Below are 266693 nucleotides of genomic sequence, written 5' to 3' on the forward strand. Positions count from 1 at the left end.
TGGAGAAAAGGGAACCCTCTTGCACCGTTTGTGGGAATGTAAATTGATACAGCCACTATGGAGAACAGTATGGAGGTTCCTTAAAAAACTAAAAATAGAACTACCATATGACCCAGCAATCCCACTACTGGGCATATACCCTAAGAAGACCATAATTCAAAAAGAGTCATGTACCACAATGTTCACTGCAGCTCTATTTACAATCGCAGAAGCAACTTAAGTGTCCATCGACAGATGAATGGATAAAGAAGATGTGGCACATATATACAGTGGAATATTACTCAGCCATAAAAAGAAATGAAATTGAGCTATTTGTAGTGAGGTGGATGGACCTGGAGGCTGTCACAGAGTGAAGTAAGTCAGAAAGAGAAAAACAAATACTGTATGCTAACACATATATATGGTATGGAATCTAAAAAAAAAAAAAAAAAAAAAAAAGGTTCTGAAGAACCTAGGAGCAGGACAGAAATAAAGACGCAGACATAGAGAATGGACTTGAGGACACGGGGAGGGGGAAGGGTAAGCTGGGACGAAGTGAGAGAGTGGCATGGACATATATACACTACCAAATGTATAATAGATAGCTAGTGGGAAGCAGCCACATAGCACAGGGAGATCAGCTCTGTGTTTTGTGACCACCTAGAGGGGTGGGATAGGGAGGGTGGGAGGGAGACGCAAGAGGGAGGAGATATGGGGATATATGTATATGTATAGCTGATTCACTTTGTTATAAAGCAGAAACTAACACAGCATTGTAAAGCAATTATACTCCAATAAAGATGTTTAAAAAATAAAATAAAATAAAATAAATAAATAAAGAGCTTGACATGGATCGTTAAAAGTGGAAAACCTTTTCCTTTGTGGTCAGTGGGAGATGTGACCACAGAAGAATGGTCAGAGAGATGTCACAGTGCTGACTTTGAAGAGGGAGGAACAGAGCCATGAACCAAAGAATGCAAGTGACTCCTAGAAGCTGGAAAAGGCAAAGAAACAGATTTCCCTGAGTATCTACAGAAAGGAATCCAGCCCAGCTGATATTTTGATTTTACCCTAGTGATACCCATGTGGCACATCTAGCCTACAGGACCGTTAAAGTAACACATCTGTACTATTTTAAGTCACTAAGTTTGTGGTGATATGTTACAGTAGCAGCAGGAAACTTTACAGTTACCTCTCACTTTTCTCTTCTGAAAAGTACTTGAGGATGTACTTTAGCAAAATGAAAAAGAAGCTAAGAAAGAGAAATATACATGATGCAAGAAACAATGGAACTACTTCAGAAGTAAAATGTAAAGAGACCAGATTTACAGCTATGCAAGAAATCCAGGAAGTATTCTATCAAAATTAGAATAGGAAGCCAGTAGGTTTTGTGAAAAAAAAATCTTAAAGGAGAAAACGACTTCCATTGCAAAATTATAAGACAAAGAAGCCCAATGATCTTAAATACATGATGAAAACTTTTGTATATTCTATGAATTTTTTAAAAAGAGGTTAATTAAGAGCTTTGTGAAAAATCAGAAGTTGTATATGTAAGTCATGATCCAAATATACATGATTTTAAGCAATTGATAGAGAATTAGAAAAGATCATTCACAAACCCTTGATAGCAGGAACATTTCTCTTCAGGCACTAATGGCTTAGAATTACCATTTTTTCTCTGTGGGTTCAATAATACTTCTAGATTCTGTAGTTTACCCATTTACAATATATATTTGAAATGCCATTTTGTTGGTCGAGCATTTTTAGAATCAACCTATAAACAAAGCAAGTAAGGTCTAGTTATAATTATAGTACAAAATCTAATATGAAAATAATGCTGACTATCAGGAGTCAGGTCAAACAGTGTCATCATTTCACATGGTAGGAAGTCAGTAGAGGCTGTCTAAATGGCTGACAAAATAAAAGTTTAAGTACAATATATTTTAACTTAAAGATAATCAATTGTTCATTTCACAGATATTCATTGAATGACTCTTTATGGTAGGCACCTTTCTAGGTATTAGGAATGTAACAATGGACAAAATAGATAAAGCCCGTTTCATTACAGAGTTTACATTCTAATGAGACAAGATGGATCATAAGCAAATAAATGAGTGACGTATCTAATAAGTCAGATGGTGATCAATGCTACAAAGCAGAAGCCAGCAAACTTTTTCCATAAGGAGCCAGATAGTAAATATTTTAGGTTTTGCAGACCCTAAGGTCTTAACTCTACTGTTATAGCAGGAAAGCAGCCATGAACAATACATAAACACATCCATGTGGCTTTGTTCTAATAAAACTTTATTTCCAAAACAAGCAGAGAGCCAGATTTGAACCATGACCCATAGGACATAATTTGTACACCCTTGCTATAAAGAAAAATTGAGCAGGGACAAGGGCTAGGGAGAACCATAGAGAGAAGGGTGGCCATTTTGAATAAGGAAATGAGAGAAGGTTTCAGAAGAAACTGTTATTTGGGAAACAACCTACAGGAGGGGAAGAGAATGAGCCTTACAAATATCTGGGAGAAGAGTGTTGAGGCAGAGAGAAGAGCAAGTGTAAAGCCTGAGGTGGGAGCATGCATGAGGCTGGAGCAAGAAGAGGGAGGAGGAAGGTAGTAAGAGACCAGCCCAAGAGGCAAGAGAGGATGCATATGCAGGCTGTGGAGATCATGAAGTGTTGTAATAAAAGTGTGGTCCATGAACCAACAGCATCAAATCACCTAGGATCATAGTCTGCACTTTAGCAAGACCCCAGATGGATAATATGCACATTAAGGTTTGAGAAGCACTGGTGAGGATCCTCCTGGGCCATCACAAGGACTTTGGATTCTATTCAGAATGAGAGAGAAAGCCATTGGCTTATTTTGAGCAGAGGAGTAACTTGATCTGATATTCGTTAAAAAAAAAAAAAAAAACTTCTTGGATGAAACTAACAGAATATTGTAAAGCAACTATACTTCAAAAAATAAAAAAACTTCTTGCCTACTATTTTGTAATTAGACTATAGGAGCACAAGGGAGAAAGCAGGGAGACAAGTTAGAATACTTTAATAATTCAAGTGAGAGACGGCAATGATTTGGACAAGGGAAGGTAATGAGAAGTGGTCAGAGTCTGGATATATATTTTGAGGTAAAGTCAAAAGGATTTTCTCTCACTTTGGTTGTGAGGCATGAGGGGGACAAAAAGGAATGGGGTATGATTACAAGATTTGGGGTCCAAACAACTACAAAGAAGAAGTTGGCCTTTACTGAGTAAGGAAGACTGGGTGGGGGGGCGGGGCGGGGTGGGGCAGAATGGGGCAGGGCCAAAGACCATGAATTTAGTTTGGGATTTTTTAAGTTTGAAGTGTTTGTTAGACATCCAAATGGAGAGATCAAGTAGGCACTTGAGTATGAGTCTAGAGTTCAGTAAAGAGAACCACCTACTTGAAGAACTGAAAATAACTTGAAGAACTAAAAATAATTTAAAGAAATAAAAATAGTAACATGAGAGATGGATAGCGTGAAGGGATTTTGGAAGTGGAGCAAGGATGTTAAATCTTTCATTGCAAGGAATCAATAAGTACTGTTTAAATTTGAGAGATTAAATAATATTGTATAAGTATATAAATTAGAGTTATAAAAGTAACCTACCTAAGATTAAAAATAGTAAAAAAGAAATTGTTTATACTAAGTGAAATAAGCCAGTCACAAAAGGACAAAGATTGTATGATTCTACTTACATGAGGAACCTCAAAGTAGCAGAGTATTCAAATTCATAGAGGTAGAAAGAAGAGTGTCTGTTAGGGGCTGAGAGGAGGGGGGATGGGGAGTTACTGTTTAGTGGATACAGAGTTTCACTTTGGGAAGATGAAAAAAGTTGTAAAGATAGAAGGTGGAAGGGGTTAATCTCCAAAATATATAAACAGTTCATACAATTCAATATCAAAAGAAAATGGCAGAAGACCTGACTAGATATTTTTCCAAAGAAGGTATACAGATGGCCAACAGGCAAATGAAAAAAAATGCTCAACATTGCTAATCATCAGAGAAATGCAAATCAAAACCACAATGAGATATCACCTCACACCTGTCAAAATGTCTATCATCAAAAAGTCTACAAATAACAAATTTTGGTGAAGATGTGGAGAAAAGGGGATGCTAGTACACTATTGGTGGGACTGTAAATTGGTACAGTCACTATGGAAAACAGTATAGAGCTTCCTCAAAAATCTAAAAATAGAACGACCATACGATCCAGAAATTCCACTCCTGGGAATATATCCAAAGAAAATGAAAACACTAATTTGAAAAGATACATGCACCTCAATGTTCATAGTAGCTTTATTTATGATAGCCAAGCTATGGAAGCAACCTAAGTGCCCAGCAACAGAACAGATGAATGGATAAAGATGTGGTATATATATATATATATATATATATATATATATATATATATATATATACACACACACACACACACACACACACACGAGTACTATTCAGCCATAAAAAAAGAACGAAATTCTGCCATTTGCAACAGTGTGGATAGACCTAGAGAGTATTAAGTGAAATAAATCAAATAGAGAAAGACAAATACTCTGTTATTACTTACATGTGTAATCTAAAAAATAAAACAAATGAACATATATAACAAACCAGAAACAGACTCACAGATATAGAGAACAAACTAGTGGTTACCAGCGGGGAGAGGGAGAGGGAATGAGGGAGGGGCAAAATAGGGGTATGAGATTAAAAGACACAAATAACTATATATAAAATAAATAAGCAACAAGGATATATTGTACAGCACAGGGAAGTTGGACATAGCCATTATTTTGTAATAACTTTAAATGGAGTATAATCTATAAAAATATTGAATCAGTATGTTGTACACCTGAAACTAATATAATATTGTAAATCAACTATACTTCAATTAAAAAAAGAGATAGAACGTGATGATGGCTGCACAACAATGTGAATGTGCTTAATGCCACTGAACTATACACTTAAAAAATGGTTAAAATGGTAAATTTTATGTTATGCATATTTTACCACAATATTTTTTTTAATTTTTATAAACTCACATAGTAATCACAGACAAAAAAAGAAATAAATCGTTACCTCATGGGACAGGAAATGAGAAGAGAGGGAGGACGGGAGAGTTTTGCTTTGTATTTTGTAATTTTCTGTACTGTTTGGATTCTTTAACCATATGCACACATTATTTTCATATTTAAAAGTAAAATATTTTAAAAGAATGAGTATGCAAAGGGAATATTTCAGTCCATGTTTCTGCTTGACTTGCATTCAATTTCTCAAACACTATTTTATAGAAGCTGATTTCCAAGAAGCCTTCAAAGCCCCTTTTTATTATTATTTTTACTAGAAGCCATTCCCTTGGAATCAGACACTCGTGTTTTTCCGATGGAACTTGCATTCAAAGCCTGGGAGAGTGAGTGCATTTGGAAGCCTACTCAGCACAGCCCTCTGCCTTTGAACTGCTATGTTTTCCAGAGCTCCTCACATATCCCTCTTCCAGTTACCTTCCAATCCAACAGATCCATCAGGCAGCCAGTATTTATCGAGTTGCCCATGGAGGGGGCCAGAGCCTGCTGGAGCATGCCCATTAAAGAAAACCTCCCACCAGCAAAGCAGACCTCAGGAAAATCCCTGACTACAGCTGCTCATCGCCCAGGCTCCAACCAACAGGCCATACGATGCCAATATGTAGGCCTCAAATAAGGCCATCTCATCTTACAGGATTTACCAGAAATTGTAGACTCCATTCGGAGAATTCTAGCATGTCAGAGCTGGAAGAGACCTCAGAAGTCACATTATAAAGCCATTCCATTTTATAGAGAAAGAAACAAGGCCTAAAGACGCACAATCACAGACAATGAGTTGGAAGCACAGCCCAGACCCAAAAGTAGGTGTGGATATCAGGAAACATGCCTCTCTCTAGATAAATCTAAAAGGATCTCCCAGAATGGTGGGGTCTGTCCTGTGGGGGAAGGTTGAGGAACAGGTAGTGATAAGGGGAATAGGAAGAAGGGAGGAAGCAAGGAAGGAATACACATAGTTGCAGTTACCTTGGCACAGAGAGTAATAGCATGATGAGTAAGGCAGAGTTTTTGATGCACTGTGAAGCCATTCAATAGATGGATTGTTTCTCTGTTGACTCTTTTTTTTTTTTCATTTTATGTACCACACTTTGCTCTATATGCTATGGATGTTGACTTGAATCAAATATGGCCCTGCCCTCAAGAGTCAGTCCAGTAAGCCAGATGGTTGCCATGGCTGATAATAGAGACAACTGCAATACAGTGTGATGAGCAGGGGAGATAGCAGTATTTCCTAAATTTTTCTAATCATAGAAATTACCCACTCTAGATTTATTGAGTTGGAGCAATCTGGGGAAGGGCCTAGTAATCTGCTTTTTTTACCGAGAATCCACCCCTAACCCCATCCCCGAGTGATTCTTACGATCAATGACACTGGCTTTGGAATCATCCAGAGCTGGATTCTAACACTCACTCAGGCCAATGATATGATCTGCCTGACAAAATTATTTATCTAGACATTCACCTTTTACCTGCTCCCAAGTCCCCTGAGACTGTGCCTTTCCCACCTGTCAATGTAGAGACCACTCTGCATTGTTGTACAGGTTGTGTACTGCACAAAGACGCCAGTCAAGAGATGGAACATTTGCTGAGATTCCACCCCATACTAATCCTCTGCCCAGAGGAAGGGGCTCCATTTTTTTCATCCAAACGCTCTAAGCTTTGCATCCTGTGTCTTCCCAAAGGAAGAGACTTTTGTGATTCATCTGCCCAGAGGGGGCCTTTTTTCTAATTTGAGCAAGGTACCATATAGACCAGCAGGATCCTGAAAAGGGTAGTGGTACTTGTCTCCACTCCCGGATTTCCCTACCTCAGATGACTTCTTCCTCTCTTCAGTGCCTGCACCAGTCTAATGGAAGAGCCAATTCCCAGTCTGAATTCTTGCCAATCCACTCAGTCCTGCAAAAAAGGATGCATCGTTCCAAATACTGTCTGGCCCGTGCCTGAAAAGAGAGGCAGTGTAGCTTATGATTAACAATATGAGATTTGGAGTCCTCACCCTTTACTGTGTAACTTGAACAAATTACGTATTGTCTATAAAATGTAGATTAAAACCTTTTCTTCTTATGCAAAACTTTGTTGTAAGGGTTGAACAGGATAATGCATGTAAAAGTCCTTAGCACAGAGCCTCAGACATAGTGAGTTTTGCTTCCTATGTGCTATGCCATTTGACTTAAGCTTCACCATAACACGTTCGGATAGCTGTTAGTATTATTATCTCCATTCCACAGAGGGAAAAATGAGTGTTGGAGGTGAGATGGAGGGAAGTGGTACAGAGCTGATATGGAAATCCGACTCTAATTGTCTAATCCACTTTCTCCCTACTTTTGCCTCTAGATCCAGACATCAACTTTTCTCAGGCTTCCAGATTCCAGGAGAGGAAAGGCTAAACTTTCACCCTCAATTTATAAATGCACCTAAATTAGGCTTACCAACACAGGTAGAATGGCAAATAAGTTTCTGATTTTGAGTGCCAACTGACAGCAGTTAGTGAGTACTGTCCAGAGGACTGCGTTCTGAAGGACTGTAAGAGCAAGTCAGGGTTCATAGAGTATCATAATTGATGAATGCCATCAACCACAGGAATGGGATCCAGGAATGATGGCAGGCCCTACAGAGTGTAACTCACCCCCTTTCAGATACCAAAGTCTGCCCAAAATCAAGCACACTTGATAAAAAGGGAGGTCCAGGGGTACTAAATAAAGCTCTTAAAGACCATTAGCACCTTTTAAGACCTTTTCCCAGATGTAGCCAGAAACAGCCAACGAATACAGAATGGAGGAAAAGTCTGGAGAGAAAGCATGGAGGTACCTGATGCGTTTTACATAAGGAGCGAAAGCTCAGTTCTGCCTATTCCCAAAGACTCTAGGCTTCATCTTCCTGAACATCCAGGTAGGTGGAGAGAGGTCACTATGGAATTCTGAAACCTCCTCATGAAGCCCAGGAGGAGCTTAGTGTGACCTTGGGTAACTAATGTAGGCTCTCCCAACCTTGGGCATTTCAACCTTGAGTGTGAAATGTGGACAATAATCTCTAACTCGTTGCGGTTTTGCAAGTATTAAACTAGGTAAATGTATCTAAAGAAACTACAGAGAACCCTATCCAAAGTAGGTGTTTGAAAATGTTCATTCCCCATTGCTTCCTTTTCTCCCTCAAAAGGAACATTGTGACTTGCTTTTTTTTTTTTTTTTAAAACAGGTCCAGAGCCTGAATTTTTTTTTTTTTAAGTTACTTGCCATTCTTTATTTATTTATTTATTTATTTATTTAAGGCTGTGTTGGGTCTTCGTTTCTGTGCGAGGGCTTTCTCTAGTTGTGGCAAGCGGGGGCCACTCTTCATCGCGGTGCGCGGGCCTCTCACTATCGCGTCCTCTCTTGTTGCGGAGCACAGGCTCCAGACGCGCAGGCTCAGCAATTGTGGCTCACGGGCCTAGTTGCTCCATGGCATGTGGGATCTTCCCAGACCAGGGCTCGAACCCGTGTGCCCTGCATTGGCAGGCAGATTCTCAACCACTGCACCACCAGGGAAGCCCCTGTGACTTGTTTTTAAGTCAAGGTTGCTGAGGTATAATTTATTTTATTTTATTTTTTTTCACACACACACACACACACACACACACACACACACACACACACACTGTATTTTATTTTTACAAGAGATAAATAAACTGACACCAAGCATTGTAAATGGATGACCACAACAAAAGCAACAATGATTGCAATTGAGGTATAATTTACATACAGTAAAATTCATTCGAGATGAAAAGTTCTATGAGCTTTGACAAATGTATGCTGCCAGGTAACTATTACCACAATAAGATATAGAATGGAGCTGTCAACTCCAAAAATTCCATCGTGCCCCTTTCCAGGCAATCCCTTGCCCTCACCTGTAGTCCCCTGGCAAACACTGATCCTATTTCTGACCCTATAGTGTTGTTTTTTACTGTGACCTATTCTAATAGCAAAAATCAAAAAAGCATATTGTTCTCTCGAGTTTTTCTTTCACATCCTACTAAAATATAGCCCAGCTCTGACAGCTCAGCTTTCTTCCAGGAAAATTCTTCATTAAATAAATGAATTCCATGTGCATATTAAAAAGACATTCTGCTTAGTATTCCTTCTATTTATAGCTGGAGTTCAACCAGCAGGGGCCCAGCAGGCCTGTCAGGGTCCTCTTGAGCACACACTCCCCGCTCCCTGCTCCGGCCCAGCTGCAGACCTCGCTCCAGGCCAGGTGGCACAACTGAGTCAGAGTTCCAAAAGGGGCCCGGGGAAGCCCTTCCACATGAGTTGTGCTCCTCGGCTTTAGGTGACTAAACTTCAGGACACCCTGGAATTCCCGTGGGGAATATATGGCCATATTGTCATTAACAACAGCAGGTAGAAGAAGGGAATTGGACTAGAAACAAGGGTAGAAGGAGGGATGGGTAGGGCTAAGTGGTCTCCAAAGTCCTTCCCTGCAGAGAAGTCCCATTGACCCAAGTGACCAGAAGCCACCCCCCACCCCACCCTCACCACCATGGACCAGAGAGTGCACCAGGCATAGGATTTCAAGGAGTACCAGAAAAATGATAAGACCTGGTTTCTGCTCACAAAGTACTTAGTATCTCAGAGAGACAAGACATGCAGAGAAGGATGGGGCTGAGTGGAGGAGAAATAGCACGGGCTATAGAGCTAAAGGGAATGAGATTGTTAGCCCAATTTTGCCATTTGCTAGTTATGTGACCTAGTTCTGTTGCTTCACCTCTCTGAGCTTCAGCGTTCTCATCTGTAAACTGGAAATTACATCCATCCTCAGAGGGGTGCTATGTGAAAGGAATGAGGTAATGGATATAGAGCATCTACAGGCTCAAGAAAGAGTAGTTTCCTTCTAACTCTCTTGTATTACTCAAGGTTCTCCAGAAAAACAGAACCAATATGAGATAGATGACAGATGATAGATAGATGATAGATAGATAGATAGATAGATAGATAGATAGATAGATAGATAAAGGGATTGATTGTAAGGAATTGGCTCAGGCAATTATGGAGGCTAGAAGTCCCAAGACCTGCAGCTGGCAAGCTGGAGACCCAGAAGAGACCCTGGTGTGCTTCCAGTCCAAGTCTGAAGGCCTGAGAACCAGAAGAGCTGATTGCATAGGTCCGGACCAAAAGCCAGCAGGCTTGAGACCCAAGAAGAACTGATTTTTCAGTTTGTGTCTAAAGACGGGCAACGACTGATGCTTCAGCTCAGTAGTCAGTCAGGAGGAGTTCCCTCTTACTCAGCTTTTTTGTTCAGTGACTGGATGAGGTCTACCCACATTAGGGAGTGCAATCTGCTTCACTCAGTCTAGCAATTCAAAAATATAAACCTCATCCCAGAAAACCCCAACAGACACACCCAGAATAACGTTTGACCAAATTTCAGGGCACCCCATGACCCAGTCAACCCCTGAGAACCTGCCCCATCCTACAGGACAACTCTGGGTTGAAGTCTCATTCACTTCCCATCAGTGTCAGCTACATTCCAAGATGTGACCTCTCACTTTCCACCTTGCATTACAGTCCCTGGTTCAATTCTATTGATCTACAGGCTTCTTAAGAACATTGATCATGACTGATGCTGTGCCTGGCACATGGTAGACGTACAGGAAATATTGGTTGAATGACTACACTATCTCATCCAACCATTGCATGCAACAGATAAAGCAACTAAGGCTCAAGACTTATTTGTTCACTCATATAACATTTGTTGAGCCTCTTCTATGTTCTGTGACAGTAAATAAGGGTATATAGAGAGGTAAGCAAGACATCACATATGCCCCTAAAGCTCAGGCTAATACAACGGAGGAAAATGAAAAAAATGGAGCTCACACTATGTATAAGAATCTTTATGTACATGACTTTACCCTATATTCCCAGTGTCCATTTATTCATTCATTTTTCTAGAAATATTTATTGAACACTAACAGTTCTAGGCATTGTCCGAGGTTCCAGAGATACAAAGGAGGTCCCAGTCTAGTGGGAGACACAAACAAAGAGAGAGATTAAATGAAACAAGGCAGTCATGAAAATGACAGTATTTGCAAAATGCAGAGGAATCAAAAGAGAAAGAATATACCATCTGCCTGGGGAAGTCAGGGAAGGCTTAATAGTATTTGAGCTGAGAACTGAAGGAAGAGGACATTTCTGCAATCAGACACGTACGGAATATTGAATATACAAGACACTGCATCTTAGGTCATGAGAACAGCCTGTACAAATGTTTGGCAACATGAGAGAACATACATAAATAAAAGCTTTCGTTTCATGCTCGAGCCTCCTACAGTTTAATTTTGCCCAAAACATTATATTAAAACATACGACCACAAACCATTGCATACCACAGTCTAGCTCTGATTCTTTATTCTAGCTGGTGAAATGTAACCCTCTGCGTGGCTGAAATCCAACTGCTTCCAACATTCACTGCTCAGAAAATCATTTCAGGTTGGGCTCTAACTTCTGGGTCAGAGAGTACCCTTGGGTAGGGAAGACTCTTCTACCACCACTATGTATATCTTTGTGGCCCTTTTGGTATTTGCCTCAACCAATCGTTATTACTTCCTTTGGACTAAATCCTGCTTTCAAGGATCATAGGCATGGAAAGCTGTCAGAGAGCTGTGTTGGAAGCTTTGTACTGCCCTTTACTTGTTCTGGTACCACAATTAGAACAGCCTTATTGAGCCTGTTTTCTCAATTAATAATTGTTCATCTTTATTGAGGGCTTATTATATGCCAGCTACTGTTCTGGGCACTGATAGTCTATTGTCAAGCACGTGTTATCTCATCTAATCCTCACTACAATCAGTGGATGAGGATATAGGTGTTAGGATTCCCATTTTAAAGTTGTGGAAACTGAGACCCAAGAGTAATGAACTGATTTGCCCAGAGTCATACAGATAAGATCAGAATGTGGTCCAGAGCTCAGCAAGCTCATCTCTTCACCTCTACCAACTCCCTTTCCAGAATTAAAGGTGAATAAAATTCAACTGTGCTTAAAAAAAGAGAGAGATGTGTAAATATTAATTAGGCTATCAAGCCTGACTACACGGTTCCTAAACTTAAAGTGATTGTTCCATTTCTCCTTCACCAACCACAAGATACTCCCTTGCCCTTGCATGGAATTCAGCATCCTTTACAATCTAGCTCTGCCTACCCCTTCAGCCTTAACAGCATTCATCTCCTCAACCCCACACCAAATACTGCACATTATAACCTTTAAACCCCAAACTACCTTCTATAGGTAATATGTGTGCAGTTTCTCAGTTTCCTAATCTGTAATATGAGAAGTTTGACAATAGACAATAAGAGTTCTTTATGCCTAAAGAAACTATGAAGATTCCTACTTCTGGCCGAGATGGAGTAATAGGGACCAGATTTACTCTCCCACCCGAAACAATTAAAAACAAACAAAAAAATCAATGGTTCTCAAGACATTGGATGTTTAGGCAATGAAGGACCATGATCCCTGAGGGCTAGGAACAAGTGAGGTGAATCTTATAATTGCCCCTTTACATTCTTAAGTGAGTTTCTAGGTCACAGCACAGGATGGGGAACCCACGTGGAGGTCAGTGGACTTCTTGATTTGCAGAGACAAAACTAAGAGTCTGGGGAGACCAAGATGGCAGTGTACTAGAAAGAGAGATATGAACCCAGATGATAAAATTAGTAGACAAGGACATTAAAACATTATTATAACGGTATTCCGTATGTTCAAGAAGCTAGAGGATTGAACATGTTAAGTAGAGATGTGAAAGAAGTAAAAAAGACCTAAACTGAATTACAATATCTGAGATAAAAATTGAACTGGATGGGATTAATGGCAGATTCGACATTGCAGAAAATAGTGAACATGAAGGCTGTCTACAGAAAGGAAAAAAGACTGGAAAAAACAATGAACAGATAAGTGAGCTTTGGGAGGACCCTACGTAGAAAATGTGAAGACAAACCACACATTGGGAGAAGTTATTTTCTAATCATATATTTGATAAAGGACTGGTATCCAGACTGTATAAAGAATTCTCAAAACTCAGCAATAAGGAAACAAACACAGAAAGAGAAAAACAAATACCGTATGCTAATGCACATATATGGAATCTAAAAAAATGGTACTGAGGAACCTAGTGGCCGGGCAGGAATAAAGACACAGACGTAGAGAATGGACTTGAGAACACGGGGCGGGGAAGGGGAAACTGGGACAAAGTGAGAGAGTGGCATGGACATATATACACTACCAAACGTAAAATAGACAGCTAGCGGGAAGCAGCCTCATAGCACAGGGAGATCAGCTCGGTGCTTTGTGACCACCTAGAGGGGTAGGATAGGGAGAGTGGAAGGGAGGCTCAAGAGGGAGAGGGTATGGGGACACATGTATACGTATAGCTGATTCACTTTGTTGTACAGCAGAAACTAACACAACACTATAAAGCAATTACACTCCAATAAAGATATTAAAATAAAAGAAAACAAACAACTCAATTAAAAAAATAGACAAAAGATTTCAACAGACATTCTACCAAGAAAGATATATGGATGGCAAATAAGCACACGAAAAGATGTTCGACATCATTGGTTATTAGAGAAATGTGAATTAAAACCACAATAAGATACATTACTCACCTATTGGAATGTCTAAAATTCTAAAAGACCAATATACCAAGTGTTGGTGAGGACACAGAGCAAGTGGAACTCTCGTACATTCCCAGTGGAAATGTAAACGTTGCAACCATATTGGAAAACAGTTTGGCACCTTTTTAAAAAGTTAAACACACATCTATCATGTGACTCAACCATTTTACTTCTAGGAATTTAATAAGACTAATGTTCTTGGCAGCTTTCTCTCTAATGGTCAAACCTGGAAATAAACCAAATGTTCATCAACAGGTGAAGGGATAAATTATGGTACCTATTTACAATGGACTTGGCAATAAAAAAGGAATAGTTGTGCATGCAGGGAATAACATGGTAAGCCTCAAAGTAATGACGCTGAGTAAAAGAAGTGAAATTTTTAAAGAATACTTTATGATTCTGTTTATATATAGTTTATATACTATATGATTCTGTTTATATATACTACTATATATATACTACTCTGTGGTAACAAAAAGCAGATCCATGATTGCCTGGAGAGGGGGCTGGGGAGGGTGGCAGATAAGGGCGGGAAGAAAGGATTCCGAAGGGCAGGAGGAAATACATGGGGGTGATGGGGGATGATGGATGTATTAACACATGGGGTTGATGGGGGATGATGGATGTATTAACTATTTTGATTAGGTTGATGGTTTCATAGGTATGTACATATACTTACCAAATTGTACACTTGAAATATGTGCAGTTTATTGTATGTGAAGAAGTAGGAAGAAGAAAAAGAGAAGAAACATGGCTATGATGCTAAAAGTAGCTCTCCTACATCACCCCAGAGGCCAGGGCTAACTTCTTCAGGGCACCCAATCCCAAGCTAAAATAGGAATAATGAAATAAAGTAAGTACCTAACAAGAAAGTTGTGGAGATTATTCATTTAGCAAACACTTTTTGACTGTTTACTTGATCCTCATCAGATTCTGTATTGAGTGCTTTGCATTCTCTAGTTCATCTATTCCCCACATCAGCCCTCTGAGGTAAGCGTTATTAATATTCCCATTTTACAGATGAGGAAGCCCAGGAGGGTTAAATAACTCACCCGGCATAGAGCAGGTATTCTATAAATATGAGTTGAGACAACTCCTTGTGGTGTTGTGTCAGTGGAGGCCACCTTGCCCGGCAATTGAGAACACAAATTCTGTAGTCACAGCAAACTGGATTCAAACCCACATGCCAGCTCAGGGGAGTTGGGCTTAGGATTTCATCTCTCTGTGCTCAGTTTCCTCATCTGCAAAACAGGAATAGTAAAGCCTGTGTGAAGACTAATTTGAGGAATGTGCATAAGGAATATGGAATAATGGTTGACATGTAATCAAGTCTCGGATATAACAGTTATCATGTTAGTTGAGTCTTGGCTTATGCAGTGTTTGTTGACTGACTGATGATGGAAACAAAGCATGTGACAGCTCTAATATACTCCACCTGAGAACTCCCCAGATGGCAGTCCTGTTCTCACTCACCATGCCACTGGGACCAAGAAAGAGACCTAACTTCAAAATAAAACCCACCATTTGCATCCTAACAAATTCAGGTCTCATCACTGATGCTTCTCCAGCCCTGTCTGGCCATCTCATAACCCCCTCAAAGACTTCTGTGGGAGCATTGACCTGAGTGCACTTGTCTCCTCCTGGACAGAGCCCTACAAGCCAGTGACCTCCCACCTTCCACTTCATTTCCTCTTAAATATCCTCACCCTATCTTGGGGCTCTTGAGCCTCCAGGAAAAATGGTTCAGTGCCATTTATGGTACATTGTCCTCTTCGGAGTGGATACCATTGTTTAATGGTTTACATAAGGGCTAAGAGCCCTGGCTTGTAGGCCCCTCGGCTGACTTTGAGTACCAGCCTTGTGACTTTGAACAAGTTACTTAAGTCTCTGGACCTCAACTTACTCATGTGCTAAATGGTAATAATAATAGTATCTACGTCAGGGGGTAATTTTGAGGAGTAAAAGAAAAAAAATTACATAAATTATTTAACCCAGTTCTTTGGTAATAAGGAAGCTCACAACAATTGCTTGCCATGTGTTTGGTTTTGTTCTCACTGTTGTGTTTTCCCGCTTACAGAACCCTTTCACATTTGCCGTGTCCTTGGACACAGCCTGGTGAAGGAACAGGCTGTGTCCTGTTGGAGAGTTGAAGGCTGGGCTCTGAGAAGTAACTGGCTCTGTGACTGGGTTTTGCTCAGGTCACAGCTGGCAGACCAGGGCCTTCATCCTGAATCTCAATGCCACAGTGGAGAGTACTGCTACTATTTTGATGTCATGCTAAACACTCAGTTCTACCATTCATCCCATAAAGTAAAGAGATGTTGCTGTCGAGACTTCAGTTCATTCCAACATATATGTACTAAAGTCAACTAGGTGTGCAGAAAACCAGAAGCTCTTGAACAGAATACATTTATAGCCAAAGACGTTCTTTTTTGGGAGGCAGTGTCAGAGTGGTTAAAGACCCAACCTTTGGAATGAGGCCTGGTTTCAAATCTGCACTCTGCCACTAACCAGCCATGTGGCCCTGGGCAAGTTCCTTGATCTCTACAAGGCTCAGTTTCCTTGTGTATAACATGGGGTTAGAAAGCATACCTACCTACGTCTTCTAAGGCTTAGAGCATCATTCAGGTTCTTAGACATTCTGAATAAATGTTAATTTTTATTATCAATTTTTTACCCTCCAATTCGTACCTACTGCCCTTGGGGTAAAGACCAAACTCTTTAATGTGACCACAAAACCTGAGCCTGTCTCTGTACCCATCTAGCCTAAAACTCTACTTTGCTTACTACCCAGCAGCTACATTAGTGAGATGGCTGTATAATTTCTCATCCAAACAGAGATGCTTTGGAGAGGGCAAGAAGGCTCTATTAATGAGTACCCTGAGCCTTAAAAGGGACTGTCCCCAGCAAACAGGGGCATATGGTCACCCTACACATTGGTCTTCTCTCCTCTCCATTCTTGGTTTGTGCCAAACTCCTTTGCAACTTTATGCATGCTGCTTTACCTCGCCAAAATGCCCTTCTGCACCCTCTTCACTCGACCACCTATTATTCATCCTTCAGGGCTCACCTCAAGTGACACTTTCAGCCACAGGCCCTCGCAGCACCCTAAATTCCTTTCTCCTAACACTTCCCGCAACGTTTCATTCAAAAATCATCTCTATTAATGTTGATTTATGTCTATGTCTCCCACTAGACCATAGGCATAGGCCATGACTGTCTAATTTATCACTATATCTCTTTTCTAGCAGTTAGTGAATGAATGAAAGAATGGATAAATGAAATTATTATCACATTCGTCCTGCACAATCTCTGTAAGATGAAAAAGTATGATCACCCCCAATTTGTAGATGGAGAAATGGAAACAGAGAAGTTAAGCAACTTGCCCAAAGGTATACAGTGAGTGAATCATGCAGGACATGGGACTCTGACCCCTAGCTCAGTGCCTTTTCTGCTATGCCACATTGTCTCTTAATACTCTATCTCCATGTCTTCTGGACTGAAGGACTCAACCTCTACAGCAAGTAGCTAAGAAATGCAAGAGAAATCTCTCTGAACACAGAAAAGCCCTCTTTACTTCCTGTTTTAGTGGGGAGATTTAGGAAAGGACGCTTACTTCAAATCAGTGTAAGAAATAAACATTTTCACCAGGTTGAATATAGCCTATTCCGGTGGTTATTTGGATAAAAACCCCAGGGCAACGTCCCAGCCGACCTCATCTCTCTGTGGGCAGCAGAGTGCCACCAGGTTCAGGCCACACTCGGGAGCCTCAGCCCAGGAGCAGCACACCAGGAAATAGTTCAGAATCCCAGGGCTCCAAAGCAGCCTTGATGGCTGTAACCTGAGAGGCCTCTTGAACTTGAAGGAGAGGTCAGTCGACCCAAACATTCCGTTGTCCACTGAGAGACACCCAGCGCAATTTGAGATGCCTCCAAAAGAATATTATTCTCTTACAGCAGAGAGCTTTATATTTTTTCAAAGTGCTTCCATAAACAGCTTTGTCTTCCTTTTATCCTACCAACAGCTAAGAAAAGGAGTGGGAACAGGCAATGCCGCAAAAATGGGTAAGATCGGGGCTTCCCTGGTGGCGCAGTGGTTGAGAATCTGCCTGCCAATGCAGGGGACACGGGTTTGAGCCCTGGTCTGGGAAGATCCCACATGCCGCGGAGCAACTGGGCCCGTGCGCCACAACTACTGAGCCTGCGCGTCTGGAGCCTGTGCTCCGCAACAAGAGAGGCCGCAATAGTGAGAGGCCCGCGCACCGCGATGAAGAGTGGCTCCCACTTGCCGCAACTAGAGAAAGCCCTCGCACAGAAATGAAGACCCAACACAGCCATAAATAAAATAAATAAACCCAAAAGTTAAAAAAAAAAGAAAAAAAAATGGGTAAGATCATGGGGTTTGGAGCCAGACTAGCTTGGACCCCATTTCTGACTCCTTCTGTCTATGGGACTCAAATAAGTCACCGAGCGCCTCTGAGCCTCAGTTTCCTCACCTCTAAAATGAGATACAGTAGTAGTATTACATACAGGGACACTACAGAGTCAATTCGGTGATATATGCAACATGCCTGACACATATGTTCAATAGTAATTCAGTACTCATAGTCCTTCAGTCTAAATTTCTGGGTTCCGTTACACTGAGTGGGATTTCTTTATAGGGAGGCCCACCAGCAAACATCCCCCCATTAGTTAATCTCCACAGTTAACCAGCTGGCTGAGTAAATATTTGTGGGATGCATCCATAAACCAGCGAATCTCTGTCCCATGATGGCACCAAGAAGCCTTTTCCTACTCTCCTGGTTCAAAGCATAAATGCTTCTAGAATAACAGACTGTCAGGCATGGATGGATCACAAACTGGTGGATTTACCAATGCCCTCGGAGCAATCAAGCCTAAAAAACAACCTTTTAGGTCACATTGATGGGGGTGAAGGGGAGCCTGGCTGGGTCCTGATGAATCCCACGCTCAACCTGACAGGGTGAATGGCAGCTTCATCAAATGGGTTCTTGGTGGAGGCCCTCGGGGAGTTCTCACTTACCAGCCTCTCCAGACCTGTCTGTCTGTCCACGGCAGACCCTGCCTCTGACTGGGGAGGCCTGAGTCAGGCAGCCAGGAGACCTGCTGATTGGAGTCAGCTCTCTGGGCTGTCAGCTGGGGAGAGGGGGATATTGAATTCATCAGTCATGCTGACAGGGGACGAGGGGTGGGGGAAGGGCTCCCAGGGCACAGGCGAAAACCCAGCGTAGGACAAAGATGTGAAGAGCAACTGGTTTGGCCTTGAGCAGGGTGACCCCTTAAGCCAGATTAATGACCCACAGTTTCCCATTTTTGCTTCAAATTGCACTAAATAATGGATGATAAACATTAGCCCTTGGTCCTCACTCAAATCGTCTAAGAAAAGCAGTAGACAATTTCCTAAATTTCTTCCGTAGTATTTTGATGTATTCTTGATGTCATACAACAGTTTGCTTTTCAATAATTGGACATTTTGTTACTTCTGGGAAGGGGAAAAGGTATTGGAATTTATTGAACACTTACTATGTGCCACGTCCATCGGTCATTTTAATCCTCGGAGAAGTGGGCGTGAATATTTCCAAAGTTATAGGTAAGGATACAGGGAAAGACAGGTGACTGACTTGCCGAGTCACCTCAAGTCAGTGACAAAACCAGAATTTCTACTCAAAACCAGAATTTCTACTCATTGACAAAACCAGAATTTCTACTTCAACTCTAAAGTGTATCCATCCATGCCTCATCCACTTGAACTCTGCTCCAGGAATCAGTAACTGGAGTTGGTTTGGCCCATTATTTACCTGTTGGTAATATGTATGTATTTTTCACTGGTTTATTTTTGAAGTTAATTATTTCTCTCCATGCATTTTACCTGGAGCCCTGTTAAATTACCAGGCTAAATCTTCAGAACAATTGTCTTTGGTCCTAACTGTCATGAGGAGGTCTAGTTCAGGTGGAATCTGTGAGGGTCCTTCCTAGGATCTGCTCCAGGTCTGGTCCACTCCAAGACCCATCAAGATGCACCTTTTCCTGGATTCTCAGAGCCAGAACAGACCTTGAGGTTCTTCTTTTACAAATTGCTGGGGCTTTCCTAATTAGCAGGTGGTAGAGGGGGAAAGAGAGTCTTACAGTTGGTGCAGGGAGCTGGGCCAAGGACCCCTCTGATTATGATGCTCTGGGATTCTGTGAACTGAAGGTTCTCTTCTGGTTTAGAGTCCATATCCACACTTCTGCTCTCCCAGCCTGGCTTCCAGGTCCATGGATTATATTGTCAGTTTTAGTGCTTTCAGGTTAATGATATGGAATCAAGGTTTGGAAAGGACCTTCTGGCTGTCAAGTCCAGTCTTCCATTCAGTACTTGAATCTCACCTCCAACACCCTGCTTACTCTTCTCCAGCAATGAGGAGCTCATTACTTCACTCTTTCTTTGGAAAATGTGGCCATTTGAAAGCTCTTCCTTCCCTTTATGTTGTTTCAGGCAGAGGGGACAAGATGAGCCAAAGCACGGAAGAGAGGAACAACCTTGTGCCTTCAAAGAGTATTTGGAATCATAAGACTAGAGTTCAAGTCAAGCCTCCTACTCCTTAGCTGATGACCTTGGACAGATCACTTAACCTTTGGGACTTGAATCTTTCTTTCCTTGGCTATAAAATAGAGGAGTAATACCTGCCCTATCTACCCCAAGTAGTTGCTGTGAGGTTCAAATGAATCATGAATAGTTATTTCACAGAGAAAAATACTGTGTGCTTTAAAATACAATACTTACTATCATTGATATTTTCTTAGCCAACCTTTTCTACTTTGAACAAGAAAGGAACCAAAGCAGTTGTTTTTGTTTTGCTGTTGTTGTGTTACTATTTGTAAGAGAGAGATTTAAAACCTATTATAAAACCCAGGGGTAGCCCTTGCTCAAGTTTTTTCATTTAGTGCACCCAAAATATTCCCAGACAATATCATGAAATTGCTTTTCCCTCATCCCCAAATCTCCTTCCTGATCCAGGCGTAATCTCTGTGCTTCTCCAGGGAGAAGGCTAACACTTGTGCTGATTTGCACCCAAGCTGCCTAGGGCTTGCATTGACAGAGACAGATGTCAACAGGGTGAAACTAACAAATTAATTTTACCTGATGACCTGAGCCAGATGTGACAGAAGGAAGAAAGAGGGGAAAAAAGATATGTCCTCTCCTTGCTAAGCCACAATCCATGCTGTATTTCAAGATTATTTATCAGCCTCAAAACTGTTTTATATCCTATGAAACTTTTCTGAAATAGTGTTCCCAGATTATCCAGACATGAATCCCTCTGGATAACTGTGGTTATCACCCTTTGGGAAAACCCTACTTGATAATTTCAGGTGCAACAAAGAGTCCTTGATCTAGATGACATCTCACTTAATTCTCAGAATAATCCTATGTGGTAAGTTTTATTATCATTCTCATTATTTAGATGCAGAAAGTTAAGCCAAGAGAAGAAAAAGTGAATATCCAAGTTCACAAGGTTAACAAAACTTGAACTAAACTAGAACTAAAGTCTTTGATTTTAAGATAAAAGGAAGTATTAAAGGCAACCTCTCTTAAATGCACATTTCAAACAGGGTGTCAACCATTGATTAAATCCTTTCTTTGTTCAAGGTTCTGCACTAAGCATTGGAGGAGAGGGTTTAGAGGAATATCTCATTCTATTGAAGAAGAGTTTCTTTTCATACACTATGAATTGTGTGATTCTCAGGTCTGCCCATTCAACAAATATTTAGTGATACTCACTAGATACCAACCAATGCTCTGGGTGTGGAAAAAAAAAAAGAGAGAGAGAGAGAGAGAGAGATGAACAATCCATGCCCTCAAGATGAAAGATTAGAAGGAAGTCGCTCCATATGATCAAATATCGATTTGATCAAGGTCTATGTAGGCTATATGGGAACTCAGACAAACCTTATATAGCACAGTCATGGGGTGAAGGAGTATAAGGAGGGGAAAGTCAGAAAGTCTTCTAGGAAGAGTTCTCAGGTAACTTAAGTCTTGAAAGTCAACTATGGCTTAGCCTAGTTAATACATGAAGAAAGGATATTCCAGGGAGTAGGAACAGTGGAAGCTAGGCATAGGTTGACAAGAGTTCCAGGCATGGAAGACCACAAGTTTAAAGCCTGGTGAGAGAAGTGGTGAGGGATGAGACTGGACAGAATGTCAAGGGTTGGATCATGAAGGATCTAAGAAGCCAGATCATTAGTGTGTAGAAATGCAACTGGTTTCTGTAAGTTGATTTTGTATCCTGCAACTTTACTGAAATCGTTGATTAGTTCCAACAGTTTTTTGGTTGAGTCTTTGGGATTTTCTATAAACAAAATCATACCATCTTCAAATAGCAACATTTTTATGTCTTTCTTTTCAATTTGGATGCCTTTTTATTTCTTTGTCTTGCCTGATTGCTGTGGCTAGATTTCCAGTACCACATGGAATGAGAATGGTGAAAGTGGGCATCCTCATCTTAGAGGAAAAGCTTTCAATTTTTCTCCATTGAGTATAATGTTAGCTGTGGGTTTGTCGTATATGGCCTTTATTATGTTGAAGTATATTCCTCCTATACCCATTCTGTCAAGGGTTTTTATCCTCAAAGGATGTTGTATTTTGTCAAATGCCTTTTCTGCATCTACTGAGGTGATCCTGTGATCTTTATCTTAATTTTATTAATAAGCACACAATGTTTTGATCTGAGATAGTTTTCTTCTCCAGTCATAATGTGTTTCTGAAAACAATTGTTTTTGCAGGTAGTTAAATTACTTGTGGATTCGTCTGACTCCTTGGAGACCTGTTTTTAAGTTTTTCTAAGGCAGTTCCAGAATAGGCTTTACTAGAGGAATTGTTCAGCTCACAATAAGGAATGATGCCTCCGGAGTTTTCACTGAATGCCCCCCAGGTGATCACCAAGGCTTTTGAATTTGACTTTCTGGAGCTTGAATGTTTCCCTGACTTTTATGAGTTCTGGGAATTGTTCTGATTACAACTCCTGGTCATTCTTTGCCTGGTCTTTCTTCACTCCAAACGTGTGTGACCTTTTACTCAGCAAAGATTCCAGGGGACCCTATGCAGATTTTTGGAGATATTTTTCTGCATGGCTCCCTTCTCTCTGTAACTCTGCCCTAAAAGTTCCTAATACCACAACTTCCTTGTCTTTGCTCTTGTCCTCAAGTTAGTGAGGTCTCCAAGCTCATTCAGGTTCTTCCTTCCTGAGCCTACAGTTCAGAGATTTAGACTCATCTTATTTGTTTACCTTTTTTCATGGATCACAGCTTTGCACTACCTGTTGTGCAATATTGGAGAACAGGTCTTTCAGATATTTTGTCTTCTTGTTTATTGTTTATGAGGAGGTGAAGTTCATTCATGGTTACTTCATCCTGGTTGAAAGTAGAAATCTCCTACCCTGGTCTTTTCCTTGCTGGCCCTCTTGCTCACATATTCTCATCCTCTCTTTCCTGATTCAAATCAGGACCCTGATTCTGCAACCCACTTATAACTCTCCTACTTACCCAAAGTGCTAGTTATCGCCAAACTAAGGCAACTTTTGCCTAAGGCTGTTTTTCTCCTTTAAGGAATATTCTATACTCTGTGGTTTTACTTTCTCACTTCCCATTCATGCTTTGATCTAATGCAATTTGAATTTCACTAGCACCATTCCACTGCCATAGCTGATACTGTGGATAGATACCAATAATCTCCTTATTCTCAAATTCAATGGAAGCACTTCTGCTCCATTTTCCTTGATTTTTCTGCAGCATCTGATACTGCTGACTCCTTCCTCCTTGTCAAATCTGCATTCCCTTGGAGGAGAGAAAACAAAACATTGTGGTTAAGAGGACAGACTTTTAGTCAAAGAGACCTTGTTCTAATCCAAGTTCTGCCACTTATATAGATATAAGAACTTGGACTAATTACTTGATTTCCTTGAGTCTCATTTTCTTCATCTGTTAAAAGAACATGGTAATATCAGCCTCACAGTATTGTTGAAAGAGTAAATGAAATAAATTCATAAGGTGCTTAACCAAGTATCTGGCACTTAAAGGCACTTCATAAATAAAAGCCTTGATTATTACCTTTCTTCTAATTTCTATGACGTTATTTTCACCTGGCTGTCTCTGGCCATTAGGTGAGTCTCCCTTAAAGGTTCCTTTTTTTCTAACTATCCTTTGAGATGTATTGTGCCCCATGACTAAAGCCTCCTTTATTTTGTTTTTCGTTTTTACATTTTAGATTACTACTTTAAAAAACAAAGTATTAAAAAGTATTGAGTAGAAACAAAAAATATTTGTGAAATAGAGGTAAGTTAAAAAGGAAATAAGGACAACTTACACCTCTGTTCCTACCACCTTTCTGAAGAAATAGAATATTACAATCATCTTTGAAACCCCCTGTGTGCACTTTTGTGGTTCTATCCCCTACCCTTTCCCCCCAGAGACAGCCATTTCCTGATTTTTGTGTTTATCATTTCCTCACTTATTTTTAAAGTTTCTCCATGATCGTTCAGTTTTGCAAGCATCTGTACTTTATATAAAAAGAAACATACTGGATGTTCTCTTCTGTAACTTTCTTTTTTCTACTTAACATTATGTTCTTGAGGTTCATCCATGTTTCTGAGGTTCTGTTTCATTATTTTTTATTGCTTCATCATTCCATTGTATGAATACTCCAGGATTTATTCAGCCTTTCTCCTGTTGATGGATATTTGGGCTGTTTCCTATTTTTTTTGCTAGTACAACAATGCTGCTATGAACTATTTTTCTATATCATCTCTGAAGTTGCCTAGGCTATAGAATCAGGACTGGTATTGCTGGATGAGAAGGCTTGCACATTTTTCCTAGGTAAAAATGGTTTTTTAGAATGGTTGTATCAGCTTACACTTCCATCATCATTGCATAAATATTCCGGTTGTTCGACATCCTCACCGACACCTGATATTATCATATTTTCCGAAGCTATTTTTTACTCTATCCATTCTCCCTTAGTTTCATCACCACTTCTGAGCTGATGACCACCAGACATTGACCTCCAGCTGATATGTTTCTCCTAAGCTCCAGATCCACATACTCAACTCCCTATTTACCATCTCCTGGTTGTCTTCAGCCAGAGCAAACGCAACATGTCCCAAACTACCATATCTTTTTCAGTAAATTGCACCATCTTTACACAGTTATCTAAACCAGAAATGAAAGTATTACCCTAAACTTCTTCCTTTCCCTTTTATCCTTTATCTGAATCCTGTTAATTCTACCCCCCAATTACCTCTTGAATCTACTTGCTCTGTTCCCTTATGATTCACTGGTATTTCTGGCACTCCTCTTTCAGGGCTCGCCTCCCCATTTCATGACGTTGGTAAGGCCTTATGACTTACTTGGCCAACGAAATGTGTGCAGATGTCACACATTTCATATGTCACCACCAGGCAGAAGTTGTAAAACTCAGTGCATGATTCACCATGACTTACAGCCCTGCCTCAAGGACTGACAACAGTACATCTGGTAGAGGGTCCATCAGCCTTGATTCTGGAATGAGAACAACAGAAACCTGCTTCCACATAATTAACATGTATCAATAGCATTAATTTAAAAAACCTGCCTTTTTGCTGTTTTAAGTCACTGAAATGTTGAAGTTATTTGTAACTACAGCATAAACAAGACTATCCTGACAAATGCACCCTTCTTCCCATCTTCCTGACTGTTGAACATGTATAAGCAGCAGAGTTAGAGAATTTTCCAGTTCCCTTGGAGTTCACTGTTATGAGATTTGAATTTTTTTTGCAACTTCCTGAATAAACTCTTATGTTGGCATGGAAATAATAGCCTTTGAATGCCCAACTTCAGAGCTTGCTGAATTCTTTCCAAGTGGCGTTAGTTGAGGTTTTGGCACTTTCTTCCAAAGCACAGCCATCCTCTATCTGCATAAAAGTCAGCTGTTATCTTCTTTCCAAAGCCATCAAATCTCAAAATAGTATAAGTTGGGAGTAGGCTAATATCTTCCTGGCAAAGTCCAGTGTCAGGTTTCAAGGGCACCATATGACATCTAGCTGACAAGGGACATAATTAGACTGTCTATAATGCTCAAAGACCTACAGAATTTTGCTTTTAAGGAACTAACCAAATCTAAGCCATGTTATGACACTAACCAAGTGAGAGGAAATTAACATTGGTTGAGCCAGGCATTTTATGTATACTGTCTTGTTTGGTCTTCAGAACCACTTTGTGTGTTGGATATTATTACTCTAGCTGACAAATCATTCCCAGAAAACAGATTCAAACTGAGTAAGTGACTGGTCAAGGTCATTATAAAGACTCTAGGTCCAGAACCCAGAGCTTAGGGCTTCTTGTAAGGTGTTCTTTTGACTCCACCCTAGACTCGTAATTGTGTCACTTTACTTTGCTTGAGATTAAAAAAATAACCCAAATGGAGACAGATGAGTTTTCTGAGTCTTGACTCACTCATCTAACAAACATTGTCTCCAACTTAGTGCAAATACCATTGCTAGAGAAAGAAAAATGAACTAAGAGAATATAGAATAGATGAGAGGAAGAAATCCCTGCCTTCAAGGGGCTCATGACATACAGTATAGGCAGATTAACTACAATGAGATGTGATGAATGCATCCATTCATTCATTTATCAAACATTTACCAAAGGTTGAAGATTTGGAGGCAGAACCACAGTCCCTGTCTTCACGGAACTCACAGTCCAGTGTCACAGGTAGAACAACAGAAATATGCTGAGTGGGAGCATCAGGAGGGTACGGCCAGTTCTCTCAGGTGAGTCCTAGAAGTCTTCAGACCTGGGGTGATTCTGGAGATCGATTTTTTTTAAATTAAGATGTAATTGTCATATAACAGTGTGTAAGTTTAAGGTGTACAATGTGTTGATTTGATACATTTACACAGTGCAATATGATTACCACCGTAGCATTAGCTAACACCTCTGTCGTGTCACATAATTATCAGGGAGATAGATTTTGAAAGATAAATTAATAACCAGAAGAAGAGCATGCCAGGCCACTACAGCAGCATCTGCAAAGGCCCACAGGGCAGGGCTGTGAATACTCCCCTGGAGAGAGAGGGAAATCTTCCCAGAGGAAGCAACCAGTCAACTGAGACTTGAAGTATGACTAGGACAGACCTCACGGACAAAGGTGCAGAAAGGCACCACCAGAGCAGATGCCAAAGCATGGAGCCTTCTTTGGAAGCAACTGCAAGCATTTGAGCATGCCTGTGGTTCAAGGTTCAGATGGGGGAGTAGTAGAAAATGAAACTAGAAAACCAAGGTCAGGGGCAGATCGTGGAGAGCCTTGAATGGTTTGCCAAGGAAACTGAGATTTCTCTTATAAGCAATAGAGAGCTGTGGATGTAATGTCAGCACAAATTGAGAGAAAAAAAAAAACCACTCAGAACAGAGCTTCACACACAATAAGTCCTGAGCAAATGTTAGCTATCATTATTTTTAAGTATTGTCTTAGTCCAGGCTGTTACAATAAATACCATAGACTGGGTGAAATAAACAACAGAAATTTACATGTCACAATCTGAGAGGCTGGAGGTCTCAGATCAGGGTGCCAGCAGGGTCAGGCTCTGGTGAGAGCTGTCTCCCTGGCTTACAGATGGCCACCTCCTTGCCGTATGCTCACATGACAGAGAGAGACAGAGACAGAGACAGTGAGACAGCTCTCTAGTCTCTTCCTATAAAGGCACTAATCCCATCATGGGGGATCCACCCTCAAGACCTCATCTAAACTTAATTACCTCCCAAAGGTCCCGTCTCCAAATACCATCACACTGGGGATTAGGACTTCAAGATGTGAATTTGGGAGGGCCAAAAAGATTCAGTCCGTGGAAATTATCACTATAAAAAGGTATTATAAGAAGGAAATAATATGGTCACATTAGCAGTTTAGAAAGCTCACCCTGGCAGGCATGTGGGAATCATAAGTCAAGGGTTCCCTCCACCACTGGTAGTACCTACTCATGTTGGCAGGTGTATCTGGGCTCCTCCTCTCTGCTTCCACATCTCCTCTGCTTCCCTCTCTCACAACACTTAGTACACGTCTTCTTATATGCTGGTCCTTCATGTTAGGTCATCAATTTCATGAGGACCGAGATCATATTGATATCTGTGTCCTTAGCACTGTCAACTAAAAAATACTTAAATGCACGTGACTCCACACTCCCTCATGGCACTGGGCTGGTGTGTCCTCCACTTGGTTTCCCCTCCTCCCTCCATATTCCACATTAAAACACCTGATCATTGCAGCCTGCTCTAGTTTTAGGCTTAGGGTGTCATGTTTCAAAAGTTCCTACTCAGATCATGGGTGGTAAGTATGGTGTCTGCCCCCCCACAACACTTTCCAGAACCATCCACATCCATGTTCCCAGTTTCTTTGCACTGGCCTTGAAATTGACGACAAATGAATTTTGCAAGCCCATCTAGGAAATTACCTCAGCACCCAAGTCATTTCCTGGGGCCGTTTACATGCTTAAATGTAGGGAGAAGGTTGAGGTGCTTTTCTTTTTAAATTCCCTGAACCACTGGTAAACCCCTTTCACCCTTATAAATGGATGGGAGATGATGTCACAGCACAGTAAAAGCTCTCATTGCTTTAGCCCTCCCTTCGTGGTTCAGGACTGACTCAGATTTCTCTGACCTCGGCTCCCTCTGAGGCTGACATGTCAGATCACTAGGACTTGTCTCAAACCTTCCACCACTTGAGGCAATGGATGGTCAGAGAGCTCCTGGAAGAAGACAGTGATTTTTTTCAACATCATACTGTTAGCCTGCACCTCCCACTGACACATCCCTCATGGATCACTTTGCCATTCATTAATTCAAGCAACATTGATAGAGCTCTTACAATGGTCAAGGTTGTGCTGGATTCTGAGGTCACAGAAATGAATAAGGTATATACCCTTCCCTGGAGAAGACAGAGCATTATGCCAAGATGAAACGACCATGACTAAGACTCGCTCACTCATATCAATGATTTCGCAGTGTTCGTAGATGAGGAATATGTATAACCACATGGCCATGATATAATTAATACAATGTTGAGGGTAGCAAGGACTTTAAGGAATATATATGTATATACATCATATATTTTAAATAAATATATATATATATACTATATATTCATATACTATATATACATTTGTATACCTATATGGGTACACATGTATACCTATCCTATATATAGCCTACATACTTCCTATATGTATGAGTATATATTTTATATGTATATATTTACTATAATATTTACTATGAGCCAGGTCCTTTTAAAAATGGTCTCATAAATTAACTCATTTAATTCTCACACTATCTCCATGAAATCTGTACTATTATCATCATCCACATTTTACAGATTAGGAAACTGACTCTTAGACATTTTAAGTAACATGCTCATGATCTACTAAGATCTACTAAGAGCAAGGACTTGAATCAGGCAGGATACTTCCAGAGGCTGTCTTATTAAACCATATGTTATAAACTGTGAAGGAGGTAAATAATGGAATTGTTCCCAGCTGACAAGGCTGTATTTGCATGCAGACTTTAAGGCAGGAAAGGAATATTTGAACAAATCCTTTGAGGTGGAACTTTGTAGACCACCCTCAAAGAATGGCAAATGATTTAATTTGGTTGGACCATAAGAAGATGATGCCTGTCTTTGGCTCTGTGAAAAGGTCATGTGGAAGAGTGGCGTCATTCTGGAGGGCAGAATGAAAGCCAGTGGGTAGAGGGTGCAGGGACTCAGATGGTGCCTGGCTTTCTACCAGCAAGGATGTACAGGAGTGGAGCATCACCTCTTTTGGGCCCAGCTTGGCCTGTCTGAATAGTCTAGCCTGCTGGTCCATCTTGGGGGCAAAGGATTTGAGCTCTGGATTCCACAATGTTGACTTTTTAGTACAATGGCCCTAGAACCTGAGTAACATCCTCTCTTGCCTGAAGAGACCACCAGTGTCCACAGCAGACAATAAAGGCACTAAGGATCTGTCCACTTGTCTGCTGCTGTGAAATAAACCACCCCAAACTTGAGAGTGTAAAGCAGCAATCATTTTATTGTGATCCCAGATTCTGTGAGTCGGGAATTGGGAAAGGGCATGGTAGGTACATCTGCTCTCTGTACTACAATGTCTAGGGACCCAGCTGGAAGATTCTAGGCTGGAGTGACTTGACAGGTGGGAGCGGGGATCATCTGAAGACTCCTTTACTCACACGTCTGGGGTTGATGCTGACTGTTGGTGAGAACTGCCTCTGAGGCTGTCAATTAGAAGACCTGTAGGAAGCCGCTCCACGTGGCTGCCTGTGCTTCCTCACAGCATGGCAGCTGGGTCCAAGAGTTACCACCCTAACAGAACCAAATGGAAGCTATGTACCTTTTATGACCTGGTCTCTGAGGTCAAATAGAGTCACTACTAGTATAGTCACAAGCCCATCCTGATTCAAGGGGAAGAAACTAGACTCCCACAATTAAAATCATGAATATCAAGGTTATATTGTAAGAAGAGCACGTGGGACAGGAGATATTGCTGTGGCCATCTTTGGAAAATGCAATCCGCCCCAGAACTTCATATTCAGAATCCAGAGAACTCCCAGCAGTTGAACCCAATCATCTCACTATGGAGTTGGCTAAAAAAAAAAAAAAATGCCAGTTCAGCAAAAATGCATCATCATTAGCACCACCCAATTTCCGAAGCCATTTGACCACCGAACCCTTTTCCTACGAGATTCTTCAGAGACAGGTAACCCTCCAGCCTACTTTTAAATATAGTAATCCAGAGATTATTCATATAAGATGTGACCTCAAAATGAAATCTTTCCCAAGTCCCTCTTCAGGACTTTTGTACCAGCTCTTTTCTCTGCTTTCAACACTGTTCCCTCAGATCTTTACAAGGATGACTTCCTCTCCATTTGGGGCTCAGTTCAATCAACACATTTTGGGAGAAAACTTCCCAGATTACCCAAGCTAAAGTGCCCACTCTTTCCACACATTATCTGGTATTTCCTAATATCTGAAATTATTTTGTTGACGTGTTTATTTTCTGTCTTCTCCCTGCCTCATGGCTTCTGCGTGGTAAGTGTCATTAGAGCTTAGACTTTGCTCTTTCTGTTCTCTGAAACCTAGCCCAGTGCCTGGCACACAGTGCACATCCATCAAACAGTCATCGAATGAAGAAGTGGAGAATGGTGCCATACCCAGAAATCTTTTTGTTTCTTGTTTGTGGGATTTGGGGTAAAGAGAATGAAGAATGTTTACATAGGGCTTCCCTGGTGGCGCAGTGGTTGAGAGTCTGCCTGCCAATGCAGGGGACACGGGTTCAAGCCCTGGTCTGGGAAGATCCCACATGCCGCGGAGCAACTAAGCCCGTGAGCCACAACTACTGAGCCTGCGCGTCTGGAGCCTGTGCTCCGCAACAAGAGAGGCCGCAACAGTGAGAGGCCCGCGCACCGCGATGAAGAGTGGCCCCCGCTTGCCGCAACTAGAGAAAGCCCTCGCACAGAAACGAAGACCCAACACAGCCATAAATAAATAAATAAATAAATAAATAAATATTTAAGGAAAAAAAAAAGAATGTTTACATATATCTCAACGAAATGTAAGCTTCCTTCTTTTCATCTCTCCACTTCCTGAACCCACTCCCAAATTTTCTCCTTTTTTAAAAAAACAATATTGAGGGCTTCCCTGATGGCACAGTGGTTGAGAATCTGCCTGCTAATGCAGGGGACACGGGTTCGAGCCCTGGTCTGGGAAGAACCCACATGCCGCGGAGCAACTGGGCCCGTGAGCCACAATTACTGAGCCTGCGCTTCTGGAGCCTGTGCTCCGCAACAAGAGAGGCCGCGATAGTGAGAGGCCCACGCACTGCGATGAAGAGTGGCCCCCGCTCGCCACAACTAGAGAAAGCCCTGGCACAGAAACGAAGACCCAACACAGCCAAAAAAAATAATAAATTAATTAATTAAAAAAAAAAATTTAAAAAAAAAAACAATATTGAATATGATGCACAAAAGAAGGCTGTGCACAATTGTGCAAAAATCTAGAAAAGCAAAATATAATAACTACTTCTTGAATTACCTCCCCATAGAATTTCAGGTGGTTCCATATATTCCATTATAAATTCCCTCATATAGAATTCTTTTCTTTTTAAGTGTAGCTAAGAATATATAATAAAATATAATATATAATTTATTTATATACAATATATTTATATTTATGTAAATATATTGAATATATTTATCATATTTATATTTTATAAAACATTTTATAACATTTATATAGTATAAAATTTCTACTATATAAATATTATGTATGTAAAATGTAAAATACAAATATATGTTATAAAATATAATGAGTAGCTTAAAAAACCACTTTGAGCTTTCTTTTAAGTATCTGATCTTTCTTAAAGATTTCATTTCTAAACAGTGGAAAAAACTAATTCATATCACTGTGACACAGAAGTGTATATCCAAGAAAATGCTATAAATATCAAAAGCATTAGAAATAGCTCACTTGAATTAAACAAAGCCATGACTTGAAAAACCTCAAACATAAATGAAATGGAAAGTCAAAGAGATACAGTAGAATTTTATCTTCATGTACAGTCACATATTCTTTATTCTCCGATGACAGGATTAACAAATACGGCAAGCCTCCCTAAGGTAGATTTCAACATACAAGGACTTCTTCATCCAAGATTCTTGGAAACCATGACCTCCAAGAAAAGAGATCTCTTTGCTCTTCTATGGAATATCCTTCAGAGTCCTAGCTTCCACCCCGCCTCCCCTCCCCCACCCCACCCCCACACCCCCCCCACACCCCCCACCCCCACCAGCACTGCCCACTATGACTCAGCAGCGCTCATTAACCACATGCAGGTGCACAGGCTTAGGCACATCAGATGTGGCCCAGAATTTTTCACAGGAGTCAAATTATACTCACCCACACACCGAAAAGGAGGTCTGCTAGAAATCTTTTAAAAACCGGGTGCTTAATTTATATGAGACGGTGTCTAGACATTTATTTTCTGGAAATATTTAACTTGGATAAGACATGTGGCCCCCAAGATGAATGCAGGATTGAAATATTTCACTTGAAAATTTGTGCAAGGAAACGTCTGGTTGAGTGCAATGAGGTTAAACGTGGACATGTTTTCCTAGGATGGAAAGGTCATCCTGTTTGCCATGTGCTAGCAGGAACTTGCCTCTGAATACTCCTGGTATTTTGTTAGAAATATAGAGTTTAGGCGATAATTGCTTTTGCTGTGCCTACTTTTCTATAGTTATATATGCATTTACATGAATCTATATGTGAATACTACAACTTAGATAGTCAGTGGGGGAGAAATACTAGAGAGAGAAATTCTGGAGATTATATACAATGGAAGCTTTATTTGAATTAGAAGTTTTTGCTTCAACATCTTAGACCATTGGGGCCAGCAGATTTTTCTATGAAGGGCCAAATAGTAAATATTTTAGGCTTTGCAGGCCATTCAGTGTGTCACAACTTCTCAACTTTGCCACTGTAGTGTGACAGCAGCCAAAGACAATGCATATGCTAGTGGCTAGGCTGTGTTCCAATAAACTTTGTTCCCCAAAACAGGCATTTGCTGACCCCCTGTCCCAAACCAGTAGCTTTTGAATTGTTTTAACTGTGACTCATAATAAGAAATGAAATTTACACCATCACCCAGAACAAACATATGTGTGTGTGTGTGTACATTCACAAAATAATACCTACCTTCAGAATGAGCATACATCAATATTTTCTATTCTATCCAATTTGATTCTAAAAATCACTATCTTTTCTATTGAAATATAGTTGATTTACAGTGTTTCAGATGTACAGCAAAGTGATTCACATATATATATATATATATATATATATATATATATATATATATATATTCTTTTTCAGATTCTTTTCCATTATAGGTTATTACAAGATATTGAATATAGTTCCCTGGACTATACAGTAGGTCCTTGTTGTTTATCTTAAAAATCACTTTCTACATGCTGACGGCCACCATCTAAGTTGATTTCAAGACCCACTAAAGGTCATGACCCTCAGTTTGCAGAACACTGTACCAGACTAACTCTGTCCTTGTGTTTAAAGTGAATAGCGTGCGAATAGTCAGAAGCAGACAAAGAATCACTGTCCCTCTGTTAATGAATGAGATTTCTTGCGTTTAGTCCGAAGCCACTGCTGCCTGCTTGGGTTTTCCCATCTCTGGAATCTGATAAAGTTGTGACCCAATAACCAGGGAGAACATGCATTGCTGAGAACAAGTACAAAAGTCTGGGTAAGAGCCACAGGACAGGAAGCTGAATGTCTTATCTTTTCAAAGTGGAACGGAAAAACAGAATCTTTTTTCTTCGGAATGAGTCTAATAGAGCTGGCAGAAATCTTTCTCTAAATGGAGTCCCAGTGGGCAAGAAAACAAGGAGGAATAACTTTTTTGATACAATAGACCAAGCCCCAGAGTAAGAATCAGACACCTCAGTCCTAACCCTGACATGACCACTATTTAGCTGATGGTCTGGGGAGGTCACTCCTCTCTTGGAGCCTCAGTTCCCTTCCCTGCTAGCTGGGTGACTTTAAGCAATTTTCTGTGCCTCTCTGAGCCTCAGATACCTCAACTGTAAAAGAAAATGTTAGCTATCTTAGAGGATTGTGATGAGGATTAAATAAATTAGTGATGTATGTAAAGCACTTAACACAAGCCCAGCACAAAATAGTACCTGATTTATAATACTTGCTACTAGCGTGTGGTAGTTGATATGTAATACTCTTGCTAGTAGATATAGATATATAATACCAATACTTGATATGTAATACCTGCTACCATTTCACCCAACTTTTTTTTTTTTTTTAATATTAATTTATTTATTTTGGCTGTGTTGGGTCTTCGTTTCTGTGCGAGGGCTTTCTCTAGTTGCGGCGAGTGGGGACCACTCTTCATCGCGGTGCGCGGGCCTCTCACTATCGCGGCCTCTCCTGCTGCAGAGCACAGGCTCCAGACGCGCAGGCTCAGTAATTGTGGCTCACGGGCCCAGCCGCTCCGCGGCATGTGGGATCTTCCCAGACCAGGGCTTGAACCCGTGTCCCCTGCATTGGCAGGCAGACTCTCAACCACCGCGCCACCAGGGAAGCCCCCACCCAACTTTTAATTTTGAAATGTTTCAGAGAAATTTCAACAGAAAAGTTAATAGTCCAATTAATTCTTTTTTTTTCTATGCAAGTTTACCAACTGTTAATATTTTGCCACATTTGCTCTTTCCTTCTCTGTCTGTCTCTCTCTCTCTCACACACACACACACACACACACACTCTCTCTCTCTCTCTCTTTGTCTCTCCCTATCAGTCAATCTCTCTCTCTATATATATATATATATTTAGATAGATAGATACAGATATAGATATTTACATATATAAATACATATATAGTTTGTGAACCATTTGAACATAACTTGCCAACATCAAAACACTACATCTCTAAATAATTCAACATACCTCCTATCCTCTTACAATTGTATTCTCTCATATGATATCATTATCATGCCTCCCAAATTTAATATTTATAAAATATTATCAAACATACATTCCATATTCAAAGTTTCCCAATAAGGTGCTTGGTAGCTGTTCTTTCTTTTTTCCAATCTGGAATCCAAACATGTATCACACACTGCACTTGGATGTCATGTCTCTTTAGTTTATCTAATATACAATATTCCTTATACCCTTTTTCTTTCTTTCTTTCATGGCATTGACATTTTTGAAGAGCCTGTGGTAGTTGACTTGTTATGTGTTTTGGGGTTAGAACAAATGAGTAAATATTTTTTGCGGAAACCAGGATTCTCATTGTAAAAGATGGGAGATACAAATATGAATGAGTTAGCTGAGCAAGAACCCAATGGTATTGGATTTGAACTAGGAATATCAGACTTTGTATTAGGGTTCTCCAGAGAAACAGAACCAATAGTGTGTGTAGTTGGCGGGGGGAGTGTTATTGATTTAAGGAATTGGCTCACACAGTTATGGAGGCTGGCAAATCCAAAACCTGCAGGGTGGGCCAGCATGCTGGAGACGCAAAGGAGAGCGAATATGGGTTTCAAATCAAAGGGCTGTCTGATGCAGAATTCCCTCTTGCTCGAAGGAAATCATTCTTTTTCCTAGTCAGGACTTCCACTGATTCAATGAGGCCCACCCATATTACCAAGCGCAATCTGCTTTATTCAAAGTCCACTTATTTAAATGTTATTCTCATTCAAAAACATCCCCATAGAAACACCTAGAATAATGTGTGTCCAGCCAAGCTGACGTTTAAATTAACCATCACAGACTTCAACAGAGGTAGAGATAGAAACAGACACACACACATATCCATTTATTTATTTTACCTCTGTACTGAAAGGGCCCAAAAGCAATAATACCCCAGTAATACAGAGCACATATAATGTCCAAATCTTGGCTTCCAAATACCATTCTCCACTAAAAAGAACCAGTACCCCTTGGAGAAATAGCTGATTCTGGCCCTGGAGCAAGGAAAGTACAAGGTAAGTCTGGAACATCTTATGCCCGAGAATGAGGAAGTACTCAGAGATCACTGGAGACATATCAAAAGGACGGACACTGGTTTAAAGGAATTTCCACTGGACAAATCAACTGAGAAATCAAAACAAATAATGCTGGTAATGATTTATAGCACACTCAACAACAATTAAAGAGAAAAACCTGTAAGACCATGATAATAACAAAATAAAAAGTTGCATGGAGGCAGGGAGGGAGCTGTTTTTAGGAATAGTTGCTACTAGGAGGAAGAGAATATTTGACAGACTTCATTGCTGACAGACCAATCCTTGGACACAGACAAACTGGATATTTGCCCTCAAGGAAACTGCCCTGATATTGGTTGGGGGGAGGGGGGAAGGTGTGGGGAGAGAGTAATAGTTATTGAAGTTATTAAAGAATGGTTGAAACAAATTGGAATGATGATGCAGATGGTGATACTGTTTATGGAGTGAATACTAAGAGTTAGACACAGTACTATCCCACTAGCCCTTTTATATACATTATGAGTTCCTCCCAAGGTCAGTCTAAGAAAGGTAATAGTGACTTAAGCTCAGAGAGTCAGGTGGCGTGCCCAAGGCCTCACTGCTACTAAATAGCAGAGCTGGGATTTGACCTAGACCTGTGGACGCCAGTGTCCCGGCTCCTGCCCCCAGCACACACTTGCCTGTGGTCTGAATGTGGGGATAGGTAACCAGGGGCAGATTCCAGCTCTGCCTCTAAATGACCTTGGATAAATTATTTCCCATCTCTAAACCTCAGTTTCTCCAGGCTTTTCTCAAAACCTCAGCACCCCTTGCTCTCCTTGTCCTCTCCCTGTTTTTTCTGACCCCCATCCCTGCCGCCCCCAGGGCTGCAGGTCCTTCCTAAAGAAAATCAGTTAGTCTCTTCTCCACCTGCCCAGCAGTTTACTTTACCCCCATCCACGCAAAAAAAAAAAAAAAAAAAAGGCAGGTGCTAGGAGAGGGAGGACTGAACTCTGCAGAATGGGTATCTTCTCTTCCATCACTGTCTCCGGAGCTTAATGTGGGGCACATTGGATGAGGTTAGGGAAGAAGGTGTGGAAGCTTGTGGAAGCAAGTCGTTTGCTTGCTTTATAAAATATCCCGTACACACAGAACAGTTCAAAAACTGGCAGAACAAACAGCTGAACCCACCACCTGATCGAACAATGTTAACATTTTGCCATATTTGCTTCAGATTTTTTTTTTTTTTAATTATAACATTTAGTTGAAGGTTCAGTAGAAATCCTCTTTACAAGCTTCCCTGACCTCGGTCCCTATCTTCCTCCCCAGAAGTAATTACTATTGTGAGTGGCGTGTATTCTTCCCGACCAGCTCTTTATGGTACATAAAGAGAGTTCATTTTAAACATACAGGGTTGCTTTACATGTTTTTTAAATGTGCATAGAGGATATCATCTTGTCTGCCTTTCTGCAACTTGCTCTTTTTTATTTAGCAATATGTATCTGCGATTTATCCCTGTCACTAAGTGGAGCTCTAATTTATTCCTTCAGCTGCTGTTTCATATTTCATCCACAAATGACCAGTTTATCCATTCCCCTGTCAATGTACTTTTAGATTGTTGCCAATATTTCACTATTATATAAAATGCTGAAACGGAACATTTTTGTGTGTCTCCTTCTGCACTTAGGCAAGGGTTTCTCTAGGGTATTTTTTTGCTTCCTAGAGGCAGCCCTGGTTCCAAGGGCATGTTCATAGTCACCTCTATTAAGCATTTCCAGTTGCTTCCCAAACTGATTTTACCAATTTCTAGCACAGCTAGCATGTTATGATAGTTCCCATGCATCCTTATCCTCATCAATCCTTGGTATTCTCTGTCCTTTTTGCCAATCCAATGGATGGGAAATGGTATATCATTGTTCTCATTTGAATTTCCCCATGACCAATAATGCCAAACATCTTTTCATGTGATTATTGGCCATTTGAAAGGCCTGTTCACAATCGGTCAATTTTTCCATTGAGTTGTTTATCTCTTTCTTATTGACTTGTTTGAATTATTTATATATCCTAAAACTTGAATGTGTTGTAAATATTGGGACAAGCTTTGTAAACTTCAAAGCAGCATGAAAAAACATTGGTTTTTATTCGTGTTCGTTTTACTCTTACATATGTCTTATCACCTAAACCAGAGCCCCCAGAGGACAGAGAACGTGGCTTCCTTATGTTTATTTATCCAGAGCGAGTGTTAATAGGAAGCAGCCTGGAATTATGGGGGGAAATTATGGCTTTAAAAATAGAAATGGAGTTAATACTGCCTCTGCCACTCAGTAGCTGTGTAAGCTTGGTCAAGCCGCTTAATCTCTCTGAGTCTCTGTTTCTTTTGTTCTAAATGGAAAGGATCTCTCCCACGGTTGTTGTCACGAATCACATAAGATAATGCATGTAAAATTGCTTAATGTGGGGCATGGCATGTGCTAGATCTCAGTAGATGTTAGCTGAATAGAAATACTGATAAATATTTCTTGGTGGTTAACTTAATTCTTCAATGACTGAATAATAATAGCTTTGATTTATTGAACATTTCTTATGTATTAGACACTACATAAACAGCTACCCTCTATTGTATTTTTTTCCCTTTTACAGATGAAGTATCCCAGACTAAGATTATGTAATTTGTACAGTTTTACAGCTTATTAATGGTGCCATTAAGCTGCAAACACTGACATATCTTATTCTTGCCCTGAAATGTATTCGTTCTTCCAACAATATTTATTGAATGTCTACTATGTGCCAAGTACTCCAATGGGCACTGAGCTACATTGGTCAAGAGGTCTTTCTTTCAAGGAGTGATATGTTTTACTAAGGGACCAAAACAGAAAGCAAACAGCCAAATAAATTCAGATATGTTATGAAACAAATACACAGCTAAGATAGAATATGGCAAAGAGCTTGGAGGTTCTCTTTCAGGGAGGCAATCAAAGAAGGCTTCTCCAAGGAGATGACATGGAAGCCAAAATAAAATAGATGAAAAATAGCAAGCTGGCCATTTGAAGAGTAATCGCATTTCGAGCAGAGGCAATGACAGTCCAATCCAGTTTCAATTTATATTGTCTACTAAATTGAAACTTTTTTATTCCATATCCCTCATTTGTGGCTCCTTCTCGCTCCATTTAGCCTAACCCCTGGCAAAGAAGAAAAGAGTGTGAGCCCCAAGCAGCTGGGAAAGCCATTGCTCTGTCCTGGGCCCAGATCAGCCCCAGCCAGGCAGCAGTCATCTGGACATCTTCCAGATGTAGGCCTCCCTCCTCCTACCAACTTCCCTTCCACGTCACTGTTCCACCTCCCAGGCCCCAAGCCTGTGAACTCAGCCAGATAGGTTTGGCTCTGTTTCCCAGGTAAAAACTTTTCACCCTAGCATTCCCCACACCATCAACAGAGTGGACATTTGTAGATTGGCCTGTACGTACATGAGCTGACAACCCCGGAGGACTGATTCAAGCCTGGAAGGGTGCCAGGTTTTCATTAAACCCCTTGTAAACCCACACTTTGGTTCTACAGAGCTACATCTGCCGAGGAAGCCATCTGTGATTTGTATCATCGTGCTCCAAAAAAACACCAGCAGTGTGAAAGACTCTCCCCTCTGCTCCACAGTGAAATGGAAAAGTAACATTAGTAATCACTTCTGCAGGCTCCATAATGACATAATGGGCATTGGCTTAAGTCTTAAACCATGGCTGATGGTCCCTGCCAACAATCTGGGTGGATCTGAGTTGTCCTAAAAATTACAGGTCATTACTCATGCTCACCTCTCTACCTAAGAGAATATAGATGAAGAATTTGCCCTTGTGATACAGGGAGGAAAAAGGAACTAACATTTAACGAGTGTCTGCTAAGTACCAAGCACTTTACCCCCTGACAACCTTCTAAAGCAGGCATTATTATACTCATTTTACAGATGAAGAAACTGAGGTCAGAGGCGCTAGATGGCTTACCCAAAGCCATGCAGATGAGTGACATGGCTGCAAGTAGAACCCACATCTCATGAACTCCAAAATCTGTGAGCTTTCCACTGCCCTAGAAAGAACCCTGAGGATGGTGTGCAAACCAAGTGTTTGGTAGCTTGTTTTGATTTTTTTCCAGATTTTTTTTCATTAAAAATTAAATAAGGAGGGACAGGTAGGACATCTTCCACCTACAGTGGCTTGGATCTAAGTAAAACCACTCAATAATGGGATCTGCAAGTATGTGATTTAAATCTGTGATACTCGCTTTGAATTGGATGAACTACAGGGAGCTCCCCTTCCCTGCTTCTTTCTTCCTCCTCTCTGAAGCCCAACCCACCCTGCCCAAAAAAAAAAAGATACAGCCAGTTCCTGATGCCTGAGTTCACAGCCAAAAATAGAGACATCCAACTGGTGTCCATTTCACAAAGAGCATCTTCCAAAGGTTGGGATCATCTGTGTTGGCTGGTGCTGACTTTTGGTGGTCTCCTGCAGTCTCAGAGCTAAAGTACTTTTTCTTCTGAAACTGCAGGTATGCAGTTTTCTCCAGATCTGCCTGGGGCAATCCAGAGCAAAGGGACAGGCTCCTAAAAGAAGGAGTTCAGAGGAAGCAGCAGTTTCCATCAGTAGACTTGCAGACTCAGAAGCAGGGAGTAGCAGAAAAAAGAGCCTGTGCTTTAGGTTAAGTTCTGAATCTTGGCTTTAACGCCTCATGCTTGTGTGATCTCAGACAAATGTTTACCTTTCTGAGCATCCTTAGGTGGCAAATGATCTAACGACACCTGCCGTACAGGGTGACCATGAGAAACATCCAGACATAGGCACATGGTAAATTTTAATACAAGTGAACTGGCTTTCCTGACCTTCCACATTTACCTCATATTCAGCTGAAGCTTCAAAGAAAGACTACTCAGAATGTCAAAAGGGTTGATAGTTTTCTTTTGGAAGGGTAGTTTCTGATATTTCAGATGTTGTTGGATTGTCCAGAAGTTTAAGTCTCAGCAGCTTTTCCTCTTCCCTCATATAAACACCTAGAAATAATTTCCTGATCTCCATCCCATGGAAACCAAAAAGCACCTAGACAAAGAGAATCAAATCACGTCGAAATCACTGAGCAGAGCTCACCCTTCTTCCACAGACAGCCAGGTTAGCCAAAGGTTTTGCTTTTTTTACCAAAGGGAAATGGAGGGAGGAAAAGGGCTGACGATAAAGGAAGACTGCCGCCGTGGGAGAGTTTTAGGCTTGACTAAGATTCACGAAATATAATCATCCTGTACGTTTCCATAATGTAATCTTTCCAAAGAGAACCTAGTTGAATTTCCAGCACTCTCCCTTGAGCAAATTGCTCCTTACCTCCTAACTTCAGTTTCCTCTGCTGTGAAGTGGAGACTGGAGATAATCACCACCTTGCAGGATGGTTAAGGGGATTACAGATTAAATCCATCCAGCTACTAGGCTCAGTGCCTAGCAGAGAGCAGGTGCTTCAAAAATGGCTGTTTTATTGCCAACAAAACACTCTGAATAGCCACAGCCACCCCGGACGGAAAGAATCACTGATCCCATTTTTCAAGATGAGAAAATGGAGACTCAGAAAAAAAAATAAAGCATGCTCAAGATCCCACAACCCCGGCTTTGCACTGAGGGGATCGGCACGCAGGTTTATTTGGCTGTAAAGCCTGTTTTCCTTCCAACACACGCGCGCGCGCACACACACACACACACACACACACACACACACACGCTGCTGCCACGTCTGTTCCCGTGGAGGCAGAGAGGGGAGGGAAATTTTAAGTGCGTTTCTTCATCTACATCTGAGTTGCTTCCTCTCCTCTGGCTCATTCGTTCCATCCCCGAAGTCCCGGCTGAGGCCTCCACGGTGCTGCCAACGTCCCCTCCCCACCTCTGCCGCCAGCTGAGGCTCCCACGCAGCCACCGAGGCATTGGAGAAACCACATGACCCCTCTCCTCCCCACCGCATGCCTTTGAAGTGAGCCTGTCATCTGACCGGTACCTACTCAGGCTACAAATCCCAGACTCCTTTCCTACCTGGAGCCCCGGGTTCCCCCGTGGTTCAGGGCAGACACTAGATACGTCTGCCTTATTTTTCACGGGGCTTAATTTCGATCCAGCCTGAACTGACTAAGCACCTACTCTGTGCCAGACGCTAGGCTTGGCTCTGGAAAGAGAGAAATGAGTAAAACACAGGCCCTGCCTTCAAAGAACCCATGGAATAGGACAGAATCCAACTTGGTTCCATTTAATAAATAATCGCTGAGTGCCTACCTATGCCAGACCCTGTGCTGGGCCCTAAGGTATACAAAGATATGTAAGGTGTCACTCGCTGGAGGAGCTCTGGTCACTGCAGCCTCCTAATTAGCACAAGTACCTGCCAGCTATGCATTCCCTGCTACAACCCCCAGATTGTGCTTTATGCACATCCTCTCCAGGCCTCAAAATAAAAATAATGTTTTGAGATAGATGTTCGAGAGGGCAGAAAAGTCCCTCTGTCCAAAACCAATCATGATGATGAGGATTCTAGAATCCAGGTCTACTTTCTGTCTCAAAAGTTACTGGTTTTCAAATATAAAATAGATAGCTAGTGGGAAGCAGCCACATAGCACAGGGAGATCAGCTCAGTGCTCTGTGACCACCTAGAAGGGTGGGATAGGGAGGGTGGGAGGGAGGCGCAAGAGGGAGGAGATATGGGAACATATGTGTATGTATAACTGATTCACTTTGTTATGCAGCAGAAACTAACACACCACTGTAAAGCAATTATACTCCAATAAAGATGTTAAAAAAAGAAAAAAGTTGCTGTTTTTTTTGGCAGGGTTACGGCAGATCTGTTGTTCCTATAATTACCTCACATTTGAAGGGTGTGCTTGAATTTTCCAAAGCATATTCCCTCTATTATCTCATCTGAGCTCAGCATCCCTGTCTCAAGTAGTTACAGGGGTTTTTTTTTGTGAGGCCCAGAGATGGTGACAAGTCAGGGGAAAGAGGGCCAGCCAGTGCCAACCCCTGCAAGGCCATTTACTCCTCAGAGGGCCCTGGAAAGGAGCTGACCTCATTCCTTCTCTTGTTTTCTATTTGAGGAAACTGAGGCTTAGAGCATCTCTCCCAAGAACACAGGACTAGGCAAGAGAAGTCCTGGGCTTGCACCCAAGTGCAGCAGGAGCCAGTGCCTCTGACAGCCAAAACTGCTGTCCTCAAAACAAAACAGTGTCTCATCCTGGAGCCGGGACAGCCCGGCCTGCCTGGTGGAGAGGTGGGATGGCTTTGTGGGGTCTCGGCACAAGCTTGTTCTCTCAGCCTGAGGACTTTGGGAGACTCACCAAACCTCTGGGCCTCCATTTGTCACAAGGCGATGCTAAGCCCTGCTGGCTGCATCCCAGGGTTCTGCGAGGGTCTGCTGAGATGTGAAATGGGTGGGGAGAAGGCTTTGAAGAAGACATAAGTGCGCAGGATTGCCCTTCACAGAGGGTCCGCTGACACGTTACTGGGGAATCAGGAGGCCTGGAGACAAAAAGCAGACAGGCCACAATCTCCTCCAGGAGCCCTGCTCTGGAACCAGGACTGGCCCCTCCAAGGGGTCCAGGCGAGGGTCATGGTCCACAGAGCCAGGTCCCCACCCTGGTGATTTACCCGTCTTTGCCTCTCCAGCCGGGCTCAACCTGCAGGCGCAGGGGTGGGGGAGGGGCTATCACAGAAACAGAGAGGTCTGGTCACAGGGTGACAGCGTCCATGCCAAGAGCCCACTTTGTTTTAACGAATGACACCAAACACTTAGGCCATCATCTCTTCAGATTGCTGTGTCTGGCAGCAATTACATGCCTCCCATTAAGAAATCCTATTTCTGAATGGTTTACTGCACTGCACCCCTTTCTGCAAACGCTGCAGGCTGAAACCTGTCCGATGAGGCCAGAGGCAGGCTTGTGAAGAGAAGGCAGATAAAACGGCAGCTTTCTGGGCCTGAAAAGGCAACAGCCACAGGCAGGGAAAGAGCCACAGGCTCTGATGTGCCCCCGAGTTCCCGGTATGGAGGCAGGTTTGTAATTCTCACCCCTACATTCAATCACTCACTGACGCCCCAAAACTCTGACCTCCAAATTTATCGTGAAGGCATCTCCACTGCCTTGGTTCAGAATTCATCAGTCTCACCTGGAATATAGTGACAGTGTGTCGTCGTGTCACCCTCCAGCTCATCTGCCACGTGCTGCCGGAGTCATTTTCCCCACAGAAAAGTCTGATCGCATCACTCTCTTGCATAAAAACTCTGCAGAGGTCTGCAACACTCCAGGATAAATTCCACTCCTCCCCATCAAGGCCCTTTGGGATTTGAATCCTGCTACTTGTCCAAGCTCACTTCCCAGAAATTACCCTTCCCACTATACTCCACCCTAGTGGTTCTCAGAGTGTGATCCTTGAACCAGCCGCACCAGCATCACCCAGGGTCTTTTGAGAAATGAAAATTCTCAGGCCCCACCCAGAGCTACTAATTCAGAAACTCTAAGGTGAGACCCAGTGATCCGGTTTTTCAATAAACCTTCCAGATGATTTTGATGCATGCGATGGCTTGAAAAAATACCTCTTTACCTACTTTTTCTTAAACTTCAGTGTGGGCAGGAACCACCTGGGGATCTTGGTAAAATGTAGATTCTGATTTAGTTGGTCCAGGGTGGAGCTCCAAATTCTGCTATTCTAGCAAGTTCCCAGGTGATGCCAGCACTGCCGGCCCACACACCACACTGGTCAGCAAAGTTCTGGACTTCAGTGAACTCCTCATGATTTCAAAGCACACCTACTACCTCTTGCTTGCCTTCTTGAGTGCCGTTCCCTCTCCCTCCCCTAGTTTTCTTTTCCTCCCTTTCTCATGTCCCTGTCCCATCAAACAATTCTACTCATCTATCAAAAGTCCACATAAAGAGCCTCTGTACTCGGAAGACTTCCTTAACACCTCCTATCCCCACCCCAGGTGGATGAAAGCCCTTTTTTCCCCTACTCCCACATGACTCTGCAAACACACACTACATCAGAGCACTGATCACACTACACTGTCTGTCTGTCTGTCTGCCTGTGCTACCCCCTCCAAAAAAAAATACTTTAGGAACAGGACCTCTTGCATAGCTGTGAACACAGCACCAAAACAGTGCCTGACACATAGCAGAACAACAGATAGTGAGTGAATGAACCCTTAACAACCAGTCCTATTGGACTAGGCCAGGTAGTAAACAAAATATTTGGGAGGATTGGCCTCTTATTATTCTACCTACCATGAGACCCGTATTAACTGCCAGGTTCCTTTTAAAGCAGGCAAGAGCAAACTCTGTGTTCTAAACCAAACCAGCTGCCTAATCCTAGAAGACAAAAAACAGAGAGATGTTCTCCGTGTACCAGGAACCCCAGAGAAAATTTCTGAGAGGGAACATCCAAACAGGAGGTAGGTACACAGGGACTTCTCAGAGAGGAAGACTCCACACAGGGAAATTTCACCAAGGAAGTTCCTTTATTTATTAATGTATGCATCCCCTCCACAAGCATTTATTGTACCCTTTCTATGTGCCAAATATTTTTAAGAAGTGGAAATGTAAGCTGAATTAGATCTCTTCCTTGCTCCCAAGAGGTCCGTCTAGTGGGGAAAATAGATACACAGATGTGTGAGGACAATACAGAGTGACAAAAGCTGTGATTCAGATGTGCACAAACCATGGAGCAGATGCTTTCCATTTTGCCAGGAGGGATGCGGACAGGCATCAAAGAGGAGATGATATTTGAGCTGAGTCTTGAAGGCTGAGTTCATTTTTCAGGAGGAAAATAGGGGAGAAGGGTATTTCAGGCAGAAGGCACAGGGCAGGCACAGGAACAGAGGATAGAAGAATACTGCCCTTAGGGGATGGTACTCTGATACAGTAGGAGAAGTGGGTTGGGGGCGAGGATCTCGCGAGGAAGATTAGCAGAACCGGATGGGTCATTTGGCCAACATTGATGGGCGCGCCAGCTCGGCACTGAGGCAGGCCCTGGAGATGCAGAAAACCATAAACAACACGGAAATGGTTTCTGCTCCCCTGGAGTTTACAGTTCACAGTTCAGTAGGAGTGGTGGGGAAAACACAAACAAACAAATGAAAAAAATATCTGCACACGGTAACGGATAATTAGCTGAGCCAGAAAAAGAGTGAGGGCTTAAACTTCAGGTAAAATGAATAGGGAAAGGCTTCCCAAGGAGGTGAACTTAATCCGAGAAGGAAGAAAAGAAGGGGAGAGAGGAGAGGAACCCCAAGCTGAGAGGGAAGACTAGGCAAAACCCCCGAGGAGGGAGGTAACGTGGCAAATTCAAGAAACCCAAGGTGGATGGAATTAATGAGTGAAAGGACAGTGACATGATTTGACAAGAAGAGACTGGAAGGCTAGACAGGCCACACTGCCTGGGTCCTACAGGCCACAGTGGGTGTTTGTCTTGATGCTAAGTGCAGGGGAGCCTTTTGGAGGCTCCTGAGCAGGAGGATGGCGTGACCTAGTTTGGTTGGAGTATTTTCTTTTCCCTTTTATTTTTTTCCAAATAGATGACTCCACTTCCTTAATTAAAAAATGGATTGGAAGGAGATTGGAGACAGATTCTCCCTGGAGGCTCAGAAATTGTTCTGTTGAGAAAAAAAGCCAGGCCAGAACTAATGTGATGGCAATAAGGATGGAGGGAGCAGCCTCAAGAGAAGGTCCCTTAGGAAAACACCACACTCGGAGCCCCCGAAGAAAATCTTCCTCTACTTAAGTTGAATATACAGCAAGTTCTCTTTCAGGACCTATTTATTGAAAAGAGTACCTTTCCAAACCCTCCTACACTGTTGGTGGGAATGTAAATTGGTGCAGCCACTATGGAAAACAGTATGGAGATCCCTTAAAAAACCAAAAACAGAGCTACCATATGATCCTGCAATCTTACTCCTGGGCACATATCCAGAGAAAACCATAATTTGAAAAGATATATGCACCCTAATGTTCATAGCAACACTATTTACAATAGCCAGGACATGGAAGCAACCTAAATGTCCATTGACAGAGGAATGGATAAAGGAGATGTGAGATTATATATATATATATATATATATATATATATATATATATACACACACACACACAGTAGAATATTACTCAGCCATAGAAAAGAACAAAATAATGCCATTTGCAGCAACATGGATGGACCTAGAGATTACCATACTAAGTGAAGTAAACCAGACAAAGACAAATATCATATGATATGGCTTATACGTGGAATCTAAAAAAATAAAAAATGATACAACACAGAAATAGACCCACAGACATAGAAAACAAACTTATGGTTACCAAAGGGGAGGTGGGGAGGGATAAAATAGGAGTTTGGCATTAACATATACACACTACTCTATATAAAATACTGGTTGGCCAATAGGTCCGTTCAGTTTTTTCTGTAAGACAGCTCTAGTAGCACTTAGTTGTCTTTAACTTCACTCAAGACAATTTAGTTAGACTGTATGTGACAGCTGTCATATCAGTGTGCATTTAAAAAAGAGTTATCAAAATTGGTGAATTTTTGTGTAGCCATTTTAATACTGAAGATGGAAGAAAAAAGCAGCATTTTCAGCATATTATGTTTTATTATTTCAAGAAACGTAAAAATGCAACTGAAACGCAAAAAAAAAGATTTGTGCAGTGTATGGAGAAGGTGCTGTGACTGAACGAATGTGTCAAAAGTGGTTTGCGAAGTTTCATGCTGGAGATTTCTCACTGGACGATGCTCCATGGTCGGGTAGACCACTTGAAGTTGATAGCGATAAAATCGAGACATTAACTGAGTACAATCAACGTTATACCACGCGGGGGATAGCCGACATACTCAAAATAGCCAAATCAAGCGTTGAAAATCATTTGCACCAGCTTGGTTATGTGAATCGCTTTGATGTTTGGGTTCCACATAAGTTAAGCGAAAAAAACCTTCTTGACTGTATTTCTGCATGGGATTCTCTACTTAAATGTAATGAAAACTTTCCTTTTTTAAAACAAATTGTGATGGGCGATGAAAAGTGGATACTGTGCAATAATGTGGAATGGAAGAGATGGTGGGTCAAGAGAAATGAACCAACACCAACCACACCAAAGGCCAGTCTTCATCCAAAGAACGTGATGTTGTGTATATGGTGGGATTGGAAGGGAGCCCTCTATTATGAGCTCCTTCTGGAAAACCAAACGATTAATTCCAACAAGTACTGCTCCCAATTAGACCAACTGAAAGCAGCACTCGACGAAAAGTGTCCAGAATTAGTCAACAGAAAACGCATAATCTCCCATCAGGATAACGCAAGACTGCATATTTATTTGATGACCGGGCAAAAACTGTTACAGCTTGGCTGGGAAGTTCTGATTCACCCGCAGTATTCACCAGACATTGCACCTTCGGATTTCCATTTATTTCGGTCTTTACAAAATTCTCTTAATGGAAAAAATTTCAGTTCCCTGGAAGACTGTAAAAGGCACCTGGAACAGTTCTTTGCTCAAAAAGATAAAAAGTTTTGGGAAGATGGAATTATGAAGTTGCCTGAAAAAATGGCAGAAGGTAGTGGAACAAAAGGGTGAATACGTTGTTCAATAAAGTTCTTGAAAAAAAATCAATAAATAAAGTTCTTGGTGAAAATGAAAAATGTGTCTTTTATTTTTACCTAAAAACTGAAGGCACTTTTAGGCCGACCCAATAGGTAACCAACAAGGATCTATTATATAGCACAGGGAAGTATACCCGATATTTTGTAATAACCTATGAGGGAAAAGAATCTGGAAAAGAATAGATATGTGTATGTATAACTGAATCACTTTGCTGTATATGTGAAAATAACACGACATTGTAAATCAATTATACTTCAATTTTAAAAAAGAAAAGAGTGACTTTCTGCTTTGCAACATGCCTTCCATCTGCCCGAATTCTGGGTTGGGGAGCCATTTGGCTCAAGACATGAGGAAACTCTATGGTAGCCATATCCCTGGTCAACACATGCACTGATGCTGGCAGGCACTAAAAAAAGACAGCGGTAACTCACATATTTTCCACCTTGCCACTGTTGGGCTACCCAGCCAAGTCTCCCACTGGGCTGAACTCCTAAGAAATTGGGATCTGAGGAATACTGGGGAAGGGGGTGTCTCCACGAAGACAAAGGCCAATTGCACACAGGAGGCATGCAGCTGCTTCCTTTTCTTAAACCCTCTAGAATGCCTGTCCTATGAAAGACAGATCGTGGCATCTAACAGCATTTTAGGAAGGGAGTTTTTTACTGGGGATTTTCAGACGTTTCAACAAATCCTAGTCTTCAGTCTAAAAGATCTCCAAGGAAACCTTTGTACACTGTTTGTGGGAATGTAAATTGGTGCAGCCACTGCAGAAAACAGTATGGAAGTTTCTCAGAAAAACTAAAAATAGAACCACCATATGACCCAGCAATCCTACTCCTGGGTATTTATCCAAAAGAAACAAAAATACTCATTTGAAAAGATACATGCACCCCAATGTTCATAACAGCGTTATTTACAATTGCCAAGATATGGAAGCAACTTAAGTGTCCATCAACAGATGAATGGATAAAGAAGATGTGGTACATATATACAGTGGAATATTACTCAGCCATAAAAAAGAAGGAAATTTTACCATTTGCAACAACATGGATGGGCTTGGAGGGTATTATGCTAAGTGAAATAAGTCAGACAGAGAAAGACAAATACTGTATGAGATCACTTATATGTGGAATCTAAAAACTACAACAAATTAGTGAATATAACAAAAAAGGAAACAGACTCACAGGTATAGAGAACAAATTAGTGGCTACCAGTGGGGAGAGGGAAGGGGAAGGGGCAATATAGGGGTAGGGGAGTAAGAGGTACAAACTATTAGGTGTAAATTAAGCTACAAGGATATATTGTACAACACAAGGAATATAGCCAATATTCTATAATAACTATAAATGGAGTATAACCTTTAAAAATTGTGAATCACTATATTGTACACTTATAATTTATATAATATTGCATATCAACTGTACTTCAATTTAAAATCAATCAATCAATCAATAAAAGATCTCCAAGGATAACTTCATCCAACCCCTTTTTTGACAGATGGGCAAGCTAAGATGCAGAGAAGAGTGACTTATCGGAAGTCATGAAGCTATTGTTTGAGCAAAGCTGTAACTGCAAGGTTGGTCCGCATTCTCAATCCTGGGCCCTTTCTCTAAGACTCCACACACCTTTCTGTGAATAACTTATTGAGCATTTACTACATGCTGGGCTCTAATTCACCACACCACTAGAGAAGTGAATTTTTTAAATATAATACATGCGGTGTTATAGAATGGAATACTAGGCTTGTTGAGAATCTTGAATGCAGTCATGGCCTCCATGATACTCTGAACTCCTGAGAGCAAGGGAACTGAGTCTTATTCATCTACATATCCAGTCAAGGAACCAGGCAGATAGTACTGTTGATCAGTGAATGCGGGAATGCATCCTATGGTTGTTGGGGATTGTTCACAACAATAAAATGGGGCCAAGTGGTATCTGGTGCAGACAGTTCCAAGCAGCTCTGCTTTCACAGTGGGTCTCTGAATGCAGACGCTGCGGTAGTGGGTGGGTGGCAATGATTTTTTTTCCCTTGCTGGTCAATTGCCTTTTCAGGTGGTCTTTATGAAGCCATCAATCTCTTAACCCTGACAGTCACTGTGACCCACTGCAGCTCAGGAAAGGAATCTTTCTTAATTACCAGACCTTTCTTGCTCCCTTGAGATCCTTGAGTACTACACCAGGTGTAGCTGATGGATGTGTCATCTGGTTCTACCAGCAAAAGTGAAGGGTCTTATTTGCTCAAACCTGAGGGCCCAGCTTGCCATCCCAGCGCAGTTAGAGGGGAAGCCACCCATGATTCATGTCTCCAGGAAAAGACTTTTTTGCTCCAGCCTTTGGAATATTGCTAAGGGGTTAATAACACAGACTTCAGAGTCAGACCCATGAGCTTGGATTTCCATCTCTGCCTCTCACCGTGAAGCAGGTTGCTTGACTTGACTCCTCAAGCTTTGATTTCCTCGTGTGCAATGGGTTCTGCTCACCTGTGCCACTTTGAGATGATGGACGGCTCAGTCCTCTGGCAGCTTCTCTTGTTCAGCTATACTCATTTCCGTGATGATTTACCCCTGCCTTTAAATACTGTGTATATGCCAAAGTCTCTTAAATGTTTTTCTATCCCAGACCTCTCATCAAAACCCCAGGCCCAGATAATGATCTACATACCTAACATCTCAGCTGGACCATGTCACGGGCATCTCAAACTTAATATGCCCCAGACCAACCTCTTGATTCCTGCTGCACCCTGTCTTCCCTATTTTTAGTAAGTGGCAACTCCATTCTAGCAGGTTCTTGGGTATAAGACGTTCGAGTCATATTGGACTTTCACACCCCACTTCTGGTCCATCAGCAAAGCCTGCCTGGTCTGCATTCTGCAATCCCACTCCTTCTCACTACCCACCCTGTCACCACTGAGATCCAAGTGGTAATTAGCCCTTGCTTGGATTATTACAGTAGTCACCTCCTTGGAAGATTTCCCAGCTTCCACTCTTGCCCCTTATAGACTTTCTCCCTCAGCAGCCATAGTGATACTTTATAAAATCAGATCATGTGTCACCTCTTTACTTAAATCAACAACCTCCCATTTCACTCAGTAGAAGCTAACATCCTTACAATGTCCTAAAAGTCTCTATATTTCCTCCTCGAAAAGGGAACCCTCCTACACTGTTGGTGGGAATGTAAGTTGGTGCAGCCACTGTGGAAAGCAGTATGGAGGTTCCTCAGAAAACTAAAAATAGAACTATCATATGGTCCAACAATCCCACTCCTGGGCATATATTCAGACAAAACTATAATTCAAAAATATACATGGACTCCTACGTTCATAGCAGCACTATTCACAGTAGCCAAGACATGGAAACAAACTAAATGTCCACCAACAGATGAATGGATAAAGAAGATGTGGTACATATATTCAATGGAATATTACTCAGCCATAGAAAAGAATGAAATATTGCCATTTGCAGCAGCATGGATGGAACTAGAGATTATCATACTAAGTGAAGTAAGTCAGAAAGAGAGAGACAAATACCATATGATATCACTTATATGTGGAATCTAAAATATGACACAAATGAACCTATCCATGAAACAGAAACAATCACGGACATAGAGAAAAGCCTGTTGGTTGCCAAGGGGGAGGGGGCTGGGGGAGGGATGGAGTGGGAGTTTGGGGTCAGCAGATGTGAGCTTTTAGATAGAGAATGGATAAACAACAAGGTCCTACTGTATAGCACAGGGAACTATATTCAATATCCTATGATAAATCATAATGGAAAAGAATATTAAAAAAGAATGTATATATATATATATGTATGTATATATAATATATATATGTAAAACTGAATTACTTTGCTGTACAACAGTAATTAACACATTAAAATATATATATATATTTCCTTCTCTTCCACAGCCCATACTTCTCTCACGTCCTCCCACCACACTCCCTGTCATTCAAGCCACCCTAATCCATCCCACGCCACCCCCCTTGCTGTCCTCCAGCAAGCACGTTCCTGCCTCAGGGGATGTGAGGGCTCTTGCAGATGCTGTTCCCTCTGCCTGGAACGTGCTTTCCCTGGTTATCCACGTGACTTGCTCTCTCTCCCTTTTTTCTGCTCCATGTCACACTATCAGAGAGGCCTTCCCTTATCCTCCTGTATGACAGCAACTTCATCCTTTCCTGAGCCACCATCCTCCATATTCTGCTTTATTCTCCCTCATCATATTACTGCCACCTAAACTATTCATTCAATTGTTTGTTTCCTGAGAGCATGGACTTTACTCTGTTCACCACTGTGTCCCCAGCATCTAGAATAGTGCTTGGCCCATAGAAGGTGTTTATAAATATTTATTGAATGAATAAATGAATACAATGGAGGTAATAGTTTATTACTAGGATGATGGAGGGATTGAATGGGATGGTGTGTGTAAATCATCCTGCATATTGTCTGTAGGTGACCCTTCTCCCAGTGGAGCTTCCAACATGACTGCAGGTCATGGTAAGTGACGGAGCAAAAACACCATTCCAGGGCTTCCCTGGTGGTGCAGTGGTTGAGAGTCTGCCTGCCAATGCAGGGGACACGGGTTCGAGCCCTGGTCTGGGAAGATCCCACATGCCGTGGAGCAACTAGGCCCGTGAGCCACAATTACTGAGCCTGCGCGTCTGGAGCCTGTGCTCCGCAACAAGAGAGGCTGCAATAGTGAGAGGCCCGCGCACCGCGATGAAGAGTGGCCCCCACTTGCCGCAACTAGAGAAAGCCCTCGCACAGAAACGAAGATCCAACACAGCCATAAATAAATAAAAATAAATAAATTAAAAAAAAAAAAACCATTCCAGCCCCTTTATACAATAAGGGCGACCTTTCACTTCTTCCCGTTTGTGTACTAAGCTTTTACTTTTTTTATATCATTTAAGCAAACCTACAAAGTAGATATATTTTTTTAATTATTTACTTTTATTTTATTTATTTATTTTTGGCTGTATTGGGTCTTCGTTTCTGTGCGAGGGCTTTCTCTAGTTGCGGCAAGCGGGGGCCACTCTTCATCGCGGTGTGCGGGCCTCTCACTATAGCGGCCTCTCTTGTTGCGGAGCACAGGCTCCAGATGCGCAGGCTCAGTAATTGTGGCTCACGGGCCCAGTTGCTCCGAGGCATGTGGGATCTTCCCAGACCAGGGCTCAAACCCGTGTCCCCTGCATTGGCAGGCAGATTCTCAACCACTGCGCCACCAGGGAAGCCCAAAGTAGATATTTTTATTATTTCTAGTTTCACAGCTGCAGTAGCTGAGGTCTGGAGAGGTTAGAGAATTTAGATTACCGGTGTATAAAAGAGTTTGTCATATATTAGGTATGTAACACAAGTGTGATGACTCCTCCATCCAAAGTTCTCCCTTTGACTGGGAATTTAGGACCTGCTGGCCTCTGAGCCTTCTTAGAACCCAGCTATCCCTATAGACCAGATTTCAAAAGGCTAAGAAGACAAGAAAGAACTGTAAGCACAGAGTGGTGTCCTCTTCCATAAACTGGGCCTATGAAGAAATCCGCCCTTAAAACTTTAATTCTTTCATCATAGAGGTAAATTAGGTCAGCCAGACATGAACCTTTTCAACACTTCTTTAGAGAAAATCTACCAGAGCTGCACCAAAGTGCTTATGTACATGAGCACACACGTAAGATTTATCCCATGTTTCTACTTCCAAATCTTGTCCTCTGTCAGTTGAAGGAACACAGCAACAAATAGAATCAGGTCCCACATGCACAAAAAAAAGACAGAAATAACCACAGCCAACTGTGTCATTAGGTTCAGACTCACAGATACGAGGTTCCCCAAGGACCTTGAAGATGTGACCCCAGGTCTCAGGCCTCTTAAGCAATTCTGAACCAGGAAGAACAAACAACTGTAAAATCAAAGGCATTGAAATGATGAGAGCAAAAGAAGAGATGGTAGGAAGAGCTAGAAGCACATTGTTGGCAGAAAAAAAGCTCAAGATAGATACTATTATACAGAGATGGGAGAGTGTGTGTAGTATACACATCATATAATGTTTTGCATATAAAGAGAGGGAGATTCTGTAAGCATATATAATAAAACATCAAAGGACTTATCTCTGAGGAGTGGGAATATATGTGTGATTTTTATCTCTTTTGTCCTTTATTTTTTTCTGCAATGGACAGATTCCACTTGGGTAATAAGAGGGAAAAAGAAGATATTAGCCAGAAGATAGACAGCAAGCCTCACCTCTTCCCAAACAGCACGGACACCGGTTCCAAGCAGTCCACCAGTGAGTCTGGCCTCTCCTGTGTTGGCGGAGGTCAGGACATGGACTTTCTCCGAGTTTACTAGGCTCAAAAGCTCCTGGGTCCTCAACTTTACCCTCCTCCTCACCCTAGTGTATGCTTCACTCATTCTAACACACAAGTTTTTGCTTTGAAAAATTGGCCTTCACAAAAATAATAATAATTAAAGAGAAACTGCAAATATCAGTCCCATGGGAGAGGATATGGTCAACCCAAATACTAGGTAAAGAGATGCAAATTAAAATTAAAGTGATTAACCATATTTCTCCTAATAACTTTACCAGTAATAATAATAATGTCAATGCTGGCAAGGGTGCTGTGAAATTGATAGCCTCCTACATTGTTGAGGACGTTGTGAATATGTTCAACCCTGTGAGAAAAGCAAATTGGCAACATGAAGCAAGAGCCACGAAACTGGTTGCTCCATTTCATCCAGTAATTCAACATCAGGAAATGTACCTTTAAAACATAATAAGAGGGGGACTTCCCTGGTGGCGCAGTGGTTGAGAATCCGCCTGCCAATGCAGAGGACATGGGTTCGAGCCCTGGTCTGGGAAGATCCCATATGCTGCGGAGCAGCTAAGCCTGTGCACCACAACTACTGAGCCTGTGTGCCACAACTACTGAAGCCCGCGCGCCTAGAGCCCGTGCTCTGCAACAAGAGAAGCCACCGCAATGAGAAGCCCGTGCACCGCAACGAAGAGTAGCCCCTGCTCACCGCAACTAGAGAAAGCCTGTGTGCAGCAACAAAGACCCAACACAGCCAAAAACAAATAATAAATAAAATAAATAAATTAAAAAAATAATAATAATAATTTAAAAAAAAAAAAAAGAAAGAAAACATAATAAGAGGTACTGTCAAAGATTTATGTCCCAAAATGCTCATATCAGCAGAAAAAAATAGCTCTGGTATATCCACTCAATAAAATATGAAACCGCCACTAAAGATGACCATTGTGAAGACAGGGGCAATATGCTCGTGATATCTATAAAGGCACACCACTATTACAGTTTCAAGTAAGTCGTGGAGAAAATAGGCTAAAACATTCTCAAAGGAAACATACCAACATACTCACATTGGATGCAAAAGAGGGGTAGAAAATGAAAATCTTTTGAATTTTCTAGAATGTGGGCATGCTTCTTTAAGAATTTTTTTTTTAACCCATTCTAAATGAATTGGGGTGGAAGTGCCTTCTTTGCACATTAACTTCTCAGTTTCCTTACCTCTAAATAGTGTTAAGAAGAGCTTCATCTCAAGTATATTGTGACTATTGGACAAGTGAATACATTTGACACATTAAATAAGCTAAGTCTTTAACGTGCTTAGAACAATACCTGGTACACAGCAAGTACTCAATGCATGCTATTTTTGTTGTTGTTCTTTGATAATTTGTCCCTACCTTGACTCTCCATTCATCTCTTACCACATTATTCTAGGGAATTTCTCTTCTCACTTAGATCCTTTAAACAACTCCCTACTCGATCTGCCTCCAGACTCCTCTGTTCCTATCCTGAGCACAATTTTTTAAAAGCAAACAAACAGACAAAAGCAAACAAAAAGATGATTTGTCTACATCATTTCTCACAAAACTCCAACGTCTCCCGGCTCAAGGACACTATTCAAACTCTTCAGTCTGTTATTCTATGCTTCATGATCAGCCCTAAGCTTCCTTCTAGACCTTGCACCACCAACCAGAAAACAGCCCTTTCCTCTGTTGAAAGACAGTACTAATTGATCCTGCACACCTAAAACAAACTGGCCCTGGGCCACGTTCTGTTGACATGCCTGATTACACTTCATACTTACAATCACCTTGCTGTAGTCAGTGTTACGATCATTTCACAGAAGAGGAAACCAGCTGAGATAAGGGACTTGCCCAAACTCACAGAGCTAGTAAGTTATAGAATGGAGATCTGAACTCCATCCCCCCCCCCCCGCCACACACACACACACCAACCCCAGGGCCTGTCTCCTTCTGCTTTCCTCCCCACGTGCCTGCCTCACGAATACACCATCCAGGGCAGGCCTTCAAAATTACCATTCTGCAAACATACCATGTTTTATACAGGACCCACTTAGGTTATTGGGTCCAGAATGGCCTATACAACCACACGCACCCATTCCCCACACACGTGAGCACGTGCACACACACACACACACACACACACACACACACACACACACACACACATATGCCCCATCTAATGCTTCATCTCTCTCCTGAATACTATTCCTTCTTCTAAGACAATTTAAATACTTCCTCTCACGATAAAGAAATGCCTTCTTCATTGACTTCCATCTACAGTGTATTTTAATAGATGGTTTACCTGCAGTCAACTGAGTACTGAGATACAGGCTATGGGGCAGCCAAGAAGCAGTTGGGGTAGTTCCACCTACAGGGTGCTTACCATCTAGCAGCTGAATCTCTGAGGTGCCAACTACAAAGAGGGTCAAAGTCCTAGCAGAGATCAAGGAGGGCCAAAGGAGGAGAGAGGGGTCAGAGCCACTTGGCATGAGAAAGTATTTTATGTCAGTAAGAGTGGGACCAGGTCCTGACTGAATCTGTTATCCTAGATAAGTTACTTCTTTCTTGGCCTCAATTTCTTTCTATATAAAATGGTATTAATGAGTTGAATGTCCTCTAAGTACCCGCATTCTTACCGCAAACTCAGCATAATGTCTGGCACATAGTAGGTATTCAATAAATATTTGTTGAATGAATAAACTCTGCTACTCTAAGAGGCACTTTAAGATAAAGTCCAGATATGTGGAAGGGAGAGGAAGAGGATTCTCACCAGCTTTAGGCTCTCAAGAAATGATTCCTGAAAGGGGTGAAGGATCCCCTCTTTCTCACAAGATCCAGGCCAGGTTTTCTCTGAGACTCTGACCCATCTTAGGCAGGGAGGGTTTAATTATTTCTGAGTCTGTACCCCAGCTGGATAGAGTTAATAAACCAGCCAGGTCTTTATCTTAACAAGGAGTCTTAGGATCAAATTCTCCCCTCATTAAAGGCCCAGAAATCTCCCTGACAGCAGTGGGAGTTCTGCAGTCAGCCTGAACGTGGAATTTAGTTTCTTAGTGAATTCCTCCATGGGCAGGAGCCTTTAGAGGTGGGACAATCTGGAAGAGAAGGAGAGATGGAGGAGAAAAGGAAAGGAGGGAGGAAGGAAGGAAGGAGAGAATGAGGAAGGGAGGGAGGGAGGGAGGGAGGAGAAGGGGAAAAACAAGCCTCTTTTAGAACTCAGGGCACAGAGACAGGCAGAAAGGAGCTTCCCTAGATGGGTGTGCTGTGGAGGCAGGAATGGTGTAGAGCCAGAGCTGGACCCTCACACACACCACCTCTCTGGACCCTCTGGACCATCCTGGGGAGTAGGTGTTCTCATCTGAAAGCGGACTGACCAACCTGAGCTCCCCAGCTGGTAAATGTTGAAGCCCATTCTCCTTACTCCTCAGCCTGAGCTCTTTCCATTAACTACACAGGTTTCCCCAAATAAATTTCAGAACGTGGCAGTCTCCAAGGACAATGTTATATTCCTATTTCTAAGTCTCACAACAACCATATAAGACAGATGAGGAGCCAAACAGTTCTTTCCTCTTTAAGATAATGCCAGGGCTTCCCTGGTGGCGCAGTGGTTGAGAATCTGCCTGCCAATGCAGGGGACATGGGTTTGAGCCCTGGTCTGGGAAGATCCCACATGCCGCGGAGCAGCTGGGCCCGTGAGCCACAATTACTGAGCCTGCGTGTCTGGAGCCTGTGCTCCGCAACAAGAGAGGCCGCGATAGTGAGAGGCCCGCGCACCGCGATGAAAAGTGGCCCCCGTTTGCCGCAACTAGAGAAAGCCCTCGCATAGACACGAAGACCCAACACAGCCATAAATAAATAAATAAATAAATAAATAAATAAATAAATAAAAATTTTTAAAAAAAAGATAATGCCACATATAGTTATATATTTATAAATACATGAATATATATAGGGAGAGATTGAAATGTGTACATAAAAGCATACTTATCGATTCCTCTGCACTATTTTCCAGTACATTCTTATATATATGTGCCTGGGGGGTCCAATGTGACCACAGACACCTGAGTTTGAATCCTGCCTGGATCACATGCTATCTGGACATTGAACAAATTTCTTAATGTCCTGGAGACTTTACTTCCTCATCCATCTGGTAGAAATAATAATAAAGCATTTCCCACAGGCTGGTTTTAAGGGTTAAATAAGAGAGTACATAAGCCAGTCAAAAAGACAAATACTGTGTGATTCCACTTATATGAGGTACCCAGAGTAGTCAAACTCATAGAGACAGAAAGTAGAAAGGTGGTTTCCAGAAGTTGGAAGGAGGGGAAAATGGGGAGATGTTTAATGGGTTATCGAGTTTCAGTTTTGCAAGGTGAGAAAGTTCTGGAGATGGGTTACACCACAAGGTGAATATATTTAACACACTGAACTGTGCACTTAGAAATGGTTAAGATGGTAAATTTTATGATTTCTATTGGGTTGGCCAAAAAGTTCATTCGGGTTTTTCCGTAAACCCAAAAGAACTTTTTGGCCAACCAAATATTTTTACCACAATTTAAAAAATAAGTGCAAATAGGAGAATACACATGAAAGGCACTGCATAGCATCGCACACAGACCGCACTTATTTTTGTCACACACACACAAGCACACACACCCACGGATGCACTCAGTGCTCTTTTGTAGTGGCACTTACAAGGCAGCACACTGGATCCCTATTTTAGGAAGCTTGTTTGCAAATAAACTAACAATACCGTCATTAATTTGCCTCATTTGAGAAGCACAACTGGTCATGTGCTAGCAGGTAGGGAGAAGGGAGAAGATGGAACAGGGAAAAAGAAGTGGGAGAAACATTAGGTAATTTCTCAAGACTTGAGGCTAATGCTTTACTTTCTTTCTTTTCAAAATATGCCAGTGTGTCTGTGGGCATGCCTGCATTCGTACCTAGCTGCCATTCATTCAGCAGCTCCTGAAGTCTGTTTCTTCTCTGTTATAACAAACCCCCCTCCTCTCCTTATAATGCTAACCCAACACAGCACTGGATACCCTATAAGTGCCAGAAAGTAAGTGTGGCTATTGGATGAATACATTCCCTTGGAGCTAGAGGAAGATACTACACCCTGGAGCATGAATGGAATGGGTCATGGGGCAGACCAGGCAGCCTTTGGGTAATTCTGTATGTTATTTCTAGCTTGTGGGGTCCCCAGGGCCCCGTGGGACTGCCCACTGGAGGAGAAGACCAAGGTTGTTGGGTTCCCAGGCACAAATCAAATCCTAGGGGATTAGAATTCAGAGTTGAGAGGGAGCCCCAATGGTGGTGGAATAAATAAAGCCGATTATCAGGGTCAAACAGCAAGGCGAGCCCAGTAATTAAAGCAGAAGCAATGGACTTGAAAGCATCATGGACCAAATGTAGTACGAAAAAGAGCACAGAACGGGCCCTAACACCACATCTCAGAAGCTTTCCACGAGGAGGAAGCAAACAGTGAGTTTCCCCTTCAAGCAGCACCTGGGACATGACTGAGCTTAGTGACACTGCAGGGGAAACAGCATGTTTCTGAAATGTGCCTTTAATTACTGAGTGTGCCACGTGCACTAGCCTATGAACCAAAGCTCAGAGATAACTGCCTGACTCCACTGGTACTTTTCATCTGAGACGGTTCAGTCCATAGTCGGCCTTACAAGGGAAATAAGGTTTAGGTCTTCCCCTCTACCTTCCCTGGAACCTATTGTCAGAAAAAGAGCGCTATGGGTTTTTGAAACATTGAACAGAGCCAAGTGAGCTTCACATTGGCCAGAGGACATGCTGTGTCACAAAATGCTGAAAGAATGATGGCAAACCATGTGAAGACAGCAGGGAGAGGAGGGCACTCGGAAAAGGGTCTTGGGTCTCGGGTTGGCTGCTCTCAGCCCCTTCCTCTGACTCTTTGAATTTTAAGATAATAGTGCTGGAGATGGCAGGGAATTCCCGTCTGTGCTCATCACTCAAACACCGCAGACTAATTATAAGATGGCCACAAGAAGGGCGCTCCTGCCAAACCAGAAGCTTCTGGTCTTGTTATTTGCTCTCTTGCCTATCGGGTGACAGGAAAATACTGCAGCCCACAGCTGTCTTGTATTTGGGTATCACACTAGTCCTTGGAGAAATAGGATCAAGAGAATATGACGTAAACTTGGAATAGTGTGTCTCAGTTTGCAAAGTTCTTTCGCCTGACTAGTATCTTAGTGGGAGAGAGGTTACTGCACTTAGCATATGAGAACATTGAAGCCTTACAACATTGGCCTCTCCTGCCTCTTTGGATACTCTCCATGCCTCACGAGGTAGGTGCATGCTTGGTTCCAGCTACACTAACCTTCTTTCTGTTCCTTGAACTCTCCAAAATCACTCCCACCTCAAGGCCCTGGCACCTCCTGGACACCCACTCTCCCCTCCTTCTGGAATGTGCTTCCCCATCGATTTACATGCCAGCTCCTTCTCCTCACTCAGGTCTCAGCTCAAATGCCACCTTCTCCAAGAGCCCTGCCTGTTCACCCTCAATCAAGTAGCCCCACTTCCCAGAGACAAGAGCGCCAGAATCAAAGCTAGATCATCCTTCTTCTGAGGGGCAATGCGGAAACTAGTTTCCAGTCCTTTGTGGTCAAAATACGAGTGAATTTCCCAGTCACTTGTCACAAATCTGGAAACCACTCATCTCTGATGACCATTAACATGGGGTATTACTTTGATGGGTAAAAGTGAATCCTGCTTCTGAACGGAACAGCGGCAGGAGCTGAGTTTTCTGGATGTTCCTACCCAACAGTGAAGGTCACTAATACAGAGGTGTCCAGGCTGGGAGAGGCTAGTGGGGGAAGTTTGTGAGAAATTTTCTGGCTAATCCTCACTAGAACTCTTTGTCTAAAGCCAAGAACTTGGTAATGGTTTGGTGGGAGGTCTTTTAGGCTGTTCCCTGAAGAACATGTTATCAATATTCTAATGGTGGTGGCGCTGCTGGTGACCCAGAATTCCCTCCCACACACCCAGCCCAGGCGAGTATTTCTCCCACCTACCTGCCCTCAGTCACAAGACATCCATGCTCCCTGGTGAAATCCCCCTGCCTGCCCGCCGCCCCCCCCAACCTCGGGGTCTTCTGTGTCCTGCCTTTTACACATGTGCAGGAGAGGCAGGGCTCCTCACATCCCTGGAAAGAGCTAATAGCTGAGAAGCATAAACACTGGCCTGAGACTCAGAAGACGTGGGTTTGGAATCTAAATCCACCCCTTCCCAGCTGAGTGAATCTAGGGAAACCGCGTGATCCCTCTGAGCTTCTGTTTCCTCACCTGTCAAACAGAGACTTGATAAGCCAGACAGAGAAAGACAAATATGTGGTATCACTTATATATGGAATCTTAAAAAATGATACAAATGAACTTCTTTACAAAACAGAAATAGACTCACAGATGTAGAAAACAAACTATGTGGTTACCAAAGGGGGATTAACATATACACATTACTATATATAAAATAGATAAACAACAAGGTTCTACTGCATAGCACAGGGAACTATACTCAATATCTTATAATAACCTACAATGGAAAAGAATCTGAAAATGAATAGATATATTTATATCTATAACTGAAATACTTTGCTGGACACCTGAAACTAACACAACATTGTAGATCAATTATACTTCAATTAAAAATTTTTATGAATAAATAAATAAAACAGAGACTTGAATCTAACCTTAATCTACAATTCTGGATTGCTACAAGAACACTAAATAAATATGAGACTCAACAAACAATTTGGTTTAATAAAAAAGAGAGAGGACCAAGAGGTCCTGGACCAAGGAGGTGCTGAAGTTACACAGAGATTGTTTCTTTCCTTTAACTGTTCCCGGCGAGGCAGTAGCCGTGTACTGTAATCAACAGCAGTAGTTTTACAAAGACTCCCACTAGGATACCTGTATGCAAGAAACCTCCTTGAGGATTTGAGAATGATTTGATTCACATACGTTTGGGTTACAAACAAATATTCAGGAGCCTACTTATTCCAGATGCATAGAGAGAGAATGCCTTTATTATTATAAGTTTATTTTTTACTTGTCCTCTGATGTGACAGATGACCTTCTGCCTCTCTCCACGTCCTCCCCCCCAAACCTCCTAGGAGCTCTATGTAGAGTCATGACCCTTCGACCAGTAAGTATCATTTATTTACTTTCAGCAAGGTGCTGGGCATAGTATTAGCAGTTCTCACCCATTTTTCCTTATTTTTTTTTTTTAAGACATACATACATATATTTATTTCTATATCTTTCTATATGTGTGTATATTAAAAACCATGAACTCACATTCTGACATCTGTAATTCTAATCCTACACCATGGGGTCTTACATTTTTTAATCTGTCACCTCTTTCAATATTTGTGTACAGTTCCTGTTCTTTTTTTTTTTTTAAACATCTTTATTGAAGTATAATTGCTTCACAATGGTGTGTTAGTTTCTGCATTATAACAAAGTGAATCAGCTACACATATACACACATTCCCATATCTCCTCCCTCCTGCATCTCCCTCCCTCCCACCCTCCCCATCCCACCCCCACAGGCGGTCACAAAGCACTGAGCTGATCTCCCTGTGCTATGCGTCTGCTTCCCACTAGCTATCTATTTTACATTTGGTAGTGTATATATGTCCATGACACTCTCTCACCCTGTCACATCTCACCCCTCCCCCTCCCCATATCCTCAAGTCCATTCTCTAGTAGGTCTGTGTCTTTATTCCCGTCTTGCCACTAGGTTCTTCATGACCTTTTTTTTTTTTTTTCCTTAGATTCCATATATATGTGTTAGCATACTGTATTTGTTTTTCTCTTTCTGACTTACTTCACTCTGTATGACAGACTCTAACTCCATCCACCTCATTACACATTTTTCCTTATTCTTGCAACAATCCTAGGTGATGACTGCTATGCTTATCCCCATCTCACACACAAGGACGCCGATGATCAAAGAGGTTAAGTGACTTGCCCAGGGTCCCACGGTGCTGAAGTGACAGAGTAGGCTATTTGGGCTCCTAAGGCCTCACTCTACCCACTGCAAGGGAGAGACAGCAGCACTTCCTACCTGGCCGCTGTCCTCTGCTCGTTCTACCATAGAAGTGGCCTTGCAGGGTGACCCACCCCTCCCTGCCTGCCCCCAGCTCCTCCTTGTCAGCGGTTCCAGGCCCAAACAGCCGTCCCTGCAGCCTCCACACGGCCAGCTCTGACTTCCCGAGTCAGCCACCCCGGGGAAGTCCACTCGTGGCAGACAGCAGGACTTTCCACTCCACAGAGGACCCCAGCCTTGCCAAGTTCTCCAGCAGCCAGGCTCTGGGACGTGGGCCTCATGTGTTCCCATTGCATAAGTGTTATTCCAGCCAGTTTCCAGAATCGGAAATATGGCAGACCATTCACCTGGTGGGGAGCCCTTGTCCAGGAGGGGACGCTTGTTTGGTTAGCTGTGTCTTCATGGCCCTTTCCAGGAGAGCAGCTTGTGAAAAGGGTTGTCTAGCAAGGTCCATTTCTTAAGTCAAAGTGGCTTTATTTTCCCTATTCTTCAGTCCCCCAACACATTTCCAACCAGTGATCTCTCAAACCCACCTCAGCAGCCTCTGCCCTGGGTCAGGCCCCTCATCTCCAGGTACAATCGCTCCATGGCCTCTTTGGGTGTCTTCCAGGCCTCCTGCCTCCAGCCTGGCCCAGCTCTAGGCCAGCCTCCACATGATAGCCAGGAGTATCTTTCCAAATGCCAGGCTCACTGAATTAGGCCCTTGCATAAAATCCTTCAATGGCTCTCCAGCATCTAAAAAATACATACTTCTCTACTGTTCAAATTGTAGAATATACAATATGATAAGAATATATTATTATAATAATTTGAAAGAAAATATTTTAAGATATGCTTCCCTCCCTAGACTGCAAGTTTCTTAAAGTAGGAAGAATGTCTTTTTTGTCTCTGTCTCCCCAGGACACAGTTCAGCGCCCTATCCGCCGTAGGTAAGAAGTCAAGACATGTTTACTGAAGTTCAGTGGTACTCATCAGAGCTTGAGAAGAGTAATGGGATACCCAGTGTAATTAGACTGGGGTGATAAAATTCCAGCCAAAACAATTTAGCCAGTATGCACAGCATTATCTAAGATAAAATTACAATTTCCATTATAATTTTTGATACCAAAAATGGTTCTTAAACCCTCTTTATCAATGCTTATTAGATTCGAACTCCTGATTGGGATCCATTTGTCCAAATCTGTGTACTGATGAAGATGGTGCTCTTCAAGATGGGCCTTGATTTTGATGAGCTCTCAGGACAGAACCAGGGAAGTGAGGAGAAATTAGCAGGAGGACAATTTCAGCCCCGTGCTCTCTCCTCATCTCTATTTGGAACTCCAGTGATAGCCTTTCCTACAGCTTGTGTCTCAGGGGTCAAATCTGTGTTCTGTCATGTACCAGCCCTGTGACATGTAGCAAACCACTTCACTTCTGAAGACTGCATGTTTGCATCTGTTCATGTATTATTTGTGAAAAATAAATAAAATCATATACACATAAATATATTTGTATATTGGCTGATGAATTTGAGGAACATAGAAAACCACTGAAATTTTTAACATTACTTATCCACAAAGCACTCTCTCCTGCAAGATTAGGCACTTGAATTGGAGGGGTTGTGTCTCACTCCTCCTGCCTTCCTTCAAGTTCCTAGGAGATGCTCTTGAATTGATTGGATGTTCAGCCGATGATTTGGGGCAGGAATTGACGTAAGGCCTGGATGTGTCAGCCCCACGGGCCTCTAGTAAGAACAAGGCCAAGGTTACAGGCACAGCGTGAGCCCCTGACTCAGGCTGGAGAACAGGCACTGCCAGGGAAGGTGGCAGATGGTTCAGTCTTCCAAGAGGCCTTCGACGGAAACGTTTTATTCACATCCTGACTGAATTTGCCCAAGTTTTGAATTTATCCTGCAGTTCCACAGGCTCTGAAACCTGGTTTTGTGGGCCCCCAAGAGCCGATCCTTCTCTCCTGCACACCAAGAGCTAGTCTCCTGGAAGCCAGGTTGCTCACGTGTTACTGTAGAGAGAGAACAAGGAGGTACCATCTCATGGAGGTGGAATCCACACCTCAGCACAACCAGTGCCTTCTCTCCCCGTGGGCCATGCTGCTTGGGATGTCACGTCATACTCCGCAGGTTGCTGGATGGGCTGGGTATCAGCATAAGAGAAACTAGATGAATAAACTACCCAGTAGCACCCGATTAAGATAGCCTCATGTGATTCCTAGCGCACAGCCTAGACAGAGTGCCAAAACTTCCCTCTGTGACTCTGCTTTCCTTCCTTCTTCAGATATATTTGAGATCTCTGGTCTGATTAAGATCAGCTGACTCTCACAGCCCTGGAAGCCATCCTGTCTCCTCTCTAATCCTCTGTGCCTCTCTTAAGCTTTAACTCTCAGAGGATAATCTTGTTTCTATATTTCTAAGTTCTCCCAGGAAGTTCATTATAATCCTGTGTGCTGGCAACAATGGTTTTCCTTGAGAACAGCCTGGTAGAGTGGAAGGAGCATCAGATCTACAGTCAAGAAAGTGGGATTAAGAAAAAGCTCAGACACTTGGATGAAATAAACCCTACCTCCTCATCTGTTACGTGGAAATGAAATGCTAATAACTCTTCCTCTAGGGTAGTGACAAGGGTCAAGTGAAGTCAAGGATGCTATCAACCCCATGCGACTTGCTAGTCATTATTTCTGTTTTTTTCTATAAAGTCTGGGAATAAGAAAGATACAATTTGACTCTCATTTGGCCAGTTTGTAACCAACACAAATGGAAAGACCATTTGTCAAATATGATGCGGGATTTAACACTGAGACACTGAATAGCCGTCTTCTCTCCCAGACCATTCACATCTCTTCTGCATCTGAAATACTGGTCCCAGACAGCCCTAAAGGATAAATCTGAGGAAGCATCCAATTGGATTTATTTCCTGGAGAGCTGTCTGGGGAGAGGTTGGAAGTTTTTGCCCCATCTTGCATATAGCTGGAAGTTCCAGTGCTATGAAAGCCAAGAATTGGGTGGAGAGTCATCCAGAAAATAGCCAGACGTTCTGGATACCAGAAGGAGTTCACTTAGGGTTAGATTGATTCAGCTGTCAAGTAGTAGCAGACATTAGGATTCTTTTTTAATGAGAGCTCACCAGCCCACCCCTTGTAGAGTATGAACAGTATGAGCAGCATTTGGCAGATGCATCCACCTACTGTAGGGTCATCCATCCGGGATCAGTTCAAATGTGACCCAAGGAACTGGGAGGTTCTTGCAAAACATCTGTTCTGTTAATTACAGAACAGTGCGCTATTGAAACCAAAGCAGATTCTGACTCCCAGCTTTTTCATTTTAACTGTCATTGACCTTCATGCCTCAGTACTTCCTAATACCCATCTTTTGCTTCAGCATGATATAGCTCCTGACTGTAATCCCCTCGGGCCATGACTATTTCCCACCTCCATGTCCATCTCTGCTCCTACTGTTATCTGTCAACAATCGGCAGGGGAGGGAGGGGACACAAGGACCTTATCTAAAAATCCCAAGCATCTAGCATGGTATCTAGAAGTAGCTCATTGAGTGCTAGGTGGATGAATGAATGAATGAATGAGTCAGTGAATGAATAAGTAAATTAATAAATTAATAAACAGAAGCCTGTGTTTTCCTTCCACAAATATAAACTAGTTGATTTCCTTGTTTTATTCTAGGATGGCCCAGACTGCATGATTTTCACAACACAGCAGAGAAACAGGTCAATTAAACCAGGGGAATCAATATGAGTTTCAGGTTTATTGGGTTTAATTCCCAACTGCCCAGTGATAACCTAGGAGAACCTGGACCCAGTGCTAAGATCTGGGTGCGCAGGTGGGGTGTGACCTCTGAACGGCAACCTGTTGGTTAAGGCGATGGGTTGTTTTTTAAAAGCTCCCATTGTGTCTCCACAGTGAATGACCTGAGTCACTGCTACTTCTCTTCTTATGTCAGAACAAAGTCCACAGAGACAAGAACTGATGGTTTTCAAGTGCTCAGAGGTGTGTGTTTTTCTTTCAGTTGCTGTATGATGTAAACATCATTATCCTCCATTTTACCACTGAGAAAGCTGCGTCTCCAAGAGGTGAGTTGACCTGCCCAGAAGCACATCACTAGTTCATGGATCTAGGTTTCAAATCCAGGCCAGTCTGAATCTAAAAGTCCATGCTTTTCCCACCCATTACTACAGATGACTAAGTCAGTGGTTCTCAAACTTGAGAGTGGCTGGAGGCATTGTTAAAACCTAGGTTGCTGGGCTTCACCTCCAGATTTCAGTCAGAATGGGATGGGGCCTGAGAATCTGTATTTCTAACAAGTCTCCCAGTGAAGATACTGATGCTGGCCCGGGGATTACACTCTGAGAAACATTTGGCTGGAGTATCAGAAAGGACTCTTAATTGTAGTTAGTAGAAACCAACTGGAGGTAATCTGAGCCAGAAAGGAGCATTTCATCGCACAGGTATAGGGACATGTCCTTTCATCTGAGAGAAGGAACATAACTGGGTCTAAAATAGGTCTAGAACCAGAGACAGGCCTCTATCTCCAGCTTTCATCTTGGCTTCTCTTCGAAATTGGCTTTACCCTTCTCCTATTTATACTAGCTTCTGAATCTGCCCTCCTGTCCAGCGATAGACCACAAGGCTAGCAGCATCTTCCAAGGTTATGCCATGAAGAGCCAGCAGCCCCAAGAAAGACTGACTCTCTCACTGTGCCAGACCTAAATTCCAAAGACTTGTTGGAGTGGGATACACATTCCTGGTCTAGTCATCTGTGACCAGGACAATGATGTGGAGGGCACTGTACAAAGTGGCTACCAGGGCCCCATCACTGCAACCATGTCCTGTAGATTGACAGTACATGGTTACAGTGAGAAGGGTAGTTTGCACAGAAAGGAACTGGGCAGTAAATAACCACTATGTCTGGGGTGCGAGAAATGTGCATGCATTTCTTACCTTACAGGTAGGTAAGAAGTGAGAAAGCCATAGTAAGCCAGCATAGTGACCAGAATGCGAACTATGGTTGGGGAAACTTTCGAAACATGTTGCTGGTGGCCTTCAGAAATAATATTTTCCCCTTGAGCTAGAGGAGACACAGTAAACAGTAAACCCATCTGGTTTGCAAATTCTCTTAAACAAGTCTACATAGACAACTCCTAGGGCTAAATAGAGCCAGTTCTGTTTTCCTAGAAGGAGAACAATGGAATGTGGAATTTCAGACCAGTGCAGCTGGCGAAACTGGGTCAGGGAAAAGGCACAGATTACATTCATTAATGTTTTGCAAACTCACCCCATCCCCACCCTGCTACACCCCTTGCCTATCTTCACCCTACAAGGGAAAAGCCTAAAATTGCTAAAGAAAGGTTGACACAGAATTTGAAGCAGATGGAGTCAGATGCTCAGCGAGGCCTTCCTGGCAGGCACCGATAGGAGCCTGGCACCGTGGGTCCAAGAAAGAAGCATTTCCAGCAGGCTGTGTGCTGCTGAGCTAGGATCCCTGTCCTGGCAGGCCCTCTGAGTCCCAGGTTTGTTTGCTGGGGATTCCAGTGATGGGGATCTGAAGAGAGAAAGGTGCTTGTGAGAGGTACAGTGGAAAGAGCGTTGGGTTTATGATCAAGCCTCAACGGATTCAACTCATGACACTAACAAACTGAGAGACAAGCCCAAATCAGCCAGTGACACTCTCCTCCCTTCCTTCTCCTCATCTGATACTGGCGACCATAATCATCAGTGTCCTTCTGATTCTCTACGTTGCTATAAATTTCAAATATAATTGACTGAGATATCATACATTAGGTCAGGACCAGGCCACCAGTTACACGTATAGTGTTTTTATTTAAATTAGAAAAAGGCATCCTTTCTTCTATGTCAGAGCACGTGGCTTAGCAAGCTGAGCGCGGGCTGCATTTCTCTCCCTCAGCCAGGCATCCTTGCGCAGGGAACACCTTCACTACCTTCACGGTGGCCCTGGGTCACAATGGACCCTTTAAGAACAAGGTAAATCTGTGCCAAGTATAGAGGCCTCAGGGTGGTGTCAATCAGCCTTGGTGATAGCAAGAGGCAAGAAGGGTCACCCCAACTCTCATCCCCATCCAGGTTAAAACAGTTACCCAGAATGATCTCTTGCCGTCCAGAAACCCATGGAGGTAGGCAGAGGAGAGAGTCACGAATATGCTCATACTGACATACTTAAATGGAAACTTCTGCACCCTCCAGAAAAACCACAGTTTTTAGAAGCTTCAGGCTGGCTGGTTTGAAGTTACATATTTTCCCCAAATCCCCACCAGCTCTCCTTTCCTGTATTAGGCCTGTAGTTGCAGTTCCTTCCATGACTGTGTCTATATCATCTGAGCAGAGGTTTGGTGTTTAAAATTATGTAAGAGCCATGTATTCTCAGCTGCTAGAGCTCACTACCACAAGTGGGTGTAAACCCTGCTTGTGCCTTTTTTTCCTGCTTTTTTGCTAGACACCTATTTTTCTTTGATTACTTGTGCTGCTTTTGTCTTTGTCTAAAACACTATTAGACTTAGATTCCTTTTCAAATTGCTATTTGGCTTCATCCGTCTGTTGAGTCGGAATCGTTAGTACCTAGAACCACCGAAAGGGGGCGCCCAGCATGATCCTGTTCTTGGTGCCTTGAGTTCTTGGTGCCTTGAGACTATTTCTCCTCAGTTCTTCCTCCCACCTCACTGCGCCTTGCTCCTGATGGTGCTCTGACATTCCGACTTCATGGCCCATTTTCCATTTACATCTTCACCTTGCCTAATGAACTTGACCCTCCCCACCCGCTCCCCACCCCCACCCCCAGCTACAGATATTGAGATCACCTCCCAGCTAACACCATTCTGGTTGTCTTCTCCCAGCCTGAACCATTTGGGGTTCTCTATGGGTTTGGCTGTGCCCCGAGGGCCTCACACAGGCATTGACCTCACCCCCTTGAGTTACAGGCAGGCCACCCAAACTCAGGAACAGGAAAAGAGTAAGGAGAGCTGAGGAGAAATCTCAGGGAAATGTGGAAGCAACAGCAAGGTGCCCCTCCTTCACGAGGGGAGAAACCTCCCCCACTCCGATCCCACTTGGGGAGAAAGCACTATGAACCTCGCAGGAATAGAATCTGAACCCCATACTAGTAGACTAACGGGGAGACCCCAGTGATGCCAAAAGGGAGTTTCAGGAGGTTCAAAAGAGCTGAAAATACATTTCATAAGATGTCCAGTGAAAAATCAATATGGGTTCTTGTTAAAGTCGATTGTCAGTTAAGGCTTCCGGGATTATGTTGCCTGTATCTGCATACTTTCTGAAGTTCCTGAATGTTTCTGAAATCTGGGGGTCTCCCTGTTTCCAGACTTGTGCCACTCGATTTCACCCTTGAAAGCAGCCAGAGACATTGCCACCTGCCTGCTGGGAACCCGTCAGCAGTTTCCTATCACCATCACTGAAGTACAGCATGACCTGGGTCAGGACACACGGCCCTGCAGGACCAGGCCTGATTAGATACCTGTTTGCATCACAAGACTCTCTTGAGGCAGGGCCTATGTCTTCTTCGTTGCTGTATCCCCATCACCAAGAGTCACACCCAACACGTGGTAGATTGTATCCAATTATTGATTGATTAATATCATGGACAAAGTGCTCCTAATTGGGATCTAATCCTGTTTATGTAACTTCTCATCTTTCTGTAAGGGGAAAAATTAAGTGACTTCACTGTGTTTTCAGGTGCAGAACCTCAGTGGCCCTGGACCTTGCCAAAGCATCCTGAGGGATTGTGCGGCTGGCCTCCCTCCACAGTCACTGTCTACAAGGCTGAGGTTCTTGAATACCAAGCCTGCCCTGGTTGGAGAAGTGGAAAACAGCTAGTAGCCGCTGGGAGCTTGCAGCCAAGGAGATGTTTTTCTAGTCTGAACCCACACACCCAGATAGCCCCGAGAGATCCCGAGGGCAGGTGAATGTCCACTTCCACAGGAACTTGAACCCCCATGGAGGCCACCCCAGCACCAAGCCCACCCTGTCTACTCCCCAAAGCCCAGCAGTCTGACGCCCACTTCCTCTTCCACGTTCCAAAACAATGAGGTCTCCTGGAGCCCAGTCTAGCTCTTATTCCCACTTGACTTCATTCCAGAATGCCTCATGGAAAAGTTATCTACTTTCAAGTTTTCTCCCCAGAGGGGACCCTCTGCTGTCCAGCAAAGCCAGGATCCTTCTATGCACTCAGCAGGCTTCAAGTCAAGACTTCTCTCAATGGATCTCAGCAGTTTAAAGCACTGGTAGCACAGCTTCCCACCGTAGACCCTCCTTACATTTCCAAGGCTCAAAATAGCCCAGAAATGGAGGCATGAAGCAAAGGTCAGAACCACCCCCAAGGACAAGCAGGCACTTGTTTTGTCAACCCGATGACATTTCTGCTAACTTGGGACCCTTTGTAAAAGGAAACTTCTCTGGCAGGCAGCTGAAATGAGGGTAGTGGGGAGAGGCATGTGTACAATGGAAAGAGCAAGGACTATGAAACCAGAAGGACCAGGTTTAGGTCTTTGCAACTGACTGTGAGATTTTTGACAAGTCGTTGAAATGTTCTGAGCCTCCTTTGCCAAGAGTCTATGAAATCAGGCAGATGTGAATCTGCCACATGTGTGGCAACTAGAGAACCAGAGAAGTGATGATTTTCTGAGTGCTGGGTTCTTCATCCATAAAAACCAGAGCAAAACTACTCCCCCTTGAATCTTCTCAGCAACCCCCTAAAGCTCAGAGAGGTTCAACAACTTGCCAACGTCACACAGCTAATGTCCAGAGCACAGATGGAACCCAGTTCTGTCTAATTCGCAAATCACATCTCCCAAGTCTCATGCTTCCAAAGTAAAATAAGACACATATGTGGTCTTTGCTTGAAGCAAACTCAAGTCTTTGAGAGAAGTTATGTTGACATCTAAAAGAAGGTGTCTTCTACCCATAGATAGTCAACAGAGATTTCTTGGAGGAGGTGAGACACAGGGGCTTAGCTTTGAAAAATGGGTTTGATATTCCCCCTTTTTCCTTGACTACTAGAAAACCTGATCCAAGCGTGTGTCTCCCCGTCACATATGTAAAGGACTTGGCAACACCTGTGGAGCGTGCATTTACCTCACCTGCCCACAGCTTCTTCCTTCTCTTCTACCTGGATCTTTTCTTTGCTGCACCATTTGACTTGAAGTGTTCTTTATCTTGGTATTCTGAGTGTATGTTTGTAAGTAAGCTGCCTTCATGTGTTCTATGGCAAGGTAGAGGACGAGTAAATGAATAATTCACAGCACGTGCCAGTTCCCTACCTCACCCCTACTTAAGTGCAGACAGGCCAAGTTTAGACACTGCTTGGCTAGTGACTACTTTCAATCCTCATGTTTTGTGACGCCCCTGCATTTCAAGCCCTCTCATTCCTGCAGTGGACCAACTGTCCCCTCCCACTCTACCTATAGGTTCAGGAAGGTAGGTGAATTGACTGCATTGAGGAAGCCTGATGTGGGCAGTCAGAGTTTGGGGGAACAAGCAGGCCAGCCTGCTGAGCCCACTGGGAGGGTGGCCCCAATTTCGGTGAAGGTGCTCCTGGCAGGTCACAGGTCAGTAGGTGCCCCATCTGTCCCTGGGCCTGCCCTCTGCTGAGATTTCCTGCCCGGTCCCCAAGTTCCTCCAGTACTAGGCTTCTGCTCTTGTCAGACCACATCCTAGAGCCCAGAGTCCCATATCGACTCCAAGGCCTCCAGCTGGGGCAGGAGAGGAGCACAGAGTGGCCCCATCAGTGGGTGAGAACAGAGATATGCAAAGTCACCTGAAGGACCTGGAAGGGCTCCCAGGCAGGAGAGGCTGAAAAGCCCCATGACTTCCAAAGGAAGCTGAGTCACACTGCAGGAGAGCCAGCCAACCATATTAATTGAAAAAAAGAGAAGGTCACAATGTCAAACCAAGGGTCCCTGCCTATGGAGAAGACTGAGCCAAACCACTTGTAGTCTTCACAGACTACAAGTTGGCAAGGACCATCCCTACTATGTGATAAATGATTGAGAAATCTTATTAAGACGTCATTAAACATTTCATGTATGTATTTCTCCTTGTTCCTATTTCATGCTTATCACACAACCTTGCATAAAGGGTTTTGTTTTCCCAGTTGGTCTGCTCTCAGGGAAAGCATGAGCTTGTTATTGCCAATGGGAGCATTCCATCCCTGTAACCTTGGTTTAGCAAGTTACATAAGAAACAACTTGGCTTCTGAGACCTCCTTCAATCTCATGAGCAGAGTCTACCCCCGAGTCACAAACAGGCTGCCAGAGACCTCAAAATGTAGATGTCTACATCTAAAAGCCCACAGGATTATGGAGAGTTCATCAAAGGAGTGGATGACAAATTGTGAGACCCTTTGGCGGCCAAGCTATTTGGGCTCATTGGGTAGGATGTACAGCTGCCGAGAAGAGCACTCTTTCCTATATTTGAAATTCCACTTCTTCCTGTCCCTCCTGAAACTGCCACCCGCAGGAGTGCTTGTCTGTACTCCCTTCTGTCTGCCCCCATCGGGATGCCTGCCCACCCCTCTCCCCATAGACCTCACCCACCTGGGTGGACTTCTTGGCACCTGCTCTCAGTCTGGACTGTCCACCACAGTCCCTGGGGAGCAAGCACACCTTGGCAGGGCTCATCCTTCCCCCATGCAGTTGGCCCAGACTCTAACCACCAGCCAACACCCTATGGGTGACAATACTTACCAGTACCCAATTCCTCTTCAACCAAACTCAGACCCATACCTCCCCTCCCACTTGGCTCCCTGGCTACTGCCACCCCACCCAGCTCAGACAGGAAACACAGATTGCCTTCTTGGGTAACTAACAGATTACAGTACAGAGCATTCCTTGAACTGGATCAAGAAGCGAGAAGGTAGAATTAAAAGAATATGGTATTTTGTGTTTGGTAAAGATCATTTTATACTCGATTCTAGAGGGAGCAGGGAAACAGGAATATTCGCCCACTGCTGGTGGGAATTCAAATTTTTACAGCTTTCCCGGGGGATAATTTGGCAATAGAGTACATTGAAATATCTTTAAAACCCAAATGTACTTTAAATCATCAATTCCGTTCCTAGGAATTTATCCTAAGGAAGTAAAGATATACACAAATATTAAGCTACAAAGATGCTTATTGCAACTTTTTTTAATACTAGTGAAAAACTAGATGTAAGCTAAATATTTAACAACAGAAGATTGGTTAAATAAATGGTACATTCATACAGTGAAATACTATATGGCCTTTTTAAATGATATAGAAACAGTTATAGACAGAAAGACATTCACAGTATATTGTTCAACGGGAAAGCAGGTTACAAATATATGCATGAGGGGAAGTCTAAAATGACATATAAATGTGATAATAACTCTTATATTTGAATGGTAGGATTTATGGGTGATTTTTCACTTATCCATATTTTCTCACTTTCAGACAATAAACGTGCATTACTTAAGTAATAGAAAATATAACAAAATTTGTTTTTTTAAAGGGTATGGACATGGTATCCATACAGACTTGGGTTCAACTTCCAGCTAGCCCACTGATGAGCATTGTGACCATGGAGACATCACTCACTCCCTGAGCCTCAGTTTCCTCATATCGAAAATGGCAAGACCAACACCTTCCTCACGAGGCAGTTGTGAGAAATAAATTAGGAAGCACAAATAAAGCTCCTGGCATAGGGTACACACTGAACGACATTTTCCCCTTCCTTCCTGGATATCCAAAAATACCTCAGAATAACAATTCACAAAGACAAGATGGTCAAACATGCACCTAATCATGTAAAACATAGGTATGAAAAATTAGGAGAGACTCATATTTAATGTTCCAGGCTTAATTCTTTGAGCTCTGATCTCCCCATGCAGCGGCAGACACAGAGATCCCCACTGTTAGCAAGTCTGTCCTGCAATCCAGGTGGAATGAGGCAGGCTGTGTTACTCAGCCCCATCAGCAGGTGGGGCCGGTCTCCACCCTGTGTCTCTATACGGATGGCTACATCCACTGGCCAGCACCTGACAGCAGCTGGTGGAAGGCTATCCCACCATCATGGACTGCAAATACTTAGGACCCTCATCTCTCGTCCCTAACCTGCTCCCACCTCAATCCAGGTCCCATTCATGTCTCACTCTTACCACTTGGCACTTGAGCCTCCTGGTTCATGAATTTGGTTGTCTATCCGGAATCCAGCGGGGATCTACCCTGCCTTCTCCTAGCTTCACATTCATTCACTTTCCAAGCTTTATGACTACCTAGTGGATACTAAGCTTTGCGCTAGGACATAGGGATAATCAGAGGTATATGCCACTCTGGGGGCCTCACTGCCTAAGAGAAAACTGGCAGGAACACAGACCATCACTCTATAATGCTGTGTTATAGTGACTATTATTATTATAATACTTACATAGCACTTGTTCTATTCCAGGTGCTGTTCTACTCATTTTATATGTTATGCCTCATTTAATCCTTACAACCTCCCTTTATGGGGTAGGTTAAAATTATATCAATTTGGGAAGAGACAAGAAAATTAGGCACAGAGAAGTTAAGTAACTTGCCCAGGATAGCACAGTGGGTAAATGTCAGAATCAAGATTTGAACTGTAGATTCTTTACACTCTTAAAAATGACTGAGGACACTACAGAGCTTTCATTTATGTGGGTCAGATCTAGTGATATTTACTGTATTTGAAATTTAAGTTGAGAACTTTTCAAAACATTTATTTATTAATTCTTTAAAATAATAATACACCCATTACATGTGAATCTAAATAACATATTTTTAAATGAAAAAAAACAACATAAATATTGGTGAGAAGAATGACATTGTTTCACATTTGCAAGTCTCTTCAATGTCTGATTTATTAGCATAAAGTGTATTCGCATATCTTTTGCACTGTCTATTGTGATGTGTTATTTGGTTGTATTAAAAGATAAACTGAGAAAAAAAAAAGATAAACTGAGGCATATTGAAAATTTTAAGAGCTTATTTGAGCAAAAATCAATTCTAATCTGGCAGCACCAAAATAGCAGTGGTTAGGAGCACTCCATGGACAGGAGCCAGGGACCAGACTTTTACAGGGAAGATGCAGAAGCAAAGTAAGGAAATTATCTGATTGGCAACAGCTTAAGTGGTTGCCTCATTTGGGAAAGGCTAGTTGGCTGTTTGTGATTGGTTGTCCTTGAGTTTTGAGTTCTTAAATTTGACATTTACAGCTTAGGTTTTTGTTTGCTTGCATAGGCTGCTAAGGCATTAGAATCATCTCAGTCTGATGGCTTCCTTGTTGAATACCTTAACAGTTGATACATATGAAGAAATTTGGCCTCACACAGACGTGGAAAAGGGAAGACCATCTTAGTAGCCTATTCAGGTCATCATGGAGATTCTTCTTCGATGCTACACCACAACTTGACAGGGGTGATTTCTTAAAGGGTAGCTGCAATGTTGGATCTGACAGCTCACGGTAAAGCATACAAATTTTTCAAAATTCTCATTTTTCATCTGAACTCTCAAATTTTATCTTTGGCAACAAATACCATCATTTGTTTTCTGTGAAGTGACAGCACTGACTTCATCATTAAAAAAAAAAAACTACCCAACTACTGACTACCCAAGTCTTAATAACCACAGTATGTTTATCAGTCATTCTTTCAAGGGAAAATGGTGTTTCGTGAGAAAAATGGCTGGTCCAGCTCCCAACCCAAACAAGTGCCAGAGCTTTTCCTCAAGGGTTCCACTGTGCTTTGGCGGGCAGCAGAAACGCTTGATGCGTAGCTCCCATCTCACCACCCAAAACATTCAAAAGACAGGTACTCAAGGGTAGAAATTTAATAAACTGATTATTTATACTGCTTTATCAAGGACATTCTTAAGTGAAACTGGCTATTTTTTTTTCTTTTTTTACCTGCACGTGTGGTGGTGAATAATCAATGGTTAGGACTAAAGTTTGGTACCATCACCTTGATTCGCACTAAAGCACCAGCAGTATCACCCACTGTTGCTTTTGCCCCATCACTTCAAACACTAACTCAATGAAAAGGGGAAATAAAATCTCAGTAGCTATCTAAAAATAATTTGGATCTCATGGACCCCTGACGGTGTCTCAGGTTCCTGCGGGGTACTCAGACCACACTTTGAGAACTGCTGCTCTAGCTGATACTCTGGGACTACTTGAGCTTCCTTGTGGATCAGTTTGGATTAAAGCCCTGCCCTGAGCCTGGTGATTCTGACAACCTGCTTGACCTTGGCCAGCACCTTCCCCACCTCTAAGAGTCAGATCCAGTCCCTTGAAACCCCAGGTTCTGGCTTAGATGGACCGCTGACCACCACCTGTCCTCAAACCGGACCCACCTAGCCTGGACCACACTTCTGTCCACCTCACCCCTATAGAAACTGAGTGGAACTCACATGTCCTGAGCCTTGACTGTGTGTCAAGCGTGACAGTATCTAATTTAATTCGCACAACACTCCCGTGAGATAGATATTATCATCCCCGTTCTGCCAGAGAAGAAACTGAGGCTCCGGGAAGCAGGATGCCCACACAGATCTGTCTGGAGAGGAAGCCAAGTCCTTGCGCTGCCTTCTGGTCAGTTCCCACAGTCCCATTCCCGCCCCCTGTCTGGACTTCCCTTCGGTCGGCCTGCTGGTGAGGTTCCAGCATGCCTCACCACCAAAATTTCCTGAAATGAGAAAATTCCCAGCACTGGTGGTTTTAATCATCCAGTGTCTGAATTCCTAATATTCACAAATCACTCAGATGTTGGAAACTATGAGACACACCAGTCTCCGGAATAGATAATTGATAAAGTCTGAGCTGGGTTCTCTCTCACCGCTGTCCTTAGTGTGCAGGACGTGGACCTCCCTCTGGGGAGTGCTTCTACCCGAGCAGGGAGTTTGTCATCTCTGTCTCTGTCTCTGTCCTGCCCTCAGGAGTTGACAGCCTCCAGCCTCTTCCTCAGCGCCAGGGGTTCCCTGAAAGAGCCAGAACCCATTCAAACCAGTCACAAAACAACTCCCCAGGATGTGACCAGGATAAGAATCACATCCTAAGACTCAGATTCAGGAAAGTTCCTCCCAAAATAAACCCAGAGCTGAAGTAAATAAAACATCAGGAATATTTTGGGAGAGCAATTTCACAGAACTACAAAAAGAAAAAAAAAAATACTATTGTCCACAGACTTGGTTCAGACATTGGGCATTTCTGCTACATCTTGTTAAGTGGTGCTTTCGGTATATGACATTGCTGCAAGGGGGGAATGACCCATGTTTATGAAAATTATACCATTTCTTCTGAGGGTAAGAGCATCCTTTAAGCACTGGTTTGAGATGGGGCAGAGAGTTTGATAAGGAGTCGGGGTTGTGATGATTAAAGCCAGGCTGGGAGAAACATGTCATTTGCCCAAAAGACCAAGCGAACAACAGCTAAGGAAGAATTGCACTGAATACATACAAAGGGGACACTGCAGCGCAGTCTTGACTCCACAGGGGGAAGAGGGGACACAAACAGAAAGTATGGTTTCATAGGACAAGAGAAGAAACCACACTTGGCATAAAGAAGGGCAAATCATTTGGCGTAATGGACACCAACTGAGCCGTCACTCACACATTCTATCAAGACAGATTCTATCATCGCGACCATAATCTTCTTGCAATCATTCATTCATCCAGTCTTGAACGAGTCTACCCTCCTTAGCTGGGCACTGGGAGTAACGCAGTGATGAGAACACTGTGCCCTCAAGGAGCTTCCAGGCCAAGTGGGCAAAACAGACTTGCAAACAGGCAAGGATGAGAAGGTAACGAGTGCTATTAATTCTGCTGGGGAAGGAGGTCCACCCTGGAAGGTTTCTGAGTGAAGGTGGCAACTGACCTAGTTAAACTCCCAGCGAAGACGGTGGGTGGGGTTTTTGACAGATGAAGGTGGATGGTGATAGTCCACATGATACTCCCAAAGATATGGGTCATCAACTTTCTTCAGTCTGCATTTATATCACTCTGCTTAAATCCTTCAGAATTGGTATAATTTATACGGTCGTTAATTTAAACATGATAAGCAATACATCATTATATTTGACTTAGGAAGCAGCCTGATCTAGCGGTAGAAAATGAGGGATTCGGGGGAGGCAGACCCGGGTTTGAATTCTACTTCTGCAGTCACTATTGTGGATAAGTTGCTTAACCTCTTGGAACCATACTTCCTTCCCAGGGACGTTATAAGAAATAGAATGAAGCAGTTAGAGTGTCTGGCACATAATATCCCATTCATTCTCTGAGATCAAGTAACCACATCCCAAATATCCCTTAATTCCATGTATTACTGTTTCTCTCCAACCCACAATCTTAATCCAGGCTCCATCACCTCTCACCTTGGCTGCATGACACCCTTAGCACTCTTGTCCCTGCTTCCTGCCTTTTTCCCCTTCAGTCCATTCTTCACTCAGCAGCCAAAAACGCTTTAAAATGCATGCGTGCCCACACCTTTCCCCTGTTTCAAACCCACCAATAGCTCCCCCTTGTCCTTAGATAGAGTTGAAACAAAAATAACTCTCAGGGCCTTCCTTATTTGACCCCTGCTCACCTCTCCACTGCCCTTCTCCATCTCCAAGCTAATACCTCTTCCTTCCCGATGCTTTATTTTCCTATGCTTCTTTTGCAAGACCAGATTTGGTGCCCCCTCTCTGCATTCTCATAACCTCCTGCTTCCATTTTTTTCCCATCCATATTCCATTATAATCTGTATCCATTGTTAGACAGTCATTTCCTAGGGTGAGTTTTGTAGGTTTTATCCCCAGTACCTGGACTGTTTTAAATGAATGAACCATCTCACCACTAATGAATGGCAGAGATGAGATTAAAACTCAGGTCAGTCTAATCCCCAGACTCATGGGTTCCCACCACCCCAGTTGAAACTGAGCTGAAAACAGATAGTGTGGCCCCCTTCCAACCCAATAGATCCCATCCCACCGGCCCCCTCTAATCCACCCCCAACATACGTGTGCTACAGCCCCTCTATTATGTGTGGACTCACTTTCTGCCAGGAATTCATATCTCCCTTGCAGACTGAGGCTCTGTTTTACTCTGCAAAATGATTGTTCTCAGGGAAAACACTCAACCTATTGATTCTGGTGAAAACATTCTGGAGTGACAGTGATAAGCAGGGGGCTTTCCTGGGCTCAGGACACAGGCTTTGGGGAGCGGCAAAAACCACACTGCAGCTCAGTTCGGAAGAAAAATTCCTGGAAGTTTCAGCAAGATGGTTTGTTTCTTACTCATGAAAGTGTATTGAGCCAACCCTCATTCTTTTGCCAGTATTTATGGGCTAAAAACATGACAAACCATCCTCTGTACTGGTCAAGATGTGGATACTAACTGATAGGGCTACAGACAAAATCCCCTGGGAACAAAACTGAAGTTTCATGACTGGTTATAGGATAACTTTTTCCCATTATGGAAGGTTCCACCATGTGATGGGAAGAGCACCTGTGTCAGTGGAATCCAGGAGACACCCCACCCGGAGGTATCTGAGTCCAGAACATGAAGGGCCTTGTATGTTACCCTAAGGAGTTTGGGCATTAATACTAATACTGCCACTTATTGAGGACCTTCATTGTGGCAGACTGGTTTAATGTACCTCTCTAATCCTGAAAGCTAAAAGTGTATACAACCATATGATGAATTTGGAAAATGATGGCAGGAAGTTAAGGCACATGCCATTGCCACTAAACTGCTAAGTGACAGAGACAGGAGTTCAACCTGTTCTTTTTGCTCTGTCTCCCCTGCCTCCCACCCTGGGCCTGGCCACCATCATCTCTCTTTGCAGGAGCACCAGAATGGATCTCCCTGCTTCCTTTTTTTTTCCCTCCTGCAATGCAGAGTGATCTTTCAAAATATAAATCAGGTTATACCAACCTTCTGCTTGAAATCTTTCCATGGTGACAGGTGTTGTTGCTATTTCCCAGCATCCATCCTGCCCACCCATCTTCCTGTGGTTTGGTCAATCCTGGGAGTCCCATTGACCCTGACACAGGAGTTGGTTATCTGGGCATTGCATTCTCTTGGCCGCAGAGATGGGGCCGCGGAGATTAGGCAGGCTACAAGGAGAGGTCATCAGCTCAGAACTGAATATTGTTTGTGGTAGTGCGGAGTAATACTCTGCTATCATTCTTGCTCTCACTCTCTTTCCAGAACATGAATGAAAAAGCACAGCCTCTGAGCCTGCTGGCAGCCATCTCGTGACCTGGAGGGAAAGCAGGGTGACAAAGGTGCTGGCCTGTGGGAGGAGAATGGAGCCAGGGGAATCACAGGGACCCAGAGCTAGAGCCCTGACAGGACCGCATCTGAAACCTCTGCACCTTTCAACCTTTCAGTTACGGTGAACCAAAAATGCCTCTTTACTGTCCACGCCAGCGTGGGTTAGGCTCTCTAGAACTTGCCACAGAAAGTCTCCCGGGTGATTCAGATACCTCCCGTCCTACTTTGAATGGCATCCAGATGCCCTACCTTGGTATTAAAGGCCTGCTAACCTCTAAGATCAATGAGCGGCGAGGGCAAGGGCTAGACTTTCATTTCCCTTGGTATTACCAGTCCCTCCATCAATCTAACACACAGCAGGCACCCTAATTTTTTTTTTTTTTTTTTTGAACAAGTAAGCCCAGATCTCTCTGTAGTACATTATATGCTTCCCAGAGGCAGGGAGTCCTGCTGGGGTCCCACTGAATCACATGCTGGCCCCACCTCTCTGCCAGTGGGCTGCATTTTGTTAGACATCACTTTTGTTAGACATTCAGCTCCTCCATCAGTGTCGTCAAGGAGATCACCTCCAGGGAGGGCGTGGCAGTTCTGGGCGAGCAAATGCCCAAGCTGCAGAGCATGCAAGCACTCCCCCAGGAGGAGAACCTCTGGAACAGGCTGGAATTCTCACAAGTAAACAGGGAGGGGACTCAGAGCCATTGTGATCTGGGCAGTGATGAATGTGACCAGTGGGGCGTGGGGAATGCCCAGGTGTGGGTCAGAGGAACAGTCCATTCCTTTTGTTTATCTAACCAGCAGGCCCCCTCTGGCCTCAGGCCCTCTGCCCTGCTGCTTCCTCTGCCTCATCACCCAGTTACTGTCTCTGTGACCAAGCTTTGACTTAATTCTCTGCAGAGCGTTTACCAATAACTGATTTTATTTTTCTCTGTTCCCCTCTCTAAAACATAAGCCCCATGAGACCAGAGACCTTGACTGTCAGCTCACCACTACATCTGTGGTATCAAGAATCCCCCAGTAGATACACAATAAATGAATAAATAGTAGCCCTGCCCCACCCACTCAGAGGCCCACTCCCTTAAAGGGTCAGCTCAGTCTCCTCACGAGGCATCTCTCAAATGTGAACCCCCTCGTGGAGAGTAACCCCTCCCCCCAAACCACCACTTTTTTTTTTCCTTTGTAATTTTTCTTTTCCTTTTTTTTTTTTTTTTAATTCAGGTATGGCTGTTTTACGACGTCGTGTTAGTTTCTACTGTACAGTGAAGTGGAGTTCCCTGTGCTATACAGCAGGTTCTCGTTAGTTATCTATTTTATACATATTAGTGTATATACGTCAATCCCAGTCTCCCAGTTCATCCCACCCCCGCTTTCCCCGCTTGGTGTCCATACGTTTGGTCTCTATGTCTGTGTCTCTAATTCTGCCTTGCAAACCCAGACCACTTTCTGTCAAGGCATATGCTCATTTCTTTCGTGGCCCTGATCATAATGCAAAATTATCTCATGTATTTGTGTTTACTGATCTGTTATCTGCTTCCTCAAATGAATGTAAACTCTATGTCATTCCCTGTTGAGTCCCCAAAGGCGAGACCACTTCCAGACATTAAGTGCTCAGTAAACTTTTGTGAAAGGAATGAAGGAATGGGGGACAGAATCTCCAAGGCTCTGGAACTGGTAGACATGAGGAGATAAAGGAAAGAGGAATCCAGGTTGATTTCAGAGTAACTTCGTGAGGTAAACAGGGTGGGTTTTGCCGCATGAGGAAAGCGTAGGTCAGCCATATTATGACCGTCTCAAAATAGCGTGTCTGGTGAAGTTCAAATCTGAACCCAGCTCTCTCTGATTCATGTGCCAGTTTCCTCTCTACTGAATCATGCAGCTTTCCTGTTGAAAAGTTATCTACGTGTATGCTTAAAGGATTGACAATCTCCCCTATCCCCATTAGTCCAGATTCACAAGAGGTGAAGACTGGCTGCTTGCGAAACCATAACCGAATCTCTGGGCTTGTTTGTCTTCACAATGCTTCAATTAAACTGCTTGAATGAGGCACAAGCAGCCAATACCAGCCTGATATTTTAAAAGTCTCTCCACGCCTTTGTGCTGCAGCCAGACCTCTGGCTTCTCTCTCTCAATTATTACCTTAACCATGCCCTGGAGACTTAAGGAGCCAGTTTATTTTGACTGGGAGATTGTTAAACAGCAGGAGGCAAATCTGAGACACTGCCAGGCTGTGATTTCCATTGCTCCACCCGGCCACGGGGTGCTGAGAATAGCCAAGGCCGCTTCCTGCTGGAGGAGGAAATGGCAGTTTCCTCAGCTCCCGGAAACATTGCTTCCTCTCTGGTGCCTAGCTCTGTGTTAAACAGTTAGATAGCCTCTTCCCACCCTGAACCCCAGAGACCTTGCCCAAGCCTGTAGAAGACATCCTGTTTCCCCTGAGGAAGTGGCCCAGCTTGAAGGAGCCTCTAGGGCATTGGAATGAGGGGTGAGCAGGGAGTAGGGCAGGAAGGGGACGACCAGTGGTAATAATAATAGTGTTATCCAGTGTCAGCTAAGTACTATGCCCCCACCACACCCCTTTGTCCTGATGCTCAGAGATCTAAGTAAACTTTACCTAAACTCTCACTGGCCTTTGACGGTCCAAAGTCATCCAAGATAGAAAATTCCGTGCTTTTCTTGTTTCTACAGAAAATACACTCACACCGCACGTTCCAGGAATTTCGAAACATTACAGTGGATTTGACTGGTCACAGGGTCATATTTCCTGGCAAGTAACCTCATGGAGATGGCTCTGGAGTCAAGCTTTCTGGGTTCAAATCCTGCTTCATACGCTTTATCCCCTATTAGCCATACGTTAGTGGGCAGGGCAGGTTCTCTGGGCATCAGTTTTTCCTCTTTTTCCCTCTGTCCAGGGGAATAGTGGTACCCACCTCATCAAGAGTCAATGAGGTAAAGCACTTAGAACAGATAAAGCACATAGCACGTAGTTCAGTACCAAATAAATGTTCATTATTGTTTTTTTCTGCTTCCTCCTCCCTTTTGGAAGGAAAAAAAACAAAAACCTTTCCTTGTCTCATGAAGAATAATGGTACCCCTTCTCTGAAATCTTGGCATCAGCCAGTATCCATGCCCTTGGAATTTCAGTTTCTATACGAACAGCCCTTATGGGGGCATTCCTCTGAGTGCTTTCCTTGTAGGCCGTTGAGTAGATAAAAATTTCTGTCTTATTATCATTTATTACCATTTAATAGCAACCACTGACCAAATGATTTTTTATGGCATTATCCCATTTTTTTAAAATAAACTTCATATTTTTGATTAGTTTTAGCTCTACACGAAAATTGCAAAGACGGTACGGAGCTCCCAAGTATCTCACACTCAGATTCCCCCATTATCAACATGGTACATAAATGTGGTCTGTTTGTTATAATTAACATGCCAGTATTATAGCTGAAGTCCATATTTATTCAGATATCTTTAATTTTTACCTAATGTCCTTTTTTTCTGTTCCAGGATCCCATCCAGGATAGCATATTATATTTAGTTATCTTTTCGCCTGAGTTCCTCTTGGCTGTGACAGTTTCTCAGACTTTCCTTGTTTTGGATGACCTTGACAGTTTTGAGGAATACTGGTCAGGTATTTTGTAGATTGTCCCTCAGTTAGGCTTTGTCTGATGTTTTTCATAGGATTAGATAGACTGAGGTTTGGGAAGGAAGACCACAGTGGTAAAGTACCATTTTGGTCTTAGCATATCAAAAATGACTTAACATTGTTGATGCTGACCTTGATCGCCTGTCCGAGGTAGTATTTGTCAGATTTCTCCACTGCAGAGTTACTCTTTTTTTCTCCCTTTTCATACTGCACTCTTTGGAAGGAAACCACTATGTGAAGTCTACACCTGGGTGCAGACATATGCTTCACCTCCATGATGGCAGAGTATCTACATAAATTATTTGGAGTTCTGCTGTATGGGAAACTTATATATTCTCCTTTGTTGACTTATTTATTCAATCATTTGTTTATATCAGCATGGATTCATGGATATTTATTTTATATTTTGTGTTATAATTGAATATTAGCTTACTAATTTTGTTGCTCAGATGGTTCCAGCTTTGGCCTTTGGGAGTTCTTTCAGTTGGTTCCTGAATCGCTTTGACATACCCATCATTGTTTTACCTTGTTTTGTTTTATTTTTGAGCACTCCCTTATTTTCTGGTATATGAGGTGTTCTAGGCTCATCTTATAAATTTCCTGCCCCAGTCTTAGATTCGGCCATTTCTCTAAGGAGAAATGGTTCCTTTTATTGGAGAATGGTATTAAACCAAGATCTGGACACTAGGTGTGTTCCCCATGACTGGAGTGTCATTGATTCTACGCTCTCTCAGCTGACAGAGCGAGGAAATATATGTATGTATAGTAACAAAAGATCCATATATATATATATATATATATATATATATATATATATATATATATATATATCTGGATGTAACCATCTGTATCTATATTAAGCTAAACATAGTTCTTACTGATGTCTCCCACTCTGACCCATTACCTCCTGGATCGTTCTAGCTTCCTCCTCTTGCTCAAGTATGTACTCTCACTCCAATACTAAGAAAGCTGGCTCCCACCATCCATTTATTTAATTGTTCAACTCCAGTATATTTGTATAACAGTATCAGAATTGTTAACTCACATTCCATGGGAAGCAACCTTTAACTACAGTACAGTGCTCATACATAGTTTCTTTTGCCTTTAGTTTTACAAACACCACTCATTTCCAAAGTTATCTAGGTTAGCAACTTTTTCCTCCACTCCCTTCACTTAAAGTTGCCTCGTACATTTGTAATACAGTTAGATTATTTGGTCACATTCTGTATTCCATCCTGGGATCCTTTGACCTCCTACATGATTTGTTTAATTTGCATACATTAAGGTTCACTCTGCTCTAAAGTTCTATGTGTTTTGATAAATGCATAATGTCACATATCCACAGTTACAGTGTCATACAGAATAGTTTCACCACCCTAAAAAATTCCCCTATGCTTCACCTGTTCAACCCTCCCCCTCAATCCTCTGGCAGCTACTGATCTTTTTACCTCCACTATAGTTTTACCTTTTCTAAAATGGAATATAATTAGAATCATAGAGTATGCAGCCTTTTCAGACTACTTTCCTTCACTTAGCAATACGCATTTAAGATTCATCTATATCTTTCTATGGCTTAATAGCTCTTTATTTTTTATTGTGGAATAATACTCCACTGCATATATGTACCACAGTTTATCCATCTATCAAAGGACATCTTGGGTATTTGCGGGGGTGGGGGCTTTCTGGGTTTTGGCAATTATGAATAAAGCTTCTCTAAACACTAGTGTGTAGGGGTTTGTTTGGACATGAGTTTTCAAATCAGTTGGAGAAATGTCTAGCAGTACAATTGCTGAATCATATGGCGAGACTATAGTTAGCTTTGTACGAAACTGCCTGACTGTCTCCTTAAGTGGTCGTGCCATTTTACATTCCCCACAGCAATAAATGAGAGTTCCTGTTGCTCCACATCCTCACCAGCATTTGGTGGTGTCAGTGTTCCAAATCTGGGCCATTCTTGTGCGTGTGTACTGATACCTTATTGTTGTTGTTTTTTTTTTTAATTTATTTATTTATTTATTTATTTATGGCTGTGTTGGGTCTTCGTTTCTGTGCGAGGGCTTTCTCTAGTTGTGGCAAGCGGGGGCCACTCTTCATCGCGGTGCACGGGCCTCTCAGTATCGCGGCCTCTCTTGTTGCGGAGCACAGGCTCCAGACACGCAGGCTCAGCAATTGTGGCTCGCAGGCCCAGTTGCTCCGCGGCCTGTGGGATCCTCCCAGACGAGGGCTCGAACTCGTGACCCCTGCATTAGCAGGCAGACTCTCAACCACTGCGCCCCCAGGGAAACCCCCCTTATTGTTGTTTTAACTTGCACTTTCCTAATGACAAATGATGTGCATCATCTTTTCATGTGATTATGTACCTTCTGTAGATCTTCTTTGGTGAGAAGTCTGTTTAGATCTTTTGCCCATTTTCTTATTGTTGAGTTTTAAGTGTTCTTGTATATTTTGAATATAAATCTCTTGTCACACATGTGTTTAGAAAATATTTTCTCCCATTCTGTGGCTGATCTTTTGACTATCTTAATAGTGTCTTTCACAGAACAGAAGTTTTTAATTTTAATAAAGTCCAACTTACCAGCTTTTTCTTGTATGGGCCATGCCTTTGGTGTTGTATCTAGAAACTCAGCACCAAGGCTTGAATGGTTTTAAACAGTTCTCTTAGGTAATCATGACACCACTGCTCTTAGGCAAGGAATATAACATCTATTTTACAGGAGAAATGGCTGTCTGTCACACTTTTCTCTGAGGTATCTTTAAACAGGCCAAAAAAGAGAATGGGTAAGAACTAAGAGAGAATGGGTAGACAAAAGCTGGCCAAGACAAATATTAAATACCTTCAAAGTTCCCTGGTCAGCCTTAAAATTCATGAGCATGTGAATATCTCCTCCACTACTTAGCAGTATTTGTTTTTATATAAATATTACATTATTGTTGCTGCAGTACACACACACACACACACACACACACACACTGCCATTTTGATAAACACCGGTGCCTCATGAAGAAATTCTGTGCTGGGTGACTTTGTTCCCCACCCCAGTACAGTGACACGCTCCTTCCAGGAATATTTGAACCTCAGTTTGGGAAGCAAACTGAATTGTAGGGGCAAGGTTAAGCAACTTGTCTGATGTCATACAGATAGCAAGTGACAGATCCAGGCTTTGAGTCCTGAATGAGCAGACTCCCAAGCCAGTGCTCCCAGGGGGCCACAGGGTGGTCTGTGTGCCAGGGTCCTTGGCCACAAACAGCGTGGCTCAGGGAGCCTGAGGTCATCTCCATTTCCAGGTGGCACCCTTCCCCCCTTCCCCATTGACCTGGCCATCCCTTGGCCTTCACAGCCTCTAGAATCATACCATATAATTTAGGCTTCCCTCTCCCTCCAAAGCATAAACGAGAGAAGGGGAAAAAGCAACCCCAGACTGGGTCTATCATGGAAGCGTGTGAACGTAGGGGAGAACCAGCCTGAGGGGGTGATAAAGAACTTGCAAAAGATTACCTTTCCTTTTCAATGATAAAAAACTTTGTGTCCAAACAATTTTTGCTGAAACAACAATGCACATCATAAAACATATTGAGGAAACTTATAATTATGTCAAATTAAACCGTGTAGAAGTATCTCTTTGGCCGTGAGAACCATTGATTTCTTGGTGCAGCTGCATTCAGTGTCTGGGGCTGGGGTAGCTGCAGTTCTGAAAGGAGCAGCTTCGGGAGAGAAAGAGGTCATTCTCTCAGAGGAATGGCCTTTGCCCTCCCAAGCTAGGATCTCACTAGCTCCTCTGGAAAGAGCGGAGCTGCAGGCATCTGTCTGTGAGAGCCTGCTTTCAGGGCCTGGGGCCAGGAACACCAGCCTCTTTGCTCCCCAGCCGTCTCATCTGGATTTTATGCATTCAGCAAACATGACCATGGATAGGCGTGGACCCACACTTCCAACCTCCTCCTCGGTGTTCAGTGGTGCTGAACTTCCCTAGAAGTGTCCCCCTTTTCCCACATGCTGTCCTGGAGTCCAAGGCCTAAATTTAAGTCTCTGCTGCACCAGTGACTAACTCTGTGAGCCTGCCTGACTTCTCTGGGTCACTTTGCTCTCATCTGCAAAACAGGAGTAATAGGACTCTAGGTGGGGCAGGGCAGGATGCTTTTACCTATGTCATCCGAAAGCGATTGCTACCCAAGCAGGAAAACTGACAAGGTGGGGACTACATCACCTACACTGGCCTTCAAAGTTTGCTGCAAGGACATTCGGTGCTTTTGAGTAGTGACTTCTTCCTCTCAGATGTATGCAAAACAGTTAGCTCAGTGTGCTAACTCAGCCTTTTCTTCCCTTTTCTTTCAACGGCTTCAAAGAGCCCCCATTCACTTTTGCCTGCCTCACTGCCTGGGACAAGGCAGCTCTGCCCCACTCCCCACTTATGCCCTGAACTTCCACACATCTGCAGGGAGCGCTTCAGAGTGACTGCTGCCATTGACATTTCAAAGACTCCAAGATGGGGCTCTGAGCCCCATCCCGATCAGTGTGACGGAAGGATGGAGCTGGAACAGGGAGTTTGGGAGGATTAACCAGCTCTCCTACTGTGAAGCCGGGCAACCTGTGTCACTAAATCTTCCTACTGGATTAAGCCCAAGCCCACAGATCAGCCGCAGCCTTGAACGGATGTGACACAATGGGACACTTTGTGGGCCTTCGTCCAATGAAGAAACTAAAAGTAGATGGCACATGGGCACATGGCACTTGTCACTCTCTCCCTTGTGTTATTGGTAGAGGCAGCAGTGTGTCTTGAAAAAAATCACGAGCCAAAAAGTCTAGGTGTGTCCCCAGCTCTGCCACTTGCCAGCTGTGTGATCTTGGGTGGGTTACTTCACTTCTCTGAACCTCAGTTTCTTCAACAGAAAAACAGAGCTTGTGGGAGGGATTTCACAGAGTCTTGAAGGATTCTGAGATAACACACACATTCATTTCCTCAAAGAGCACGTGCAGGAAACGTGAATGTGACTGTCCCTGGCTGGGGCGAAGGCCTGGCTCCTATGTCACCTCACATTTGTGGCTCCCCTCACTCTCCCCCCTTTCTCTGTCCTTCGCGGCGTCTTGCACCTGCTTCCATCTTAACACTCAGTCTTTTAAGTTTCTCTCCCTTTAACGGTGGCTTCTCAGAAACTGGGGTTCTGTGGTTATTTATCTTCGCTTTCCCACACCTGGCCACACATGGGTTCCTGGGAATGTTTATCAAACGAAAAACACTCTGTAACAGATGCCCCGCCTGGGATCATTCACTAGTGGGTCCCATCTCCCCTCCTGGACTAGATACTCTGAGGGCAGCAACTAGGTGTGTGATTCATCCATGTAGCTACTACGGCACCAAGCCAGACACACAGTGGATTTTCAGGGGATACATGGGAAAAGCAAGAAGAAAAATGAGAAGGGGAGAGAAAGAAACAGGTCCCCCTCCCCAACAGCAGTAACTCACCCAGCAAGTCTTCCTACCCACTCAGTGCCAGGCAGGCTCATATTCTTGCTTCTCCCTCTGAGAACAAGGTCCAGATATTTTCTTAGTCCTCCTTGACAAAAAATCTACAAAATTTACAAAGCCCAGTTATGGTTATTTTCCTTTCCAGCAGGACTTTCCTGGATGATGTTTAATGACTCAACCAATCACCCAAAGATTACAATTCCTATGGAATTGTCAGGGTCATGGGATAATCTATCCCTGACTCCAATATGCAGGAAGATTCCCCTGTATAAGCTCTCCCTAAAGATGGGTGGGGACAACCCACCTCCCATTTCGTTTTCCCCACTTAGACACAACCTGCTGTTTTCAACCTCCGTATATTTGCTGTGCTGTTCCCTTTTGTCTGAAATGACTTTGCCCATCCTCCAAACCATACCCTCATACTCTGTGATTCCTACAACCACCAGCCTTGCCACAGCCAATTTGCACGGCTGACTCATACATACCCTTCAAAATCTGACTCAAGTGTAACCTCACGAGAAGGAGGTAGTCTACACAGCAGGCATGGGGAAGAGTGGTGAGCCCAGACGTTAGAGTTGAACCTCGGCACTCACACAAGTGAGGTGTGTGACTTCAGGAAAGTCACCTCCCATATCTGAACCTCAGTTTGCTCATCTGTAAAATGGGAGTGTGGACACCTTCTTCAGGGAGTTGTTCTGAGAAGTAAACCGGCTGATGAATGTAAAGAGCCTGGCACAGAACTTGGCACGTGGGAAGCTCTCAATTATGGCAGCTGTAGTCATGTCTTCCGTGGACCCCAGACTGGATTAGCTGCCCCTCCTCTATACTCCCAGAGCACCATGTAAGGACACGGTACCTTACACGTAGCCACCTGTAGCTGCCATTTACCTCACTGTTTTGATATCTGCTCATTACTTGTGGCCCTACCAATGGTAAGCAGCTCATGGGCAGAAACTCTTAGCATCCCCCAGATCCAAGGCCAGGTCTGCTTGTTGCATGAGTGAATGAATGGATGGAATGAATGAACGCATGAGTTAATAAACTGAATTAGTAGACTTCTAGGCTACCTTGACAGCCATGCCTATTCTAAGCCCCACAAGGGCTAGAGTTGGGGCTGCCCAGAGCGGCTCAGGTCTGAGCCATGCCTTGGATATCACACAGGCCCATGAGGACATAGAACAGTGGCGACAATGAAAACTAAAAGGTGGACTCCAAAATGTGTTTTGTTACTGCTGAGTTTGCCCTCTCACCTCTTTCCAAGGCCCACCAGGCCATCAGTAAATATTTGCTTGGAATTATTCATAGGTTCATTTGTTCATTCAGCAAATATTTATTGAGTCAGATACTGTTCCAGGCACTAGGGTACAGCAATAGATAAGACGAGCATATTCCCAGGAATATGATTCCGTGGAGAGGTGACATAAGCCATTATCACCTTATCAGTAAGGCCGTGGAAGTAGGAAGGGCAGGAGGAGCAATGGACAGGGAGTCGGGAAGCCCAGATTCAGATCTTTGCTTTGAGCACCATCATCTCAGTCAAGTCACTCGGCTTCTCTCTGCCCTGTGACATGTTACTTTCATAGGGTGGCCATATCTGCCCTACTCATCACAAGGTCAGATATTTGTATTGGGAATGATAATAGAAAAGGCTATGGAGTCGTGGAAAGATGACAGCCTATCAGCAAAATGACCTGGCTCTGTGACCTTAAGCACATCATCTACCTCTCCAAGTCTCTGCTTCCTCATCTGTAAAATGGGGAGGGACACTCACTTGCCCTACCTTGCAAAGTCCCTGTGGGTCTTAACCTAGACCCCAGGAGGAAGCAGGGCACTGCAAACAGTAAAGAGCACTGGGGGCTTCCCTGGTGGCGCAGTGGTTGAGAATCTGCCTGCCAATGCAGGGGACACGGGTTCGAGCCCTGGTCTGGGAGGATCCCACATGCCGCGGAGCAACTGGGCCCGTGAGCCACAATTACTGAGCCTGCGTGTCTGGAGCCTGTGCTCCGCAGCAAGAGAGGCCGCGATAGTGAGAGGCCCACGCGCCGCGATGAAGAGTGGCCCCCGCCTGCCACAACTAGAGAAAGCCCTCGCACAGAAACGAAGACCCAACACAGCCAAAAAACAAATTAATTAATTAATCAAAAAAAAAAAAAAAAAAGAGCACTGACATTGTAACTCTTGGCTGTAGGCCTGCACTTCATCCACTCACATCTGTTTCAAGGTCTAGTTTACTCAAGTGGATCAGGTAGCCTTCTCTGACTCTTGGAGTCCTCATCTGTAAAATGGGAATAATAATCCCTGTCTGGCCCACCCCCCAGCGTTGTGAGAATCTGATGAAATTATGGATGTGAAAAACTTTGGCAAGTGTTGCCACGCTATATAAATGATAAAGTGCTCTGTAAATTTGAAGACCAGTTATTCTTTTTGTTGTCATGAGGGATTATGCTCATTGTAGTAGAACTGGACTTGTCCTATGTCTGTTCCTCCACCTCTAGAAAGAAAGAAAAGAACCATGGAGATGGTCTCCACGTATTCCCAACACGTGTGGAATCTCACTTTATTCTTGAGGTAATTCCATGTGTTGTGCAGGAAAAAAAATGTTTTCCATCATTAGAGAGGAAGATAGGATTCTAGGGGGCCACTCTTGTAGTTGCTTTCCCTCTCTGAGCCTCATTCTCCCCATTTGTCAAATAAAGAGGTCAGATTCTATTTAAATTAGGATACATATGGCTGCAAGGAAAAAAGGGATAATCAGTAACGTTATCTGTTATCTCACATAGCAAGAAGTCCAGATGTGGGCATCCCAAGTTGGGTGTTACAGTGCCTCTAAGGTGTCAGGGCCACAAACCAGTGTCCCTGTGATTTTTTAATGGTGTCAAGATGATTCCTGTGGCTCCAAACTTCACACCCTTACTTAATAACGCCCAAAGGCAAGAGAAGATCAGTGTTTGTCTTGGGCTTCTTCTTAAGAAAAGGATATGGAAGACTTTCCCAGACCTACCGCTTGTATTTCATAAGGGGGGGCAGGGGCAGGAGGGTGATCCCATGTCCCTTATCTCAACAAGTCAGGAAAAAGGAAAAGGAATTATCATATCGAGCAACAAAATCCGTGTTCTGACAACAAAACCATCATGAAAATGGCTGCCAGGCAGACGTCCCTCAGGTCTGACACAGACTCTGGATCTCTGAAGTCCATTCAAGCCCCCAAGTGCAACGCTGAGCTCTGACACAGACTCTGGATCCCCAAAGTCCATTCAAGCCCCCAAGTGCAATGCTGAGATCAGCCCAAGGTCGCTGTGAGCCCCCTTCCCAGCTTCCAAGTCCTACCCTGTCCCTACTGGGTGGAGCTGGGCGGGAGGTGGTGCTGCAAGAGAACCAGGACCCCACAGCTGGGAACTGCCCTCTGCTCACCCATTCAGCCTGGTGGCACCTCTGGCAGCTTTCTGGACTCTGTTTCTGAAAACAGCCTAGCCCACCGGGCCCAGAATGGATGACCCCTTACTTTCCTTCCTGCATCTTCCCATAGATAAACAGAAACTGATAAGAGTGACTGAAACAAAATAGAAGTCTGTTTTTTTCTCATGTAACAGGTCTAGAAGCAAGCAACTCGGGGCTCCATGGCCTATAGGAACCCGAGTGCCTTCTGTCTTTCTGCTCCTCCATCCTCAGTATATGTCCACCTTCAAAGTTATTTCATAGTCCAAGATTGCTTCTGCAACTCTATTATCATCATCATGTCATTCTAAAAGGAAAAGGGAAAAAAAAAAAAAAAAAAGACCTCTATCTGTCATACCCATATCTCCTTCCCTTTTTAAGGAGCTTTCCCCACAGACCACCCCAAAACTTCTTCTTCTATCTCATTGGCCAGAACTTGGTCACAGGGCCAAACTTTGCAGCTAAAGAAGCTGGGAAATGTCCTTTTTAACTAGGCATATTGAAACCCCCAATTCACTTAAATTAGTAAGCAAGATAAAGAGAACGAGTATTGGACAGACAGCTAGCAGTCATGGCTACAATTCCAGGGCTAATCATCAGAGAGTAACACGAGTTCTGGGTAAAAGGTCTGGGCAGTTGATCATTGCAAAGCGTTGGAGGATAGGGGACCTTGGGTGGCTGTCACTTTGGTTAGTGTTTATAGGCTTCCATCTGGCTACCTATGGGACTTCGGGCATGTCACTTCATCTCTCTGAAACTCCTCTGGTCTAAGATGGAGGTGGGACTACTAGATCGACTGTGGTGAAATGAATCTGAGGGCAAGATTCATTCTTTCAGCTGTTCATTCATTTATTCAACAAGAATCTCCTGACACACCTTCTGTGTGCCAAGCGCTGTGCTAGGCATTGAGGATTCGGAGAGTCATAAATTGTGGGAGTTTATAGTCAATGGAAAAAAGCCCAGGAAAACATCCATCATGATAGATTGTGCTAAATGCCATGTTAAGGATAAATGCAAAGAAAGGGGAGGTTCGAAGAGGGGCACCTACAGCAGGTAGGGGACCTCAGAGGCATCATGAGGATGCTTAAGGGATGAACAGGAGCTTGTGGGCAGAGGAGGTTGGAAAGTACAGGAAGGAGGCCAGCCTGTGCATAGATATGGACTTGCAAAAGAGCACATGGCGTTCTGGAAGCATTTTCCTGCTGTACACTGACCCTCAGGTAGGGCTCTGGTTTCGGAGCTTTTTTAATGAGCTAGTGCTGTTTATTTAGTCCATTTGAATTCAAACAGATTGGAGGTTGGATTTCAGCTCCACCATCTAATAACATGCTCTCAGGCCAGGGGCTTCATCTTGAACCTGAGCTTCACCCCCAGCATGAGCTTCAGCATCTTTGTCTATACACGCCCTTAGCCCTCAGTGCTATGCACTGAGATCTCGTGTATAGACGTGCCCAGCGTGGCCCTGACACACGGTGAGTTTTCAGTCCAGATTTTTTCCTCCTCTCCTCTTCCGCAGGGCTATGGGGTGAACCTCATAGGTTTCAGGGAACCAGGAAGAGGAGACAGACACTGGCCAATGGCTTAAGGAGGGCAAGAGTGGTTTCTGTGTTGATACTTTTAAGTGCAAACTGGAACAGGAAAAAATCAGGTGAGAGAAACCAGTATGCTGCCAAGGAGTAGACTGCATTGTTCACCCCTGGTAAAGCAGCTGCAAAGAGCTGTTAAAGCAGGGGAAAGGTCAACCCCTCGCAAGAGAATAAACTGCCAAACCTTGTGGCCCTGCGCCCTCCCTCCTGCAATTCCCATGCCCCCCTGCACTGGTTTTCTCCCTGGAGATGAGAAGGTGACCTCTGCCCCGCCAGGCTGTTTGGGCTGTGTGTTCGGGCTGTGTGCAGGGGGTTTGTAGAGTGTAAACTGCAGGCAACCCTGAAGAGGAAGGTTGTTTTCGTCTTGATATCTCTGCAGGCTGGCCTCCTCATCCCCATGCTGTTTGCTCAGTGCTGCCTCTATGCCTGCCTTCACCCAAAGCTCTCCCTTCTTCCTTTTACCTTCCAAATCCTCCCCATCCATCACAACCACACGTCCAGGAAGCCCGTCCTGATGGCTCTAGTCTACACTGGTCCCATGCCCTCAAAATGTCTTCAGACAACCACACCACAAGATAGTCACTCTCTTTCTTCTGTTTTTTTTGTTTTTTTTTTTCTATTCGGCTTCATCCTCACCCCACTTGAACAAGGACCATCTGGGCTCCCAATTCTCTGAACCAGCACAATCACATCAACTGGGAACTTGTTAAAAATGTAAATTCACCCATGGGGGTGGGCCCAGCAATCTGTGCTTTAACAGGACTCCAGGTGATTCTAACACACACTCAAGTTCAAAAACCAGTGCTTCCAACAATCCTGGCTACTGAGAAGGGAAAGGACGAAATAGTGATATTCTTCCTTTAGCTTCAGAGTTCTCTAGAAACACATCCACATGAAGGTCCCCATCACAGAGCACTTATTCTTTCCTTCAGCAACATCCCAGCACACTGACTGCATGGAGATGGAAAGCAGGATGGTTCTTCCCCTATTCACTCTGTAATTTACCCAACAGGTGTTACTGAGCACGTGTCGTGTATGTTTCCAGCTTGAACTCAGACACACCTGAGTGTGGTGAGTCTGGGCTCACCACTCATTGCCAGGAATGGAAACATGGTGAGGCAAGGACGCAGATGGGGAAGTGAGACAGGAGAGCTGACAGAGTTCAGTTCCCACTCTGCCTGCAGGAGGGGGCAGTTCCAGCTCTGGGGGGAACCCCTCTAGGTGTGCAGGGTTCTGTCCCCCACCCCATCCCCTGCACCAGCTGCTGCACGAGGGGCTCCCACTGTGCAGGGAAGGGCCTAGGGTGGGGCACTCCAGCAAACTCCAATGACACATGTTTCGTATTACACGCAACATTCTTTGTGGGAACCCCAGTGAAAAATACACATGGCCAATCATCCCTTTCTCAGGAGGAGGGGCCCCAGGAAAGGGGATTTTCGCTGCGGGCTTTATCAAGAGTTAGAAACACAGTGAAGGCTCTGAGCTTGTTAGAAAAACAAACTGTTTGTGCTTGGGCTTTTCATTTGAAGGATTAGGAGATGGTTTGGATATCAGCAGATACCTGAGGAGCTCACCTGGGTCTCAAGACAATGGTGGAAAGTGCATGGGATCTGGCATCTCCTGGCTCGGCTCCCGGACTGCATTTCAGAGTGGCATTTAGGGGAGCCACCTGCCTGGCTGAGCTTCTATTTCCTCATCTCAAATAAGAGAATAATAACACTTCATCTTAAAGGGCAGGCACTATAAAAACCCTGTGAAATGGTATTTGCAAGAGTACTCTTTGTAAAACATGTTACATAAAAGGGATTCTTACTATCATTATTAGATGTAGAAAATCCAGAAGGAAACCTTGTCCGAAAAAATTGTCTGGCAGCATGATATAGTGGAAGAAATATGAATTTAAAGACATACAGAAATGGATATAAACCTCACCCTCACCACTTACTGGCTGTGTGGCTTCAGGCAAGTTACTTCACCTCTCTGAGCCTCAGCTGTCAGGGGTAAAAATACTCCCCATCAGATGGGGTTGCTGCAAGGACTACCTCATTTTCTCTGTAAATGTCCCTGCCCTATAGAAGGTGCTCTATACAGGTGAGCACTGCAGCCCAAGGATGCCCAAAGTGCCACTGCCACCCCTGCCCCGCCCACTGGGGTTTGAGGCCACTCGAAGAGTCAGGCCTGCTCTGCACATCCCCTCACTTGAGGGGAGGAGTTTACCTCCTCCCCCTGACACTCCTCTGAAAAGCTATTCTTCATCCCCACAGCTCTGGCAGCCTCCCCTCGCCACCTCGATCAAGTTACAGACCCATTTGTTTTCCCCTCACAAAGCACTGCAGTCTGCCAGCTCCTCCCCCTTCTCCTCCAGCCCGGCGAGCTGGGCCAAGAGTTCAGCTTCCAGTAGAAGAGCCCCAGCACTTCTCACTAAGGCACACAGAAAATGTCACAGCTGGCCCTGTGTTTGTAACCTTGTATATGTCTTCATCAATTTCCAGGCCCCGGGAAGCAGTTCCCAGAGTCCACTTCTTTTCAGCTGAGTACGTTCCCTAGAGGGGAGGGGGAGTTTCTTAAACCCGCTCAAACCCAGCAGGTGCTGGTGAGGGATCTGATCCCAGGCAGAGGGGGCAGGAACTAATGTTTTCGACCACATCCCACATCCCAGGCTCCTTTTATACGTATCAAATCTCTGCATTAGCATCACTTTTCTGGGGGCTCCTCTCTTGACCCCCAAGACTCAGTGAAGTGCCGGTACACACTCGCTTAGCAATCTGCATTTCTTCTTGTAGAAGTCACACGTATGTCAGTTGAATGTCTTTCTTCTCTTGTAAGCTTCAGGAGGGGTTTGATCAAGTCTACCTCATTAGCACAGACCACAGTGCCTGATGAAGAGTAGGTGCTTAACAGATTCCATGTAGGTGCTTATTCATTCGATGAATGAATAAAACCTCATGGCAATACTGTAGGATAAATATTTTCATTTTCCTGATTGTGCAGAGAAGACAACTGAGACCCCAAGAGATGAAGTGTCTTACCCAGGCTGACACAGCCAGTAAATAGTTGAGCTAAGATTCAAACCCAGGTTTTCACCAAATGCCTCACTGCATTTGATTTATATTAAGATCACACTGGAAATGCTAACAAAGACAATTTTTCAAAATAAAGAAGCTGAAACTGCTTTCCCTCTCCACCCCCAACACAGCATGACTTGTGCCAGCGAGAGGGTTCTGGGAGCCGAGTGCAACCCACACGAGGCGGAGGCCAGGAAACAGGGGTGGCCCTTGTCCCTCAGCCGCGGGGACTAGATCCTCGCATGGAGCCCCTCCCGGCTTGTCCCCACCAAGGCAGGACTTGGATACAAAGTCTCAGGAGAACAAAGATCACATTTTCCCCTACGAAGCAGAGAGGCCAGCGCTGGGGAAACAATGGCCTTGCTGGGATCAAAGAGAGCTGGGCCTGGACTGGGGACAAAAGCTGAGCCCCAGCTTGATAAGAATGACAACCAGCTCTCCTCCTCCGGTTACAAAGGTCTGGGGGTGGGAGGAGCAGCGAGTGCGCATGCGTGTAGATCCTTCGGGGCCCACCCCACCTTCCAGCCGCACCCCCCAGCTCCCCGCCCCTCCCCACCCTGCACAGCTCCTGGAACGCAGCCTAACTGCCCTCCCCCAAGCCAGCCATGTTCTTGCCCATTCTAGGTCTTCCCTCAAGTTTTTCCTCTCACGTGCTCATCTCCTCCTTTCCCCTTAAGTGCCCTGGCTCAGGCTTCAGCGTTTCAGCTCACAAGCTGCCTCCTCTCTGCCCTCCGTGACCCTTCGAGGCCTGGGTCCATCACACCCTGCTGTGGGCTTGCACCAACCCAATTCCCGCCTCTAGTTCCGGCACTGCTTACGTTGAATTATTACGACCACTGTCAATACGACCTCCCCCCCCCCGCAGGCTGTGACCACATGGAGGCCGAGACAATTTCTTACCGATTTTGTAAATGCATTGCCTAGCCCAAGAGGAGACGGATGGGTAAACGTTGGTTGAATGAATAAAGCAATGAATGGTGTAGAGCGAGCTCTCCTAAGGCCTGGAAATTCACTTTGGGACCATGTCTTTTGAATGAATCAAAACCTCTCTGACCTCTGGATCTCCTTCACTGAATTTTATGCGACTAATATTCTTAAAGTGCCTCCTTCATTCAGGGCATGGCTGGGTACTGAGACTGGAACGGTCAGTGAAACGAAACCCCTGCCCTCATGGAGTTTCAGTCTGTGGCCAGGGCCAGGGAGACAGACATTAATCAAGTACATAATTAAAAATTACAAGTGCTAATAAGGGAAAGCACAGGGCAGGGCAATAAAAGAGCATATTAACTTGTGCATCAATGTCTGTCTGTATGCCCGGCAGAGGTCTTGGCTCTGGGAGGGATACATCAGGGAACTATGTGTCCACTATGGAGATAACCTAGCTAATAACAGGGGAAACTAGTCCAGGCTGGGAAGGCTTCCCTGAGGAAGTGACAGCTGAGCCAAGATCTAAGGGATGAGCCAGCATTAGGAAGCAAGAGGCAGGAGGTAGAAAGTCTAAAAATTTGCTATGATTAGCAATGGATTGGGTTGCCTCTGGGAAAATATCAACGCCTCCACCCTAAACTGCCCACAAAGAACCTGGTAGCAGAAGTCGGCAGAGCAATCAGAACACGTGGAGGTCAGAGAGGCTGTGTACTTTTCCCAAGGTCACCCCCAGGACTCTAGCAGATGGAGAGAGATGGAGCCCCAGGGCCCCAGCTCCAAGTCTGCTACCTCACAATGCCCTGCACCTGTGAGACAGATCAGGGAGACCCTTCTCCAGCCCAAAGGTGGGGCCCTGGGATTGAAGAGCAAAGCATCCCCAGGAAGTGCCCCCCCCCGGAGGACCAGGCTCTATCTGAAATTTCCTATAAAGGGACTGTCCCTCACCATAGCAAAAGTAATAGTGATACCTCCTGATGCTGTGTTCATTCAACAGCCATGTACTGTTAGCAAAGCACTGTCGCAAAAATGGCCCCATTTCTTCTAAGAGCAATGGTCAAGCCCTAGGTTTCAGTGAGACTGGGTTCTAATCAAGTCTTATTAACTGTGACCTTAGACAAGTTCTTTTTCTACTCCGAGCTTGAATTTCCTCATTTGTCACTTGGAACCAAGACTCCCTATTGGCAGGGCTATGGTTAGGATGGTGTTTTTATTATTAGTTATCTCAGGTTGCCATTACAAAGTACCAGAGACTCACCGGCTTTAACAACAGAAACATTTTCTTGAAGTTCTAGAAGCTAGATGTCTGAGATTAAGGTGTCAACAGAATTGGTTTCTTCTGAGGCCTCTCTCCTTGGCTTGTAGATGGGCATCTTCTCCCTGTGTCTTCACGTGGTCTTCCCTCTGTGCTAATTTCCTCTTCTTATAAGGACACCAGTCATATGGGATTAGGGCCCTCCCTAATGACCTCACTTTAACTTAATTATCTCTTTAAAGGCCCTATCTCCAATTACAGTTACATTCTGAGGTACCGGGGGGTAGAACGTCAAAATATAAATTTGGGGGGAATACAATTCAGCCCATGACAGATAGAATAATGTTTCTAAATGTCTGCATGATGCCTGGCGCATAGTAGACACTGACTAGATGGCAGGAATCATGGGCATCGGTATCACGGGGAAGAATTGTGGGGTAAAAGACCACCAGTTCTCTCTCATGTGCTTTAATGGACAAAGCAGGCCATGAGGCACCCTAGGTTCTAATCCTGCCTTGCTGCCTGGACGACCTTGGCAAGACCTTGGTACTAACATAGAGGATGCACCCCCTAATGTCTACATCCCTTTCCTTCTCACATATTTCTATTGTATAAATAGAGAAAAATGAAGTCTCCAGCTCTGGCCACTCCAACAGTAGGGCAGGAAAGAGGCTAAGCTTCTGCCATTTTCAGAACGAGCCACACCAATGCTCACAGAGGACTTAGTGTCCTGCTGCTGCTCTGAACATGTAGTTGAAGCACCTCCAGAAAGCATTCTCTGCCTTACCTCTCCCCTACTGCCCTCCCCAGCAAGCGAGAGACAGCATTTTTCCTAGAGGCCATCAGTTATAATATTATCAGGCCCTGAAGACATAACTTAGGGAGCTGTCCTGATAGGACTCAGTGGTGCCCAGGTCACCCAATGGTATCTCAGGCCAGATTCATTCATCTGGCACCCTCCCCTGCCCTGTCTGGCCCTGGCATGTCCAGGACAGCTGACCCTCCAGGAGCAGCTGTCAAGGCCGTAATATCATCTTTCAAGTAGCTTTCCCACCGTGTGGTTGTTCAATGAGACACTAAAGAAGTTGTTGGTTTGGGTTGTTTTGTAAAGACTATCTCAGCATATCCTATTTGCAACGTGAGCCCAGGCAGTTCCTACAGGCTGGGTTTAGTCTATTGTATTTGCTTCCTCTTTGAGTCCAGTCGTATCAAGATAGTGATGCCAAAAGAGATGAGTGAGCAGAGGAGAGACGCTGAAGTGGCACTTTGGCACAGCAGGAAAAAAAAAAAACACAAATGGGTTTTGAAAGGTACTAATTGATCTTTAGGCCGGTGAGGCCCTATTTGGGGGTAGCTTTTTGTGCTCCGTTCTGAGCCCCGTATTTTGTATTGATTTTCAAAGTGACCCATGCTCATTGCAGAAAATGTGGAAAACAGAAAAAGGTAAAGAAGCACGCACACATATACACACACACACACACACACAAAACCCATAAGCCCATCATCTTAAGATAATTGTTGAGATAATTGTTCTTAGTGTTGGGATGTATTTTACTCCAATCTTACTTCTCGTGGAATTGAGATCATACTAGAGATAGAGTTTTATATCTTGTTTGCTTTTTTTCAGCTTTATTGATGTATAATTGACATATCTTGCTTGTTTTAATTAGCATTTTATCATAGGTATTTTTTTCAAGAAAAATTTAATGTCTGCATAACATTCCACTAAATTGATGTATCACTGTTACTTATCCATTCTCCTGTGGTGAGTGTTTAAGTAGGTATACTATTGTCTGTTTTATTATGAATGGCTTTTCTTTTATAGGTTGGGCTGTTATAAATAATGCTGCCTTGGACATCCAAGTACTTTATCTACCTTTTACTGACATATCACATCCTTAGTTCATATTCTGTGTTCTTAAAAGAACCCTGAGAATTAGGTAGTATTTGCATGTAATAGATGAGGCCAGAGATGAAGCACAGCTAGTAAATCCAGACTGAAACAGAGCGCACCTCTTTAGACCTCAAGCCCGATGTTCTTTCTACTACTCTGTGATTCATATCACAAGGTGAACAACAGACACATGAGCCATCTGACAGCCAGGTCCCCTCAGGAGGAGTCGGAGGACCCAGGAATTCTACACTTGGAGGAGCTAAGACCTAGAAAGCAAAGATGTCATCCAGCATCAGTCAGGATGTCCGATTGGTGAAAAAGCAAGCAAGCTTGTCCTGAGCAGCCACAGAAGGCAGAACTAAAACATCTATATGGGAATTCAAGATGATTTCCATTCAATATAAGAAGAAAGTGTGATGCCATGAGTTTGACATAAGATGGACTTCACTTTGAATCCTTGTTCTGTTACTTACTGGTTGTATGAACTTGGGCAAGTCACTTGTGTTCTGTGAAACTCAGATCCCACAAATTTAAACCGTGTGAGGTTGATCTGAGGATTAGAGGTAATGTACATTTAGTATATAGTTTGGTGCACAGCAGGGGCTCAAAAACGGTCACTATTTTGTTAACACTAAATTTCGGCTGTCCAGCACGGAACGGGCCACGCTGGGTGTTCAGGCAGAGGTGGGATATCCATCTGTCCAATGGTTAGTGGAGGCAGCAAGGTTAAACCAGGCGATCTCTAAGTTACATGGTAAGAAAAATGTGAGCCAGAGTTAGGAGCCCTGGACCCAAGACCTTGTTCCATTACTTAGGAGCTGAGGCATAAGGACTTACCTTTTCCGGGCCTCAGTCACCTCGTTCGTAAAAATGGGAGTAACAACGCAATCCTCAGTGGGCTGTTAGAAGAGAGAAAAGAGATTGTTGATATGCAAGCACTCGATAGAACTCCAAAAATTTCCACTAAAGTCCATTCATTTTATGATGATCATTCCAACTCCACAATGCAGTGGCTCTGCTGGAGTTGCATGAAGAAAATAAACTGTGCTCCTGATAAAGCTGCTGGGGGAATTCTCTGGCGGTCCAGGGGTTAGGACTCCGCACTCCCACAGCTGGGGGTCCGGGTTCAATCCCTGGTCAGGGAACAAGGATCCCGCAAGCCGCTCAGCACGGCCCAAAAACACCTGCTGGCTTCCAGCCTCCGCACCCTTCACAGCCACACCTTTATCTTCCAATGCTGCTTAAAGAGGGAGCCAGCCAGGATGACCAGTGCACGTCTGGAGTTTGGAGGGGCTTACGATGCTGCCTGTGGACATGTCTTTCATCCCCCAGGAATGTCTGTGGTATTTACAGAGCAGACAGTACCTCGTCTCCAGGACTAGGTCAGAGGCCGTCAGGACCCTTCCCCAGCCCCCTCACCTCTGGGTGTTGGACACTCGCAGGCTTTGGACAGCTGCCGCTTTGGGCTGGAATGCTGTGAGCTAGGCCTGACATATGTTCCACCAATTTCCTTGGGAAAGAAAGATCCCAGAGATGCAGCCTGCATTCATCCATCTAATATCAGCCACCCCAGGTGTCTTTGGGGTTTTACATCTTCATTGGTTGTAGCAAGTGACTGGTTCCCTTCACTCAAATGCCCATTATGTGAGGCCAGACATTCCTGGTCCTTGGTGCTCAGACTTCCATCCATCACTTAGGAATGGACAGGACTTGCATTCAGAGGAAGAGGTGGCTTGTAGCAGCTTCACCCCATAAATTCTGATTAGGTGTCTTCTTAGCCAACATTACCTTTCCTCCATTGAAGTCTTGGGATTTATTTCAACCCCCATCAGTCTCCTTACAGCAGAATTGGGCAGTTGAAAGCTCTGAAGGCAGGTAGACGCGATCACAAATACCAGTTCTGGCATTTGTTTGTGACATAAGGCAAGCTGTTACGTAGACTAAATGAGATAGTGTATAATAGACCCTTAGTCCACTGCCTGGGCCATAGTGAACGTTCTGTAATTAGCTGTCCCTTAACTGTTGTAGTAGCTGCACGATCTTGGGCAACTCACATAGCTCTTTTTTTTTTTTTTTTTTTTTTTTTAATTTTTATTTATTTATTTATTTTTGGCTGTGTTGGGTCTTCGTTTCTGTGCGAGGGCCACTCTTCATCGCGGTGCGCGGGCCTCTCACCATCGCGGCCTCTCTTGTTGCGGAGCACAGGCTCCAGACGCGCAGGCTCAGTAGTTGTGGCTCACGGGCCCAGTTGCTCCGTGGCATGTGGGATCTTCCCAGACCAGGGCTCGAACCCGTGTCCCCTGCATTAGCAGGCAGATTCTCAACCACTGCGCCACCAGGGAAGCCCCACATAGCTCTTTTGAGCCTCAGTTTCCTCATCTGGAAAAATGGATCATCTATAAAAAGTGATTAAAAAGAAAGGAATAGGTTTCACACTCAGAGCAGGCTAGGTTCATTATCTACGTCTTGCACGTAGTAAACTGTGTTTCCTTGGCATGTTGTTTAAGGGAACCTCAGAGCTTCAGCTTCCTTTTCTATAAAGTACAAATAATAACACCCATTTTTCAGGGTAGCTGGGAAAATGAGAGATACTATCTGGAAAGTTCCTAGCATGAAGAGCAACTATGACATTATTCCTGTTGGGCGACTGGCAGCATGATTCCTACTTTAATTTGGAATGGTAGTGATTTAAATTTGGCATCTGAAGCCACTGCCTCTTCAAAGGGTGGAACGGTGTAATCGCCAGCCAACTCTGCGGCAAGCAGACACGGAGGTAGTTGCTGTGGAGGCAGCACATGGGCCACATAGGTTAAATCGGAGCCAGGCTCAAATTACACAGGCAGCCGCCAAATGCTTTGGTGGGGGAGATGACCACTCTCCCATCTGTCCTTCCCAGCCTCTCCCTGCCCCGTTCAGGAGTGGAGCATTCCTCTAGAACTGAATTCATGGAGGAGCCAAAATAAAACAGACTCTTGACCTCTAGTTCTCATCCCATCCTCAAGCACCATATTTACCCTGGTCTTTCATCACCTAAAAGCAGCTTTGTCATGTGACTCCCAGCTCAAAGACCTTGAGTGGATTCCTAATATCTCCCAAATGAAGTTCAAATTCAGGGTCTTGAATGAAGTTCATAAAGTTAAGGTCTTCCAGAATTTTCCACCACTGATCCCAAGGAAAGCTCATGGTACGGGGGATGGGGGGGCAGCTCCAGCCTCTAGGAGTCACACACACCTAGCTGAAGCCCAGCCCATGCCATGTACTGCCTAAGTGGTGTGTACCAAATTTCCTGGAAGAAACAAGTCAATATTCCTCAGGCACTACAAGACGAGGCTTGGTGCTGGGCACCTCCGTATGTTATTCCTGATAATTCTCATGACACCTGTGAGGCAGAGATTCTTACTGTCTCCATTTTGCAGTTGTGGGGACAGAACCCAAGATCAAGCAACACAGGCAGAGTCTCTGAGCTCCGTTCCTTGTGGGTGGAATGGGGACCGAGGAATGCTTCCCCAAGGAAGTAGGAGGACTCCGCCCAAACACTGTGAGGTGTTTGCTGTTGCCAACATCACCTTGGCTTGAGTGTCTGTACTCTCCCCAGCTTCACCATCCTTTCTTCTAGATCAATAGCTATAGCCATAGAGACCAGCATGGTGTCTGGACCTAGTATGGATTTCATAGAAATTTGCACATGTTTTTTGGAGCCTGGACTCATCACCAGGTTCCCATCAGAAAGTAAGGAGCAGGCAAATCCCACCAGCCTTGACTAGAGCTGGCCTCCTTGTTATATGTTCTCAAAGTGCCACTGCATTTTCCTTATAGTTCTTATAACTATACACAGTGGGAACACCGAGGCTGAGGAGTTCACGTGGGCAGGACGTGTGTCTAATGTGCTCATCGCTGCATCCTCAGTGTGGCTGATTTCTAGGTACTGGATGAACAGATGAATTAACAGGACTGCTTTCCCAGGCAGCAGTGTGTGTGCGGTATCAGTTGAACCAGGAAAGAGCACTTAGGACAAGTCATGTAGGTTCACATTGATGCAACTCAGAATCTGCTGGCCTGGGTTGAAGTCACAACAGCAATAAGGAGACGAAAGTAAAAGGTGAGTTGCGAATTCCCAGGAGAGCAAATGTTTAGCCCTCGAGGACTCAAGTTCAAGTTCCACCACTGCCCAGACTCACATCGCATGACCTTGAGAGGTGCCGCCTCCCTCGCCTGACATGGGAGGAGGCTGGATCAGGGGACCTCACAGCACACTTCCAAGTCTGATGTCCACATGTCTCCACTGGCTAACTCCTCTTGCTCCAACTTTTAAGGACATTTTGAAAATAGCTGAAACTGTGTCCAGAATTTTAGAATATTAGAGGCAGCTACTGAGGGTAAAACTCATGTTGACTAACCACCCACCTCAGAATGGTGCAAAGATGTAGGATATCGGTAATTCAAAAGGGGAGACAGGCCCCCAGTGTTAGGGTTAGAGTTTTAATATAATCAGAAGGGTCTCAACCCCTCTCCCCTCTCTCTTACACACACACACACACACACCCCAAGGTAATCCTGTTACCTACCTGGACAAAAAGAAAAGGACGACAAGGGCTTGGGAGAGGGAATTGCCATTTTCTAGCCTGTGCTTTCCCTCCTCTCCTGGTTTTTTTTTTGTTCAAAGCTTAGTTCAGCTGAGCGCTAAGCATCACGGCATCCAAATCACCTGGCGTGAGGGGTTGCAAGTCTGTTCAAATGCAGAGTCCTAGGCCCCACACAGATCTTCAGAATCAGACCTTTTGCACACATTCCTCATGCCCCCTCCCCACCTCCTACGCTCACGAAGTTTTGAGACTCACTGTGTAAATGTTGAACCCAATTTGGGCGCTATTCAAATGTGCCACGTACTTTACACGGTAGCATGAAGCGTCTGAAACTGTCAGTATTCAACCCTTTATGACCTTCAGAAGTGGCAGTTTCATATGGTTCAACCTAATCCATCGGTGTCGCTGATGGAAACCTCAGCACAGCCTTCCAGGTAGGCATAATTATTCCTGGTTTACGTTTAAGAACACGAGGCTCTCAGGGGTCACGCGTCTTGATGAAGGACACACGGGCATGGAAGGAAGGTGTGGGATTCAAACAGAGGCCTAACGTCCTCACAGCCCACGTCCACCCCTCTGTTCCTGAACCTTCGCCCCTGCTCCTCGGGACAGTGGGAACACTAGACAGATGTGCACTGCGTGGGCCCCAGTATCCTAGGTTGGCGCCACCATTGGCTCAAAACAGGGCCACGCGTTTGTCCCTCGAGGCCTGGGCTGCACGCGCAAGTTTTCAGAAAACTTTGTTTCTTGTCAAAAACTCAACTGATGTTTTTCCTGGAATGGCTTTTGGAAGGGAACGTGATTGCTGATTAAATATGAAGTGGTTTGAAGCCTAAGTGTCTCTCTTAATAACGTAATGTTTACTCCTGCCCAGGAAGGGGTGCCAAGGGGCTGTTTCCTCGGGGTTATTTACATGTCCCAGTCTCCAACACCCCCTTTGCAAGCTGCTGCTGTGACCCTCTTTGGGTTTGATGCCCCCTCCCGCAAGGGATCCATGTCCTGAAGTGGCCCGAGGGCTGGGAGGGAGGGAGCATTGCTGTCTCCAGAGACATCAGCTCTGCTGGCTGAACCCCGAGCCCGAAGCTGCCCTGCTCTTGCGCGGAGGAGGGGGATGCAGGAACTTACCCACTCTCTCCTGCCCCTGTAGCTTGGGGCCAGGGGACCCAAATCTGTGATGCTGTGGAGGGAGTCCTGGAGGAAGGTGGAAGGAGAAGAGCAGCTTTGTCTAGAAGGGGCTCCTATGTTACATCTATCATCCCTTTGAATTCCTCAAAGACCCCTCAGTATAGTCACTCCTATTGCCATCTTATAAACAAGAAAAATCAAGACCTCCAAAGTTAATACTTTCCCCAAGTCCACACATAATTTGAGCCCAAGACTGTCTGATTCCAAAGCCTTTGTTCATTTCCAGAAGGAAGGGGGAGGCAGGAGGGAAAGGGGACTTATTTTATGCCAACCACTGTGCTAGGTGACTTCCTTTTCAGGATCTTCTCTGTTCCTTCTGTCGTTCCTGTGAGGAAGGTATAATGATGCCCATTTCAGAGGTAAGAAAACAGAGGTTCGAGGTATCAGAGTGTTTGCCAAGGCCATAAGGCAGTAAGTAGCAGAACCGGGCCACAGCCCAGGCTTGCTTCCCACTCCCCTACACCCCTCGGTGACAATGAGCTCCAAAGTCTGGGTCTCTTCCTGACCCTGCCACTAACTGGTGTGTGATTGGGGGCAAACCACTTGCCTCTCTCAACCTCAGTTTCCCCTTCTGTATTATGAAAAGGCCTCCCAGGTTTATAAATGTGAGACAACGGAGGCCCCTCAGAATAGTTTCTCTGTGTTGGAGAGATGACCTAGCTCCTGGTTGGATTATAAATAAATATTGTTTAAGTAGCTTGTCCTTGAGCTGTCTTTGTAGAGGGAAAATATCTCAGAAGACACCAAAAGAGTTTATGTCGGTTACTAGGGAGAGGCTGGGAGTGGGATGGGGGTGTGGGAGTGTTTGGGAGAAGCAAGAAGCTTCAAGAAAACCTTGGAAAGCCCCTGCAAGGGCTCTCATAGTCACATCACGCAAGCAGGGCAGGAAAAGTGCAGGTGAGCTGGGGCTTACGTGAAGTGATTCTGCGCTTGCTTAGAAGGAGGGGGCTATATCCACCTGCCTACAGCAAATGTACTCCGAGGTCATCACCCTCAATCTCTTCACCCTTGTCCATGCCGCCCAACATGTGCCAGAGTCGGGCTTCATGAACCCCCTGCAAACTTTCAGTCCTGGGGCCACAGTTAGAGTAGAGGCTACCAGAGACTAACCCCCAGAAAGGAAAGAAACTAATTTGTTGCAGTTCAGCTGTATACCAGGCATATATTCAATGATAAAAGTAACTAACACTGCAGTAATTTTTTTTTACATAATAGTAAGAAATAATAGCAATTAAAAAGGACGATAAGAACAAATACAGTAATCAACACTTACGGAGTTCTTCATGCCAATATGCAGTTCCCTTTGCACGCATTGTGTTAATCCTTACAACAACTCAATAAAATATTTACTACTACTGTGTCCATTTCACCAACACAGCCCCCTGAGGCTCAGAGAGGCTTAGTCAGTTATACAAAATCACACAGCAGGTAGCTGGCAGATTGGGACTATGAACCCTGGTCTGGTGGCTGCTCTCCATTACACCTCCTGGGGGAAATGCCTCAACTCTCCAGTCTTTCCCTCTATTAATGGTGTCACCTTGGTCAGAGCATTTAACCCCTCTGAATCTCAGTTTCCTTATCTGTAAAACAGAGTTATGTGGGGACCAAGAAAACTAGACCCATTCTCGTATTTAGCCCATCAATCCACCGCCACGTCTGGGGCTCCTTTGGTGTGTCTGAGCTGGAGTCCAGGGTTCAGGAGCTGAATGAGAATGTCCAGTGACAAGGACAAAAGACACAGAGGCAGCCAACCAAAAGGCAGCACGCTGAGCGTTCTTAGAGAACCGTTTGCCACTGGATAAGAACTGGATAAATGTTCTTATGAACCTTAGGTGAATTATTATTGTCACTCTTCATTGGCACATTAAAGGCTCATTTCCCCTCTGGTCTCACTGCCTGGGGCTCTCCCTTTCCATCCTGTATTCCTCAGATGGATATCTGGGCCAGCAGAACTTGTACTTGCAAGTTGGTTTCAGAACTTGCGACACGTTGGGCTTTTTTTTCAACCCTTCAGGAGCTTATAGCCTGGAAAACCCCAAAGGTGACTCAGAGACTTTCAGGGAAAGTGACCAAAGCTGAGGCCTCTAAAGCCCCTGGATTCCACTCGCTCTGCAGCTCCCCCATCCCAGAACAGACCCAGCCAGAGCTGAAGCACACAGACCTCACTCCCTGGGGCAGCCGAGGGCGACGGTGCCCAGACAGGGGCCTCCACATCCGGGCCCCACTGCCCCTCGGCTCTGTGTCAGTTGTGGATCCCTGGGCAAGTCCGCCCAAGTTCAGTGTCCTCATTGTAAAGTAGGGATAGAATTTCTAGACTCTCCCGTACGCTAACACATATATAGGGAATCTAACAAAAAAAAAAAAAAATGGTTCTGAAGAACCTAGGGGCAGGACAGGAATAAAGACGCAAACGTAGAGAATGGACTTAAGGACACGGGGAGGGGGAAGGGTAAGCTGGGACAGAGTGAGAGAGTGGCATGGACATATATACACTACCAAATGTAAAATAGATAGCTAGTGGGAAGCAGCCGCATAGCACAGGGAGATCAGCTTGGTGCCTTGTGTCCACCTAGAGGGGTGGGATAGGGAGGGTGGGAGGAAGATGCAAGAGGGAGGAGATATGGGGATATATGCATATGTATAGCAGATTCACTTTGTTATAAAGCAGAAACTAACACACCATTGTAAAGCAATTATATTCCAATAAAGATGTTTTAAAAAAAAAAAGAATTTCTAGACTCTCTTCCTCCCAAGCCTGCCGTGAAAACTAAATGAGAAAGTACAGTATTGTGCAATGACACACCTGTCACATAGAATCCATTTATCGTCAGTGAGCATACACTTTGTGTCACCAGCTGACCATAATACCTAATGTTGGGACGTCCCTGGCGGTCCAGTGTTTAACACTCCACATTTCCACTGCAGGGGGTGTGGGTTCAATCCCTGGTCGGGGACCTAAGATCCCACATGCTGCACGGCATGGCCAAAAAATTATTTTAAAAAAACCTAATGTTTTCTGGGTACCAGTTATTAACCAAATTAGTTAATAGCTCCATACATTAAGTTCCTTATATTAACTAAGTTAACATATGTAAAACTAAGTATGACATATATGAATTAATATTAACAGTTATATATATACAAACTTAGTTAATATACGGAATTACAAAAATACTCAGTTTTACATATATTAACTAATGTAATCCTCACAACAACCCTAAAGGTAAATATTTTCTATATCCCCATTTTACAGATGCGGTAACTGTTCAGATGTTAAGTGACTTGCTTAAGGCTCCACAGACACAGCTGAGAAGTGGAGAGCTGGAAATGAACCCAGGAGGGACAGCTCCAGAGTCTGTGCCCTTAACCTCTACTTACTCTCCACCAGCGAGATATGGGGTCCACATATCTACCTACCACATCTGGTAGGAAAGAAAGACAGGTAAGCAGGCAACTGCAGTATCATGATCCATGCTGTGGTGACGTGGGGAGTACAAACGGACCTGTGGAGCTAGAGGAGGGGCTCCAACTGAGCCTGGGGGTATCAAGGAGGGCTTCTTGGAGGAAGCAGGTACAGAGTAACAAAGTGATCCTGGCGGAAACTCCAACTGTGGGAAAGCTCTGGGGTGAGAAAGAGGCTGGTCAGTGTGACTAATAGGGAGAAGTGGGCACATTGGGTGCAGGGGTGAGACCAGCTGGGGCAGAGCATATAGGGCCTTGTAAGCAGTATGTATCAGGCAGGGTCACAGCAGGAAAGAGACAGCACATTCACTTGAGTGACTTAAGAAAAGCGTAAGAAACTTTACACAAAGTGTGGCCAGGGAGCAGGAAAAGTGACAATGGATGCTGCAGTGCTCATGGGCTAGTAGCCGGTGCCACCCTGAAGCCTGAGGGGGCCAGAGCAGGCAGGGTGCAGGGAAGACAGTGACAGGCGCTGTGGCCCTTGGCAGAGGGAAACAAACCTCCCCCGGGAACCTGCAGGAGGGAAGCAGGAGGTCGGTGCTCTGACCGCTCTCCTCCTTCCCTCCCATCTCCCGGGGCTTCATTGGCTGAACCCAGCTAGGAACATGAACATGGTGGGCCCACTGGGGGTCAGGGTCCTAGGAGGAGAAGGGAGGAGGGTGGCCTTGCAGGGGACAATCAGAAGACATCCTGGCCCAGGGCTTTGTTACTTATCCTGAGGACAGCGAGGAACCAAGGAGTGACACTAGATCTCCATTTTGGAATGATGACTCTGATCACAAGGTGAAGGAGAATATGCAGCGTGTGAGACCAGAGGCAGAGAGGCCAGTCAAGAGGCTGCAGCCAGTGTTCGGTGGGAGGCGTGTAGTCAGGAACCACGGCAGGGGTGTTTAGGATGAAGAGACCTGGACAGGTCACAAGGTAAGAGGCAGACCTTTCCTCTCCCTCCCCCCACCTCCACTGTGCCACACCTGCACAGGCACATGCACAGGTACATGCACACCTGCACACACCACCACCTCCTCTCCGAGCACCCTGGTGCAGTCACAGGCTGCGTCCTCCATGCCTCTGATTCACGTTCGACTGATACCTGTTGAGCATCCCTGGTGTAGCTGCCACCAGGCCAGATGTTCTCACCCTGCTGTTTCTTTCACACGCTGCACAGATCTGCGGCCTGGGCACCGTGCTCTCATCTTACAGAAGTGCAACGTGAAGTTCAGATGAATCCAGAGACTCGTTCAAGGCTCCCACAGCAAGGACACTGCATAGCCAGGACTTGAACCCAAGTCGGCCTGGTCCTATCTTTCCACCTCCTCTCTCTCTCCTTTCTCTTGCCCTCCCCTCTTCCTGGCAGGAGACCTCCAAGTCTTACATGTTGACCTCCCAGGGGTTTCCTTGCTGAGGGGCGTCCTCCCCTGTAGAGTCCCCAGTAGACAGAGTTGAGTATAAAGGCATCTTCCCACTGCCACAGGAAGCCTCATGCATTGCCAGAGCCTTGCAGGCCTGAGGTCCCAACCCCAGAAGGTCTGCTCCCCCAAGTCCCCAAACAGAGGGTGCCGCCTGCTATGGAGTGGGTGATGATCACTGTGAGGGTTTATACGCGAAGGGTGCTTACTTTATCCAGGCACTACCTGAAGGGCTTTACCTTGAATCATCACAAAACTCCACGGGGTGTGAACGCTGAGTATTCCCATTTTACAGATGAGAAAACTGAGGCACAGCAAGTTTAAATAAACGACCTAAGGACACAAAGACAGTGAGTAGCAAGGCTGCCACAGAACTCAGGCAAGGTGGCGTCATGATCTGTTCACTTCATTTCCTCGTGTGGTTTTTGTCTGAGCTGGAAAGTCCCAAAGCACACCCATAACCACCTCTCATCTTGAAAATGAAGAAAAAGAGCCCCAAGGAGAGGGAGTGACTTGCCCAGTTCAGTGGCAGAGCCTGGACTAGAGCCCCTGACCCCCAGTCCAGTGCTCCTCCCGCCTCCTGGCACTGCCCCTCCTCCAGAACCTCTGTGTGCCCCTGGCTGGAAATAGGCTGAGCTTCTGGCTAACAGCTTGATTATGCTGTGGTGAGCTCTCCCCTCCAGGAAGCCAGTTTACAGGACATTAAAGCCTCTTGCTAATGACCTATATTCCTCACATTCAAACTGGAGCTTGGTCAGGTACTCCAAGTGACTCCTTGCAGGGGTCATGAAGATTTTGGCTGGGGAATAACCAAAGCCAAATATTCCCAGAAGTAGGAAAACCCCTAGAGTCCCATTCCTCAGCTCTTCCTCAGCCCACAAGAAGGTTTCCCTACAGCCAATGGAAGATATTTTCTTTTCTTCCTGAGACGCTCACGGATAACACTTGGTTAGCCTGGGGTTACCAGCAGCTCCTAATCACCCTTACCCCACAGCTATTCTACAGATGAAAACCTGTAGGATGGGCATGTCTTTATCCAAAGCCCGTGTTGAACCCGTGGGGAAACCGAGGTCATCAAGGAGATGGGACCAGCTCCACGTTACATAGTGGGGCCAGCAACAGCCAGAAGCAGGCTGGAAACCCCACCCGTCTAGCCTGAATCCTGCTTCTTTCCATCATACCTTGTAGGGGCCTCTCAGCATGCCCAGAGTAAATCTTTACTATAAGTGTTTTATATGATTCTTAAAATTCTAAACAGTTGTAGATATCCCCTGAAAACTTACTTGTAGAAATAAAGAAAAAAATAGTTCAGGAAATAACTTGTCTCTCTCAGCCCTTACTTAATCTGTTTACTCAGAATTACCAGGCCAATTACCAAGCTGTCTCCTTCCCTCCCCCAGGGGGCTTGAAGGAGGTAAATTTAGGACATCACAATGAGTTCAATGCACTAATGTTTGTGAAGTGTTTCAGCTTACATCAGCCTTGTCAGGTGAATGCATGCCTATTGCAAGAGAGACAGCATGTCCTGGCCGTGTTTCCACTGGACGCTGGAATGAGAGAACCCTGGGGTTAGACCCCAGTCCCAACACACAAGCTGTGTGAGCTCAGGTCAGCCATTCATCTTCTCTAAGCCACTATTTTCTCCATTTTACAAAACGGACATCATACCCACCTTGCAGATGAATGAGATAAGGGCCCAGCACATTATAGCACTCAGTAAATGTTAGCATTGCTTATGCTTGTATCCTCTGCCAGGGACCACATTACCAAAAAGGTAGTTAACCCCGGGGTTTGCTATCCCATCTCAGGCAGAAAATATAAATGAACATCAGAAGGGTTTGAGAGGTTCCAGATGACAAATCCATAATGGGAGCTAGATATATTCAGGATGGGCACAGCACTCTGGTTAATCTAATTGGAATGAATCCAGGTCTTACGTGGGAGCTACTGGGAAGATGCACTATTTTTTCCTGCAGGTTCAGGATGTGAACCTGAAGAATGCAGGCCTGGCGGTGCTGGCCGCCATCTTGCCAGCGTGGAGGAAAGGAGGCCTGAGAGAGGAAGAGAGATGGGGTCCTGATGACATCCTTTGACCCCTCCCTCCAACAAGTTCTACCCCAGACATTTAAATTGTATGCACCAATGCATTCTTTTTGAGTGGGGGAGAGTGTCCATGGCTTGCAAGTAAAAGAATCCTACAGATTCACCCATTGGCCTCAAGGGATGTTGAAAGATCAGGAGAGACACTAGCCCACTGGGTAAGAAGAGTTGGATGGTCCCATTGGAATGAGATACACAGGACACTTCAGGCTGTTGCGAAAATGTTCTACTTCTTAAACAGAATAGTATGTATGTAGATTTTTGTATGTTCCTCTTTGCGCCTTGCATGTATGAAAAATCTTACAACACAATTTTTTTTTAAATTCTACCTGCAGAAGTATAGCTTGAAACAACCTTTCTAGAGACAATTTGGCAATACATATCAATTACAATGCACAATTTATCAATGTTATTAAATTACCAATTTAAAATGCACATCTCTTTTAGCCCTAAAATTCCTCTTCCTATCCTAAGAAAATACTAAAATGCACAAATCTTTGTGCACAAAGATTTATGTTCCACACAGTTTATCATTTTCAAAAATTAAGAACTTAGGAGTTTTATCAATGAGGAATTGAGAAAATTAACAATAAATCCTTACAATGGAATATTTATGTAGTCATGAAAAAGAACATAGTAGATTTGTTTTTGCATTGACAGGGGAAAATATATATAATATAAAGTTAAGTGGAAGGGGTGGGGAAGACCTGTGTATCATTTAGATACTTAGTGTCCAGGCACCAGTAACAGAAGACCTCATCACAGTGGCTTAAAATCACAGGGAGTTATTCTCCAATGTTAAAGAAGACCTGGAGAAGGATGATGGGAATGGTATGGCTATTCCTTTAAGTTATCAATGCCTCAGCTACTCTCTTCTGGTCCCCAATGTGTGGCTTCCATCCTCAGAGTCCCCTCACTGCCTAAGATGACTGCTGAAACTTTACCTTCACATCTGTTTTGTAGGTCAGAAGGAGGCAGGAAAAAAGGCTGAAAAGACACACCTCCCATCTCCATCAGCCTCTCTTAAGCAACCTTCTTGGTGCTGCACAACCTGTCTGCTTATATGCTGTTGGCTAGAACTTAGCCCCCTGCACACACATTGCTGGAACAGAGGCTGAGCAATGTAGTCTTTATTCTGGGTGGCAATGTGCTCAGCTAGAGATCAAGATTCTGCACTAAGGTTGTGTGTGTGTGTGTGTGTGTGTGTGTGTGTGTGTGTGTGTCTGTGTCTGTGTGTGTACATACAATGCAACATACAGGTTTATATGCATACAGAATAAAGTCTGGAAGCACATACACATAACAAAAAATGGTTATGTCTGGGAAGTCAAATTAGAGAGAATTCTTTTACTTGCTACTCCACATCATCCTGAATTAACAGAATTATTTTCAACCAACTTTTACATTATTTTTGAAATCAGGAAAAAGAAACGTAAATATACCTCAGTTTTGAAGAAAAAAAAGAGCTAATGGCGTTAAAGTCCTATAATGTAAACTTCAGTGTGCATTATGTAATTAGCAACAATACTTTATGCCAGGGTTTGAGTATATGCATTTATACTCATGCAGTTATTAAGCGTTCTTAGAGCCTTCAGAGTGTAGTAGGCATTGAATAAGGGAAAGGCCAAAAACAGAACACAGAAGACATGGAAACCTCCTCTGATCTAAAGAAATTAGAATCTACTGATGATACTCTTATCGTGATTCAGTGAAGACTTCCTTTTACAAACATTTCACCTCCCCATGAGATTCACCCAATGAACATTAATTGAGTGCCCACCATGGGCCAGGCAGTTTATTAGGCCCTTTCCATCTTTCTCATTCAATCTTTAACAAAAACTGTGGCAGGCAGATACTACCGTCCCATTTCATAGACGAGGAAGCCAAGCCACAGAGAGATGAAATAAGTTTTTTGTTTTTGTTTTTTTTAATACGTGGAAGACCCGTGTTTCCTGGACTAAGAATCAGTGTGTTGGGTGTCAGTGTTTTCTGCAAGGGTTGTGACCTGAAACTTTTTAAAGAACCATCCACCTTTTGGGGAAGCATTTCTAAATTGTCCATTATCAACCACTTCTTCTTGGATACCAACATGAAACACCTGTTTGCCAGTTGGAGCTGTCCTTTAATTGGATGCACCTCTGGATCCAGATGAAACATTACATTGTCTTCCTTCTCCATCAGGTGTACAGTTTTTAAACTGTCACTGGCATTTCAAGTCTTCTGAAGACAGTATGGCAGTATACGCGTGGTCCATAGCACAGTACAAGTAGCATCTAATAACGGTTTTCATTGTAGAATGTTTTCAGATACTTGAATAAATCAGATCTTTAATTGAGACCCTGTTGACGACAGCTGGTAATGCCTTTCCCACCTCACCTCTAGTGTTGACCAAATGTAGCTCAACACTAGATCTCCCTGACTTCAAAGCTCATCCTTTTTCTACCCCACTGGAGGATACCTCCAAGTTGAATCAGCCCCAGCTCCTCCTCCAGAGGCCAATGGATGATGAATGGCAAATAATCCTCACCCGAGTTCCCAGTCTCAAACCTTAGGAGCCTCAGAGTCTAAGGCTTTCTAAAATTAGGTTGATCGCTTCCTTCCTTACCTCCAGTCAGTTTTAAATATAAGCTCTCCTATCCATCTTCCTTACTTGCTGACGTTTCCTCTGCGCTTTCATGGACCATCAAGACCCAGCAGTATTTTTCCTATTGCCCTCTTAACTTCCTTTGGGAGTCTGACTTCTTACTCATTTTGGACCCGGTGTCTCGTGAACCTGTAAATGGTCTTCCTTACTAACTCAGCTCTGACGCAAGTCAGAAAGGGCCTCCCATGTTTTAGTCACCCCTTAGGGATAGGGCTCTGGATGTCATGCAGCCCCTCCAATGTATCTCCAATCAATTTCCCGGAGGCAGCTGGTGTGGTAGAAAAAGCTTGGGCTTTGAACCCAGATGGACTTGGTTTGAATCTTAGCTGCATAATAATTCTGAGTCATGATTTCCTTATTTCTAAAACGCAGGTGATAATACATCTTCTCCAGCCTGCGCGTGAGGGTTAATTGAGATAAGTATTTTTTTGCCTGGCACATGGGAATCGTTTAATAACTTTTGTTATTTATCTTACCTCCAGTTTTCTTGATTCAAAATGCCCCAAATTCTCATCATATAGCTAAAGAATATTAACATCAATTATAATTAGGCCAACAGGTAACACGGCATAATCATTAAAAGCAGGGGCTCTAGGAAAAACTGCGTGAGTGTGAATCTCAGCTGCACCACTTAGTAGCTATGTGACCTTGGGCATTTACTTAAACCCTCTGAACCTCAGTTTTCCCAACAGCAAAGTGAGTTTTACGATCGTACCCACCTCATGGGGTTAGATCACTTAGAATAATGCCTTGCCCATCATAAGTGCTAAATATGTGTGCGATATTATCGTTGCTACCATGCATCGAGCTCTTGTTAAACGCCACAGTCTCTGTTAAACTCTCATGCATTCTCTCGCATTTTCACAATGACGCAGGTTGTACGATCCCCACTTTTGAGCTGGGGAAACTGAGGTTCACCGTGGGAGGATGACTTACCCCGGATCCCAGAGCTCGTAGGTGGCAGAGGTTAGATTCATGACAGGCAATCAGCGCCGGAGCCCTTTTCACTCCGCTCTGAGGTTACAGCCATCTGACTCCAGCTTATTATCCAAGAAGCCCTCTTGGCTCTTTCCCAACTTCCTATACTGATATCTCAGGGACATTTCCACATTAATCTTGGTTTCCTTTGCTATTTATGTTCTGTTACCCTGCCCATGCTGTATCACAAGGGTTGATTAATCAGAAATTGTGTCTCAGTGGTTATGACCCTAAAGGAAATGTACCAGAACCCCTGTAACCATTATTGATCTCAGGTCATGAATGATAGGCTGTTTATCAGAGGGCAGAATGCAGCCCATTGTTGGAATGTAAAGAAAAGATGACCAGGTTAGAGGGCCTCGTATAAGACATGGGCCTCTGGGACCTGCTGAGTAAGCTAGTGCGCATATGGTTCTTGGTAAACAGGATGGTGTTGGCCCAGATTGCTAACACTCAGCTCTGCCATGCTGTGAACTGCGATACATCAGAAGCAAGGATGCATTGCCACGGAGATAGCAATGCATCCACCTAACAACCAGTAGAAATTAAAATCGTAGCATCTACCGCTGATTGGGTGCTTCCCATGTGCTAAAGAAGAGGTACACATACCTCCTGGGTGTCAGCTATTACCAGGCCCTGCCTTGCCCTTGAAGCTCCAAGAATCCCAAGCAACCCAGAGTTCCCCAGAGGCACCATGCTAATCCCTGCCTCTGTGCCTTTATCCATGCATTCCTTCATTCAACAAATACATCCCGACTATCTACTATGCGTCTTTTTTGGGTGGAATTGTGTCCCCCCAAAATTCATATCTTAAAGTCCTAACCTCCAGTACTTCCGAATGTGAACTGAATTGGAAATAGGGTCATTGCAGATGTAATTAGTTAAGATGAGGTCACACTGGAATACAGGGAATTGTGTCCTTATAAAATGAGAAAATTTGGACACAGGCACACACACACACACACAGGGGTAATGCCACATGAAGATGAAAGCAGAGAGCAAGGTGATGTATCTAGAAAACAAGGAACACCAAAGATTGCCAGCAAACCACCAGCAGCTAGGAAAAAGACATAGAACAAATTCTTCCTCAGAAGAACCTCAGAAGGAACCAATCCTGCTGACCTCTTGATCTCAGATTTCTAGCCTCCAGAAACATGAGAAAATAAATTTCTGTGGCTTTAGCCACCCAGCCTATAGTACCTTGTTACTAATACAGCATCAGACCTGAAGGGATGGGGATCTGGCACTGAACAAGACAGGTGAGGTCCCTGCCCACATTGAGCTTGCCTTCCAACGGAGAAGACAGACTCTAAGTACACAAAAATAAATATACTATGACTTCAGGTCATGATAAGTGATGTAAATGAAACCAAAGCAGGATAAAGGGATAGAGAGTGACCAAAGTGCTCAGAGAAAATGCCTGTGAGGAGGGGACATTTTGAGCAGAGGCCTGAAAGAAGTGAGGAATAAGCCATGCAAAGTTAAGAAAAAAGAATATTCCACGTTGGTCCCTTTGTCTGGACAGTGGTCTACCTCGCCTGTGCCCTCCCCCAACCCTCCTAGTACCTGGCTGATTCATCCTTCTAGCCTCAGCTCAGATGCCATCTCTTCCAAGGAGACTTTGCTGACCCACAGACTAAGCTAAATGCTGGGCTCCCAAACACCTGGAGTACATGTGTGTCCCTGAACTCCTTGTTTTATAAGTTTTTTGGTTAGTTTTATGTCTCTGTACCTAGATTGTGCTTTCATAGAGGACAGGATTATGTCCTATTCATTTCTGGGTACCCAGAGGTCAGCACAGAAACTGGTGAACAACAGGTGTACAATCAAGTTTAGTGGATGGATGGTTGGATGGATGGATGGATGGATGGCTGGATGGATGGATGGACTGATGGACAGATGGGTGGATAGAAGAAGAGGTGAATGGAATTACATTATTTATTCCTCACTACAACCTTGTGGGATAGTTATTATTGTACTCATGGTACTGATGAGGAAATTTGGGTCTCACTGAGGAGGGATACTGGCTATTCACACTATTCCCACTGACCACGTTCTAGGCCACAATTCAACTGGCCCAATTCAAATTGTCAAAGGAGCTGGCTGAGCAAAGTCACCAGTTGGGCCCAAGTTCCTTGACATGCACAGTCCTTTACAAATTATCCTCTGACATTTCCATTTGTTCCTCACAACAGCCTGAAAGTACCCAAATAGGATAATTGTCTTTATTTGACAGGTAGGAAAATCCTAATTCAGGGAGGTGAGCTGAATTGCCCAGGGTCTCAACAGCCGGCAAGTAGAGCGAGGACTCCCAGCTCCCTGCTTTTTCTATTCATGGTGCTGCCACCCCACCTCACTGACCCTCGGAACCATATCTTAGATTCTTGGACCTAAGAGGACTCGGACTTCATCTAGGCCAACCTCTTACAGACAAGGAAGGAGTGGCTCAGGGCTGGCAACCCCTATGCTCACCATCCTTCCCTCAGGCTGACCGCATTTCACTCGCTCTAAGAAAATACCAGAGAGATGCTACTCTGTCCAAAGACAACAGGAAACACCTGTCCTTTAAAACAAAATGAACAAAACGCAAAACAAAGAAAGAGAAGAGGAAACCATTATCTAGACAGAACCCTAAAACCCGCTTTTCCCTGAGAACCGCACGCTCTTCGTCAAAGCCCCTTTCCCTTTAAGACTGTAAGCTTTTCTGAAGGATTAAGTTGGAGGAGGACAGAATAATGATAAATCCACGAACCACAGCAGCCCCTCCGTCAGCCCTTTAATGAGAAACACGTGGAGGTGGAGGGGCACGGAGGCAGGAACGGACAGGGTTCAAGAAGTTCCCCCTTGCTGGTGAGGATGGAGGGTGGTTGTATCTCTCCAATGGCTCCACATTCCTAGCGGGAAATGGCGGGGAGCAGGAGTCCCGCTGCAGCCAGCAGCCTGTGGGTCAGCAAAGGTGACTGGTGACTTCACTCCCACCATCCACATTTCCCAGCAGCTCTCTGCTCTGTTCTGGGCCTCTGTGCCCAGTTCAAAGTTATGGATTCAACCCAGAGAGGTCAAGGTCAGATCCAAGAGCTGAAGGCAGCCCCAGTCCGCCATGTGAAGACAATCAAGCTTACAAAGCATTTTGGGGTATAACATCTCAAAAGTGGTCTAAAACTGAAGGCTCTTCTTACCCCGGGAAGCCTGCTTCCACCCCTGTGTTCTCAAAAACACCAACAATATCCACCTCTCATTCAGGTGGAAAAAACTCAGTCCCTTCATTCCATCCTTGGATCATTCCCATAGTCAAATGATGAGCAAAGGCAGCTGACCCTACTTGAGACATGTCTCCCCAGGAGCACTCCCTCCCCATTCCTGGAGCATCTGCCCCAGGTCTGGCCTCATCACCTCTTGCATTGGTATTCTTATTGGAGCAGCCCCTCCCTCCCCTGACAACCTACCCCATCTGTTGGCACGATCTTCCTGCACAATTCACCTGATCAGGTCAGACCCCTGCTCCAAATGCCAGGTTCCTGTTTCCCTTGAGATACATCCGGACTCTTCATCAGGGAACACGAGGCCCCGCGTAACTATAACCAACCTCACCTCCTTCTCTCCTACCACCTCCCATTTTTCTCTCCGGCAGCTCTCAACTGCTTGTAGTTACAGGCACACTGTGCCATTTACATCTCCATCCGTTTCCTCATGTAATTCCCTTTTCCTGGAATGACTCTCTTCCCTCACCATCTCCCACCCGCTATTGCCCGGCCTTACTGCTACTCATTCTTTGAGGGCCGGCACAGGTAATCATCTCCTGGAGGAAGTTTTGCCAGTTCTCCCTCACACCAGGCCAGCCACCCAGCTGGGGCAGGTGCCTTTTCCATACTCCCACAGCCCCCTCTTGCTACACTGTGCACCCGGAGTGACAGCCACCTGTTCATGTCCCTTTCTTCTGACTCCTCCTCAGAGGCCAGGGTTCTGTTTTACTTATCTCCACATCACCAGCTGCTGGTTAAAGCTCTGACAAAAAGTCAGAACTCCATAAATGCCTAGGGGTTGAATGAATGAATGGTTGATGGACTTGACGTGACTTATGAAGGAAAGTAAGGAGTCCAGGAGAGTTCCAGGTCAGAGGCTACAACAAGGGGCTGGATATTGATGCTTTTCATAAGATTGGAAATGAAGAATGAAGGTTTAGAGAACAAAGGGCTACCCCCACTGGGTAGAGATGTCCACTAGGCAGTTAGATCTATGTACACATCTGGAGTTCAGGAAAGAACTTATCTGCATGAGGGGTATCATTTGGGGAATCACTGCAGTGGGAAAATTGCTCAGAGAAGGGTCTAGAGTGAGAAAAAAACAGGGGAGGAACACTGGCATTAAAACATGGGCAGAGTCGTGCTTTGTGACCACCTAGAGGGGTGGGATAGGGAGGGTGGGAGGGAGGGAGACGCAAGAGGGAGGAGATATGGGGATATATGTATATGTATAGCTGACTCACTTTGTTCTACAGCAGAAACTAACACACCATTGTAAAGCAACTATACTCCAATAAAGATGTTAAAAAAAAAAAACATAGGCAGAGAAAGATTGTTCCATGTAAATAACAGAGGGGGCATGGCCAAAGAGGTAGGAGCTACTCCCTCAGAATGTGATGTCACCCAGACCAAGGGAGGAGAGCATTCCGAGAAGGGGATGACCAGTGCTTCCAAACGCAGCAGTCACTTCTTAAACGATGGGCAAAGCCCTTTATAATCTAGCCCTTGCCTAGATTTCCCACCTCATCCCCTCACACCATATATTCCAGCCTGTCCGCATGGCTTAGCGTTCCCTGAATATCCTATGGCATCTCACCTTCCGATACCTTTGTTCATTCATTTCCTCTTCCTGTAAGGTCCATATCCACCTATCCTGAAACTGTCATCACCAATCAAATGCCACCTTAAGCTTTTCCTCCTATAAAGCTTGCCTAACCTGTTGACCACTCCTTCCTCTAGGCCTCTACTCTTCTGTGAACTTGGCTCTTACACATCACCTGTAAGACTATATTTTTATTGCCATGCCTCTCTTCCCCCCAAGATTGAGTTGTCTGGGAGCACAGGCTGTCTATTTATTTCTACAATGCAGAGAGCAGACACAGGGTCTGGCATAAAGTCAGGAGCGCATATATTTTATTGAATGAGAAAGACTGAACAAAATACTTTGCAAGTCAACATCACTCATAGAACAAATCAGTAGAAGTGCAAAAATCAAGATCCAATTAATTGAGGGTTTTCCTTTGCTGGGTTTTGGTTAACTGAAGTTCCCCTGGGTTAATGCCTAGATTGATGTTTTACAGAATGCATTGAATTTTGCCCTGGCCTATATGAGCTCCTGAATATAGTTGCAAATGAACTAATCTGGGTAGGAGGGATCACCTTCGTGGGGTTACATAGAAACATCCATTTGTGTTGAGGCTGCCAAATGGGCTTTCCCTTAGCCCCACTGCACGGAGGGTGTCTCATAAATGTTAAATAATCATATTAACCATGCTCAAGGGGGTGTCAGTGGTCATAAAAGCTGGATTTTATGGATGCTTCTCTGCATCTCCTGGTGGGTGGCTACAACTTACACAGGCCTGGTGGCCAGAGGTCTCCATACAGCCTGCATCTAAGAGACCTATACGCTTGGGTGGCTTGGATCCAATCACAAGCTGGGACGCCCAACCATTGATTGATTGAGGAAGGCCACCCACACTGAGCCTTCTGGAATCCATTGGTGAGTCACGGGCCAAAGGATTATGTCTTCAATATGGGCCATCGGGCCTGATACCAAGGCATTTCCTGCTTATAGCTTAGCAGAGCTGTCCTTAATGAGGGTGATGACCTGTAGGTCCAAGAAATCACCAGATGAGAGGAAAACCCTAGCCTCATTTACACCTCATGGGACATGGCTTCCTAAGCCTTTTCTGTTTGATTCTATATTCTCCAGCAGACCTCAGTTTATACTCATGCTATCGTTTATCTGTTGTATTCATTCATTCCATGGACATTAGTTGAACACCTGGGCTAGATAGATGTTAGAAGTACAGAGATGAATAAGACATGGTTCCCAACCTTTTGGGTTAACTGTAGAGAGATAAGTAAGAAACCATTCCCATGCAATGTGTTATGTATATATGGCCATAAAGGTACGTACAAAGGGAAGAAAGGGGACCATGGAGGTGACATTTGTACTGAGTATTAAAGGATGAATAGAATTTCAGCTGGCAAGTGAAAGGGAAGAAGTGAGGGTGCCAGGTATCCAGGGGGGTGGAGGAGGCATTTTAAACAATTAGATACATAGAATGAGAGGGGTGCTGAAGTGGGGGTCAAGAGCAGGATCTCTGCCTCCATAATTCCAGGGATACCACTCACATCAGAGTCTACAGAGTAAGCTGGTGGTTATACGCCCCTCATGGCCCTCATCAGGAGACTTGGGTTCAATGCCTGACTCTGCTATTAGCCAGCTGTATGACCTTGGGTGATGCTCTTCCTGTTCCTCACTCCCTTCAAAAGTGGAATCAAGAAACTGAACTGGGTGGTATCTAAATAATCTCTTCTCTCTAGACTCCTCTATGAGTCTGTGAATCCAGGGTGAGATGAAATGACGTAGGAGTTAAAGCTTGTCATTTCAGGACTGAATTAGGCATTGTCCTTGGAAATAAAACTCTAATCTTCCCCAAACTCTTGATTTGTGTACATTTTTTACATAATGTTGGCTAAACATTGATACATAAAATATGTGCGCTAAAAGGGAATTTAAAGATCATTTAACCCAAGTGGTTCATTTTTGAAAAGGTGAGACTGAGGCCCAGAGACAGTAAATGATTCACCCAAAGGCACATGGTAGGTTAAGTCAGGACTAGGACTCGACCAGACTCTTTGCCCCAAGCCAAGCAGTTACCAAATTTGACCCTAACTCCTTCCAAGACATTGTAACTTTCTTGGCCCAAGTTTCAGGTTTATTAAAAAAAAGAAAAAAAACAAAACAAAACAAAACAGAAAAAGAACCAGTATTCTATTAAGAGGCATGATGTTGCTAATGAAGGCTGCCTGCAGATCTTCCCCCGTGCCTCTTGGACACCCTATTCCCACTCTGCTGGCTCCCAAACATCAGAGCATCCAGTTGACCAAACCTGCAGATCTAGGACCATAGCACACTTCCACCTAATATTTCTTTGAAATACAAGAATTCCAAACCCTTTTCCTCATAAGTAAATTAAATCTATGTATATATTCAAGTCACTTTACATGTGGCCAAAATATTCCAAGCACCATCCACCCAGATACTCAAATGAGAAACCCGAGTATGATTCTAGCTCCTCTTCTCTCTCCCATTCTCTCCTCCTAGTTCCAAAACATTCCCTCTCTCCAACCTCACTGACCTACTTCATAGCCTCACCCTTTCGTACCTGGACTATTATATTAGTCGCCTAACTAGTCTCCCTCCCTCTCATCCATCTTCTTCCTCCTGCCACCGTGATGGTTTTGATTCTGCCCTGCTCAAGGGCAAACAAGGGGCACTCCCACACCTATCCAGTCTTAAGCATGGCATCTCACATAGTTGCCACCTTCTCCCACCCACCTTCACTGTTTATCTCTGCCTTTGTACTCCACCAGAGTATGTACAGTTATTATTTATGGTTCTACAGGTATGCTGTGCTATCTCAGGCCTTCACACCTTTACTCAGGCTGTTTCCTACGCCCGGAATGCTTCCCCCATCCTCAAATCCATCTGCCTTGTACCTGCCTCCTATTCAAGTCTGCTCAGGATACCACAACAAAATACCACAGACTGGGTGGCATAAATGAGAAAAATTTATTTCTTCACAGTTCTAGAGGCTAGAAGTCCATGATCAAGGTGCCAGCAATCTCAGTTTCTGGTGAGAGTGCTCTTCCTGGCTTACAGACAGCTGCCTTCTCTCTGTGTGCTCACATGGGCTTTGCTCCATGTGTGTAGGAAGAGAGAGCTCTCTGCTGTCTCTTCTTCTTCTTACAAAGCCACCAATGCTATGGGATGAGGGCCCCACCCTTATGATTTCATTTAACCTAATTGCCTCCCTAAAGGCCCTCTGCCTATATATAATCACATCGAGGGTTAGAGCTTCAACATATGAATCTGGCAGACACAATTTAGTCCATAACACCTCCATTATAGCACTCATCTCTATGTATTATGATGTTTTATTTTCATGTCTTTCTCCTCCATTGGATTCTAAGTTCTTGAGGAAAATTAGAATCGTCTCTGAATCCTTATGTTGGTGAAGCCTGGTCCAGGTTTTGTGAAGCCCGAGGCTTATAAAATGTGATGGGCCCTCACTAAGGAAGGGATTAAAAGTTAGGTCCGAAGTGACTTGAAAAAGGGCTCATGCAAGTGAGGAGCCCTGGAGCTTCAGCTTCATAGCTTCACAGTTTACTGCCTCTGGGCTAACAATAAAAAGCTTCATTGGGTCCTACAAAGACCACAGGCTGGGGCACATTCAAATTTCTCATCTGACTTTGGGCAGGTAACTTCATTATCCACACTTCAGTGTTTCTGTGTGTGTAAAATGGGCTTATAATAGCTGCCATGAGGTTGTTTTGAAGATGTAATTAAATAACCTGAAAATACATTAAGTATTTGTTTACTTGCTCATTGTCTGTGTTTCCAACTACGATGTAAGCTCCGTTCGGAAAAGAGACTCTGCCTTGGTTGTGGCTGAATCTCTTGTGAGATGGTGCCTGGAAATGGGTGGATGGTCCATAAATATGTGTTGGGTGAAAGAACGCAGTGCCTTGTGGGACCTGAAAGAATGGTGCTCGGTAAGTTCTCCCAATTGCAACTATTGCTACTATTAATGAGTCTTAGTTAAATGAATAAGGAAGAGACAGAAAATACCAATGATCAGAAGACGTAAAAAATCACTGATAGCTAGACTCTGGAGAGCATTACCATTCAAAATCTCTTATTGTCTTAAATGTTTTTAAACGGAGAATAAGAATACATCTGGAAGGAAAGAAGGAAGAAAGGAAGTTGAGGGAGGGAGGGAAGGAGGAGAGGGAGGGAGAGAGGAAAAGAAAAACAGAGAGAGAGAGAGAGACAGACAAATAAATAAATAAATAAATAAAACAAAAGAACACTGAAATCCATCCAGGCAATGGGGAGAGTAAAAATAGGAAAGCCCCAGAAATTTGACATTGTTTCTTCCAGGACCAAGATAGCTCACATCAGCTCCCTTTGTCCTCTCCAGGGAGTAGGGAGTGTTGCTGGGTGCAGAATGTTCTCCAATCAGCCGTCTAAGAGGGGGCAGGCAACCTCAAATCATGTCAGGCCCCAGTCTCTTCCAGCTTGGAGCTGAAAAGCCAGTCCTCCAACTTAACTCTGAACTCCTCACCCCAGTCAATTAAGAGAAATCCCCTCAAAAACCCCAAGTAAGTTTGCTTGGCCTGACCTAGCTAAAGAGGCATTGCTCCTGCTGGAAGAATCTATCATTTTTAAATGGCTCACACTGATGGTTGAGGAATTCAGGGAGAGAGGCTGAATCTCAGCACCTCAAGAGCCTAGAGGGACCCCCACACTCACAGAGGGCCCCCTTCATTAGAGATGGGGAAACTGAGGCTCCAAGACAACCGGCTACTTTGTCAGGGTCACAGAGCTTCATTATTACTATTGTTAAAAGGAATCCCTGAGACAGACCTAGCCTCCTACACAGTGCATTTAATTCTCACACTTGACTGTGTCAGTAACTCTGACTCGTGGTTCAAGAATAAGAGCCTCACCTCAATTTCACAGATCTTGTTTCCGTTTCTCATTCTGCTTTGCATGCGCTGTGGGAGCTTGGACAAGTGACTGCACCTTCTTGGGCTTCAATCTCATCCTCTGCAATTTGTCTCACACGTGCACTGTCAAGATTAAGTGAGATAACATTTTCTTAAAAGCTGGTACTTTTCGTGCTTCAATGTTGATCTCCCACCTTCTCCCTTCCTCCCCCTTGCCCTACTTTCTTTCTCCTTCCCTCCACTCCTCTTTCCTTCCTTTGTTCTTCATAGGTGCTAGGATGAAGGCAAAGAAGTAGAACACAGGGTCCTTGCTCAGAGGAAGTTCATCTCCAATCAGGCTTCAGTTTTCACTTCTCTAACACATAAAGGTGGGGATACACAGATGGCCATTCCCTGTCCTCAAGGAGCTTATAGAAAACCAGAGCTAAATACAAGGGGGAGAAAACCCCACAGGAAGCATGACATTTTATAAACATTTTCAAGCATTCAGAAATCACGTAGAAGAAGGGAGGGAATAGCCACATCAGGGTCCAGTGGTAAGGTGTCAGAGGGGGAAACCCAAGAGGTACTATCGTTCTCCTTGCCTGATTCAAAAAACAAGCCAAAAAAAAAAAAAAAAAGAAATGTTAAAGGGAAGTAGAAGTTCACCAGTCAGGGCAACTATTTCTGGGCACCACACTTTCTGAAGAGAATCTGGTGCGTACCAACTACTACATTTTTTTTTAGTCCTCTAGGTCCTATGATTATTGAACCTCGTGGGAAAAAAATCTAAACTTATATGAAACTGAAACAAGAGAAAGAATATGAAAGGAGAAGAGGAAAGAAGAAGGAAGAAAGCAAGGAAACTACCTTAGGTTTTCACTTCTAAGTACTAAGTCCCAGACCAGTTCCCTTTATTTATTCATTCTATGAGTGAAAAAAAGGAGGAAAAGGGGCGGGGGGCGGGGGGGAAGGTGGAAGGAAGAAGGAAGGGTGGGAAGAAAACTTGGAGATGGATATTATCTTCTGTTTAAACAAGAGGAAACTAAGGTCAAGAGAAAATGCCTTGCCCAAGGCAGCAGAGTCATAAGAAGAAGAACTAGGACTGAAAGCCAGCTCTGTGTGACTGCAAAGCTCAGACTCTCTCAGGACATCCGATTCCTGGGTCAGACTCCACTTCAACCCCCAAATGACAGCATCCGTGGCAAGGTATGGTCTGAAGAGCCAGGACATCATGGGAGCAGCAATAAAAAGCACAGAGAAAGGAGCCCTCTCAGGTGCCCAGTGAATCCCACCACTCCTGTGATTATCTCCACAAGATTAACTTCTCCCTGTGCTACTGACCAAGTTAACCCTGGGTGGGTCACTTAACCTCTCTGGCCCAAAGTTGCCTTATCTGTAAAATGGGTCCATAACATCTTCATCATTTGATGAAAGAGACTGGATTAGCTGCAATCTTGAGCTCCTATCCAGGTTGAAGTTTTTAGATGTTACTCACATCACAGAATTTCACACCTAGAAAAAAAGTGTAGAAATTCATGTGTCTTAAGCTTGAGAAATGGCTAGACTCTTGGCAGAGATTTCCATTTGGCCCATTTGTCTGTTCTCTTCTTTTGCATAATGTTAGAATTTTTAGTTGGTCACAAGACTGCCCAACTAAAGAGATTTCTTGGCCTCCCTTGAAGGTAGGGGTGGCCATATGATCAAACTATAGGTAGTGGATGTGAAAAAAAAGGGATGTGTGTAACTTCTGCCCTTAAAAAGAAATAGTAGGCTCTCCCCTTTCCTCCTTTCCTCCTTGCCTCCTTCCTTTTGGATGAAATGCACACTTGATGGCAGGAACTGGGGCTGCCATCTTGGATCACAGGATGGAAGGCACATGATGAAGACTATAGAGCAACACGACGGGAAGAGCTCGGGTCCTGATGCTCAAGAAACCATCATTTTATCCCTGGACCACCTACCTGGACTTCATATATGAGAGAGAAATAAATTCCTATCTTGTTTATGCTACTGTCTTCTAACAAATACATCCTTTTTAAGGAAAAAAAAAATCACAGATTGTCCAATTTGGGAAACACACTGCCCGGAAAGTGAAATGGAAAACATTTTAGACTTATTCATGGTGCTGCCATAGTCATAAATAGAAAGTCAAATGGGGCCACTGAAATCTCACATCTATACATAGAAATGGAGATGGGGGGAGGGTCAAGTAGATAATCCAAATTATGTTTATATGGAATGGGGAGAGGGCTGGATAACCATTTCAATGGATACACAAAATTATCACAAAACGTTTTAATTGCCCTCACCCTTACCCTGAACCCAGGGGTCAGAGGAGCCCACTTAGAGGAAAAATGATCTAATCCATTCATTTTCAAACCAAATTCCACTCTGACTCCAGGACAATATCTGGTAGTGGGAGAAGTCCAGGGAGGATGAGGCAGGACAAGATGAGATCAGCAGATCTCCAGGCCCCAACACTTGCCTTAACTGCAGCATCTGCTTTTATCTGTTTTACATGCTGATGTCCCACAGAAGAAGTCAAATGACTCTGTTGTTCAAGTTGCAATAAGTTCAACCTCCTGGTTAATAGAGGAAGCAACTAGTACCCAGAAAGGGGAATTGACTTGTCTACAGCCACATAGTGAGGAAGAGGACAAGTTCCCAGCCCTAGGAATCAGCCTCTTTCACCGAATCAGACCTATTTATTGATCAGGCCAGACACAGCTTCTAGCCCGGGGATAACCCTCTCTTACCCCAGAGTCAGAGCTTCCCTTTTGTTCGTGATTTTTAAGTGACTCTCTCATCCACACCGGTGCTTCAGCCAGAAGGGAAACAGCCTTGGACCACAGCAGATGCTCATAGCCTGAGAACGAGCCAGTGAATTCCTATACAGGCCCCAGGAAGTCACAGGCCATCCAGCCTGCTCAGCTGACTCAGAGAGGGTTGGATCTTTCCTGGTCAGGATGGGCCTTGAGAGTAGAGCAAGGGAAGGGGTCACATTTCCTGTCCCATCAGGACCATGACCAAAGGTGTCTTCTTCTCAGAAGGTAGGATCAGGTGGGTGCCAGGAACAGGCCCCTAAGTTCCTGGGCACAAGTGTTGGTCACTCAGATTAAGATTAAAAGTGATTGAGAATTCCCTGGTGGTCCAGTGGTTCGGACTTGGTGCTTTCACTGCCAGGCCCAGGTTCAATCCCTGGTCGGGGAACTAAGATCCTGCAAGCCACGCAGTCCGGCCAAAAAAAAAAAAAAAAAACCAAGAAGATTAAAAGTGATTATTCATTGGAATGATCCAGAAGTTCCCAGTTCTCAAAGGCCTTTTACACACATTATCTCAGTTGGGGGCTCATACAGTGCTAGAGGGGAGGTGGGTCAGAAATCAATATGGCCTCATGATGCCATCATAGACACTGGAGGCCTATTAGGATCTCACTAGAATGTGAATTCCTCCAGGGAAGGGGATTGGGTTGATTTTGTTCACTATTTCCCTAGTATTGATGGCACTACACTTAGACTGATGTCCACTAACTCTTTGCTTCATAAGTGAAGAAACAGCCTCTGCCCATCTTCCCAACCTCATCTCTCCTCGATCCCCCCATTAATACACCACCCACACGTCCTTCCAGTCACTGAACCACAGGCAAGTCCCCAAGCGGAGGCAGCGTTCTCTCTAGCCTGCGGGGTTTTTACACACTCCTTTCTGAGCCTGAAATGGTCTCTGCCACCTTTTCCTTCTACTGGACCTTTCTATCTCAATCTTGACATTCAGGGCTGCTGTGTTCAGATAAGCCAGTTGTTCACCAGGCAAGAGTGATCAGCCTAGGAGGCAACTGGGGACACAAAGATCTGCTTGGGCTCTGCTTGCCAAGCTGTACATCCAGGTATGAGGTTACATTTGTCCAGAAAAGGAGGAGCCTTTTTCAAATGTTCACAGAGCTTCCATAAGGGCTAGGGTCCTGTTGACATCAGTTCTTCCAGGGGGCATTTACCCATATCCCAGAGCAGCTTAGAATCCACTCCCAGTCTCTGGCCTTGATCATTTCCCCCCAGAAGCTATGAGGTCTCCCACTGCAGAGGCTGTCCTGTTAGAAGTTGTCTCAACCATTAAGACAGTGACAGGCCCACAGTAGCGCTTCCAGAAATGTGTATGGAATGACAGAATGAGTGAATGAATAACGATGGGCTTAGAGAGATGAACTGCCTTTTCCAGGGTCACACAGTCAGTCATTGGCAGAGCTGGCTCGAGCCCCCCAGACCTCCTGGGATCTGGTCCAGAGCTTCCTTCCACAGTGGAAACCCATCTTCCAAACATCCCTTCTGGAAGCCAAGCCCTCAGAGACACCTTATTTAGCAGTGAAGACAAGCCAGATAAACCTAATTAATTTTGAGCACTCTCATGCAGCTTATTCACTCGGTCAGTGAGGGTTACTAGTGCACAGAAATATTTGGGGAGACTCATTTTTCCACCCCCAATTCATAATTCTGTCTACTCGTCACTCTTCACCCAGATTTAAGAGGTGCTAACGAAGTTCAAGCAGGCCCCATGCCTCCAGCGCCGCTGTGCTGACCGGGCTTTGCCCCTTGATGCTTATCCTGCAAACTTAAACCAAAGGGGCTTGACCAAGTGGCTTCTCCAAAGGACCCTGGAGCTAAAAGCATCTCACACTTTGGTCTTTGGGGGATAATGTGATCCAGATCCCCTGATGACAAAGCTGTGCAGGAGAAAGTGAGGAGGAATGCAGAAAATCACCACACTGGCAGTGGGGAGACCCAGGTCCCTGTCTTGTTAGGATAGGTAATTCCTCATTGGAGAAGTAAGATTTGACTAGAGCCACTTGGTCTGCAGAAGACAGTCCCAAGGCAGAGCTGTCTGCAAGACGTGAAAGACGATCAAGAGACAAGGGGCTTTGATTGCTTCTCTCTTCAAGGTGGGGGCTGTGATAGGAGTAGAGAGAACCCAGGAGTAGTCCTCACTGCCCCCTCCACCACTTTATTGCTCTGTGACCTTAGGCAAGTCACTGACGGTCTCTGAAGCTCAGTTTCTCTTCTGAATAAGGGAGATAAAAATACATACGTTGAAAAGGGTTTTTTTTTTTTTTTTGGTCACACCCTTCTTTCCTTATCTGCTTATCACTACTAGAGCAGAGAGGAAAGAGCCTGGGCTCCAGACTCAGACTTGCAGTGTGATCCTGAGTAAGTTACTTCCTTCAGTCTCAATTTTCTCCTTTGTAAAATACCGTCTACCTCATAGAGTTGTTCCAAGGACTAAAAGAAAGGAATATATATAAAGTACTTGTTTAGTAAGTGCTGAACAAGTGTGAACAACTCTTACATTGTGTCTTACTACTAAATTACTAATAAAGACAGACCACAGATTAAAGGGCCGAGTACTGGGGTTCCAGCCCCAACTTGGGCACTTGCGTTTCATGACCTTAAATAATTAAGTACCCTCTTTGGGCCTCCATTTATTCCCTCAGTAAAATGAAGGGCTGGGGTCTCCCTAAGGGCTTTCCCTCATTACATTCTGTGGATGCCAGAATCCCTTCCCCTTTGGACCTTCTGATCCCAGGGCCTGAAATGTCCATTGTCGGCCTGTGGAATTCCCTGCTCATCCTGTAGGGCCAGGTTAAATGAACTTCCTCTGGGCATATTTCCCTAAAGGGCACAGAAACAAGCAAGCAAACAAAGTAAGTCATGGTGCTTTCCCTTGCTTTTAGTGGTCACCTGGATTCTGCACTTCCGGCTTTACTTAGTTCTCTTGTCCTCTCCCCACCCAGCAAACCCAGTATCCCTGGAGGGCATGGCTCTGGTAGAATAACAGATTGTACCTGGGCTTTGAAGGCAGATCAGGGCCAAGCCGAATTCTGTCCCACCTACCTAGATGATATCGGTAAGTCACTTCATCTCTCTTAAGACTCAACTGCCTCATCTGAAAAATGGGAGACTAATGTCGACATCACAGGTTGTGAGAATTCAGTGCAGGAACCACCAAGAGCTGGGACGTGAGAATGAGAGGCAGTCACTCCCAAGGGCTGGAAGTTGCCTTTCTCTTCGGAAACGTCCCCGGGGTGCGGCACGAATGAAGCACGAAATACAGTGTTTGGTGGAGAGCACTCTGTGCGTGGAGCTGCTTGGAAATCCAAATCCTCCGGCCGCCAGGCCTCCCTGACAGATAAACTGCCGCCACAGAGAGTTAATGTTCAATCACCCTTCCGACCCCGTGCCTTTCAAAGGGAGCACTGGCTGGAAGCCCTGGACTGCTCCCGCTGGGTGCGTGCCTGCCCACCCGAGGGAGTCTGCGGAGGGCGGGGAGTGGGCGGGGAGGCAGGCCAAACAAAATCTGTTTCTGTGATGTCACCGCAAACGCTCTCCCAGACAAATGCCCAGCTACAAAGCATCTGCATTGCATGCCAAAACGTCCGGCTGGCCAGAAAACAAGAAACCAGGTCCCCCGTGGCCCGCACAGTCTCGACCCGGGCGCCCCGCCTCCCAGGCCCGGGACGGAGGGACGGCAGGAGCCCAGCGGCCCAGGAAGGACCGCGGCTGGCTCGGCTCCCGGCCGCCCTCCCCGCCCCTCCCGGCCACAGGCCCCGCACCGGCTCGCAGGACAACCAATCAGCGCTTCCTTCTCCCCCAGAACCTGAAGGGACCGCCCGGATCCGCCGCGGCGGGAGGAAAGCCGGGGACCAAAACGAACAGAAACGCGAATGCAGAGGAAACGCACAAAGCGGGCCACGCAGGCAGCAGAGGTAACGCTGAAAGAAACCGCGACTGACCTCCTTGAAGATGTTAGAAGATATTCCACCTGTGAAAACGACGACAGAAATATTGAGGACTGAAGAGGAGGAGAATCGGAGAGTCAGTAACCTTGGGGGGGAAAAAAAAATACGACGGCTGAAATTTTAAAGAGAAAGTCAATACTCCAAACGCAGCAGTTGGCCCCCCGCAGGGAGTTAATTATTCATGGATTGCATCACCCATCCCTGTGCCGTCCTTTCCCCCCTTCCGCAGCTTCAAGTCCAGGCCCTATCATTTTAATGACTCGGCCTCAACTCCCTTGCCCCGCGCCCATCAGTGTGTGCACCTGCACACTGCAAGCTGGGTAAATACAACTCTCCCGCCCGCCCTCACCTGCGCCCACCCGGCTGCACGTGGCGGAAGAAGCACACCGCCTGGCTGACTCCTCTCAACAAACTCCTGAAATCAAGCCCAAGTCCTACTGCACTTCCCGAGTGAATTCGGTTCCACTCCTCTAAAGGACCATTCGACATCTTCTCTCTTGTCGTCCCCTACACCTCCTCCCCCGCCCTTCCTCGGGGCTGCTAATCTTGCTTTGATTTTACTGAGGAAATAGACTGAGTCAGAGAGAACTTCCTCCAGCCACCACCCGCTCCTCCACCCCACATGGGTATCCGTGCTTGCCCTTCGCCCATCCTCTCTGCCCTCCCTCCCGGAGTCGGCCACGTCGCTCTGCCCTGTCCTTTCACGGACCTCACCTCTGCTGGTACTCTGTGCCCACGTCCTTCACTGCCCCAAGCCACCCTGCCTCGTCTCCCGCACCATCGCTTTCACCTTCCTGGCTAAATCATTCTCCTCGGCACATAAACATTCTGTAATTTCTCCCATCTTTAGAAGCAGGAGCAAACCCAAACCAAAGAGCTCTTTTGGTTCCATATTTTCCTCCCGCTACCTACCCATTTCTCAGCATCCTTTACAGTACAACTTATCGAGGACAGTATGTGCCAGCGGTTTTCAAACTGGTTTGGTTTACACACCCACAAAAGAATTTTGAAAAATTATGTACTCTAACACACATTTTACACTGACATCTAGAATTGTTCATTGTAAGTTTACATAGTTGCAAAGAAGTTTATGGCAATTTGTAAATATTGAAAATTTGAAATAAAGGTACTACGTCATCTTTTTTTTTTTTTTTTTTTAAATAAGGTTTAATTTATTTATTTATGGCTGTGTTGGGTCTTCGTCTCTGTGCGAGGGCTTTCTCCAGTTGTGGCAAGCGGGGGCCACTCTTCATCACGGTGCACAGGCCTCTCACTATCGCGGCCTCTCTTGTTGCGGAGCACAGGCTCCAGACGCTCAGCCTCAGCAATTGTGGCTCACGGGCCCAGCTGCTCCGCGGCATGTGGGATCCTCCCAGACCAGGGCTCGAACCCGCGTCCCCTGCATTGGCAGGCAGACTCCCAACCGCTGCGCCACCAGGGAAGCCCCACTACGTCATCTTTTAAATGATCTAGTTGAAAGTGAATATCATAGTGTTCTGATGCCTACATTTACTTTTAAAAATGTATAAAAGAGAGTGGGTTCTAGACTAGAACTCGGGTTCTAATCACAGGACGAGCCCTGCTGACAGTGTGACCTGGGACAAATTACAAAACCTCTCTGAACCTCGGTTTCCCCTTGCCCCTTTCATGCAGGTCCATAGATTCTGAAAACAGGAGGAACTCTCACTAGGAACACAGACTTTTTGAGTTCTTTAACTTAGGAGAACAAAATAACACAGATTCAGATGAAACTGAATCACTAGTCACACTCTGAATTTTATTATCTTTTTTTTTTAACTTTTAAATGTAGTAAAATACACATTACATAAAAGTTACCATCTTAACCATTTCCAAGTGTACAGTTCAGTAGTGTTAAGTATATTCACATTGTTGTGCAACCAACTGCCAGAACTTTTTCTTCTTGCAAAATGGAAACTCTATACCCATTCAACAACAGCTATCCATTCTTCCCTGCCTGCAGTCCCTGGCAACCACTATTCTACTTCCTATTTCTATTTTTTTGACTATTCTAGATACCTCATATAAGTGAAATTATGCAGTTTTTGTCTTTTTGTGACTGGCTTATTTCATTTAGCAAACTGTCCTCAATATTCATCCATGTCAGAGCGTGTGTCAGAATTTTCTTCCTTGCTAAGGCTGAATGATATTCCATTTCAGGAATATACCAACTGTGAATCTTATTTCATGCTGAGATGAAACTTGTTTATTCAAAAAATATTTATTGAGCACCTACTATGTGTATATACATCTGGGTATGATGTGCTTGTGAGCCAAACAGATATACATTTCATAGTCTAGTGTAAATGTAAAGTGGATTCATTCTCCTGTCCTATCTTTTCATCCATCAACCAAGCCTCTGGGTCAGAATATCAAGTTGGCATCACAATCCCAGTATTCCAGTTTGTAGCCCTAAGACCACCTAGTTCCGTCCTCCACACATACAGCACATCTCCAGACCCTTCCCCACAACAACCCAAACCTCTGACCCACTTTGATTCACTCCCTTATAATAGCTGCATAGGTGTCTGTATCTCTCATGAGATTGTAAACGTGTTTGCAAATAAGGAGCAAATAAGATTTCTGTATCCCCAGCAGTTTAACAAGGTACTTGGCACATAGAAATGTTCAAGAGTTGTTTTTTAATATTTACTCATAAAGCTGGAAAATCCTTTATTTGTTCAAAATTATTCAAATTCAAAATAATTCAAAAATTACTGTTGCTTCCTATGTGCTAAGCTTTCTTCTAGGAGATTGGACTATCACAAAGAACAAGGCAAGTTTGACCCATACTTTCATGACACGTTCTGGTTAGGGAGTGCAAGAATCAACAATGAGTTAAAAAACAGTAAAAGAAATAGCAGACAGCGATTAGAATAGGGTGCTTGAGTATCAAGGGCCTGGGTTTGCACAGCTTTATCCTGGAGGGTCAGGGAAGTCCTCTCTGCAGGAGTGTTAGTGGGGCAGAGATCTGATGAGAAGAAGGAGCCCAGCAGGGGAAGGTCACAGGGAAGAGTATTCTAGGCAGAAGGAACAGAGACTGCAGAGGTCCTGAAGCAGGAAAGTTATACTGATGCAGGTTAAAGCCATATTATTCCTAGTTTAGAGATAAGACCATCAAATCTAAGATTCAGTGACTTGTCCACCTCTCACAGAAGTGGTAGCTAGACTGGGAGTTGAGTCCAGTCAGAAAGTAATCATATTTAAATGGTGTGCAGACATTTTTCAAAGCAGTTCAATCCTCTAAGCCATAGAAAAGAAATAGTTTGACTGAACTTGATCCAAAATAAGCCCACGCTTCTCATCCTACACAACCCCGCTGGGCCATCCATCTCATCCATTTCTCATGTCTTTCTCCACCTCTACCATGTCCAAGCTGTTGATTCCTAAAGGTCTGTCTTCAGCCCAGATGTCTGTTATGTCTCTTCTGAGCTAGAGATCCTAGTCCCCAACTGGAATGCAAGCTCTATTTTGTTTTGTATACTGCTGTCCAAAACCAAAGCATTGTCTGGCACAGAGTAGGTACTCAATTAACATTTGTTGAATGAATGAATGAGTAACTAAATGAACTGCAGGCCTGTTTATCCAACTATTTACTGGACACATCTATCTCAACATCTCACAAACAGGTGAAGTTCAGCATATCCCAAACAGAGTTCCTCATCTCTACTACTCTCTCCTCCAAACTGCCCTTTCCCCGTTCTCTCTCTCTGAGATCAGTACATACCCCACCTGACTGCCCAAGTCAGAAACCTGGGCACCATGTTTGATTTCTTCTCTCTGTTTTCACCCATATCTAATAGGCAATGAAGTCTTCTCAATTCTAACTCCTTATATTTCTAGAACCCGCCCTCCTGCTTGTACATCCCTTCTGGCTTTGCCTTGGCTAAAAATCTTATCACTTCTCTCCTGGGTTATTGTAATAGTCGACTAATTGTCTCATTTCTTTCTGTCTCTCCTACATAAACCTCTATTCTATACAATGCCCATAAGAGTGATCACTTTTTAAAATATTTTTAAATTGTGAAAGCTACATATTCATTCTAAAGATGTGGAAAGTACAGAAAAACTTGAAAAAGAGAACAGAAATCACCAATATTTCCACTATGCAAAGATAACTATAGTTATTTTCTGGTTTTGGTACAGCCCCTCCCAATAGTTTTGCATATTTATTTATTCATTTGTCTATTTATTTTAAATCAAAACCAGAATCACTGTATTTAAACTTTGAATTCTTCTTTTTGGGTTGGCATTTTATTTTGAATGCCTCCCTATGCCTTGAAATATTGCCAAATGTACTTGAATGCTTTAAAATATTGCATCAACTGGATGTATTGTGATTTATTTAATCATTTTCCAATTAGTCAACATTTAGATTGTTTCCAATTTCATTATGTGCCTTCAGCACACATTCTTGTACATAAACTTTTATCTTTATTTCTGATCATCTCCTTATGATAAATTCCTAGAAGTAACATTAGTAGAGCAAATTATATGGCCATGCTTAAGGCTCTTAGCACTTTTGCCAAGTTGCCTCAGAGAAACTTTTTAGAAATGCAAATCTAATCATGTTATTCCCTTTTGAAAACCTCCAAAGATACTAGCTCAGACTTCTTAGGTAGGTATACAAGACTGCATGATTTGGTCTCAACTTACCTCTCTGACTTCATCTGCCATCGCTTTCACATGCGATCCCTTTATTTCAACCACATCAAGCTATATATCAGCTCATGAAATGTGTCAGCCCTTTGGACATGGTTGTGTTCTCTGCCAAGAGCACCATGCTCCCTTTTCTTTATCTAGCCATCTCCTACTTGTTGTTTCAAAATTTAACATTAAGCAACATCTATATAAGATAGAAAATATCTTCAATTTAAATGCTTGTGGTGAGTTGGGCTCTATACTAAAATATCATTTCATTTAATCATTATAACCATTTTGCATAAGTATTATGTTATCTCCAACATCCAACTGAAGAAACAGAGGTTCAAGAAGTGAGGGGCTTATGTAGTTAAGTGGCAGACTGGAGATTTAAACCCAAGTCTATCTGACTCTGAACCCACGTTCTTTACAATTTACTTCCTCTCTGATCTTCCTGTCATTTAGATTCCTCTTTTTGGGTTTCCAGAGTATCCTGGGCTTACTTTTGTCTTTCTGTTTGTCCATCCATCAGTCTCCCTCGTTAGACTGTAAATTCCTTGAGGGCAAGAACTATGTCTTATTCAAAGTGTAGGGGCTCAGTGAACATTCACTGAATGAATGAGGAATGAATAAACAAACACTGGTTGTACTCTTATAACTCTGACCTGCGTTTTCCTTAATTTCCTTTGCTGTCACTGATGATGACTTTATGAGCTTGTCTCCTTGGGGGATCACCACTCATTTCCTCTGATGTCTTGATTCATGCTGGGGTCCTCCAACTGAGCAGAGGTGACATCATGGTCATGGAACTCCCCTGCCAATCAAGGTGGAACCCCAGACAGCCTCCCGTGAATCAGGCAGAAAGAGAAAGATGTCGAGCGAGAGTGCCGGTAGAAAGTTTCTGTTTGCCCACACATGCCAGAGTAATGAGAGGGAAGGAAACACAGAAATAGAAGGCATAGGCTTAATGGGATGGAAAGAGGCCCCAGTGTGAGGCAGGAACTGGCCTTAAAGGATTAAAAAGAAAATGAAAAGTGAAAACTTGGCACATAGCTTCTACTGGAGTTAAAGAGATCAGGTCCACAGGAGTCATTGTCCCCAGAGGCTGTACCACTGATGTCAAAACTCCTTCCAACCCCTCGTCCCAACACCCTGAATTCAAGGGCAGTGCGGTGCTTACTTAGGTACAATGGATTCCACCCCCCCAAGCCCCATAAAAGGCACCTTCCATGGGGTGAGTTTCTGAGAGCTGCTTGGACCACATATTACACAGTTTGGTCACCAAAGTGGCAATTATCCTTTATTTCCCCTCTCCGCTGTCACCGCAAACATCATAGCATCCCCACAAATGCCACCTAAGAGTTTGTGTCACCCACTCAGAAGAAGCAGAGCGAACATTCACGTACGTGCATATATTTGGACACACACACACACTTGCATGCATGCCCAGAGATACACAATCATGTATTGGCAAATACATGTACATCCTTGCATATATAATTCACACACACACACCCACTTCCAAACATATACTAAAGAAGGGACTCTCTAGTCACCTATTCAATCAAAAATATTTAATCGAGTACTTACTCTGTGCTAGCCGCTGTGCTCCATCCTAAGGAAATGAAGGATAACACGTTGTCATTGCCTGCAAGGAGTTCACAGTCAATAGGTGAGATAGTTGGACATCTAGTCAATTGCAGAGCAAGAGGACAGTGGAAGGCCAGCAAAGCCATCCAACACAACCTCTGGGCTCAGAGTTTTCCCAGGTAGGTAGAGGCAGATCTGTTTCTTTCTTCTTTTTTTTTTTTTTTAATTTATTTATTTATTTTTGGCTGTGTTGGGTCTTCATTTCTGTGCAAGAGCTTTCTCTAGTTGCGGTGAGCGGGGGCCACTCTTCATCGCAGTGCACGGGCCTCTCACTATCACAGCCTCTCTTGTTGCGGAGCACAGGCTCCAGATGCGCAGGCTCAGCAATTGTGGCTCACGGGCTTAGTTGCTCCGCGGCATGTGGGATCTTCCCAGACCAGGGCTTGAACCCGTGTCCCCTGCATTGGCAGGCAGATTCTCAACCACTGCGCCACCAGGGAAGCCCCAGATCTGATTCTTGATGATAACTAGGAAGAGGTAGCTACATATGCAAAAGCGAAGTGATATGAGTTTGGGAGAATTGCAAGCAATTCAGCATGGCTGGATTTTAGGGGACAAGGGGATAGGTAGGTGTATCACAAGAAATAGGGGTTGAGGGATAGGGAAATCCCAGATCATGAAAGGAATCCCATGCTGAAATTCCAAATCTAGCGACATGGCAGACTTCATTAACGTAGAACTACCTCTCCCAGAAAAAACACATAGAAATACTGAATAAAATATAACAGTTCTCTCCACTGAATATAGTTCCCTTCCTCTATTAATACATGGACCAGATCAAAAGACATTCCATGTATCAGAAATAAAAGGAGAGTATAAAACCAAGGTAACAGCTTCTGGCTGAAGTTGAAGTTGGAGAGGCACATAAAAGCCAAATCACACAGTCTTATATATCCATCTAATAGGACTGAACTATTTTCTGAAATCCTTCTTTAGCAAGTTTAAAAAGAGAATAACATAATTTGATTGCATAGCCCAGGGTCTATGAACCCCCTGGGATTCCTTCCTGGCGGCAGCAAACACAAAACTGCTTTTTAGAGACCAAGATGCATGGGACTCCCATAGACAAGAGAAACCCTGCTATAGATAAGCTCACAATAAAAAATTATAAACCACACAAACTCAACCTATTCAGTGTGCAAGATGAAAATTAAAATTCAGAGGGATTTTACTTATTCACACTTATCAGATTGTTAAAATTTTAAAGTCCAACAGTACCAGTTGTTGAAGATGGAAATCAAATAGAAATTACATATGCTGCTAGTAGTAGTATAAATTTGATACAACTACTTCTGAGAGCATTTTGGCAGTAATATCTGTTAAAGTGGAGATGCATATACTCTACCATCTAGCGATTCCATTTCTGTGTGTATTGGGACTAAAAGGAGAAATACATAAAGGAGTCGATTTCTGCACTGTCTGCAATAGCAAAAAACTGGAAACAATCTTAGCAAAAAACTGGAAACAATCTAAATGTCCATCAACTTTATAATGGATTAATAAGGTATGGTTTACCCATACAGTGATGCTACAGTGTTAAATGAACATTACAGATCTGTGTGCCATTATGTGTAAATCGCAAAAACATGATGTTGAGTGATTAGAGCAGATTATAAAAAACATACTACTTTGATACTATTTATATATATGCTTATTTAAAACTCACGAAACAATTCTATATAGGGCTTATGCATGCATACATATGTTGGGTCAAGTAAGAAAACCTGATTTGAAAGGACATGCACCAAATTCAGGATAATACTTACCTGGCGGAGAGACTGTGTGGCATGAAGAGACTGAGCTAAAATTGTATCTTAACCGCTTCTTTCTTAACAACAACAATATTTGATCTGGAACAAATAGGGCAATATGCTAATCTCTTATAGTTGAGTGGTAGGCACACGGTTCTCGTGTTATTCTCTGTATTATATTACATTATTTGAAATAAATTCAAATTTAAAAAGAAGAATAAATACCATGTGAAGGATTTTATTCCCTGAGCAGGTGAGTGACATGGTCAGATTTGTGTTTAGAAGGTTCCCATTGGCCCCTGTATGGAGGAATTCTTACAAGAATGTAGACTGAGGCAGTGATACCTGGTAAAGAGGCTATTGCAGTTGGTTAAAAAAAGAGTTAATGAGGCCTCAAATAAGTAAAGGGAAGGGATGAGTTTGAAAGCTATTTAGGAAATAAAAATTGCCAATATCTTGTCAATCTTTTTATTTTCCTTTGGTATTGAACAAATTTCCTTCTGTTCCCTTTTTCAGTTGAAGTGTGACATAGCAATAGACAAATACATGAATCGAAATATACTGCCTAATAAATTTTCACAAAGTGACTACCACCCACATTAAGTCCTCTCCCAGTAGATATGCCCCCTAAAGGTAATCACAAATCTGACTTCTATCGCTATAGATGAGCTTTTTCTGATTTTTTTTCTAACGTTGAATTTATTGAAATAACAGAGGCATTTAGTTATCACACATAATGAGATGTCTAGATGCAGGTGGTTCCAGAGCTGATCCACCTAGGGCACTGGTCAACTGCTCTGTGAGGTTCTGGCTTTTTCCTTATGGCTGGCAAGGTAGCTGCCAGAGCCCCAAACATCATACCCTCACAGCACCATGTCGAAGGAAGGAAGCAGCAATAACCAGGCTAATGAGACATCTCAAGTGCTTTCCTGTTTTCTCAAATACATAGAACATGATCAGTTGAATGGGGGCTGGGAAAGCCAGTGACCCCCTTTTTTAGAATCTGTGATAGGAGATGAGTAGAGAAAAATAAGGTTGAGTATCATTATGACAGTCAAATAATTTCCTTGGTTTCCTACCAGGCCCAATTCAATGCTAGGAATCAAGTGGTACAAATATTTATTTTGGTTCAAGTGTGTTTTTCTGACCAAGGTATAATCATTGCCCTGGAATTTTCTGTTCTTACTGAACTCCTTGAAATGTATTATTCTTGCTTGTTTGTTTTGGTTTTTTTCTTTTTTTCCCAGTTTTATTGAGATATAATTGAGATACAGCACTGTATGTTTCAGGTGCACAGTATAATGTTTGACTTCCATATATTGTGAAATGATTACCACAATAAGTTTAGTTAGTATTCATCATCTCTTATAATACAAAAAATATATATTAAGAAAAATATTTGCTCCTTGTGATGAGAACTCAGGATTTATTCTCTTAACCACTTTCCTATATGCCATACAGCAGTGCTAACTACATCATCATGTTGTACATTACACCCCTAGTTCTTATCTTGTAACTGGAAGTCTGTACCTTTTGACCACCTTCATCCAGTTCCACCTCTCCACAGCCCCTGCCTCTGGTAACCACAAATCTGATGACTTTTTCTATGAGTTTGGTTTTTCTTTTTCTTTTTGTTATTTTTACATTTCACATATAAGTGAGATCATACAGTATTTGTCTTTTTCTGTCTGACTTATTTCATTTAGCATAATGCCCTTCAGTTCCATCCATGTTGTTGCAAATGTCAGAATTTCTTCTTTTTTATAGAGGAATAATATTCCATTGTATCTATATTCCACAACTTCTTTATCCATTCATCTGCTGTTGGACACTTAGGTTATTTCCATGTCTCGGCTATTGTAAATAATGCTACTATAAACATGGGGTACAGATATCTCAACACAGTATTTTCATTCCCTTCAGACATATACTCAGAGGTGGAATGGCTGGATCATATAATAGTTCTACTTTTATTTTTTTGAGGAACCTCCGTACAGTTTTTCCACAGTGGCTGTCCCAGTTTACCATCCTGCCAACCGCGCACAAGGGTTCCCTTTACTTCACAGCTGCACCAGCAATTGTTATATCTTGTCTTTTTGATGTTAGTCATTCTAACAGGCATGAGGTGATATCTCATTGTGGTCTTGATTTGCATTTCCCTAATGATTAGTGATGTAGAGCATCTTTTCGTGTACCTGTTGGCCATTCATATACTTCTTTGGAAAAATGTCTATTCAGGTCCATTGTCCATTTTTACATGGGGTTATTTGTTTTTTGCTATTGAGTTGTATGAGTTCTTTACATTTGGGGATATTAACTCCTTATCAGATATAAGGTTTGCAGATATTTTTTCCCATTCAGTAGGTTGTCTTTTCATTTTGTTAATTGTTTCTTTTGCTGTGAGTTTGCCTGTTTTGAACTTCATAAAAATGAACTCACACAGTATGTATTCTGTCGTGCCTGGTTCCTTTCACTCAATATTCTTTCTGTGAAAGTCACTCATATTGTTGTGCATTGCGGGGGTTTGTTCATTTTCATTGCTAAATGGTATTCCTCGTGTGAATATTTAATTTCACTTTTTAATGATCTTTTTAATATTTAATTTTCACTTTTTAACTCAATTGTTGATGGAGATTTGAGTTGTTTCCAGTTTTGGTGAGAATACATACATCTCTCTGTTGGGTGTATATTTAGGAGTGGAATTTCTGGGGGATGGGGTATGCATATTATTGGCTTTAGTAGGTACTGCCAAAGTTTCCAAAATGGCTGTACCAATTTATATCCTCACTTGCAGTGAATGAAAGTTCAGTTGTTTCACCTCTTCACCAACATCTGTACTATCAGTTTTTTTGTTAAGTTAGACAAGGATGTCACAGTATGTAGTAATATCTCACTGTGATTTTAATTTGCATTTCCCCATGACTAATAAAGCTGAGCACACTTCTATGTTTATCTACCATTTGTATATCCTCTCTTAGAAAGTTTTTAAAATAGGCTGTCTCTCTTTTTCTTATTCATTATTATTTACAAACTGTTCTGGTATCAAAAGAATACTACCAAAGCCTCCCTGAGCCTACATTCATCTCTGACATCTGGGGCCATTCATGCCTCATCTTTTCTCCTAAGGAGGTGAGGAGAATCCAAATGTGATGTGTGCACTCAAGTTTTCAGAAAACTGCAAAGGGCTGTTGAAGGCAAAATTATCGTCATTGGAAGGGTTGGTTCTTGCAGAAGCTGGAATGTTTTTTCAGGGTTGGATGTCCTAGAAGGGATGCTTACCAGAGATAGGGAGAGGGTCCACATGGAGGACATCAAAGTCTGACTCATTCTACTTATGCTCCTGCAACACTTCCCGTGTGTCCCTCCTCCCCTATCACGCTACCGTAATTACTTACTTGTCTCTTCTCCTAGACGTACAACTGGCAGAGCTCTTTTCATTCATGTCATTAGTGTGGATAAGTGGTGTAAACAGGCTTTGGCCCTTGGTAGATCTCAGGAAAACCACCATCAGATAGGACAGGTCCTCCAAATGACATCTCTCATAGCTTCCTGTATTCTTTCTTCATAACACTCTTCTTACTTCTTAATTACCTAGTTGTGTGATTATTTGATTTTTTGCATTCTTCTCTAGCCCATAATTCCCCTGAAGCCGAGATCCCGCCCCTTTTATCCACTGTCCTACCTCATGTGTTTACCAGTGCCTGGTACAGAGTACTTAATTAGTATTAATCAACAAATAACTGAAATAATTTGGATCTGGATTCCAGAGCTGCGCCATACTATGTCACAGCCCCGTCTTTCCTTAAGTGCCCATGAAATGGCATTCTCTCTCCTTGAGACTAGTTTAATTCCCGAAGTGTTATTGGAAAGGTATAATGGGAAGACAGGCAGACAAGCAGTATGGAATGACTTGATTTGATCTCCCCAGCTCCTCCACTAACTTGCTGTGTATCCCCCTCCTCCTGCCAGGAAGTTATTTTGTCTATCTGGAACTTTGTTCCCCTAGATTTGAAGGAAAAACTTTGGACTCTGGCCTTAAGAATCTCCCTCGCTGCATCGTGGGGTCCAAAGTTACAACTCCACTTACAGGAAAAAAATGCTGAGTTAGGACAGGGACCTGAGTGAGGCTTGTGTAGCAGCGAAGACCAGGCTGACCTTGGTGGCAGAAAGGAAGCCACAAGCCACATGGGTTTATTCCCAGGCCCTGAAATCGAATGGAGTTTGCCTGGCTGCATTTTAAAATTGTTTGAGACCAATGATGTTCCCTCTTTCCTTCCATTTTCTCTTTGGACTAGGAGTGTCTGTAACTGTTATTCTATGCCTGTCCCATCATAGAATTTTGGGAGCAGATAACTTATTTCTTAAGTTTCACAGATTCATAGATGGAGAGCAATTGTGCCTCAGGATGGATTAAACCCAGAACCTCATCCTTACCTTATTTAGATGATGTAGTTTGATAATGAGATTTGAGATTCTGAATTGATGCTATAATGTGTTGAGACTTTGGGGAATGTTGGGATAGGGTGAATGTACTTTGCCTGTGGGATGGATGTGAATCTTTGGCGGCCAGAGGTAGGCAGAATAATGGTCCCCTCAAAGATGTCCCTGTCGTAATCCCTGGAACCTGTGAATATGTTATGTGACATGGCAAAAGGGGAATTAAGGAATTAAGGAATTAAGGTAGCAGATGGAATTAAGGTTGCTAATCAGCTGACTGTAACATAGGTAGATTATCCTGGACTATCTGAGCGGATCCAATACCATCATCAGGGCCCTAAATGTAGAAGCGGTGGCAGAAGAGGAGAACCAGAGAGACGACAGAATGAGGACTCGACCCGATGTTGCTGGCTTTGAAGAGAGAGGAAACAAACCAAAGAAAGCACATGGTCACTAGAAGCTGGAAAAGGCCAGGAAACAGAGCCCCTAAAGACTCCATAACGAGAAGATAGTACATTTGTGCTGTTTTAAGCCACAAGTTGGTGGTAATTTGTTACAGCAGCAAAATAGGAAATGAATCCAAGCTCTGGCCTGCAGTTCACTCCTCTACGATCTTAAACATCATCTTTGCATTCCTTAGTAGTCCTTATTTCTCAAAATAAGAACTGCTGGAAGGATCAAAAGCGACAAATAGGCCACAGTGCCTGGCACGCAGGTGCTTAAACAATGGGAACGTCCAGCTTCCCCTCTTCTTCCAGGCTGGGGAGACACAGGGAAGGAAAGCAGGGGGCAAATGCCATTCTTAGCGGTGCAGCCTCCTTCCTTTGATGTCGCTGGCTGGGTAAAGGACTCCCTTTGTGACCTCCCGAAGCACACCTTATCTAGAGTCTGCTCCTTATCTGCTTTTGGGGGACCCACAGCTCCCCCTGTCCCGAGGAAACCCCCCTTTTGAATACAAAAGCTCTTTAGAAGAGCCTGAGAGGAGAGCAGGACCAGAGCTCTCTCTGTTCTCTCTGCAAACAGGCTCTCAGAGATGAAAGAGCTTGGGGCACCCCTATCGACAGTACCATGGCCAACATATTTTCCATTGAGAGAATCCCACGGTGATGTCCTGAGGGGAGGCAAGGCCCCTCAAGGGGCACAGCCTTCAAGTCCCCCTCCTCCCACCCACCCACCCACCCAAGACCAACCCCCTCAATCATTCCAAGCTTACAACTCCCTCCTTAGTTGTTATGAGCTTTTATTTAAAAAGCACCTTTAATACAAGTATAGTTTCGCAGATACAAGTTTTCACTTTGTATTCTACAAAAGTCTTTGAATATTATTCTCTTTACAAAATGGAACCTTACAAAAATACTGACAATTTAATGTTTTTATACAGTTTTCTCTAGTTGCAGTTATTTCTTTCATTGTAAAAACAATGTCTAGCACAGAACTACAATATTTTAGTTGATATTAAAAAAAAATGAACTCCATGCTTTTGTAAGCAGCTAATGTAAATAACACAGGTCGAGACACAGTTTATAGTCATAGTGGATATAGCTAAAATTGTTTCAGAAATAATATTTTACATAGTTAACTTTTAATGTTTTATACATTATTTATATAATATTTATATATAAAAATCATAGCTTGCTATAAGTTGAAATGAAAGGACGGCTTCTGTTGTAAGGATGTGTATGTGGTTGACCCATGTGGTTACATTTAGCCCTTTGAAAGGTTTGCATCCGAGATCTGAAAGCATTTCTTCCTTCCTCCTTTCCTCAAAGGTTCAGTAGAAGTGGTCCCTGTCTGCTGCCTCGAGTGGGACCTTGCTTGGAAGGACACTTATGGAGAGAGGATGAGGAAACTCTACGGAGATTTAACCCACGTGTTCTGCCCAGCAGAACCTACCAAGAACTGCCCTAGAGATCAACCCCAAGACAATAGTGCTTTACACAGCTTAGCAAGAGCGGATACCCCAGAGACCCTCCTTTATCTGGAAGGGCAGCCTCTGGGATGTGAGACCGTCTGCTACTCTGGCTCATTCAGACTTTGAGTAGCCAAAGGGTTGCTTCACTTTTCATTCTGCCCCCTTCACTCCTCCATCTCTTGCATGGAAGGCTGCTTTCCATCAGCTGATGGCAGACCACATCTTTGCTCGTCTCCGGGCGCTCCCAGGCAATCCCGGTGGGCACCCAGCAAGGGTTTCCAGGAAGAAAGCAGTAACCGAAGCTAACCAGCTAAGTAGTGATACTTGAGCGTGGCAGTGCCCTGGTGATTGATGTACACAACATCAGCATCCTGTAATTGACATTTCAGCATCACAGGCTGGTGCATCAAGAGAAGACACAGGAGGGCCTGCGCCCTCGAGCTCTTCTGAAATTGTGCTATTTGTGAAATTCACTCATCCACAAAGAGTCACCTAATCACTAAAGTGAGGGGCTGTGGTTGCTGGCCTACGGGCTGAGGAAGTGAGTGATAAGGCTTCACAACTGGGAATTTGGATTCAGGATCTGATCGCTTGACTGAGCAAACTTGTTCTTTTCTTACATTTAAAAACAAAAACAAACAAACAAATAAGATTCCTGAACCAAAGTCACAGTGGAGAATCGAGTGGTGTGGACAGAGAGACACAACAGGGGAGCCCCCAATGGCTATTTTCTTGATTCAGTGCTATTTCTGGCATCGTGTGCTACAAGGTGAATTTGAGCTTTTCCAACAGGCCTGGGATTCCTCAGGTCACAAAGGTGACTGGCAGGCTCTACTCAAATCATCTTAGTGTTTGTTCCAGAACAAGCCTGTGTTCACTAGAACATGAACACTTAAACCAACTGCACATCCAGGATTCCCGCACTTGCTGCTAGTTTGCTGTTGTTTCCATATAGGTGAACACTACCTATTTTGGAAGGCCACAAGGTAAGACTTTTTTTTTCCTTTTTAAAAATCAGTCGGGCAAAAAGTTTTTCCCTACATTCTACTGTCTGATGAGATAGGAGAGCAGCAAAAACTTGCTGTCAGCAGTCATTTTCCAAATACAGCTCAGGAGGTGGGTGGCACCTACACCATGTTGTGGTGATTGTTCCTGTCGATAATGTCCACAGGTGAAAGGATGTCCTTCCTGATAGCAGAAGGAGGCAGGGAGAGTGTCGTCTTGGTCTTGAAGAGGTCAGACACGAAGAAAACCTAGAAGCACAAAATCAGAGATCCCAATCAGTCACTGACATCTGAGCCTTGGGGAGAGGCAAAGGGAAAGCCATAGGAGCATGGATTTTAGAGAAAGGGGCCCCCAAACTGTATGTAGATCTTTAAATAGGGAAGGACCAAGGAGACCACAGAGTCCAATTCTTCTTGTACAGAGAGGGAAACTGAGGCCCAGAGAAAGGCAGTGACACGCCCGAGGTTGCACGGCCATGGTAAGGGCAGACCTCACTTCCCTGGGCTCTCAGTTCAGTGCTCCCTATCTGCAAGCCCCACTTCCTTGTTTCTCAAGGTAAATGAGTAGCAGTGAAGGATAAGTTCTCAAACAAAGGAAGCAAGTCATAATTAGTCACCGTCATTAGTCCGTGATACTTTCCCTTTCCTCACAAAGGAATCTAGGGTGTAACCAAAAGAGATCAGCCAGTATGAATTCCTATCAGCAGGAGCTGGAGCAAGGAAGCAGTCGTGATCACTTTTTCCTGAAAACCCAGTGATGTCAACAATTTGATGGGGGTCAAGAAGCCAGGGTCTCTTGGCTGAAGGAGTCAGCAACTAACCCGGTGGAAAGGTCAACAAAAACTCTCCTATCGCTTATTCCCAACCTCCTTCCTCCTCCTGAGCATGTGCCCTCACGGAGTCGTTCTTAGAATCGCTGAGAAACGTTTACTTGAACGCTTACCCACAAGGGTATAAGGATGGCTCGGGCAGAGTTCCGGTCTCAGTTAGCTTATGATGAAAGATTCAAGAACTTGCTAAGTTACCAGAGTACGAAAAATTTATGCTTTGTATTAGGTGGCAAAATAAATACACAGATATCCATTTGAGCCATTAAGCAACAGGAGTTTGTACTAAGTAGCCATAAGAGGCAGCTGTCAGTCATGTAATTTAATAGGAAACACATGGCTGAGTTTAGCCACTAGTGTTTTAGCAGCTAAAACACATCAAAGTTCCTATGGCTAACGGCTTTCTGGATGGAAGAGTCTTTATCCTGCAGATGGTCATGTGCTCGCTAATAATGACGGCCCTGTCACTTCACTCAGGGCACATTATAGGCAAGAAAATGAAGTTCTTAATAAGACTGCACCAATACCAAGGCTCTGCAGCCAGGGCCTGGCCACAGAAGTGACTTGGATCCTCTGCTGAACCAATTTCCACAGTGTTCTCTCTGTAGTGATACAGCCATCAGCAAAGTGCAATCAAAATCACAGCAAGACACGGGTGATGCTGGTTACCCCAGGAGAATGGGGTGACTTGAAGGCAAATGGGAAGCACAGGCTTATTTATTGGCCACCATAAAATCCTTTGTATTGTATGTTTTGAATTTTTGTACCCATTATATATATATTACTTAAACATTTCATTACTAGTTTTTGGTTAAAAAAAAAAAATATATATATATATATATATACAAAGAAGGCTAGGCGATTTCTATCCTACAGCAAGAAAGTGAAATATTAGCCAAGAAATGGAACATTTTAAGACATTTGCAGCCTGAGTGCTATTGAATGTACCATTTTGCAAAGGAAAAAATTAAGCCTTTTGCCTCTTTCTTTTCTAAGGAGGTGTGAACAGTGAGAACCGTGGCACAGAAGGGTTTGTCTCGTAGCCAGGGCCAGCTTGAGAACCAGGAGAGAAAAGGTTTGTACCCAACCCTGCCAGGAGGCCCTAGGCTCCCCTGCATGGGAACTCTTTACAAACAGGTGGGGAAGGGGGGTTTCAGGTGCCCCCAGTATAAGGAAATCTGAACAAACATGATTAAAGTTATAGGAGATCATTCAACTTTTCAACTCGTCTCTGACAGGTGGAGAGCCCATGTCCTCATCTCTACCTGGAAATTACCTTCCCCTTCCTCCTTCACTTTGTCCCAGAGGGAGAGATTTCGGTCAGTCTCTCCATCGCTGGCTCTGAACTCCACTTTCTCCAGCCTAGCAGCGAGCCCCACCAAATAAGGGCTCTTACGGATCTCATATCTTAGAGATCTTTCTCCCAGCCTGGGTGCCATCTGCCGAGGGCAAAGACAGCAGGGGACACCCTCACACAAACATCCCTCCCTTCAAGATCCCGACACCACCTCCATCTACTGGCTGACTTCCCAATTTAATTTCCTGAGCTCATATCCACGACATGTTAAGAGTTTCCGTTTCCGAACTGCAAGATAGGAATGAAATGAAGGTTAAAGGCAAGAATGTACTCGATAAGAATTGAACCTGTATCTGGCACATAGTTCAATAAAAGGCGTTCCTTGTGTGGGTACCAAGGTCGTGTCTGGGCCTAGAGTAAGCCACGTCCTCTCGTGTCTCCAAAACTTTGCCCATCAGTCTTTCTTCCTAATGAGAGGCTTCCTGAGGATGGAGCCCATCCCTAATCATCCCACATCACCCATAGCCCTTTGCATTGAGCCTTGCACACCACCAGGAGCTTAGAAAATGTTTGCTGTTGAATTCCTCCACTTCTTTCCACTGGAAGCAAGCACTCTGGCCTTGGATCTTATCAGCACGGAGAACGCCTACGGATGTCAGGGGGACCACACCCTCCCACGCCACATGCACACACCCCAGCGGCAAGATAAAAAGTGGGAGTCGGGTCCAGCAGGATCCCCCCTTAAGCTGTATTTTGCCTTCAGCGTGGCCTGAGGTTACACAAACACTTTTTGGGGGATCATGAAACACGATCCTGTCAAGACTCAAACAGGGCTCTGTCTTCATGCTTGAACAGCAGGATACAAAAAGGACTAGGAAAGGCCAGTTCTATTTCCTGCAGAAGATGATTTCCACCTGGAAAGAAAACCCAGAGGCCCAGGCTGGGAAGGGTCTACACGAATTAGGTGGCTACCCCAGGTCTGAGGGACAAACCCTCTCCCAGCCCACAGCCCCACTGCACAGACCTCCACTGCGGTGTGAAAGAGCCCATCAGACGACAGTCTTGGCAAACACGAAATCTATGTGCGAAGCACCACGGAGAGTTTTAAGTTCTCCTACCCTGAGCATATGCTTTCAATTCCATTTCTCTTCTCCTCTGCCTTCACAAATTGCTTTTTTGAAAAGTGCAATCAGTAAACACTTATTGAACATCTGCTCTGTGCCAAAGCCCTGAGATGATAAATATACAGAAGAGAGAGTTCTTTGCCCTCCAAGAGCTCACAGGGCAACGAGGGAGAGATCCGGGTAAATAGAGCGGTACAATAGTGTCCTGAGGATTATGACAGAGGGAAGCCGGGGTGTTAAAGCAACACAGAGAATGTGGCATCTAACCCAGGCTGAAGGGGAGGGGAGAGGGCCTTAGAAGGCTTCCCCCAGAGGAGGTATATTTGAGCTTAGCTTTGAAGGATAAGTAGGAGTAAGCCAGGTGGTGAATGCCAGGAATGTTATTCTAGGCAAAGGGAGTAGCGCGTGCAAAGGCACAGGAGTGAGGGAGCCCAGCTCGTTCAGGAGCCGCAGGAAGCTCAGTATAGGGAGGGCTGAGCAGTCAGTGAGGCTGGAGGGGGAGCCAGATATTGAGAAGGGGTTTGGCACAGCCCAAGGAGCCACCGTCAAGGCTGAAACAGGGAAGCGGCACGTTGGGAAGACTTGCATTAAGATCATGATTATCTAAGAAGGAGAAGGCGTCAGAAAGGGAGCAGAGGGCCTGAAGGCAGGGGTCCCGGTCAGGACACTGTTGCAGAATCTAGGAGAGGATGAGTCCTGTAAGATCACCATGCAGTGAAGACAAAGAAGAGATGGGTTTTTGAAACGTTGAGGACACAACTGCCGTTGATGGAGGCGGCATGTATGTGTGCAGGGGGACATAATGCTTTTATTTCTAGTTTTGTTTTCAACTCGAGAAATCTCTCACTTGTTCCTAACGAAACTCTTAAAGTTTGGGTAACTATGCTAGGGAAAAAATTACAGCTCTGCTTTCCTCTGCCTTCTAATATTCTGATATTCTGATATTTGCTTGGGAAAGTGGTTCTGACCTTCTCCTGAGTCAGAAAGGCAAGCTTTTCTGTGATCTGAGGGTGTAGTAATCTGATTCAGACAAGCACTCAAGACAATGAAGCCCTTCCACCAAGAGCAAGCCTACACACAAACAAGGCAACTCCTGCCTGGAGGAATCCTGTTGGCGGTGATGAGATGAGAAATGCACAGGAGTCTTCTAAATGGAGACTCTTGTTACGGTGCCATTGGGTCACCATCTCCCACTCCCCATCCTACACATGGAGCACTGATGTCAGGCTTTGCTCTTGGTAGTAGGACAGACTTGTCTTTAAATCCAAGTTTTGCCATTTTCAGCAAAATACCTAAATGAGGGATACAATACCTACCTCAGAGGTTTACTCAAGGGATTATATGATGTCACAAAATGAGCAAGTGGGGCTTGTTAATAAACAGAGCCATGATCACTGGCTTGTGTGTTCAGTGCCTACCCACATCAAGTCACGTCTCTTCCCCTGCCCCTTGGGTGGAAAGAAAAGAAACAAGAGAAGGAACTAGAAACAAGGAAAATTAGAGAGGGGAAAATCGAAATGATTGAGAATATGGACAAATAGGTGAAAGCCTGTATAGATTCAAGCCAGACATGAAGACCATATGAGATGGGAGTTTTCCACGGGACGGATAGGATATGCTCTCAAAGTCCAATAATTTCTGGGGCTATTTTGGCGAATGAGTCAGCACAATCAAAAAGGAAGATGCTTCCAATGTCTCGTTGCCGGCATTCACCAGCTCTGGAGATGCCAGTGCCCAGAGCACACAGCCCAGCCTGGCCGAGGTGCTGCCTGCCTGGAGCTCACCAAGAACCACTGGCCAGAAACAAAAAGTCTCGTCTGCAGCCAGGTTTCCACTCCCATTGCTGCAAATTGCTGAGTCAGCAAGCCCTGAGTGTCATTTTGTTAAGGGCAGATTATGACAACAAAATTGTCCTTTAAATATTTCTGGAGTCCGAGTGTTTCAACTCCTGAGAGTGTGTAAGAGAACTCCTTGAAAGACAGGCACCACATCCTTATATATCGAAATTTTTATAAGCCCTCATTGAGCTTAGATGCCAACACAGAGCAAATAAACATAAGAGTGGAAGAATTAGTAAGAAATCAGAATCAGAAGAAAACAGAGTTGTCTATTCCAGTGCTTCTCAAAGTGTAATCCTCAGATCATCTATTTCCGAATCAGCAGGGTGCTTCTTGAAAAAGCGGATTCCTGGGCCCACCCAGACCTACTAGAAGTGTGGCTTAGAATCTGCATTGAACAAACACTAGTGGTGTTTGTTATGTAGACTCAAGTGAGGAGAGCCATTACTGGACAGTCCATGGAGATGAACAGACGGGCTCAAGCCGTAGACCTGCCACTCACTGGCTGTGTGTCTTAGACATCTTGTAATCTCTCTGAGAGCAGCTTCCTTATCTATACACTGGGCTCCATGAGCCCTTCCTTAAGCTGCTCGAATCTGCTCTCTTTGGTACCCACACTGAACTTTTAATGAACTTCCGTCTTAGCATGAGGCCTATAGGCTCGAGTGCAGACATAATGCTATAAATGCTATGTCATGCTTCCCCTTTAGACAATGAGATACTCAAGTGAATGAACTGTGCTCAGAGCCCAGCAAGCGTAGCCTCAGTAAATCTAGTCCACCCCCCCTTGTGAGGATAGAAACCATGGGCTGCCTCTGTTGCATACACCCTGATGCCCTGGTCTTGGGATATCCTTTGGGCATCCTGCTCTACCATAATAAACAATCTCATTGATTAAGGAATAATTTTCTTTGCCTTGGGGCTCAGCTCACTCTCATGCCCTAAGTATAATAAGTGTCGTCTAAAGAAAAGTCATCTTTGGCAGCCCTGTCTTTTGACTAAATGGGAGTTACTTGATTGCAATAATTTTTTTTTGACCTCAGTAGAGGCCTTTCAGTGACTTTCTGGCACGGGAACTTGTCAGTGTCCGTACTGAGTAATTTCCTGGTATACCTGAAAGGGAACTTGATGAGGTAGAAAGAGTGTCATACGAGGAGTCAGGCAGCAGGATCTAGTCCCCAAATTGCTACTGCTGTATGACCCAGGCCAAGTCGCACTCTTGTCTAGACTTGCATTTATGCAAAATGAAGAGGTTTATGATTTCAGAGGATGGGTCTGCCCTGCATTTGTGTGCTATCATTATTTAAAAATCTACCTTCTCACAGTTTCTGTAAGGCTTAAATGGAAGAATTCACATGAAAATGCTTCACACCTATAAAGAGCTCTTCAAATCCTCCCTCAGTTACCATCATTCATGACCATCACTGCTACTGAGGGTCATGAAGGGAGCTGGTCCCGTAAAAAGAAGGAGGGTTTGGAGCAGCAGAGGAAAGTCGTGGGCAATTCTGGGGGAGAATAGGTGTCTGAGTCCTGTAAGGAGTATCACAGGAAGGCACTTCTTGGCTAATACAAAGGAGGGTTTCTGGTAAGGAGGACTCAGAGGGCTGATGGCGGTCACTAAGATGCTAGATCCAGTATCAGCTAGAGTTCAGGAACATGGTACCCAAGAATAACAGAGGCTTCAGGAAGGCAGGGGCCTACTTCTAGAAATCCTACCTTTTGAAGCTGAAAGGGTAAAGAGAGCTACTATTATTGACTTCCCCCAAATATTCCACAAGTTCCATCATTCTGAGCTTTTTAGGGTCACAAGATATACCATATTCCCATCCATCTCCATGTCTTTGTGTTATTCCTTCTGCATGAAATGCCCTTCCTTATCTTTTGTATCTCAGAAAATATCCATTCATTGCTCAAGATTCTCCTCCTCCAGGAATTCTTCTAGCCTTCCAGCACCCTCACGAAGAATGAGCTCTCCCCCCTCCCAAGCCCCCACTGTCCCCAGGACAGGATCCCATCCTAACGGCTGTGCCCTTCTACTGCACTTGTGTGTTTACGTGCCTGTCCCCAGTAGACCAGTGTTTCTCAAACTGCATGTCACAAGTCATTAGTAAGTTTAAAATCAATTTACTGGGCGGTTACTACCAGCATTCTTAAGGGTTAAGTTTAAAATGTTAGAATGTATCACATACAGTAAGCGTAAGTCTTATTTTGTGCAATATTTTAGTTATGTGTGGGTACCTCTATTGGGTTATAATGTATTTCTTATTATGGATCATGGCTGGGAAACTACTGCACTCTAAGCTCTTTAAGGACCAATTCTTTCAGCTGTGAATATTTAAAACAAGGCACCATACTTAACATGCAATACACATCCGATCAATGCGTTGCATGTGTCAAGCATGACGCACCTTTAATTCATTGAATCCTCAATCCAAAGATCAGGTGATGTTAAGACGTATCATCCCCACATTGTGGGGTGGGAAAAGGCAGCTGAGAGGAAGTGACTTGCCCAATATGCCTAAGTGGCAGGAATACAACTCCCCCTTCTGAGTTTCTGCCTCATCATCTACCCCATTCATCTCAGCAGGGGAATGAGAAAGGAGATTTTAGAAGAACTGTGCAAACTGTCATTATCTATTGGGGGGCAAAGTTTACCCCTGCCTCTGCTTCCTTCTCTCTCCCACACCCATGGGTTCCTGGCACCCCTGCCCGCCTGAGAGTAGAGGCCCAGGATGACAAGGTCAGCCCCAGGGCTTCTGGGCAAAGAGCTAGGCTTTTGCAGGGCCAGAAGTGATTCGGGAGGTCATTTCATCCATTCCCCTGTGCCCAGGCAGTAGTGGAATGAATCCAGTGGAAACAGATGGGAATCTCCTGTTACAGAAGGAGATCTCACAAATTCAGGGCATAGACTACATGTGTTTGGAGTTTACTAGTTTAATCCTTTGAGATAGGATCAAGAGAGCCGAGATCTGGTTCCTACTCTGCCACCATGTGTCCTTGGGTGTGTCCCATCCTCTCTCTGTGCCCCATTTTCCCCTTGGGGGGCTGTCATCACTGAACCCTTCTTCCATTCACATTCTCACTTGTCCCTTCTCCCAGGGTCACCTAACTGCGGCAGAGACAAAGAACATCCTTGCCCTTCCCTACATCCTGGAGGAAGATAGCAGCACACAAAAGAGCGACTGCTGGCTGAGCCACACACCCTGCAAGAGGAAAACCAGGAAAGACTCTGCTGCATGTTTATGAAATTCACGAGCAGCTGCTTCCTCTGCTGCACCCACAGCAATGGCGGCCTGGCCCTGCCCTGACCCCTCCCAGGGCCCCATAATTTGCCATCTGTTGGAGGGTCAGGGAGGAGGTGGCCAGATAGTCAAGTTGTCACCAGATAGGAAATGAACCGATGTCTGTCGCTTCGTCCGGGCCCCTGGGTTACGCCAGGGGTGGGAATGGTGAGCCCAGCTGTAGAGTTCACATCTTGGGAGGGGTGGCTCTGTGTGTGTGTGTGTGTGTGTGTGGGTGTGGGTGTGGGTGTGTGAGAGAGAGAGAGGAGACTGCGAGGGTGAGCATGAGCCTGTGTTTGCCTTGGCCTGTCTGGGTATCTGTGATTCTGAGTGCTGGTGACGGAAAGAGGATGGATGTCTGTGTCTGGGTACGACTGGGTCTGTCCCCGTGCCTCTGTCCTGTGCACCTCTGTCCACATGTGTGAACATGTACATCAGTGTGCCTGCCCTTCTGCCCCTGCGTGTCCGTGTCTCTGTGTTGAGTTCACAACACCGTGTAGGTTTTTTGTCTGTGTTGGCTGCCATTGCCTTCCTCCTCTGGAAAGCGTTCAGCTAGTAAGCAGTGAGGGAGGGGACCAAACCCTCTCCTGTTTGGCATGTGATTTTTGTCTAGACATGTCTTTTTGCTGTGACAGGACTTACTCTCAACAGACCCGGGTAGAAGTGTTTGGCTGTCATGGCCTGTTGCCCAAGGCTCTGCAGTGGCTGAGCCAACATTCTGGAGTGACGCACTGTACCCGCTGGGGACTTAAGGACATGTCATGATCCCCAAATAGAGGCCACCTACATGGGCATTGCATGGAGACAGTTCCATCTGAGAAGGCAGGTCCAGCTCAGTTACTACAAAGTCCGAAGTCGGCTGTGCCTCGGAATCTCTGTGGGAGAAGGTCATGGAGCTAAGGGCCTCCAAGATCAATTCACAGATGAGGAAACTAGGCTCAAGAGGAAGTGTCTTGCCTGGGGTCACAGGCTAATTCATCACTCATTCTTTAGCCAATGCTTATCAAGTAGCTATTGTGTGTCAGCCACTGTACCAGGCACTGATAATGAACAACCAGAGGGTTAAGCCATGGATTCTGCCATTGAGGCACCCATAGTCTAGTTGGGGAGACAGACAGTTGAACAATTATGACAGAACCAGGCTGAATGTCACAGCAGAAAAAACACGCAAAGGACTATGGGAGCATTAGAAGACAGTTGGGCAATCTGTCATCAGAAAAGACAGAAGAGAAGGTATGCTAGACTAAACAACAGCCCCCCAAAGATGCCCACATCTTAATCCCCAGGACCTGTGAATACGTTACCTTACATGGCAAAATGGACTTTGCGGATGTGATTAAGTTAAAGATTTCGAGATGGGGAGAGTATCCTGGATCATCCAGGTGGGCCCAATGTAATCACAGGGGTCCTCGTAAGAGGGAGGCAGGAGAGTCAGAATCACAGAAGGACATGTGAAGATGGAAGCAGAGGCCAGAGAGAACGAAAGAAAGAGAGATGAAGATGATACGCTGCTGGTTTTGAAGACGGAGGAAGGGGCCACGAGCCAAAGAATGCCGGCAGCCTCTGGAAGCTGGAAATGTCAAAGAAAGAGACTCTCCCTAGAGCCTCCGGAAGGAACGCAGCCCTACCAACACCTTGATTTTAGCCCGCTGAGACCCATTTTGGAATTCAGAACTCAAGAACTCTAAGAAAATTAATTTGTGTCATTTTAAGCCACTAAGTTTGTAGTAATTTATCAGAGCAGCAACATGGGGAACTAACACAGGTTTCATCCGAGATGGGGTGAAATTGGAACTGTGTGCTCCATCGAAAGGGGACAGCTGTCTAGGATAAGAGCTCAGGGTGTTGAACAATCTTGATAAGTTTCATGTGCCTGGAGGTGAAGGGACGTGAGAGGGGCAGGAGATGAGGCCTTACAAGACTCTGGGGTCTTCAGACCTGTCTCTGCTGGATCGCCCTGGGGTCGACCCTCTACCCTCTACCCTCTCCATGTTACTTCATCCTTCTTAGTCCCTGTTTTCTCATCTTTTTAGTGAGGACAATGATGGGTATAGGGTTCAAAATAGGATCTTTGTGGGACTGGAGATGGTCTATGTAACGTGCTTAACATAGTGGCTGGCACGTGAGCTCTCAACGCATGTTAGCAAATATGATTTCCCTGTTGATGGGGGTCCATCGAAGCTTGGCTCAGGAGGTTATCAGGCAGAGTGGGAAATGGCTTCTGGGTTCCTTGACCTCTGTGTGGTGGCCTTGTACCTTACTGGGCTGCCTCTTCTTGGTTCTCCTAACCAACCTCAGGTAATGTCCCCGTGTTAAGATCCATTCATATCAGCCCCATTCACGGGCGAGAAGAGAACTAGGCTTTGCCTGGTACGTGCCAGGACAGCCTTGATTCTTGGGCGCAAGTTCTGCTACGAGACACAGCAGAGCAGAGACCACAGGCTCCTGCCTAGGCTGCAAGCTACCCGGTACGACTGGAAAAGCACCTGATAAAGCTGCAAAACCCGTGAGGCAGATGCCCTTCACCCACCTCACAGTCCCCTCCCCCAGCACGTGGTGTCCTCAGATGGCCTCTTGGTTCCCCAGACCCATCTCTGGCTCAACTCAGGGTCCCGATCCTTACACTTCCTTTGATGGGAAGTGACCCACTGCCTTCTCTTCCCCAAGCTGAGCATCCTCAAGCTCCTAGGCTGACTCCAGTGCCTTGCCCTGGCCTCTCAGATGGCTTAAATGAAATGGCTCACTCAGTGCTGGAGTGCCGAGCCAGCCAGGACCATGAGCTCCTGAGGACCAGCTGGAAGTCAGGCACTGGGAGAAAAATGATAAATATCGAGTCCCTACCCTCATGTGTTCACAGCTAAGTGGGACAGGGAAGGATGTTTATAACCCTTTTCTAAGCCATCTTGACACTGTAAAACAGGCTTTCAAACTGAAAGCAGCAACTGGATCAGCCCGAAGGGTTGGGAAGGCCCCTGACACCCTTACATTCTGCTCTGTAAGCAGCTGCCTATGCTGCTTATGCCTCGGGTGACTCTGGCCGCTTCAGCTCCGGTGACCATGCCTCCTTGCCAAGCACAGAGGGCAAAGCTTTGGAGTCAGTGATCATCCCGGGAGCCGCTGTCGACTAGCTCTGACCTCAGATGACTTGAGTCATCTCTCCGAGCTTCAGTTACCTCATCTGTAAAATGCCCGCAGTATACAACGGTTTCGTGTCCGATGAGTAAAGGACCCAGAACAGAGCTAGCATAGAGTAGATGCTTGACAAACGCTAGGCCCAAATTCCTATCCAGTGCTCCAGTGCCCCAGTGCACCCGAGCCAAACAGGATAAAAGTCAGACCCCTCATTTCCCTCCTCGAAAATAAACCCTGGTCCTCCCGGACACTTTGTCTCATTGTGCGTAGAGAGTCCTCTATAAAAGAGAGGAAGGCTATGAAGGACCCCCCCCCCAACTTTTCAATTTTTTTAATTGGGGATGCAGGAGACTTTAATTAGGGCAGTGGCGCCGAGAAGGAAACACCACAGCAGGCCCCCGTGGGCTGACCTCCTGCCTAGAGCAAAGCTCAGAGGGCACAGTCGGCAAAGGGTTACCCTGTCGTGCAAACACCCATCCCCCACTGTCACTTCACATTAAAGGACCAGGCTTCAGAGAACAAGCTCTCAGTGACAGCTGCCCTCATTAACGGTCTGCTCCCCCAATTTCTCTCCCTTCTAGCCTTGACTGAAAAGAAAAACGAAAGAAAGCAATGAATAAAGCCCTCAAAACAGCCAGTGCCTAGACTAGGGTTCCTGGGATGAGGCTGGCCAGCAGCTCAGATGCTACTTTCTTTGTGGTGTCCACTCTGATCACCCCGGCTCCCTGGCCCTCTTCTTGCCTCGCCTGGCTGCCGAAGTGCCCCGGCTAGTCCCCATGGCAGCCCCTCGTTGTACTGCAGCTCCTGTGCTTGGCCTGGCTGTGAGCAACTAGACTGGGATTGTTTTGGAAGTAAGGGCTGTGCCTTATCCATCCCTCTGCCTTCAAGAGAATGTTCTCAAGAAAGAGTTCTAGCTTTGTGTTGATTACATACGCATTCACTTACTCTGAGCTAGAATCTCTGAGAGGCCTTGGTGACACAGGGAGAATAACGTATATGTTAACTAGGGTCCCTGTCCCTGAGGAACAATCGAAAGGGAGACACACATCCACAATTTCAGCACAGGGTGACGAATGCAGGAAAGCAGGGAGGTTATTGCAGGGAGACGCGGGGCTGCAGCCAGGCTGAAAAACCAGGAAAGGACCAGGGGCTGGCCTAGATCTCACTTCATGATTCTTACCGGCAATGAGCAAGGGTTAAACTAACAATACAAGCTGCATTTGTGGTACTCAAACACCCAGCCAGTACTGTGTTCTGGGATTCCTGCTGGACCAGGGTGAGTGCCCCTGAGTAGGGCCCAGGAAGGCACAATGTCAGAGGAGGTGCTCAGTCGTGTTTGCTGAATAAACCCCTCAAAATTTTAGCATGAAATGTAATGTTGTACAGATTAAAAAAAAAAAAAAAGTTTCTCTTTTTGACTCTTAAAAACAAAAACAAAAAACTTCAAAGGCAAAAAGAAGCAGAGATTCCTGAAGAGATAGAGCCTCAGAGATGGAATGCCTCATCCCCCCTCACTGGGAGTCAGGGGGAAGTACTGAAGGCGTAGGTCATTTGAGGCCAATCAGAATGTGGTCCATCCCAAGGCCATTCTCTAGGAAGCTCTGTGACTTGATTGTACAAAGCCCTCAGGCTAGGAGAGGGCTTAGCCTTCCTCAAACTCCCTCTTCCCCAGCCAACACCTAGTTTAGGGTCTGACCAAGTCCTGTAAAGGTCACAGTGGGAAGGGTAGATGTTTTCCAAGAAGCTGGGAAGTGCTTCTGAATAGTAAGTGATCACCAAAGCAGCATGTGAGCAACACATGAGTCAGAGACTTAGACTCTTGACATGTGACCTGAGGCAAGTTTCTTCCCCTCTTGAACCCTGACTGCCCTCATGGATAGAGTGAGTGAGTAGAATAACATCTAAGACCTCTTGCTATCGCAACTGTGAGCCCGAACCTTCCGTATTTCTGGAGAAAAGGAGTCACAGAATCTGTTGGATTAAAACTCCCAGGCTGGAAAGAAGCAGGAATTATCCTCATTTCACTGAAGGGCTCCTGGGGCAGGATGGCTCCTCAGACACCAAGCAGAGAAGAGGCCTGAGAGCTCCCTGGCTTTGGTCACTGAGCTGGAAACATTTAACAAGCAAGCCATCCAGGGCCCTGCTTGTGTGCTGAGGACAAGAGGCTACTTACTATGCAGCAGGCCACCAGGGCTCCTTGAGCAAACCCCGCCAGGACATCGCTGGGATGGTGCTTGTGGTCAGACACGCGGGACAGTCCTGTGTAAAAGGCCATCATGATCAGGGTGAATTGCAGGAGAGGCCGGAGCAGGCGGGCCCCTCGCCAAGTGAAGCGGGCCTGCAGGTACAGCTGGAGGGAGGAGACAAAACGAACAGACACTGAGTGGCCGCTCTCCTGCATTCTAGCCCCAGGTTGACACACATGACATTCCCACACATGGAACCGTCTGGAAGAAAGAGCATTTAACTTGGACTTGACCTCAAGCCCATGTTTTTAAACCTTGGGTCTTCATTCCTCTACTGAACACTAAGAAAAATGGAGCTTTTCTAGGGAGGTAAGCTAGAGAGAGCCGAGGAAAAGAATTCATGAGAATGGCCTTAGCATGCTGCCTGGCATGTACTAGACCCTCCAGAAACTTGAGTTTCCTTTTATCATGTTCTTGATTGAAACCAATTAAAGAATAGTAACCGGGGTTAGTAAAGGTTTCTTTTTTTACAATTGATGACAACTCATTCAATGCACATGTGTGTTTTCCTGGAGATTATGGCTATACAATCCCTACACTACCTGCCTCTCAGGAGTGTCATGGAAATACAAGCATGATGATGGGGGGTGGGGAGGGTGGTTTATTATGATAGTCACAAGGGAATGCTTCTGCTTCAAAAGAAAGCAACTCTATCAAAGAACAAGCTTCTAAGTCACCACTTGGAACTAGGGGTTTTGCATTAGAATATGAGGAAACACATAAACCAACCAGACAATGCCAGAGAGCTTTCAAAGAGAGGTTGACAGAGACTGGACTGGGGTGGGTAGAAGAGTAACCTGAAGAAAAATGGAAGAAAAAAACCAAAAAGCCGCTCTGGCCGAGGCAAAGAAGTTGCAATGACGTCAACTGGGCATTGTCCCTTGGAGTTATCTTGCTGCAGTTTCCGTTCTAACCTCTGGGCACAGCAGACTTCTCAGGTTCCTGTGGGAACTTGGGAAATGAGGGGGAAGACGCAACGGGACGAGGGGAACTTCCGACTACAAATCAAAGCAAGGCACTGGGAGACCAGAGAGAGGGGAAGAGAGCAGAGGGGAGGGGCTGACGGCCTAAAGATAGACCCGGACAGTGGCAAGGGAGTGACTCTGCCCTTCCTGAGACAAATGGACACCTTCCTTTGGGTGGTCAGGAAAGACAAGCCAGCAGCGAACCTGAGGAGACAGAAGAGTGGAAGATTCCAGAGTCACTCTTGCCCACGTAGGAAGAACCTCTAGCACTGAAACCTCAACGACTTGGAAGACAATTGCAAAAAAACCCAGGCCTGGAAAACAGCAGGCAACTTTATAATCACTATGAAATTATATAAATGTATTATTGGGAAATGTAAGAACAACAAATAAAAAATAATAAAGAGAATGCACTGATGCTATTGGCCACTAAACAAGTGATAAAAACCAGTCGTTTTGCAAAAATAAAAAATACCCAGTTAAAAATCTAAAAGAAGAGATAAAATCATCATAATGGCCAAGATGATGATATAAATAGTGATTAGCTTACCAAGAACTGCATAGAGCCTTTATGAAGCCAAGGACGTAAAGGACAATTTGAATAGATAGCTAGGATTTTTATTTACAAGAACACCCATTTATAAGAACCCTCAATTTATAAACTCAAAAGTTAATATGAAAACTTAATCAGATTCCTAGGAACATGCTAAAAAAGGTTTGGAGAAAAACCTTAAAAAATTATTCTAGAATTGACCTAAAAGGCCAAACCTGTGGAACTAGCCAATAAATAAATAAATAAACACACACACACACACACACACACACACACACACACACACACACAAATAGCTCAATAAATAAGCCAGGCACTATGATAGGTGCTAAGGACACAGAAATGAGAAGTTATAATTCCTGCCCTACGAGCATACAGTTGGGGGAACATATGAAAACACGTAAGTGCACTTATGGGCTTTATAGAAACTATGAAAGAAGTTGGGGGGGCCAAGGTCAGTTACTAAGGGGAAGCTATACTTGACTTGAATCCTAAACATGAATAGGTATTTGCTAGGAGTTAAGGAGATGGTAGTGAGGGGGTGTGTATTCCAGGCAGAGCAAAGGCTTATAAGCCAGCAATCAGAGCTGCAGTGAACTTCTTGAAGTTCTGTAATAGCAGAAAAGGGTGTATGGGGCAGGGGATGGGCGAGGGGGTGAAACACAGGGCTACAGAGGCAAGCACGGGCAGTTCATGAAGGGTACTGGAGGTCAAACTAATGAACGTGGCCTTTATTTAGTAGGTCAGTCTTTCCCAAACCATACTCCATGGAATACTAAGGGTCTTTTTAAAAAAGACTGGTAAATACTAAATCCTTATTTTCATCACTTACAAGACTTATTATGTTGACAGAGTATCTACCTAATGAATCACAATTGGGAAATGGTACTGCAAGCCATGGTGAAAAATGATTTTAAGCAAGGTACTCCGTACCGGAAAAAAATAATCTGCAGGTCAAAGGCTACTCCCTCATTTCTGCTGAAATGACCCAACAAACAGCAGATTCTCCAATCATGAATCAAAGAAATCTCTTCCTTTTTGAGAGTGAGAATGGGGATGATGTTGATAGCTCCAAGTCAACCCGGTCTTCAGGACAATAGCAAGTTCAGGGAAGAAGGACTAGTCCATATGTAGTGTGACCACCATGGTCTGGCCTTCCTCCAGCCAGACTTGGCAATGGACAGGGGTGGGGTGGGTAACTGAAAGGGCACAGGTTTTCACCAGAAAAACCTCATTGGGGAACTCCCTGGTGGTCCAGTGGTTAGGACTCCATGCTTCCACTGCTGAGGGTGTGGGTTGGATCCCTGGTCAGGGAACTAAGATCCTTCAAGCCGTGGGGTGCAGCCAAAAAAGAAAAAGAAAAAAGAAAAACCTCATTGAGCCTCAGTTTTCGCCCATGTAAAATAAGTGTAACAACCACTGTCTTACAGGCTGTGCACAGATTGGTGCTAAGAGGCACCATGTACTGCGCAAAAAACAGATGCTTTTATCCTCTAACCATGGTCTTTTGTCTCCTAATTTGGACCTAATAACCTCAAGGTTTTCTCATTTCCCTCAATTTAAAAATCTGCAGGTCCTCAAAAAATGATTGTTCAAAACCCTCCATCTCTCCCTGCCCCCTCCCTGTAGACTTTAGGTCACGGGCCCTGGAGATCAGGGTGGGACAGAGGAAGGGTGGGTTTCCCAACCGGACGAGGCACACATCTCCCCTTCCACTGACTCAGATACTGAAGGCTGGAGCTTAATATAAGAAAAAAGGAGCAACTTGAGGAGGGAGGAAGAGACCTGTCATCAGAATAGCTTCGGAAAGGGAGTGCTCAGGAATAAGAAAGAAGTGAGGGGCCACCTTGGGGGAAAGAATCCCTTCGGGAAGCAGTCAGGCATGGAATGAGTGGGCAGACGGAAGCTGGCTCCTCCAAATCCATCAGTAACTGACACACTTATTGAGAAACGTCTCAAGATCTCAGGGTGGATCCTGGTGTCTGTAGCTGGGGCACAGCAGTAGCAAAGTGAATTTTGGGGTGAGACAGCCCTGATTCCAGTCCCAGCTCTACCACTTACTAACTTCTCTAAGCCTCAGTCTCTTTCTCCGTGAAACAGGCAGGACATCTCCCTCTTAGGGTTGCCAGGATCAAATGAGACATCACAGGACCCTGCCTGGCATGAGACAGGGACTCAAGGCATTCTTCGTAGAAATCCATGTCACCCTTTCGCTTTGATAGATGAGATTGACTCAATGACTGTTGATTTCACCAACACAAGTGAATTACTAAAGAAAGCGATTGCACAATGACCTTTCACCCAAGGACTACTTTAGATTTGAAAAGTCAGCTGAGGGCAACAGGCTTTGAGGTTGATCAAGGGATCTGATAACACCCTCTGCCCCGCCCCAATCTAAGTGCTGAATGGATTGGATTTTGCCAGTTGAAAGCCCAGTTCACAAGAGGCACTCACTCCAGGCCAGAGGCTCGGGCCTCACCAGAATCAGTGAGTACATTCTGGAACACCCTGCTCCCTTGGAAACCTGACCTATGTGGGTCAGGAGGCTCCATTCATTCCCACTCCACAGGGGCAGGTAACCCTTATTCAGGAGAGGGAGTCAAACCTTGTGGCCCCAAGGATGTAATGCCCCGTCCTAGAGCGAATAGCAAGGAGCCTTTCCCAGAATCAAAACTCCTGCAGGGGCTTCAGCAAAGTCCCAGGCACCCTGAAAAGGGTGGTTAAGAAAGGGGTGAGCACAGCTGGACAAAACCAGAAAGTCTAAATCAGCTTGACCTCTCCTGGGCATCTATCTGCAGCCCTGAGGTCCTGTCCTCTCTGTCTTTAATTCCCCACCTGGGTGAAGGCCTCTGGGTTCAGAGAATCCACTTCCTGTGCAGCAGTGCGATGCCACAGAAAGTGCCTGACTTGCAAACAGAGCAACTGGATTTGAATCTTTTCTCTGCTACACACCAGCTGTCTGACCCTGGACAAGGCACTCTGCTTCTCTGGATTTCTGCTTTCCCATATGTAACATAAGGAGATTTGTTCACTTAAAAAAAAAATGTTGTGAGCATCTATTCTGTTAAAAACTCTGTGAAAGACACAGACATGAATAAAATAAGTTCCTTCACAAAAAAAGAATATAATCTTTCAGTCCCTTTCTGGGACTAAGATTTTTCTTCCAGTTGCTAAAATAAAACTGCTGATTGTAGATACGGAGTTTACAATAGAAAGGTGTATGTCTGTTCCCCCGCCGCCGGCCCCCCGATGTATATGAAAGTCCTCGGCACACAGAACTCACTCCAGAAATGGAGCTCTCTTCTTCCTGGTCTGAGCTTCAAAACTGGGATCCTGTGGAATTCCAACAAAACCTCCTTAGAAAGATCTGGCTGAGTTCAAGCCAGCTCGGGGCTGAACCAGCAAGTCAGACTGGGGTGAGTCTCACTGGTTCTTGCGAAGTCATTTGTGTTTCATTACACAATTTGCATACTGGTGAAACAGGTCTGTACTGTCCTCTGGCTTCATTTCCATTGCTCTTGGGAGCTCTCTGCTAAGAGTGAGAAGGAGGCTTTTGTCCTTCCTCTGTCCCTGCCCTCTTTCTTCCTGGAAGTCTGTCCAGATCGCTGACACCCACGGGAGAAACTTTCTCCCTTCTCCCATCTCCTCCATGGCTCAGGTTCACGTGCCTGGTGACTCTACGTGGTGCAGAACTGGGAAGTTATTCAACTACGTTCAGGACAAAGAGGAGTTTTTAGTTGACTTTTCTCCTCCTTTAGAAGGGAATCGGATCTTGTTTTCTGCCACTATCAGGGGGAGAAAAAGAAACTACCGGTTTGCTGAGCACTTAGACACCGAGCGAGGTGCTTTAAATTATATCCCCTGCAATTGCTACAACCAACCATTGTGCCCATTTTACAGATGAAGAGAGCAAGGCCAAAAGAGGCCATGTCACCTGCTCAAGGTAACAATGGGCCATGATTTCCACTGAGTAAGATTTGCCTCTTTTAAGTCCATGCTCTAACCACAAAACCACCTGGCTTCCTTAGGGAATTAGCGCTTTGCATGTCGAGTATTGGTGTTTTGTATTGGACTTCTGTCTCTGGAGAAGCAATCTGAACGGACTATACAGGCGTCATGGACTAAAGGACAACCTGAATGGGACATATGGAACTTCAGGCTCCTCTAATTCACCTGTCACACACTTTTATAGCATGCACGTCTCAAACACAGGTGTATAGCTTTTGTAAGAGTTAGAATAGAAGAGTCTCTGACCTGATCTTAAGCTCAGGAGAGCCTGTGAACTGACTCAGAGCAGAGTTAATAGTCCTTTCCTCTGGGCACCAATCCCTCAGTCCACCCCTATCAGAGAACTTAGCCAACTGCTTTGCAACTATTTAAATATTTTTCAGGCTTTCCTCACAAAATGTGAGCTCTTTTGGTGTCCTCAAGTGCTCACACAAGGTCTGGCACAGAACAGGTACTCAGAAACTGCTGGCTGGATGGATGGATAGATGGATGGATGGATGAGGCAGAGAGGAAGAAGAGGAAAAACATCTGGTGCTGTGGTTTATTCCCTCTTGGAAACAACAATCTTGTTCCCGGCAGGGGTTACACCAGACACTCCTGGGATCTGTGGGCATGGTCTCGTGGGCATACCAGACCCCACTGCTCCAGGATTCTAAACATGTTGAACAAAAGCTCAATGACTAACAACCAGAGGCCAGAGAACATGGCTATCAGAGCATAGCCACTTCCCTGGTACCCAACAAACCCTCTGACACATCAACAGTTTTCACGGGCACCACAGTGAAGTGTCCAAAGGTAAACAGTTCAGCAAAGGCCTTGCCTACATCACACAGGCCCTTTGTGATCTATCAAGTCAGTGATGAGGAGATGAACAAAATTCTGATTGGAATGGAAAAGGAGCACGGCCTGGGAGTGTCAAAAGACGCGGGACTCATCCATCCATCCATCCATTCATTCGTTCATCAAACGTTCATTGCATACTTAAGTATCAGACACTGTTTGGGGAAGTGAGAGACAGCAGTGAATCAAGAGACCAAAATCCTCTGCTTCATGAAGCTTATAATTTATCTGGTGGAGATACACAAAGAGTATGTCAGATGGTGAGAAACTGGGGGAAAAAATAAGGCTGCAAAGGGAGTTAGGGAGTATAGGAGGGGGCGTCCAGGGAAGGCTTCTCTGACAAAGTGTCCTGAGGAAGGGGAGGGGCGAGGTGCAGATTCCCAGGAGAGGAGCTCAGTAGTCCAAGAAAGGCCTCACTCGAACTTGCTGCTGCCTGATCTGAGCTGCAAAAGGAGGAGCTGGGGCTGAGGACCCCCAGGGTCTTCTCAGCTCTCCGTGCACCCTCCACGCCCTGCTTCCGACCAGCCATCAAAGCCCTACTCAACTGAACACCTGCAGATCCCACATCACCATCCTCCTTTCCACCTGTGCACGGGCAGTCCTTCCAACCCTCCCACCATCCCGTGACTACCCTAAGGGAAGCCTTCCCCGGCTTCTGCCCTCCACTCCAGCTTAGCTAGGGTGCCACAATTCTGAGCTTCCGTAATGACCTATACACCCCGGTCCCTCCTGTAGCATGGACCAGACTATCGTTACTGTCCTGTTACCTGTTACCTGTTCCTCTAGACTGAACTCCCCAAGGGCCATGCCCATGCCTTGCCAAGCGCTATATTCCCACCCCTGGCATGGGGCTTGGTGCATAATAGCCACTCACTAAATACATGTTGAATGATGGAATGTTGAAAGCATAGGTGAGTTCCTTGAGGGCAGGGCCCAGGTCTGATTCATCTCGTAGCCCCAGGAGGCAGCAGCGTGCCTGGTACAACAGAGGTAACTCCAGGTGTGCTGTGTGAATTGGTGCCTGGCTCCTGTGTTGCCATTTTATCCAGACAGCCAGGTCATCTTCAGTCCCTGACCGTGGAGGCGCGGGGCCAATCCAGATGTGGTCCTCAGGAGTTCAGACCAGGGCTCAAGGGTAGGCAGCACCGTTTATGTTTATATAGGCTTCGGGATTTCTCTGATTAGAATTTGCATTAATCTCTGACAAGCCTTAACCTCGTCCTTAAGCTTCCATGCCCGGAGATAATTTGGTGTTTGGAGCATGGTTTTTCCAAGCTATCCATTTTACAAATCAAAACCTAATATGGAGCACCCTCCAAAGCCACGGGAGGCTCTAGATGGTGGCTGGTACTGAAAGGCCCAGTGAAGGGATGGCTGGTGCTTCTGGTCAACCACTCTCTGCACTCCATGGGAATCTGCGCAAAACTGTCTCTGAGTGCTTCCCATCTTCTCTTTCAGCACGTAGTCCAAACTGCTTTTAAACAGAACCACAGAGACTGAGAAATCAGAAGACACCTTCTAATTCCACTCTTACATTTGACGGATGGGGAAAGCAGAGCCTAGAGAAGAAAAGTGGCAACAACTCTGCAAAAACGGACACAACTGTCTCCCCTTTGACAGATTCGTATACTGAGGTTCGAAACCTAAGTAATCAACTCCCGGTTCCACAGCTAGTAACTGCCATGGCCAGAGTCACCCAGGTCTGCCCAACTCTAAAGGCAAACACTGTCAATGCCATGCCCAGCCGGTTCAAACGGGCTTCTCCCCAAGGCTCCAGAGAAGCTGCGGATCACAGGCTGCCTTCATAAAAGCCCACAGGGCTCTGTGGGAGGCCGAGTGCAGCTCCGGCACTTCCTGCAGCCCAATATAAAAGCCCTGTGGGAGGAGTCTAGGGGCTTCTCTGACGGACTGCAGGATTTCCCACTTCCCCAGACAGGAGGCAACGGTGTTCGTCAAACTTCCTTTAGAAAGCTTTGCAAATTGGACTTTCAAAGAGTTGAGATTTCTGTGTAATGTCACATCAAAAGGAGCCCTGGTGAAGGGCACTGTCCTCCTTACTTCTTAGCCCTTACCTTCAGAGGTTGTTTTAAGACAAGATAATCTTAGAGCTAAAAGGAGAGCCCTGTGTTTGCACGTTGTATATGTGAGTGTCTGTGAGTTGTGAATGTGTGTATGTTTGCAAGAGCTCTGAAGAGTGTGTGGTGTGTGCATGGGGGCGTGTGTGTAAAGATATGCTTCAGAGATGAAGGATGAAGGAGGTTCTCTTCTTTCTTCTTCTTTCCTCCCTTCCTCCCTCCCTCCCTCCCTCCCTTCCTTCCTTCCTTCCTGGAATATAAAGGCACTATAATTTTTTCCTCCCTCAAAGATGCAAGTAAACATTCAATCACAATCTACTCCTCACGCATCACCCCCGCAGAGAGCTCTTGCTATAATCAGAGCTTCCAGGAGGTGATGGGCGCTGGGGGTAGGGGGGCATCTCATCCATTAAAGCAGATCTGAAGAAAGGCAGGTCCCCTTCAAGTGACATTGAAATTAGGGTTGGAGCTTATATTCTGTAAGTTTATCCTGCAGAGGTTTGTTTGGCTTTATTTTTTGTCGTGCAGCGCAATGAAAAGAACATACAACGATGCTGGGGTCATAAGGACCAGCCTTCAAATACCTCTTAGATTCTGGTTTGTTTGTTTGTTTGAAACTGAAAACAGTGTAATCAAATCACATCTCACCAGGTTATTGAGAGAATCCAAAGGTATAGCGTGAGTGCGACACAGTGCCTGGCACATAGAACGTACCAGAAACCTGTCAGCACTTTCACTTTACAAAACACTGAAATTATATTTTGTAAAATTGCTTCCAGCCCTGGGTAAAATATAAATGGAACAGGAAACAAAATATTGCTGCTAAACTGTCCTTCCTAAGAGCAAAGCAAAAACTAAAACAACAACAACAAAAAATGAAGAATGGTGGGAAGTGCTCTCCATGAATTTTTAAAATCCACATTTAATGTTTTTAGAGGTTGGGGCCTACCTCTTAGCTCTGTATCCTAGGTAACAGGAAGCCTGGAGGCCTCCAGACTTGGAAAGGATTGGGGGAAAAAACAAAACAAAACAAAAAGATCTCTCTGCTGTTTTTCCAACTCCTAATTATGCTTTTCAAATAAGTTGAAATCAAAATGTTCTTTTTCCAAACAGCTTATGCTCCTCTGAGCTACATCTGACCTTTCAGCGCCTTCTCGCTCTGAACTCCATCAAAGCAGCCAAAAGCAGGAAGTGCTCTGGCACACGGACCTCATTCAAGGGGAAAGGAAAGGCAGTGGGACCATATTTAATTGACAAAGAGAAACAGACCAGCGGCTGGCTGTCTGTGTGGCAGCTGGAGGGGAGCAAGGCGCTTCACCTGCACCATCCCGGCATCTCCAGGAAGCATGGCATGGCAAGGACAACAGGGGACCTCAGACCATGGCTCTACCACTATTTGAAGATCCTCCAACACACTACTGATCATCTCTGGGCCTTGGTCTCTGGATCTGAGCAATGGGGCCAAGGATTTCCTACTTCACTGTGCTATTATGAGGTCATGTGTGCTCATGGATGCAGAAGGATTCTGTAAAACTCAGAATCACTCTGTAGTCACATAATGATTTTTAAAGCCCTTCCATCAGTAGAGGGTGGGGGAGGAATGGCATGGAGAACATTACGAGGAATTCAGGCAGAAGGCATGGATCTGAGCGATAGTTCTGGTGTCTACATAAACTTTGGCAGTTTGCTTTAATTCTCTAAGACTTACTTAGTAATCCTTTCCCACAATAGAGATAATATTACTTATAACATAAGGCTTCTGAAAGGATCAACTGAGTTCATGGATTTTCAGAAAACGGTGCTTATTACCATAAAATGTTATACAAGTGTCTTTATCACTTAATCATTCCAAAATGGGTGCTCAATCCTTATCAAACAGCCATGGTAAATATTATTTTTATTTGAAAAATGGGAAAAGTCTGGAAAGTGAAACAACTTCTGCTAACTCAGTGGCAGGGCTCAGAATAGAAGCTAATGCTTCTATCTCACCTCTTTTTCAAAGATTTCTCAGTGAAGTCTGTCCCTAACGATTCTGATGGCTCTTTGCACAGACAGGATTTAAGCTGGGGCTGGACTCCACTGGAATCAGAGTACTTACTTACCACCAAATACAGCATGGTGTACATGGAGAAGGAGGCGTGGCCAGAGAAGAAGGACCTCCTGGAAGAGCAAGAGAGGGCAGTGTAAGGGCCATATTCATATCCCCGATACACGTCTGTCCCTCTTCCCTCCCTAGACTGTGACCCCGAGAGCAGCACTGCCTTGTTCATTTCTGCATCCTTGGTAGTGGATTGCCTGGAACCCAGCAGGCACTCATGAATGTGTGAATAAACGAAACAAAGAAAGAATGAATGAAGGAATGGACTTAGCAATGCTCTACTGTAACTGTTTATTTACTATCTGTCTCAATCAACTGACTGTGAGTTCCTTAAGAATGTGGACTCTGCTTTATTCACCCATCTAAACCGGGGCCCAGCTCTGAACTTGGTACCCTACTAAGTAGGTGCTCACTGAACTGCCTACAGCAAAGGCATGGACACAGTGCCACGGGAGGTGGGGCCTCACCTGGCTTCCTGGACTTTGCTGTCGTCGCCTCTGCATTTGTAGTTTTGAATGTAGCCCTCGGAGCAGTTGATTTGACTGAAATCAGGGTTGCAGACGCTCAAGAAGTGAGGACGCAGGCGCCCTATGGAGACTTTGGCAATGTCTGTGAAGGACTGGCTGATGGCACAGCCGAAGAGGAAGCAGCCCACTTGCTTATAGAGGGCTGCCACATAGGGATTCTGAATCGTGGACCGGGACTTCTCCTTCAGGTAATAGATGCGGTAGAATTCCCCTGTGATGATCTGAAAGACAATGGATGGGGCGTTAGGCAGGATCAAGACCCATCAACGAAAGTGAGGCTGTAAAGGATATTTACTGACATAAGAGATACTCAGTACATAACTGCAAGTTATAATCTAGAAAATCCCCATTTTCTATTTAAGAAGTATACAGACATAAATATGCATAGGAGAGAAGATTAATGTGCTAACACCGTCATTTTTTCCTTTTTTTAAAAAGTTCTACATGGCCATATAGTACTTTTGTAACAAGAAAGATATGCAATCGAATATATTTATATGTAAATATATAATATACAAAAATACATAATATATAAAAATATATTATACGCACACACGCGTATATTTAAAAACAAAGAGAGAGACAAATAATGACTTAGCTATTGAAGAATCAAGGTCATGGTCTGAGGGCCTAAGCAAATTTCCGGATTCTGGGATTTGGGGTAAAGGATCACCAACAATGATCTAACTTTACACCGGGCCTCAGTCTGTGCCATGTTGAGCCACGGCCGAGGTTTCTGTGGGAAAGGGCGAATGCCCCCAGACCCAGTCCTGGGTTTGAATCCAGGCTCTGCCACCTACCTGGCGTCCTTCCGAAATAACTTACATCTCTGCAGAGTTACTGCCGGAAATATGGTAACATGGATGGGAAATGCCCTGCGTCATAGAAAGTGATTCTTTCATTTTACTCTTTAGAAGTAGCGCATGATGAAAAGAACACTGGCCTACCAACCAAGAAACTTTTATACAAGGCACTTCAGAGTTTGTGAATGCCCAAGGCCACCTTCATTGTCTCCTCCATCCTGAAGGGCAGTGAGCAAGTCTGGGTTTTCATACCCTTCCTCCATCCCACTGTGCCTACTCCTTAAGGCTTAGGGGCGATTTATCACTACTTTAAAAAGAAAAAAAAAAAGGGCCACCAACTATTGATTACCTATTGCATACCAGTATTTATTTTTTATATACTTTATTTTATGAACTCCTCAGGACCACCAGGGGGTGGACTGAGGCTGGGGGAGGGAAAGCACCTTAACCAAAACTGTCGGGTTTCACATTAAGAATGGGGGGTGGGCAGCTGACTCAAACGCCTATGCTGCCTGCACAGCCGAGGACCAGTTCTGCGCTGGTGATGCACCACCACACAGCCCGCTGCCCTCGTCTTAACTCCGCAGCACAGCCCTGGCCACTTCCTGGATGCAACCAGGGTCCAGGGACAGCGACGTTCAACTCACCACTCACCACAAAGTCCCCTTCACACTTCCTCCCAGGGAAGGCTGATGAGCCACACTTGCCCTTTCAGGGAACAGAGAGCGTGTTCGTGACCACAAGGGAAGCAACAGACTGACACATCCGGGCAGTCCTTCTCAAAGTGTCCCGTCATTCTTTTACAGCTGGGGAAGGCGTCGAGGCTAGGGATCTGACCCAAGTCCAAGTCTCGGGGGAGGATGGCCATGAAATGCCAGCTGGGCCCAGGGGCGAGCAGGTGCAGTCATGAGAGCAGCTACCAGCACTGCTAACATTTATACAGTGATTCTGTGTTTATAAATACTTGATATTTCTAAGTGCTACCCTTTGGTTTCCTAGATCATATTGAGTTTCCTAGATCATATGACTCTATATTAGAGAGAGCTGATCGAAGGCCAGTCCAGTCTGGCATCCTGGCTTAGGCATTCCCTGGGAGAACAGGGCGATCAGCTGAATGAACAGATGAATGAAAGGGAGCAGGACGGTGGTCCTCACAGTTGTTTTATTGCAAAATTGGAAATGTCCTCTAAACATTACTAAGAGTCCTTTGACAACATGCTGCAGAGATTAAAATCTGAGAAGCCTAGCCAGTCATAAATGAAAGGCTCCATTATATATGGAAGAAACTGAGGTCCAAACTTAACTCACATCTAAAGATTAGACCCAGGTGTTCTAACTCTCCACCCAGCATTCTTTCCTACCATTCATGGTCTAATTCCCCTTTTGAACCTGTTTATACTTTTACCCTATGTAACCTTACAGGCTAACACATTGCAGATGTTTGTTACCACCATCATGTTCTCTCTTTCTTATTCTTCTTTATTTATAAATCATGCCCACGTGACGTTAGACATAGGGGGGAAAAGCACTAAACTGGGAGTCAAGGGGCCAGGGCTCGAGTCCCTACTCACTGAGCGACTTGGGATAAGTTAGTTTCTCCATTTGCAAAATGAGGGCGCTAGACTCCGTGTTTCATTCCTTCATAACTGCAATGACATTTATTCCCAGCTCTCCTGTGCCACCTCCACCATAGCCTCCCAACCAAACAAAGGTAATAAGCAGTAGCAGAGGAACGGTACTTCCTCGGAGATGACACCACAGGCAAGGAGCAGAACCAAAGCCCCATGAATGATCCCTGCCCTTGGATTGCTCCTGAGTTCCTTGAACCATCCACTGCCACAGATTAAGAAACTGTTTCTAAATTGGCATGGCCTGAGCGTGATTTCCTATCTGATGCTGAAAAAGAACATGAGGGTTCCCATTGCGTATCAGCGTCTCTTACATCATTTTATTGATGAATCTCAGGGGAGTCGCCTCCCTGCGTCAGTCATCTTAGGGAGAAAGGGTTTGATTACACCTCAAGGACCGTTTTCAGCTCTAACATTCCTTCATTGTAAAACTTCAGTTTTCAGTGCCACAGTCTTGCAAATAGCAAGTTGCTAATTAAAATGCTTCCTCCTTTCATGGGAAGATAAAAAAGAGAATATTTGATGGCCCCTCAAATTCCCAATAACAACCCTAATAATACTAGCAATCTTTTATGGTTCTTTAGCAACTTACAGTTTCATTTAATCTGCAACCTGTGAAGACAATATACCCAGTTTACAGGTGGGAATACTAAGGCACTGAGAAATAGTGACTTCTCTGAAGGATGTGAGGCTAGTAAGCTTACAGTGTTAAGAACAGAGCCCAGATATTCTGACTCTCAAGTTCAAAGACCCACAGAAGAAATACATCGAGATCATTTTATTATTTCTATTGTTATTAAAAACAATTTCCACGGTAGAATGGCAACTGCGTATTTTCGAGGACAGGACCAGGCTGAAGCCATTTAGCAGACACATGACTCCAGGACCACATGGCTTCTGGGGCAGCCCTGACAGATCTTGGAGTTAATGAGCAACAAATTATGTATTTTCTCCATCCCCTTGTACAGAAGGGTCGGGGAGTCGACAACACAGCCATAAATCATCATTATGAACCAGCCGGGTTTGGCTTCTTGTAATCCTAACCCTTAAAAGACCATTTAATGAAATTCGGGCTGCCCAAATACCTCACTTCTGCAGAAGAGGCGAGGGCTTAAATTGTTCTCCAACACGTTACACACGTAACTCTGGAGTTCCAGATTTACTGCTTTCGGACTTTATTCATTACTCACAATGTTTTTATTCCCGGGTAATAAAATAAGCTCTTCCCTCCCCCTCCCTCTCCCCCCTGCAAAGGCTCTGTCCCCACTCCCATACTCCGGCCCCTGGAGCCCTCATTTCTGCTTTAGTCAGCAAGGTTGTGATATGTAAATTTCACGGCTGAGAAAAATGCCTTCAATGTCGATCCCTTTCTGAAACAGCAAGCAACAGATTCTGGGCGTGATGGCAGGCTGCCAGCGAGCAGAGAAGAATTCTCCCCTACCTGCCTTTTAAAGCACTTGGCACAGAATCTGGAAACTAATAAAGTGGGAAAGCATTGCAATTAAGCTACGAGGGGAGAGAAAGGGATCAGTCAATCAGTCCTTGCCCGAGAATGGCCGCAGTCTGGAGGGAGGGAGTCTCCAACTCTCAGACAGCTCCTCTTCCTGTCTTTTCTGGTGTACAAGAGCTCAATTGGCCACATATTCACAAATATCGAACTGTTTCAGAGGGGAAATTTGGAAAAACATTAGGAGAGACATTTTGGAAAGAAGAGAGCACATGGTGGTGAAAGAAGCACTGACTTCGGAGCCAGAAAAACCTTGGTCTGAATCCCATCTCTTACCTTGGACCTAGGTAAGTGACTTCACCTCTCTGGGCTTAGGTCTCCTTGTCTAAGAGTAATATCTTGCCATGTACACACTACTATATTTAAAATAGAGAACCAACAAGGACCTACTGTACAGCACAGGGAACTCTGCTCAATATTCTGTAATAACCTAAATGGGAAAAGAATTTGAAAAAGAATAGATACATATATATAAATAAATGAATCACTTTGCTGTACACCTAAAACTAACACAACATTGTTAATCAACTGTGCTCCAATATAAAATAAAAATTTTTTTTAAAAAAGCTCAAAAAAAAAAAAAAAAAGAGTAATGCCTACCTGGCAGGATTGCCAGGGGATTCAAGAAGGTGGTATATCAAATGCCTAGCACCTAGCAGAAGAGCCATGCAAATATTGTTTTTTTTTCCTGCCCTTGGAAAAAGAGAAACAAAAAATTAACACAGGCATACCTCATTTTATTGTGCTTTGCAGATTTTGTGGGGTTTTTTTGGTTGTTTGGTTTGTTTTGTTTTGTTTTACAAACTGAAGGTTTGTGGCAGCCCTGCGTTAAGCAAGTCTATCGGCACCATTTTTCCAACAGCATTTGCTCAATTCATGTCTCTGTGTATTACGTTTTGGTGATACTCGTAATATTTCCAATTTTTTCATTATTATTATATTTGTTATTGTGATCTGTGATCAGTGGTCTTTACTGTTACCATTGCAAAAAGCTTATGATTCCTGCAAGCCTCAGATGATTGTCAGCATTTTTTTAGCAATAAAGTGCTTTTTAATTCAGGCATATACATTGATTTTTAGACATAATACGATTGCACACTTAATAGACTACGGTTTAGTGTAAACATAACTTCTACATGCACTGGGGAAACAAAATTTCGTGTGACTTGCTTTGTTGCGATATTCGCTTTATTGCGATGATCTGCAACCGAACCTGCAATATCTCCAGGCAATGCCTGTACTTTTATACAAGTACATCTTTTCCAAGATAGTTCTAAGAGCTCCTTGGAAAGGAACATTCCACATTAAAGAATGTGGAAGTACCACCCCTCCAGGGTAGCACCAGAAAATATGGGTATGGAGATGTTGGTTTTGACCATTTTATCTAGGATGTCTTTTTCAGGGGAACAAAGCAGAAGGGAAGTCTAAATCCCAGGCAGTAAGGGCTATTTACAACAGTCCACTCTATAGATTTTCCCAAGAAAAGACTTTTGCACACAGTGTCCGAACAATCCGTCTTTCAGAGCCTGAGAACTCATCTTCTTCCCCTGCTGAGTTCGAAGGACAAACTTCCCTATATTCTGATCTGCGTGAATGATAACATCTGCATAGCCTGTTACGGCTTGCAAAACATTTCCCTATCCACTGTGTTATCTGCTTCTCACAACACCCTATGGATACTAAATTATTATCCATACTTTGTAAGTGAGTATGAGTAAGGCCAGAGAGGCCATTGAATCACCCTCAGGTACAAGGCAATGGGCAGGGGCAGGGCTGTCGCTGCAGCCTGGGCCTCCCGTGTTCTGTCCAATGGCGTCAAGCTAGCTTTCTCTTAGAAGCCCTAGCAGGTGGTGGCAGGATGGATGTCTCCAGGGAGATAGACGTTCCCTGAGCACCTGGGAAGGTCACGTAACCCTATCAGGCACCTGCACATCTAGATCCCTGCCAGCCACAGAGCACCAAGCTTCCCCTTCACATCTCAGCTCTGTGGATTAATGAACTTCTCTCAGCCCAGAAGAGATTCATTCATTCAACAATCATTAAATGATGGAGAATAATGGAGGATCCTTTTCTTCACATTATTTCTCAGTCCCAAGGGAAAGGGAAAATGTAACGTATCTGGGTCCTCCTTCTAAGGATGGAGATAAATGTAGCTGTGTTTTCTTTAGGCTGAATGCTCCATCTACTACAATGAAATGCAGTATCTTTACTGACGAGAAATAACTGATGAGAAATTTAATATCCCATTCTTCTCCCACTAGGTTGTCTTCAACCTCTTGGTAGGAGATCAGCGCCTGACAGATTGGGAAAGGCAATGGGAACCTAAATCTGTCCAAGGCCACCAGTGGAGTTTCTGGGCTTTATGGGTAGGTCAAAACTCCAATATCTAGAATAATGGACAGCAAAGAAGCCAGAGAGAGGTCACCATAGAAGCTATTAATGGTTGAAATCAGTAGTGGCTGCCCTAAGCCCGCAAGCTTTACAAAGAAGGCAGTTTGAAGCATGAAGCATCGTATTTTCCAAAGTCAGGGACTCACAGCCATGTGTCTCCTAGATGACCAGCTCTGCCTATCCATGCAAGAGTCTCCCGACTGTTCTCTCTGTAGCATTGCCTATTGCCTACCTCTCGTTCCTTTTGACCTTGAATTTCCTAACGTCCTTCATATCACCACTGTGCTTTTCTTCCTATTTCTCAGACACCTTTCTTCTTCCAGTGGCTCCACTTTTGGGTTCTACCAGATAAAGGTAGGTCTTCCTAGGGTTGTATCCTTGCCTTTTCACTGTGATCTCAGCTGCTCCAATAGCTTCAATGATTACCTCTGTGAAGATGACCTTCAGAAGGGCATCTTTCTCTCTCTAGTTTCAGCTTACCATTTACCTCTATCAGTCTTGTTCCAATTTTCTGCCAAATCATCCAAGTAGTTAGTTATCAAACCGATGTTATCAGCATGTCAACCTGACCAAGTCACACTCATTCCAACTTCTGCCCCAAATCTCACTTCTCTTCCCTTCATTTCTACTCAAGATGCCACCAAACATAGAACTGCAAGGACAGGAAATCGTAGACCCCTCCGTCTCCTTTACCCCATTGTCATCAAATTCTGTTCATCTCACGTTTGCAAGGTGTCTCACATCCATTCTTGTCTCTCTCTTCCCCTTGTATTACCACCACTGTGGTTCAGGCCTCATCCTTAACCTTGGTTGGAAAATTGGCCCAGTAGGCTGAAAAACTTTCATCAACCTCTAGGCAATTAATTGGAGTAAAAACTCCTCAGCACTCAAGGAGTTTCACAGTCTTGCAGTTATCTCTTCCTACCTTATCTTTGTCTACTCCCTTACACCCACACCCTATTTCTCCAGCCAAACGGGTCTGGCTCGACTATTCTTGAAAACAAACACCCTATTGTTTCAGTCATAGTGAAGCCATCCCCTCTGCCTGGATTATCAGGATCTCTGATGAAAGTCTCACCTCTGCTTCAAGGTAGAGCTCAAGTGCCGACTAGTGCACTGGGTTAGAGTTTGGGCTCTTTTACTCAAGAGTCTTGGACAACTGAGCTCTATGACTCTCAGCCCTCTTATGTGTACAAAGGGGGATGATATGATGACAGTACCAAGAGCTCAAGGGTTGTTGTGATATTAAATGGGACAAGTGTTCCGTGAAGGATGATGATGATGATGATGAAGCCTTCACCAATGAAAACAACCTTCAGTGATCTTCCTCTCAACTCCCATAGCACTTTATTTACACCTGAGACCATCTATAGCATTTGGCCTGTTTTGTCCTTGAAGCTCTCACCTCTCTGGGGCCCACCACCCTGCACGGCCCTGACTCTCTTCTAGTTCTCAGACCAATTCTTTAGTCTCCTTGAGGATCTAATGGTACAGTCAGTCTTGTACTTGCCCTGTTTCCCCTTTATACCATAAGCTCCAAGGACAGTATCTATGTCTTGTCTATCAGCTTCTAGGCCAAGAGGAAGCCTAGAAGCTTCCTGCTTGTTCTAAGGAAGGTCTCACCCAGAGATTCTGTACAAACCACTTGCTACAAAACACCATCCCACACTGTCAATCTTGGGCAGTCATCTGCCCGGTGGTCTAGATGTTTTGTCTTCCTCTATACATTGAGCTCTCTACACCAGGAACTAAAGATTTTCTAGCTCACTAAATAAAGAACACTCTGCATAGCCCCTGGCACAGAGGGGGTCTTCCATGTCAGTTCACGCGCTCGGCTCTGAAGACAGACAGACCTGGGTTTTCATTCCTGCTCCCCATTCATTAAGCAGAGTAACCTCACACCGGCCACATCCCCCTTGTAAGCCTCAGGACCTTCCCTCATTTGTAAAATGGGGTAAATAATACCTACCCCCTGTAGCTGTTGAAGAGGATTTGAGATAAGGCATATTAGTTTCAGGCCCACTAGATAGTTCATCAATGGTATCCGACCCTCTACCCCATCCCCTAACACTGACTCACGCAAACAGATTTCCCAGCCTCCTAAGCATTATCACTTGAAGTGGAGAATATCATCACCTTCATATTAGATACATATTCCAAATAAACTTGAACCCTTAAGAGTGATAGTAACTAAGGAAGAATTTCTGCAGAGTGTGGGGCGTGGAGGGGAAAGGGAGAAACCTAAATCCTAATCTCAATGCCTGTGTTTGTTACATTGCAAATAGGGCCCCTCCCCCCACCTCACCCCCAGGGGTAAGAAGGTCTCAGAAGAACTCTGTAGCTGTCTGATCCAGGATGACACAGTTGAAGGATTAACACGGCCATTCTCTGTTGGTGGTCTTGGTAATTGCACAGATGTAGTGGATTGTAAACTGGGGAACTGGGTCTCCCACCAAGGCACCACTGGGCCAGCTCGACTTCATGTTTTTCAGAGTTGAAGACTTGGCTAACCTTTAATGAGGAAGCAATCTTGGGGAACCTTGTTTTCTTGGCAGTGCTCTCTCAGATAAAGGGAGATGGGGGGGTGGGGAGGAAGTAATGAAGTCCAGATGTGGGCAAACTGAAGCCTGATCCTGAATAAACAAGTCTCGGAGCTATAAGCTCTTCTTCTTGTCTCTCCAGCTAGAAATGTGCATGTGGTAGAGAGCAGGCCCCCATGTGCATCAGGGACCATAGTGAAGATTTTAGGGAGATAAACAGGACACTTGTCCCTGCTTCCTAGGTCCTCTGACATCTTTTGGCCTAATGCTTGTGAGTTTCTGCCCAAAATGCATGACCTCCTCTGTGATTTTCACAAACATATATATTGAGCACCCAAGTCTGTGCCTTGCACTAGCAATACAAAATCAAATCAGACCGGTCCCTACCGTGATGCAGCTAGCAGGATAACGAGGAAATAGACAATCAAACAGACATGACAGTTCAACACAGTGACTGCAACGATAGCGGTGGGCCCGGGGACCTCTGGGACCTCTGGAAGGTGGGGGGAGGAGGCAGCCAAGGGATGCTTCCTGGAGAAGAGGTGATATTTGCTTGGTGTTTATTTAGTACTTACCACGTGCAGGAGGAAAAGACCTGATCTCTGCCTTGCAGGAACCTATTATCTAGCTGGGGAGACAAGATGTGGACACATTACAAGGAGATGTGTATTGAAGGTGCTATTTGTCTGCCTGAGATGGGGCAGCTTCTGGCAGTTTAATGACAAGAGACAACACACAGATTGTTGGGCTGAGGTTCAACACTGCATCCCCAGCACCTGCCACGCCCTGGGGGCTTGATAAGTAATTGTGGAAGGGGAGGCAGGCTTTAGAAGGCAGTAGTGGTGTCATTATTTTTTTAAAAAGCCTTGCCTTAGAATCCGGAGGACTACTGGTCTGGCCCTGACACTCATTAGTTATGGGAAGGTCACTTCATATCTTGATTCCCAGTTGCCTTAGCTGTACCAATCTACCCCCTAGAATCACTACCAAGTACAAGTAAAAGAATATGCATACGAAGGCTACTTTGTATGCACAGTACAAAGGCTACAGTACACTACAGAAAAGAAAAGGCTGATTCTCACTGATGACACACATAATGTCACTTGATTTGACTCCCAGAACTAGCCTATGGAGTTGGTGAACTATTGTCACCAATTTACAGTAAAGGAAGGTATAGCTCTTTTCCAAAGGGGTCAATGGATTGCTCGAAGTTGAAGGACAAGTCACAGAATGGATAAGCTCAGAAGTTAGGCCATGAACCTCAATCAGATGATGCCAAAGCCTGAGCTTTTTCTCTAGTCAGGAATATCATGACAGAGGTCAAAATCAATGGGATCTGAGGAAAAGTAGTGTTTTTACGGCCAGAGGGAGAAGGGGATTCACTTGTGATTCATCATGCTTCAATTCCTAGATATTACGAATCTTTTTTAAACCCCTTTCAGGGTCTGACCAAGGCAAGCACTGAGCTCATGTTTATTTAAAAAGAATACTAAGCATTTTTCCATATTAAGATCTTTGCCCATAATTCTCTTCACAGCGCGGTACAAGGCAAATCGAGAGAAGGCTAGATAGGAGATGATATGCTTTTGCTCCTAATCTCACTGCTGCTAGAGTCATTAAACCCTTACAAGGCAGGGATAGGAACCACTGCCTTGTGGATTTGGAAGGAATTCCTATTATGCTATAATTCCAGAATCTGCGCTTCATCTGAAAAAGAGGTCAAAATGACTAGATTTTTCCACATCTCCTGCCATAGAAAGGTGTCTGCTTTCTCTATAACTTCTGATATGTGCATCTCTAAACCACACTCTAAACCCCACTGGCATGCGATTCCTTTGTTGTGGGGACTCTTCAGACTGGAACAAGGGCATCCAAATCAGAAAAGGCTTCTCTTGTTGTTTTAAACAAACCTGACATTCGGTGGGAGGAGACCGGGGCAGAAAGTAGCAGGATGATTAGATTTCCAGCTCTGGGTCCCCCTCCACCCTCCCTGACTGTCATTCACGCCCTCTGATCAGAAGCAGATTCTGGACGGGGCCAGCCAGGCTCTCTGGCCAGTCACAGTGGGAGAGAAGGGTTGCTATTGCTGCTGAATTCAAGTCGTATAGCTTTTCCAGAATTGAGAATATATATTAATGGGAATTAGTCACTTTTCCTCCGAGGTCTTTGCTTTTCCTTTTTTCCCCTGAGTGCTCCGGTCCTTAATGGCAGGTGAGCGGGCAAGCAGACCTCATTAGGAGCCCACCTCTCACACATGCCTCCAGCTGAAAGGCAGGGGCAGCTGGATCAGGAGGTAAAAGTTTTCTTGCAAAGAGCACTGGAACGAGAGTCAAGAGACCCGGTTTCTGACAAATAAACTACAAGAAAAGAGCGGGAGATGTGACGAGTCCGAAGGCTGGAGGTCCTTTCCTGATGCTACTTATACCGGGTATAAGGTCTTGGCTAAGTCACTTCACGACTTTGTGACTGTTTACTCATTTACAATAAAGATAGTGACCATTTACCTACTATACTGCTTGTGTCGGGCCCTAAGTTACTTTCCATACTTTAGCTCATTTATTTCTGAAAACCTTCATAAGTAGACATAGAATGTCCATTTCACAGGTGAGCCCACTCAAGCGCAGTGAGGTTCATTCATCTGCTACACGTTCCATAGCAGAGGAGCTCAGGGATGAACCAGCGCTTATGACTTTAACCCCATGAGAAACTGAGACACCAGAAAACCTCGTGTCAGGGCGGCGGGGGTTTCTCCGAGGGCAAAAGGCTTGAACGGGGTCTCAGGTTTCCATGGCACACAGTAGCCCCTGACAAAGGACACCAATTATTGCCGCATTTGCTTGGCTGGCCTTTTTCCGAACCAGAGGGAAGCCCCACCAAACCGATTTTGCTAACCCTGTGCGGGAGAAGGAAGCATCGCTGCCGCCCATCCTATATAACCAAGGCCACAGCACATGACCATTTCCAGGAAACCTGGGAGGTCAGGGAGCATTTTAATTAAAACATCCACGTGACACGAGGAGAGAGGCCAGCCACAACTAAGCTCTTCAAAGCAGATTTCTCTTAGAAACGCTAGCATCTCGTGAGGAAGAAGGGGCTCTTGGCAAACAGCAGGGAAAGAGCTGCTGACCAGGAATTTTGCTTGAGGAAGGAAGGATGGACCTCAAAGAGGCTACTTGAGCACCCTGGGTCCACCCAGCCCACTGCAGCCAAGCATGTGCCCACGGAAGGGATGGCATTTGATTCCCACAGCAATCCCCAGGAGTGAAGTCAAACAGCACTCTCATTTTACAGACGAGGAAAATGAGGCCTAGAAGAACCAGGGATTCACCTAATTCACGTAGCCAGAGGGGCCCCAGGCCTCTGAAGAGTGTCTCTCTCCACGGCGCCACGTCTAGGAGCAGCCCACTAGGCAAGCCACTGATAATCGCACGTAAAGAGTACGAAGATCACAGAACGACCCTGACACTGTGCTATTCTTATCTCAACCCCTCCCGGGTTAGCGTCGGCTTCTAAAAGCATTCAATTAACTGAGCCTCCAAGTGTCAAAAAACACCTGTTCAAACCTTAGCACAAGATACTGTATTAAGTATTCAAACGTTTTTTTCCAGGCAAAGCCATTCTTCCTAGAGAACTCAACCCCACATTGTTAATTTGGAGCAAAGAGTAAAATTAGATTTTATATTTCTCAGCTTCTGAACACAAAGATCCTTAGTCCACCTTTAAGAAACTACTTCAGTTGCCAAATGGACTGTTTTTCTTTTAAAGGTTGGAAAGAATTCTACTAGCCTCCCTGCCCCCTCCCCAATGTCAAACTGTTGACTGCGTGCCTTGTTTACGATGTTATTAGAAAACAAAGAGGGGTCTCAAAGTTATAAGCAACCCCCAGAGTGGGGAAGTCAAAAGAAAAACTTCACGCACTGTGCTCCATGACCATCAGCAGCTTACATTTGATGCAGAGAAGGCAACAGTAGCTAACTGCCCATCCCACTGAGCACTTGGATAGGATAGCCAACCTCCAAGACTAAATCAAGCCTGCAAGATGGACAGAGGGTTTGGGAATAAGCCAGGTTTAGGCTCGAAGTTTTACTTGCTTTAGACTTTGAGCATGTCACTGAACCCCTCCAAGCTTCTGATCTTCCATTTGAATGAGGGGGATACTAAGCCCTTATTTCACATGCAGTGTTCTTAATATCAACTCCTTCCTTCTTGGCTTGCTATTACAGGCCAAAGATAAGCTTCCAGGCTAGGATGAATACAAAGATGACTCAAGGATTTGAAACAAAGATTTTCGATCTTGGTGGATGTGATGCCTATCCCTTTGCCCATATGGCTGAGGTTCAAGGACAAAGAAGAAATTTAGAAAATACTGGAGGTGTGGAATGGATGGCTGTGAAAATGTATGAACTACAAATTATAGGACTGGATTACCCTCAGTTACTCTCCCCCTCCACTGCCCTAAATGGACACGTCTAAAACAGGGCAGTGACCTTCTAAGTAAAGCCCAGATAGACCATACCCTGATTCCCATGAGGCTACCACTGCTCAAAGTAATTCTGGACCTTGTCAAGTCGGTGGCACATTTTGGCATCTTTGATGAGGGCTTCATCCTCTAAGGGAAGATCTGGATGTAAGTCTAGATTTTACGCCGGCGTATGAGCAACCTGGTCAGCAATTAAGAGTTTGCCAATTACTTCAATATTCATGATCTCTTTTACTTCTGACTGCAAAGTTTTGAAGCAAGATGGTCATCCCTGATTTTAAAGATGTACAGCTTGACAGTGGAGGGCCAGGTCTAGAACCTAGGTCCCTGGATTGCAAGTCTCATTCTATTTTCACTTTGACACTACAGCCACTGGATGAGAGAATTAAACAATATGCCAGAGAATGTCAGGGGCATTACCACTGTCAGAGCAGCACCACGAGAGTGTGGAAAGAACACAGAAAAGGCCTGAGATATTTGGTAAGGTATTACCCCCATCCTCTGGGGCTCAGATTTATAGCACAATGGCTAAGAGCTCAGACTCTGGGGTAAGGGACAATGAGGTTCAAATCCCAACTCAACCACTCATTAACTACGTGACCTTGGGCAAATTATTTTTACTCTGCGGACCTCAGCTTCTTAATTTGTAGAAGAAAGATAAGAACGATATCTAGACTTTGTTAGATTGTTGTAAGGATAAGGTATGCAAAGTATTGTAGAAGGTTGCTTAGCATACTTTTATAATACTTATAGTATATATATACATATATATTTAGTATTTTAAAATACTTTTAGTAATAGTATTAACTGCATGAAACAGTGTTAATCAAATGAAATTCTACTCGATCTTCCAAACCTCTACTAGCTTGGATAGTCCACGACGTGCTTTGCACACGGCGGTCTGGGCGCTTACCGCGAGGATGGCGATGACAATCCCCACGGCGCAGAGCACAGCATCATTGATTGTCTCACCGGTTTTCAGCGGGTACTTGATGCTCTCGTCATTGCAGTAAAACCCCCGGTGGTAAGGCTTGATGGTGCTTGTCTCGATGATGAGGAAGGGCAGGCCCGCTGGTCCAGACGGGACCATCATCGCATATACCAGAAAAAAACAAGAGAGAGGGAAAAACATCAGTGCGAGGAGGCCAAAGAAGAATGACCTACAGCAAAGACCACCCCAGATAACAACATCGATGGCAATGTTAATTCCTTGCATTTGATCTACAGCCTACAGAGAGCCTTCTCTATATGCACCCGCTTCCCTCCTTTAGTTGCCACTAAGAAGGGTATAGTGTGATCCTCTTGTCTTGTCCAAGAGCACAGAGGGAGGCGGTGGAAGTGGCAGGGCAGGAGCTTTTCCACTGCTCTACAACATCCTGCTAAAAATCAAAGCCCGATTTATAATTATTACTAACAAAGCCCCAAATCTAATGATGTCTCATGATGCCTCCAAGTGCCTTCCTCTCTTAAGTCAATCATTTCCCCCTTTGAGAAGCTCATCCCAAGACTTTGTGGCTTGGAATTCTGAAGACTCTGGAATCAGGCAACCTGAATTTGAACCCCAGATCCACCACTTCCTAGCAATGTGACTTCTGGTTCTCTCTCCATCTTCCTGAGCCTCAGTTTCCCCACAAATGAATTGTGGTGATGACTAAAGGGGAATAGGAAACAAAGCACATAAAACTCCTAGTACAGTGTTCGCACATAGTAGCTGCTTAGTGAATGCCATTGCCAGTGTTTTTCTTTCACTGTTCAAAGAGTCTTTGACAAGACTGAGCAGAGCTGAGTTGGGCCTTCCTGCTTACAGACCTGGAGCAGAGCCCAAGGGCATCAGGGGCACTGAGGCACTCTTGCAGCTGCTGCTAGTTTATCAACGTCCAGCTCAGATGCCATTCTCTTGAAGGTCATGGAAAATGGATTCCATCACCTGCCAGGAAAGGCCCTCATAAGCCTGAAGCAAAAAGTGAAGGCCCACAATACCTCTTTCTTGGACACGGCGGCAGCTTCCAAATTGGTCTCCTGGCCTTCCGTGCCTCTTACCCACATCCACCAGCTTGCTTCCTGACCATAAGTATGTCATGGCCATGCTCAAGCTTCTTCAATGTTTCCCCATTGCACAGGACAAGATGACATCCCTAAGTATGACCTCCAGAGTTCCCCACGACCTGAACCTCCTTGATACACCCTCCAACAAAACAGGACACAGAGCCTCTGTCTTGGTTCCTGCTCTTCTTTAGGCTGGAAAGACACTTCCTCCCCTATATCCAAGTTCAATACCTAGCCCCAAGGCCACCTCACAATGGTGAGTAAAAGGTAAAGTAAAAATGCAAGGTGAGCCACTGAATGTCAGGACTAAGGAAGACCATGAAAACCATCTTGTCGAAGATAACAGCCCACCACTGCTGTGCACCAACAACGTGTGAGGTATTTTGCATCCATTTTTGCATTGAATCTTCCAACAACCCCGAGTGGTCATTTTAAAATCATTTAAGCACTACTATCCCTCATCTGCCAGTGGAGAGAATAGAGGCTCAGAAAGAATGCTTAGATCACTCAGAGTCTCTTAGTCCACCCCAAAGGGCCTAAATCCCTAATTTAACTTTGCAAATTGGTTTCATCCATATATGAATTTCATTAGTGGAAAAAAAAAACCCACGATAAGCAGCCGTTTAAAAGATAAGATTCCATTTTCATGTTTTTTCAAAAAGAATTAAGCTCATGTCATGTGGCTCGAAGGCCCAGACGGCCTCTTAAAGAAAAAAAAAAAATGTACCATGAACTCCACAGTTTTTCAATGACTTTGGTCCAGACTGGCAGCGATAAAAATGCTCACTTTCTAAAAAGTGTATTTATGTATCACTGTGCATACACACATGGATTTATTTGCTTTTATTCTTTGGATTTATTTGAATTCTACGGCTATTTATTTTGTGACCCCACCCCCCCACACAACTGCTTCCTGCTAGAACAACAATTTACTTTATCAAATTCATACTGGTGCTTTGAAAAGAAAGCCCAGCCGCACACCACAGCGTTGTGCCTGACCTTCGGAGAGTAAACACAGAGGGGCCCTGGAAGGCAACAACTATTAGCTCTTGAAACTCGGTCTCTGCGATGGAGAAGAGGAAGAAAGGGAAACAGGGAATCCATGTCCTAGCTTAGAGATGGCAAGTGCAGTTAGCTGATCTTCTTGGGTTTGGGGCTGGGAGAGAAAAAATATCACGTGGGCCTGAGCCGTCTTCATTCCACTGCCTACACATTTTGAAATGTGGCCAAGTTGGCTACGAAAAGGAGCTGTGAAGCCAGCAGCATGATATTAATAGTCCACTTTTAAAGTTCCACGCATCGTGACAAACACCGTTAGCTTCACATCTGAGCCCGGTCACAGTCTCTGTGGTGCCGAGGAGCCAAAGCGTTGCTAATAAAAGGAAGGGAACAGACCCCAAGTTCCTTACATTTGTGTTCCGCTCTTAAGGCCCCCAGCTTCTATTTTTACTAGTGTTCACATGATAGGCCTGTAAAACATATGTTCCTAAGGACAATAAAGCACATATAAAAGGGCTGTGGAGTCAGACTGAACTCGCTTAATGATCTCAACCCTGCTCCCTACTACTTGAGCAAGTTACTTTCCATCTCCAAACCCCCCCTCTCATCTGCTCAATGGGAAAAACAAAATCTTGCTTTGGGATTGCTGGGAGGATATAATAATGTATTCGTTCATTCATTCATTCAACAAATATTTATTGAGTCTTAAATATGCCTACTAAGTACAAGGACTACAAAGATGACACAAGCCCTGCCCTCAGGAAGTTTACAATCTAGCAGGGGAAGACACATATCATGGAATAAAATCAGTACAGGAAGTTGTTTTAGTTGGAAGAAGCCAGACAACAGCACGGGGTAGTGTCAGCACCGAGTCTGGCACACACTGTGGACACTCAAAAACGCTAAAAGGAAGAAGGAGGGGAAAGTCCCACAGAGAAGGTTAGGAAAGAAAATCTGTCTGGTCAGTTCCTCTGTACTCTTAACCTGGGAACAATCCAAATCCTTTTCCTTCCTTCCTTGTCCAAGGCATGGGGAGGGTTTCCGGTTCCAATTATGTAGATGATGACCACAAACAGACAAGAAGTTGGATCGGAATATGGTCCATTTTATTTTCTTGAAAGGTGTGGAGACAGCATTTAGAAAACCCAGTGGCCTTTTCTGTCTCCCCTACAAACTTGTGGTATGATTGGGGGTGATGCCAGTCAAATCTTGACTTGGCTCCAGGAAAAGAATAACCTCAGATCCCCTTCAGTTGATGGGAAAAGCATGAACATGTCCCCCCAGTGGGGCAGCCAGCCCTCAAGAGACATAACACCATGCCTTGCCTCTCCACGACAGAGAAGAGGCGTTCTTTTCCAAAACAGGATCTCCATTTCCAACGTTGGCACCATCTTTATTACCAATCACTACAGTCCCTGATCATTTCATTTTAAGAAAATTCTCAGTGCTAGCCACTGGGAATCAAGGGGTAAGTATATCAAAGTACAGTACCTGCCCTCAAGAGGTGCATGGTGTTGTAAGAAAGTCATGAAAACAAGTGCACTAAAACATTTTTAGTGTGAGGACTGATGGATGTAGAGAGTACAGCGAGGGCACAAAAGAACACTCTACTAGAGACACTAAAGATGGCCCGGATGGGAGGCTTAATTTGACCCTTATGTGAGTCGGAGGTTTCTGGGGTCCAGGGGCTAAATACACTCATAAAAACAGTGTAGTTTAGGGACTGCAATAGGCCATCAACAAAACTGATGGCCATTGCCATCACGAGAATACAATTTTAAGTTTGGCTACAGGGCTGGGAGAGACACACAAGGTACCGAGGATCCCCACATAAACTGTGGCAAATATGACAAACCTGCTGCCTGTTCTGTTCTCAGCACTGATGGGGCTACTGAGTTGGAGTCCCAACCTTCCAGTGGCCCAAAGGCCAACAGGAGGAGCAGTCATAAAAGCTAACACGTTAAGTCACCCTAAGGTTCAAAGGGATTCAAGTGACTTACCAGAGTCCCTCTGTCAGCGGTAGTGGTGGACAGGACTCAAATGCTCTGACTCCTGGGTGCTTTCTAAAGTAAATGAGTCACTTAAAATAGAGGGAAGGAGGCACCTATGAGTTTAATACATTAATTGAAGCCCAGCAAATCTCATGGGCTTTGAAGAAGAAAATGCTTTGTTTGGAACAGTCAAGGCAACAGCACTGGCTCCTGCTCCCTGAACATTCACCGTGCTCCACACACGACAGTACTGAATATAATGAAAACTCCGAAGCCAATATCCTGGAATTTAGATTTATCTATAATGAAAGGTACATTACAAGCTTTCTGCAAAGCAGAACCAAAATGTATGTAAATACACACACACACACACACACACATATACACACACACTATTTGGTGATTCTAGACCTCAACTCAAGCATTTCTCCGTCTTTTAATCAAGGATCAATTAACTTCCTAAACCTCCAGGGACCTCTTGGGATGTGTAGGCTGCAGAGGAGGCGAAATACGAACTCACTGACAAACACTTAATGGGCAGAGAATCAAAGCATGAAGAAAAGCCCCTGTGTTGGGTTCAGGCCTTTGAAAGTTCTTGGGCTTTGAAAAACGAACACTTGGGCAGGTTGGGCGGTTTGGGGGTGGGGTGTACGAAAACATGGGATAAGTTTCCGTGGCCCACCCATTGATAAAGTCATGTGGGAAGTGTTACCAAAGTGACCCAGCCCCAGAGCCCTGCTCCCTCCAGCCACAGCTTCAAGTTGGTGCAAAATTAAACACAGCCTCCTGCTCTCAAAGTGCTTTTTAGAAAGCTCTTGTGAGGGTAGGAAAAGAGTGGGGGTGGGAGAGTGAATGAGAAATTTTTGCACTTTTGCATGACCGAAATCAGAGCATCGGGGAGAGATTTTCCCATCGCTCCTGTGGACCATGTCCTTCAAGTGCCTTTTCCAGAGTTGTCCAACTTTCTACTTCACCAGAGCTGTAGTTACCTTAAAATAAGGCAAGTCGAGCATCTGTGTGAGTGATAATTAAACTAATATCTGCAGAAAGCCTACATATCTGCTCACAAAATAATACTGGATATAGAATCTGTGTGTAGGTATCAAGCACAGTCTAGTTGCTCAAATGATTCTGTGACAGGAATTTATGCATCTTACCTATGGTATAGAGTTCTACCAACTTTACTGTTGTACTCACTTTACAAGTGAAAAATTGAGGCTCAGAAAGTTTAAGCAGCTCATCTGAAATCAAAGCAAGTAAATGGCACCAATTTGGACCAGATGTTAGACGCACAGATGGACGACGCCGGGCTTCTGATTTCAAGGAGTTTAGAATCTAATTAGGAATTAGTGTATTTTCATCACCACAACAGCTCTGAAAAGTTACAGGCCATTATTTTCATTTGCACCCAACAGAAAACTGAAACCAGTGGTTTTGTAACGTGGCCAAGGTTCCCAAGTGAGTCCATTGGTTGCTGGGATTTGAACCCAGATCTGTCTTTCTTTTGGCTCATGTTTTCTTACTCCATGACCTGACCCTCCCTTTCTTTATAAATGTCTTCCCTGTTAAAATATGACCACCTGATTTTTTTTTTTAATCACTTAAGGCCAGAATGGTCAACCCAACTACTACTTAGAGGTTCAAAATACAAATATTTATGTTGCTTGTAAGTGACAAGGTTTCTATTTAAAGTAATTAATTGCTACTTGTCTTGGAAGTGTGCAAACTTTCTTTAGTTTACGATATTTGTCCAGATTTCTAGACTGGACACAATCCAAATGAGACAAAACTAAGTTTACTATGAAGGCATTTCCCACCTTTGAAAGAGGCTGCCGTGAAAAACACTTGCTGTTGGCTGGTGTGAACATGCAGTATTCTGGGTCTAGAGGTTCTCTTTGACAAATGCTCAGTTCTTCGGTACTGGAAAGTTCAGGCCATTTCTTTACAAAAAGAAGACTGTCAGAACTCAAAGCAACCACATGGCAGAAATGAAGAAAGGAATGGCAGATCCAATCCTGGTCCCTGGGTTTCCTGAGCCCAAGTCCTTGGTCTCAGTTGGATTCCACAAGCATGTATAGACAATTCCTGAGTATAGTTTCTGGGCACCGTGTGAGGTGCTCAGGACACAACCTTGAGCACTGTTTTTGAGTTCCTCAACTTTGGAAAAATCTCAGGTTCCATGACAAAGAGACACCTGTCTTTAGTCTAATCGTGGGTATGAAAAAAGACTTTGAATGATCTTTCTTATTTGAAAGGGCTTAAAATAAAAACATTTTATCCTTTAAAATAAATAACATCAGCCACCTTAAAATCCCCAGCTCTGGCTGTTTTGGCTTTTGCAGTTGGATTTCTAAAGGGCTGCCATATCCACCAAGAACTAAAAAATCAACCAACAGCCCATGATTCATACCTTTCACTGAGAGAATTCCAGACCTCTTTTGTTGCCATTATGTATTTCACAAACGAGAGGTTTTATTTCTAGTACTACACAACTACTAGAGCCTGAAGGACTAACGATTCCTCTGCCCCAGGTAAAACTGGGTCACTTCCCAAGACCTCCTTCCTCTCTTTTGATCCCTCTTTTAAAAGGGTGAGAGTAAATTTACATTCATTGGGCACCTATTATGTGCCAAGAGGTTTGGATATATCAATTGATTTAACTCTCCAAACAATCCTCTAAATTAATTATCAGTCTATAGCCAAAGCACTGAGGGTCAGAGATTATAATTTGCCTCAGTGCCCACTATGCTGATAAGAGGTGTAACCAGAGTATGTAATAGAATACTCTGACTCTAAAGTTCATTCAGAGACAGGGCCAGTTAGCCTTTATCCTTAAGTATACATGAACTCTGTCTATGCAGATTATTCACAAAGCTACAAAGCTCCGGAAAGTGTAGGTTGACCTTGAACAAGGATAAAAAAGCAAGGCTCCTCCTTAGATGCTGAGATGGATTTGTACAGATCCGGCCACTCTCCTGCCTCAGTCTCCCTTATGACCCAGATGTGTTCATTTGCAATACACTGCCCAGAACTAGTACAGAGCAAGAATCACATGCGTGCAGAGGGTTTTACAGCTCTTACATAAGTGATCACCTCTGATCTTCCTGACAACTCTGGGAAGTAATGTTTTTAACATCTGGATTAAAGTACCACTGGCAGACTCTGATTCAAGACCTAAATATAAATATCTTTTCTACAAAGGAGTCACTCAGCCACGTAACCCACTCTGGCAGAGTTACTTTTTTCCAATTTAACCAGGAGCTTCGGAGTCAGGCAGACAGGATTCCACTTCTATCACCTGTCATGCTTACTGCGTGACCTTGGGCATGTCAGTTTACCTCTCTGAACTCCACCTGCATCATTGTGCAATTGGCCTTTGTGTAATAGTTCCCAACATAAAGAGTGGACTGAGGACTAACTGGGACAATTTATAAAACAACCAGTAATCGCTGGGCTCCATAAATGTTAATTCTTGCTTCTGTATGTGACAGGAAGCCATGGAAAGCTTTTAAGCAGGGATAAGATGCGATCAGAGTTCTGTCAAAAGCCACGGGCCCACCAGCCTCTTCCCCAGTGCAATCTGATCCCACGGGAAAAGCATGCTCATAAAATCCTTTAATTCCAGGGACTTCTTGGGATTGTGTAAACAGAAGGGGCTTCAATAGTGGTTAGCAGGACCTGGCACCCTGACACAGAGAAGAAATATCACAGCAGGAACCCTGCCCCGTATTCTCAAAGATCACAGGAGGCTGAATGGGATGTAAGTCTATAATAATGGTGAAAAAACATTTCTTCTTATTTTTCCAACAGTTAAACATACATTCGTCAGCAGTGTGCTCCCATCCAAGCCATGCTATCCAGGTGTACACAAAACACCAGGTTCACATGGCGGTAAAATAAACAATATGGAGACTGGCAGGACATCAGACATCTGGGAGGGCCAAAGTTCAAGATAGTCAAAAGGCAAGACCGGAGCCAGATGCAGTGCCAAAAATGAAGAGCTGAAGCATTACTGGAGGCCTTACAAGAACAAAGTCATGCGGGTAGGCTATCCAAGGCCATCAGGGTATTCCAAGTTAACCCATCAGGCTACACGGTCCTACCAAGTTCTAGGTTGAAGGTGACACATTGGCAGTGCTTGACCGAACCTGGTCTGCAGAGATGTTCTGCTTGGCCAACCCAGTGTTTAAGATTTTTAAAATTCGTTGTCAACATTTAATAACAAGAGGTCTCACATAACATTCAGATTTCAGCTTCTTAAGCCAGCTCTACCGCCCTGTGGCAATCAGTGCAGGCAGTGGTAACTGGCTGCACAGATTCTCCAGGGCACCATCATGCCCTAGTGTCTCCCTGACACCAAGGCTGTGCCTCAGTTCCATTCCCATTGAGCTTGTACTGTCAATCTTCCTATACCTGGTCTACTTCAGTCATTTGTGTTAACTACCTGGCCCCTGGAGACGTTTGGCTTTTCCATCCCTACTCTAGAGAACATATAGTCCTTGGCTGAAGCCATAAAAATAGAAATAATGAACTCTTGATTCAACAATGTCCCCCATGATAAGTAATGGCTACATTAGACATATATGGATGAGTACGTGCATGTGCATATGTCTTAAACTTAACCAAAGACTGTGCCTCCTATCAATGTTTTCAAATCCAAAAATTGCGTCAAGTCATCACTGCAAGGCAGCTAATAACATTTGCATTTCAGACATGAGGAAACTGAGACTCAGAAGCTACGTGACTTGCCAAAGTTCTCATAGTTAGTAACATGAATGAGGGTTGCTCTTGCACTGTTGGTGGGAATGTAGATTGATACAGCCACTATGGAGAACAGTATGGAGGTTCCTTAAAAAACTAAAAATAGAACTACCATATGACCCAGCAATCTCACTATTGGGCACATACCCTGAGAAAACCATAATTCAAAAAGAGTCATGTACCACAATGTTCACTGCAGCTCTATTTACAGTAGCCAGGACACGGAAGCAACCTAAGTGTCCATCGACAGATGAATGGATAAGGAAGATGTGGCACATATATACAATGGAATATTACTCAGTCATAAAAAGAAACGAAATTGAGTTATTTGTAGTGAGGTGGATGGAGTTAGAGTCTGTCATACAGAGTGAAGTAAGTCAGAAAGAGAAAAACAAATACAGTATGATAACACATATATATGGAATCTAAAAAAAAAAAAAAGGTTCTGAAGAACCTAGGTGCAGGACAGGAATAATGACGCAGACGTAGAGAATGGACTTGAGGACACGGGGAGGGGGAAGGGTAAGCTGGGACGAAGTGAGAGAGTGGCATGGACATATATACACTACCAAATGTAAAATAGATAGCTAGTGGGAAGCAGCCGCATAGCACAGGGAGATCAGCTCGGTGCTTTGTGACCACCTAGAGGGGTGGGATAGGGAGGGTGGGAGGGAGACCCAAGAGGGAGGGGATACGGGGATATATGTATATGTATAGCTGATTCACTTTGCTATAAAGCAGAAACTAACACACCATTGTACAGCAATTATATTCCAAAAAAGATGTTTAAAAAGAAAAAAAAATGAATGAGGGTTGGAAGCCAAGGCTTGTTGAACTACAAAGGCCTTAGCAAGTTTATTCCATGAGGCTGGTGGTAGGGCCAGAATGAATCTGCCTTACTGGCCAGTTAAACAATGTGGACGTGTTAATAAATTACATGGTTATGCTTCAGAAGAAAGAAGTGGACCCAACTTACACACGTCTATGTGATACTAAGTAAAGGTATCCGAGTGTTCTATTTTTCAAGGCAATAGTATTAAAATGAAAACAAAGCCTCTTCCTGATAGAAGCTCATTCATTCTAAAAAGTCAAAGCCAAGTGAGAAGGAATTTACAAATTAAAATCCACCAGATAATTGTTGGTATAACAAACTTTACTCTAGTGGAGTCAGGAACATTTCAGTAATACACTGGTAAAATTTTGGAACTACAAGAGATCTGAGGTGTCATTTATTCCATTTACTAGATGGGAAGGCTGAGACCCACCACCCCCTAGCACTGTAATGACTCTTTTCTGGTAAGTCTCCTCACTAGCTGAGAGTCTCTTCAGAAAAGGGTCCATATTTTATTCATCTCTGTATCCCCAGCACAAAGAATAATTCCTGGCACTTAGTGGGTGTTCAACGCATGGCTACTGAATAATTGTATAGGAAACAGACTAAAATTCCGAGGATATGGCTCCGCCCCCAATACACTCTATGACCCCCCCCCTTAGATTCTCCCCAACACCTCCCCCTGTTTCTGAATTTAATCTAATCTCTCTCATATCCCCAAATCCTGTTTTTTTAACACAATCTCCCAAAGCAACACAGTACCACATACCCTCACAAAGAGCAGACAATTGCACCAGGAGTAAATTATGGAGAACCCAACCAGCTTCAAGTCTCAGATGAGTGGTTGAACTGGATGATCTTTAAGACACTTAATCTTCAGAGTTCCCCAGACATTTAGGTAGTGAAACTATCAGAAGATACTTGCAAAGGGTAAACTGAGGAGAGGCCGCTGCTCAGTGATTCAGTGACACACCCACCCTACCTTGCAGGCCAGGGGCTAAAGGATCTTTTTTTTTTTTTTTTTATCATCTTTATTGGAGTATAATTGCTTTACAATGGTGTGTTAGTTTCTGCTGTATAACAAAGTGAATCAGTTATACATATACATATGTCCCCATATCTCCTCCCTCTTGAGCCTCCCTCCCTCCCACCCTCCCTATCCCACCCCTCTAGGTGGACACAGAGCACCCAGCTGATCTCCCTGTGCTATGCGGCTGCTTCCCACTAGCTATCTATTTTACATTTGGTAGTGTATATATGTCCATGACACTCTCTCACCCTGTCACATCTCACCCCTCCCCCTCCCCATATCCTCAAGTCCATTCTCTAGTAGGTCTGTGTCTTTATTCCCATCTTGCCACTAGGTTCTTCATGGCCTTTTTTTTTTTTCCCTTAGATTCCATATATATGTGTTAGCATACTGTATTTGTTTTTCTCTTTCTGACTTACTTCACTCTGTATGACAGACTCTAACTCCATCCACCTCACTACAAATAACTCAATTTCGTTTCTTTGTATGGCTGAGTAATATTCCATTGTATATATGTGCCACATCTTCTTTCTCCATTGATCTGTCGATGGACACTTAGGTTGCTTCCATGTCCTGGCTATTGTAAATAGTGCTGCAATGAACATTATGCTACATGACTCTTTTTGAGTTATGGTTTTCTCAGGGTATATGCCCAGTAGTGGGATTGCTGGGTCGTATGGTAGTTCTATTTTTAGTTTTTTAAGGAACCTCCATACTGTTCTCCATAGTGGCTGTATCAATTTACATTCCCACCAACAGTGTGTGAGGGTTCCCTTTTCTCCACACCCTCTCCAGCATTTATTGTTTCTAGATTTTTTGATGATGGCCATTCTGACCGGTGTGAGATGATACCTCATTGTAGTTTTGATTTGCATTTCTCTAATAATTAATGATTTTCAGCACACCCCGACCTAACCCATTTGCTGTGATCCTCTTGGGAATCTCTGCCTGAAGAAAGTTCCCAGTAAGAGGAAGAGCACAGTTTCAAGAAAGCAACAGACCCGGATTTGAAAACCAGGTTTGCCACTTATCACGTAGGCAATCTTTAGCAAATTGCTTAACTTCTCTGAGCCCCAACTGTAAAAAGAGGACGCCAAGAGCCACTCTGAAGAGCTGTGAGGATGAAATACCTTACGGTAGGTATTTAACAAAGGTTCGTTCCCTGCACTCCCAGTCTGAAAATCGACTCTCTGGCTGTTTCCATGCCAATCAACCGGCTTGACTGGTTTCCTCAAGAAGGTCGCCTGACCAACCTGGACACCGCTGTGTCGGCTCAGACAAGGACTGTCACTCGAGCTGCGCAAGACTGGAGCAATTCCAGTGCGCGGTGGAGAAGACAGCCCTCACCCCAGGAGCATATTCCCCACTCCCAGCCCTGCCAATGTTCCTTTTGTAAAACACAGAAACTTCTTCAAATCTGACAGCTGCCACCTGCACAAATAATTCGGGGATGTAATTTTGTAACTGAATACAAGCCCTGAAAGCTGAAAAGTTTGAAGTCCAAAATAATCCCTTTGACCTTCTGCCTAAACACTCACTAATCACTTTTTAATTTGTAGTTTATTTCCTCTCTCTGTGCTGTCCTTCTAGGCTATATTTTCATTTTAGACATATCCCGGGAGTGAATGGCATGACAGAACACCTGATTAAAGTACAAGTCAAACTTCTCTCCCAGACATCTGAGGCTTGGTGCATGCCCCACTGAGTCCTCCAAATTGCAATGGGTGGCAAGAAAGTGAAGGAGAAAAAGCCTGCTTTGAAGGAGCAAACTCCTCACTGAGAGAATTATGAGCTACAAAAATGAATAAGAAGTGGTCCCTGCCCTCTAAGAAGGCATACTCTGGGGACAACTGCCCATGATGCCACATGACGGGAACTTCCACGGAGCATTTCTAAAATATTCAGGGAGCACGGAAGATGCCCTTTAGCACATGACTCAGCAGCCAATAGATTATGCAATACCAGTTTATAGACTAGCTCAATAAATGCATTTCAAAGATTCCTTGCTGTTATTTGAATGCTAATGATGTACTTAAAGCAATACAAAAAAAAAACAGAAAGAAAAATCCAGAACTGGAAAGTCTCCCCCACCCCCAAAAAACTGCTTCAGAGTTTCACCCTCATCCCCTACCCACCTCTTACTCTTGAGGCAAAATGAGAAAAGTAGTTTGAGGGAGCCTATCTAATTCCTAACACACAGATGCTGAAAAGATGCTAAACAGGAAAAACTGAGAGTTAGAAATGTTATTCAATCCAGAAGAAATTTCTTCCTTGGAGGAAAAAGGTGTCTAACTTAATCATCACTAGGATCGCTATAAATTATAGTAAGTTGAAGGCAGATAGATACATTGGGGTCATTTTACTTTGTTCTAGTAAATTAGCCAACGTTTCATCTACTGAGCAAGAAAGAGTCTCAAGTAGTCTGAGCTGGGTCAGCTCAGCCAATATTCTGGAAGGAAAATGATCTCCACACTAGTTTTTGATTCAGTGAAGTAATGCCTAGTAGCAATAAGATAGCACAAGTGAGTTTGGGGCATTTAGTCAAAGTTTCTCTAGCCAAGGCCACCTTAAAAACAAATACTAACCAATGGTAACTGATAATAAAAACTTGTATTCATCAGTATTAACTCTGCTGCTAACTAACTATATAATTGCACTTCTGCTCTCTTGGGCTCTATTTCTTCATGTGCAAAATGAAAGAGGTGGTCTTACCAGGTGTCTTAGGGACCTTCCAAAGCTTTCACCTTTCTCCAAGGGGTGCAGGGCATCGTCTGAACAAACTGAAGGCTTTCTTTCCATGGCATCTTTACAGGGCAGATGGGCATCACCTCCTGCCCACTATCCTGGCTGGGGTAACTGGGGAGCAGGCTACTTTAAGTTTGTGAAGGTAGCCTGGCCAAGCAAAGCCTTCCAGGGTTCAAAGATGCTCATTAATAAAGAACAGCCCCTGCAGCCCTCCTCTCCTCATGACCCTGCCCACCTGACCTCTCTATTGCAGTAAATCCCCAAACATCCCCAAATCTGCAAACCTTCAGATACAAACCAAATTCATGATTGGCAGCTCTTGGCTCAAAGAAATAGGTATCTATCAGCAATACTGCAGTGTGGGTTAGAGGCAGGTGGGAATTAGCATCAGTTACTCCTGCAAACTAGATACTATTGTAGGCACTTTGAGCTGGCTCTCATTTATCCTTCCCAATAATCCTTTCCAGTAAGCAGTACCGGCTCGATTTTGCAAAGGCCAGAACGGAAGATGAGAAATAAGGTCACGGAGCAGCAGGGCAGAAACGCCGCCGGGTCAGGCTGGCTTTGCACAGTGCCCTGCAGCCATCACATTTCCTACGTTTAGGTGCCTTTGACTGGACCTCAGAAGGGGTACTTCTCGTAAATGGGTCAGCCCTCCCGAGGTAGAAACCCTTGTGCTCTGGGGCCGCCCTTGGTGGCTCTGGCAGAGAGCCCCGCCCCTTCCTCACCAGGATCAGGGAAACAAAATGTGGTCATCCAGATGCACGTGGGAGAGCGGAGAGCTCCTAGGTGGCTTGCTATAGTAACCCTATTGTTCCAGAGGGAAGCTCTTTCGCCAGAACTCTCCAGGAAGCCACTGCTCCATGATGCATTTTTCAGCTGTGGAGAGAAAAGGGTAGTTCCTGGGATGTTTCTTCCACGGTTCTGGAAGCCAGGCCCTTAATCCTTGCAAAGCAGCAAGGAGCCAGCTTCTCTCAGAGGGACAGAACGTCTAGAGCCCTTCTTCCAAATAAAAACATAAAAACTCCTCAACATCCCCTCTGCAACCTCTCAAAGTGAATGAATCAGGAAAAGGGGGAGTAGAAGGTATTGAAGCCCAAGGAGGGGGCTTTGAGGCCTTCCCTGCAGCCCTCCTCTCCTCATGACCCTGCCCACCTGACCTCTCTATTGCAGTAAATCACAAAGCCCACACTGTTCTCTCTGCCTATCCTCTCCCGCCTGTCCCACCCGCATCACCACCCCCGACACACACATACACTTTCTTTAAAGGGCGAAATGCCAAATAACATTATTCTCCTTCACCATAGTATCGCCATGAGAGCTGCCTGGTATGTCTGCCTGAAAAATGGAAGGTTTTCATAGAAATCTCGGCCTCCACTACAGCTCTCCCTTTGTGGAAATGCACTTGGAAAAAAATGGAAGGAGGCCCCACAGGAACCTAATTGGGCAGACAAGAGCAGAGGGCAAGGCCCCTGGAATTGCTCAAAGGCCCCAGGAATACCCGACTGCGCCTTTGGCAGCCAGTCAGAGGCCTTCGCACTCCTGCAAAGCCACCCTCTGCAGCCCCGCTCGGTCCCTCTGCACAGCATGGCTCTCTGTGATGGCAGCCTCACCCCCTGAGCAGGGACCCTATTATATAATCTGAGGAGGGAGGGGAGCACTTACAGTACATATATCACCCAGGGATGCAAACAAGTATTCCCGCGCAGGATGTGGGTCTCAGAAAAACCCTTACACTGCCCAGATTCATCAACTGAGCAACAAGAAAAATTAAAAAGGGTCTTCCAGCTTTGGTCTGGTTTGGAGCGAGCAGACCCAGGTAAGAGTCCCTCCCCTCTCCGCCAGGTGTAGTGGTGTGACCCTGGACTAATGAGTTCTCAGGACCTCCACGTCCTCATTGGCAAAACATGTCACGCAGTTTGGAAGGGCTGCTGTGAGGATTTCCTGAGATGGTGTGTCATTCAGCCCAGCTCTAGCAGATGCGCTCTTAACGTTTCTTCCTTCCCCTGCAAGCGCACAAAGGGGAGGGGGACAGATGCCTAAGGATAGGACAGGATCCATGAGAAACCATCTCTCCTATCAGGCACCAAGGACTGCTGAGAGCAGAGCTGCATATATGGTCTCCAGCCCGTCCATCAAGATGACAGAATGGGTCTTGGGGAATTAATTATTCCACAAACTCGCCCTTCACAAATCCCATCCAAAGGAATGGTTTGATGCCTTTTAGTACACTGACTATACAAAATACTGAAAGAGCAGTGCGCTTCAAAAGCCTCACAAAAACCCAGGCCTGGGTTTGGCAGGAGTTCCTCAGCCACTGGGTTTTTCTGTGTGTGGTTTATAATAACATGCAAACCTGATGCCAGGTCCTAATCTATTAAGGGACTGCCAATTAGCAGGAGGCTTAGAGCTGCAGGTTTGAGCACTGGGGAGCAGGTCTAATTAGGCTTGCAAATCATTTCTATCCATCGCCCCTCTCCATCTGACCCAGGCTATACTGGCCAATTGTTCTGCATATAGCCTTTCTGTATTCCTTTGCACACAGCTCTTTGTGTGTGTGTTTGTTTTAAGGTTCCAGGCCTGAAGGCCAGTGCTTATTTTCATGTCTGTCTTTAAGGGTGACATGGGGGATCGAACAATGTTATCCTCTGGAGAGTGACTCTCAGATTTGGCCAAGCATCCAAACCATCAGGGGCACTTATTAAAAAACACATTCCAGGCACTGCCCAGAACCCACTCAATAACTCAATCAGAATTTCTGCGGCGAGGGCCTGAGAATTCTCCTTTTATAATAAGACCTTGAGATGATTCTATCCCAAGGCGATCTGGGAATCACTACTCTAAAAAGTAAAGACCATTTCATCTTTGAATTCAAGGGGTTTTACAATGGAATTTTTATATGCACACACCAAATAAACAAAATTTTAAAGCATATTGAATATCAAAGGTTTACTGAGCGCCTATTTTGTGCTGGGACTGGGAAATACTGAGATGAATAAAACAGGGCTCCTGCCCTCAAAGAGCTCCCCTATTTAGGGGGCTGGTAACATTCCCATAGAAACCCCATCTTTCCTACTAGGGGTCCCCACCTGCAAGCCTCCTCTCACTTTCTCTTCTGCCTCGTTGTGAATCTAGTTTTCCAATGTCTTTGCCAAAACAGCTCTGAAAAAGAAACAGAATGATTTCAGACACCAAACATCAGACGCCTATCTTAGAAGGGGAGAAAAAAACCTACGAAACATATGGTTTCAAGATACAGGAGAAAATATGTGGTTTAGGACTGCCTGGTCTGAGATAGAAGCAGAGTGGGGAGTGACATTAGGGGGCCTCTGTACAGCAGAATAAGCCCAGGGCTGGGTCTTGGAGCCCAACATTGGATTCTTCAGTGTCTTCAGAAAGTCCCTTTTCCTCGCCAAGCCCCCTTATCTATTAAAGAGGGGAGCCTGCACTACTCGGTTATATCCCAAAGCATATTTGGCACAAATTGTTCTCCCTGGAGACTTCATCAGAGTTCACTTTTGAATTTCAACAGGGAGATGTACAACCTAGAAGAACCAGAGTTCTCCAGAGCCCTTGCTAAGAAAAAAGCTAGCCTAAATGGTCTCTAACCAGCTCCAAAATTATGTTTTGAGGGTATGGCTTTCCAACAAGACTGATTTCCGGGCCTTCCCTGGTGGCGCAGTGGTTGAGAATCTGTCTGCTAATGCAGGGGACACGGGTTCGAGCCCTGGTCTGGGAAGATCCCACATGCCACGGAGCAGCTGGGCCCGTGAGCCACAGCTACTGAGCCTGCGCGTCTGGAGCCTGTGCCCCGCAACGGGAGGGGCCGCGATAGTGAAAGGCCCGCGCACCGCGATGAAGAGCGGTCCCCGCACCGCGATGAAGTGTGGCCCCCACTTGCCGCAACTAGAGAAAGCCCTCGCACGAACCGAAGACCCAGCACAGCCAAAAATAAATAAATAAATAAATAAAGTAGCTATAAAATTAAAAAAAAAAAAAAAAAAAAAAGACTGATTTCCTAGCCAGCAGGGACGGTGTTTCTTATTCATCCTTTACACATTGCTGAGTGCACAGCAGACACTCAAAATAAAGGAATACGCGTGGGGTAGACAGTATGGCCAAGTTGTGTTTGAGAAAGAGCGCCCTGGCGGCCATGGGGAAGAGGGACTGGAGAACAGGACTTTACATGTAAAGCTCCCTGCTCACTGACACATGACAAGCATCTTCCCAAGGAAAAACCTTCTGCATTCTCTAGACACATCCCCATCCGCCCTGAATAAGATGTATGAAAGCCTCTCACAGCCTGGACGCCAAGCTAGGTCCCAGACAGCACAACTCAAATAAACACTGCCTGCTCTCCAGGAGAGGCTGGGGCTGTTCCCCTCCTTGCTTCCTACACCTCTCTGAAGCTCATTGCTTGTCTCAGACTCTCTCAGGTTACCTTAACGTACAGCACTATTCAAAAGCATTACTAGGTGTAGACGAGAAGTATGAGGCTAAAGGGGGTGGCAATCCATCTGTTGGCTACTGAAGCACATGGCAAAGAGTAAAATGGTATAGCTCCACGTGTGTGTATTCTGGAGTCAGACACACCTGGGTCCTGTCTCCACCTTAAACATGCCAGTTAACTTCTCATAGGGATATGACATAAAAAAGATACTGTGTGAGAAAATGTTTCATACAATGCCTAGCACACTGAAATGCTCAATCGGTGTTACTGGTATCATGAATATGGGATGGTGTGTCTTCTGTAAGAAGGAGAGAGACAAGTGTTATCTTGGCCAATAAGAAATCTACTATGTACTTCACAAAGAGTTACTGAATATGTATCGTGAACGTCACCAAGCCTTTGGGTTTTTTATGAGATGGGAGTGGGTGACCAACAATACAGACTATCAAGAAAAGCACGGGCTTTTGGGGTTAAATGGATTTGCTTTTGAAGTTTGGATCTGCCTCTTTTTAGTCCTGTGACATTGGGTAAGCTGCTAACCTCTCCAGGCCATCTGTAACATGGGGCCAGTGGAGGGGTTACTATGAAGTTTAGAGGTACGGTACCATATACAGAGTGCACTCAATTCATGAAGCTATGGTTATGGCTCCTGGTTTCCCCACAAAATACATTAAAATGAAGAAAGATGACTAGGGTAGCCCTATGTCCCCACGTGGCAGTTCTTCCTTTCCTTTAAAGCAGGCAAGGGCATCAGTATATTAGAGTTTTCTAAAATTCCAATGTCTTTTCAATGTTTGATTATTTCCAGCTAAAGGAAAATAACTGGGGATTTTCTCAGCACTTCATGCTGGTTTGAATGGAATGTCACTTGGATCTTCCTTAGTTCACATCACACTATGGACACTATGTGTTCACTTTCTTTTCATTCATTTTTGTGCAATAGATATTTATATGCACCTATAATGAACAAAGCACAGATGTAAGAGCAACTGGGGAGATGCAGCGATCATAAGTCAAATCGTTTTTTTTTTTTTAATTCATGTGAGGAAATTAAGAAGAGTAGTGACTTGCCCAAGTGCACGCAGTGACCAAGAGACACAGGTACAGGTATCCATGAGCTGTACAACTGCACCATGACTGGCTACATTAGCCGGTTATTGTTATGCTGGTTCTAGCCTTCCCTGGGGCTTAATAGTGTGTGTGTGTGTGTGTGTGTATGGGGTATGAGTATGTGTGTGTGCAAGTGTGTGTGTGTACGTGTGAGTGTTTGTGTGTGGCTTGCCATAATCACTAATGCAGGAGAACGAAAATGAAGAACTAAAAGGAATCTACAAAAAAGATAGACAAACAAGATAAAAATTGGTGACCAATATCTAATACTGATTGGTTTTGCTATAAAGTGTGGTCCAGTTGCCAGGGAATTGATGGGGTGCTATAAAGCCTACAGGTCACTGTATTATAAGTACCACTACTTATCTGGTACTTTCAGATAAGAATGGAAGAGTCTGTGCAACAGGTTTAGCAAATGCTTTAGAGCAATAAAACATTTTAACTAAGCATAGTGTGCTGTACCTAACTCCATTTTTAAATAACATGATTTACACAGGTTTCAAATAGTCAAACTCAGTTAAATTTAGCAGTTAATTACCATCAAACATTGTCTCACACTAATTAAATTCAGATCAAAGAATTTTTTTTCCCTTTGTTCATGGTATTTTCAAGTCATGGGGAGAAAACAGGATGTGATGATAATGCATCACTCCAGATTCACTTAGGCCAAAATTAAAATCTCCAGCTACTTGGCTTGGGTCTCAATTTCCTCATATATAAATGGGGGGTGTTAAGGATTGAATTATGCCCCACCTCAAAAATTTCATATATTGGAGTTCTAACCCCCAGGACCTCCAAGTATGACCTTATTTGGAAGTGGGGTCTTTACAGTAGTAATCAAATTACAGTGATGACATTAGGGTCAGTCCTCATCCAATATGGCTGGTGACCTGCTGCAAAGGGGATATTTGGACAGAGAGACACGCATACAGGGCAGACAGGGGGAAAGCCATGAGAACATGAAGACGGCCATCTACAAGCCAAAGAGAGCAGTCAGGAACAGATCCTTGCCCCACAGCCCACAGGAGAAATCGCCCTGCATCACCTTGACTTCAGGCTTCTATCTCCATAGCTCTGAGACAATACATTTCTGCTCTTTAAGCTATCCAGTCTATGGTACTGTCACAGCCGTCCAAGCAAAACAGGGGCAATAGTACCTATCCCAGGGTGAAGAGAGGAGAAAGGGAGTAAAAGAGAAATCTACGTGTGATTAAAGGGAGATGCTTAATTCTGAATGATTGTAAAGGGTCATACGGTCAAGCAAAGACAAAATAATTTTCATTATGGTGACTATTAGCAACATAGAAAATTGTATGTAGGACTTCCCTGGTGGCACAGTGGTTAAGAATCTGCCTGCCAATGCAAGGACACGGGTTCGAGCCCTGGTCTGGGAAGATCCCACATGCCGCAGAGCAACTAAGCCCGTGAGCCACAACTACTGAGCCTGAGCTCTAGAGCCCGCAAGCCACAACTACTGAGCCCGCGTGCCGCTACTACTGAAGCCTGCGTGTCTAGAGCCCATGCTCTGCAACAAGAGAAGCCACAGCAATGAGAAGCCCGCACACAACAACGAAGAGTAGCCCCCGCTCACCGCAACTAGAGAAAGCCTGTGCACAGCAATGAAGACCCAACACAGCCAAAAATAAATAAATAAATAAAATATATAAAAAAAGAAAATTGTATGTAGGGCTTCCCTGGTGGCACAGTGGTTAAGAATCCGGGGACACAGGTTCAAGCCCTGATCCGGGAAGATTCCCACATGCTGCAGAACAACTAAGCCCGTGCACCACAACTACTGAGCCTGCACTCTACAGCCAACGAGCCACAACTACTGAGCCCACGTGCTTAGAGCCCATGCTCCGCCACAAGAGAAGCCACCGCAATAAGAAGCCCGCGCACCGCAACGAAGAGTAGCCCCCGCTCACCGCAACTAGAGAAAAGCCCGCGCGCAGCAACGAAGACCCAGGATGGCCAAAAATAAAATAAATTAAATAAATAAATTAAAAAAAAAAAGAAACAGAGAAGTAAAAAAAGAAGGTCCCTGCCTCAGATTTCACTGTCAAGGTTCCACATAAACCCTCACTTATTCTCTATACCTCTCCAAATATACATAGGAATACAGTATTTTCTCCAAATTTTAATCTACCATACAAATACTCTAATTCAAAGAGCAAGAGAAAAAAAAAAAAAAACCAAAGAGAGAGAAAAGCTATGTGTTTGGCCTGGTATCTGTAAACACACCAGAAAGTTTTCTTCTAAATGTTGTTCAATCAACCAATCAGACATTGTCACTTCTCTGATTAAGTCCTGTCATCAAAACCACCACCTTCAGTGGGAATCAAGACATCCCTACATCTGATGACAACATCCAACTAATATTAGGGGAACCTGTATGCAGATTCAAGGCCCTGGCACCTCTGAATTCAAGAATGTTTGCATTGGTTGATCAAGCCTATGTCTGTAAAACTACTGTGTAGGAACAATCAATAGTTAAACTGGCACATAAATAACGCTACAAGGCAGAGACTGAGTAAGCTTGGATTCTTGACTATTGGAAGACATGAACACATGGGCTACATTATCGATACACATTTGGGGCACAGAGCAAACATTTAAGATCACTAATACATGAAAGGTTGTCCCTTTTTGCCTCACATCTTTGAGCCCTTTCTGTTCCCAAAAAATCAGTTTTCCAAATGTACAACCCAAAGCCAATGCGCTTCTACGGTGACAGGTTCCAGCTCCCAGGCTCTCCAGCATAAGTTCTCTTGCCAGGGGTTCTGCGAAACCCACCCTTTTCCTTCTGTTATTCCTACTCTTGTGTTTCCACACCCCTCCCTCTGTCTCACCAAGCATTTGACAGGAAGTGGGTCTTTTCTGGTCATGGAAGTTTGTGCTTAATAGGTGAAGTTTAGATATATCAAAATGAAGAACAGGGAATTCCCTGGTGGTCCAGTGGTTATGACTCGGTTCACTGCCAGGGCCCAGGTTCAATCCCAGGTCAGGAACTAAGATCCCACAAGCCGCATGGCCAGAAAAAAGAAAAAGGAACAGGAAAAAAAAAAAAAAAAAAAAGAACAGAAAAAAAAAAAAATGAAGAATAGAATCCACCAGAATTTAAATTATTTTCTCTTCCTTAAGCTCCATCATTGAGCCTTCCCCCGTGCTTACAGCCCTTCTCTACCTGAACCGGACTCCTTCTGTTGGTCAGTGTGTTGCTGTTTAGAATATCTGTAAAGGTGAGTATTAGAAGTTTCACTTCAGGGAAGGTCAAATGTAAAATCCTGTGTGCGTGATGGAGGAGAGGAAAGTCATGTGTGCGTGAACACATTGGGAAGTACTTTAAGTTTTGGTTAACTGAATATTGAGCTCCTTGAGCAGGAATTGTGCTGGTTAACTTTATAGCTCCATCAAGCTAGCACATAGCAGGTGATCAGTAAATATTGCAATTAAGTGAGTGAATGAATGAATTCACGAATGTGGTTGCTTTGGGTCTTGAAAGAAAACCACTGGTCTTCAGGTCAGGCATGTTGCTAGAATGGGAACGTCCACATGTACCTTGGAGGCTCATTTTACTTTTCTGCTCAAAGACATACCACGTTGTTAAGTCCACATTTTAGAGGCATGCCGATGAAGCAGACAGAGGAAAGATAACAGCTTCCGAAACCAACTTTCGAGGCTTTGGAAAGCAATTCTCACTGTATGGAGAAACTTCATACTTCCTCCCATCCATCTCATAGTCCCTCTTCTCCTCAGAGAGTCCCAGGGAGCTTTTCCAATCCCACATTGCTCTGTGCTGAAGCCAAAGCCCAGTTTCCTGCTTCAAAAGGCCCTTTGTTTGGACTCTATTTCCAAATCAGCGCATCCTGAGCTTGAACCCTCTTGCTTTTGAGAACTCTGATGCCTTGGCAGCAGAAGCCTTTGCCAGCAGGTTTGTGGTCCTCACAGCTTTCAAAATCCTCAGTGTGAGGGTATGTCTATAGCTAAAAACTCTTTTCATGGGAGGAGGGGCAGAGAAAGTATTATTTTAAGAGTTGCAAAAACAACTGCAAATTGACTCTTTAGTCTTTCATTGCTACCAGAAGACTGAGAACTTCTTGTTCCATTGTATTCAATTAAGATGATAGTTTTAATGAACTTTAAATGATATTGGTTCATAGGCTCTGCTCAATCTCTTGGGCAAGTTTTGCCTCAGAACACTGGAATGCATTAAAGACAAATTTCCAACATGTTCTCTCCAAATTGGAAAACACCTTCCTTCAGCAAGCGCGGACAGAAAGGTAACTACATCTGTACAGCTGCTCGATGATTCCCTGGAAGGACTCCAAAGTTATTTTTGGCAGATCAGGTAAACTGCATCTAATCCGTACTCTGTACACTGCACATCCTATAAATCCAGGTAGCACTCTCTCTTATTCCTTGTGAAGCTTGCCAACTGTGACAGAAAACAGTTTCTAAACAAAAAGGTTTTAAGGGAGTAGGGTAGAGATTAATGTGGAAGAGCCTACTGTCTGCATCTCCCAATCCTGGGACACTCTGTCAGATAGGAATTGTTGTCCTTATTTTACAGATGAGGAAACTGAAGTTCAGAAAGGTTACAACCCTGGCCTCGGGTTGTAAGCTAGCAAATGGTGGAGCCAAGATTTGAGTCCAGAACTGTCCCCCAGGACACATCCTCTTTCCATTGTGCCATATTGCCTCTGAAAGTTTAAAACTTTCTAACTCTTGAGCTTAAACTGTGGGAACTTCTTAGGGTGAATCTCTTTATCTCTCCTCTTATGTCGCAACCCTGTACAGGATTCAGCAATTCAACACGGATCAAGACATCTAACCGTGAAGCCATGTCCTAAGTGTGGAGTCTCTTATATTTGATGACCTCAGCAGAGCTTAAAGATCATCTAACTCAAGTGCCCCATTATTTAGGGAAGGAAAGTTAACCCAACAGAAAGTAAGTGATTGAAGGTCACTACCTAGTGTCACAGCTGGAAGGACTTGAAATGAGAAGGTGAAAGTTCCCCAAGGTTGGAGTAGTGAGGGTGTGGGCTGAGCAGAAACCAGACGAGAGGTGAATACTCTTTCCCATAGGCAGAGAAGAAGGGCAAGGTGCTTGAAGAGCAAAGGCATGACCCAAGGCCAGAAGGCAGACATCTGTGGGGTGTGTCCAGGAAACAACCAATATGGATGAAGGTGGACCTGTGTATTCAAAATAAGGCTGGGCAGGAACTACAAACTGTTAACAGTAGCTGCCTCTGGGGAGTGGAATTTGGAGGGATGGTGGGAGGGTTATCCACTTTTAACACAATCATATTTTTGGAATATTTTTTACTGTAAGAGTATATTGCTGTGCTTTGGGATGTTATGTTAAGGTTTAAAAGGCTCTGTAGATTATGACACATGGGGTCATCATCTGATTTGCAGAATAACCAAATCCACGGCATAAAGGGATGTTTTAACATATGGCATATATTCGATTTAAACTTGAACCTGCACGAGGTAAGGGTTTTATTTGCTCTGGATTTTACTCATTTTCTAAGAGACTGAGCTTCTCTGAGCCTAGTTTTCCCATCTATTCAATGGGAGTGGGCAGGGGAAAACGACTGATGCTTAGGCCCCTCCACTCCTGCATTCTAAGATTATTCTAAAGGGTGGTCATTGTACCAATGGTTAGAGCTGAGTGAGGCAGAGGAACCACTCTGCTCAAGAAAGGTCTTCAGTGCAATGCCTTCTTTGACAATGGTGCCTAAGAGCATTCTCTTGAGTTGCCCATCCAAACAACTGTGACGAGACTGCCCCCAGGCCCCCCAGTTCGATTCTGTTACCTCTGTACTGTGTCTGTGTTGTATTTCTAGAGCTGCATCTGACCAGTGTCTCCTCTAGAAGACCCTAGAAGAACTACATCCAATTCATCATTAGACCCCAACAGCAAGCACAGTACTTGGTACATGAAAGGTGCTCAATGAATACTGCTTGAAGTGACGTACCACCACCATTTATTCAGGAGCTTTTAATTATGAAACTGATTGATATGATTATTAATGTTAATAACGACTTACCAGCAGAGTACCAAACATAGCCGATGCTGGGTTAAACTTATAGGAAGGTAGATTTTATATTAACATAATATTCTGAACAATTAGAACTGCTATAAAATTTACCATCACTGAAATTATTAAGCAGAGGCTTGACACTAACCAAGAAAAGATGGTTTAGAGGGATTGCCCCAGATGCGGGTGAAAGTGGGAAGCTTGATTAAATGGTCTTGAAGCCTGAGTTTTGAAATAAGATACACAGATCTGGGGTTAATTCCTAGTAACTAACCTCTTCATGCCTCAGTTTTATCATTTATAAAATTGGAGTAATCCACCCATTCCACAAGGATATCACAGGGATCGAATAAAACACATTAGGTGCTCTGTACTGTTAGTTCCCTTCTCTTCTGAATCAGACATTTTGGTACTACATTCTCAGCCCTCTCAAAATTAAGAAAAGCAAGATTAACCCAGATTAATACCTAAAAAGGTAAACATACAAATGTGCATTGTCCTAGTATACAAGGGGATTGTTTTTAAGTTTCTCCAATGGTAAAAGCTATGAACCAAATACTTTTGAAGGGACAGAATTAAGAAAAAGTACAGCAATATGATCAAACAGAAAAGATTTGAAAGGAGAAAATCCTTCCCTTCCTCCTTCAGTGTGAACTTCATAATATTTTAAGGGACGGAGATAGAGATTTCAGAGGAAATGCCCAGTTGGACAAAAGAACAAGAGAATTCTCCATGCTGGAAGACTTAACTGTCCCATTTCACAGATGAGACAACAGAGTCACAGAGAGGGAAAGTTACTTGGCTAAAGTGACTCTTTCCCCAACAGGATGTGTCTGCTCTCCTCATTCAGAGCCTCTCCTTAAAGCACGACTAGGATGAGAAAAATCACTCATCCTAAAATACAGCCCTGGCTTTTAGGGTAAGTTCAATTTTTTTTTTTAATGGAAGCTATTATGGTTAGTACAAATTCAGTCTGTTGACCAAGTTCAAAACACTGCATGAATGCAAAATTGAACTTAAAATATCTAGCTGCCTTTAGTTAGCTACATACTCCCAATCTCTCAGGTTAGTTATTTATTATGGGCTGTTATAAACTCTAGAAAGCGAAGGCTTTTTTCCATTCCATCACACTGATTTGCAGGAAGTATGTCTTAAGCATCCAGTGTTTAGCTTTATAATTATACTTAATAATAATTCAGCCGTTTATAGGAAGAAGAGATACTGTGTCCATGGCTACCTTAGGACTATGGTAGGATAAGCAACAAAAATTTTATTTTTCTTTTTGCTTCTTGTCTATATTTACTAAAATAATCTTTTATTGACATTTTCTTCAATGTCTTGACCTTAATAAAAATTTTCAAGCACCTGTTATATACAAGGGAATCATAATCTATTAAGATGGAACTGTACAAAACCATAAAACAAGCCAAAAAATTTGACACAAGAAAGGTCAATACAAAGTGCTATGATAGCCTGAAGAAGGGCTAATTCTGCCCAGAGGAAATCAGAAAAGTCTTCACAGAGGGGGTGGTGCTTGAATTGATTGTAAGAGGTGAGTAACACGTATCAAGCAAAGAGAAATGATTTGGTGGGAAAGTTCCTGGAAGAGCCACAGAATGGAGATGCCTGGGACAAGGGCATAAAGGGGGGAAGTGGAGGGGGATGGGAAGGGAATGGGGAGCAGATAGGGTTGGTGGGGGCCAGATTCTGAGGGGTCTCAAATATACTAATAAGTTTTATTCTGTAGTCCACGAGGGGTCATAAAAATCATGAAGAGAAGGGCCTATGTGATCCGAATTACAGTTTTGAGAAACGATTCCTGTATAGTTACTGCATAAATAATATACGGGGGGACACTATCCCCCTAAAAATAAGATCTGTAAAGGAATGTTTTCAGATCTAGGTGTATGACAGCATGCACTTAAAATGGGATAGAAATAGGGAGAATGGAGGAGAGCAGATTCAGCAGACTATATATAGACACATATATATATCCATTGTACAAATATGACTTTACAGTTTCAAAGCATTTTCCTATATATATGTGATACCATACCCTTGGTCTCAATAGCTCCATGAGGTAGGCAGGGAATGAATCATCATCTCCATTTTACCATTCCTAAAGTGGCAGTGATATGCCAGGGATCACCCAGCTAATACAGCAAAGTTAGGAACACAGCCCAGGATCAGTGTGGAGCTGCCTCTTAGACTTTCTAAGACTCTTTAAAATTTCATTTAATGATCAGCTCAAGACACCTGGCCACGTTTTCTCCAAGAATGAATGTGTGTCTGTCTTCTCATCTTCTCTCCTACACTTTGAGGGCAGGATCTGCCTCTAGTATTTCTTTGTTATCTCTTTGTATTTATCTCAATAAATACCGAAGGACAGATAAGATGGACAGCTGAGTCCCAGGACTGTTCTCATCTGTAGTTTCCCCCGACCACAGAGGATGATAAATAGGCAATGATCCATTTTCCCCTTGCTTCTGTGAGCATTTCCCATTCATCACCAGTCCACAGTGGAGGAACAGCGCTTGCCATGACTCCTGTGATCTAAGCTGCCTCCTGCCAGCTGCTCTGCATTCTAATTGTGAAGGATCTGGACAAAACGGGCTTGCTCTCAGTCCTGTTTAACTTTTCCATCGGTCTGTGTTTGTCAAAGCTTCATGCCAACTCTGTCAGAAAAAGAAATGCCACAAAACTTCTTTGAGGAAAGGGAAAAAAAGACCTACTTTATACCCTTGCTCTCATGCAAATCACACTCCCATTCAAATCCCAGCTGAATAGGAGTCCTGCAATAGCCTGGGAAATACACAGAGCCTCTAACCCAAGTGTAGGCTGCTTCACTCAAATTGTTGCATTTCCCTGCCTTTTTAACTCCTTTGGAGAAAACCGATAGGAAGAATTAACAATACAATCCGAAGTTGCTATTCCCCAAAGTCATTCCATTTCTGTACGAAATCGGCAAAGTAGTCCCCTGCCATGGTTTTCTGCCCTTTTCTTCTCAGGCTCTACAGAATTGGAGTTGGGATGCTCTGTGACATATTTTCAATCAAAGCGGATGCATGGTCCAAGCTACCAGCTCCAAATAGATTCTAGCAAAGCAGTTCCCCTGGAATCTCGGTAAACAGTCTCTGCTAGTGATGAAGTAGCTGAATTATTAATACAGTGTGTTATGCCACCCACCAAAAAGAGTTGAAACAGGCAGAGCCGACCAGGTTCTGAGAAAATTGAAATGAACTCCAACCCCCTCCTCCTCCATAGGTTGTTGTGAAATTCAAGCCAGTTAACAAGCCCCTTGCATGACTGCCTGCCAGGGATGTACAGCAAAGTTCATGCCCTTCCCCCTTCCAGCCCAGAGGTTTTGAGTCTAATCTCTGTCCTCTAGGAATTTACAAAGAAACAGGCAATACTAAAACGGGCAAAAGGCTTTAACCCGCAAATCACACTTGAACACTTGACAAGGTCTGGTCATTTCATTTTAAAATTTTCTGGCTGGCTTGCTTGCTTCATATGCTTATTATTGAAAATAGCAGTCGGTGCAAATTTCAATGCGAGTCTTCACTGTGGGAGGAAAGAGGAGACATAGGTGCTGGCTGGTTCTTGTCCCAGGCATTCCACCATTTTCCAGATGCAAGAGCCCCAGCAAGTTCCTCGACCTTTCCCAAGGGCAACTGCCGCATCTGTAAAATCAGTTACAGCAGTATCTCCCCTCCACAGTTGCAGGCTTTGATGAGATGCGTGAATGTGCCTGACTATAGTGCAAGGGTTCAAAAATGTTCCTTTCCCAGACTTTTTCCTGTTGACATTTGGAGAATGATATCCTGGGTTGGGTGGTTTGGGTGTTTTGTTTTACAGGCTTTTCAGGGCTGGGGAGCTGAAGAAAGAGCTAGAATGAGAAAAATGAATTGAGGCAAGAAGGATATTTACGTTCAAATTCTCAGATGCATATGTTATCATTTGGTAGAACTATTCAATGAAAGGGATTATTAATTAATAATAAATGTTTGGATTTCACAGCTGAGGTCAACACAACCGCAAACAACCAATTTAAAGCAAAATTATAATTAAAAGGTCTTCAACTCCATCAGTGGCCTTTGGAAAATTAAACCCTAAAATCAAGAGGGCTTATTTTCCCCTGGGATTGAAAGCCCTGTATTTTGAATGCTTTGACTCAAGAAGTATACTTTAATTTCCCAGCCAGCCCCAGAGAATTCTGCATTCACACAATGCCTACAGTACAGACCGTCCAAAGCAAAGGTTTACTAGGGTGAGTGGGACCCATCATCCCTCCTGCTGTGGCATTGGAGCCACTCTCTTCAAACAGATTTAAATGAGAAAACTGCTACACAAAAGATTCAAGTATAATAGCCCCCCGCCTTATTTTCAGGGGATAATTACAAGAGCTCCAGTGGATGCCTGAAACCGTGGGCAGTACCGAACCCTATACATACCACAAATTTTCCTGTACATACATCGTTATGATAAAGTTTAATTTAAATTAGGCACAGGAAGAGATTAACAACAATGACTAATAAAATAGAACAATTACGATAATATACTGTAATAAAAGTTATGTGAATGTTGTCTCTCTCTCTCTCAAAATATCTGCTTGTACTGTAGTCTCCCTTCTTGTGATGGTGTGAGATTATAAAATGCCTACATGATGAGATAAAGTGAAGTAATGACGTAGGTATTGTGACACAGCGTTAGGCTACTACTGACCTTCTGATGATACGTCAGAAGGAGGACCATCTGTATCGGGTGATCCTGGATCATCAAGTCATAACAATGTGGACGGTTGGATGTCAGTAGCTGACCATGTCACCAGCTGGGGATCCTGGCGAGAGATTTGATCACGCTACTCAGACAGCGTGCAAGTTAAAACTTATGAATTGTTTATTTCTGGAATTTTCCATTTAATATTTCTGGACTGAGGGTAACTGAGAACATGGAAAGGGCAACAGCAGATAAGGGAGGACTACTGTAAGTTGGTGACACCTTTGGAAATATTTTAAAATCTCAGCCTGCCAGAAGTTCCTCCCTTTGATTGCGATACATATGGCTGCTTCAAAAGAAGACACTAGGCATTTAATCAAAATATCCACTAAGGCGAAGATGACAGCAAGACACATGCAAGGATGGAGAAAGAATGTATTAGGCCATTCCTCCCTAGAAGCCTACGAAAGCCAAAATGATCAAAACAGCTACTTTGGGCCAGTGTCTAATGAAATCTACTGTGTGGCTGGAAGCACTCCTGCCACTTCCTGTCAGTGGTTGCTAACTTCACAACAATGTGGGTCATTTGTGGGGAAGAGGCCACTGGGGGAAGTTCTATTTACTGCATTTAATGAAGATGCCGCATCCACAGCCACTAACCAGAGAAGCTCACAATTTCTCAGTGTGACCCAAAGGTTACACCAAACCACCAAGACAGCAGACAGAGCCCACGGGACAAACAGGGTCACTAACAGAGAGACCCATTACTGCTCCCTGATATGAGTGACAAAGGCCTTGTTCAAGTCCCTCCTTCCTTTAAGAAGCCTTCCCAGGATCCAGCGGGCTTCCTCTGCCCTAAATCCACAGAGCTGCTTGTGCATTCTAGAATGTCCAACCTTTTCACCATCAAAGGTGCCTTGCAGTTCCTTCTTGACCCTCTGTGACATCTAGAAGATGTCTTTATTTACCAGGTAAACTATATTTAAATCATTTCTCCACTTCTGTTAATCAAAGCATGGGAAGTGTCAATCACATCCCCCTGATGAGTGGAAATAACCAGCAAGACCAGAGTGATCTGCCAGTGTCACACCACATTCAGAACACAGCACAGAACGTCAGTGCTTTGACCAGTCCAGGCAGAGGCTGATGTTCTCAGTTAGTCTAGGCAAGTTAATCATTGAAAAATGTACAGGACGTGTTAGGTATTTCTGTTTGAAGTCCTAAAAAGAGCACGAGATGCCCTGTGATTGCCCTAACAGACCTTGGCAGGTCCAGAGAACCCAGGGTGAGAATCATGAGTCGAACTCATTTTGGACAATTCATCACGTGTTGCTGATGTGAAAGCTGGCAGGGAATAGTGGGGAAAACCTGGGCTTCAGAAACACTTGAAGAACAAAAGCAGGAGAGCCTAACAGTGAAGAATGGCCTCAAAGCAAGAGGGAGGGGATATGGGGATATATGTATACATATAACTGAGTCACTTTGTAATACAGCAGAAACTAACACAGCATTGTAAAGCAATTATACTCCAATAAAGATGTTAAAAAAAAGAAAAAGAAGGGCCTCATGAGACAGACTTTTCAGGTCTGACCCCAACTCAAACTCACCTGCTGTGTAACTTCTGGTGAGTTATTTTTTAACGTCTCTGAACCTCAGTTCTCTCAATGGAGATAATAGTAATAAAGACTTCATAGGCTCATTGGGAGAATTAAGTAAGAGAACGCATGCACACTGCTTTGCCCAGTGAGAGGTACATACTTGCACTCAATAAATGTTAGCAATTGTCATTATTTAGTCAGGCTTGCTTGAGTCCAAATCCCAGGCCTAACACATGTTAGCTGTGTGAACTTGAGCAAATCATTTACCCTCTCTGAGTTGCAAAACCGGTTATTGACATCTACCTTATTCTGTTATTGCAAAGATTAAGTGAGATATCATCTAAAACTCCTAATAATAAAGGTTGAGTGCCTTTTCCTCACCTTCTTGTATTATACGTGGTTTAATTTTTCACGCACTTATAGCTTAATCTTCACTGTAATTTTCAACTTGACGCTCCAACCAGTTTCTAAAGATCTGTGCTTGTGTCTTATACTCTTTAATATCACCCAGCATCCAGCACATGAATCTAAAAGATGCACAGTGATATTAATTTTTGAGATGATAATCATGTATACAGCCATATCTCCAGCGGGGAAAGGGGATGGGGAAAAAAAAAAAATCAACCTTATCAGGAACTACAGTTCTAATTCATGGTCTTAAAAATATCGTAAGGCTAATCCAAGGAATATAGATTTTTAATATTTGTACTTCTAACTGTTTTCAGGGTACTCTGAAGATCTAAGGCTGCTTTTCATTTTGCTGAAGCAGGAATCTGCTTGTGACACACCCTGGTTTGTGGAAGTATGTTACTCAGCGGGTGAGGGGGTCTAGCTGACCACCCAGCATCTATTCCTCAGGCAGCTTTATTGTTCTGTGCTCACTCATCTTAAACCCAGTGACACTGCTAAACTGACTGAAAACTTTGTTTCTTTGTGAAATATTCTCTGACAAACAAAGCAGCACTAGAGTGGTTTCATGAATATGATAATTCCAAAGGTCTTCGGTAAACCTTTTGTATTTTTTCCATACATATTTTAATTAATCTTAAGATACTTCCAAAATGGTGTAGGCACTATGGAAAATAGTTTGGCAGTTCCTCAAAAAGTCAAGCACAGTAACCATATCGTCCTGCATTTCCACTCCTAGGTAAATATAACCATGAGAATTGAAAATCTATGTCCAATAGCACAGGGAGATCAGCTCGGTGCTTTGTGACCACCTAGAGGGGTGGGATAGGGAGGGTGGGAGGGAGGGAGACGCAAGAGGGAGGAGATATGGGGATATATGTATATGTATAGCTGACTCACTTTGTTATACAGCAGAAACTAACACACCATTGTAAAGCAATTATACTCCAATAAAGATGTTAAAAAAAAGTAGATGAAGTATTAATACCTGCTGAACACACATGCTGAACATACACGCTACGATATGGATGAACCTTGAAAATATTATGCTGAGTGAAAGGCAAAGAAACAGAAAGTGTACCAGTAGTTGCCATGGGATGGGGGGAGGAGGAAGGCAAATGTGGAGTGACAGTTAATGGGTACAGTTTTTTCGTTGTTGCAGTGATAAAAATGTTCTAAAATTGATTGTGGTGATGGTTGCTCAACTCTGTGCATATACTAAAAGCCAGTGAATTGAACACTTTAAATGAATGAATGTTATGGTACATGAATTAGATCTCAGCAAAACTGTTTTAAAAATACCATTATAACTCAAGGAAAACCGTTTCTCTAAACCAAGAGGATTTCCAATGGCCCATTTATTTTAAGGGGCTTTGAGAAATTTAAAGATTCCAGAGCAAAATATAAATTAATTAAATAAATAATTTATGTATATAAAAAACTTACAGCCTCATCTTTCTAATAAGGCTCTGAACATAAAGAAGCACTTACTAATCCTATAATACAGGCTTCGTAAGTCTTCTACAAACACTGCATTTAAAGTGTTTGTGGAGGGAGAGGCATTACCATGGTTCAGAGGCTCCCAACCAGGAGATCAGGAACCCCACCGCCACCACCATCCCCCTCACCCCCCCCAATCTCCTTTAATCTCCTTGCCACCCATCCTTCTCCTCTCTGTCCCCAGTACCTCAGGTTCATCTCTAATCTGCCTCCCAACTGATCTCCCTCCTTGGCCTCCAATTTCCCTCCCCTCAAACACAAATCAGATTAAGTTAATCCCCTCTTAAAAACTGCTCATGAATATGTTAATGCCAAACGTTGTCTGTAAAACTTTTGTAATTTTTTTTCCTTACACATTTTAACTAACCTTACGATACTTCTAAAATGGTACAGCTGCTATGGAAAAACAGTTTGGCAGGTCCTTAGAAAGTTAAACACGGAGTTACCATATGACCCGGCAATTCCACTCCTAGGTATATACTGTGTTTGGTTTCTGTATGAAATTTTCCATAATAAAAAGAAAAATGAAAACAAAAATACAACCTCATTCGCTGGTCCTCCAAATTAAAGTTCAAGTCCCTTAGCGGCCTGCCATTTATAGCTCCCCTTTTTTTTTTTTTTTTTTATATAGCCCCCCTTTTTAATCTGGCTCCTAACTATCTCTCCAGCCTCATCCCCAACATGCTCTTTCCCCACCAACTCAGTGCAAATACACAGCACTTACACTCCAGCCTCCAACCACTCACCCTTCCCAAAAATGTTCTTGTTTCTAAGTCTCAGCATCCGTTGCTCCCTCTGCTGCAATACCCTTTCCCACTCCGTGTAATGTAGGCTATTATTTCTCTAACAAGACCCAGCTCCAAGCCCTCAGGCAAACTCATTGCTTTTCACTGTGCAGCTATAGCCCCTCCCTTACCATGCCCAAATCAGCAGCACTAAGTGTGTAAAATTACGCAAAAGTCTGTTACCCTTTCCCAGCGTGGGAATTCATAAAGCACAAGGAACCCCACCCACCAACCCCACCCCAGGGGAAGAAGGGACTGAGGTGTGTTGCACATAGTAGATGCTCAAGAAACAACTACAGAAGACAAGACATACATGAAAGACAGGTACAAACATAGACTTAATTAAATAGGCTCTCTAGAAATTATACTGATTGATGCTAATTTGGGGGTCAGATATAAAGAAACCATCAATGAGAACAGCTTCCTTCGTGTCAATATAATCATGTGTATTATGTGCTTTAGGGATACATAAACAGGAACCAAAGCATACTGCTTATTATGACAAGGCGCTTACACTGATTTGCATTTCTCTGCAATACTCTCTAAGCATATAATTTTGTTAATTTGTGACAAACCTCAAAAACACACTTCCCACCAATACTGTGATTGCAACGTATACTCTCAAAGCACACAGAAATCATCAAGTTCCTTTCATAAGTTGCCAACTGGATCTTATGTGTGTTGTTTGGTTTGGTTTGTTTTAAATTTGGGAATTTTAATGCACATCATAATTTATAATTTAACTTGGACCTAAAGGAAGAATAGTTTCACAAGGATGTTTCAGAAACTGACCTAGCCTTCTTTTGAATGTTGGGAACACCAGCTCATGCATGACCTTGAGAAAATCATTTCATCTGAGACTCAGTTTCCTCCTCAGTCAAAAACAAACACTTCGAAAAGGTGGGCTTCTCTTTCTTCTCTCCTGGGACACGTCATTTGAAAAAGATGGTGTCTGTCCAAGTTCAAATCAGTCAGCAGTGATCTTTGGTAACAAGCACCTTCTAGAACAAGGGCCCGTTGAAAGAAAAGTGATATATCAAAAAAGCTGCCTAATCCTTAAATTTGCCCCATGTGTCTCTGCCCTCACTAACCTATCACCCTCTGATTTGGGTTAAAAGTTAAACCTGTTTGTCTTGTTCCTCTTTTAATTGACCCAGGAAAGAGAAAAATGAGAATAGGGCTCTCTGGAGAACTACCTCATAAATGATAATCAAGTTTCAAACTGACAAGTACACACCAGAAAAGCAAAATGGTATAAAGGCAAGACCTTGGTTCTAGGTCCTGCCCTTTCACTATCACCAGACAATTACTAACCAGTCCAAGCATCCAAGTCTTCCTATGTGAATCAAGGGCACTGACTAGGACGTGGTGACAATGACAACAGCAGCTGGTGAGTGCACAGCGCCATACACTATACCAGGCATCGCCTCACAACTTCACAACACATATTATCCCATTTTACAAATGAGAAAACTGAGGCCTCAGAGACAGTCACAACTTGCCTAACCACGTACAGCTAATAACCCTAAGCAAACTCCCACCTATCTGTCTCCAAAGCCTGGGCTTCCCCCTTGGACCTCCCACCTGTCCTCTGTTCAAAGAGGCCGATTTTTCTGACTGAGATAAAAAATGACTTGGTATTGTTGATAATGAAATCCCCAAGGGACTTTCAAATTCTAAAGCATCCATGAATCTAGGCACTAAAGAATTGCTCCGATGGAATTATCTTTATTACGTCCACCGAGAGGCTCAGTCAGCACACTCCAAGCTGTTCTGCAACTATTTATATCGGGCCCTGCAGAACATATTTGTACATACTTGGACTCAAGAAAATGGAAATAAGTGAAATGGAATAGAAAAGAGGGAGTCTTCATTGCATTAACTGCATTGAAAAGTGGGCAGCAAGGTAAGCTGACAAGAGTTCTGGAAAATTTAGTGACTACTTACCAGCTGGGCACCGTTGTGCAAGTTACTTAACTTCTCTGAACTGCAGTTTCCTCCTCTCTAAAAGGAATCTAATATCTACATTACATGGTTGGCCTGAACAATAAATATGTTCACTACCACAGTTATTCCCTTCCTCAAGAGATATGGAGCGTGCCCTGGATGATGAGCATTTTGATTATTTTCAATCGTGTTGCTCTTTTTAGTTATTTTTTCTTCCTCTGGGCTTTCAAAAGACACATATAAGAGTTGACCCTAAAATAGGCCATTTGTCCAAATTCCCTCCCCGACAAAGGTGTATTTGTCTTTCCCTTAAGATGATCTAGCCACGTCCCTTCCAGAGGGGAAGAAGGTAACCACCAAAGACTCCGGAGGTTCCCGCACTGTGACTTTTCCCAAACCTGCCACTGCTTTTCTCTGGCTAATAGAAAACATTTGTGTTCCCTCTGTCTGGTTTTTTTCTTGGGATTCTCTTCACAGTTGTTTCCCCTAATATATTTCAGGCAACTTTGCTGCCAAAAAATTAAATTCATAGAACCATCGAGGAGTAAGAACACTGGGAAGGAAAGGAAAATTCTACTATTACTATGAATAATAAGAGCCACGTAATACCCGATAATGATTTAGTGCTTTTTAACTCTTCGAAGTGCTTTCAGATTTGTGATCTCATCTGAGCTTCACCATATACGAGTGTCACAAGGTTTGCTTTTGTATTTTACAGATGAGGAAACTGAGGCCTGAAAGGTTAAATAATTTTTGCCCAAGTCACATGTGTAGATGACTTTATGTCAGGATTCAAACCCAGACCTGGGTGAATCCAGAGCTTGCGTTGTTGCTACAATACTTTGCCAAGCTAACTTTGATCTTTTAAAGGCTCTCTTTAGAAGTCTAATTCATTCATTTCACTGTTTACTCATATACAAACTTCAATATCTCAAAAGAAAATATGTATAGAGTTAACACTTCATTTATCCAAAGTGGTCACTTGGCCTACAACACTACAGAGAACTCAGTTTAAAAATAAATAAAAATCCCAGCCTCTTAGCAGTTAGGAGACACCAGCAAGTCCTTGCACTAAAAATCAGACCTTCAGGCCAGCACCCAGAGGTAATTTTTCCTTTTGAAAGAATTCTAACAATCTTAAATATTTTTCTTTTAATTGGAGTATAGTTGATTTACAATGTTGTGTTAGTTTCAGGTGTAAAGTGCTTCAGTTACACATATACCTATATTCATTCTTTTTTATATTCTTTTCTCATATAGGTTATCACAGATAATTGAGTTGAGTTCCCTATGCTATACAGTATGTCCTTGTTGGTTATCTATCTTATATACAGTAGTGTGTGTATGGTTATCCCAAGCTCCTGATTTATCCCTGCCCTCCACGTTTCCCCTTTGGTAACCATAAGTTTGTTTTCCATATCTGCAAGTCTGTTTCTGTTTTGTAAATAAGTTCATTTATATCATTTTTTTTATAGACAACAACTAACCTTTCTTGGCAGTTAAGTATTTTACATTTTTATTTATTTATTTATTTATTTATTTATTTATTTATGGCTGTGTTGGGTCTTCGTTTCTGTGCGAGGGCTTTCTCTAGTTGCGGCAAGCGGGGGCCACTCTTCATCGCAGTGCGCGGGCCTCTCACTATCGCAGCCTCTCCTGCTGCGGAGCACAGGCTCCAGACGTGCAGGCTCAGTAATTGTGGCTCACGGGCCCAGCCGCTCCGCGGCATGTGGGATCTTCCCAGACCAGGGCTCGAACCCGTGTCCCCTGCATTGGCAGGCAGATTCTCAACCACTGCGCCACGAGGGAAGCCCCATTTATATCATTTTTTAAAATTAGATTTCACATATGAGAGATATCATATGATATTTGTCTTTCTCTGTCTGACTTCACTTAGTGTGATAATGTCTAGGTATCTTGAATATCTTTACTGGAAAAGACAGGTGTACTGGCCACAAACAGAAAGAAAAGTACAGACAACTTAACAATTCAAAAAGTGCCAGAACATGCGATCCCTCTGTATAAACCAACTGCCCTTCCTCAACTGCCTTTAAGACATTAGCTATTAAACAACACAATTATTCTCAAATTGGCCTGATAAGAATCACCAGAAGCTTTTATAAAACACAGAATCCTAGGCCCTGGTCCAGAGCCTACTGAATTTGAATCTCCCGGGAAGGAGCCTGAGCATCTGCATGTCACACCAGATGGGTCTCCTTATTAGCTGAGTTGGTGAAGTGCTGACACAGTAGGCATCCCCCAAATTATCACTCCTCAGATAATGTGTACCAGGTTGAAATGACACCTAGGGCAGGGTGTCTGCATAAATATAACTACCTACACGGGGAAGAAGCCCTCAACTATGGTATCATTAGCATCATGCTATGAACAGGGTTTGCCAGCCCAAACAACTGCACAGGAAGGGGGAAAGAAAGAATCTCAAATTGACAGGAAGTCAAAAGGGCTAAAAGTGGAAAAGGCCACCAACTCTGGCTTTAACAGTCTCCCACAAAGGCAGCTATACCCCTGTGGTATATCTCAAGTATAAGAGAAAGGGATGGAAGAACTAAGGAGAAAAAAAAAACGAAAAACAAAAAAAACTAGCCAATCCAGACAATAAAGGTTTTCAACCATCCTGGAAGAGTCAGCAGGGCTTACCTACGAAAAGGAGACTCCCTCCACATTTCAACCCATGCAGGATGCTTCTTGGCTGGGAGGTTCACCCATTACTTAATGAAAATCTGTTTCTATATTCTCTGGTTTACAGGGTAGATTAAGTTATCAAAACCTATTGGGTTATTAAAAACACATACTTAGTGAATATAATCACTGAGTAACAAAAAGAAGGGAAAAATCACCTGTTGGGCTTGCTTCCTTGTTTGCTTGTAATTCCTATAAATTTTAGTAAGCAGATGAGAGGACACATCTGGCCAGGGAAAATCTAGCCAGTTTCTCAGCATATTGGATGAACTCGAGGAAAAGACAGTGCTCATTTTCCCTCCTGAATGAACCCCAATTTAAGCTAACTGTCAGCAATACTTCTTTGATACAAAAACATAAAAATTCAATTGATGATAAATAATCTATGAGAAGCAATGACTGTGTTTCTACATCACAGTTATCTATCAGCACAGACTCATAAAATCGTTAGTGTTAGAAGACGTCTGAGAGATGATCTAATCCCTTCCCTCTGTGATAATAATCAAGAAACCAAGGCCCACAAAAGTCAAGGGAATGTTCCCAAAGTCACACAGCGACGTGGCGGTACAAGACCACAGCTCCTATTTCTAGGCCCTCATCCTTGGGATGACTCCCTGAGCTAAGAGACAACCAAGAGCTAAGCAGAGCGCATGTACCAGGTACCAGGTAGATATTCAATAAATCCAGGCGTCATTCCTCTCTACTAGAAATCTGTCCCAGAATGTCGTATGGCAGCCTTTGACATTAGATATCATTCCGCCCAACCAGTCATTTCACTGATAGAAAAAACTGAGACCCATAAAATCAACTTGGCCACAACCACACAACTAACTGGTGGCATCAGCCGCCCTGGAACCTGAACTTCTGGCTCCAAGTCTCCCGTTCTCTTCACTACATCACACTGCCTCCCTCTCACTATTAAAGGTGAAGAGTTTAATAATAACACATGATAATTTTATTTATCCCATAGATGGAACCAGTTTTAGAATTTTATCTCGGCCATTTAACTGCAAATCAAGAAGCATCCAAAAACACTCTAGAATGACTAAATTATATAACATAGTTGCTGGCCAAACAAATTCTCTATTTTTACCCATTTGAGCTTCTTTCTCTTTGCCTCACTGACTGTGTTTCCTGGTAGGGAATGGCACAGGAGTTAAGCCTTTCATACCAAACCTGCCCAAGCATCTGTTCCTTCAAAGGTCTCCCACCTCCACCATAAGCTCAGTTACCCCACCTTCCGGTATCAAAAGCCAAAAGAGGAACAGTCTTTCTGAGCAAACGAACCTTTTCTAAAGAGGGCTCAGAGTATACTGTGAAGATTAGATGGCTCAAAACGCTGCTAAATTTTAGGGGTTGCCTTCTCAGCTAAAGTTTAGATCAACAATGAATAAAAATCATCTGTCTTCAACTTACTGACTGGGCCAATGTGACCTCCTCTTGGAAGTGGATGCTTTATGGTCTTCACTGTAATATCATTACTGAGTTTTTATTTCATGGTCTCATCTACCTATGATTCTGAGACACAGTATATAAAGACAACCACAAAACCTTCATCAAGGGCTCTGGGTTATAAATTCCTTGCATTTGCCCAAGTTTTGAGAGATGACAAATAACTTTCACATCCAATATTTCCTCTGATCCTCACAGCAATGTAATGGAGTGGCCACTCTGATCACTGCCTCGCAGATGGGCTAACTGACTTCAGAGGATGAAGGACCTTGAACAAAGCCCAAGGACAAAAAGCTGGACCTGTCTAACTCTGCCTACCCCTCAAAATGCATGGGTTGGAAGCAGGCACTCAGTAAATATCTGGGGAGGGGGACAAGGAAGAGACAGGGGACAGAGCAGAGAAGCTGCACATGGATTTACCAAATCCCTGCATTTGTGCTATAGCCGTGCACTGCCATTCGTGCTTTCTTCTGAACCACTGTCTCATGGGGTAAAAAGGCGCCCTCAAAATTTGGGAATTACTTAGTGTTAGAACAACCCCAAATCAAAACGATACCTTGGGGCGACGAGACCGTATCACTGAGCAGAAGAGTTGAACCACCTTTATCCATCTGCTTTGGTGTAAATGACTAACTGGAAAATGTGGAGAGGCAGGACTTTCTGCAAACCGAGCTTTAGAATTTTCTAATGATCTGAGTTTCAGGGTTCTTCAGATGAGGGAAGAAAAGGGGGATGGACTCCAGTCATGCTCACTGAGGATTAGAGATCAACTCAAATTGACTTCAGTGTGAATCTCAGTTTTCTCATCTATAAAATGGAGACAATCTCTTCATCAGAGTTGAAGTGAAACGTACTTAAACTAATGCATCTGAAAAAGAGGCTAACAGAGCTTAGAAAGACAGTAGATGCTCCTTCCTCTTTGCCTGGGAATATTGTCTGCTGCTCTCTTGTAACCTGGTAGAACAGAAGGAGTGCATAAAAAAACAGAAGGCCATACTTTTATGCAACTGAAAGGAAAACAAAATCGATTTCAGAAAAACTACTATGCAAAGATTCATAACTGTGTTTATTTAAAAGCAATAATCTGCAAAGATAGCTATTTTCTGAGACATAAACTCCCATTGGTGATTCTCTGCCACCAGATTCCTTTGGTCCTCAAAGGAGAGTGGACTTCTGTTTTTTCACCAAGAATTTAACATTCCAAAAAGGTATGTGAAACAAGTTAAACTGCTTGCATATTTCCACTTACATAACATGTATATTGCACATCAGCTTTTATTTTTTCCAGACACAAGGAGAGGAAGCTTGGTATATATTCCTGTGAGAGAATAAACAGAAAAATGTCTCCCTTTTTCATATATTAGGGCCTTGTAATCCAGACCATATGATCAATACACTATATAAAAATTAAATCATACTGACAGTCCCAGGCAAAAAGTGAACCAAGTAGAAACAATTTTTTAGGACTGTGATGTGTGGAATATTAAAATCACATGTTGTGTTAATAATTTTCTTTTAGAAGCCAAATAGAGTTCTCCTGCATAAATTTCTCAAGTAAATGTTTACCTTACAGTGTCTCCTATTAAGGGTGGTCGAGAGGCATTAAATTAGTGATATTGTAATTTGGCCTATGCATAGGGGAGACACTTTGAAAATGACTTGGTTGACATTATGTTAATGGCAAGGCACATACCTTAAAACGGAGAGCTATGTGCTCCTTATGGTAAAATACAAGGTCCTGGTATCTTATTAACTTTTCTTTTTTTCAGTAAACAAAAATCATTTGCTCGAAGAGGCCAATAGTGAGTAAACTTAACAAACAGCTAGGTATAGAATACTAGCTTTGGAGGGGACACAAGGGAGAGTTGGGGCAGATGAAGAGCTGAAATGTGCAAACATACACCTTACTTAACACCTTCAATGCACAACAGTATCTTGGGATTTCTGTGTCCCCCACTAAACTATAGCTGATAGGTGTGTCTTTTTGCAAATTCCTTCACACTCTTTCCTTTGATAAGATACACCATCTCGTGGGACTGCCTTCTGAAATCAGAAGAGTGGAAAGAGGAGGGGAGTACAATAAAACTGTCCGAAGGCTGTCAAGTGTGTTCTAGCTCTGCTTTCCTAATCACCAAGTAGGAGGTAGGAGGGTACAGGGAACAGACAGTCTAGAAAGAATTCACCCTACCACCAGGGAACAAAACACAGCAGTGAACACTGGGAAGCCCCAGACAAGTTTACAGCAAACAGCTTCAATGTGTTTGTGTTCCTGGTACTCCCCCGGACCAGGGAAGGTCTCTTAAAAATTCAATAGCTTGGCAAGGAGACTTTAAGTACTCATCTCCCCACTGTGCATAATAAGCCAGTGGCCTTCAGGAAGGTAGGCCCCCCAGTGACAATTCCTTTACATAACATCTTAATGCTGAATTGATACGAAGAGGTGGGAATGGGATTTGCCACCTGAACTACAGTCACCTTTCTTCCCTTCCGCAGAGCACAATTTGATCTTCAGCTGTCTCTGCATATCTAAAGGGGGCCATTCTTATATTTAAACTCCAAGAGTCCCTTCTTTCTCTGACTCTCAAAATTAGCTATGGACAGTCAAGCCAAGGACAGATGGACCTCAGTAAAGATCCTGCTACAGAGTCATGAACACAGGGTCATTGGACTCCAGCCCAAGAAGTCTCTGGTTTGCACACTCTGCATGGACAAATCCATTTCAAAGGGGACTTGAGCTTCCGTGCAGGAGTTCTATTTTAAGGGAACTGAACAGGGAACACAGATGTTTCTTCAGTTAGCAGAGTTGGCAGAACAGCTCCTGGACCAAATCCGAGTTCTTAATGCAGGAAGGGGCCTCAGAGAGCATCTAGTTCAACCCACTCACTCAACTGATGAGGAAACTGAGGCCAGGGAAGCAGTTAGGTGGCACCCCCAGCAAGTGGCAGAGTGGTGGTGTCCTGATGACAAGTCCTGCACGCTTCCCATAACACCATGATTCGCTTAAAAAAAAAAAAAATCTACACTGACTTCAATCTTGGAACTCCTGTAGATTCTTGTCAATAGCCACCCCCTGCCCCGGGGGCGAGTTCATAAAGCCTCCTTACCCTCCCACTCCATTCCATTTACTCCTGCTCTTCCAGCTGTGGCTTCCAACTAGTTTGGAAAACAGAAGCGGGCTACAGCCTCAGCTTTCTGGGAGTGCAATTAATTATGGTCCCGATGCATGGACCGTGGCTAGCTTTCCCAGTGCCTCAGTTGCCTCATCGGTGAAATGGACCTCCTCGCCCGTGTTGCACCGAGTCAGGGAGAGGCAGTACTCCCTGGCACACAGTAGGCGCCTAAAAAGTGACTGCTGGATCGGTACCCCGCATCACGCCCCTCGAGAGCACCCTCCCAACCCCCGGGGGGCGTTCAGGATAGCGGCAAGTGAAAAGGCCCAGGCAGCCCCGGCGGAAGGGCTGGATGTTTACATTCGGCCGGGGGAAGGCAGCGCTCTCCAGGCGGGAGCCCAGCGCTCCAGGAGATCCATCTTACTTGGATGGGGGGCAACCAGCTCTACGCCGGCTCCGGGTCCTGGTTCCACCGATTTCCCCTATCCTAACAGGCCGAGCCCACGCCTTTTCGTGGGACTCTGGCCGGGCTTCCAACCGGAGATCGGCTTTTAGGATTCGGTGTCCAAGTGGCCCGCGAAAGCCTACAGCGCTCCCGACACTCCTTTACAGGCCGGGGAGGCGGCGGGAACGGGGAGGGCGGGGACCCGGGGGACGGGAGCGGCGCGAAGGCTCCGCGAGAAGCCTGCGGGCGGCCCCCGGAGCGGACTGCGCGGCGCAGCCGGGAGACGCGGCCCGGCGCGTAGCCCCGGTCGGGCTGGGACGCGCGCCGGGCGCCGAGGGCCGGAGGGACAGCGGGGCTGGGCTCACCCATGAAGAGGCAGAAGAGGTCCAGGCAGATGAGCAGCACCCGCTTGCTGCCGCCCTTCCTCGGGTTGTTGTTGAGCGCCGGGCTGCCGCCGTTCTTGCTCTCCGCGACGATCGCCTTGTCGTACTTGTAGTTTTGCATGGCGCTGGTCAAGACGCCCCGCGACAGCAGTCACACACCCAGACGCCCGGGTCGCCTCCCGGCCGAGGCTGCTCGGGGCGCGGCGGGAGAGTGCGGCCCCGCTGCCCGCTTCCAACGGCAGGCGGTGGTGCTTTCTGCTCCCCTGGGGCTCCTCTGCTTTTCCTGCCTCAACCCCGAATCGTTCGAAAGTCCAGTGGGGAGAGAGCCAACTCCCGAGCAGAAACTTCTGCAGCGCCGCGCTGCTCCGGACGCGCGGGACTCCGGTGTCTGTGTGCAAAGCAGCGAGCGGGCAGCGCGGGCGCTTGACCACCTTCCTCCGCGGCTGATTGCTTAATGAATGGGAGCTGCGCGGAGTCCAGCTGCGCGGAGCCCAGCCACGCCGAAGCGCTGCCGCAACTCCAACTTTCCTCCTCCTCCTCCTCCTCGCTGCTGCCGCTGCCGCCGCAGCTGCCGCTGTGATCGCCTGGATTTGTTTTCGGCAGTTTTATTTCAAGAGGTCCTTTAAAAAGAGAGAGGGACCTCCTTACTTGGCTCAGAAGAGATTCCGAAAGCACAGCCCCTTCCTTAAGCAGCCGAAGACGTAGGATAATTAAGGCCACATTTTCCCCCACCCCTTTCCAAAAAAAAAAAAAAAATCCTAAAAGGAAAAGTTACTCTCAAACCAGAGAATCCGGGAGCCCCTAGCGTTCAGAAACACTAAAGTGTCACAAAAGGAAAAATAAATAAATAAGTAAAAGAATAAAAAGAAACATTTTCTTGCCGGCCTTGGGTCAGGCAAAAGTTGAGGCTGTGCAGCTCAAAAGCATTTCTCCTCCCTGACACATTTGGGCCTTTGAAGTCTTCATTTTGATTTGAATCATATTATCCCGAAAATACTCAAAAAAATTTTTTTTGAAAGATCTTAACACCCAGCACCGGGTACTGGGGTAGATTCTGAGGATACGAACAGGAGAAGGACTGCACAACTCTGGAGCTAGACCCTGTGGACTGGAATCTTGGCCATGGCTCTGTGCCTTGGTTTCCCCATACGTAAACTGGAGATAATAACTGTTTCTCCTAAATAGAGTAATTGTGAAGACTTAAATAGCTAACCCATATAAGCGCCTACAACAGTGCCAGATAGATAGGTGTTAACTATGACTTTTACTCCTGTTTCCAGGGTGAACGAGTCCCAATCCCTACAACCCCCTGCTAGTTCAGCTGGCCCCCAGCCTGCTTGTACAACTACGGGGGGTAGTTTTTGGGGCAATCTAATGCTTTGCCTTAGAGGCTGTCATATGCTTTTAAATTAATTATTTTATGTGAATTAATTTTTCTTCCAGGTAGACTATAATCATTTCCAAGGCAAGGGCCTTTCCTTCTATCTTCTGTAGTGCCTAGCAGAAAACTGGGCACACAGTACAATAAATAGGCATTTCTTCCAGATGTCTCTTTTTGTACATCCAGAAATAGAAATCGTTGTAGCTTTTTTATATGTTATATTGTTCACGTTCTTTTTTTATCCTGACTTGTTATGGGGTTCAGTAACCCTATATCCAGCCACCAGCAGCCACTTGACCTTTCTCCAATAGTCCTTTCCCACTCCACACCCCGTCGTCCTTTTCCCTCTGCCTGTAATGCACATCCATCCCTCCTCTAACTACCAAAATGCTTCTCTTGCTTTAGGGTACTCTGAAATGTCACCTTCTCTCTGAGGCCTTTCTTGATCTCTAGACAGAATTAACTTCACTTTCAACGCTTTATTTATAACACTCTGGTGGCACTCATCACAGTCTGATTTGGCGTTATACTTAGTAAAGGCTAGTCCGCTCTACAGTTTATCAGCTCCAAAGCATCTCCCAGGTACCTCGCACAGAGTCTGACGCCTGCAGAATTAAGCTTAAGTCCAGACTGCACAGCAACAATTGGGCTGGCAAAGAAAGGCAAAATCGCTGTCTTCTGGAAGCAAGAGTAATTGAATCTCTGAGACAGTTTTGGAGCTGGGGTATCTAGCTGCAGATCATACACAGCATTCTCAATCAAAGAGCAGCAAGTAAAACCCAGGGAAACTAGAAGAACAAATTCCTTAGACGGCTTTACCGTGAGAAATACCTTCACTTGACATGTTAAAATAGCAGAAACAATACAAAACCGATTTCACCATTACTGACATTCTGAAAGGAATTCTGGGATCCTGGTGTCTTCCCTTGCCCACTCAACGCTCCTTGTTATGATAATCATCCTTGAAGTTCTAAGTCACCAAGCCACATCTTTGGAATCCCAAACGAAAAGTAAGAGCAAACCCCTGAAACTTCAGCAGCCCACTCTGATCTTTCCCTCCTTTGAGTTTCAAAAGTCCTAGGGCATCTGTGCCACTGACAGCCACTAATATTCCACTGTAGAGTCTTCTGTTCTTATTTGAATTTTATAGTCACCTCCCTTTACATTTCCTGTCTGTTTTTCCTTCTCTGTGAAATGACTTTTATTAATTTAAGAACAGACATTTTTAAAAGCCAGACTTTTACTGTAGCTAAATGGTATTATAACTCAGCAGTCACTGCTGGGCTCTTTAAAGTTACTGGGTAAGATTGATGGTAAACTTCAGCTGGCACTAGATTGAATACTAGGAACCTTTTTGGCTTCAAGGTTCCCTGGATTAAATTCAACTACTTATTAAGAAAGATAAAAATCTGTTATTCCAGGAGCGAATAAAAGGGAAAATAAATGGATGTTTAAATAAGAGCTTTATATTTCCATTTACAAGGCTCTGAGGGCTATTTTTTTTCATAACAAAAAGATCATAGTGTTAATTGATGCATGTCGTTGGGTGCAAACAATTATTACATTTGGATAACTCTTCAAGGGAACAGAACACTACAGATACTCATTAAAATGGATTTGAACTCGTCATAAATATAGTGTCAATATCATTCTTTATGTACCAGGAAATAAAGCAGTCTCCCCAGATACATCTGAAGGCCTCTTTGCTTTAAATCCTAAAATTGAAGAGTCCAATTAGCAAGTAAAATGCAACAGAACAGACTGGATAGTTTAGAATGGTGTCATTTCAAAGTAATTACATAATCTAAATTCCTGGTAAACATAGCCCACCAGAATGCACACCTGAAAATGACATCCAGTTCACTAAACTAGTCTGCATAGAAACTATAACATCAGCGGGGATAAATGCCTTTTTAAGATTAACTTATTATGTGTGGCAACACAGGTACATCATTCTTAAATAACTGATACCTCCCAAGAGATTTAAGTGGCCTTCATTTCTAAGATCTCTCGTTACCTCATAATTTTATTTCTCTCTCTTTTTAACCCCTAACATTTAATAATTAATCATTTTTTTACTTTTTGAAAAGGCATGAATTGGCTCTGGAAATACTTAAGGGAAAGGTAACTGAGTTCCTTTACATAAAATTGTGTAGTCAAAAGGTCAGAGCCCAAACTTCCCAAGCCATTGAAATTCACTTAAAGAAAGCTAAGTTTTAGCTAACAAGTACCCATTTATCCAAGTTCTTTAAAAGTGTTACATTCCATCTCTGGTCTTTACTAAACAAAACTTGTTGGCTTGCTCCTCTAAGTGTTGGATTCAATATCACGAGTGCTCCCACTGGACTAAATAGAGGCCTCCAGAGTAACACTCTGGAGAAAAGGCAGGAAGGAACAGAAGCTTTGAGGTCCGAACATCTTGATGTGCTGTTTGATCTGAGATATGCTCAACAACCTCTCTGAACCTGAATTTCCTCAACTTTTAAATGGGACTAACATTTTTCTCTGGTTCTGGGGACTAAAACATTAATAATGAAATAATACATTTGAAAATACCTAGTACACAATAGGTAGTTGACAAATGTTAATTGAATGTTAATATTTTAAATGAGCACTTTATTTCTACAATATACCTGTTTTAAACACAGATATTAAAAGTTATTCAGTATAGATTAAGGATTAAAGTCTTGGTGGTTCTTGTATCAGACTGCCTAGGTTGCAAATAAAGATGTGGCAGAGATCTTAAAAGGTGTTTATCCAGTACTAACTCTGAATGTACCATTTAATTTTATTCAGTTTTCCCTAGATGAAAAAACACCTTCAGCATCTCTATATCTATCTTTTTTTGAAATGTGCAATTTCTTGAGAATTCTGAAGGTATTGAATCAAAGAAGTTTATTTCTTTTAGACAATTTAGTTACACATTATTTTCTTCAGGATTGTTTGTGAAACTCAAGAAAAGCTATTTGCTTAAACTAATAATCTTGTACAAGTGGGAGTACTTTCATTTTAAAGGCACTTTCACACCTATTATTTTATTCTTACAGTTCACTGAAGTAGGTGGGGGGGGTGCTATCATTAGCCCATTTTATAGATGACAAAACTGAGGCAAGCCCATTTAACTGGATAGAAATGGTTTTCATCGAAGGTAAAATGGAAATGATTCTAACATTAGCTCATGCGGAGTAAAATAGAACCCTTCACAGTTTATAAGGCATTTACATTCACTGATCTCATTTCAGGTAGATAAGGCAGAGATTATTATCTTTGTTTTAGAAATGAAGGTACTGAATTTTTGAAAGATAAGAGATTTGCTTAAAATTGGAGGTAAGGAGATTCCTGAAGGACTAGAATGCCAGATCTCTTAATTTCTAAACTAAAATTCTTTTCTTTACATCCTCAAAGGTGCTCAGAAATTTCTGCTGCTCAACCATGATTTCACAGAGTAATTTAGAGGGACTGCAGAATTAGCCTCGCGTCTTTACTAAAAAGATGGAGAAGTTTTATGTTGTTTTGTATTTTCTTATAGACTTGGAAAGGAACAACATTGTTGCACCTTGTGTCACTGAAAAGCAAGATTGGGTTCATTGTTTGTCAAGCAGTTATTTGTTACAAAAATGGAGTTTGAGAACACAAAACAGTAGTATTACTGTACAGCAGCCTCAATTCATGTCAATATGTTTACCTTTCTACAAGCAGTCATCTTTAGCTAGAAATTATAGCAGTTAAGAGCTAACTTTATGATAATTCAAAGAGTGAATGCTGTTCATTAAATTTAAAAAAAAAAAAAAAAAAGCAATCTAGAATGGACAGAGGAACTTGCAAATAAAGATGTGGCAGTTTGTCTCCAGAATGGGTAAAACTGGAGCATGGCTGATAACTCAAAAGGAGACCGATGCTGCCACCTTGTGTCATTGTAGAAAAATGCTAGGACTCCCAAAGTGAAAATTGTCATAGTCGGGGGATGGGGAATGGTTGTAATGGGAATTCAGAATTTTTATATCATATGTGAAATAATAATAGCCCAGAGTTTTTGATATTTTCCTGATCCAGTACTTATCATTCATGTGACAGGTATATATTGAGTATCTGATATGTACCAAACAATTTTAGGAGCTAGGGATATGGCAATGAACAAAGCAGACAAGAATTACTGTCCTCATTGAGGACCGATAATTAGGTCTCTAATTATCTCATATGTATGGACGCATTAAACAACTCTATGAGGAAGGTTTCCCCATTTTACAGATAAGGTTACTGGGGCACAGGGAAGTTAAGAAACTAGTCTAAGGTTATGAGGTTACTAAGTGGTAAAGCCTGGATTTGAACCTGGGCCGTCTGATAAAAGAGCCATTGAGACTTTAATCATTAATTCACACTGAATAAATTTGTCCTCTGTCTAAGGTACACAAGGGAAAGATCAGTGGTTTCCCCAAGTGGCACTTTAGCTGTGTGTGTCTGGGAAGAAGGGTAGAAGATGTGAACAGTTTTGTGTTTGTGTGTGGGTATACACATACATATACGTTTATGTGCATTTACTGAATTCATATGTATACATATTCTGTATACCTATTCACATACATTATGTGTGTATTTATTCACTGTATATATACGGGTGTTTATTCATTCGTTTAATCACTCACACATTTTCATGAGCACCTGTTCTACACTAGAATTCATGCTAGATGCTAGAGATAATCAAATGAAAAGCTTATGGTCCCTTTCCTCAAATGACTCATTTTTAGTAGGAGAAAAACATAACCAAATACTTGCAATGTTATCCTGACTCTCATCACATTGTATTATAAAGACTTAATTGGTTTCTTCAAAAGCCTGTACTCTTCAGACAAAAGCCAAACCTTTGTGCCTAGCATGGTACTTAATAGTCGTCAAAAAGTAGTTGTTGAATAAAAGGCTAGCAGAGAGTTATAAGTTCCACATAGGGCCATCAGGGAAAGTTTCACAAAGCAGATAAGGCAGGGCTGCATAATAAGGCTGGAAAAGACATGTAATAACTTGAGTACATAGAAACAAAAGAGTTAAACCATTCATAAAACTTAATTCCAGAAGGATCATTGATATAAACATGAATGATAAAATACAGCTTTTAGAATTGAACAAAGGAGAACCTATTCACGACTGTGGGGTAGGCAAAGATTTCCTATATGGGAATAAAAACCAATAATGACAAAAGAAGAGATACAAATTGGAATATTTTAAAATTAAGAACTTATATTTATGAAATACATCCGAGGTCACTGAACTATGGCCTGTAGGTTAAATTCAGCCCACTACACGTCTTTGTACAGCCTGTGAGCTCAAAATGGTTTTTACGTTTTCACATGGTTGAAAAAACTCTAAAGAAGAATAATATTTCATGATATGTGAAATGTATATGAAATGCAAAATTTTGGTGCCCATAAATAAAGTTTTATTGGAACGCAGCCATGCTTATTCATTTAATTGTATGGCTATCTACAGCTGCTTTTTTTTTTTTTTAATTTTTATTTATTTATTTATTTATGGCTGTGTTGGGTCTTCGTTTCTGTGCGAGGGCTTTCTCTAGTTGCGGCAAGCGGGGGCCACTCTTCATCGCAGTGCGCGGGCCTCTCACTATCGCAGCCTCTCCTGCTGCGGAGCACAGGCTCCAGACGTGCAGGCTCAGTAATTGTGGCTCACGGGCCCAGCCGCTCCGCGGCATGTGGGATCTTCCCAGACCAGGGCTCGAACCCGTGTCCCCTGCATTGGCAGGCGGACTCCCAACCACTGCGCCACCAGGGAAGCCCTACAGCTGCTTTTGTTCCACAAAGGCATAGTTGAGTAGTTGCAACAGAGATCACATGGTCTACAAAGTCTAAAATATTTTCTTTCTGGCCCTTTACGGAAAAAGTTTGATGACAGCCAAAATACACAAGCAAGAAAGTGAAAAGACAATTAGGACAGATTAGGAAAAGATGTATATCTGCAAACAGAATTTATATCCAGAATGTATAAGGAACTACAAATCAATCAAAAATACAGACAACCCCCCAAATTTTTAAAGGTTCGGGGGAGAGGGGCAAGTCTTGAATAGGCACTTCACGAAAGAGGATATATGAATGACCAATAAGCGTAGGACAAGGTGCTCAACATAATTAGACATTAGGGAAATGCAAATTAAAAGCACTGTATATCTATCAGAATGGCTACAATTAAAACTCCTGACAATATCAAGTGCTGGTGAGGATGTGGACCAACAGGAGTGAAAACTGGTATAGTTGCTTTGAAAAATTCTTTGGTAATATCTACGAAAATTGAACATATGCATATCCTGTGACCCAGCAGTCCCACTCCTATGGATGTGCCCAACAAAGATAAAGGCATATGTCTATCAAAAGACTTGTACAAGAAGGTTCAAAGCAACTTTATTCACGATAGCTCACAAACAGAAGCAACACAAATGCCAATCAAAAATAGAATGACTAAATAAATTAGGATATATCATACAGTGGAATACTATGCAGCAGTGAAAAAGAATGACCTGCATCTACACAGAGGAACATGGATGAATCTCTCAGGCATAATGTTGAAAAAAAGAAATTGACATGCAGAAGCCCTAAGAAACTAATACCTTGAGTTACTGAGTATATTATTTTCTTCAGTCCCACAAAAACTTTTCTTTCTTTCTTTAAATGTTAGAGGGTGGGGAAATGGGATACAGAGGGTAGAGACAGGAAGATGCGGGACCTTTGCACTGAATGTTCCCTCTGTTGTAATGTTCCCCTCCTTCAGCCCTTTATTCACCATGTCCACATCTCTCCTGACGCCATTAATTTATTTTTCTCCATAGAATTTATGCATCTTACTTGTTTGTTTCTTTCCTGTCTTCCTCCACCAGACTGCAAACTCTATTAGAATAAGAACTTTTGTCTTTTTTCACCTTGTGTCTCCTTAGCGCCTGGCACTTAGCAAATATTTTTGAATTAGTAGATAGTCAACTTAGTAACTAATTGAATTACTAAATAATCAAACAAGTGAGTGAATGAATGAATGACCAGCTGGGATGGCACACACGAACGCTTCAGGAAGAGTTAATGATAAGTTTAGATATTGTCAAGTCAGAGTCCTCACTGGGAGGAGGCCTGCTTTATTGATATTCATCAGATAAAAGACACAGCTGTGGAGTTTCATCTCTTAGCAGCCAGTGTCCCAGACCAACCCAACTCTTCTTTTCTCAGCAACTATAGTGTCTGCTTCACTGTTTAAGCTGAATTCCAAATTTGCTAATTGCGTTCTATCTTCCCAGCCTGGACTGTGCCTCCTCTCTCAGACATTCCTTTTTCCATTATCCCCTCCTCGGCAATGTTAACCGGGCTTTATCTCCCATCTTACACTGTTGGGCGGTATAGTGGGCTTTCCAGTAGGAGAGGGTGTCTCAGGTTAATCTAATCTGGATAAAAGATAAAAGTTTGATTAAGACAAAATTCAGGTGGAAAAATAAGGATAGAAATGTTAGTCCCATTCTTCGAACATCTATCACACACTGGTGTCTTTCATGTATATTATCTCATCTCTTCATGTTAACCCTGTGAGATAATAGTAATAGTTACCACTTATATCAGGATTACATGCCAAGCCCAAAGCACTTTGCTTGTATTATCTAATGCAGCGGTCCCCAACTTTTTGGCACCAGGGACCGGTTTCGTGGAAGACAATTTTTCCACGGACGGGGTTCGGGGGATGGTTCAGGCGGTAATGCAAACGATGGGGAGCGGCAGATGAAGCTTCGCCACTCACCTCCTGCTGTGCAGCCCGGTTCCTAAGAGGCCATGGACCGATACCAGTCTGCGGCCCAGGGGTTGGGGTTCCCTGATCTAATGCATGTACTATTTAATGCCCCTAGGAGATAGGTGCTTTTATTAATGAGATTCAGAGAGGTTAAGTAACTTGCCCAAGGTCACACAACAATAGTCATGGTGGAGCCAGGATCCAAAACAGACAGTTGGGGTCCAAAGTCTGTGCTCTTAACCAACAAGCTGTAATAACCCAATAGGCTACTATTTGACTATTAGAGGGTATTGCTATCTCCTGATGAAGGAATCAGGAAAAAAATAATTTTACTCAATGTCACAGTGCTAGTAAATTGCAGAGCCAATATTTGAACCCAATTTAGACCATATATCAAACTACCTATGTACATAGACGCTTTGTTGTTTTCAGATGCATCTCAAATTTAGCATGTCCGGAAATATTCTATCCCAAACCACTCTTCCTCTAGGGGTCTTCACCTAAGTAAATAGAATCTCCATCTACCAATATCCTTCATGCCCTACATCCAACCAGTCACCAACTTTCATTTCTTCTCCCTCCAAAGTAGATCTCAAACTCTATCTCTTACCTCTGCCTCAACACCAACCATCCTTTCTTCCTTATCTACTGCAATAACCTTTTAATTGCTCTGGTTTTACATTTGCCCACTTCTAACTCTCCACACAACAGCCAGAATGATTTTTGAAATGGGAATTTGATTATGTCACTTACCTGCTTAAATCCCTTTTAAACTTTGAGGCTTATGATAAAATTTTAAATCCTTGATAATGTGGTCCTTAACTAACTCTCCAGCTTATTTCCCACCTTGCTCATACACTCTGGGGACACTGGCTTTCCCTATATTCCTCAAAGATACTAAGTTCCTTCCCAATTTGGAGTCTTTACATATACTGCTCCTCTTATTATGTTCTTTCCTCCCTTCTATTGCCTTCCATTTTTTAACAGCTTTATAAAGATGTAATTCACACATCAAAAAAATGCCCATTTAAAGTGTACAGTTCAATGGTTTTAGTGTATTCACAGAGATGAGCAACCATAACAACAATCAATTTTAGAACATTTTTATCATCCTCAAAAGAAACCTGAAAAAATATATATGTATATGTATATATATATGTATATATAAAATCAATTTTAGAACATTTTTATCATCCTCAAAAGAAACCTGAAAAAGAAGAATATATATATATAACTGAATCACTTTGCTATACAGCATAAATTAACACAACATTGTAAATCAACTGTAGTTCAATAAGATAAAATTTAAAAAAAGAAACCTGTACCCATTAGCAGTCACCTCCCTATTTCCTCCAATCCCTCCAGGGCTAAATAGTCACTAACCTATTTTCTGTCTCCATGGATTTGCTTATTCTGGATATTTCATATAAATGGAGTCGTATAATATATGGTCTTTTTTGACTGGCTTCTTTCACTTGGGTAATGTTTTCAAGGTTCATCCAAGTTGTAGCATGTATTAGTACTTCACTTTTTTTTTCTTACCGAGTATTATTCCGCTGTATGGGTACACCACATTTTTGTTTATACACCCATTGGGTGACATTTGGGTTGCTTCCACTTCTTGGTTATTATGACTAAAGCTGCTCTAAACATTTGTTCCACTGAGGGACTTTAGCCTTTACTCAGAATGAAATGCAAGTCTATTTCAGAGCTAGAGTCAGAGGAGTGATGATCAGACTTGACTTTTAAAGGAATCATTCTGGATGTTTTGAGAGTAGACTGGATGTGGGCAAAGGTAGAAGCAGGACTCTCTAGTTTAGAGACTATTGCAGTAATCCAAGAGAAAGACAGTTGTGGGTCAATTTAAGGCAGTAGGTAAAGAAGGTGATGACAGAGGTCAGATTCTGGAAATACTTTGAAGGTAGAACCAACAGGATTTGCTGACAAAATGGATGTGTGGTAGGAGAAAAAGAGAGACGTCAAAGATGACTTGGAGGCTTTTAGCCTGGGTAACTAGAAGGATGGAGTTGCCATTCCTAGAGGTAAGAAGAACTGAGAGGGAAGCAGGTCTGGGGAGGGAAGATCAGGAGTTCAGTACTGGACATGGAAAATTTGAAATATCTATTAGTTGTTCAGGATGTCAAGTAGACAGATGTATATTATAGATATCATTTTATTTGTCCTTGTAACGTCAAATAACATACTACTAATTTAATTTTTTACTCATTCAGTGAACAATTAGTGAATGCCTAGATATTTAAGGCACACCTGTAGATATCCAATAAAGATAATCTAACTCTGTTTATGCCTCTGATAGTATTCTACATACTGCCAGTGAATCAGTGAAAGCAGCATGGGGTGTGGAGACAAGAATGTTAGTTCTGTCTCTGTTGCAACTGATTATGTGACTTTGGGCAAGTATCTTCATTTGTTTGTGCTTCAATTTCTTCAACTTTAAAATGGGGGGGGGTTGGACTTCCCTGGTGGTCCAGTGGTTAAGAATCCGCCTGCCAACGCAGGGGACACGGAATCCATCCCTGGTTAGGGAAGATCCCACATTGCCGCGGAGCAACTAAACCCATGTGCCACAACTACTGAAGCCCGCGCACCTAGACCCCGTGCTCCGCAACAAAGAGTAGCCCCTGCTCGCCACAACTAGAGAAAGCCCGCGTGCAACAATGAAGACCCAGCGCAGCCAAAAATAAATTTTTAAAAAATGGGGGGTTGTGCAAGATGATAGCCAAGATCCCTCCCCCACCCCCAGTCCTAAAAATCCTTCAATCTGCTTACCTTAATTGAAACCTAGTTTTCCCCAGTTTACAACATTTCCTTAAACTTTGCTGAGGCAGGCAGCTAATTTTCCTTCTATTAATTCACTGAACAAAGAAAAAGTAGTTGGTCTATATATTCCTGACTCTCCATGGCCACTTCCATAACTTTGTTTCTCTTTCATAAATTTAACAATCTCTTCTTTAAAAAACAAACAAATGAATCTTCCTATTATTATTACAAAAGTACTACATATTCAATGTAGACAAAAATTAAAATTTAAAATTATGTTGCGTCTTCTTTTCCTTTGCTAATTTCTTTTTAAAATTTTTTTAATTATTTAAATTTTTAATTTTTTTACATCTTTATTGCAGTATAATTGCTTTACACTGCTGGGTTAGTTGCTGCTGTATAACAAAGTGAATCAGCTATATGTATACATATATCCCCATATCCCCTCCCTCTTGTGTCTCCCTCCCACCCTCCCTATCCCAACCCTTTAGGTGGTCACAAAGCACCGAGCTGATTTCCCTGTGCTATGCGGCTGCTTCCCACTAGCTATCTATTTTACATTTGGCAGTGTGTATATGTCAATGCCACTCTCTCACTTCGTCCCTACTTACCCTTACCCTTCCCCATGTCCTCAAGTCCATTCTCCACATCTGCGTCTTTATTCCTGTCCTGCCCCTACGTTCTTCAGAACTTTTTTTTTAAGATTCCATATATATGTGTTAGCATACAGTATTTGTTTTTCTCTTTCTGACTTACTTCATTCTAGGTCTATCCACCTCACTACAAATAACTCAATTTCATTTCTATTTATGGAGTAATATTCCATTGTATATATGTGCCACATCTTCTTTATCCATTCATCTATCGATGGACACTTCAGTTGCTTCCATGTCCTGGCTATTGTACATAGGGCTGCAATGAACATTGTGGTACATGACTCTTTTGGAATTATGGCTTTCTCAGGGTATATGCCCAGTAGTGGGAATCCTGGGTCATATAGTAGTTCTATTTTTAGTTTTTTAATGAACTTCCATACTGTTCTCCATAGTGGTTGTATCAATTTACATTCCCACCAAGAGTGTAAGAAGGTTCCCTTTTCTCCACACCCTCTCCAGCATTTATTGTTTCTAGATTTTTTGATGATGGCCATTCTGACTGGTGTGAGGTGATACCTCATTGTAGTCTGGATTTGCATTTCTCTAATGATTAGTGTTGTTGAGCATCCTTTCATGTGTTTGTTGGCAATCTGTATATCTTCTTTGGAGAAATGTCTGTTTAGGTCTTCTGCCCATTTTTGGATGGGGTTGTTTGTTTTTTTAATATTGAGCTGCATGAGCTGCTTGTATATTTTGGAGATTAATCCATTGTCAGTTGCTTTGTTTGCAAATATTTTCTCCCATTCTGAGTGTTATCTTTTCATCTTGTTTATGGTTTCCTTTGCTGTGCAAAAGCTTTTACGTTTCAATAGGTCCCATTTGTTTATTTTTGTTTTCATTTCCATTTCTCTAGGAGGTGGGTCAAAAAGGATCTTGCTGTGATTTATGTCATAGAGTGTTCTGCCTATGTTTTCCTCTAAGAGTTTTATAGTGTATGGTCTTACATTTAGGTCTTAAATCCATTTTGAGTTTATTTTTGTGTATGGTGTTAGGGAGTGTTCTAATTTCATTCTTTTACATGTAGCTGTCCACTTTTCCCAGCACCACTTATTGAAGAGGCTGTCTTTTCTCCATTGTATATTCTTGCCTCCTTTATCAAAGATGAGGTGATCATATATGCATGGGTTTATCTCTGGGCTTTCTATCCTGGTCCATTGGTCTATATTTCTGTTTTTGTGCCAGTACCATACTATCTTGATTACTGTAACTTTGTAGTATAGTCTGAAGTCAGGGAGCCTGATTCCTCCAGCTCCGTTTTTCTTTCTCAAGATTGCTTTGGCTATTTGGGGTCTTTTGTGTTTCCATACAAATTGTGAAATTTTTTGTTCTGGTTCTGTGAAAAATGCCATTGGTAGTTTGATAGGGATTGCATTGAATCTGTAGATTGCTTTGGGTAGTATAGTCATGTTCACAAAGTTGATTCTTCCAATCCAAGAACATGGTATATCCCTTCATCTGTTTGTATCATCTTTCAGTGTCTTATAGTTTTCTGCGTACAGGTCTTTTGGCTCCTTAGGTAGGTTTATTCCTAGGTATTTTATTCTTTTTGTTGCAGTGGTAAATGGGAGTGTTTCCTTGATTTCTCTTTCAGATTTTTCATTATTAGTGTATAGGAACGCAAGAGAATTCCATGCATTAATTTTGTATCCTGCTACATTACCAAATTCATTGATTAGCTCTAGTAGTTCTCTGGTAGCATCTCTACGATTCTCTATGTATAGTATCATGTCATCTGCAAACAGTGACAGTTTTACTTCTTCTTTCCAATTTGGATTCCTTTTACTTCCTTTTTGTCTCTGATTGCTGTGGCTAAAACTTCCAAAACTATGTTGAATAATAGTGGTGACAGTGGGCTACCTTGTCCTGTTCCTGATCTTAGTGGAAATGGTTTCAGGTTTTCACCATGGAGAATGATGTTTGCTGTGGGTTTGTCTTATATTGTTATTATTATGTTGAGGTAAGTTCCCTCTACGCATAGTTCCTGGAGAGTTTTTATCATAAATGGGTGTTGAATTTTGTTGAAAGCTTTTTCTGCCTCTATGCAGATTATCATATGGTTTTTATTCTTCAATTTGTTAATATGGTGTATCACATTGATTGATTTGCGAATACTGAAGAATTTTGCATTCCTGGATAAGTCCCACTTGATCATGGTGTATGATCCTTTTAATGTGCTGCTGGATTCTGTTTGCTGTATTTTGTTGAGGATTTTTGCATCTATGTTCATCAGTGATATTGGCCTGTAGTTTTCTTTTTTTTGTAACATCTTTCTCTGATTTTGGTATCAGGGTGATGGTGGCCTCGTAGAATGAGTTTGGGAGTGTTCCTCCTTCTGCTATATTTTGGAAGAGTTTGAGAAGGATAGGTGTTAGCTCTTCTCTAAAAGTTTGATAGAATCGTCTTTGAAGCCATCTGGTCCTGGGCTTTTGTTTGTTGGAAGATTTTTAATCACAGTTTCAATTTCAGTGCTTGTGATTGGTCTGTTTATATTTTCTATTTCTTCCTGGTTCAGTATCGGAATGTTGTGCTTTTCTAAGAATTTGTCCATTTCTTCTAGGTTGTCTATTTTATTGGCATATAGTTGCTTGTAGTAATCTCTCATGATCCTTCATATGTCTGCAATGTCAGTTAATACTTCTCCTTTTTCATTTCTAATTCTGTTGATTTGAGTCTTCTCCCTTTTTTTCTTGATGAGTCTGCCTAACTGTTTATCGATTTTGTTTATCTTCTCAAAGAACCAGCTTTTAGTTTTATTGATCTTTGCTATTGTTTCCTTTATTTCTTTTTCATTTATTTCTGATCTGATCTTTATGATTTCTTTCCTTCTGCTAACTTTGGGGTTTTTTTGTTCTTCTTTCTCTAATTGCTTTAGGTGTAAGGTTAGGTTGTTTATTTGAGATTTTTCTTGTTTCTTGAGGTATGATTGTATTGCTATAAACTTCCCTCTTAGAACTACTTTTGCTGCATCCCATAGGTTTTGGGTCGTCGTGTTTTCATTGTCATTTGTTTCTAGGTATTTTTTTATTTCCTCTTTCATTTCTTCAGTGATCTCTTGGTTATTCAGTAGCATAGTGTTTAGCCTCCATATGTTTGTATTTTTTACGGTTTTTTTCCTGTAATTAGTCTCATAGTGTTGTGGTCAGAAAAGATACTTGATATGATTTCAATTTTCTTAAATTTACCAAGGCTTGATTTGTGACCCAAGATATGATCTATCCTGGAGAATGTTCTATGAGCACTTGAGGAGAAAGTATATTCTGTTGTTTTTGGATGGAATGTCCTATAAATATAAATTACGTCCATCTTGTTTAATGTATCATTTAAAACTTGTTTTTCCTTATTTATTTTCATTTTGGTTGATCTGTCCATTGGCAAAAGTGGTGTGTTAAAGTTCCCTACTATTATTGTGTTACTGTCAATTTCCCCTTTTACAGCTGTTAGTATTTACCTTATGTATTGAGGTGTTCCTATGTTGGATACATAAATATTTACAATTGTTATATCTTCTTCTTGGATTTATCCCTTGATAATTATGTAGTGTACTTCTTTGTCTCTTATAATAGTCTTTATTTTAAAGTCTACTTTGTCTGATATGAGAATTGCTACTTCAGCTTTCTCTTGATTTCCATTTGCATGGAATATCTTTTTCCATCCCCTCACTTTCAGTCTGTATGTGTCCCTAGGTCTGAAGTGTGTCTCTTGTAGACAACATATAGATGGGTCTTGTTTTTGTATCCATTCAGCCAGTCTATGTCTTTTGGTCGGAGCAATTAATCCATTTACATTTAAGGTAATTATCGATATGTATGTTCCTATTACCATTTTCTTAATTGTTTTGGGTTTGTTTTTGTAGGTCTTTTCCTTCTCTTGTGTTTCCCGCCTAGAGAAATTCCTTTAGCATTTGTTGTAAAGCTGGTTTGGTGGTGCTGAATTCTCTTAGCTTTTTCTTGTCTGTAAAGGTTTTAATTTCTCTGTCGAATCTGAATAAGATCTTTGCTGGGTAGAGCAATCTTGGTTGTAGGTTTTTCCCTTTCAGCACTTTAAATATATCCTGCCACTCCCTTTTGGCTTTCAGAGTTTTTGCTGAAAGATCAGCTGTTAACCTTATGGGGATTCCCTTGTACGTTATTTGTTGCTTTTCCCTTGCTGCTTTTAATATTTTTTCTTTGTATTTGATTATTGATAGTTTGATTAATTTGTGTCTTGGTGTGTTTCTCCTTGGATTTATCCTGTATGGGACTCTCTGCACCTCCTGGACTTGATTGACTCTTTCCTTTCCCACATTAGGGAAGTTTTCATGTATAATCTCTTCAAATATTTTCTCAGTCCCTTTCTTTTTCTCTTCTTCTTCTGGGACCCCTATAATTCGAATGTTGGTGCATTTAACGTTGTCCCAGAGGTGTCTGAGACTGTCCTCAATTCTTTCCATTCTTTTTTCTTTATTTGCTCTGTGGTAGTTATTTGCACTATTTTATCTTCAAAGTCACTTCTCCGTTCTTCTGCCTCCGTTATTCTGCTATTGATTCCTTCTAGAGAATTTTTAATTTCATATATTGTATTATTCATCGTTTGTTTGCTCTTTAGTTCTTCTAGGTCCTTGTTAAACGTTTCTTGTATTTTCTCCATTCTACTTCCAAGATTCTGGATCATCTTTACTATCATTACTCTGAATTCTTTTTCATGTAGACTGCCTATTTCCTCTTCATTTGTTTGGTCTGGTGGGTTTTTACCTTGTTCCTTCATCTGCTGCATATTTCTCTGTCTTCTCATTTTGCTTAACTTACTGTGTTTGGGGTCTCCTTTTCCCAGGCTGCAGGTTCGTAGTTCCCTTTGTTTTTGGTGTCTGCCCGCAGTGGTTGAGGTTGGTTCAGTGGCTTGTGTAGGCTTCCTGGTGGAGGGGACTGGTGCCTGTGTTCTGGTGGATGAGGCTGGATCTTGTCTTTCTGGTGGGGTGGACCATGTCCGGTGGTGTGTTTTGGGGCATCTGTGAATTTAGTATGATTTTAGGCAGCCTCTCTGCTAATGGGTGGGGTTATGTTCCTGTCTTGCTATTTGTTTGGCATGGGGTGTCCAGCCCTGGAGCTTGCTGGTCGTTGAGTGGAGCAGGGTCTTAGTGTCAAGATGGAGATCTCTGGGAGAGCTCTTGTTGACTGATATTACATGGGGCCAGGAGGTCTCTGGTGGGCCAATGTCCTGAACTTGGCTCTCCCACCTCAGAGGCTCAGGCCTGACACCTGGCCAGAGCACCAAGACCCTGTCAGCCACATGGCACTATATTAAATTCTCCCAGTGATATCTTGTTCTTGAATAGTTGTTTGTTGTACTGCTTCTCTTTCCCAGAAGAGAATGTAAAATCCTTGAGTGATGTTTCCTAGTCTCCCAGATACCTGCTGGTCTTGGAGGGTCTCCTGGGAGGGGGGGGATGCAGCTGTTCATCACTTCACTCAGGCTGCAGAGAAGTACAGCAGCCACGACAGGGATGTGTACAAAGTGCCTGTGGTGGCAGAGACCAGCAGGCAGTTGCAACAGACTCCTTTGCTAATGTCTTGTAACACTGTACTCACAGCTCTGGAAGCATCTGTAACATTTTGTCTGCTATTATAGTTATTTGTGTACCAGGAGATTGTACATTTCATGAGGTCAGTGATTGTGTCATACACATTTTTACAGTTCTCATAGTGTTCAGTTCATTGTCTTGTCGATAACAGACACCCCAAAAATGTATACTGAATTAATGAGCGAGTCAATCAACCAACTATAACAAAATAAAATTTAAAATATTTAATATACAGGGGCTTCCCTGGTGGTGCAGTGGTTAAGAATCTACCTGCCAATGCAGGGGACACAGGTTCAAGCCCTGGGCTGGGAAAATCCCACATGTCGCAGAGCAACAAAGCCTGTGCACCACAACTACTGAGCTACTGAGCCTGCACTCTAGAGCCCACAAGCCACAACTACTGAGCCCCCATGCCACAACTACTGAAGCCTGTGCGCCTAGAGCCCATGCTCCACAACAAGAGAAGCCACTGCAATGAGAAGCCTGCAAACCACAGTAAAGAGTAGCCCCCACTCACTGCAACTAGAGAAAAGCCCATGCACAGCAACGAAGACCCAACACAGCCCAAAATAAAATAAATAAAATAAAATAAATTAAAAAACATTTAATATACAATAAATAAAATTTCCCAGGAAGACAGTTTTGACATCTGTGGATAGTTTTTCTGCTCTTTTTGAGTTTTTATGTAATATCATTAAACTCCCTTTGATTTTATATATACCTATGAGATCACTGGAATTATCTCTGGCACAGGCAAGATATTTCTAATTTTTGAAAAAAGTAGCATAATGGAAATATCACAGCAAGTAGAATCAGCAATTTGAATTCCAATCAGTCACTAAGTAGCTGTGTGACTTTGGGCAAGTTGCTGTCTCTTCTTAAGCCTCAGTTCCCAGTGTGAGAAAGCGAGAATTGCAGACCTTATATTCTGGGCTGATGTGGGAATACAATGAGATAATTAATGTGGAAATTCTTTGCAGACTGAAATGACCATAGTAAAAAAATCATCTTTTAAAAAAATTAATTTCTGAGAAGATATACTATTATTACATTATTTTTACTGTTAAAAGGATCATAATTCTTCAATGGAATAGGCTAGCTGACTCCTGTTTAATGCTAAGATTTGATAGGGATTTTACTAGAGAGGCATGTTTTGTAATTTTCAAATAAGGGGACAGAGAAATATGTCCATAAAGATTTTGGAAATGTATAAAATCTTAGGGTCACCACACGTGGCTACACAATTCCAGGATCTCCATCCACGTGGACCTATATGAAGGCCCCTGGTCTTGTATAGCATAGCAGTCCTAGTAGTCAGCCATGTGGTTAAAAAGCATGGAGAGCCTTAGAATGGAGCACCAGATAAATTCTGTGGATATTTTCAGATATATATTTATAATTTATGATGTTTAAGCCTCAAGGAAAAAAGGTCGGGGGGAGATAAAGACCATCTCTAATTTTTATGGGGTAAAATTTTCTTGAGGTAAGAAAGACTTAAGACAGCTTGGGGCTCAATATGATCGTTTGACAAGAGGAATTGTTTTAAGCAAGACACTGAATCACTGTCAAATATGTTTCATTCTAGCCAATGGGGAAAAACTTATAAAGCCCTTTGTGAGCCAAATTCAGAGCTATGAATGCTGGAAGGGGAAGACCCTTTTCCATTCCCAATGATACCAGGAAGGGAAGCAGCAGCAGTTTTGGAATGAGCCCAGCAAGCGTCAGAGCAGCAGGGAGACCTGGAGTAGCTGTAGCACCAGGAAGAAAACTTCATCCAGGACCCCATGTGAAAGGCAGCCACTTGGGGGCTTGGGATCCCAGTGACCTCACTGAGAAAGTTTAACAGTATTAAAGGTGGTCCCACAGTAACAAAAAGAAAGGGTTTACACAAAGGGACTTGTCACTCAATCTTCTATAAGAATGATAAGCCTGTTTATCTTTTTTTTTTTATTTTTTATTTTTTTACAGTATTATTTAAATTCAAATTTTCCATTTTTTAACCCAGTTGGTAATATAGTCATAAAGAAGATATTATCTTACAGTTGAATCTGGGCAAAGTATTTTGTCTATTGCCCTAATCTGTGAGTTGGAATAAAGGTAAAGGTCACTGCCTCAAGGTAATCACACATAAAAGTTTGTGTTCTTTCCTTGATTATTCTTTCTAGGTCATTCTTCTGGGATAATCAGTAGTTATTCAGGTTTCAGGATTTGATACAGATACTCTCTCTTGAAATAGGGCAGGAAACAGAAAACAGGAGAAAATATTAGGACTAATGTTTGAGGAAGTTCCTTAACCCTTAATAGGCATGTTTCTGAATTTATTTTTTTTAATTTGGAGGATAATGGATGTCTTCCTTGAATTACGTAAATGATTCATTTGATTAAACTCGATATTACGATACTACAGAGTCAGGATGAACTATTTACTAGCACGTGTGACCACGGGCAATTGACTTCAGCTCTCTGTCCCTAGGGTTTCCTGATGGTAGAATGAGGAGACTAGCTCTGCTTTGAAGTGCTCCTGGGCAGACTAAATAAAGAATGTATATGTATATGGTTTTATCTTTAGAATTAGGTTCAATCTAATAGCATTCCAAATAGTTCTGTTAAAAGACCTAGACGCTATCTGGGCTGGAATGGTAAAACCTAGAATTCCCATTCATCAATACAATAATTTAGTTCCACATGCTAACCAGAGATGGTTGCCAAGAAATATTATCCAGTGAGCAAATAAACTGTGGCGGTCATATATATAGCCTGATTCCATTCATAGCCAAACTGTAACAGAAGAGCTTACATGTATGGAAAACAATGTATTCTTTTCTCATTACGCATCTGAGTGGAAGCATATTTTTCTCTTTTCAGTGTTTGAATTCACAGCACTGGAAACAAACAAATAAATAATATAATATATATAAATACATATTATTTTTCATGTGTATATGTAAGTGGATAAAGGATAAGGGGTTGATAGATGAAAGGGGATTTTGACTTTGCTCTATATACATTTGTGTGTTGTTTGATTTTTTATAGTGAACATATATAATCGCTTTTAAAATAAAGTAGAAAATCAAGACAAAAAAAAAAAAAAAAAAGAATGTATATAAAGTCCCAAATAACATGCTCAATTCACAGTAAGTGTTTTATATTTCAGCAATGTAATGGGAGGACTCCCTAGAAACTACATTCTGTCATGAAGGATTAATGCTTCACATACGGTAACTAACTGAAATGCTCAAATTTCTAAAATGTATAGACAAATGAGAAAGGAAACTTAGTATTCTAAACCAGGCAAACAAATTCATCAAAACAGAAAGAGAGCTAAGGAGGAAAACAAGACTGTGAGTTCATGTAGACCAATAAAAATCTTCCTCTGAAAAAGCCTGGGAGGCTGTTGAAATTCTTCCTAGGCTTTGTCATCTGACCTCTAGATTATCTGATTGTATCTAAGTAGGAGGAAGGGTGATAGGATCTACACTCCTCCCCTCTGCAATTTACAAGTTGCAAAACTGGTCTGTGACCACCTTTGCCACGGAAATAAGGTATCTCAGCAGAATTAATTCTTTAATGCATAAACATCATCAAATTTTAGAGCCCTAAGAACTCTTAGTTGCAGTGTGGACCACATTTTATAAGAAGGAAGTTATTTTAGGAAGACTAAGGAACTTGCTTAAAATAGAGAAAGACCAAGATCCCAGATTTGGGGTGATCTGTTTTTTGTTCTTCTGTTTTTTTGTTTTTGTTTTTCAGTTTAAATGAATTGAATTTTTTTTAAATCCCAGATATTCTCATTCCTAGTCCTGTGCATTTTCACCACACCACACTGATTTTGTTCCTGTTTTGTTTTGTTTTACATGTAAAGGATTCTGTTTCACCAAAGAAATCTAGGGGAAAAGAGACTTTACATTCATATACCTATTCCTCTGCCTCCTAATCCATAACTCTTATACATGTGGTTTTCAATCAGAGATATTTAGAAACATAGGACGATATTTTTTAGTAGTAGTGCTAAAGTAACTTAGCACTCTTTTCAAAAAGACATCAAAATTGATACCTGGCACCATAACATCACAATGTCTAGATTCCAGTGAAAAATTGCAAAGAAGCAAAGAAGCAGGAAAATGTGACCCATAACTAGGAGAAAAATAAGTTAATATAAACAACTCAGAAATAACAGATGTAGGCATGAGCTTTAAAACAGTTCAAGAATTTAAAGGAAAATATAAATACAATGCAGAGGAAATTAAAAATTTGAAAAAGACTAGAATGGAAATTCTACAGTTGGAAAATACACTATCCCAAATTTTAAAAATTCACTGAATGGGTTTAACAGCCTAGGTACTACAGAAGAAAAGATGAGTGAATCTGAAGACATAGTAAACTGAAATATAGCTAAGTGAAGCACAGAGAAAAAAGACTGAAGAAGAATGAGCAGTTAGAATGACTTGTGGGATAACACAGGCATGTCTCGTTTTATTGCACTTTGCTTTATCGTGTTTTGCAGATATGCATATTTTACAAATTGAAGGTTTGTGGCAGCCCTGCATCTATTGGTGCCATTTTCCCAACAGCATTTGCTCACTTTGTGTCTCTGTGTCACATTTTGGTAATTCTCCCAGTATTTCAAACTTTTTCATTATTATTATATTTGTCATGGTAATCTGTGATCACTCATCTTTGATATTACTTTTGTAATTGTTTTGACATTTTTTAGCAATAAAGTATTTTTAATGAAGATACAGACATTGTGTTTTTAGACGTAATGCGATTGCACATTTAGTAGCCTACAGTATAGTGTAAACATAACTTTTATATGCACTGGGAAACCAAAAAATTTGTGTGACTCACTTTATTGCAATACTTTACTGCAGTGGTCTGGAACCGAATCTACAGTATCTCAGAAATATGCCTATTTGTCATGTAATATATATGTAATTTGAATCCCAGAAGAGGAATAAAGCCTGAAAAATCTCCAAATGTGATGAAAACTATAAACCCACAGATCCACGAAATTCAACAAATAGCAAGCAGAATACACACACACACACACACACACACAACAAAAGCACATCATAAACAAATTACTGAGCACCAGTGTAAAAAGAAAATCTAAATGCAACCAGAGGAAAATAGACATATTACACATATGAGACATTGTCAGAAAAAATTCTAGCCAGAAAAACATATAACAATATACTGAAAGTTTCTTGGGAGGGAGATGTCAATCTGGAATTATATACCCAGGAAAAATATCCTTTAACAATGAAAGTGAATATAGATTCTTTCAGACAAGAACATGAAAATTATTGCCAACAGACCTGCACTACGAGAAATAATAAAGGAAGTTCTTCAGGCTAAAGGAAACTCATCTCAGTGGACTGGGGCATGGATTGTCCCTGATCCAAGGTTGTGGCCAATTGCTAAAACCCTTAGGTGGTAACTTGAAAGGATGTTCTGGTGAAGGGGATTCCTTGGTTGGTGTAATGATTTAAGCATGGGAGTGGGAGGCCATGCATACAAAGACAATGGAATTGGCTAGTTGTTACTAAGTTGTATCTTACAGGTTCTCCCTCCTACAGAGGGATAATGAAAAGCTGAGGGCAATTAACAATGGAAAATTAATTGTGAAGGCCAGAGATCCTTTGTGGTATCTTAGAAAGAGTCCTACGTCACCTGCAGTGAGAAGCAGAAAAAGTTAAAACCAAAAAGAACTAGAGAGAGTTCCTAACTTCAAAGACAATTGAACACATAACCAAAGAAGGCCCATCATGCCCATGTCAGTGCCCTGGTTGGGAAAGCCTAGGATCCTGACCGATGGAATAGAGATAACTGCATATCCCCTGAAGATTTTTGCTCCCCAGACTTATCTAAACCCTCAGAACCTACAGAGGTGGCCTACCCTTCCTCACTTAGAGCCAGCGTGCTCTTCATAGAGGAAGACACTCGAGGGATCTCTCCTTGACAGTGCACCTGGACCCAGCTGCCAAGCAAGTTGCTCCACAGAGTACTAGCATAAGCCAGCTGAGTTCATGTTGAGCCCGGTAAGAGAGGATAAGGTTAGTACTCCAAATGCACTGTGAGAATTCATAAGCATGTTCCAGGTGGAGCCAGGGGTTACCTGTGGTACTGGATTTTAGAACATTTTATCAAAGGAACATAAACCTGAATAAGGGAGAGTTTATTGACTTGGTGGGAACTCTCTTGAGATATTGGCTGTAACTCTCTTGAGATATTGGATGTAACACCCTTCTAAGACACTCAAGCGACAGTGCAAACTCACTGCAAGGGTGGCTGCAGGAAGTAATGGCTTATGCCAAGATAAGTAGAAATGCTTGAATTTCTGTGTATATGGTGGGCAGAGAGGATAAAAAGTTCAGGCAATGGACACGCTGGGGTAGACATACCATGTAAGGCTAAAAGACCCACCAGAAGACTTTGTTCCATGGAAGTTCCAAAGATCATGCAATTTACCAAGGCCATCAGGTATACACTAGTGAGAGAGGCACCTGCCTCACTAAGAAGTTTAGTGGTGGCTTTCCTCTAAAGGGCAGGTCTGACAGTAAGAGAGGTATGAGAACTTAGCTCATTGTTAGGAAAGGGGATGAGGCCAACAGGTAGTGTTTAACCACCAGAAGTCAAAGGCTCACAATGATCATAATAATGGGCAAAGTTGATGTAGCATCTAAGATACTGACCCACAGAATTGTAGAGATGGTTAATAGAACACAGTGTCCCTGGAGGCAAAACAGATGGGCAGTTGAAAAAAGGTACTGCTTTATGCCTCTAATAAAAACAAAGCAAGAATAGATAAACAGGGAGCTGAACACAGTGACCTCAATAAAAATTGATGATTCCTTGATCAGTCTCTGACCTGTGGCAGATACCAAACTTGGAGTCCAATTTTTTCAGTCTGGGTGCAACCAGGAGATAGAAACCACACTGTGATTTAAACAAGGGAAGTTCAATATAAAAAATTATCAAGCAATGATAAAAGAGTAAGTATAAGATATAAATATACCTTGGGGCTGAGGGAGAGTAACCAAGAAAGGACAAACAAGTACAGGAGTTCAGACCTCACTGGAGAATGTGTAGCTGCAGTCCACTAGATGATGAAAAATTCTCTGATTTCCCAGACCACAGCTGGTCCACAGTCGCTGGGAAAGCAGGAAACAACCCTCTGAAGCATAGGCAAGCCGAAACCAGTTGGCATGCACAGGTTGTAGGAGAAAGCTACTTCCCTGAGTAAGGGAGCTGAGAGCTTGAGTTTGTCATTTTTTTCTCTGTATGTGCTGAAGTGCTCTCAAAAGAATCCATGCCATACCAGAGTCCTTATAATCATCTGATGGTCACAGTGGTCAAACACAGTAGACACTCAAGTTTCCAAGGCACATGTTCCATCTGGCATTTCATCGCAATCAACCACAGCTGGATTAATTGCGATGCCATTGCATGTCATGGGTTACTAGCATCCCATTTCCCATTACCAATGTGCTCAGCACTGCACTCAAGCCCATGATCTACCCAGTCCCCAAATCCTAAATTTCTGGGACTATTCCCATCCTATATCAGTCTAAGTCCAATTAAGAGACAGAAACCACACCATAAATTGAAGAGGGAAAGTTCAATATGAAGAATAATTAAGCTATGATAAAAGAGTAAGTATAAGACATTAGTAACCTAAGTATGAGGGAAGGTACCCAAGAAAAGACAACTTGTAAAGTGGGAGGTCTCTCCTGAAGACTGGGTTCAGATCTTGTTGGAAAAGGTATAGCTGCGACACACTGACTGGCAGGGACATGTGCTGATCTTCCCAGGCCAGGGCTGGACCAGTTTCTGGGCAAGCAGGGAGACAACCCTTTGGGAGTGAGGATGGCCTGCAGGGGGAGTCAGGGTGCCAGTGGAGATGCCATGTCTGGAGAGCACAGCGTCTGTATCAAGAAAGCCACACCATTGCCGGGGATGTAGGAGACAAACCTCTCGGGGGAGGGGTGGAGGCCAGCAGGAGGTGGAGTGCTGGTGCAGGCAGTATGCTTTGAGGGCACAATGTCTGTGTGGAGAGGGCTATGGGAAGATCATCAGGCTAGGCTGGAGCGGTTCATTCTGGGAGCGAGGCTGGGGCAGAAGACGACACTGAGCAGCCAGAAATAGTGAAATAAGCCCTTTCCTCCAGCAATGCCTCTCTAGCGCCCTCTACTGAGAAAGTTTAGCATTTGGCTCACTGTAAAGAACAAATGCTTAAAAAGAAGGATTCCATCCATTTTCATAGAGTACGTATTAATGTGTAAATTTAAAGCTGGGAGGTAATAAGTTGTTAACTAGTACACCACTGAATAAAGAGGTGATTGTCTTCAGGAAGAAGGATCCTGAAATACCACACTAAGTATATACTCAGATTCCCCAGACCTTTCCCAAAGGGACCTAGGACCATTTGCTTGGGTGACTGTACAGTGGGGAAAGAGAAATACCAATAGAGTATTTAAACTATTGGAAAAGGGTCTGACTTTTGACATCGATACTGTGATGGTTAATTTTATGTGTCAGCTTGGCTAGGCTGTGGTGCCCAGATGTTTGGTCAAATACTAGTCTAGATGTTGCTGTGAAGGCATTTTTCAGATGCGACTAACACTCAAATTAGAAGACTTTGAGCAAAGCAGATTACCCTCCAAAGTCTGAGTGGGCCTCATCCAGTCAGCTTAGGCCTTAAGAATAAAAAGATAGGCCCTCTGTAGGAAAAAGTAATTCTTCCTCTAGACTGCCTTTGGACTTGAGTTACAATAGCAACCCTTGCCTGGGTGTCCAGCCTGCCAACCTGCCTTGCAGGATTAGACTTACCAGTCCCTATAATCACATGAACCAATTCCTTCAAATCTCTCTTTCTCTCCATACACATACACACACACACACACACACACACACACACACACACACACACACCGTATTGGTTTTGTTTCTCTGGAAAACCCAGGCTAACATAGATACCTAGAAACCCAATGTCATCCTAAACTTCTGTACAGTGGATGCAAGAGTAAGCCAAGCAGTAAGTGGATTCTTGCCCGAAGTCTGACTTAAAATCTGTATACTAGGCCTGTGCACCCACCCTGTGGTTATTTCCCCCATCCTTGAGTGTATAATTGAGATTGACATACTTGGCATTTGGAATAACCCTCAGCCTGTGGGGTAAGGGATATGAAGGTAGGGAAGGCCAAGTGGAAGCCTCTGAAGCTGCCCCATCCCCACCCTTTAATCAAGATAGAAACAACACTGTATCCCAGGGAGGACGGAGTGGATTAGTACCACTCTTAAGGATCTCAAGGATGTGGGGTTGGTGATCCCTACGATATCTCCATGTGTCCAGCCAGTCTGGCCTCTGCAGAAACCAGACGATAGATTCTGGAGAATGACTACTATGAGCTCAACCAAGTAATAACCCTAATTTCAACTAGCAGACTGGACATAAACCTTTATAAGAGCACATTAATTATGGCCTTAGGTGTATGGTATGTGATCATTAACTTGAAGGATGTATTCTTTTCTATTCCAATCAAGAAAAAGGACCAGAATCAGTTCACATGGAATGGTTAATTATGTACATTCACAATTTTGTCCCCAGAGCTACCTTACCTCTTCTGCTTTGTGACATTAATACAGTCAAAAGAGATAAGGGTTTTCCTTTCCGGATGTTCCACAAAACATCACATTGATCCATTGCAGTGATGACATCATGCTGATTTGGCAGGATGAATAAGAAGTAGCTAGCACACTAGCTATTCATGTTCTCCAGGAGGTGGGAGATATATCCCATGATAATTAAGGGGCCTGCTATTTCGGTAAAATTTTTAAAGCTCCAGTGGTCAGGTACTTGCCAGAACAACTCTTCCAGAGCAAAAGACAAATTGATGCATCTTGCACCTTTCTATAAAGATAGAAGCACAATGCCTGGCAGGTCTTTAGGTTCTGAAGGTAGTACACTCCACACCTAGGAATACCACCCATATGTTGGTGTTATGAAAGTCTGTCAGCCTTGAGCTGGGCCTGGAATAAGAAAGGGCTCTGCAGCAGATCCAGGCTGTAGGGCAAGCAGTTCTGCCACTTGGGTCAGACATTTGGTAGAGCCTATGTGTTGGAAATAGTGGTAGAAAAAATTGCCGTGTAGAGTTTGTGGAAAGCTCTAGTTGTAGATTCACAATGCAGGCCCTAGGGCTTCTGGAACAAAGATACTCTATTCACAGCAAAGAATTATGTGCCTTTTGAAAAACAGCTCCTGACATGGTACTGGCTCCTGGTTAGATGTGGAATGACTTAGGTCACTAAGGACTTAAGGATCAGATGTTCAGAACTGCCTGTCATGACTTGGGCTCTGTCAGACCCACCAAGTTATAAATTTGGGCAGTCCCAATAGTAATCCATCATAAGATGAAAGTGTTACATCTGAGATCAAGCATAAGCAGAACCAAAGGGCACAAGTAAACTGCATAACTGGGTATCCCAAACATCCAAAGAACCCTGGAGGAGATATTCCCTAGGGACTGCATGACACAAGAGGTGGACTGTAGTGGTCATATTGGTGCACCGCTTAGCTCTCCCTTCAAGAAGGAACTTGTTGTCCAGCCACAGTTGCAAAGAGTGAAGTCAGTTGACAGCTTCCAGTTTCAGTGCCTTCAGGATTTATTTTGGCTTTTGAACTGAGAACTTCCTCTTTCCAGGCAACACCAAACCAATGACTAAACACAGTGGAGGTGTGTTATGGACTGAATGTTCGTGTCCCCCTTCTACCAATTCATATGTTGAAGCCCTAACCTTCCATGTGATGATGCTACGGTCTGAATGCTTGTGTGCCTCCCAAATTCATCTGTTGAAATACTAATGCCCAGCATGATGGTATTAGTAGGTGGGGCCTCTGGGAGATGCTTCGGTCAAAAAGGAGAGTTTCTTCAGTCCTCTGAAGATTAGTGTTCTTATAAAAGAGTTCACTAGCCCCTCCTGCCACGTGAGGACACAGCACAAAGTCTATGACACAGAAGTGGGCCCTCACGCAACCACGCTGGCACCCTGGCCTCAAGACTTCCATCCTCCAGAACTGTGAGAAATAAATTCCTGTTATGTACAAGCTACCCATTCTGTGGTATTTTGTTAGAGCAGCCAGAACAGACTAAGACAGATGGTACTTGGAGATGGGGACTTTGAAGTTAATTAAGGTTAGATTAGGTCATGAGAGTGGGGCCCTGATGGTGTGATTTGTGGCCTTCTAAGAAAAGGAAACTAAAAGGACATGTGAGGATGTTGAGAGAAGGCAGCAGTCTGCAAGCCAGAAAGAGAGCTCTCACCAGGGACTGAACCCTGTCCGACTTTGATCTTGGGCTTCCCAACCTCCAGAACTATGAGAAAATAAATGTCTGTTGTTTAAGTCGCCCAGACTAATGGCCTTTTGTTATGACAGCCTGAGCAGACTAAGTCAATATACTACAGCCTGGCCATTTATGTCCAACCAGAACCCTGAATCTTTGCTCTAGAGCTCCTCATTGGATTGATTAAGATTTTGTCAGCTCTGCATTTCAGTCTTATGCCCCTGCTTTATTGGTAACTATTCAAGATATATATGGTTTGCAATTTTGTTTTTTAATATAAGCAAATACTAGTATATATAGCTGAATCCTCCCCTCCCATTTTTAGATAAGTGATAACATACTATATGCTTTCTTCTCCTTGCTTTTTACACTTAACACTATATCCTGAAGGTAACGCCATAGTAATATATGTCTTTATTCCTATTTTTTTACTTTTGCTTGGTACTCTATTATATGAATGTGCTATAGCATGCTCATCTAATTCCCTGTTGATGACACTGGGTTGTTTTCAGTATTTTGTCATCAGTTTATCTTTAGGATAGAGTCTTAGAAGCATAATTGCCAAGTCGAAGAGCAAAAACATATGTAATTTTGCAAGATATTAACCGGCATTCATTCTTTAATTTGCCATGAAATCCATTTCTGCTCTTTAATTTACCATCTTCCCACAAATAACCTCTCTCTATCCAGTCGAACAAGTCAGACTTTTGGAAATTTCCTCCAACCTTCCTTTTATTCCCCGCCACCATCAAAATCGGTATAAAATTAAAATAATTTTGCTTTCCAGGGATGTTTCAAATTGGGTTCTGACTTTGAATTCCTAAAGCCACTGCTTTAATTCAAACCCTTGTAAACTGGACATGCTCTCTCTTACATCATATTATTGGTGTCTTGGTGTCTAGGATGGAGTGTACAGTAGGAATTTGACTTAGCTGGAAAGTCGGAGAATGCTTGCATTAAAAAGATGATTTCTAACATTATACCTGAAAACTGAACAGACATTAACTAGAGAAAGGGCATTCTAGGCAGAGGGAAAAGCATATCCTAAGGTACTGTGGTAGGAGGACACATAAAGATTGGGAGGAACTGAAAGAAAGCCAATGAGTTAGAAGCACAAAGAGCAAAATAAAATAAACTGAAGAGGTAGGTAGAGGCTAGAACATGCAGAATTTGTAGGCTAGATTATGGATTCCTTGCTTTATTCTAAAATATATAGAAACAATTTAAAGATTTTAAGCAACCGGGTGACTCAATCAGATTTGGAAATTTGAAACATTATTCTGGCTGCTGGGTCAACAAAAACTGGAGTAGTCCAGGCAAGAGATACCAGACTGGTAGCAGTGGTGGCGGCGGCAAAGTAGACAGATTCAAGAAGTATTTTTAAATAGATTTAATGACAATGAAATTAATTAAAATACTTTAAAACTCTACAAATAGACACGCTTAGTGATGGACTTGTTAAGGGGGTACTTCCCGCTTAACCACATTTCTGCTTATATGACTTGATGGTCAGTCACACCAATCATTGAAACAGAGAACACCAAAAGACAACCAGGTTGGGCAGAGTGGAAGGTGGGCTGGAAATAGTGAGTTGGTTTTTTGGACACACTGAGCCTGCAGTGCATTTGAGATTCCAAGATAAGAGAGTAAGCACAAAATGGAAATAAGTGTCAGAGGAGAGGTCTTGGTTGATGAGATATACTTGTGAGTCATCTGCAAATAACATAATTTGAAATCAGGGGGGTATATGGGAATGCCTAAGTATGTAATGAGGAGGGAAGAGGCGTAGGCCAAGTCCTGAGGACTCACAGCATTAACAGGCAGAAAGAGGAGGAGGAGCACACAAATGTAA

The 266693-nt window shown here is 43.6% G+C and overlaps 1 protein-coding gene and 1 long non-coding RNA gene across 3 annotated transcripts; both read right to left on the reverse strand.

The window, feature by feature from the left end:
- Positions 1 to 29874: 29874 nt before the first annotated feature.
- Positions 29875 to 136926, reverse strand: LOC103018957 (uncharacterized). Of its 2 annotated transcripts, none has more exons than XR_449505.2 (5): positions 136721 to 136926; positions 129961 to 130083; positions 104676 to 104737; positions 91677 to 91780; positions 29875 to 30388 (listed from the first exon to the last, which is right to left on the reverse strand). It is a non-coding gene; the product is annotated as an uncharacterized LOC103018957 (long non-coding RNA). The 2 variants fall into 2 exon arrangements; XR_003622449.2 differs by lacking the exon at positions 136721 to 136926 and adding an exon at positions 132699 to 132833.
- Positions 136927 to 150446: 13520 nt separating this feature from the next.
- Positions 150447 to 236034, reverse strand: PLPP3 (phospholipid phosphatase 3). The gene is made up of 6 exons (XM_007164382.3): positions 235337 to 236034; positions 191213 to 191370; positions 176891 to 177171; positions 176428 to 176485; positions 165812 to 165988; positions 150447 to 152388 (listed from the first exon to the last, which is right to left on the reverse strand). Exons 1-6 carry the CDS (start codon positions 235473 to 235475, stop codon positions 152263 to 152265), a joined length of 939 nt encoding a protein of 312 aa, XP_007164444.1. The 5' UTR covers positions 235476 to 236034; the 3' UTR covers positions 150447 to 152262.
- Positions 236035 to 266693: the final 30659 nt, after the last annotated feature.

This window comes from Balaenoptera acutorostrata, chromosome 1 (assembly GCF_949987535.1).
Source record: "Balaenoptera acutorostrata chromosome 1, mBalAcu1.1, whole genome shotgun sequence".
Classification (NCBI taxonomy): Eukaryota; Metazoa; Chordata; class Mammalia; order Artiodactyla; family Balaenopteridae; genus Balaenoptera; species Balaenoptera acutorostrata.

Bases quoted from the DNA above. Each gene is read 5' to 3' on its own strand.
- PLPP3 (XM_007164382.3), bottom strand. From the start codon at position 235,475: ATGCAAAACTACAAGTACGACAAGGCGATCGTCGCGGAGAGCAAGAAC. The intron at 191,371-235,336 runs GTGAGCCCAGCC...CGTCTGGACCAG, and splicing joins CCTCTTCTGCCTCTTCATGG to CGGGCCTGCCCTTCCTCATC. The intron at 152,389-165,811 runs GTAAGTAGCCTC...TTGTGCTTCTAG, and splicing joins CCCTGGTGGCCTGCTGCATA to GTTTTCTTCGTGTCTGACCT.